Raw genomic sequence first — 284,077 nt, 5'->3', positions numbered from 1 at the left:
GGGGGGGGTGGGGGGGGGGGGGGGTGGGGGGGGGGGGGGGTGGGGGGGGGGGGGGGTGGGGGGGGGGGGGGGTGGGGGGGGGGGGGGGTGGGGGGGGGGGGGGGTGGGGGGGGGGGGGGGTGGGGGGGGGGGGGGGTGGGGGGGGGGGGGGGTGGGGGGGGGGGGGGGTGGGGGGGGGGGGGGGTGGGGGGGGGGGGGGGTGGGGGGGGGGGGGGGTGGGGGGGGGGGGGGGTGGGGGGGGGGGGGGGTGGGGGGGGGGGGGGGTGGGGGGGGGGGGGGGTGGGGGGGGGGGGGGGTGGGGGGGGGGGGGGGTGGGGGGGGGGGGGGGTGGGGGGGGGGGGGGGTGGGGGGGGGGGGGGGTGGGGGGGGGGGGGGGTGGGGGGGGGGGGGGGTGGGGGGGGGGGGGGGTGGGGGGGGGGGGGGGTGGGGGGGGGGGGGGGTGGGGGGGGGGGGGGGTGGGGGGGGGGGGGGGTGGGGGGGGGGGGGGGTGGGGGGGGGGGGGGGTGGGGGGGGGGGGGGGTGGGGGGGGGGGGGGGTGGGGGGGGGGGGGGGTGGGGGGGGGGGGGGGTGGGGGGGGGGGGGGGTGGGGGGGGGGGGGGGTGGGGGGGGGGGGGGGTGGGGGGGGGGGGGGGTGGGGGGGGGGGGGGGTGGGGGGGGGGGGGGGTGGGGGGGGGGGGGGGTGGGGGGGGGGGGGGGTGGGGGGGGGGGGGGGTGGGGGGGGGGGGGGGTGGGGGGGGGGGGGGGTGGGGGGGGGGGGGGGTGGGGGGGGGGGGGGGTGGGGGGGGGGGGGGGTGGGGGGGGGGGGGGGTGGGGGGGGGGGGGGGTGGGGGGGGGGGGGGGTGGGGGGGGGGGGGGGTGGGGGGGGGGGGGGGTGGGGGGGGGGGGGGGTGGGGGGGGGGGGGGGTGGGGGGGGGGGGGGGTGGGGGGGGGGGGGGGTGGGGGGGGGGGGGGGTGGGGGGGGGGGGGGGTGGGGGGGGGGGGGGGTGGGGGGGGGGGGGGGTGGGGGGGGGGGGGGGTGGGGGGGGGGGGGGGTGGGGGGGGGGGGGGGTGGGGGGGGGGGGGGGTGGGGGGGGGGGGGGGTGGGGGGGGGGGGGGGTGGGGGGGGGGGGGGGTGGGGGGGGGGGGGGGTGGGGGGGGGGGGGGGTGGGGGGGGGGGGGGGTGGGGGGGGGGGGGGGTGGGGGGGGGGGGGGGTGGGGGGGGGGGGGGGTGGGGGGGGGGGGGGGTGGGGGGGGGGGGGGGTGGGGGGGGGGGGGGGTGGGGGGGGGGGGGGGTGGGGGGGGGGGGGGGTGGGGGGGGGGGGGGGTGGGGGGGGGGGGGGGTGGGGGGGGGGGGGGGTGGGGGGGGGGGGGGGTGGGGGGGGGGGGGGGTGGGGGGGGGGGGGGGTGGGGGGGGGGGGGGGTGGGGGGGGGGGGGGGTGGGGGGGGGGGGGGGTGGGGGGGGGGGGGGGTGGGGGGGGGGGGGGGTGGGGGGGGGGGGGGGTGGGGGGGGGGGGGGGTGGGGGGGGGGGGGGGTGGGGGGGGGGGGGGGTGGGGGGGGGGGGGGGTGGGGGGGGGGGGGGGTGGGGGGGGGGGGGGGTGGGGGGGGGGGGGGGTGGGGGGGGGGGGGGGTGGGGGGGGGGGGGGGTGGGGGGGGGGGGGGGTGGGGGGGGGGGGGGGTGGGGGGGGGGGGGGGTGGGGGGGGGGGGGGGTGGGGGGGGGGGGGGGTGGGGGGGGGGGGGGGTGGGGGGGGGGGGGGGTGGGGGGGGGGGGGGGTGGGGGGGGGGGGGGGTGGGGGGGGGGGGGGGTGGGGGGGGGGGGGGGTGGGGGGGGGGGGGGGTGGGGGGGGGGGGGGGTGGGGGGGGGGGGGGGTGGGGGGGGGGGGGGGTGGGGGGGGGGGGGGGTGGGGGGGGGGGGGGGTGGGGGGGGGGGGGGGTGGGGGGGGGGGGGGGTGGGGGGGGGGGGGGGTGGGGGGGGGGGGGGGTGGGGGGGGGGGGGGGTGGGGGGGGGGGGGGGTGGGGGGGGGGGGGGGTGGGGGGGGGGGGGGGTGGGGGGGGGGGGGGGTGGGGGGGGGGGGGGGTGGGGGGGGGGGGGGGTGGGGGGGGGGGGGGGTGGGGGGGGGGGGGGGTGGGGGGGGGGGGGGGTGGGGGGGGGGGGGGGTGGGGGGGGGGGGGGGTGGGGGGGGGGGGGGGTGGGGGGGGGGGGGGGTGGGGGGGGGGGGGGGTGGGGGGGGGGGGGGGTGGGGGGGGGGGGGGGTGGGGGGGGGGGGGGGTGGGGGGGGGGGGGGGTGGGGGGGGGGGGGGGTGGGGGGGGGGGGGGGTGGGGGGGGGGGGGGGTGGGGGGGGGGGGGGGTGGGGGGGGGGGGGGGTGGGGGGGGGGGGGGGTGGGGGGGGGGGGGGGTGGGGGGGGGGGGGGGTGGGGGGGGGGGGGGGTGGGGGGGGGGGGGGGTGGGGGGGGGGGGGGGTGGGGGGGGGGGGGGGTGGGGGGGGGGGGGGGTGGGGGGGGGGGGGGGTGGGGGGGGGGGGGGGTGGGGGGGGGGGGGGGTGGGGGGGGGGGGGGGTGGGGGGGGGGGGGGGTGGGGGGGGGGGGGGGTGGGGGGGGGGGGGGGTGGGGGGGGGGGGGGGTGGGGGGGGGGGGGGGTGGGGGGGGGGGGGGGTGGGGGGGGGGGGGGGTGGGGGGGGGGGGGGGTGGGGGGGGGGGGGGGTGGGGGGGGGGGGGGGTGGGGGGGGGGGGGGGTGGGGGGGGGGGGGGGTGGGGGGGGGGGGGGGTGGGGGGGGGGGGGGGTGGGGGGGGGGGGGGGTGGGGGGGGGGGGGGGTGGGGGGGGGGGGGGGTGGGGGGGGGGGGGGGTGGGGGGGGGGGGGGGTGGGGGGGGGGGGGGGTGGGGGGGGGGGGGGGTGGGGGGGGGGGGGGGTGGGGGGGGGGGGGGGTGGGGGGGGGGGGGGGTGGGGGGGGGGGGGGGTGGGGGGGGGGGGGGGTGGGGGGGGGGGGGGGTGGGGGGGGGGGGGGGTGGGGGGGGGGGGGGGTGGGGGGGGGGGGGGGTGGGGGGGGGGGGGGGTGGGGGGGGGGGGGGGTGGGGGGGGGGGGGGGTGGGGGGGGGGGGGGGTGGGGGGGGGGGGGGGTGGGGGGGGGGGGGGGTGGGGGGGGGGGGGGGTGGGGGGGGGGGGGGGTGGGGGGGGGGGGGGGTGGGGGGGGGGGGGGGTGGGGGGGGGGGGGGGTGGGGGGGGGGGGGGGTGGGGGGGGGGGGGGGTGGGGGGGGGGGGGGGTGGGGGGGGGGGGGGGTGGGGGGGGGGGGGGGTGGGGGGGGGGGGGGGTGGGGGGGGGGGGGGGTGGGGGGGGGGGGGGGTGGGGGGGGGGGGGGGTGGGGGGGGGGGGGGGTGGGGGGGGGGGGGGGTGGGGGGGGGGGGGGGTGGGGGGGGGGGGGGGTGGGGGGGGGGGGGGGTGGGGGGGGGGGGGGGTGGGGGGGGGGGGGGGTGGGGGGGGGGGGGGGTGGGGGGGGGGGGGGGTGGGGGGGGGGGGGGGTGGGGGGGGGGGGGGGTGGGGGGGGGGGGGGGTGGGGGGGGGGGGGGGTGGGGGGGGGGGGGGGTGGGGGGGGGGGGGGGTGGGGGGGGGGGGGGGTGGGGGGGGGGGGGGGTGGGGGGGGGGGGGGGTGGGGGGGGGGGGGGGTGGGGGGGGGGGGGGGTGGGGGGGGGGGGGGGTGGGGGGGGGGGGGGGTGGGGGGGGGGGGGGGTGGGGGGGGGGGGGGGTGGGGGGGGGGGGGGGTGGGGGGGGGGGGGGGTGGGGGGGGGGGGGGGTGGGGGGGGGGGGGGGTGGGGGGGGGGGGGGGTGGGGGGGGGGGGGGGTGGGGGGGGGGGGGGGTGGGGGGGGGGGGGGGTGGGGGGGGGGGGGGGTGGGGGGGGGGGGGGGTGGGGGGGGGGGGGGGTGGGGGGGGGGGGGGGTGGGGGGGGGGGGGGGTGGGGGGGGGGGGGGGTGGGGGGGGGGGGGGGTGGGGGGGGGGGGGGGTGGGGGGGGGGGGGGGTGGGGGGGGGGGGGGGTGGGGGGGGGGGGGGGTGGGGGGGGGGGGGGGTGGGGGGGGGGGGGGGTGGGGGGGGGGGGGGGTGGGGGGGGGGGGGGGTGGGGGGGGGGGGGGGTGGGGGGGGGGGGGGGTGGGGGGGGGGGGGGGTGGGGGGGGGGGGGGGTGGGGGGGGGGGGGGGTGGGGGGGGGGGGGGGTGGGGGGGGGGGGGGGTGGGGGGGGGGGGGGGTGGGGGGGGGGGGGGGTGGGGGGGGGGGGGGGTGGGGGGGGGGGGGGGTGGGGGGGGGGGGGGGTGGGGGGGGGGGGGGGTGGGGGGGGGGGGGGGTGGGGGGGGGGGGGGGTGGGGGGGGGGGGGGGTGGGGGGGGGGGGGGGTGGGGGGGGGGGGGGGTGGGGGGGGGGGGGGGTGGGGGGGGGGGGGGGTGGGGGGGGGGGGGGGTGGGGGGGGGGGGGGGTGGGGGGGGGGGGGGGTGGGGGGGGGGGGGGGTGGGGGGGGGGGGGGGTGGGGGGGGGGGGGGGTGGGGGGGGGGGGGGGTGGGGGGGGGGGGGGGTGGGGGGGGGGGGGGGTGGGGGGGGGGGGGGGTGGGGGGGGGGGGGGGTGGGGGGGGGGGGGGGTGGGGGGGGGGGGGGGTGGGGGGGGGGGGGGGTGGGGGGGGGGGGGGGTGGGGGGGGGGGGGGGTGGGGGGGGGGGGGGGTGGGGGGGGGGGGGGGTGGGGGGGGGGGGGGGTGGGGGGGGGGGGGGGTGGGGGGGGGGGGGGGTGGGGGGGGGGGGGGGTGGGGGGGGGGGGGGGTGGGGGGGGGGGGGGGTGGGGGGGGGGGGGGGTGGGGGGGGGGGGGGGTGGGGGGGGGGGGGGGTGGGGGGGGGGGGGGGTGGGGGGGGGGGGGGGTGGGGGGGGGGGGGGGTGGGGGGGGGGGGGGGTGGGGGGGGGGGGGGGTGGGGGGGGGGGGGGGTGGGGGGGGGGGGGGGTGGGGGGGGGGGGGGGTGGGGGGGGGGGGGGGTGGGGGGGGGGGGGGGTGGGGGGGGGGGGGGGTGGGGGGGGGGGGGGGTGGGGGGGGGGGGGGGTGGGGGGGGGGGGGGGTGGGGGGGGGGGGGGGTGGGGGGGGGGGGGGGTGGGGGGGGGGGGGGGTGGGGGGGGGGGGGGGTGGGGGGGGGGGGGGGTGGGGGGGGGGGGGGGTGGGGGGGGGGGGGGGTGGGGGGGGGGGGGGGTGGGGGGGGGGGGGGGTGGGGGGGGGGGGGGGTGGGGGGGGGGGGGGGTGGGGGGGGGGGGGGGTGGGGGGGGGGGGGGGTGGGGGGGGGGGGGGGTGGGGGGGGGGGGGGGTGGGGGGGGGGGGGGGTGGGGGGGGGGGGGGGTGGGGGGGGGGGGGGGTGGGGGGGGGGGGGGGTGGGGGGGGGGGGGGGTGGGGGGGGGGGGGGGTGGGGGGGGGGGGGGGTGGGGGGGGGGGGGGGTGGGGGGGGGGGGGGGTGGGGGGGGGGGGGGGTGGGGGGGGGGGGGGGTGGGGGGGGGGGGGGGTGGGGGGGGGGGGGGGTGGGGGGGGGGGGGGGTGGGGGGGGGGGGGGGTGGGGGGGGGGGGGGGTGGGGGGGGGGGGGGGTGGGGGGGGGGGGGGGTGGGGGGGGGGGGGGGTGGGGGGGGGGGGGGGTGGGGGGGGGGGGGGGTGGGGGGGGGGGGGGGTGGGGGGGGGGGGGGGTGGGGGGGGGGGGGGGTGGGGGGGGGGGGGGGTGGGGGGGGGGGGGGGTGGGGGGGGGGGGGGGTGGGGGGGGGGGGGGGTGGGGGGGGGGGGGGGTGGGGGGGGGGGGGGGTGGGGGGGGGGGGGGGTGGGGGGGGGGGGGGGTGGGGGGGGGGGGGGGTGGGGGGGGGGGGGGGTGGGGGGGGGGGGGGGTGGGGGGGGGGGGGGGTGGGGGGGGGGGGGGGTGGGGGGGGGGGGGGGTGGGGGGGGGGGGGGGTGGGGGGGGGGGGGGGTGGGGGGGGGGGGGGGTGGGGGGGGGGGGGGGTGGGGGGGGGGGGGGGTGGGGGGGGGGGGGGGTGGGGGGGGGGGGGGGTGGGGGGGGGGGGGGGTGGGGGGGGGGGGGGGTGGGGGGGGGGGGGGGTGGGGGGGGGGGGGGGTGGGGGGGGGGGGGGGTGGGGGGGGGGGGGGGTGGGGGGGGGGGGGGGTGGGGGGGGGGGGGGGTGGGGGGGGGGGGGGGTGGGGGGGGGGGGGGGTGGGGGGGGGGGGGGGTGGGGGGGGGGGGGGGTGGGGGGGGGGGGGGGTGGGGGGGGGGGGGGGTGGGGGGGGGGGGGGGTGGGGGGGGGGGGGGGTGGGGGGGGGGGGGGGTGGGGGGGGGGGGGGGTGGGGGGGGGGGGGGGTGGGGGGGGGGGGGGGTGGGGGGGGGGGGGGGTGGGGGGGGGGGGGGGTGGGGGGGGGGGGGGGTGGGGGGGGGGGGGGGTGGGGGGGGGGGGGGGTGGGGGGGGGGGGGGGTGGGGGGGGGGGGGGGTGGGGGGGGGGGGGGGTGGGGGGGGGGGGGGGTGGGGGGGGGGGGGGGTGGGGGGGGGGGGGGGTGGGGGGGGGGGGGGGTGGGGGGGGGGGGGGGTGGGGGGGGGGGGGGGTGGGGGGGGGGGGGGGTGGGGGGGGGGGGGGGTGGGGGGGGGGGGGGGTGGGGGGGGGGGGGGGTGGGGGGGGGGGGGGGTGGGGGGGGGGGGGGGTGGGGGGGGGGGGGGGTGGGGGGGGGGGGGGGTGGGGGGGGGGGGGGGTGGGGGGGGGGGGGGGTGGGGGGGGGGGGGGGTGGGGGGGGGGGGGGGTGGGGGGGGGGGGGGGTGGGGGGGGGGGGGGGTGGGGGGGGGGGGGGGTGGGGGGGGGGGGGGGTGGGGGGGGGGGGGGGTGGGGGGGGGGGGGGGTGGGGGGGGGGGGGGGTGGGGGGGGGGGGGGGTGGGGGGGGGGGGGGGTGGGGGGGGGGGGGGGTGGGGGGGGGGGGGGGTGGGGGGGGGGGGGGGTGGGGGGGGGGGGGGGTGGGGGGGGGGGGGGGTGGGGGGGGGGGGGGGTGGGGGGGGGGGGGGGTGGGGGGGGGGGGGGGTGGGGGGGGGGGGGGGTGGGGGGGGGGGGGGGTGGGGGGGGGGGGGGGTGGGGGGGGGGGGGGGTGGGGGGGGGGGGGGGTGGGGGGGGGGGGGGGTGGGGGGGGGGGGGGGTGGGGGGGGGGGGGGGTGGGGGGGGGGGGGGGTGGGGGGGGGGGGGGGTGGGGGGGGGGGGGGGTGGGGGGGGGGGGGGGTGGGGGGGGGGGGGGGTGGGGGGGGGGGGGGGTGGGGGGGGGGGGGGGTGGGGGGGGGGGGGGGTGGGGGGGGGGGGGGGTGGGGGGGGGGGGGGGTGGGGGGGGGGGGGGGTGGGGGGGGGGGGGGGTGGGGGGGGGGGGGGGTGGGGGGGGGGGGGGGTGGGGGGGGGGGGGGGTGGGGGGGGGGGGGGGTGGGGGGGGGGGGGGGTGGGGGGGGGGGGGGGTGGGGGGGGGGGGGGGTGGGGGGGGGGGGGGGTGGGGGGGGGGGGGGGTGGGGGGGGGGGGGGGTGGGGGGGGGGGGGGGTGGGGGGGGGGGGGGGTGGGGGGGGGGGGGGGTGGGGGGGGGGGGGGGTGGGGGGGGGGGGGGGTGGGGGGGGGGGGGGGTGGGGGGGGGGGGGGGTGGGGGGGGGGGGGGGTGGGGGGGGGGGGGGGTGGGGGGGGGGGGGGGTGGGGGGGGGGGGGGGTGGGGGGGGGGGGGGGTGGGGGGGGGGGGGGGTGGGGGGGGGGGGGGGTGGGGGGGGGGGGGGGTGGGGGGGGGGGGGGGTGGGGGGGGGGGGGGGTGGGGGGGGGGGGGGGTGGGGGGGGGGGGGGGTGGGGGGGGGGGGGGGTGGGGGGGGGGGGGGGTGGGGGGGGGGGGGGGTGGGGGGGGGGGGGGGTGGGGGGGGGGGGGGGTGGGGGGGGGGGGGGGTGGGGGGGGGGGGGGGTGGGGGGGGGGGGGGGTGGGGGGGGGGGGGGGTGGGGGGGGGGGGGGGTGGGGGGGGGGGGGGGTGGGGGGGGGGGGGGGTGGGGGGGGGGGGGGGTGGGGGGGGGGGGGGGTGGGGGGGGGGGGGGGTGGGGGGGGGGGGGGGTGGGGGGGGGGGGGGGTGGGGGGGGGGGGGGGTGGGGGGGGGGGGGGGTGGGGGGGGGGGGGGGTGGGGGGGGGGGGGGGTGGGGGGGGGGGGGGGTGGGGGGGGGGGGGGGTGGGGGGGGGGGGGGGTGGGGGGGGGGGGGGGTGGGGGGGGGGGGGGGTGGGGGGGGGGGGGGGTGGGGGGGGGGGGGGGTGGGGGGGGGGGGGGGTGGGGGGGGGGGGGGGTGGGGGGGGGGGGGGGTGGGGGGGGGGGGGGGTGGGGGGGGGGGGGGGTGGGGGGGGGGGGGGGTGGGGGGGGGGGGGGGTGGGGGGGGGGGGGGGTGGGGGGGGGGGGGGGTGGGGGGGGGGGGGGGTGGGGGGGGGGGGGGGTGGGGGGGGGGGGGGGTGGGGGGGGGGGGGGGTGGGGGGGGGGGGGGGTGGGGGGGGGGGGGGGTGGGGGGGGGGGGGGGTGGGGGGGGGGGGGGGTGGGGGGGGGGGGGGGTGGGGGGGGGGGGGGGTGGGGGGGGGGGGGGGTGGGGGGGGGGGGGGGTGGGGGGGGGGGGGGGTGGGGGGGGGGGGGGGTGGGGGGGGGGGGGGGTGGGGGGGGGGGGGGGTGGGGGGGGGGGGGGGTGGGGGGGGGGGGGGGTGGGGGGGGGGGGGGGTGGGGGGGGGGGGGGGTGGGGGGGGGGGGGGGTGGGGGGGGGGGGGGGTGGGGGGGGGGGGGGGTGGGGGGGGGGGGGGGTGGGGGGGGGGGGGGGTGGGGGGGGGGGGGGGTGGGGGGGGGGGGGGGTGGGGGGGGGGGGGGGTGGGGGGGGGGGGGGGTGGGGGGGGGGGGGGGTGGGGGGGGGGGGGGGTGGGGGGGGGGGGGGGTGGGGGGGGGGGGGGGTGGGGGGGGGGGGGGGTGGGGGGGGGGGGGGGTGGGGGGGGGGGGGGGTGGGGGGGGGGGGGGGTGGGGGGGGGGGGGGGTGGGGGGGGGGGGGGGTGGGGGGGGGGGGGGGTGGGGGGGGGGGGGGGTGGGGGGGGGGGGGGGTGGGGGGGGGGGGGGGTGGGGGGGGGGGGGGGTGGGGGGGGGGGGGGGTGGGGGGGGGGGGGGGTGGGGGGGGGGGGGGGTGGGGGGGGGGGGGGGTGGGGGGGGGGGGGGGTGGGGGGGGGGGGGGGTGGGGGGGGGGGGGGGTGGGGGGGGGGGGGGGTGGGGGGGGGGGGGGGTGGGGGGGGGGGGGGGTGGGGGGGGGGGGGGGTGGGGGGGGGGGGGGGTGGGGGGGGGGGGGGGTGGGGGGGGGGGGGGGTGGGGGGGGGGGGGGGTGGGGGGGGGGGGGGGTGGGGGGGGGGGGGGGTGGGGGGGGGGGGGGGTGGGGGGGGGGGGGGGTGGGGGGGGGGGGGGGTGGGGGGGGGGGGGGGTGGGGGGGGGGGGGGGTGGGGGGGGGGGGGGGTGGGGGGGGGGGGGGGTGGGGGGGGGGGGGGGTGGGGGGGGGGGGGGGTGGGGGGGGGGGGGGGTGGGGGGGGGGGGGGGTGGGGGGGGGGGGGGGTGGGGGGGGGGGGGGGTGGGGGGGGGGGGGGGTGGGGGGGGGGGGGGGTGGGGGGGGGGGGGGGTGGGGGGGGGGGGGGGTGGGGGGGGGGGGGGGTGGGGGGGGGGGGGGGTGGGGGGGGGGGGGGGTGGGGGGGGGGGGGGGTGGGGGGGGGGGGGGGTGGGGGGGGGGGGGGGTGGGGGGGGGGGGGGGTGGGGGGGGGGGGGGGTGGGGGGGGGGGGGGGTGGGGGGGGGGGGGGGTGGGGGGGGGGGGGGGTGGGGGGGGGGGGGGGTGGGGGGGGGGGGGGGTGGGGGGGGGGGGGGGTGGGGGGGGGGGGGGGTGGGGGGGGGGGGGGGTGGGGGGGGGGGGGGGTGGGGGGGGGGGGGGGTGGGGGGGGGGGGGGGTGGGGGGGGGGGGGGGTGGGGGGGGGGGGGGGTGGGGGGGGGGGGGGGTGGGGGGGGGGGGGGGTGGGGGGGGGGGGGGGTGGGGGGGGGGGGGGGTGGGGGGGGGGGGGGGTGGGGGGGGGGGGGGGTGGGGGGGGGGGGGGGTGGGGGGGGGGGGGGGTGGGGGGGGGGGGGGGTGGGGGGGGGGGGGGGTGGGGGGGGGGGGGGGTGGGGGGGGGGGGGGGTGGGGGGGGGGGGGGGTGGGGGGGGGGGGGGGTGGGGGGGGGGGGGGGTGGGGGGGGGGGGGGGTGGGGGGGGGGGGGGGTGGGGGGGGGGGGGGGTGGGGGGGGGGGGGGGTGGGGGGGGGGGGGGGTGGGGGGGGGGGGGGGTGGGGGGGGGGGGGGGTGGGGGGGGGGGGGGGTGGGGGGGGGGGGGGGTGGGGGGGGGGGGGGGTGGGGGGGGGGGGGGGTGGGGGGGGGGGGGGGTGGGGGGGGGGGGGGGTGGGGGGGGGGGGGGGTGGGGGGGGGGGGGGGTGGGGGGGGGGGGGGGTGGGGGGGGGGGGGGGTGGGGGGGGGGGGGGGTGGGGGGGGGGGGGGGTGGGGGGGGGGGGGGGTGGGGGGGGGGGGGGGTGGGGGGGGGGGGGGGTGGGGGGGGGGGGGGGTGGGGGGGGGGGGGGGTGGGGGGGGGGGGGGGTGGGGGGGGGGGGGGGTGGGGGGGGGGGGGGGTGGGGGGGGGGGGGGGTGGGGGGGGGGGGGGGTGGGGGGGGGGGGGGGTGGGGGGGGGGGGGGGTGGGGGGGGGGGGGGGTGGGGGGGGGGGGGGGTGGGGGGGGGGGGGGGTGGGGGGGGGGGGGGGTGGGGGGGGGGGGGGGTGGGGGGGGGGGGGGGTGGGGGGGGGGGGGGGTGGGGGGGGGGGGGGGTGGGGGGGGGGGGGGGTGGGGGGGGGGGGGGGTGGGGGGGGGGGGGGGTGGGGGGGGGGGGGGGTGGGGGGGGGGGGGGGTGGGGGGGGGGGGGGGTGGGGGGGGGGGGGGGTGGGGGGGGGGGGGGGTGGGGGGGGGGGGGGGTGGGGGGGGGGGGGGGTGGGGGGGGGGGGGGGTGGGGGGGGGGGGGGGTGGGGGGGGGGGGGGGTGGGGGGGGGGGGGGGTGGGGGGGGGGGGGGGTGGGGGGGGGGGGGGGTGGGGGGGGGGGGGGGTGGGGGGGGGGGGGGGTGGGGGGGGGGGGGGGTGGGGGGGGGGGGGGGTGGGGGGGGGGGGGGGTGGGGGGGGGGGGGGGTGGGGGGGGGGGGGGGTGGGGGGGGGGGGGGGTGGGGGGGGGGGGGGGTGGGGGGGGGGGGGGGTGGGGGGGGGGGGGGGTGGGGGGGGGGGGGGGTGGGGGGGGGGGGGGGTGGGGGGGGGGGGGGGTGGGGGGGGGGGGGGGTGGGGGGGGGGGGGGGTGGGGGGGGGGGGGGGTGGGGGGGGGGGGGGGTGGGGGGGGGGGGGGGTGGGGGGGGGGGGGGGTGGGGGGGGGGGGGGGTGGGGGGGGGGGGGGGTGGGGGGGGGGGGGGGTGGGGGGGGGGGGGGGTGGGGGGGGGGGGGGGTGGGGGGGGGGGGGGGTGGGGGGGGGGGGGGGTGGGGGGGGGGGGGGGTGGGGGGGGGGGGGGGTGGGGGGGGGGGGGGGTGGGGGGGGGGGGGGGTGGGGGGGGGGGGGGGTGGGGGGGGGGGGGGGTGGGGGGGGGGGGGGGTGGGGGGGGGGGGGGGTGGGGGGGGGGGGGGGTGGGGGGGGGGGGGGGTGGGGGGGGGGGGGGGTGGGGGGGGGGGGGGGTGGGGGGGGGGGGGGGTGGGGGGGGGGGGGGGTGGGGGGGGGGGGGGGTGGGGGGGGGGGGGGGTGGGGGGGGGGGGGGGTGGGGGGGGGGGGGGGTGGGGGGGGGGGGGGGTGGGGGGGGGGGGGGGTGGGGGGGGGGGGGGGTGGGGGGGGGGGGGGGTGGGGGGGGGGGGGGGTGGGGGGGGGGGGGGGTGGGGGGGGGGGGGGGTGGGGGGGGGGGGGGGTGGGGGGGGGGGGGGGTGGGGGGGGGGGGGGGTGGGGGGGGGGGGGGGTGGGGGGGGGGGGGGGTGGGGGGGGGGGGGGGTGGGGGGGGGGGGGGGTGGGGGGGGGGGGGGGTGGGGGGGGGGGGGGGTGGGGGGGGGGGGGGGTGGGGGGGGGGGGGGGTGGGGGGGGGGGGGGGTGGGGGGGGGGGGGGGTGGGGGGGGGGGGGGGTGGGGGGGGGGGGGGGTGGGGGGGGGGGGGGGTGGGGGGGGGGGGGGGTGGGGGGGGGGGGGGGTGGGGGGGGGGGGGGGTGGGGGGGGGGGGGGGTGGGGGGGGGGGGGGGTGGGGGGGGGGGGGGGTGGGGGGGGGGGGGGGTGGGGGGGGGGGGGGGTGGGGGGGGGGGGGGGTGGGGGGGGGGGGGGGTGGGGGGGGGGGGGGGTGGGGGGGGGGGGGGGTGGGGGGGGGGGGGGGTGGGGGGGGGGGGGGGTGGGGGGGGGGGGGGGTGGGGGGGGGGGGGGGTGGGGGGGGGGGGGGGTGGGGGGGGGGGGGGGTGGGGGGGGGGGGGGGTGGGGGGGGGGGGGGGTGGGGGGGGGGGGGGGTGGGGGGGGGGGGGGGTGGGGGGGGGGGGGGGTGGGGGGGGGGGGGGGTGGGGGGGGGGGGGGGTGGGGGGGGGGGGGGGTGGGGGGGGGGGGGGGTGGGGGGGGGGGGGGGTGGGGGGGGGGGGGGGTGGGGGGGGGGGGGGGTGGGGGGGGGGGGGGGTGGGGGGGGGGGGGGGTGGGGGGGGGGGGGGGTGGGGGGGGGGGGGGGTGGGGGGGGGGGGGGGTGGGGGGGGGGGGGGGTGGGGGGGGGGGGGGGTGGGGGGGGGGGGGGGTGGGGGGGGGGGGGGGTGGGGGGGGGGGGGGGTGGGGGGGGGGGGGGGTGGGGGGGGGGGGGGGTGGGGGGGGGGGGGGGTGGGGGGGGGGGGGGGTGGGGGGGGGGGGGGGTGGGGGGGGGGGGGGGTGGGGGGGGGGGGGGGTGGGGGGGGGGGGGGGTGGGGGGGGGGGGGGGTGGGGGGGGGGGGGGGTGGGGGGGGGGGGGGGTGGGGGGGGGGGGGGGTGGGGGGGGGGGGGGGTGGGGGGGGGGGGGGGTGGGGGGGGGGGGGGGTGGGGGGGGGGGGGGGTGGGGGGGGGGGGGGGTGGGGGGGGGGGGGGGTGGGGGGGGGGGGGGGTGGGGGGGGGGGGGGGTGGGGGGGGGGGGGGGTGGGGGGGGGGGGGGGTGGGGGGGGGGGGGGGTGGGGGGGGGGGGGGGTGGGGGGGGGGGGGGGTGGGGGGGGGGGGGGGTGGGGGGGGGGGGGGGTGGGGGGGGGGGGGGGTGGGGGGGGGGGGGGGTGGGGGGGGGGGGGGGTGGGGGGGGGGGGGGGTGGGGGGGGGGGGGGGTGGGGGGGGGGGGGGGTGGGGGGGGGGGGGGGTGGGGGGGGGGGGGGGTGGGGGGGGGGGGGGGTGGGGGGGGGGGGGGGTGGGGGGGGGGGGGGGTGGGGGGGGGGGGGGGTGGGGGGGGGGGGGGGTGGGGGGGGGGGGGGGTGGGGGGGGGGGGGGGTGGGGGGGGGGGGGGGTGGGGGGGGGGGGGGGTGGGGGGGGGGGGGGGTGGGGGGGGGGGGGGGTGGGGGGGGGGGGGGGTGGGGGGGGGGGGGTGCTCCATAGAGGAGCTGAGAGCCGCATTTAGCATTGAACACCTTCAGTGCGGATGGTATATACTGGTGGCCCACAGTGAAAAAGAAACGCTGAATTGCAGACAAGTACACCCAATTATCTACTTGCAAGGGAAAAGGCTGGCAATGCTTATCCACCTGAGTCTTCTGAAACTCTTGAGCTTTATGCAAGGCAGTCAAAATAGATTCCCAGCCCTTGACAACAGTTCGGATCCAGTCATCCAGTTCAGGGGGCTGAACCGATTCCAATCCCAAGAACGGAAACGGCTGGGCGGAATGGCCAAAGACTACCTCGAATGGGGTTTTCTGAGTACTGCTATGGACTGCATTATTGTATGCATATTCCACAAACGGAAGCAATTCAGTCCAATTGTTTTGATGGTAGTTTGTATAACAGCGCAGGTACTGTTCCAAAGTCTGGTTCGTCTGTTCTGATTGTCCATCAGATTGAACGTGGTACAGAGAAGATAAGGCAGATTCTACCCCCAAGAGAGCCAGAGTCTCTGGAACCAGCAGAGAGGAGTAGCAGCAGAAGAGACTTGGCCAGGAAGAGCAGAGTGACCTGCTGGTGTTCATTTTGGAGGGCTTTTCTCAAAGCCACAGCTTTTAAAACAGTGTATTTTAACAGGGGTTATCTCTTTTTCTCCTTGTAAGGCTGCTGAATCTGGAAGGTGGGGCTTAACAGGGGTGAACAGAGTTCATCTCTTGTTCCTCTTTGTCCTGAGAGGTGGGGCTTTTGTCCTGAGAGGTGGGGCTTTAGTTCAGTCTCTGGAACCAGCAGAGAGGAGTAGCAGCAGAAGAGACTTGGCCAGGAAGAGCAGAGTGACCTGCTGGTGTTCATTTTGGAGGGCTTTTCTCAAAGCCACAGCTTTTAAAACAGTGTATTTTAACAGGGGTTATCTCTTTTTCTCCTTGTGAGGCTGCTGAATCTGGAAGGTGGGGCTTAACAGGGGTTAACAGAGTTCATCTCTTGTTCCTCTTTGTCCTGAGAGGTGGGGCTTTTGTCCTGAGAGGTGGGGCTTTAGTTCAGTCTCTGGAACCAGCGGTGCGAGCCTAACGGTGCGCGCAATTTTAATTTAATTTTTTGTTTGTTTTTTTGTTTTTTAAATTAATAAGGACATATTTGACAGATAGTACGTGCAGATAGCTCCAGGGGGGCAGAGACTAAAAGCATAATATTTAAATATCTAAACAAATCAGATATGAAGGCAGAAAGCCAGCAGGGGGATGGGGGCTTTCCAGTGTTTTGTACTGAGTGTCACATGTATGACTATCTGCCACTAGGACAGAAGTCATGGGTGTGCCCTCGCTGCAATGAGCTCCTGGCACTCAAGGAACGTGTGCGTTCTCTTGAAGCCAAGGTGGCAGACCTGGAGAAGCTGAAAGAGGCAGAGAGGGTGACAAAAGAGGTTTTCAGGGACCTAACAGCCAGGTCCCACTCCCAAGGTGACATCTCTTCAGATGTCATGGAGAATGAAGGCCTTGGGGATGGAGGGTGCCAGTCTGAGGTGGGGGAAGATGCTCCCTTAGATGGGATCCCTTCCTTAACTGGTGATCAGCTATCCTCTCGCACTGAGGATACCCCTCGGGGAGGTGGGGGGCTCCTTGTAGTGGGTGATTCGATCATTAGAAATGTAGAGAGTTGGGTTTGTGAGAGGCGTGATGACTGCATGGTGACTTGCCTGCCTGGTGCGAAGGTTGCGGATGTCACGCTTCGTCTAGATAGGCTTTTAGACAGTGCTGGGGTGGAGTCAGCAGTTGTGGTCCACATTGGCACCAACGACATTGGGAAATGTAGCCGGGAGGTTCTGGAAGCTAAATTTAGGCTGCTAGGAAACAGGTTGAAGTCCAGGACCTCCAAGGTGGCATTCTCAGAAATGCTACCTGTTCCACGCGCAGGGCGAGCTAGGCAAGCGGAGATACAGGGTCTCTATGCGTGGATGAGAAGGTGGTGTAAGGCAGAGGGTTTCAGAGTTGTCAGGAACTGGGGAACCTTTTGGGACAAGGTAGGCCTGTACAAACGGGACGGGCTTCATCTTAACCAAAGAGGAACCAGGCTGCTGGCTCTCAACATTAAAAAGGTGGCAGAACAGCTTTTAAACTGATCACTGGGGGAAAGCCGACAGGAGCTGAGGTGACTTCGGCTCGGAATACAGTATCTATGGGGATGCAGAGAGGGAGGTTTTTCTAAATCAACCACATACAAGCAAGGAACATAGCAATGTGCATGTGACAAGGGATAGTGTCTACAAAAGACTTGAGGGTAAAGCACATAAATCCCAGGTTAAGGACAGAGACAGGGTATACAGGTGTCTCTATGCTAATAGTAGAAGCATTCAACCTAAAATGGGGGAACTAGAGTACAGAGTTTTGAAGGAGGACTTTGATATAGTGGGCATTACAGAGACATGGTGGAATGAGGAGAACCAGTGGGATGCTGTTATACCAGGCTACAGGCTCTATAGGAAGGATAGGACAGGGCGCATTGGGGGTGGAGTTGCCCTTTACATCAAAGAGAGCATAGTATCACATAAAATAGACAATGCAGAGGGAGCTGATTCCTCTACAGAAGCACTGTGGATATCAATACCAGGGGTGAAGCATAGTTTAACATTAGGAATATATTATCGTCCCCCTGACCAAAGTGCACAAGAGGATTCTGAGATGGAAAAAGAAATTAGAGAGGCCAACAAAAACAAAAATGTCATGGTAATGGGTGATTTTAACTATCCCCATATAAACTGGAAAAATGCATGTTCAGGTCATAGTAAGGAGAGAGCATTCCTGGATATGCTAAATGACTGTGGCTTAGAGCAGATGGTTGTGGAACCAACCAGGGGAGAGGTGATCCTAGATCTAATTCTATGTGGGACCCAGGACCTGGTGCAGGAAGTCAGTGTTGTTGAGCCGATAGGGAACAGCGACCACAATGCTGTCAGATTCAGTATCTCAGCATGCGAACAAGTGGCAACTACTAATGTAGTTACATTCGCCTTCAGAAAGGGAAATTTCTCAAAGATGAGGGGGATAGTGCGCAGGAAGCTGAAAGGGAAAATCAAGAGAGTCAAAACTGTCCAGGATGCTTGGAGGTTATTTAAAAACACAGTAATAAAAGCTCAGCTGGAATGTGTTCCACAGGTTAGAAAAGGCAGCACCCAGTCCAAAAGAAAGCCACCATGGTTAACAAGAGAGGTTGAGGAAATTATCAGAAAAAAGAAAATGTCTTTTAGAAAATGGAAGTCCAGTTTGGCTGATGAAGAATATGAGAGGGAACACAAATGGTGGCAAAAGAGAAGCAAGTTAGCTGTAAGGGAGGCAAAAAAGGATTATGAGGAACGCATGGCTGCGAACATCAAGACCAGCAACAAACAGTTCTTCAAGTACATCAAAAGCAGGAAGCCAGCAAGGGAAGCGGTAGGCCCATTAGATGACAAAGGAACAAAGGGTGTGCTAAAAGATGGCAGGGAGATTGCAGAGAAGCTGAATGAATTCTTTGCATCTGTCTTCACCCAAGAGGAGGTGAGGAACATTCCTGCACCTGAACCAAGCTTCTTAGGAGGCGAATCCGAGGAACTAGCGAAGATAGTGGTAGACAAGGAAGAAGTTCGGGCAGCCATTGATAAACTAAATGTTACCAAATCCCCTGGCCCAGATTGCATTCACCCAAGAGTTCTTAAAGAGCTCAAGCATGAAATTGCTGATCTTCTCACTTTAATATGCAACTTATCCCTGAAATCAGGCTCCATCCCTGAAGACTGGAAGATGGCCAATGTCACACCAATCTTTAAGAAAGGATCTAGGGGGGACCCGGGAAATTACAGGCCAGTCAGTTTGACATCTGTTCCTGGTAAATTAGTAGAATCTATCATTAAAGATAAAATTATAAAACATGTAGAAAAGCAAGACCTGCTGAGAAAGAGTCAGCATGGCTTTTGCAGAGGCAAATCCTGTCTTACAAACTTACTAGAATTCTTTGAGGGTGTAAACAGGCATGTGGACAGGGGTGAACCGGTGGACATTGTCTACTTGGATTTCCAAAAGGCTTTTGACAAAGTTCCTCACCAGAGACTGTTGAGAAAACTCAGCAATGAAGGAATAAGAGGGGAAGTCCTCCTATGGATTAAAAACTGGTTGAGGAACAGGAAACAAAGAGTGGGTGTAAATGGGAAGTTCTCACAATGGAGAGATGTCGGGAGTGGTGTCCCCCAAGGATCCATTTTGGGACCAGTGCTCTTTAACCTATTCATAAATGACCTGGAAGTAGGGGTGGGTAGCGTGGTGGCCAAGTTTGCAGATGATACCAAATTATGTAGGGTGGTGAGAACCACAAAGGATTGCGAAGAGCTCCAAGCGGACCTTGATAAATTAGGTGAGTGGGCTCAGAAATGGCAAATGCAGTTCAATGTAGCAAAATGCAAAGTGATGCATATAGGAGCAAAAAATCCAAACTTCACATACACGCTACAGGGGTCAGTGCTATCAGTCACAGACCAGGAAAGGGATTTAGGCGTCTTAGTTGATAGTTCCATGGGAATGTCAACTCAATGCATGGCAGCTGTGTAAAAGGCAAACTCTATGCTGGGGATCATTAGAAAAGGAATTGATAATAAAACTGCAAAGGTTGTCATGCCCTTATATAAAGCAGTGGTGCGACCGCACTTGGAGTACTGTGTCCAGTTCTGGTCGCCGCATCTCAAAAAGGATATTGAGGAGATAGAAAAAGTGCAGAGAAGGGCAACGAGGATGATTGAGGGACTGGAGCACCTTCCCTATGAGGAGAGGCTGCAGCGTTTGGGACTCTTTAGTTTGGAGAGGAGGCGGCTGAGGGGGATATGATTGAAGTCTACAACATTATGCATGGGGTAGAAAATGTTGACAGAGAGAAATTTTTCTCTCTTTCTCACAATACTAGAACCAGGGGGCATACATTGAAAATGCTGGGGGGAAGAATTAGGACTAATAAAAGGAAACACTTCTTCACGCAACGTGTGATTGGTGTTTGGAATATGCTGCCACAGGAGGTGGTGATGGCCACTAACCTGGATAGCTTTAAAAGGGGCTTGGACAGATTTATGGAGGAGAAGTCGATTTATGGCTACCAATCTTGATCCTCTTTGATCTGAGATTGCAAATGCCTTAACAGACCAGGTGATCGGGAGCAACAGCCGCAGAAGGCCATTGCGTTCACATCCTACATGTGAGCTCCCAAAGGCACCTGGTGGGCCACTGCGAGTAGCAGAGAGCTGGACTAGATGGACTTTGGTCTGATCCAGCTGGCTTGTTCTTATGTTCTTATGTTCTTAAATGCCTTCCAGAACTTAGAAACGAATTGAGGGCCTCTGTCCGAGATTATTTTAGCTGGAGCAGAATGTAGTCTATAGATGTGCTGAATAAACAGTTTCGCCAGTTTCGGTGCAGAGAGAATGGTCGAAAAAGGTATAAAATGGGCTTGCTTGGAAAACAGATCAACCAATATTGCCTTGACTCTCAGGGAGATCAGTGATAAAATCCATGGAAATGATCTGCCATGGACATTCTGCCAGGGGTATGGGTTGCAAGAGTCCATGGGGCTTTCCAAGAATGGTTTTTGCTGCAGCACAAACAGGGCAGCCTCTAACATAATCCTCAGTCATAATCATAATCCCAAAACTGGTGGCGCAACAAATGCAAAGTTTTTAGAAAACCGAAATGACCTGCAGTTTTAGCATTATGTCAGGCAAAAATGACCAATTAATGAAGGTCTGGAGGTATGTACAAACAATCCTTTTTTCACCACATTCCCTCCCTTAATTGCAGGGATGGGGCCCCCTCATCCAAAGGAACGAGGCTCCTCCCAGCCTGAAGAAACTCCTTCAACAAAGGCGAGGCATATTCAGAAAAAAAAACGTAGGCGGGGAGGACGGGAGGGGCGGAGTTGCTGGAGGCTCAGATTGAGCGCGTGTTTGAGCACGGGTGACAGCAAGACCCAACTGCGATGGAGTAAGTACAAAAGCTGTTGCACCCTTTAGGCCTGATGGTTGTAATTTCCTGATGACTTGCTGCTTGCTTTGCTGCCCAACGCCTCGTCAGCAGTCTCTTCATCGTTGGAGTCTACAGCCTCCAGAACGTGGAATGGAGCGCAATGAAGCCTCCACCTCTGAGGGAAGGCGTGACAGAGCTTCTGCTAAACGGTTGGTTTTACCAGGGAAGAAATGCACCATGAATTGTAAACGGGAGAAAAAAATCAGCCCATTGAAGCTGTTTAGCTAACATTTTCCCTGGGGTAGAAAGGGCTGACAAATTTTTATGATCGGACCAAACCTGGAAAGGGCACGCAGCCCCCTCCAACCAGTGGCACCAGGTGCTGAGAGCTTGTTTTATGACAGCTGTTATAGCCAACAGTCCAGTTCAATTCAGGGCCAGAAAACTTTTTGGATAAATAAGCGCAAAGAGACAATTTGCCATCAGGCTCCCTCTGTAAAAGGGCCGCCCCAAGAGCTTTATCAGAAGCATCCACAACAGGTCTTTAATCAAGGGTAAGATATATTTATTGAAGGCTGACACAGTGTTCAGACCCCTATAGTCAGTACACAAATGTAAAGAGCCATCTTTCTTCTTGACAAAAAAAAAACAGGAGCAGCATAAGTGTTCCTAGTCGCTTTATGAATAAAACCGCAAGCTAAGTTTTTATCCAAAAAAGCTCTCAATTCCATTTCCTCTGAAGGACTCATCTGTAGTAGTGCACTGCCGACCCAGCAGCACCGTAGTAGAACGTTGGGACGCCAACGGACCTGCGGCCTTGCCGGTCGCACCGCACACCCACTCCTCATCCCCCCATGAGTCACGGGTCATGAACTGTCTGGCTCAGTCACCGGGCGCAGGGACAATGATCTTGCCCCCAGGTGAGGATTAGGCTCAGACGCGTACGCTCCTCTCCGCACGTAGCCAGATGAGATCATGCATCACATGATGATCTCCCGATCTCCCGCTCTCCCGGAACTCCCCCCGGTCCTCCCTCCTACACGCCCCCGATAGAGTAACAATAAAAGGTGCCAGGAACCGGCAGACGGGAGACTCGCTAGGAACACGGACCTCCGGTCTCCCGCTGCTGGCGATCTCCACCAGATGTTATCTCCGCGTCTCGTCTCGTTCTTACGCTGACCGCGTGGGTCGACTACACTCATCCTCTGCTACTGGGGGTACATCAAGCATCTCGGGCACCCCAAGCCAATTAAAGCCCCCAAGGTAATTTTGGTTCCTTTTTTGTGGTTCGTGAGGGAGAGGGGGAGGACCTGGGGAGATGAACTACCCTCACCCAGCTGTTGGTGCCCTGTTGTTCGATCTGGCCGTTGCACCCTTGAGGCCTGATGGTTGTAATTTCCTGATGACTTGCTGCTTGCTTCGCTGCCCAACGCCTCGTCAGCAGTCTCTTCATCCTTCGAGTCTACAGCCTCCAGAGCTAAGCTTGCTCTGGTTGCCCCAGATTGTGGCCTAGAAACCCTGGCTGGGTGGGACTGAAGCAGCAGATCCTTGGGGCCCCAGGATTCTTGGCTAGGTGTGGTGGCCCCCACCAGGCAATGGGACCAAGAGCACAAGGGAGCCCTCACGGCCTGTGATCCCTGGAAGCCCCCGCAGCTCAGGCATGGTCCAGAACGAGAGGCCGGATGATGGCGGCACGAGGCTGGGACTCTCCAGAGAAAGAAGGAGGACCTCCAACAAGAGCTCGACCAGATGCGGCACGAGATGCACACCATGCAGCGCCAAAAGACCAACCTGATGACAACACAGGCCCCACCAGCCGAGACCCCTGCCCAGGCAGGTGCCACAAGTGGAAGTGTTGCAGGTGCAGGGCCTGTTGGAGCAGGAGCGACTCCAGCAGGGCCAGCACCTCTCGTCCCAAGACAGAGGAAGAGAAGGGAGCTAAAGGCAATGTTTGATGGGGACCCTGAGAACTTGCTCTACTTCCTGGTACAAGTGTGAGCCTACATGAGAATGATGGATGACAAGTATGCCAATGATGCTGAACGCAAGTACGACATCGCAGCTCTCCTTGAGGGGGAGGCAGCAGCCTGGCTGGTGGGCCTCTTCAAAGAGGAAGCCCCAGAGCTCCACGACCTCAACCGTTTCATGATCTCCCTGGACTGTCACTTCGAGAACCCCTTCCTGGAAGAGAAGGCTCCAGCACCTGCCTGAGTGCATTTTTATCCACATATGCAAGGATGGCCTGAGTTCTGCAATGGGGCCTGGTGTAGGGGTGAGCCCGCGAACCCAGCAGAACCTCAGAAAGAGCGCATAGAATGCCTGTGCCATCTGTGTCCTTCTGGGCGCACACGCTCCCCCATCCCCCCATGAGTCACAGGTCATGAACTACCTGACTCACGGTCACCAGGTGTCCCAGACAAAGGGACAAAGGGGCTCTTGCCCCCAGGTATGGATTAGACCCAGACGCGAGCGTTTCCTCCCGCACGTAGGCAACCCCATGATGTCATGTATCATATGATATTCTCCCGCTCTCCCGCCTCCCGGTACGCCCCCATTGCCGCCCCTATTGTAAACCCTAATAAAAGGTGCCAGGGCCGAGCACACAGCAGAGTTGCCGGATCCAAGGACCGCGCTTCCTGCTGCTGGCTCTCTCCACCGGATGATATCACCGTGTCTCGCCTCTTTCTTGCGACCCTCGTGGGCCGACTTCATGCTGGTGCCGAAACCCGGGAATCTCCAACCTCCGCCCGCTTACCGTCGCCTGGAACAGGCCCCCTCGGTGCACCGTCGTCCGCTGGATCTGCTCATCCTCGGACCCGCGTTCTAGGACCCCCTCTCGTCCAACGAACCACCGGTAAGTATGGGAGCTTGCCAAAGCACTGCTTTTATGTACAAGCACGATCCGGCATGTAGCTGAAAAAACGCTTTTCGACGAAAAGCGCCAGAGTCCCAGTAAAGAAAAAGGGATCTGCGCAAATTGGTTGGGGAGATTGATAGTGCAATACGTCCATAGTACCCAGAAAGCGGGGACATTGAATCTTAAGGACTGGGAAAGCATTGGGCGACTCTGCACGTAAGAGCCTCGCTGCCATGATGCCACTCAGCTACTGACGTGGAGAGGCAATGCTTTGTCGCCATCAGTCTGCAGGTCTGTTGGCCTCTCTGCCATAGATGTCCCTCCTCTTCGGACCCTCTTCACCTACAATTTCACCCCCCTCGAATATTCTCTTCTCTCCGCTTAAGCCTGACGCCTCAGGGTCCTCCTCTTTGTTTACCGGCTTTGCTACCTTGCCTCATTCAAACTCTCCTGCTCACACCCTCGCGGCTCGACCGCCTCCTCCTCTCGCTCCTCCTTCTGCTCCTCTCCCCCCTTCCACTTCTGAAGCCACCGCACCTCTGTCAGCGCCACATAATGGCGCGCGTTTCAAAACTCTGGCAGAGCGCATTAACCACAATCTGCTGAAGAAAGAAACGCTGACGGAAGACGATGCCGACATTTTAGCCCTATGCCCCATCCACTTCACTGATCATGATGATGGCAACGGCGGCATTCAGCGGATCGTCGAGTATCGCCCCATAGGCTATAATGTTCTCACCGAACTCCGTAAAGCAATACGGGACGTGGGGATTACGAGCCCCTATGTGAGAGGCATGCTGGAAGCGGTCATGCGGAATCACCTAATGGTTCCGGAGGACTGGAAGACAACTTTCCACATGCTCTTGAACCCTGCGCAGTATGTAGTCTGGGAAAGTGAGTTCCGCCAGCAATGCATAAGCAAAGGAGCAGCCTCCGGTGGCGCCTATACGGGGGAGCAGCTCTACGGCTGCGGAAACTTCACCAATCCCAATGCGCAGATCGTCCTACCAGAGGCCACCCTTACGGTCGCCTCTGATTGTGCTTACAGAGCGTTCCTGAAGGTACCTAATACCGGACGACCATCCCAGAGCTTCTCCACTATCCGGCAGAAGCCCCAGGAGCCTTATGCTGAATTCCTGAATAGGCTCCAGGAAGCCCTGAGGAGACAAGTCGACAACGACGTGGCCCAAACTGAGCTCCTCATGCGCCTCGCTAAGGAGAACGCCTCCGCCGAGTGCCGCAGAGCAATCACGGGCCTAGGAAAGGACCCCGAACTGGCCGACATGCTCAAAGCTTGCCAGAATATCGGATCTTCCACCCATCAGGCCAGTCTCCTAGCTGCAGCACTCTCCTCCACCAGAGGACAGCCCCCAGGCGAGTGCTTCAACTGCAGCAAGCAGGGACACTTCCGGAAGGATTGTAGGTCGCCCGGCGGGAGGGCCTACAACCCTGACAGAGGAGGGTCCGCCTCCAGAAGGCGAGGACCCCCAGGAAAGCCCAAGACCAAATGCCCTTTGTGCCAGAAAGGCTTTCACTGGAAGAGCGAATGCAGGTCGGGAAACTCGCACTCGGGCCTCTCCCCGGCCCAGGAGCAAAGAGGGGAGTACTGAAATGGCCGCAAAAGCCGAAGCCTGCATCGCAAACGCCCCGACCCTCTAATGGTATCTCTCTCACTTGTACTCAACCTCTTTCTCTCAAATTCCCCCATGAAATCCTCATCGCCCCGACTCAGTACAGCGACCCCATCCCCTCAGAAGCTGTCGGATTGGTCTTGCCTAAGGCCTCCACCACTGAGCAGGGGTTGTTTGTTATTCCAGGGGTCATTGACTCCACACACCAGGGAGCCATTCACATCCAGGTGCGGACAAACATCCCACAGGAACTGCCCAGCGGAATCAGTTGTGCCCAGCTGATTCTCTTGCCCCATGCGCTGCCTGCTGCCGATTCAATAAAGGCCACGAGCCCAGGTAACCATCACAGCGCAGCTGGCACCACCGTAGCAGCGGTGGAGACGCCCATCGGTAGCTCCCATCCTTATTTGGAGCTCACCATAGAGGGGTGTCCATTCAAGGGGCTGGTGGACACAGGCGCCGACGTAACCGTCATCAGAGCAGCCGAGTGGCCTGATCAGTGGCCGACCGAGGCTTGCCCGCGCATCTGGGGGGTGGGGGGAAAGCAGACCGCAAGACGAAGCATCCGCCCGCTCACGGTCAGCAGCCCGGGACTTGAGCGGCAGCTCACAGTCCGCCCCATCGTCTTGGACATCCACGTTAACTTGTGGGGAAGGGATCTCATGAGCCAGGTCAAAATGACCTAAGCCCACTCCCACCGCCCTTCCTCTCACATGGATCACCGAGACCCCCGTTTGGGTGGAACAATAGCCGCTGCCCAGAGAGAAGTTGGCTGCTATGCACCAGCTCGTAGGAGAACAGCTAGCGGCTGGCCACATTGAGATCTCCACCTCCCCATGGAACACGCTTGTGTTTGTGATCAAGAAAAAGAGTGGCCGATGGCGACTGCTCCAGGATCTAAGAGCAGTAAATGCGTGCATTCAGCCCACGGGCCTTCTTCATTACAGTCCTCCTGTTCCCGACCCTGACTGCACTCCCACTCTGCCTTGGAACTCTCGCTCCGAGATCCTCTCCTCCTTCCTCCTTCTCTCTCATTCTATTTTCAACCAGCAAAGGCGGGAGGGCCAGCTGACTGGCTAGCCCTCCCTGGGTTAAAATCTGGGCCCGTCTTGGTACCGCAGCACTTCCAAGACAGGCCCCAGGTTAAAAAGGGGCTGCCGCCATTATGCCCCTAATAACCAAACCTGTTTGGGTTGTGGTTGCCCAGCGCCTGGCAACTGTATCAATACCATGTTCGAAGCCAGGCGCTTAGCCGAAACCGCCCCTTAAGGAGTGGTTTCGGCGGGCAACATTTCCCCAAGATGCTCAACTGCGATTCCAACATCTGAGCACCACTTTTAGATCGGCCTCTGCGGTCATGGTAAGTACACCTACCCTACAATGAAACTTCTTCCTGCCTTTTGTTCTAAGAACTGACCCCCATCTAGGTAACTGCCTTTCTTCACAAATGCGTCTTCTACTGTACAAATGCCTTCAAAGTCCATTGTTCTGCAGAAATTAAGTATGCATACCCACAATCCCGTAAGGGTCCGCCTGCCCTCCCTGAGGGCTCGGACCATTGCCTTGGCGCTTTTTTATGACGTCTCTGAAGCCAACTCTCCATAGGAGTTGCTTGCCCATCGCCCTTCCTGTCTCCGCCTTAAGCCTTAAACGCTCAAAATCGCCAAGCGATTGTTGAACGAGCCAACCGCACCTTCAAAGAAATCTTAGCCAAACAAACTAAAGAAAGGGGAGTAGGTGCCCCCCCCAACTTAGGTCTCATCCAGCAGACCATATCCAAAGTATTATTCACTATCAATCATTTAAACTTGCTTGCCCTACCCTCTGGGCAACAAGTCACCCCTGTGGAGAGGCACTTCAGGCAATCAGAGCCCCATTGGTGGTCGGCCATTTGGAGCTGGCTGGCAGGGGGATGGTTGAGTACTATTGTACAATTCTTCATTGGTTTTATTGTATGCCTTGTTGTTGGATCTTGCTTTGTTCAATGTATATCTAACTTTGCTTGTAGTGTGTGTAAGAAACCCTTTGACTTTCCCCTGCGTAGAAACCAGGTTCTCATGTTGCATAAACAGCTCAACCAGCTTGAGCGAGTTCCTGAGGAGGTAAACGCTCCCCTAAATTGCCCTAGCTAATTCGGTCCCTGCTCTAAAAGGTTAGAAATGGGGAGATGTAGGGGTGAGCCCCGCGAACCCAGCAGAACCTCAGAAAGAGCGCATGGAATGCCTGTGCCATCTGTGTCCTTCTGGGCGCACACGCTCCCCCATCCCCCAGACCCCCGTGAGTCACAGGTCATGAACTACCTGACTCACGGTCACCAGGTGTCCCAGACAAAGGGACAAAGTGGCTCTTGCCCCCAGGTATGGATTAGACCCAGACAGCTAGCTGCTTCCTCCCGCACGTGCAGGGCAACCCCCCATGAGTGTCATGTATCATATGATATTCTCCCGGCTCTCCCAGCTCTCCGCCTCCCGGTACGCCCCCATTGCCGCCCCTATTGTAAACCCTAATAAAAGGTGCCAGGGCCGAGCACACAGCAGAGTTGCCGGATCCAAGGACCGCGCTTCCTGCTGCTGGCTCTCTCCACCGGATGATATCACCGCGTCTCGCCTCTTCCTTGCGACCCTCACGGGCCGACTTCACCCTGGTGTCCAGAGATCCAGACACCCTGATGGGGTGGATCTGCCTGGCCAGAGATGCAGAGGCCTGTCTGAAGGAGGTCCAATGGGCTAAGCAACACAGGTGACCAAGCCCCTGTCGATCAACCCCAAGAAGCACAGGGGCAGGGACCCAAGAACGCCAGGGTCATGATTGGTTCTCCCTCTGCATCAAACAGCACAGACGAAAGCAGCCTACCACACACCCTGTGAATCCCCCCACTGACAGCGAAGGAATGTTTCACGAGTGGAGGCATGAGAGCAGCTGTTCATCAGAAGAGGATGAACCTGCTGTTGATCCAGAGTCCTCTGTGGGCCCCTTGAAGTTAGGACTTTCTCAGAGTCCACCCTCAGCACCCCAAACACCTCCCAGTTCACCCACCCCTGAACCAAACTGCACCAAACCTGGGGAGTATCATCAGGGCAGTCTCCTGATGAGACCCTGAATGGTTTGAGACTGTGCCTTCAGAAATGTGCCCCCCCAGCCTGCACCCCCCATTGACAGCAATGCGGAAAACTCACTGCAGAACAAAGATTCTTGGACAAATTTCTGGGATGTTCCTGCAGGAAGTGCATTTTTGGATGTATCAGCACCAAAATTTCAGGGCATGATCTGGAGACAGTCCCGATGACACCCCCCGAGTTTGGTGCAGTTTGGTTCAGAGATGCCAAAGTTATGGATCCTCAAAGGGGTAGCCCTTTCCTCAGCTCCCATTGGAAAGAATTGCTCGGATCGCTCATGCCCCCACGTGACTCAAAATTCCGATGCCTTGGGCAATGGCCCAAACTGCCAGATGGACATTTCACCAGTGCTCTGGAACCTCGCATAGTGAAAGGCGAGCTACATTACGAAGCAGGCCACATCCTGGACTCCTGCCTGCACCATGGCCATCTCCAGTACTGGTGGCCTGGACTAATTGGCTGCCAAGTTTCACTGTGTGGGTCCATCACTCTCCGTCAACATTTCCTATCCCATAATTGTATAGACTTTAATCATATCCCCTCTCAGACATCTCCTCTCCAAACTAAAGAGTCCCAAACGCTGCAGCCTCTCCAGTCCCTCAATCATCCAAAGGCCCTCATTTCCCAGGTCCTCCAGCCCCTGACCTCTCAGCCCGGCCAGCCTGGCCCCTCCATCGCCTCCTTCGATTGCTATCAATGTTGACAATTTGTTCTCTGTAACTACATTAACCCCCCCCCAAAAAACCAAATTATTAAAAGGGTATCAGGGAAAAGGAGGTGGAGCATGTAGGTGTGGTAAACTACCCTGCAGTAGCTAATGGACAGACCCAGTAAACCTGCGAATGGTGTGCTAGCCCCTGTTAGCAAGTGACTCTTTAGATGACCAGCTGGTGGCACTGTAGATACCCAGAGAGAATCAGAGAATCCCTTGGGAAGTTGAGTGGTCTTGAAAGAACAGTGCACAGTCAAATGTAAAGCTGGGATGGCTGCCGGGTGACTTAACTTCTCAGAATCCAAAGCAGAATGGCTCTCGTGGGTCAGCTGGCTCCATCAGACTCTCGTGGGTCAGCTGGTTTCTGCAACAATGACAATGTCAACTATTTTAGTGGCACAAGTTAGATATTGACAGGAGCAAAACCAGTGGTGGGATCCAAAAATTTTAATAACAGATTCCGATGGTGGTGGGATTCAAACAGTGGCGCCGCCGCACACACGCCCCTCCAGTCCCTATTGGGCGGGGAGGATGCTTTAGTAACCCCTTCTCAGCACTCAGAAAAAATTAGTAACCACTTCTAGAGAAGTGGTGAGAACTGGTTGGATCCCACCTCTGAGCAAATCCCTTCCTCCAACATCCTGCAAGGGCCAGGATGTAAAATGATTGTTCCACGGCAAAATTGCCTAAGTTCACAATATTGGAATAACCCGCATTCCGCATGCCCTGGCGCAGTGGAGACCAGGGGAGCTTGGAAAGAATTCATTCTCAATTCGAGGGGGTCGCATTCAACTTGAAAACTGTGAGTGCTGAGAGCAGCAATAACACTGATGGACTCACCCTTCAAATCTGGAAATCAGCAATCTTGTAAAGAGCCATTGATGGAAAACCTTCTTGGATTTCTTGCTGCAAAAGGAAAAGGAACGTTTGCTCTTCAAGAAATGGAAGGTGAAGGTCCAGAACATCCACAGGTTTTTATTGGAACTACATGAATAAAAAAGAGGGGAAGATAACTACTGGGTCGTTGGATTAGGGTGGGTGTGTGAGGGGCAGAGGATGGTTGCTGTATTGTTTGCCTATGAAGAAAGGAGATGAAAAAACAAATAAAAATAGTGATTTAAACTCTCTCTGTTTCCCTCCCCTTCGCAAAGGAACTTCAGCCGAATTGTGACCACAGCCCCCCCCCCCCCCGTTTCATCTGCTTGTCTCTGGCAGGAGACTGGCAGCTACCAAACCCAAGAAGGGGGGATTAGACACACAATACTGTGGGCCATTAAGGGATGGGTGTGACCTCTAAATCCTTCCTGCTCAGGGTGACACTAAGTCCCCCCCCCCCAGCATATTCCTACCCCTTCCTTCCTTTGATGTTATTGAATACATGAGATCTGAAGCACTTACTGATCTTGATTAGACCTAATCAGCTTCTAATGCACACCTTAAACCCCCATTTAAGAGAGATATTCAGGTCTACTTAATGCAGTGAAACAGTTGAAACACCAGGATCAAAAGCAAAGTCTTTGCCAGCAACTGAATATACACTAAGCAAAACCCAATGCATAGAGGTCCAAAGTACTTCCATCTCTGGAGAGCTGCACAAGATTGTACTTTCACATATAAGTTTGTATTTTGATATATATGTGTTAATGTTAAATCTTGTTTTCTCTTTCTTCTTTCTTTTCTATATTGGGAGGGCCTTGGGCCAAATACAATAACATTTTACTACTACTGAAAAGCTATGTCCAAGAGTCAAAACCAAATAATATTACTGTTGTTTGGACACTGCGCAGGGGCCATCTTCCCACCACCGGGGTGCTTGAAATGTTTAATGCCTTCCACAGGAGCTGAAGGACTGAGGCTTAAACTGTTCTGACTAAAGCGGCCACTCCAGTTAGGGAGGGTGGATGGGAACATGACGGGGCGGGGCCAGGCTGCCTACCGAACGGAGCCTGTGCTCAGGTGTGGGACCCACTGGACCCACTGGGAGCAACTGCAGTTCATCCTTGTTTCATTGTTGCATTAGAAACAGCACCCAAAAATCCCACAATAGGGTTCCGTTTTGTGGATGACACGGTCACAATTTGGAGCCATGGAGAAGAAGAACTAAACAAGTTTGTGGACCATATTAACAAAATCCACCCTAACATTCAATTTATTATGGAAAAAGAAACAAGGGAAAACTACAATTTCTGGATGTCTTAGTCATCCACAAACCCATGGACGTAGGTAAGGGGGGGTTCTCGGGTTTGAACCCCCCCATTCATGTCCAAAGCTCCGCCCCTCCGTTTGTGGGTTTTTAAAACATTTTAGTGCTTTTTTTCAGTTTTTGGCCTGCAGGGGGTGCATTGTTTGGGCTAGCAGCACCAAACTTTCAGGGATTGTTTGGGGGACACTCCTGATGATACTACCTGGGTTTGGTGATGTTTGGTTCAGGGGGTCCAAAGTTATGGACTCCCAAAGGGGGTGCCCCCATCCTCCATTGTTTCCAATGGGAGCTACACCTTTGAAGGTCCATAACTTTGGTCCCCTGAACCAAACTTCACCAAACCTGGGATGTATTATCAGGAGAGTCTCTTATTGATACCACCCAGGTTTTGTGAAGTTTGGTCCAGGTAGTCCAAAGCTATGGACTCCCAAAGGGGGTGCCCCCATTCCCCATTGTTTCCAATGGGAGCTAATAGAAGATGGGGGCTACATCTTTGAGGGTCCATAACTTTGGACCCCCTGAACCAAACTTCACCAAACCTGGGTGGTATCATTAGGAGAGTCTCTTAAAGATACCCTGATGGTTTGGTGCTTCTAGCTTAACAATTGCACCCCTGACAGCAGGCACCCCCCAAATTTCCCCAGATTCTCCTTTTAAATTCACCCCCTTCGGCATGGATTTAAAGGGAGAATCTGAGGTCCTCAGTTTAGAAGAAGAAGAAGAGTTTGGATTTATATCCCCCCTTTCTCTCCTGTAGGAGACTCAAAGGGACTTACAATCTCCTTGCCCTTCCCCCCTCACAACAAACACCCTGTGAGGTGGGTGGGGCTGAGAGAGCTCTGAAAAGCTGTGACTAGCCCAAGGTCACCCAGCTGGCATGTGTGGGAGTGCACAGGCTAATCTCAATTCCCCAGATAAGCCTCCACAGCTCAAGTGGCAGAGCAGGGAATCAAACCTGGTTCCTCCAGATTAGAATGCACCTGCTCTTAACCACTACGCCACATTGAAAGTGATGCTGTTTCAGGGTGGGGGATAATCCACCCCAAAACAGCATCACTTTCAATGTTGTTTAACTAGGGACCCCAGATTCTCCCTTTAAGGTGGATTTAAAAGGAGAATTTGGGCTTTCTAGTTTAAACACCATTGAAAGTGATGCTGTTTGAGGGTGGATTCCAGCATCACAGCGGCTGTCCAGGGGGGGCGCAAAACTCAGACTTTGCACCAGGCTCCATTTTCCCTCTATGCCTCTGCCCAGAGGGGAGGGACGGGGCAGGGGAGTCTGCCAACCCCCGCCCTCGGAGAGCTGCTTTTATAAGCGCTAGACCAGGGGCGGGGCTTGGGGAGGCGTGGCCATGCCCTAGGGGTGGGTGGGGTGTGGCCCCCCGAACCCCTCCCATAAAAAATCTATAACTACGTCCCTGCACAAACCGAACTAACAATTGGGCCACACAGTCTACAGAAAACCTGCACACACTGATAGATATCTATATAAAAATTCCAATCATCACCCAGGACAGAAAAGGAGCACCATTAACAGTTTTGTAGATTGCGCAAACAGAATCTGTGAACCGCACCTCCTTAAAGACGAACTGAATCACCTAAACTTGGCTCTACAGGCTAATGGTGACTCCACTACAGACATCAGAAGAGCTGCAAGACCAAGAACAAACCACAGGAATGAAGATAAAACAGCCATCTAGAGGGAAAGTGTTCGTACCATACATTAAGGGAATCATTGACCGTATAGGGAAACTGATGAAGAAACATAACCTACAATCTACAGACCCACTAAGAAAATTCAACAAATGCTACGTTTGGCAAAGGATAAGAGGGATCCCCTAACTTCTGCAGGAGTCTACTGTGTACCATGCAGCTGTGGTCAAGTCTACATAGGGACCACGAAACACAGCGCCCGGACAGGAATCAAAGAACATGATTGGCATTGAAGACTAATTCAGCCGGAAAAATCAGCAACAGAAGAACATGTGATAAACCAAGCTGGACACAAAATGTTATCTGAAAACACAGAAATTCTGAACCACTCTGGAAACCACTACATCAGACTACACAGAGAAGCCATTGAAATCTACAAGCACATGGACAATTTCAACAGAAAGGAAGAAACCATGAAAATGAACAAAAATTGGCTACCAGTACTGAAAAACACTAGAATCAAGACAATGACTAATGAACACCACCCAGACAAAGGATGTCTTTAGGCAGTAAACAATCAAAAGGATCAAAGGCCAGGCCACTACTATCCAGATGCCCTCACTAATTGATTATGCTCTCTTCATGGTTACTCACATGCTAAAATGGGTGGATCCCACTCAACACATGCAAATCAAGCTTCCCTAATTTGCACCCTTTATGCTTGTTACTTCCCAGGGAGTAACTAGACTATTCTCAAAACAAGGTTAGTGGTGATGGCCGCTAACCTGGATAGCTTTAAAAGGGGCTTGGACAGATTTCTGGAGGAGAAGTCGATCTTTGGCTACCAATCTTGATTCTCCTTGATCTGAGATTGCAAATGCCTTAGCAGACCAGGTGCTCAGGGGAGCAGCAGCAGCAGCAGCAGAAGGCCATTGCTTTCACATCCTGCATGGGAGCTCCCAAAGGCACCTGGTGGGCCACTGTGAGTAGCAGAGTGCTGGACTAGATGGACTCTGGTCTGATCCAGCTGGCTCTTTCTTATGTTCTTATGTTCTTAATTGTAACTGTATTACTGTCTCTTCTCATGCTGATATTGGGGGAATGCAAAGGTGGGGGCTTGAGGGGCTGAACCAAACTGTAACCCTAAGACATATTCTGTACCCAGGGAGCTGGATCCTTAGATGGCCGTTGGGCTGACACAGTTCTGATTAAAGCTCTTGGACCTTTCCTGAGTCTTATCATTGACTGGAGTACCAGACCCTTACATTTAGCTGAATCTACCACTGGATCCCCTTTTCTTCACCCAGACCTACTCACAGTACGGCTGGGCCGAAAGAGAACCAAACCATCTCATCCGACAGTGGGTTGGACAGCAACGATGGAGCTACTGGCGGGGATCCTCAAGGCCCCCATCCAGAGAACATTTTCACCCCAGCCCCGGGCCGCGTAATGGAGACCATGGCTGGGGGCTACGGATGGGATCGCATTGGCCATTCCTCGGGGTGCCGGGACTCGTGGCTGGGGCCACTGGCCCCACCTGGCGCTGGGAGACAGGGCAAGAGTGCAACCTCGGGGCCAGCGATTGATGGGGACTGCAATTCTAGCATGGTCAAGACCGCAAGGCAGCGAGGTGGCATTGTGAGGCTGAGACCCTCCAGCGAGAGAGGGACCAGATGTGCCGCGAGCTGAGGGCCATGCAACACCAGATGACCTACCTGGCCCTCCAGAATCCCTCGGCACCAGCCACAGCTCCAGTTGGCGCCAGTGGCGCTGCTGCAGGTGCGGCGCCCACAGGTCGGGACCCAGCTCCAGTGGGGCCGGCACCTCCAGCCCCAATACAGAGGAGGAGAAGGGAGCCGAAGGCAATGTTCAACAGGGACCCCGAAAACCTGCCCTACTTCCTGGTCCAAGTGGGAGCCTACATGAGAATGATGGATGACGAGTACGCCACTGATGCTGAAAGAGTGTATGACATCGGGATCCTCCTTGAAGGCGAGGCCACGGCTTGGCTAGCGGGCCTGTTTGAGGAGGAATCCCCAGAGCTCCGGGACCTGGATCGTTTCATGGTCTCCCTCTGCCGCCGCTTCGAAGACCCCTTCCCAGAAGAGAAAGCGAGGGTCCGGCTGCAATGCCTGAGATAGGGAAACTGCTTGGTGGCCGATTATGGGGCCGAGTTCCGCCAGCTGGCAAGCCACCTGCAGAACTGGCCTGAGAGGATTTTTATCCACATGTTCAAAGATGGACTGAACCCAGAGATTCTGCAATGGGCCCTGGTCTCGGGGGATCCCGACACCCTCATGGGTTGGATCTGTCTCACAGGAGACGCGGAGGCCCGCCTGAAGGAGGTCCAGCGTGCCAAGCACTGCAGAGGGTCGAGCCCCCACCGCCCTGCAACTAGGACCCCTGGGGGGACGAGTCGGGGCTCCCAGGACACCAGCGAGACCGTCTATGCCTGCCGTCGCCGACTCAGGCTCTGCCTGCACTGTGGGGAAGCAGGCCATCTGATTGCCATCTGCCCCGAGAAACTACGCACTCAAGCTTCAAGCAAGACAGCTGGGCCCAGGCCGAAGAAGAAGGCGGGAGCGACGAAGAGTGCAAAGCACCAACCATCGCCCAGAGTTGCCCTGGCCTTGGAGGAGGCCCCCTCCTCAGATGAGGAAAGCCTCCTGGGAACATTGGATACCGGAAAAAGCAGCAAGCCGTCGGGAAATGACTACGACCTGGCCTAAAGCACGCCAAGGGCCAGGTCGACCCACCAGGCGCCATCCAACGGGTGAGTGACTCCTCTGCACCCCTAACTGTCCCCCTAGCCCTGTCCAACCCCTGCTGGCAAACCCAGGTGACTATAGCGGCCCTTGTAGATTCTGAGTGTTCCAAGTGCTTGATGCACCCCATGGTAGTGGAGGGGCCAGGATTGAGACTCAAGAGACTAAAGACCCCTATAACTTTCGAACACATTTAGCAGGTTTGGCAGGGTAACTGCTGGTGCACCAGACGGCCAGTACCTCAGCAAGATAACCAAACTCTCCACAGCATCCCACGCCAGACCCACACATTCAATGCCAGAGATCATTGGGATGGGGATTGCCCAAAAGGAGAAATTCTCCTGAATGAGCATCACTACTCCCCCTCCCTCCCCCCACTTTGTCCAGGGCTGATAGAGGTCCAAATTACCTGCGGAGGCAGTTCTTTCATGGCTTTGCCCTTCCACACCCAGGTCTTAGTCACGCATGCCAGGCCTGCTTCATGGTATTATTGTTGATGGACTCATGCTGCGTGTCAGCGAAGGTGCATCTTCCTAGCTCCACCACAGTCGTTTCTTCCAATGGGACAAAAACTAGAACAGGAGTCTGCAACCCATGGCTCTGGAGCTGCATGTGGCTCTCTCAGCCTTATACTGCGGCTCCGCATGGCCTGGAGGTTGGAGGTTAGTGTGAGAGTGTCCCTCCAGAGCAGCGCTGGAAGGAAAGGGGAGTGGAGGAACCGAACAAGAGGTTGCTCCGTGTGTGAGGGCGCTGCTTTTCACTTCCCCTCCACTCACCTCTCCTTCCAGCACTGCTCTGGAGGGCTGGAGGGACACACCCACACTGCCTTCCAACCCCTGGAGGTCGGAGGGTAGCGTGGGCATGTCCCTCCAGAGCAGTCGCCATCCCCCCTCTGCCCCACGGAGCAGGCGGCTGCCTGCTCCATTAGGCAGAGGGGATTTCCCTGCCTGGCACCACTGCTTCCCGCAGAGCGAGAGGCGGCAGAATTGGGCAGGCCACAGCCAATTGGGCAGGCTGCCTGCTCCGTGCCCAGTGCAGCTGCCCTCCCCCCTCTGCCCCATGGAGCAGGGGGTTGCCTGCTCTGTCAGGGAGAGGGGGAAGCTTCCCTGCCCAGCATCACTGTCTCCCACAGCATGAGAGGCTACGGCACCAGGCAGGCCACGGACGCCATCCCCCTCTGCCCCACGGAGCAGGCGGCTGCCTGCTCTGTTGGGCAGAGGGGGTTTACCTGCCCGACGCCTCTGCTTTCCAGCACTGGAAGGAAAGGTGAGTGGAGGGGCCAAACCAGAGGCGGCTCCATGCGGAGCTGCCTCTCCTGCTCAGTAGATCTTCGGGGCTGTGGAAAACAGGTCCAAATGGCTCTTTGGGTGGTAAAGGTTGCCGACCCCTGGACTAGAAGGAAGATGACCATGACCACATCTTAACCACCTTCTCTCGTAAAGTCCTCTCCTGGTGCTATGTTTCCCAGGCCCTAGAACCCCATGCTGGCCTCCCTCAGATCAAGTAGTACCTTGGCACTACCAGCCACGAACACTAATCCAATTCCAAAGTATCACTAATACAATAAATCCCACTATAACCCCCCCCCCCCAACACACACACACTTTCTACATTCTGACAGGAGAGCTTGGCTTTGCCTCCCCCCTGGGGTGACCGTGGACAGTGTCCAGGATGCAGCGTCCTCCCAGCAATTCCTCTTTGAACCGGATAAAAGTGGGCTCAGTTCTGATCCTGTTTAAAGGGGAAAGTCTGTGGTCTGCCCAGAGTGACCATAGCATTGTGTTGCTATTCCCATGTAGTGTGGAGGCTTCCTGGGTTAGCTTTACTCCTTTTCCCATTTAGATGAGTTAATAATTATACAACCAAAATAGTCTGCCTGCATGTGAACTCTATTTTTTACTTTCATGAAATCAAAAGAGATATTTTTCCATCCCCTATATTTCCCACTGTAACCCCCCCTCCCATTTTCCGAAGAAGTCATGAAAGACAGAAAAACAGTCCCTTGAGCTGAGGTGCCCCAAGGTTGGTGGCAGATAGTAAGAGAGAACCACCTGGCTTCCTGCCCCCACAAGATAATGTGACCGCTGTTGCTCGGGTAACAATCAGTGATTTCAGCTCAGCAACATAATGAGGCGCAGGAAGCCAATGATCTTCAAAGCAAAAGGATTTTATTCGGAGATGGTGGTCACAGCTCGGGCAGGAGAATCGCGCCCTTGCAACCAAGTGCAAGAACTTTTATTACCAAAGTTCAAAGGGGCAAAGGGGGAGGTAGAAAGGGGAAGTGAGGGGGCAAGTCCCTCACCAAACACCAATAAGAAAACGACAATACAAAAGCAAGATACAATTACAACTTTGAATGGGATCACAAAATCCCGCTGTCAAACGTAGTTCCGCGAGATCTCGCAATGGTGCTGAAAGGAAAGCCGATAAGGTCCATTCAGGAAATCCAGGTGGGCTCTCTACCTCACCCAGCTATCTTCTTTATCAGATGACTGTTTCCTTCAGTACTGCCCTGAGGCTCTCGCGCCTCATCTTTGCAACAAAGAAAAGTTCAAACTGTCCAATGGTGGTCCCTGCACGTCTTCCAACGGCTGGGGACCTCTGGGTGCTGCCAGCAGATTTGATTTGCAAGTCCAAAGGGGTCTTTGTCTTTGCTAAGGAGTCGGCTGGGTGTTGGTATAAGCAGCATTCCAGAGTCAATTCCTTGTCCCTTAATATCAGCCTCTACAAGCTACTGCTTTTGCTGACAAACACAAATCTTAAAAAATAACATTTTAAACTTAAACATTAGGGAATATAGTACAATACAGACACATAAGAATCTCCTAAATTAACAGGAACAAAACCTTAAGCTAACTGGGGAACCTAGTCAAACTAAAATCCTAAACAGCGGGCAAATCATAAATTCAACTCTAAAGGGGCTTTTATTACATCCTATATGGGCATAAACAAGAGAGAAACCATATAACATTGGCACAACCATACAAATACACTCTTTGTGATCCTCATGGAGGTTTCTGAACTACACCAGTCTCTGCATCTTGACATGGAACCAGTGTAGTCAGGCAACCTGACTCAGGAAAATATTTTGTTTATTTTCCTGGGCAGTAACAATAACAGATGCAGTTCTTTCTCTCATGGGACCAGAGGGCCAGGGGGAGCCTTATCTACAAAGCGTGTGAAGCCACAAAGTAGAGTAGGGTATTTTAGCAGCATTGGTTTGTTGTTTTAATTGGCTACATTGATTCATGCATCTTCAACACAAATAGATACTATCCCCTGGCAGGGGGTCCTTTTCCTCCCCAGTTATCTTTGGTGAGCCCATCATGCTTATCTTTTTGAACATCCAGGAGTGGCCACTGTCCCGTTTTCTACCCTTAACACCTGTTTATTAGTCTTAATATTAAATTCTTTACAGATGGGTGTGGCTGGATATTAATGAGAGAATACATGTAGCACTCGACAAATCCAAAGTACTCTGGGAACAATTAGTTAAGAATGCATAATTGCAACCATGAAATATACTCTTACAAGCAGGAGAGCCAGGCTGAATCATCTGACGTTTTGCAAGTGTAGCTGGAAGAAATATTGTTGCTCAGATGCCTTTATCTGACTTGAAATCCATTTCTCTCTTTCAAGGGGACCCCAACTGGGTCTTTGACGGCATCCTGTGCCCTGCATCCAGCACACCGGAAATCAGACTTGAAGCTCACAGCCAGGAGCTGAGTGCCGAGTGAAGATTTAATGAAGCCGGGATTGTGTGTCCCGGGCAGTTCAGTGAAGCAGCAAATGCAAACACATTATCACCTGAGAAGTTACTCCAATTTCACACCAATTAACGGGGAATGGGTGGGGGAGGGGGGCTGCTGCCCATTCAAGGGGTGGCTGGGAAATGGAGGGCCGGCTGTTGGGCTAAGGGGGGTGCAGGGCCAAGGGGGCTCCATAAAATCCTTCCTTTTTTAACCACAGAGAGGAACGACTGGGAGCGCTTTTCTGTTGAGGAGATGAGAAAGTGTTTCAGTTCTCCAGAGCCGGCCTGGAAGGGAAGGAGGAGCCAGGCAGGGAGCTGCTCTGTCTGTTGATGTGTGTCTGTACATGCCTTTAGTTTCTTCCCAGTATCTCTTGACCTTCCAGTCCCCTAAACTCCCTCCTTTGCATGGAAAAGTGCTCTTTTGGAGCCTGGCCGTAATATTTAGGATGATCACCTTTTAAAACTGGTCATGCTCGTGGACTCTGTGTGCTGTGCTGTGCAACCGTCGGCAGGGGAAACTCCTCTACTGAGGGAAACTTTTCTGCACTTATTTTCTGAATGTGTCAGGAAGCCATTCAAGACCCAAAGCCCGTAAACAAAAAGACGTTTACTCCTGATACAGACGTAGCAGTAAACAACGACAAGATGATTTTAATAATCATATATTCAAAGTGGGTTCTAATTTTCATTAATAAAAGACGCGCTTTGTTCTTTTCTGTCTTGAACAGTCTCAATAATTTTCTGCATTTCTGCTCTTTTCTCCTCTCTGGGTCAAACAGAACCACCAAATGACACTTTTAAAAAACTGGATAGGAAGAGAAGGCCTGTGACGGGATCCACAGATAAATGTCATCGTCAAATTACACAGCGTTGCCACATGGGTTTCTGACAGCACCATGGTTTTAACAGATCACCAGGCAGAAATTCAACAGGTGGGTCATGTCATCATTAAGCAATACTGAAAGATGTATGTATTGAACCTCTACCTGCTATGAATGAAATGAGGTGTAGCAAAAGTAACTAGAGACTTATCAGGGATCCCCCTGCCCTGCAATCTCTGTGGGCAAAAGTCTAGGATGAAGCCCCTATACCTCTGACATGGAAAACGGAAAAGTCTATAGCAGCCCATTTGTGTTAGATGCCACTGAGATCTTAAAAAGTCAGAGTGCATTTCAGTCAGTGTAGACTTGAAAATATAATTGATGGCAACCCTGATTTCAGTGTCCCCTTTCCACACCTCTCCCTCCCTCAGCTGTATCCTCAGGGTACCTCGGCAGGTGCTTCCACTAGGAATGGAGGGATTCAGACAGCTTTCCTTCAAACATTACAATTGGCTTTACCTTCCACAGACCGAGTGTGGACAGATTCCCAAAAGACATCTTTAAAGACAATGCAGCATCACCATCATTCCCGTGTCCAGATGCACCTAACTAATTAAGAACACTCCTATGTATGGCTGCCAACTTCCTGGAGCAAAAAATGCTCTGTCCCTTTTGCAGAGGCTTAGTGGGATGTGATTTGCTTTTGGACCAGGAAAGGTTCCAGCTGCCGATTGCCGTACATTAAGTCTCCGTTAAAGGAGCCGGGCTGCCAGGGGTGACCTCATTGCTAAACTGCTAAAATACATGTGTAGCCAGCCTGCCATATGTTACCACTGCCATCTGGGGCATTCTTTCCTTGATCTTTACTTTATGGCTTCACATGCTTTGTAGATAACTAGGCTTTCCCCTGACACACTAATCCCACGGGAAATGGAGTCGTATCTGTTATCTTGTGGGGGCAGGAAGCCAGGTGGCTCTCTCTTACTATCTGCGGCCGACCTTGGGGTGCCTTAACTCCAGGGACTGTTTTTCATCATCTCTTGGGAATTTAGGAAGGGTGAACCGCAGGGGATAAAGGGAATGGCAAAAGCCAGGTTTGTCAGAACTGGCTTTGCCAAGCTTTGGTGCTCTGACACTTATCAATAAATGCTACTGATCAACAACACAGAGTTTGTTTATTGGTTTAAGGTTCGAGACCTAACCCAGGCACGGGTGTCCAGGCCGCTTGGAAACTGTACATGATGCACGGCAACTCCGCGTTCTCAGAATCCCTTCTGAAAGCATCTTCGAGAGGACTGGATCTGCCCAGCTGCTGGTGGTGAACATGCGCAGGGATCACAACAGGATTTCCTGAGGCTCTAGACTGATTCCAACGGGAGGCCGCATCCCAGTCATAGCAGGTTCTGTGACCAGAGGGGGTTTTAACAGGAGCAACCAGGTGAAAATATACTGCACTTAATAAAATCCAGTGTGTTCTTTGTAGCAGCAGGTTTTTTCAGTTGTCAGGCTTTGCTGAGATGGCCAAACTAACACTGTTGCTTGGGGAAAAGAACTTATCTACATTTTTGGATAATTGGAAAGCCCTGATAGACTTTTTGGGGTAAAACAGAAGAAAATGAGTTGTTCACTTATGGATTTGAGGGATAGAAGATCATCAAAACACAATATTTAATAGATAAAATGTTTAGCTTATCAGGAATAACCTTTAAGAACTAATTTTACATATTTTATTAAAGAGCACGTAGTAATATCTTTATATGTCAATACTTGGTGCAGGCAAAATCAAGAGTTCCTTTTCCCCCTTTTTTCTGTTTGTAACTCTTTTAAGTCTTAATAATAAACCTGGACCCAGAAACTGCCAGTCTACTGCATGAGGGTAGAACAGACAATTTCTTTCCCTTGGGTTTTTCAAACCGTAGTGAAAAATTACTGAGCCTTTTACTACACCAACCTCAGACTGCTCTTTTTCAGTGTGTGCCCATCCTGGGAAACACACTCAGCCAGCCGGCTTCTGCCTGGAGAAGGACCAAGAAGTGTATTGTGGAATTTAAATGATACTCTGTGATGTGCAGATCAGATAATTTACAACAGTGATCAGGTGGTGTTATTGAGCGGCTTGCCATGAGAACCTTCCAATGTCCACACCCACACTTTAAGTTTCAAATAAACCTGCTTTACTATCAGCTCAGTTTCACAAACAGGACACAGAGACCCGCTGCATGAGGTGTCGCGTGCCTGGGATTGTCAACTGCCTGGGGAAAAAGGATGTCCCGTCCCTTTATTGGAGGCTGACTGAGGCCTCGTCTACATGAAAAGCTCTGCCTCCCCATTTCCACACCATACGTTTTCCAAAAGCGTCAATGCTTCATCAGTAAGGAACGGGTGGACTTTGCTGCCAGTTGGAGGAAAAGCCCACAGAATGTGATGTGGTCCAAGTGTGTCGCCCGGTTGACCTCTGGGACAAAAATGGATGGGACCAGTGGAACAAGCGGAAGAAGGTGGTGGTCTCCGGTCCAGTTCAAAACATGCACCATACAATGTTCTCCAGTGGACGAGAAGGCAAGAGGGGAATTCCTGCCCATGGCCCCACCAATCAACGAGGAAAAGATTGCTGAGCACTTAGAAAGAATTTCAGCCCAGGCGGACTTTCACTCTTCTCTTCCATCCTGTAAAACCCCATGTCGTTCACTTCATATCACTTACTTCTAAACTGCCAGACTGCTACTGTAAATTAATCCCGTGATTATGGAATGTTTTTGAAGTTAAAAGGGGATTTTTAAAGTATAATTGTGTGTGCACTTTTTAACTGTGCTATCTACAGATGCGTCACGTGTAGAGGCAGCAGGCAGGCCTCACAGTTTATGTTAATATCCAGCAGAATACAGGCAAAGATTATGAAGCTCTGAACCTGCCATCCCAGGCAGGGAAAATTTCCATTCTTCCTTTGGGACTTTCCCTCCCAAGGAGCTAATAATAGGACTGGATTCACAGCTTTCACTCAGCTGATATCCCACAGCAGGAAATTTCCATACTTACAGAGGGACTTACAACGACAGCATCACTTTTGCAGCATTACTGAAGGAGGTTTAGGGCAAACAGTTGTCAAACATCTATCTTCACGGAATGCTTCCTATATGGATGTAACCACGGAGGAGCCATGATTTATTTATATTTATTCCTTTACATTTATAACCTGCCCTCCCTCAAAGGGCCAGTGGCTGAGGATGCTGGCCCACAGTGGGCGGTGCCTGTTCTCTCTAGGCAGGGGACTGGCCAGGGTTGAACTGGGATCTGGTGAGTCTCCAAATCCCTGTTTTGCTATGAAATGTGGCATTTGTTGTGAAGATAAAAGATGGAAGAGCAAAGAGCCCACAGTTCTGACATCCTTGGGGCAAGAGGGCAATAAAAGTGCACTCCCAGCTGATCTTCACTGACTGGCCACCTGCCCTGCCACAGCAGCCTGCATTTTGCCACAGCCTCACTGGCAGGGGGAAGCCAGTTCTGAAGGACAAGCTAGCCTTGAGGGAGGTTCATTTGCAGTCGATAATCCCTTGACTGCTTATGCTGGACCCTCATGTGGAATTCACTCTTTGCAGCTGAGGAATCTTGAGTTCATCAGATGGTGATGAAGACTTTCTCTCCTATAAGAAGGAATCTCAAAGTGGCTTGCAAACTCCTTTCCCTTCCTCTCCCCACAACAGGCACTTTGTGAGGTAGGTGGGGCTGAGAGAATTTGGAGAGAACTGTGACTAGCCTAAGGTCACCCAGCAGGCCTCATGTGTAGGAGTGGGAAAACAAACCCAGTTCACCAGATAAGAGTCTATTGCTCATGTGGAGGATTGGGGAATAATATCTGCTTCTCCAGATATGAGTCCCCTGCTCTTGACCACAACACCATACTGGCTGTAGAGATGTCTATTTCCATAGATTGCCTGTGACGGGTGTTATAAGTCACTCACCTGGGCCTGCCCTGAAAGCGCGCCACAACTGGCAACTCAGACGACAGCAACAAAACGATACTTCCACAGCTTTCAAATGGTAGTCTCTAAATCTGCCCCTATTGTTATTTTTTTCCACACAACGGGTGCAGTTAGGCTATGATATTTCTCCTGACACCACACTGTGCTTTTAATACTAACCAGCCACAAATAAATCTAGCAGGTCAACCTTCCCCTGGCATGGAGATGGGGAAATTCTTCCTCATAAAGAATTTCTTATGTGCAGCTTTCTCCTTTGGAACTCCCAGCTCAGTCAGTGGCCAGAGCCAGGCCTGCATGCTCCCTGCGGGCGGAGTGCCAGCTCTGGTGCAAGGAAGAAAAAAGTGCTTGAGCTTTGATTCCTAAATTTGAGCCAGTATTCTGCTGGGCAGGGTGGTGGGCGAGCCACCCGCCACACTCCGGTGAAACCAAACCAGAACATCCACCACGGAAGTGCTGCTCCGTTTCCCTGTCGTCTCGGCCGCTTCCATGAGCGACGCCCTTTGCACTGGAAAACGCTGATCTTGCACAAAGGAGGTGCCCACTCCGCAGCAGAGACGATTCGGCACTGACAGAACTTATTTCTGGGATTTTCTTCAGAATTAACAATTGACTTGGTGTTTCCCACTGGAAACAGGGCAAGAAGCACTTTAAAAGGGCTACCCCCTGGACACTGACCCTTTCCCAGTGGGCTGGCCCAGGCAGCAGAGCGCAGGGGCCCAGGCAGCTACCAGCGCACGCGGAGCCACCCTCCATGCCTGGTTGGGCTGTGCAGCCAGCCGGGGAGCAGCAGGCCGGGCTCAGTGTTTTTTTTCCTATTAAAATTTTAAAGGGAATATTGTTATTGTTTGAGGAACGGGAGCTTCAGCCATACATTATTTTTTTCTTCTCTCCAAGTGAGAATTACTGCAATATATGATTTTTTGGGAGCAATCCTGACTCTGGCCTGCTTCAAGACTGCAGTCAGAGACATGCCTGCCCAGGAGGGTGACCCCCACTCACTCAGCAAGGTGGGCCTCAGGACCACTGGAGCCCTCACAAAACCATGGCAACCCCCACAGGGGGATACCCCCCTCCCCGCCCCCCTCCCTTGGAGACAGACTGTTTGGGGAATTGTTTCTATTTCATTTCCAAGGCAGCCCAGCCTGCTTGCCAATGGGATTCCACAGATCCAGAAATATCCAAATATGAAAAAATCAGATGTGGAAACATTTGCAATATTCTGAATGGGTCCAAACCAAAACTGCACACCCCTGTGAGTGAGACTTGGCTGTGTGCTCCTTCTGCCCACCTCTCCTTACTGTAATTCATTTCAAACACTGGCCACAAGAGAGCTTGTGTGGATGATTTCACAGTGACGATCCAGCTAAGCACCAGCCCAGAACTGTTTCAAATAGGGCAAAACCTAGGCTGCCCTGCCCTCTTGTGGACACCCGTACAGCAAAGAAATAGTCAATAGAAATGTCAGTTGTTACTGTTTCAAAGCATTCATTGTAATTTACTTCAGCAACTGGCACAATTTCCATGCACGCAGGTCAGTCAGAAAAAGCCTTCTATTGATATCAGGGGAGACCTGGAGATTTGAAGAGAACTTATAAATGTTCCCATCTTGGAAAATAAAAGAAGGAGCCCCTACAGAGTCAGTTTTAAAGGTATGACCCAGGTAAACAGTTTATGCTCCTGAGTCCAATAATACGAACCATATGTTGCTTCTCTTCAGGATCAAAGACTCGCGTTGCACATCACTTTTGAACAATGTTATAAACAAACTTTGCTATGAGAGAATTCTACCCAACAGCTAACGAAGAAGAACACGCAACTCCATGATCCAGCACACCAGGTAGCTGTGCATCTTGCCCGGGACGAACAGACGTTGACGAGGCAACTGCTCGGGTCATTCCTGCAAATGATCAGCTGAAGACCCCGGATCTTTGCTCGGCAGCTGCCTCTATCTGTTGCCGCAGCATTTCTGTCCAGTCTTCACCTTGGCTCAGAGTTCTGGACCGGGTCTCCATCTCCTCCAGAGCACTGATCTCCGGTGAGATTTCAGGGGTGAGACGAGCTTTAAGGACAGCTTCCTTGAACTTGACAGAAGAGGCAGGAGCCAAACAGCATCGGGGCCTGGAGAGAGAGAGAGAGGAGAGAGGCCTGTGGGGTCCCAGCCAGCAGCCCTGAAAGGGGGAATTGTGGATCGTTTCAGTTAGACCACCCCAGGTGGCTGAGGATGACACAGGCCCGTATGAAAAGCCCCTCTCCTCTCAGGGAGGCGTGGCAAGACGTCTGACCTGAAGCATCCAGGGGCAATTTCCTGCTTGAAGCGCTGCAGGGCAGAGTCTTCTTTATCCTGACAGGGGACTTGTGCTTCAACGGGGCCACAGCACACGCGGCAGAGAGAGCAGCCCCTTCCCAGTTGTGAGTTCCTCCGTTCCTGCACACGCAGCGCCTGCTCTGGGCGAGGGCATCAGCCTGTGCTGCTGCTGCTGCTGCTGCCGCCCCAAGGGAAGGCTGAACCCCCTTTTCCACACGTGCCTCAGCCCCAATTGGAATCACACAGCCAGGAATTGAGACAATCTTGCACAGCATGGGGCCCCCAAACCCAACCTGTGTACACTATCGTGTGAATGGACCAGCTGACACTATACACCATGAAGGTCAAACGCACCTGTATCCCGCAGCCACAATTTCCCCTCATCTGACCCAGCTGAAGATGTTCTTTTGTTCAGTAGTTGTCCTTTTCCTGCATACTGTGTGCTATTTGGGGATGGGGGAGGGCTGACAAGCTGAGACAAACTCAACAAAACTGATACCGGTGGAGGCAAAGGTCCGATTCAGGAACTGGGATGTCTCTGTTCCTAATGTGGCTGCACAACTTGTCAGAGCAGGTTTGTACCTTGGGGTGGGCCTGGACCCAGGACTCCTGTTGGACAAAGAGGTGGGAGTGGTGGCCAGGGGTGCCTTGCTTGAAGCTGTCCTTCAGCTGATGAACCAGAAAAGATCTTGCCACTGTGGTGCATCTCACTTAGACTACTGCAACATGATCTACATGGGCCTGCCCTTGAAGAGCACACAGAAACTATGTTTGCTACAGGATGCTGTGGCCAGAATATTACCTGGAGTTGTTCAAAAAGACCACATCAACACAGTCTTGTCCCACCTACACCGGTTCCCAATTTGGTTCAAGGAGCTGGTATAAAACTTTCAAGATAATAAAATGTGGGCTAGACAAGGCCAGTGTTGGGTAGCTCTGTAAATGGTCCACTCACCCAAAGGCTGCTCATCAATCGCTCATCTTTATCCTGGAGAGAAGTGAAAAGTGGGGAGCCGCAGGGTTCTGTCCCGGGCCCAGTACCACGTAATATTTTTTATAAATGACATATTATGGAAGAGAGGACCTGCTGATCAAATCTGCAGATGACACCAAAATAGGAGGGGAAGCAAATCATCTTGAAAGATCAGAGAGCTGGGCCAAAACTGACAAAATAAATTTCAACAGAGATAAATGTAAAATTCTTCACTTAGGCAGAAAAAATGAAATGCACAGAAATGCACCCTGGCTTGACAGCAGTACAAGTGAACGGGATCTGGGAGTCTGAGTAGGCCACAAGCTGAACGTAAGACAACAGTGTGTTGTGGCAGCTAAAAAAGCCAATGCAATTCCAGGCTGCATCCATTGGTTAGTGTCTAGGTCAAGGGAAGTAATAGTACCACTCTATTGTGCACTGATCAGACCTCATCTAGAATATTGGGTCCAGTACTGGGCACAATTCAAGGATAATAAACATAAGCTGGAGAATGTCCAGAGGAGAGTGACCAAAATGGTAAAGGTTGAGAATCCATTCCCTATGAGAAGATTCTTAAGCAGCTATGTTTAGTCTGAAGAAGAGAAGGTTAAGAGGTGACATGATAGCCATGTTTAAATATCTGAAGGGATGCTATGTCGAAGAGGGAGCAAGTTGGATTTCTGCTGTCCAGAGACGAGGACAATGAATTCAAAGTGCAGGAAAAGAGATTCCACCTAAACACTACGAAGAACTTCCTGACAGTCAGGGCTGTTCGGCAGTGGAACTCACTGCCTCACAGCGTGGTGGAATCATCTTCTTTGGAGGTTTTTGAATGGAGGCTGGGTGGCCATCCGTCAGGAGTGCTTTGACTGTGTCTTCCTGCAGGGCAGGGGGTTGGACTTGATGGTCCTTGTAGTCTCTTCCAACTCTGATTCTATGATTCCTCATTTTAGTTTCTGATTAGACATGCCTGCCACAAATGAACATGCGGATCTTTTTATAAGGTTGGACTTGATGGCCATTTTATGATTCTATACCCTACACAGCTTGGAGACCGTGTACTTGAAGGACCATTTATTCCCACAGGAAGCAACCCAATCATTCTGGTCATCATCAAGGGTTATATTCTGAGTGCCCCCCCCCCCCGAGGCCAAACAGGCAGGCAACCTCCAAAGAGCCACCTTAGCCACAGCGCCAACACTTTGGAACTCCCTCTCCCAGGAGACGCATCTGTCCCCCTCAGAGGCTTTCCTCCGACGATGGGTGAAGATGTCTTGTTCTGTCTGGTGTTCCCCACTGACGGCCACTGGCCTTTCCCCTTTGTTTGTGGGCCGGCACATTTGTGTTAATATGTTTCATTTAATTTCTTGAACTATTTTATGTTATTTTCACCCCACGTTCACACTATCTTGACCTTTTGCTGCTGTGAGTATCTGGAGTGGGGCGAAAGGCGGCACACAAGTGTTTTAAATTTAAAAAAATAGATAACCCGACCCTGGATGTCACCAGTGCCTGGAGAACGACAGCAAAGCTCTCTCTGCACAGCTGGGGGACAAACTTAAAAGGTTGGGGGGAAGTGCCTCAAGCCCCACATGATACCTGGCCATCTGCACTGAAGTCTCCATCCAATGGCAGGCCAGAGCTGTGGCCCTCTTCCATACGGCATCATGCTCAGAACAGCCTGACTATGCCTTTCTTGGGTCACTGAGCCACTCCCGCCCAGGACGTTTCAAGTCCTTGCGGAGGCCGTGATCAGCTCCATAGGCTGGTGTGTGATCTCCCCACCCCCCACCCCCGCCAGCAGCCCCACTCCACCCTTCAGATGAGAAAAGAAACAGAGAAGGATATGCTGACCCGCAGCAGCTCCCAGGTCTGGCTCAGTCTGTGTCCATCCAAGTCCCCAGAACAGAATGCTCAGAGTCACTGGGCAGGCGGGATGCCCCTCGGGTGCAGAAGCTGCGGAGGGTGAGCAGCGGATCGAACACTTGAGCTGCATCCTCTGCCCTAGAATCAGCATCTTCCCTGCTACACCTGTCAGCTTCTGCAGGGAACTCACCTGCTGGAATGATGGCCGGGGAATCTGTAATGGTAGCTGACAGCCACGGCTGAATGTGGGCACAAGAGGTACCCGTTCTCTTCCCAGCAGTCCCTCATGGTCTGGAGAACTTCTTCATCTGAGAATGAGGATGTTTTCAGCACTTCAGAAAGCTGCAACCAGAAAAAGAAATGTTGCACTGTGCCTTAGTAGACCGTGGGATCATATATGAAAGTATCAGGTGAAGGAGCTGTGAATCAGGTGCTCTCCTGCAGACGGGGGTGGGGATGGGTTTTTCCTCTGCTATAAACCTACTATAACAATTTCTACCCTGGCCTGGATAGCCTAGGCCAGCCCAACCTCACCCGATCTCAGAAGCTCAGCAGGGCTGACTCTGCGTCGTATCTAGATGGGAGGCTGCTGCCAAGGAGGCCCAAATTCACCAGGCAGGGGCAGCCCCTGGCAAACCACCTCTGCCTGTCTCTTGCCTTGAGATACGACAGGGCTGCCATAACTGGGCTGTGCCTTGACATGCATCTCAGTATTCCAGATGAAGAGCCCTGCTTTTCTGCCCCGTCAGGAGTGTCAAAGCAGCCTTCCCTTTCCCTCCCTCAACGGACACCTTGTGAGGCAGGTGGGGCTGAGAGAGTTCAGAGAGAACTGCGACTGGCCCCAGCCCACCCAGCAGGCTTCATGGGGAGGAGCAGGGAAACAAACCTGGTTCACCAGATGAGAGCCGGCCACTCATGTGGAGGAGTGGGGAATCATATCCAGTCCTCTCCAGATTAGAGTCTATCACTCCACCACACTTACTCACTTAAAAAAACACCCTGAAAAATCCCCTGGGGGAGACGACTGGGGGTGAGGAGGCAGAGGCGGGGGACTTACTCCCAGGTAGGACTGCGCCCCTACAGTGTAATATTATGCATGTATGATGAGTCCCATTTTTTTTCGATAGAGATTAGACACACATTAGGTTGAATTGCAAGGCGCTTCTTGAGTCCACAATTGACTGAGAAATGGACTCAGGCAAGTGGCCACCGTAATCTTTCACTTTGGGCAGTTTTTAACTTGGCTGAGGGGAGGGTAGAGTAAAGAAAGGAGAGAAAAGGCTGGCCCAGGCGCCCCCCACCCGGAGTCCCTGGCCGTTATACTTCCAGAGCCCAGCCCACCCTGCCCCCAATCTGAACTGCCAATCAGGATGGATGAGGGTAGCGAGAGAGCCAGGGATACAGTGGTTAAGAGCAGGGGGACTCTAATCTTAAGCACCAGGTTTGATTCCCCACTCCTCCACTTAAACAACAGACCAGATTTGTTTCCCCGCTCCTGCATCCCTGCTGGGTGACCTTGGGCCAGTCACAGCTCTTCGGAACTCTCTCAGCCCCACCTGCCTCACCAGGTGTCCGTTAGGAAGGGAAAAGGGGTCTGTCTGCTACCTTGAGTCTCCTTACAGGAGAGAAAGGTGGGATATAAATCCAAACTCCTCTTCTCCTTTTTTTGGAGCCACTAAAGGAAAACAGACTCACCTTCTTTTGCAACTTGTCTGGAAGTCTGACTTTTTTAGTAGTATAAAATTCTTCCATTAAGCTTTTTACTAAATTGCTATCTGAGCCAGAAAGTAGCCAAAAGATCCTCTCCATATTGTAAGGTTCCTAAAAGTGGGGAAAAGGCAAAACACAGCAGAGGTATACCCTTTTTTTGTTTACTTAGATTTATTTAAACATTTATATCCCACTTTTTCTCTTGGTGAAGGAGCCACGAGGGGTAGTGGTTAAGTGCTTGCATTGCCACTCAAAAGGTCAGGAGTAGAGTTGGCGGATCGGATCTGGCCGAACTGCAGTTCGGCCGAGATCCGCCAGTTCGGAGAGTTTCAGACCGCCAAGGGTCCGACCCTGCCCTCTCCGATCTATGCCTGATCCGAAAGCCAGTAGTTCGGATAGGGCCCTTCCCCGCCAGCAGCCGAGCTTGCCGAGAGGGGAAAAAACTTCAAAGAAGCAGGCAGGCGGCGGCAGGCGGCGGCACCCTCCGCAGCCGCTTCCTTCCATCCGGAAGGATTGCGGTGGGGGGGAGACAAAAAAACCACCCCCTCCGGCGGCGGCGGCTTGGAAGCTGCCTGCAGGGGTGGCAAGCCACCCCCTTCCCTCCCCCAAAGTCGCCCTTGCGGGCAGCTGCCAAGCCCCGATCCGATCGGGGCTTGGAAGCTGCCTGCAGGGGTGGGCAAGCGTGGTAGGGGAGGGCCGATGGGTGCTTGGACTGGAGTCCAAGAAGAAGAAGAAGAAGAAGAGTTTTGGATTCATATCCCCCCTTTCTCTCCTGTAGGAGACTCAAAGGGGCTTACAATCTCCTTGCCCTTCCCCCCTCACAACAAACACCCTGTGAGGTGGGTGGGGCTGAGAGAGCTCCGGAAAGCTGTGACTAGCCCAAGGTCACCCAGCTGGCGTGTGTGGGAGTGCACAGGCTAACCTGAATTCCCCAGATAAGCCTCCACAGCTCAGGTGGCAGAACTGGGAATCAAACCTGGTTCCTCCAGATTAGATACACGAGCTCTTAACCTCCCACGCCACTGCTGCTCCTTGCACCCATCGGCCTTCCCCCGCCACGCTAGCCACCCCCTTCCCTCCCCCTTTACTATCTATGTTTGATATGTTGACAGTTTTAAAATATTGGCTGAGATCTGTAATAATTTGCTTACAAAAATAAGTCTCTTGTGATTATAAATGGCAAGGGAGGATGTCCAACATAACTGTGAAGCACTATTTTCCATTTTGAAATGGAAGTTTTAGTATACATGTGCCCTTAATCACAGTCATTTATTCTGATCTATCAGTACAACCTGTGCACCTTTCTGGATTAGAAGTCAACAAAAAGATGTCATGTGGAGGTAAACCTAAACTGCTTCAGCACTTCACTGCAAGCATGAGCAAAGAAACCTAACATGGTTGAGCCATATTAAAAAAGGTCTGTCATCTGGGAAGGTATTTTTGTTTTTTCCAGTGCTACAGCATAACAGAAATGATCTGTGCCTACTTTTCCTTCCCTTAACAGAGATCTCTATTTATTTCCCCTGTGAACAATGAATCTGACAAAAAGCAGCATGTTGTGCATCCAATCTAGAAATGCCTCTACTGGAAACCATGATTCCATCCTGCATTTCCAAAGTGACTCATTCTTACTGCTGCAGGGCTAAAATAAACCTCTATGTGCCATCTCCTAATTGAGAAAATAGCTGCTGGTGTGAGTCTCCTTAAAGGAACCAGCCAGCTTGGCTAAAGTGTACGTGGAAGGGGCAAATTCTGTGGGCATCCATTGGAATGTGAACCTGATGTACACAGAACTAATCCCCAGCCACGCAAAGTTCATCAAAGTTTGCTGGTTCCTTTCAGGACCCTCAAACAGGTGGTCCATTATCACCCATTGACTCCCATTGGAAAATATGGGTGATAATGGGCCACCTGTTTGTGGGGCCATAACCTGGGCCCCCCTGAACCAAACTGCACCAAACATGGGGTGCATGATCAGAACAGTGTCTTGAAGACACTCTGAAAGTTTGGGGATGATACCTTTAAAAATGCGCCCCCTGCAGGCACCCCAGGAATTCCCCCATTGAAAGCAATTGGAAAAATTCAATGCAAACCACAGAATCTTGGGCAAAAATCCTGGGGTGCCTGCAGGGGGCGCATTTTTAAAGGTATCTGCATGGAAATGTCAGGGTATCTTCAGAATACTGTTCTGATCATGCACCCCAAGTTTGGTGCAGTTTGGTTCAGGGGGCCCCAAGTTATGGACCCTCAAAGATAGCCCCTATATTCAATTGGCTCCCATTGGAAACAATGGGTGATTTGGGCTATCTTTGAGGGTCCATAACTTAGGCCCCCCTGAACCAAATTGCACCAAACTTGGGGTGCATGAGCAGAACAGTATTCCAAAGATTCCCTGCAATTTTCATGCAGATACCTTTAAAATGCACCCCCTGCAGGCCAAAATGGGGAAAATCAGCAAAAAAATAAAAAAGCATCTGAGAATCTTGGAAATTCGGGTGTATCCGAGCCTGGTAGGCTCAGATATGGGGGGGATCCGACCCCATACATCCGAATTGGGCCCGAATCCAAACCGGGGCCGAATTTTTTTCTCATTTACCAACCCTAGTCAGGAGTTCGAGCCTCCTGTGGGTCAGATATCCTGGCAGCTGGCTCATGATCAACACAGCCATCCATCCATTCCTTGGTCGGTAAATGAGTACCTAGCTAATAGCTAGGGGGTAAAGAATAGCTGGGGAAAGCAATGGCAAACTACCCCACAAAAACGGCTTGCCTATGAAACCGTTGCTTGCAGTGGTACTCCAGGGTCGAACACGACTGAAGGGGAAACTTTACCTTTTTTTACTTTTCTCTTGGTACCAGGTAGCTTTTCCAAAAGAGGCTTGCGGTGGAGGCTGCGTATATTTCTTTACCTTATTTATACCTCTTCTGCCTCCTCGCTGGAGACCCAAAGCAGCTCCTCTCTCCTAGTTTATCCTCACAACAAGAGTGTTTGACTGGCCCAAAGTATTCAGAGTGGGGATTTAATCCAGGATCTCCCAGATCCAGACTCATCACTGGGCAGGAGGAAAGGCGGAACCTGATCAAGCTCCTGAGAGCTCGTAAATGTCTGCTGGGGGAGATTGGGGGGGGGGGGATGACATTTCCACATTGTTCCCTCCTTGCCATGATTTCTCATAACTTTGTTTACCTTATGCTACCAAGTGTTAAGGTATTTCTGTGTATTTTAGTGAATTCTAAAGGACTTGCAAACTTTCAAGGAGTCTGCCTGAAATGTGCTTCTCTGGAGTCTTCCATTCATTCATTTTTTGAAGCGCACCATCCACACTTGCAAGGCACACTAGCATGTCCTGGTCCACAAAGGGGGAGCAGCTGCTTCCAGGCCACAGAAACTGGGGTCCAGAGGAAAGGCTGCCTCCTTCTCTGGGACAGTGGGAAAGGGTCAGGAAATCCAGTCCGGGATGCCAAGTGAGACCCACGATGATGTAGTGGTTAGAATGCTGCGGTGCATCTGGGAAATGCACGGTCAAATCCCTGCTCTCCTGTGAAAGCTCACTAGGTGATGTTGGGCCAGCCGCATATCCCCAGAATGGTCTACCCAACAAGACTGTTGTTGTGAACAGACAATGGGAGGTCAATATTGTCTGATGCTTCAGGTCCCCACTGGGGAGAAAAGCAAAATAAGAATAAAATCCACATGAATGAATTTCTCTCGTACCAAGTGGAAGGAAATACAGCCTCCGGTAAATCAGAGGTTTACCTGAATGTCCATGGCTGAAGCTAGAGTGGACATCCTCCTGCCAGAGACTGAGAAATCTCCATGCCGAGCAGTTCTGTGCACGATGTCATTGCTGTTGACCACAGCCACAAGTTCAATGGGGAGTCCCATTTTTTGTGCAATAAATCCAGCTAAACCAAAAAAGAATAATTAAAATTTTATGGCCTAAACTTTACACAAAAGAGAACCATAAACATTTTATGGCAATATTACAATGCAACAGCAATAAATACCTGAACACCCACCTGCCCCCAGGAGCTCCACAAGTCAGAATGACCCGCTGCTTACTCTGAATGGTTGTTCGTTGACTGCTCATCAGTTCATGCACACTGGTGGTGCTCACATGCATGTTGTGAGGTGATTCAAAAGCCTCTACAACCAGCTCTGAGGTATGAAAATCATCTCCCATCAGAGACGCAGTATTCAGAAATCATGTCTTCTTGCTCAAGCCCTAAGCAGATGACATGATCACCACAGGTTCTCCCAGCCCTACTCAGATCTTCGTAGAGTCAGCTGGTAGACTAAGTTCCCGAGCATGTCGGAGCCCAGTTCACTTCAGGACCACAGCATGGGGGGGGGGGCAAGGGGGCACAGCCTCTGCCCACACCATTTGCCTGAAATGGCCCCATGGGGTGTGTTATCTGCCCTGTTGAAGGGGTGGCCAGATGAAGCTGGTGCTTTGGCAATATCCTCCAGCCTACTAGGTTTAAGGTATGTCTTGGTCCCAGACCCTGCCAGGATGTTAAGGCAGGAGATTTGGACCCCTCAGCAAAGTTAGGTATTGGCTACGTAGTGAGGCTGGATCAGGATGTCAACTGTGCAGTTCCTATCCACTTTTCCAATGACCACATTTATTTATTTATTCGATTTGGTAAACCGCCCTATCCCCAAAGGGCTCAGGGTGGTGCACAACAAACAACAATACAATAAAACAAATTGAATAAATGAGAAGAGGAAACATGCCCAATTCCCATCCTGACCCCCAGAGAAGAAAAGAGCTGCCGAGATTTGCCCTGAAGCAAAATCCGATGCTTTGTGTGGCCGGAAGTGGTGAAGAGATCTAGGTTTGCCTCAGTGATGGAAGGTCAGTTGCAACCAAGTATCATTCAGGAGCCGCTGGTGCGCAACAGCCCCTCAGTGGCTGACAGGGTTCTCCAGAGCATTGTGCTCTTGTGCCACATGGATGACCATCAGGGTATACTTGATGCAGGTCTTCCACAGACCACACAGTAAAGCAACAGGAGCAGTGCTACCTTGCTTCTTTATGTAGTACAGGATGGCTGTGCTGTCTGTAGCCACCTGGACTACCTTGCCCTTAAGCCTGGGGTGGGAACACAAAGCAATCTGTCCACAGCCAGGAGCTCCAGGGGTCATCTTTCTTGTAGTGATCAGGGCTGACTAACAGCAATGCCCCAGCGGACATCCGCAGTGAACAGTGAATCCTCCATTGTGAGCATCACCAAAGGAGGCAGTGATGAAAACAGGACCCTGTGGCCCAGTTGATGACAGCAAGCCCCCCAGAGGAGAATTTCAAGCCGCTCTGATGGAATGTGAAGGGACATATTTCAATAGTCCTGCTTAGGTTGGAAATGATGGTGAAACTGACAATACATGGCAGGAATTAAGTTAAAAATAATTTCTTTGAATGTTAATGGGTTAAATTCTGGCTTTAAAAGAAACAAGTTATCCAGATTTATAAAAAAAAGAACAGGTAGATGTTGTTTGTTTACAAGAGACACATAAAAAGGGGCAGACAGGAATGTTTTATTGAAAATATCAGGCTGGAAGATCATTGGGGAAGCTAGATCTAATGTTAAAAAAATGGGTTGGCAATTTTAATAAAAGAAACCTTAGATTTTCAGTTACAAGAAGTATTTACTGATCAAAATGGGAGATTGGTGATAATTAAAGCAAAGATTCATGGCTTTCAGACAACATTGATGAATGTATATGTACCTAATAAAAAACAAAAACGATTCATGGAAAAACAGTTTTAAAAACTTCAGGAGATATTTTCAGGAGATAATGGGAGACTGTAACATGGATCTAAGAGAGAATGACATGTTAAGAAAATGGAATATTACAAATATATATAATGAATTGAATAAACCTAATCAGCCAACCTATTTCTCTAATAGACATAAAAATTTTACATACATAGATTATGTTTTTATAAATAATTTAAGTAATTTACAGAGTGTAGAAATAGAAACCCATAAAGAATGGATTTCAGACCATGCCCCGCTGGTAGCCACGTTCAGGATGAAAGGAGAATTAAAACAGTATAGATGGAGATATAATAACATGATATGGAAAGGTGAAAAAGAAAAAAGAGACTTATTTGAAAAGATAAAATATTATTTTTTAGAAAATAAAGACTCAGTGACAGAGGATGTTTTATGGGATGCCTCAAAAGCTGTAGTTAGAGGTTATTGCCTGGCCAGAGAAGTTAGATGGAAAAAAGAAATAAATAGTGAAAGGATTAAATTAGTAGAAGAGATAAGACAGAGAAGAATCAAACTCCATGCCAAATATGATGAAAAGACAAAAAATGAAATAAGACGATTGCAATTCAAGATAGAGGAAATAGATAAAATGGATTTATGGAAAAAAGAAATTTTGGTTAAAAATTAGTTTCAAAGGGCTAATATACACTCAACTAAATGGCTAGCCAATTATTTGAAGAAAAGGAAAGAGAAACAAAGAGTGAGAATGTTAAAAGATGAGAAAAACCAGGATATAACAGATAATAAATTAATAAGGAAATTTGAGGAATGTTATCAACAACTATTTAGTTGTGAGCAAAATGCAAATTATGATGAGAAAATGAATAAAACTATTTCCTCAGAAGAAAGGGATTATATAAAAGAACCAATAACACAGGAGGAAATAACAAGAGTTGTTAAAGAGCTGAAGAATAATAAATCCCTGGGGATGGATGGGTTTACAGCCAAATATTATAAGGAAATGGCAGAGATTTTAGTTCCAGAGCTTCAAATATTATTTAATAAAATTCTACAAGGTCAGAGAATTCCAGAGTCATGGAGGGAGACGGAGATAATAACAATTTTAAACCCAGGTCGGAATGCAAATTATGTAGAATCATATAGACAAATAAGTTTACTAAATCAAGATTATAAAATATTCGCAAAAATATTGTTGAATAGAATAATATACTTCCAAAGATAATTGCACAAGGCCAATAAGGGTTTGTAACAGGGAGAGATATAAGTCATCCAATAAGAAATGTTTTGAATGTAATAGAACATGGAAAGACTAAAAAATATGCAATGATAAAACGATGTATATAAAGCATTTGACACAGCAGGACATGAGTACCTTTTTACAACCTTACATAATTTTGGATTTGGTGAAGGATTTATAGGAATATTAAAAGAATTATATAAGAATGGTAAGGCACAGATAAGAGTAAATGAAGGCTTGTCAGACGTGGTAAACATTGGAAAGGGCGCTAAACAGGGTTGTCTATTGTCTCCGTCCCTGTTTGTAATGGCAATGGAGTTTCTGGCTGACAGAATTAGAAACAATGGAAGGATAAAAGTAAATCAAGAATAAAAGTAAATCAAGAATAAAAGTAAATCAAGAAAAAATAAGAATAAATTTGTTTGAAGATGATGTATTAGTGAGAACAACTTACCCAGAAGATACAATGAGAGAGTTGAAAATAATTTTAGAAGATTTTAAAAAATATTTGGGGTTAATTGTTAATATGGACAAAACGGAAATATTGGGAGTAAATATTGAACAAAACAGTTTGATAAAAAGTTATTGAAGAAGATTATTAAATATTTAGGCATCACGATAACTCATAGAATAGATAAGATGTTTAACTATAATTATGGTGAAAGATGGAAGAAAATACAAAAACTAATTAAAGATTGGGAGACAAAGACCCTATCCATAACGGGGAAAATTAAAGCACTGAAGATGTGTGTAATGCCTAAAATGTTTTCTCTGTTTAGAACATTATCTATTGAGATTAGTAAAAACAATTTGAGGGATGGGATAGGAAATTGAAAGCATGGGTGTTTGATAAAAAAAATGTAAGAGTAATTAATAAAGTAGTATATATGACAAATAAACTTTTGGGATGGGGAATACTGAAAATACAGGAATATTTTGAGGCATTCCAGATAAAATGTTTAATGGATATAAAAGTCAATAATATAGAGAAATTGATAAAGTTTGAAAATGAAGTAAATGAAGGAATAGGTATATATGGAATTCATACAAATGACTATAAAAAAGTAAAACAAAAAGTAATAGATCCAAGAAAGGTTAATATAGAAATATGGGAGAAATGGAGGAGTAAATGGATGCCTGGCATCCTGGACAGTGCACCAGTGGCAAGCATGGTTGGAAGAGCTATTAAAAATTTAAAGGAAAAAGGAATACAGAAAGTGGCTGATTTAATTAAAGAACAGGAAATTATTCCATTACAAAACGTTATAGAAATTGGAGGGAAGGAGAATTGGTTGGTCTTAAGAGGGATTTGGGAAAGATTAAAGAATTTTAGAATAAAAGGTGAATGTATAATGGCACAATGGTTGAAAAGCCATGAAAAAATCAAAAGGAAAGATATTGGGATCAGTTTATAAATATATGATGGAAGACAAGGGATTTATGACGAGAATGTTGAAACAAAAATGGGAGAAAGAAGAACTCTTTGAAAGAATTATAGACAGCATGAATAAGATACAGATAGAAAAATATGTAGAACTGGAGAGAAAGGTATAAATGGTATAGAGCCCCAATACAGCTAGCCTATATGATTAAGGGATTATGCCCAAGATGCTGGCACTGTGGTGAACTGGAAGCATACTACACCCACATGTGGATAGAATGTAAGGAGGTAAAAAAGTTTTGGGGAAATTTTTTGAAGTATATAGAAAAATTAGTAAAAGTTAAAATTGATTTAAATAATGATTTATTAACAGCAGGTATAATTGAAGAAAAAAGGTGAACAGAAGTTATGGATCAATGTACAAAATTAGAGCTGCACATGTGGTGATTGCATGGGGATGGAAAGACAAAAAGAATCTCAAAATGGTTAGAACAAATACAGCTAGAAATTTTTGAGATGATGACAAAAATATGTTATGGCAAGAAAAATTACCTCTGAATTTAGTGATTTTGGCACTAATTTTTGATGCTGTTTACAAAAGAGTATGCTAAAATGTAAACTATGGTTAGTTCCAGCCCACGTATGCCTCACTGTGACCCGACAGCCAAAGATAGCCTTTTTTTGTTTTTGTTAAGCAGGAATTTTCAGTGACAGCCAAAAAATTCTTCAAGCAAGTTCCGCTGCCACATGGGCTCCAAAACAGAAAGTTAAGTTTAAAGTGCTGCACATCGACATTCTCCGTCACAACTTTCAGGCAGAACAGATTCAACAGGATCAGAACCCCTTTAAAAGGCCAACTCCCATGGTGGTCACAGCGTCCCCTGATTTCTGTAAGGAATTCCATAGAAGCAGAAATAAAAGGCTCTTTGGTGAAAAAAAGACCGTTTATTCAGACATCTTAGAAAGCTCAAGTACACGCAGTGGCAGGAATGACACTTCCCGCCAGAAGCACAGGTTATAACTCTATTCATCCCATCCCCCTCCCGGCTTCCCATGGGAACGGAGACCTCATCTCCCGCGCAGAGATAAAGTCTCCGCCGATGAAGCTGGCCCATCGCCAGGGCTGTGGAATGTACTCAAGGTTAGGCTTTACCATCAACACCATTGAAACCTTTACACTCTGCCTCCCTTAAAGAAGACCCCTCCCCCCCAGGTTTATGCGGAAAGGCGCGGTGGAAAGCAGAAATAAGGGTGGGGGCGTCAATATTTTCGGAATAAACCCATTGATTATACCCAGAGGAATATCCCACCCAAGAGACTAAATACTGCAAGCGTTTGCGAATAAAGCGAGAGTCCAGGATGGCGTCAATTTCGTAGTGCTTGTGGCCATCAATAATAGTTGGTGGGGGTCTCTCCGGCGGGTCGTGCAGAGCATCGGGCGGGAGCCTCCTTGAGTAACTGGAATGGAAGACAGGATGAATGTTACTAAGAGAGTTAAGCAAATCCAATCGGGCAGTGACATCATTAATCACTTTAGTAATCTGAAAAGGTCCCACGAATCTTTTGCCCAGCTTGGAAAATCTATGGACGGCTCTGAGATTTTTGGTTGACGAATACACGCGTGCGCCGACACGCAGCGGGACAGCCGAGCGGTGCTCATCCGCTTGCCGCTTTTGGGAGTCCTTAGCCTGTTGTCAGGCGGTTTGGACCGCTTTCCATCCCTACGGCTAGGATGAAATCCCATTGTTGAAACTCTGGAGGATCCAATGCTGTCGCGGGAAGTTGCGGCAACGGCGAGAACGGCGACCAGACACACTTTCACAGGGGGTTTTCTTTGTACTGCTATGAACCGCATTGTTCTAGGCGTCCTCCGCAAACGGAATATGCTCGCGCCAACTGTCTTGGTGGTAGTTGGTGTAACAACGTAAATACTGCTCTAGGGTTCTGTTCGTTCTCTCCGACTCACCGTCACTTTGAGCGTGGTAGGGGGCGGCGACGCCGGGGCGGCCCCCAACAACCCCAAAAACGCCTTCCAGAACTTAGAAATGAATTGGGGGCGGCGGTCGGAGACCACCTTAACGAGAGGCGGAGTGTAGACGGTAAACATGTTGAATGAACAGCCGTGCTAACTTAGGAGCGGAGGGGATGGAAGCACATGGAATAAAATGGGCTTGTTTAGAAAATAAGTCCACCACCACCCACAAGACCGTGTTGCCATGACTTTCGGGCAAATCTGTAATAAAATCCATGGAGATGACTTCCCAAGGGCGGGAGGCCACCGGGAGAGGTTTCAACAGCCCATGGGGCTTTCCCGGAATGGTTTTGGCTTCTGCACAAACAGAGCAACCTTTAATATACGCCTCAATGTCCTTGCGCATTGCGCGCCACCAGAACTGCATTTGCGGGCCAAATGCAGAGTTTTCAGAAAGCCAAAATGTCCAGCCGAGCGGGCATCGTGGCAGGCTTCAAGAACCTGCTTGCGGAGGGGGGGAGGCACGTACCAACACTCCCCGCGCCAAACTCCACTCTCCAAACGCGGTGGGAGTCACTTTCCTCCGCTGGAGGCTCGTGCAGCCCGCCTCCTCGAGTTCCCGCGGGAAAGGAGAGACGAGGCTAGGAATGGGCGGTGAAGGAGGAGTGGGCGTTTGAGATCGGGTGACAGCCAGTCCCAACTGGGAGGGAGAGCAGTGCGTGGAATGTCCCGTAAGGCAGCTTCACCCCTCCTCGGGTGGCCTTGGCAGCGTCAGCCAGTTTATTGGTTTTCCCGGGGAAAAAATGGACTGTGAAAGAGAAACGAGAAAAGAAATCGGCCCAACGGAGTTGTTTTGCGGACATCTTGAGGTGGGAGGAAAGAGCGGCCAGGATTTTGTGAGCCGACCAAACATGAAATGGGTGTTTAGCCCCCTCCAGCCAGTGGCGCCAAGTGGAGAGTGCTACTTTGATGGCTGCAGTCTCTTTATCCCCCACAGTCCAGTTGAGTTCAGCACGGAGAATTTCTTTGATAAATAAGCACCGCGGAACCAGCCTACCATCTTTATTTTTCTGCAACAGGGCTGCCCCAAGCGCTTTGTCCGAGGCATCCACGTGAACCACAAACGGGAGATCTGGGTCAGGGTGCTTTAGGATAGGTTAGGTGGTAAAAGCAGACTTTAAGAGCTGAAAGGCTGTTTGACATTCTTCAGACCAGGAAAGGGGGGCCCCGGGCTTGGCGGACAGTGGATCTTTACCCTTAGTGCGTAAGAGGTCTGTGAGAGGAGAGTCAGTTCAGCGAATTGGGGTATAAAGAATCACGATAGAAATTAGCAAAACCCAGAAAAGATTGGAGTTCTTTGCGGTTGGTGGGGGCAGAGCCATTGGAGGACCGCGTCAATTTTAGCAGGATCCATTTTTAAGCCCTCAGAAGCGAGATCCATTAACCCAAATAGTCAATGGAGGTCTGGTGGAAACAGCATTTGGAGAGTTTGGCAAAGAGAGTTGTTGAGCAAAGCGTTTCAATACCTCCCGAACCAATGCTTCATGCTCTTCTATGGTTTGTGAATAAATTAAAACGTCATCTAAGTATACCACAACTCCCTTGTACAATAAATCATGGAGAACTTCGTTGATGAGGGCCATAAAAGCCCCGGGGGCCCCACTTAACCGAATGGCATTATTAAGTATTCAAACTGTCCAAACTTTGTGTTAAACGCAGTCAAGTGTTCATAGCCTTCAGCAATTCTGACTCTGTAATAAGCTTCTCTCAAGTCCAATTTAGTAAAGATCGCCCTTTGCCCAGTGCATCTAAAAGGTCCTTGATCAAAGGCAAAGGATATTTATTGGACAGGGAGACTGCATTGAGACCTTGATAATCTGTGCAAAGCCGTAAAGACCCATCTTTCTTTTTTACAAAACAAAAGCGGGAGCAAGCGTGTGTGTGTTTGGTAGCCCATACGTATGAACCCTTGGCGAGGTTCTTGTCCAAGAAGGCACGAAGTTCCTTCTCTTCATTGGGACTCATACGGTAGATTCTACCTTTGGGCAGTTGCGCCCCCGGCTGTATACCGATTTTGCAGTCAGTGTCTCTATGGGGTGGCAACTGATCGCATTCTTGCTCCTGAAAAACTCTGGCTAGATCTTGGTGGGCCGGTGGGATGCCAATAGAATGGGGAGCAATCGCTGATGAAGGCAGGGGTGTGTCAGGAGAAGTTGAGTTTCCCCAATTCATGTGTTCACACGCAGGGAGGGTCAGTGAATTCTAAGATCCGTTCTTTCCAAATGAACTTTGGTTCATGTAACAATAACCATGGCATGCCCAAAACTATGGAGTGTTTGGCCACTGGCGCCAAAATAAAACTAATTTTCTCCCAATGGTCGGGCGCCAGAACGGAGGAGAACCGGTTGTGTTTTGAACTGGGCCGGTCCTTCGTTCCCGAGAGCCGGCTGCGTCCATTTGGGTGAATGGTATGGGCTTAGCCAGGGGAATTTGGTCCAGACCTAGCTCCTCTGCCACCTGGGGCCGCATTAAGCAATGGGAGCAGCCAGAATCCACAAGGGCCGAGGCTAGAATGCGAGAATGTGTAACGGGGTTGGCCAGAAAGGCTTGGACGGTAATGGGAGGGGTGCGTGCACGCACGGCGTCAGGGGTCGGACCCATATCCATGGGGGCTGAAGAAAGGCAAACAGCTGCTTCCCCTCCTCTGGAGTCGCCTTCGATGACCGCCTTAGAAGAGCCCGTCGGAGGCGGCCCCGACTTGCGTGGTGGCTTGGCAGATGGGGTGCGCGTGGCTGGAGCGGTTGGGTTTGTTTCTTCGGACAGTTGGCGGCTAGATGACCTGGTCCTCCGCAGTAAAGGCACAATCCCAGTCGGCGACAGCGCTCAGAGGTGGTCTCGGTGGGGCGGCTGGGCTTTGCCTTGGTGGACGCAGTAGCAGGCTTCGGGCGTGGGCGGCCTCCGGCAGCGTATTCCAGCGAGACGCCACCTGGGATCCCAACTGGCTGCAATCAGCAATAGTGCGAGGGACCCGGATCACAAACACCGTTTCACGCGGCTTGCCGTCAACAGCATCTGAGAAGTATTTGCATTTCATGCGTTCAGGCCACACTCAGGAGGGAGTCGAGCAGCCGCCGCACGAAATTCACGGGCAAATTCTGCAAACGGTCGGTTGCCCTGCTGGATAGTTTTGATGGTCGCGGATAGCCTCATTTTCGGCGCCCGGATCTTGGAAGCGCGCTCTCAAGGCTTGGAGGAATGCGGGCACCGTGCGAGAGTCTTCATCTTGTAAATCCAAAAGGGTCACAAACCAGTCGGCTGCTGCCCCATCCAGGACTGAGCCGATGTCCCGTGATCTTTTCGCCAGCTCAGACCCGGTATAAATCATCATAGTCTTCCATGTGGGCATCGAAGTTGCAAAATGAAGTAGGGAAGCTTGGAAGCGGTCCCATCAAAACGGGCAGGTAGCGGGGGCCTATAGTACCCCCTTTCCGCGGCTCTTGGCGCCGGCAGGGGCGGCGGTTGCAGGGGTTGAGCAGGTTGGGCGGGCAGCGGTTGCACAGGGGCCGGGATCGGAGGCGGTATCAGTGCCGGTGCGGCTGGCGTTTGGGTGGCAGGACCCAGCCACGTTGCCCCTCTGGCGCCGGCAGTATCAGTAACAGCATAGACTCCAACTTGGGGCTTCCTGGTCTGCTGCCTCCTCAGTTCCCTCTCCAACGCAGCCAGCTCTTTCTCCTTGCGGGTCAATGCATCCTGGTGCGCATGCAGGGCTGCTTTTTCTCGTTCCAATTTAGCCAGTTCGTCCCGTTTAATAGCTGCAGTAAGCTCACTTTGCGTACGCAAGGCCTGAACGCTTTAGCGTTGCCGCTGTAAATCCAGTCTGGAGTGTTCCAGGACCTTATCATGGACTGACAGATTCTGCGCGATATTGTCGTTGGAGCCGCATCTTTGGCACGGTCCAACTCGAAGTTGGACTTCTTTGCGTTGCTGTTCCCGGTCCCTCTGCAGGTTTCGCTCTTGCTGCAACTGTGCCCGTTCCTCCTCCCATAGCTGGCGTTCACGGGTCCATGCTTCTTGGGCATCTCGCAGTCGGCCCACTTCCTCATCCCAGTTCTCTTTCGATGGGAGAGGGAACAGATCCGGCTGGGAGTGCAGGCTTTCTTCGGACTCTTCCTCGTCTGGAAGCGAGACATCGGAGACACCGTAGCCACCGGTGGCTCCCTGGGGTGCAGCCGCTGACCGGGATCAGGGGGGGTCCGGTCGGGAGACGTGCACGGACACCCCTCCCAATCCCAGGTTTAGTCCCAGTGTCCTTCGGACGGGCCCCAGTGCTGTGCCACGGTGGTTCTTTGGGAGCATCACCAAAATACGAGTCCAGGAATCGTTCAATGGACTCCTGGGTTGCCGCATGAAAGGTGGTCAGGCCCGTCTCCTCCATGACAGGTTGCATCTGAGGTTTGTAATCCATACGAAAACGGGTAGAGATCCGATCCACAGGCGCTCGATCCATAGACAGCGCCCCAAACGACTCATGTAAGTCCCCATGGTCGTCGTCACGTCCCTCGTTCCAACGGAGTAAAGGAAGACTCGTGCTGATATGAGGACGGGAAAGAGTCACCAGCGAGACCCGTTCTCCCGCCGGTTCCTCCAGATCCAGAAGGGAAAGGTCGGAGCCCTCTTTGGGGGGCTACCGCACCTTCCGCAGTAATATTCAACCTCTCCATGCCGAGACACCAGAGGTCCACTGCACTAGGGATATAGATGAATTAGGATTCCTGCCACAATGTAAGGAATTCCATAGAAGCAGAAATAAAAGGCTCTTTGGTGAAAAAAAGACCGTTTATTCAGACATCTTAGAAAGCTCAAGTACACGCAGTGGCAGGAATGACACTTCCCGCCAGAAGCACAGGTTATAACTCTATTCATCCCATCCCCCTCCCGGCTTCCCATGGGAACGGAGACCTCATCTCCCGCGCAGAGATAAAGTCTCCGCCGATGAAGCTGGCCCATCGCCCGGGCTGTGGAATGTACTCAAGGTTAGGCGGCTGCTCTTACCATCAACACCATTGAAACCTTTACAATTTCCCCAGGCCACAGAAATACTGCACTGCATTTCACCAACCTGTGAGATTCCCTCCCCCACCAGTCGGAACAATGATTTCCACAACTGGGAGCGGAGCTGCATCTACGGGAGGAGCACACTGGAAGTAGGCAAAGAAGTAGTGAGCCATCTGCACCAGAATTCTGGACCAGTTGATGGAGTTCAGGCTCATCAGATTGTGTCTCCTGGCAAAATCCTCATCTGCAAATAATTCTTTGATGGGCTCATCAATTTCATCACTGTTTCCATCAGCTGAAGGGGTGGGGAACAGAATTGAGAGAGAGAGAGAGAGAGAGAGAGAGAGAGAGACGGACAAGGCTCCATCAGGGATCAAGGGCTGATGTTGCACCAAGTGCCTGGGGCATGGAAGGGGGTCCTCATCCCACCCCCACCTCCAATCTCTGTGCCCCCCTCCCATTTGTGGCAACACACCAAGATGCGCCCACGTGCACCTGCAGCCGTTTTGGACGAAACAATTCAACAGCCAGCGGGAGGAAAGATCTAGCTTAATCATCTATTTCTGTTGCTTCTGTCAGCACACCAGGTGAATGACTAAAACCAGCACCAGCCCAGGAGATGTTTTGTTGGTTTTGTTTAAACTAAATTTTTCATTTTTAACAAATTTAAATCTTTAGAGGTGGGAGAAAAGTGGGTTACAAATAATTAGCTATCTTCTTTTTTCTTTATCCATTTAGTCGTGTCTGACTCTTGGATACTCTGTAAATCAGTCCCCTCCATGCGTCCTTGTTTGCTGTAGCTATATTAGCTATGTAAAATTAGCTATATTAGCTATATAAATTAGCTATATAAAATAAGAAATGGGTCCGTGTGAAATAATGCTACAGTCGCCAGCCACCCACTGTCTGACCTGGCTCTCACAGAGGCTTGAATGCTGGAAGCACTTGGAAAGCCGTCGCTGGTCTGGAAGGAACCAGTCATGTCTCAAGAACTCACTGCTAGAGTGGGGAAGGAGCACAATAAAAATGTTTCTCAAGATTCATGGAAATCCCCACGAGCAGCAGGGCATGGTGGGTTTTCTGAGGTGGGGGGGGACTTTTATTCCTCATGAACACGAGCCGGAGCCTTTGTATATCAAAGTTGGTCCCGTCTGCTTCAACCGGAAACAGCTCCTCAGGGTCTTGGGCCTTTCATACCACCTTCTTCCTGACCCCTTTCAGTGGAAATGCCAGGAATTGAACCGGGGACCTTCTCAGGCCAAGCAGCTGCTCTATCACTGAGCCACAGCTCCTTTCTTTAACCTGGAATTAGTCTGCAAATACAGCTGCACACCAGACCCCATCTTAGCCATATTCTGCACCAAGAAACACACAAATGTCCACCACCTTCACTCACCAAGAAACACATGGACGTTCTCTTCAACGACTGTTGTCATCTGCAGCTCTTGTACTTGGCTGCAGAGACCACGCGGGAGCAGAACAAAGATGTCCATATTCTTTTCACCTCTGACACTTTCAATTGCTGAGCTGCCAGTGTCTCCTGAAGTCCCTGATTAAAAGGAGGGCTAAATGAACATTAAAAGCTAAACAGAACTCTGAGAAGAACTCAAATACTTCAAGAGAGCAATCGTTGTCCCCCTCACCCTCTTCTTCTCCAGACTAAACATTCCCAAGTCCCTTGGCCTTTCCCAGGAGGACTTGGTCTCCAGGCCCCAATCATCCTCATCACTCTCCTCTGCACCCACTCCCTTCTGTTCACATCCTTTGTGAAGTGAGGCCTCCAGAACTGCACATAATACTCCAGTGTGGTCTGACCAGTCCAGTGTACAGCAAGACTGTGACATCTTGTGATTGTCAGACTCTCGAACGTGGAAATAACAGAGACCATAAGAAAGTCCAAAAGAAGTTTATTCCAGGTGATACAAAGAATAACAATGTAAAGTAGGATCTCAGCTAGAGAGATCAGATCCAGGACCTATATCCTTTAAACCTCCCCACCCCCCATTTCGCCCCACACCAAATGTCCACTACAGTTTCTACTACAACGACACTACAAAACTTCAAAGACCTTGGGAACCTTTCACACCTCTTTGAAGATGTGCTGGCACCAGGAGATTGTCAGGAAAGGAAGAGGGAAACAGAGAAATGTTTGCAAATCATACACAACAAGACAGCAAGGTCCAGAATCATGTGCTGTATGAATGTCCACTGTATGGACCTTATATTGTGCTGTTACTATGTGCTGTTCTGTTCTGTCTCCCCATTTCACTCCCCTGGTGGGGGGATGGAACAAAACAGTATGAAGATTCAATGTTCTAAATACTTAATAGATTTTTAATTATTATTTTTACTTATTAATTATTATCGTTTTATTACCTATATAGTTCCTCTTGAAAAAAATCTTTTGTTTTGTTTTTATAATGAAGAGACAATTATCAAAAGGAGGATATTCTTGACAGTGAGTCAAAATTACTCTTATAGGTAACAGCAAGATTATTGAAAGTTAGTTTAACATGATGGTCTGGAAGGTATATATTTATAATTAAACACTATTAAATAGTTATAAAGCAAATTAATGAAATGCTTTAGGAATAATTGGGCACATATTCAAGGGCAACCCAATATTTAGCTAGATAATAGAATACCTAAGCTAATGTTTACTTAATCTACTTTTCCATCCATGCTCTCTATTCAATTTACTTAAAATGTATAGATTATGTTTAACAATTCTCTTTCATTCTGATATCTATTGTCTCCTAATTATATTTGTAGTAACTATTATAATTTTCTTTCTGAAGAAATTAATCATGTATACAAAAATAATAATCTTGATTTTGGATATGGAATTTTCTACCCTCACTTAAAGTATTTTTAGTTGGTTTTTTGCCACTAAGGAAGAGGTAACGGGAATTAAAGGGACGCTCTATAATTTAAGGGTGTTTTTCATATTAAATATGAATTATAGATTGCTTTCAGTGAATGTGAATGGATTGAACAGTCCAAGCAAGAGAAAAAGAACTATGAATTATTTGATTCAACTAAATCCAGATCTGACATGTATTCAGGAAACCCATGTAAGAACAAGGGGTTCAAAATACTTACTGTGTAACAGATTAGGACAATTATTTTACTCATCCATAAATAAGAAAAAATGAGGAGTAGCACTCTACGTTAGAGAGAACCTAAGACCTAAACTGATAATTGAAGATCAAGGTGGGAGATATGTGGGAGTGGAGATAGTAGTGAATGAAGTCAAAACCTTTGTATTAGGTATATATGCCCCAAATGAAAGGAAAAGTACTTTCTTTAAAGAACTGTTATAGGTTACATCAAAATACATGTATGAACACTTAATTATCAAAGGAGATTTTAACAGCATTGTAAATAATAATCTAGACAGGAGGGGAAGAGGCCACAAAAACCAGCACAATCCTGCCAAAAATTTTTTTCGATCTCATGGAAAACATGAAATTAAAAGATGTATGGCAAGAGAAAAATGGTGACAATAGAGACTATACATATTATTCTAATAAATACTTTAGCCATACGCGAATAGATATGGTCTGGGAGTCTAGCCAACTTTGCTTGCAGACCGAAAAAATAACAACACTCTCAAGGTACGTATCAGACCACAATCCACTTAGTTGGTGTATAGGGAAGAAAAAGACTAAATTGGGAAATTATACAGTTAAAAATTGGATCTCACAAAAGAAAGGAATAGTAGGAAAAATAAGGGAAAGCTTAAAAGAATTCTTTAAGTTTAATAATGGCTCGATTAAAGACGAGAATATAATTTGGGACACGAGGAAAGCCTTTGTGAGAGGTATTGCTCGTCAGTATGAATGTGCCTTTAAAAAAGAAAAGAGAAAGGAAGAGATGAAGATGACAAGAGATGAAAAGAATTAAAAGAAAAGGAATTATTTAGAAAACCAAGGAGTACAAAAATTAAAAGAAAAAAAGCATATATTAAACAGGAACTAGACCAAAAAACCAAACTTGAGTTGGAAAGAAAAATGGCAATTAAATTAAGGAAAGATAAAGAGAAAAGAATAATTTCCAAAATTAAAGTGGAAAGTGAGATATATTTAGAACAAAAGAAAATAGAAAAGACCTTTTTGGAATATTATACAAAGTTATATAAAGAAGAGGGGAAACAGAAAGAAGAAATGATGACTTATCTAGACAAGTGCAAAATAATGAGTCTCCCTGTAATGAAGAGACTCTTAATGCTTTAAATAGAATTATTACAAAAGAAGAAATAGAAAGAGTAATTGATTCAATGGATGACAGTAAAGCCCCGGAACCAGATGGTCTAACCAGCAAATATTATAAAACGATGAAGAGTATAGTTCTTCCTAATTTAATAGAGATATTTAATGGAGTGATGGAAGGTAAAGGAGTTCCCAAATCTTGGCAAGAAGCCTGTATTCCACTAATTCCAAAAAACCAATCTATTATACTTGAAGCCTCAGAATACAGGCCTATTTCATTGCTTAATGTCGACTATAAAATTTTTGCCAAAATTTTAGCTAACAAATTAAAAGAAGAAGTTATGGCTAAATTTATAAGCGATGATCAAACAGGTTTCATGGCAGGGAGAAGTGGTAGAGAAAATATCAGGACAGTCATAAACATGATTGAATATTTGGATAAAAACCCGGGGAAAAAGGCGGCCTTAATCTACCTCGACGCGGAAAAGGCCTTCGATAATGTTAGTTGGGAGTTTCTGAGCAGAACACTAGATAAGATGGGATTCAAAGGTAAAATAAAAGAAGCAATTGACGCAATATATAAAAAACAGAAAGCTTTCATTTTGATTAATGGCTCAACAACAAAACAATTTGAGATCAGCAAAGGCACCCGTCAAGGTTGCCCCTTATCACCTCTACTGTTCATCTTACAATTAGAAATGTTGGGGGGGGGGAATTACTCAGGATGAATCATGGAAGGGCATTAGAATAAAAAATTACAGTTATAAATACAAAGCATTTGTGGACGATATTGTGCTGTTTGTTGAAGATCCACTTGAAAATATAATAGAAATAAAGACTAAACTGAGGGAATTTGGTGCAGTCTCAGGATTTAAGATTAACGAAAACAAAACTAAAATATTTACAAAAAATTTAACACAGAGAGAAAAAGAGAAATTACAAGATCTATTGGGATTTAAAGTTGAAAAGAAGGTGAAATATCTAGGGATTAATATAGGGGAAAAGAATTATACCCTGTACGAAAACTACTATAGTAAAATTTGGCTAGAAATAAAACAAGATATAGAAAAGTGGAAAAAATTACAATTATCATTTATGGGAAGAATAGCCATTATAAAACAGAATATCATGCCTAAACTAATGTATCCTTTCCAAAATGCCCTGGTTATACTCACAAATAAGACATTGAACAATTGGAAAAAAATATTAGTCAATTTTGTATGGAAAGGAAGAAAATCAAGAATAGGTTATATCAACCTAATAGAAAAGGAAAGAGGGGAGTTGAGGCTTCCAGACATACAACTTTATTACGAAACTAACATCTTAACATGGGTAGTAGATTGGGTAACACTGGATAAACCTAAGCTACTCTCCTTGGAAGGATATGATTTGCAAAAAAGGGTGGCACTGTTATCTCTGGCCACTGGAGGAAGGTAAGGAGAAGAAAATATTCCAATCACACACAATTAGACAAATATTATTAAAGATATGGACAAAATATAAAAGATTCCTATACTCCCACACCCCCAATTGGCTTTCAAGAGCAGAAGCATTGAAAATTCCAGAATTCCATGCAAATGGAAATTGGCCAACATATAATGAAATCCTGAAAACCTCAATAAATGTATACAAACTCAAAGCTAGAGAAGATTTATTAAATAATGGAAAGCAATACCACTGGTATACATATATGCAACTAAAAGAATCATTCAGAAATGATTTAAAACAAAATGGATTCCAGAAGAGATTAAATGAATTTGACGAAATAATTCAAAAACCTAATTAAAAATTAATAAGTAAAATATACAAATTAATTTTAAAAATTAAAACTGAACAGGATGTGGTAAAAACAGTTATGATTAAAGGGGCACAAGATATAGGGAGAAACATCAAATTAGAAGAATGGAGTACTATCTGGACAAGAAACCACACTCAACCAATTTTAAGGAAAATTTCATTAAATTATATAATAGATAGTATCTAACACCTTCTAGGTTGGCCAAAATGGATAAGAAAAAAGATGATAAATGTTGGAAGTGTAGAAAAGCAACAGGCACACTAATCCACATGTGGTGGACGTGTGATAAGATTAAAATGTATTGGAAAAAAATCGTAGATAATATCAACAAAATTCTAAAAACTAAAATTGAACTAAAACCAGAGATTTTCTTGCTTGGACTGGTAGATAAGGAGATAATAAAAAAGAATATTTTGTTCCTTTACATGGTAACAGCGGCCAGAATCCAAATTGCGAAATTTTGGAACTTGAAAAAGCACCAACTCAGATGCATTGGGAAACAAAACTACAAGACGCAATGGATCGAGAAAAATTTGAGACAATTTAAACTATATAAAGCAGTCCTGATAATTATAACGTTTAAGCAAAAGTATATACATTGTATATTATACAAATTTTAATTATATGTAAAACAAAGTGATGCAGATTGATGAAAACAGCCATGTGAAAAGTTGGCTGAATAAGTAAAGAGATAAATTTTAAAGTATATAGTGATCAACAGGCAGAGATCAGCAGGCAGATGGATAGGAAGTATCTGCTCACTCTTACCTGTTGGGTGATTTTAGTTTATTTTCTTTAAAAAAAGGAGACTTTAAAAAATGTATAGGTCTTTGTTAGTCTATGTTAGGTGGATTGTTTTTTGTGTTATACTATCATTCTCTATTGTATTATAATAATGTACAATTTAAGAAGAAAAGGAATGATTACTTGATTGTATGTTGTTAATTTAATAAACTAATTAAAAAAACAATCCACCCATACCCCAAGATCTTGTTCATACACACTGCTACCCAGAACACTGGGCTAAGAGCCTAGCTAATCTGGTCTCCTATTTCCAGCAGATGGCATCCAGATGCCCTACCAGCAAGGTGCCATGCTGACAGCTAACCCATCAATCCAGAAATACACTGCCTGCAGATGCCACAAAGAAAACTCTCCTAGGCCGATTATACAAGAAGTGCAGGCCAGTGTTCGCCACAGCAAGATTTCTTTTACGGACATATTTTCTGGAGCCCTGCTTTCACTTTCCACGCTCTTCACAGCAAGTGAAACCACTTATGGCATGATTTAAATCTTGCTTCGCCGCCAGAGCAGGACCGATTTGCTAGTGGGCACAGCTTTGTCCTGGACCTCTTCCTCCCACACATGGACAGCCTTCCCACTCCCTTGCAGCACTTTGCACACCTTTCCCCTCATCCCCCTTAATGCTGCCACCTCCTTCCTGCTTCCCTAGACAGATCTCTCATATGTATAGTGGCGGCAGTGGGGGGATCATCTCTGTCTCTGTGTTCAGCCTCTCCTCAGCACAGCACAGCCTCAGTTGCCAGGTGCCCTGGAGCCTTCCACCTCGCCCCCCTCTCCATGCTGCTGGCTCCTTCCTGCTTCTCTAAAGTGCACATATTGAGAGATCGAGAGATGCATATTGCAATATAAAGTTACAACAAAAAGGGCATTTGCAGACAACAGAACAAGCAGGCGTCTTTCTGGCTCCATCCCACCCCCCTCTGCTCCTCTCCTGGGCTCACTGATGGCTGGGAGGGATTTTAAAACTTTATTTCAGGCAAGGTTCTGTTTTAAAACCAGCCTCTCTCTTCAATTCTCTTGCAACGGTAGCAGAGCGTGCGTGCGTGGAGGGAAAGGGAGTGAGGGAGAGAATGTCAGCTCTGTGCCTTTAAAGCTATTGATGGGTAAAGAAAACCGGGAGAAGCAGAGACCCAGCAGACAAACTGCACCACGTGTTGTGGGCTGCCTTCTCGCATGTAAACAGAGAAATGTAAGGAGAGCCCTCTACAAGCCCACTGCATAGAGAACAGGCTGGACCTAAGTGTTCCATCAGTAATGGAACCTACTTGAATCCCTGTCAAAAGTCCTTGGTCATCATTACGTTTTGTCGCCACAAAGACTAATTCAGGATGTCAGGTGTAGTGCAGATACAGTTTTACAATTGGGGTACATTAGAAAAGGCAGAGACCCACACCACGGGCCAGAATCAATAACAAGGTTATAGAAAACTGGTGAGTCATCCCACTGCCAAGCTAAGTGATCAAGTTCCTGCACACAAACAGAAACGATTAAAAACATCTTGTCTTAACACACATTATTAAAACTTAGCCAAAATCCATACAAAGTTCCAGTATGAACATACCAACAAGAATTGTGATATGCTTCTTCCTCTTCTTCAGAAAGTATTGTAGAAACTGCCCTGTGCAGGACAAGGATAGATCCTTAAAAGCATAGGTCGCCCCGTGCCACAGCTCTAAAACATTTAAGCCATTCTTCAGCCTGGCCAGATGAACAACATCTTTGTGTCTGAACCTGCTGAAGGCTTGATCAATCAGCTCTAGAAACAGACAAAGAACATGGTTAGCCTGAGAACGCGCAAAACTCATTTGCAATTACTTCATTCTTCAGTTCTCAGGAAGTCAATCCAATGACAGACCTGAATTTTAATTTTAAAACTATGACCCCAGGCAACTTGAAATTACAAGAGGTCTTCTCCTGCTCCAAAATAAAGAATGAATTCTGAAAGCTGCATTTCTAATACATTTCTAATAAGCACACATTTCTAATAACTCACATGGGTGTATCAGAGCCCTCTGGGGATGGGGCGGTATAAAAGCCTAATAAAATAAATAAATAAACCTTTGACTCTATTAAAGGGACTGATTCTTTCCATTTATCAGCATCTGCATAGCATTTCCCTGTAGCCAGTTACTTCAATTCAGTTCAATTCAATGACCTTTATTAGGCATAAAAACCATCGGCCAGTTACTTCACTGCAGAAACAGACAGGAGTTTCCTCCACTTGCCTTTCAAAAGAGCAACAAGGGGTCCAAGAGTACATTCACACTCCTGCAACTGCAAACAGGCATGCGATCAGGCAGTCACAGGTTTCAGATCACAGTATGGTCTGGCCACCCCAGCAAAGCCCATTCATAATTGTCCCAAGCAAAATGCATAATTTTGAAACACCCAAAGAATGTATGGCTGGTTTCCATACATTCTCATTCCCCACAACGGGTACCCCTTTTAAGCCGTCCTGCCCATCAAGAAACCTCCCCCGTCCCAGCCCAGCCCAATACACCCTTTCCACCTGGTATGGCAATTTCCCAGAAGTGCCATAAACCATTTGCTCTGCTGTATTGCTAAAGGTAGTATTGTTGAAGGCAAAGACACAGTGTGTGTAACACACCTTTCTCTGTGATAGACCTCTGAAGATGCCAACCACAGATGCAGGCGAAACATCAGGAACAAGACCTACCAGACCACGGCCACACAGTCTGGGAAACCCACAACAACCATCTGCTCTGCTGTTGGCTTGGTGGTGCATGTATATGTGTCATGGGCTACAGGGCCTTGGCAGTATATATCAGGGGAACAGCCCTGCCTTACCAGGTAGGGGTGCCATCTAATCAGCTATGACAAATGTGCCCCACTGACCCACCAAATGTGTGTCAACAGCAAAAAGGAGACTGTAATCATAAACGGGTCCAAGGCTTCTGGACTTGGGAGGAGGCTTGTCAGCCTTCCAGTCCGATTTCCTGCTCATGACAGGAATCTTCAAGCGAGTGTGTTTCCAGCAGAAGGGTGTCCAGACAGTGAGGGAGTAGGGCCCTTCCCTGCTCGCTTTATTCCACACATAACCTGCTCTCACCATTCGTAAGGTTCTTCGAATATTCAGCAGTAGATCTGGCCCAGGTCAATCCTCTGTCCTAGCTAGAGATGTAAAGGCCGGGAGGTGGGGGGTGAGGGGGGGGAAGGAAGCAAGGAAGGATGAGTAGTCTTGCGTTTGAAGAAGTAGTAGTCTTGGGAGATTTCAATTATCCGGATATTTGCTGGGAGTCAAACTCTTCCATGAAAGTCAGATCCAACAAATTTCTCACTTGCCTTGCATACAATGTCATGGTCCAGAAGGTGGAAGAAGCAACAAGGGGAACGGCTATTTTAGATCTGCTCCTGACCAATAATGATGACCTGATTAGTGGAGTGGAAGTGGTAGGAGCCTTAGGGGGGAGTGATCATGCTCTCCTGGAGTTTGTTAAACAGTGGAAAGGGGATGCTAAGCGTAGTCAGACACACATCCTAGACTCCAAGAAAGCAGATTTCAGCAAGCTTAGGAAACTACTGAGTGTGATCCCATGGTCAAAAATACTAAAAGAGAAGGGAGTGCATGATGGATGGGAATTTCTTAAAAGTGAGATCTTGAAGGCACAATTTCAAACAGTTCCAATGAGGGGGGAAAATGGGAGTTAAGGAAACCAGAATGGCTGCCTAAAGAACTTTCAACTGAGCATGCACAAGAAATGGAAAATGGGGGAAATCACCAAAGAGGAATTCAAACAAATAACCAGGATGTGGTTCTATGATTCTATGGCCGTTTCCGCACGGCCCATAAACGACGGCCTGGGGGCAGTAAAAACGCCGCCCCCAGGCCGCCGTTCGCACAGGCGCCGCTGCTGCAACGCCCTCCTCCGTTCTACTCACGATGTCCTCGTCGTCGCCTGCTGGCCGTTGGAGCCCCGCCCACACTGTCCTCCGACCTCCAGGGGTCGGAGGGCAGCGTGGGCGGGGCTCCGACAGCCAGCAGGCGACGACGAGGACATCGTGAGTAGAACGGAGGAGGGCGAAGAGGCGGCTCCGTGCGGAGCCGCCTCTCCTGCGGCGGCCTCCGCTTGGCCTGCTCGCATGCTTGCGTGCGAGCGGCCTTGCGCCCCCATGCCGCCAGCACTCTTGGCGGCGTGGGGGCGCAAGGAGGCCGTGCGGAAACGGCCTATGTAAGCTTACCCAATTTGTAAGCAGAACTCAAAAGCAAAACCAACCTTCAAGCACTCTTTCCAAGCTCAGTGAAGTGATTAAATCCAGAGCATAATCTCTTAGAAACATAGAGTTGGAAGAGACCCCAAGGGCCATCCAGTCCAACCCCCTGCCATGCAGGTAGACACAATCCAAGCACTCCTGGCAGAAAGCAACCAAGCCTCTGTTTAAAAACTCCAAAGAAGGAGACTCCACAACTCTCCGAGGCAGTGAATTCCACTGTCAGGAACTTCTTCCTGATGTTTCGGAGGAAGCTCTTTTCCTGAACCTTGAATCCATTACTCTGTGTGCTCTCTGTGCTTTAGACAATTAAAAGTGAAGGGCAACAGGTATATTTAGAATATATAATCCTGTCAAGCAAAGTAACGAGCAGAAATGTGGATTGTGCGGCACGTTAAATTAGAATAGTTATCTCTCGAAAGACCAGCCGTTTTACCTCAGAAGTTCATAAAAACATAAGCAGAACTTTACTTAAACCGAGAGAAAAATAAACAGTATATACATATCAACAAAGTATCTATATATATAAAAAGATAACAGTGTATTTGTTAGTGGTACCGTGTTTCCCCGAATATAAGACAGTGTCTTATATTAATTTTTGCTTCCAAAGATGCGCTATGTCTTATTTTCAGGGGATGTCTTATATTTCTGTATTCTGTTCGTCAAGGCATGCTTCCAAACAAAAACTTTGCTACGTCTTACTTTTGTGGGATGCCTTATATTTCGCACTTCAGCAAAACCTCTACTATGTCTTATTTTCCGGGGAGGTCTTATGTTCAGGGAAACAGGGTAGTATAACTCAGTAACTGCTGGGCCAATTCCTATGAAAATTCCCAGCCACTATAGTCAGCCAGGCGAGAGTGTTCTTAGATGTTCACATACCTGAAATTTCACACCTGGCCCAGGTAAAACGCCTTTTTCCTGGCGCTCCCTGGTGAAGGACATGCAGCTGCCTGTGTGTAACTGTCACCCTTAGAATGTTTGTGCTGCTTAGAATGTTCACTCAGACAGCCAGATATGAGCAGTGAAAAAAGCACATAGGCAGTAACTCGAGTGGAAGTGAAACACATACACACACATACACACGAGGGAGAGGGAAGGGAGGGAGAGGGAGGGAGGGGTGGCATGCAAGGGAAGAGAGGGAGGGAGAGGAAAGGGATGGAGGGGGAGGCATGCAAGGGAAGAGAAGTGAGAGAGGGGAGACAGTGAGGGGTGGCATGCAAGGGAGGGGAGGCAGGTGGCCCAGCATCTTGATATGACCCACCCACCCTAGTGGAGGGAGAGGGAAGGGAAGGAGGGGGAGGGGTGGCATGCAAGGGAAGAGAAGTGAGGGAGGGAAGAGAGTGAGGGGCGACATGTAAGGGACGGGAGGGAGGGGCCAGGCACCCTAGATTCCCTGAATACTGCGGTTACAGTTAAGAAAACCAGGCACGCATTACTCAGGAGTAAGCTTGGTACAGCAACTGTGACATACTTTGAATGGCTGTGTCGCACCCCTCAGAGGGTTTCCTCAGAAGCAACACCCATTGCCACCAACCAAACTTACTCCCAGGTAAAGGATCATGACCAGCCAGCCTAGGTGTGTGGGAGGTTTGCCTTTCCATTCCCCCCCCCCCCAGGAATGTGGGCACACACATCAATGACATCGCACAGTATCAGGCTGCGTGTTTGCATGAGCACGTACTGCTGGCCTCTGCAATTGATTTGCTGCCAGTGGCGTTCCTGCCTAGGGATAGGGGGTACCCTATGTCCCCGGGCACCCCCCATTTGGTCACGTGGGGGGCGCCACCATTTCAGGGTCGTTTGTGTGATTTTTAAATTTTTTAAGTGTTTTTCACGTTCTGGCCTGCAGGGGGCGCATTTTTAAGGCTAGCAACACCAAATTTTCAGGGTACCATCCAGAGACTGTCCTGATGATACCACCCAAGTTTGGTGATGTTTGGTTCAGGGGAAGCAAAGTTATGGACACCCAAATGGAATGCCCCCATCCCCATTGTTTTCAATGGGAGTTAACAGGAGATGGGGACTACCCATTTGAGGGACCATAACTTTGGTCCCCCTGAACCTAATTTCACCAAACTTGGGTGGTATCATAAGAATAGTTACCAGATGATACCCTGAAATTTTGGTGTCACTAGCTTTAAAAATACACCCCTTACAGGCACCCCAAGAAAGTTGCCCAAGATTCTTTGTTTTGCAGTGACTTTGCTCCATTGTAGCCAATGGGGAATTTCTGAGTGTGAAGGCAGGCTGCACATTTTTGAAGATAGAGGCACCAGACTTTCAGGGTGGCTCCAGGAGGGCCTCCTGGTAATATCATCCAGGTTTGGAGGCCTTTACTTCTGGGGGTTCAATTTTATGGGCCCCCAAAAGGCTTATTTTGTTTCCACGCTCCTGCACATGAAAGCCTGCGGGCTGAGTTCTCTCAGAACTCTCTCAACTCGTTCCCCCCACCCACTCCAGAAGCAAAGCTCACCAAGCTTGGATGCTATTACCCAAGACCTCTTGGAGCCACCTTGAAAGTCTGGTGCCTCTATCTTCAAAAATGTGCAGCCAGTGCTTACACACTCAGAAATTCCCCAGAATCTGCCAGGCTCTTCAGCAAGTTCTGGGGTGGGAAAAATTACTTTTCCCACCATAGACTTCTATGGGGCTTTCTGTTATGCCCAGATGGCTCTGTGGTAGAGGTTTCAATGGGAGGCACTGTGGTAGGGGTCTTGCTCTGGGTGGGGGCATTTCCTGCAGGGCTGCTGGTGTGAGTCTCCTGAAAGGAACCAACCAAATTTGCTAAAATGCTGTGGGCACCAAGTCGAAGGTGAACCTGATGCCCACAGCATTCGGCCATCCCAGGCAAACTTTAGTGCCCCCACCCAGAGCAAGACCACTACCACATTGCCTCCCATTGAAACCTCTACCACAGCGCCAGCTGGGCATAACAGAAAGCCCCATTGAAGTCTATGGTGGGAAAAATAATGTTTCCCACCATAGAACTTGCTGAAGAGCCCAGCAGATTCTGGGGAATTTCTGAGTGTGTAAAGCACTGACCACACATTTTTTAAGATAGAGGCGCCAGACTTTAAAGGTGGCTCCAAGAGGCCTTGGGTAATAGCATCCAAGCTTGGTGAGCTTTGCTTCTGGAGTGGGGGGGGGGGGAGTTGAGAGAGTTCTGAGAGAACTCAGCCCACAGGCTTTCATGTGCAGGAGCGGGGAAACAAAATAAGCCTTTTGGGGGCCCATAAAATTGAACCCCCAGAAGCAAAGGCCTCCAAACCTGGATGATATTACCAGGAGGCCCTCCTGGAGCCACCCTGAAAGTCTGGTGCCTCTATCTTCAAAAATGTGCAGCCTGCCTACACACTCAGAAATTCCCCATTGGCTACAATGGAGCAAAGTCACTGCAAAACAAAGAATCTTGGGCAACTTTCTTGGGGTGCCTGTAAGGGGTGTATTTGTAAAGCTAGTGACACCAAAATTTCAGGGTATCATCTGGTAACTATTCTTATGATACCACCCAAGTTTGGTGAAGTTAGGTTCAGGGGGACCAAAGTTATGGTCCCTCAAATGGGTAGCCCCCATCTCCTGTTAGCTCCCATTGAAAACAATGGGGATGGGGGCATTCCATTTGGGTGTCCATAACTTTGCTTCCCCTGAACCAAACATCACCAAACTTGGGTGGTATCATCAGGGCAGTCTCTGGATGATGCCCTGAAATCATGGTGCTGTTAGCTTTAAAAATGCCCTCCCTGCAGGCCGAAAAACACCAAAAATACCCCCTCCAAAAGCCCAAATACCTTGCATTCACATTTGTTCATATTTGGGCAGGACATAATTGGACACTTTTTGTCCAAATGTGCCCAAATTTGCCCAGATTCCAGCTGAATCTGGTATTTGTTTCATCTAAATCTCCAACCCTCCAAAGGGAGGTTGTTTCAGGGTGGGGAACAGCATCACTTGCAATTTTAAGTTTTGAACGGGAGACCCCAGACATTCTCCCTTTAAGCGTGGACTTAAAAGAAGAATCTGAGCTCCCTAGATTTAAGCACCATTGGAAAGTGATGCTGTTTGGGGGGTGGATTCCACTTGGAGGTGTTTCTTTTGAGAGAAGATGCTGACATTTGTACTTGGTAAAATGTTTTGCTGGGGGTGGTTTGTGAGAGATTTACATGCTTAATACCCACTTGCACTGGCTTGGAGTTGTTTCTCAGGCTAACAACCTACCTCATAGGGTTGTTGTGATTAGGAAATTAGGAAAAGAGTTGGTGGTATGTTTTGCTGGGAGTGGGAGGTGTTTTGTGAGCTGGTGCAAAAATAATTGTTTGTTCATGGTGGGGGAGGGTGGCCGCCTATTCGCGGGGGGGGGGGGGGCGCCAAACTCAGGTTTTGTCCCCGGGCTCCAGTTTGCCTAGGTTCGCCCCTGTTTGCTGCTACTGTTCCTTCCCCATTTCACCACAATAAACCACAGCAATGCATGGCCGGGCCCTGCTAGTCACATATATATAGTTACATTCACGGCCCATAGTTTGTTAAAATTTGGCTGTGATAACATGCAGTATCTTAGTTGGAGCACTTTTACATAGCATTTGGTTTCGATCAGTATAGAGAGAAACCTGTTTTCATTCAGTCAGTCAGTGAGAACACGACCCCAAGGGCCAAGGGAAAGCTTCCTGGAGTTCCCTGCTGCTGCTGCTGCTGCACACAAACAAGGCTGAATGTTCCCACAAAAAGTTCCTGGAGTGAGAGATCAGCTCACACTCCTGAAACTTCCATGGGAGTCGCCAGACTGCACTGGGGAAGCCACGTCAGTGGGGGGTGGAAGGGAAGAGAGGCTGCTGAGCACAGCTGGAGCAACAGGGATGGAAGGGACAGAGGACTTGGGGCTTCTGCCACCTCATCCGGAGTCAGATCCTTCTCTACTTTAACCGCCAGCAGGCAGTGGCAGGCCACTTTTGAATGCCTGTTGCCTTGGAAACCCTACAGGGCCAGTCATGGGCTGGCCCACCTCCCAGCCCCTTTGCCATTTGAAGGAGCCTATCAGTGCCAGGATCACAGCAGGTAGGGATCCCATCACAAAAGGCAAGTGTCCAGCAGCAGCAGCAGCAGCAGCAGGGCGTGCCAGTGACTCCTCCTCTGCCAGGAAACAATCAGAGTTCAAGTAATTTAGAGGAATTCCCATCTAGGTCTAAAACATGTAATAGTTCTGAAGAGGAGTCCAGGCGCTGGACGTTCCCGCACTGAGCACGTGTATGGACGCACCCTTCAAGTCTGCTTCCGGGATCAGCTCCGCTGAAATGAAGAGGGAGCACAGCTGTCCCACCAGCTCCGGGTAGGAGAAGGCGCGCCATCTCTGCAGGGTGGGCCAGTCCAGGGCTGGGACCGCTTCCGGCATGAGAAGGCCCCCGTCTGCGGCATAGCCGGAAAAGAGGGCCGCCTCGAAGTCCACGCCTCTGGCCCCGGGGGCTCCCCGGGTGCTGACGTAGCGCATCCTCTCCGGCCCCCCCTCCGGTCCTGCAACACAGAGAGAAGGCAAAGGGCGCCTCGCCCGTCTAGTCTGCTGCGGCCGGCCGGCCGGCCAGTCTGCCTGCCCCCCCCCGCTCCAGCCCCTGCCCACGGGGCGCCCTCGCAGCCCCCGCCCGGCTCCTCTGGAGCCCCTCCCTGGAGAATCTAAGCGACGCGGGCCCCGCCGACCTCTTCGGGTGCCCCGGAGCCCCTTCATGGGCGGGGAGGGCGCGAGCGGCATTTGCGCAGGCTGGGCCTCGCGGGGGCACTGGCAGCCTTGACGGGACGGGCCCCCTCCGCCGGCCACGGTCATGAGGCGGGGGGGCGGGCGCAGAAATGGGGCTGCCTGGGAACGGTGCCCCTTCCTCCCTCCGGAGGGGGGGGCTCGCCTGCTGGAGCTGCGCCATCCCCCTCCGTCCCTCCCTCCCCGCCCGGGCCCCCAGGGTAACTCGCCTCTGCCGTCGGTCGGGCGCTGCAGCCGGTGCAGGGGGCGGCCCGGGCTTCCCTGCTCCACTCCCCTCCCCGGAGCGCCGAGAGCGCCTGAAGGCCCCGTGCTGCGAAGGCCCGGAGCCCCGCGCCCACCATCCGGCGCCCTGCTGGAGCCGAGGTCGGGGAGGCGCTGCGGAAGGGGAGGGGGCCCTGCCTGACCCACCCCAAGGCCCCCTGGCCGGGCCCTTTCCCGAGGCTGGCTGGCGCCCGGAGGCGACCCGGCGGGGAGGCCGCTGCGCACCTGCTCCTGGCGGTCCTTCTGGGCGGCCAGCCCCGCGAGGGAGGGGCGAGCGGGCGAGGAAGAAACGGGGGACCAGGCGGGGCTGCCGGCCCCGCTCAAGAGCTCAAGAGCCCCGCTCAAGAGCTGCCTGGGGTGGGGCGCCCGGGTGAGCGGGTCGGGACCGGAGCCCACATGGGGACCTCGGGGACAAGTGCTCCGGGCGCCACCTTGTGGTGGGCCCAAAGATTGCAGGTTCATTTGTGGCTTTATTTTTTTACTGTTGTTTTTTTCAATTTTGGCCTGCAGGGGGCGCAGGTTTTAGGCTGGTGGCACCAAAATTTCAGGCTATCGTCAGGTGACTCACCTGATGATACCAGCCAAGTTTGGTGAAGTTTGGTTCAGGGGGTCCAAAGTTATGGACCCCCAAAGGGGGTGACCCCATCCATTGTTTCCAATGGGGGATAATAGTAGATGGGGCTATCATTTTGAGGGTCCATAACTTTGAACCCCCTGAATCAAACTTCACTAAACCTAGGTGATAGGATAAGGATAGTCTCCTGCTGATACCACCCAGGTTTGGTGAAGGTTGGTTCAGGGGGTTCAAAGTTATGGACCCCCAAAAGGGGTGCTCCATCCCCCATTGTTTCCAATGGGAGCTAATGGTAGATGGGCTACCCTTTTGAAGGTCCATAACTTTGGACCCCCTGAACCAAACTTCACTAAACCTGGGTAGTATAATCAGGATAGTCTCCTAAAGATAGCCTGAAATTTTGGTACTGTTAGCTTAAACATTGCTCTCCTGACAGGCACCCTCAAATTTTCCCTGGGTTTTCTCTTTAAATCCACCCCCTTTGGAGTGGATTTAAAGGGAGAATCTAGGCTCCCCCCCTTCAAAGAATAGCATCACTTTCAATGTTGTTTAAACTAGGGAGTTCTGGGTGTGTTCAGATTTGTGTGTTGGGGCATGTTCTATAACGTGATAGTGACTTTGAGATGACTTTGTGCAAAAAAAGGTTGTTTGGCCGTGGTGGGGGAGGGAGGCTGCCCATATGCGGTGGGGGGGGGGGGAAACAAAACTCAGATTTTGTCCTGGGCTCCATTTTCCTTAGCTACACCACTGCAGGAGCCTGTCCTTCCTCGTGGGGGGCGGGGGGGAGGGGGCAGCTCAGAAGGGTGGGGGACCCGCCGCTAAACCTTGCTCCGGATTCCGAAGAGGCCGCAGCGCTGCTGCTGCTGCTGCGTCTTCGCCGCCTCCCCCCCCCCCCCCCGCGTCTCAGTTGCAGTCTGGGGGGGGGGGGGCTCTGCATGGGCGACAGGCGAGCCGAGGAGGGAAAGAAGGCAGCGGTGGGGAAGCCGCGCGGGTCGGGGTCGCTTTATTGCCCGTATCATCGACAAGCAACATTCAAAGCCACTCCCTGTGAAACACACGAGCCCGTGGAGGGGGCGGCTGCCGCTGCCAGCAACACGTTCACGGGCACACGCAACCCGTCTGGCTGCAGCGGCCGCCGGGGACAGGAGGGGCCCGCCGTCGCCGCCCAGGCGGGTGTGGGCGTGAGTTATTGCGGCTTCTTCTGGAAGAGGCCCGGCGGCGGAGCGTCGCTGGCGGGTTCGGGCAGGATCTGCACCGGCTGGTTCTGCAGAGCGGCTTCCCGCATTTTGTGGTACAAGAATTCATTCTGCTGGAACAGGCGCAGCTCCATCTCCGTCTGCACTCGCATGGCCTGCACACAAGGGAGGGCGCACCAAGGGGAGAAGAAAGGTCTCAGAGAAGGAGCCGCAGTCCCGCCGGGCGCCGCGCTTTGTCATCCCGGGCGGCCCCACCACAGCGCACCCCCCCTCATTTCCCGGCCCCCCAGGAGGCCACCCACAGCTCGCAGGGGCGCCGCGCAGAGTGGAAGCGTTTTCCTTTGGGGGGGGCGTCCTCCCTCCCGTGCCTTTGCTTTGGGGGAGGGGGCCTGAGGGCGGGGCTCGAGCGGGCGGCACAGAAGCAGAGGCGAAGCCCCCCCCCCCCCGGGCCTGGCCATTCTACCCGGAAGCAGGGAGAGGGCCGGCGGGTGGCTGTGCTGCCTGATTCATCCCCCCCCCACCTCACCCCCTCAGCGGCTCCAGCTCTCAGGCCAAGATTTACAGCTCCTGAGCTGGGATGTGGGTCTTGTCTTCTGAAGAAGGGGGCAGATCTCAAAATCCATAGGGGGCATTTCTTGCGCTACAGACTGCTTTGTTTCCTTCCTGTGTTTTTGAAAACCTGGCAGCAGCCCCCCCCCCCCCCCGTCCCGCTGGGAGCGTCTGCCTTGTCTTGACGGGCACTGTTGCTCACTCAGGCTTCGGCTGAGCCAAGGCTACGAGCACACAAGTTGGATTGTGGGAGAGTGTCCACGCGCAGGAGCCCCCGTTTGTGCGTTGTGTGATGAGCCTGTCAACACGAGTCCAGCCTACCTCCAGGTCTTTGGTGATGGGGTGGGTCGGGCCGTGCGTCACCAGCAGAAGCGCATAGGCCTTGCAGAGCATCTCATGGCCCACTTCGATGAGGCCGGCGTGCCAGTGGGTCACCCCAGTTCTCATCAGGGCCATCCCCAGCTGTGCATTGTTGGGGTGATAAAGTTTCCTGAGGTACAGAAGAAGAAGCCATCTTACTCCTCTGCATTTCCAAAACAGCTTCAGTGTGTCCGGGGAGGCTTGGATCTGAAGGAAGAGCTCTGGCCACCCCCCACCAAAAATAACCAGTGCCAGGAAAATGCCCCCACCGCCCCCACCTTTCCTGTTCACGGCACTGGACGCTGCTGTGAGCAGAATTTGCCCTTCAGACCTCCCCTGCTCAGCGCTCCGTGCTAAGTGAGCAGCCCAGGGAGTAGGCACCTGTGCGGGTGCAGGCAAGGGACGCAGGCGGGGGAGGGGGTGCTCGGGGATGGGGGGGAGCAGAAGAGGCCACCAGAAGGGTCGGTGGTGGAGGGACCTGCACTCTCTGGAGGACAGCCCAGCCTGCTCGGAAGCAAGGGCCGGCCTTGCTCATCCCACTGCTCTTGGGGGTTGATCCTGCAGGGGGGCCCTGGCCATGGAGGCCACCAGAAAAAGTCCTGGCAGGCTGACGGCTCGCAGGGCCACCCCAACCCCCAGAGCGGCAAGACTCGCCATACGCAAAGAGCAGCCGTCACTGCCAGCCAGCTCCCGCCTCTTGCAAGGTGGGGGTCACCCACGGCCACAAGCTGACAGGCACCTCCCCCTCCCCGCCGCCCCATGTGCGGTGGGAGGCCTGCTCTTCCTTCCCCCTCCTTTGGGGAGAGCAGGGCTGGGGGTGGGGGCTTTCCAGGGCCATTTTTGCCTCCTGGTCTGCTCGTACACTCATTGGCAGCCCAATACAGGCCTGCTGGCCGTGGCTCTGGTAGTCTGGAATGGGCTACCATAGAAGCAAACGGAAACACCCTCCCGCAGTCACGGTTTATTTTATGGAAAGCATCGCAAGCAGCAGCACTCATTTAGAGAGCTTTCCCAATTTTTCCCTCTACAATTGTGGGAGGCAGTTGATGGGAGGTGTGCCGTTTGTGTGTGCAGCTGCCTGGCTTCAGGGTGTGCATATTTTAAAATAAACAGAGACGGGTGGATGGAGAGACCAGCCAACAGAGAGATCTACAAAACCCAACAACACAGCATGGTTAGAAGTGCATAGGTAAGGACAGACTTTGTCCTACCACCGGCCTGATCTGAGGATGAAGGTCACAGGATGTCACCTGGCGGGGAGGAACAGCAGTAGCCCCCAGAGGCCAGTTTGGCAGGGAGGGCAGTGGTCTTCCAGACTGTGACCCGGGACATTATTCTAAATGAGGGGGTTGCTGCTTACCCAATAAGAAGAAATAGTGAAATTTGCTACCACTTCTGGCTCTGTGCCAGCACGGCACCTGCACAAACATCTGTGGTGGGGGAGGGGGTTGGGAGGGAGTAATATGGTGCACGCCTGTGTGCTGAGGCGCATCGTGCAATGCTGCAGTGGCAAATAGCTGGCAGGATGATGGGCATTTTAATAGCATAAAAGTAAAGAGCCCTCTGATATGCTGCTGACGGGCAGCTGCTGTTGTGTCACGTACATGTAACCATCAATCATCCGCTTGGAGTAGCCAGCCGCTTCATTGATGTGCTGGAGGTAAGAGAGAACTTCGGACAAGATGCTGAGGATGCGAAGCAGGTAAATGTTTGTGTCTCCCAGAATGGGCTCCTGCTTTGCCAGACACTCTCGACACAGCTTCACAACCTGGCGGGTCCACAGAAAACAAAAGGAAAACATGACGGAATGTTCTGCCTCTGCAACGCACACCTGTGACAATGTCTACAACCGTTAACATCAGGAGCACAGACATTCCCAATGTTTTTTTATTTATGCCGTTTCAGAGATCTGCCGGTGGATGCTCACAGCCTAAAAACACAAAACATCCAGTAATATCAACTGACAACTGTTAATCCCAGTCAACAATTCCAGAAGCACACAAGTATGTGGAATGTCATAATATAGAAAAAAAGAGAGTAAAAATTCACTTAAAGGTCATCTTCTAAGTTAGCAGAAGTTTGCCCAACCCAAAGGCTGGAGACAGTCAGTCTAAGGGCAATTAACCTTTAACATGATTGGTGAGTTCAACTGTAACTCTAGACCAATGAGAGGCTGATGCCTGGGCGGGGAAAAGTATTCAGTTGGATGTATATGCAATGCTTTGTATATGCTATGCTAAGTTGAGATAGAGACTGAGTTGAGTTCTATGTGTGTTTAACTTTGTTATTGCTGAAGAGTTCTGTATAGTATTATAGTCTAGTACAGAATAGTTCCCTGTGGCAACTGCTAAAGTAAAACCTTCCTATTGAAAGAACATCTTGCGTGGCGAGTATTCTTTTCCAAGTGTGTTAGGAGGCTGCAGTGAGTGCAAGAAGACTATATATCTTCTCATCTTATCAGAGTAACTCTGCTGATATGGAACCCACGGGAAAATAACACTTTTGTTCCAGAGTGGAATAACGGTGACAGAAAAATACTTCTTTTGACTACAGTACTGATACACCAACTACTTATAAATTCTGACCCTGTGATTGCCTTGAAAGCTGTCGTGTGCTGGGTTGTGTCCTTTTTGTGTGACAGCAGAATACACAGTGGCAGGACACCGGGGAAATTACTCAGGCACGCACCTGTGCTGAGAACAAAAGGAAGTCAGAGCCCATTCATAGCATCAAACTCATACAAGGAGCCTTTATTAGATAACTCCATTCTAGATAGGAAAGTGAAGAGATGGGGTCTTTGTTCCAGTCTTGCCAGCTCTGGTGAAGGACTGTTGTTAAGTCCCAGGAGGGGGAAAAATTCTGATTCTTGTATTATGTCTGTTCTTTTTCTTATCCAGGGAGGCTGTTTGTGATTGGAAAAAATGGCATGGGGGGGGGGGGGGGGCCAGAGGCCCACCTCCTTCACCCACTCCTTCCCATTCATGTCGGGGGGGGGGGGTCTGCTTCAGTGCTGCCACAGCCTGTGTCCAGAGCCTACCCCCAAACCTTAAATGGCCTGAAAGATCTGTTGGATACTGGTTAACTCTGTTATAAAATTCAGAGCACCAATTATGACCTTTTGTTGATTAATCAAATAATACTAGCATTAATTGACATAAGCATAAAAACAATTGTTCTTAAGACATCATTAACAACTCGGTTTGAACAATCCCTTACACCTTGCAGACACCAATTTGTAGCCCAGAAGCCCTGTGGGAAACTATGTAGTCCCACTTACTCTGGCAAGGGGTTCCTGACAACACCAGATCCAGCGCAGCTCAGCATTGGCCCAATTCCTCACTCTCCCCCCACAACCCTGCTTGAAATGTGTGGGAAACCCAGCCAGCCAGATCTCTGCTTGTGGCTGCACGAGGGGGACTAAAGTCCATGCTCCCCTCCTCAGACTGCTCACTGGTCAATCTCTGGGCTGCTGGAGTATCCGGGGAGTGCGGTGGGGGAGGACACCCAATCTCTTTGGGCAGTGAAGGTCCAAATGTTACCTCCAAGTTATGAATATTGTAATATACCTTCTAAACATCCTTTAATGGTGACCACCACAGCCAACAGAGGCAGCCCTTCTCTCTAGCCCTGTGCCCAGCCAGAACTTCCCTTCAGGGGACAGAGCTGAGATGGGTTCCTCGCCTCCCTCCTAGGAGATGAGATAGGAAGGAACCATAACTCCTGCCCCCTGTCAAGCACCTGGGGGGGGGGGTGTTTCTGACTTACTTCATTATAAGTTCCCTCTGACCGAGCTTTATCAATCTTTTCCAGAGTGTCCTTAGAGAACTGGATAATCTCTTTCACTCTCTCCTGGCAAGGCTGAAAGACGAAGGGAAAGTATTTAAGAGTGCACCACACTGTTCGTGAAACCAGGTTAAACTCTGACTTTGTCTCCTTTCAGCAATAAGAATATTTATATGTTGAGCAATTCTCGTGTTACATTCAATGCATGTACAGCTAAATGTAATTGAAACCCCACATTTCTCCCGGTACTGTTCCCCCATTTCATTGGTAAACACATAGGGTATCTATGTGTTCACTGTAACATGTGAACGGGGCTGTTAAACACTCAAGCAGGATAACCAGTTTCTTAATAGATAACAACTAAAAGAACTTAACGAAGAGTCTCTTGACTTGGTTCAGTAGTTTCTGTGCTGTCATACTTGATTCTCTTAAGGAAAAAAATCACACCAGCCTGCCAACCACTAGGTCACACCCCCAAAGCACAGAGTCAGAGTTATAAGAGACCAGAAGGGCCATCAAATCCAACCCCTGCTGTGCAGGAAGACACAGTTAAGAAAGGACTCCTGACAGATGGCCATCCAGCCTCTGTTTAAAAACCTCCAGAGAAGGAGACTCCACCACTCTCAGAGGCCGTGCATTCCACTGCCAAACAGCCCTGACGGTCAGGAAGTTCTTCCTAATGTTTAGGTGGGATCTCTTTTCCTGCACCTTGAATCTGTCACTCCTTGTCCCAGTCTCCGAAGTAGCAGAAAACAAGTTGGCTCTATCTTCAGCAATGACATCGCTTCAAATATTTAAACATGGCTGTCATGTGTCTCCCCTTAACCTTCTCTTCTCCAGACTCAACATCCCCAGCTCCCTCAGCCTCCTCTGAAAGGGCATGGAATCCAGACCTTTTACCATTTTGGTTGCCCTTCCAGCTTGTCAATATCCTTCTTCAATTGTGGTGCCCAAAACTGGGCACAGTATTCCAGGTGAGGTCTGACCAATATTAGTGTTATACTTAATTTTACTTTATGCTGATGACGTGATACTGATCTCTAGATCTCAAGTGGGCCTTAAAAGGCTCCTTAGAAAAACTATGGAGTACTGCACATCTAACTTCCTGTCCTTAAACCCAGAAAAAAATAAAAAATTGTCATCTTTTCTAATGCATTTAAGCCTTCTATATGACTTATTAATGGGGTTACAGTCGAACAGTCCAAGTCCTAACCTTCCATCATAAAGCCACATGGGCCAGACATAGAGATATTGCTGTAAAAGAAAGTTATCACACTGCTTCAGCAGTGGTAAAGTTTTTTCACACCAAGGGAAGGGGATATGTCTCAGCAGCTATAAAGGTTTTCAACTCCAAGGTAGTTCAGCAACTTCTCTATGGAGTTCCCTTATGGATAACTGCATGGAACAGGTCCGTTGAAAGAATACAATCTGGTTTCCTCTATAAAATACTCGGATTACCACACTCTGTACCATATGCTGTACTATGCTTAGAAACTGATCAGAACCTACTTGAAACAAGAGCATGGCTGAATACATTCAAGTATTGGATCAAATTATGTTTTAACTCTGATGTGCGCAGTTTAATATACACTGCGCGCCCAGACCTATTTGCCTCCGAATGGTATCAACTTCTCAAATCAAAAATTTACTCAATAGGTTTATTACTTGAAGATCTTTGTATGCTGACACCCAGAGAGATTTTCCGAACCTTAAAAAGTAGACTTCTAGAACAGAAATATCATATCTTGTTGGGGCAAGCAAATAAATCATGCTCACCCCTCTCTGTCGGAATAATACCGGAACAGGGGCACATAGCCAAATATCTTGAATTATTAACTGAACCCCAACAGAGATGAATTATCACAAGGACCAGATCCAATACCTTCACATCGGCCATTACAAAGGGTCGTTACTTATCCATCCCTCTCCAGGATCGGGTTTGTCCACATTGTAAAAATCAAGTGGAGACTCTTGCTCACATTATTCTTGACTCTCTGAGATATGTGGGCATTAGGAATTTCTCTCCCAGGCTGGCCCTAGACAAATCTGAAAGTGACTCTGACTGTTCTGTTGTGGAGCTTATGTTAAACAACACAGATGTCATGCTCTTGGAAAAAGTAGCAAAATTTCTTTTACAAGAACTTTCTAAGTAATGTATACTGCTATATACAGTCTTCCGGTCTGCGTTTTGAATGTACTCTTGATTTGTATTTCAAAAATGTCTGGCAACACTCTAGAACCTATTTTTAAATGCCAAATAAAGGTTGTTGTTGTTACTTAAATTTCTTTTCTCTGCTTAATAGTAGCCTGCTTTATTATAAAAAGATGCAATCCGTCATGTGAATGCTTCAAAACAAAACTACTGAAATTAGTGTACTTTCAGGTAAATAGATACACAATTGCTGCAGTGTCATTGACTATCTCCTCACTTCCCCAAAGTTGAGATCGTCTGTTTTATCCTACCAGATTGGAGATCTTCTGCTGGGTGATCATCTTCCTCTTAGACTTGTTTTATCACATCAAGTTGCTTCCTCACCACCTCTTGAATCACCCCCCAGACTAGTTTGGACACCCAAGCTGGCCTTAGCCACTCAAAACTTACTCGTTTCCCCTAGCTTAGCCAGCCTTAAATCCTCTGTCCTCACTGCAGATTCCCCCAGGAGACTATTACCAGGTTCGAAGATCTTCTTAAACAAACTGTGGCTGGTCTTTTGACGTCCACTGTGGGGAAACCCAGCAAAAACAGAAAGAGAACACCTTGGTTTGATAGAGAGTGCATGAAGCACAATAGTCAAATTCGCTCCTTATATCAGAACTTTAGGGCTTCAGGAGACCAGGACCTCCTCGTCCTACTAATAAATTGTAGGAACAACTTTCGCCAGTTAATCAGGAAGAACCATATGGAACATGTCATCACTCAATGGGAACATCTCCACTCTGCAGTAACTTCTAACAACTCCAAGCTACTCTGGGCTGTCCTGAATAATTTTAACCGAAGCAAGCCTCCTACCCCTACCTGTATTACCCCTGATATTTGGCATGACTATTTTAGCAAACTTTTTAATGATGATATTTTAAGCAACGGATCTCCTTCACTTATCCCTTTAGATTTGCCAAGTTGGCCTCCTGTCTCATCTCAAGCAGTAGTGGAGCTGTTAGAGGACCTCAAAGGAAGGAAAGCCCCTGGCCAGATTCTATAATTCCAGAGATTCTGAAATTTCATACTGACTGGTGGGCCCCCATCCTGGCCACTCTTTTTACCCGAGTAAACAGCTCAGGTATGATGCCCAACACTGTCTGCGACTGTGTTTCCCATTCATAAAAAAGGAAGTCATTCAGAGCCCGCCATCTTCCGCCCCATCAGCCTCCTCTCAATGATAGGGAAGATTTATGCTAAATTGTTACTGAAGAAACTTCAGCTGTGGCTTTCCCATTCCGTTGTAGTGGGGGCTGAACAAATAGGCTTTCGTAAGGGGAAATCTCCTCTGGACCACACCTTGGTGCTATTACACCTAGCCAGTAAATACTCAATCAATGCAGATAATAAACTCTACGCTGCCTTTATTGATTTAAAGGCTGCCTTTGACTCTGTGCCGAGAGTACTTCTCTGGGCAAAACTTGCTGCCCTCAACATTGATGCCAGACTCCTGTTCTTAATTAGGCAACTGCACACAATTACCAGTTGCCGGATCAAGTGTTCCCACGATGGCCTTTTGACAGACAGTATTCCAATTTCCAAAGGGGTCAAACAGGGCTGCATCCTGGCCCCCACTCTCTTCAATCTTTTCTTACGTGACCTCCCCTCTGCCCTCTCAGCAGTGAACAGCCATGCCCCAAAACTGGGTACATCCCATGTATCAGTTCTGCTCTATGCAGATGACGCTGTCCTTCTCTCTCGATCCAGAGTTGGCCTCAGATGCTTAATGAAGTGCTGTGTGGATTACTGTGAATCTAACAGACTGACAATTAATTATGAAAAAACTAAGGTCTCTAGGCACTTTAAGAAGCTCACATGGGCAATGAATAGCACCCAAATTGAACAGGTTAAGTGCTATAAGTACCTTGGGCTTTCATTCTTTTCATTCCAATCTGGATTCAAACTATTAACCACTCCTTGAATTGCCTTCAAATTTTTTCACAAGATAACTGGACTCCTAAATTGCGTGCCCTATGCAGCCCTTTGTCTGGAGTTATGTCAAAACTCCTTGGAATCAGCCGCTTGGCTGAGGGCTTTTAAATTCTGGCTGCGAATCCATTTTCTCTCGGACTGTAATTCCCTGGTCCACTGTCTGCTCTCTGACACCCATTCCAACCCCTGGTTTTCCATAATCGAAGAAAAAATGGCTTCTATTGGACTGTCAGTGGATTCACTTTGCCCTTTGTCCTACTCAGAAGCCTATAGAAAATTAAAAGGTCAACTATTGGATAGAGAGTTCTCTACCCTAATCACCGCAGCCAAGAAAACGTGCTCCCCCCTGTATTTTTCTCTCCCATTTGAACAGGGCCACTTGGCACATTACCTGTATCGTTTACTAAACCCTGCTCAAAGGAGAGCCATAATGCTCGACAGGTTTAATGTTATGCCTTCTGCCTTGTTACAGGGCAGATTTAACAAGCAAGAAAAGGCTAAAAGATTGTGCCCGTGTAATGATGGCCCACCAATTACTACACTGTTTCTGATTCAAGGGAATCAGATCCAAGTATGTGAATCTTACTCCTTTACATTTACCCCATCTCCCTGATTTATTTAAATTACACTACTTGCTGGACAACCCTGATCCTTCCCTCTGTATGATAGTGGCAGACTTTCTCCTGGAAATTACTACATGCCAGTAGATTTCCTTCCACTTAACATTTATTTCCTGTACTGTGTATGTTTTTAATCAGTTTTTTACTATTGTTGTACTGTTGTCTATGCCAATAAAGGCTGGCTTAAAAAAAAGATACACAATTGACAAGTCAAAAAGAGGTCATAATAATGCAAAATGGGCTTCCATGGCTGAAATTCTCATTTTCAACAATTACAGTGGAATAATAATATACCCATCTAGTTATGGCACAGGCCATGACTTAATCCTGGGATATAAAGAACTGAAAGTTAACAGACACTGAAGTCAGAATTCCCACCAGAAAACTACCAGCATTTTCTCAGGTGCCCTTTCAGGGCCCTCCAAGCAGCCGTGAGCCCAACTGGTCCGGGCAGCCCTTTTGGGGGAACTGGCCGTGCCTCACGGAAGAGGCCCCTGAACCTGCCCTGGAACTTGCTGCAGGGAAGTATCAAGCAGGGGCTTCGTTCCTTGGGGCCATTTCAGAGGGTAGCCATGTTGCTTTGCGGTACAGCAGCTGCATTCGAGTCCTGTAGCAGCTTAGAGACCAACAAGATTTGGAGGGAGGGGGGAGGGGAGGGTGATTGGCTTTCAAGAGTCAGAGCTGAGGTTGCCCGCTCTGGGTTAGGAAATACCTGGAGGTTTTTGGGGTGGAGCTGAGAAACACAGCATTGTGGGAGGGGAGGGGACCTTAATGGGGGGGGGGCGATACCATAGAATCCACCTTCCAAAGTGGCCATTTTCTCCAGCTGAACTGATCTGCTGCCTGGATATGAGCTGTGATGGGGGGAGAGCTCTGCCCGCCGCCTGGAGGTTGGCAACCTCAGCCAACGCTCCCTTCGTCAGACACCTCTCCAGGCCTTTCGCCTGAAGCCCTGCTGCTCAGAGACCTTTATGGCGACTTCCCAGCTCGTTTGCCCTTGACTGAAAGGGGGATCATCCCCACCCGTCTTTGAGCTCACCTTCTCCTCTCCCTCCTTCACAGCCAACATCAGGTCATCTTTGGTTCCCTTCTGGCAGTGCTGGCAGCTGCAGTCGAAATAGTACTGGTTTCTCAGCTGCTTCCTCCTGTCTTCACTGACGTTGAGGAAATCGACATAGGAAACAGTCAGTTCTTCTCCCGGGGAGATCTTTCCCAGGGCACGGAGCTCTATCCTGATGGTAAAAACAAGCCAAGAGAGAGCACTCAAGAATGAAAACAACGTCCCTTGTGCCAAGAATTGCATCCCTGATGGATCTGTGCCTACCCAGAAAGGGCTACGAGTCCGACTCAGAACTGTTTACATTTTTCAACAGTCCTCAAATTCTGTACCATAAATTCTGCAATTCTCTAAATTCTGCAGCAAGAAGAGTTCAGTTCTGCATAATTTCACAAGTGAAACAGAGGTTCATGGTTTCTCCTATTTTGCATAATTTGTTTGCAGGGAGATTTTCCTACACTTCTTCCCAACATCTTCTGCTTCCACTACCCTTGGGGAGAACCAAGGAGCTGTTCAGGGCTTGATTTCTGGCTTAGGTAACAGAAGTTTTCATAACAGCAATGTCTTTACTGCTTGCTTTGTTAAATGAAAGGTGGGTTTTTAAAGAATTTTACTATCTGCAATTTTCTACAATATTTCTCTGCTTCTGTAGAACTGCAGCAACTGCACAGCCCTGCCTAGAGCTCTTGCTGAAGTTGCCAACTTCCAGGAGGTGGGTGGAGGTCTCCTGAAATTACAATTGATCTTTAGATGACAGAGATCAGATCCCCCAGAGAAAATGGATACATTGGGGGTGGACTTTATGGCATTAGACACTACTGAGGTCCTTCTCCTCCCCAGACTTCACCCTCCCCAGATTTAGAGGGATTTCCGGGGGTGGGGGGGGCGTGCCGACTTTTCTGCCATCACAGCACTTGCATGTGGCTCCCAGATAGACTCCCCTCGTCAGGTGGGACTGATGAGTCTGAGGCTTCCAGGCCATTCTCTAGACCATCCCAACGAGGTGCTCAGAGCATGAAGGATTAAGGGTTACTGTTCTCCCAGTGATATGCTGATTGGGACAATTGGAAGTGATGTCATCATCTCATTAATGACACTCTAATATTCAGCCCAAACTCTATGGTTTAACCATACAATCTTGACTGACTGAATGCTAGTAGATCATATGGGGAGGGGGTGGTTGCATCCAGTCATACTATAAGTTATGTCAGCTTGTTGGGGTGCTGGTAATCAGCCTCCACGCACCCCCACCCCCACCCAACACACTCCTGCAATTTCCCTCCATTTTTCTCCTGCCTCCCACCTGAGAGATGATGGCAAGGCCTTGCTGGAAGGGGAGAACCCTGCCCCCATAGCAAATAACATAGCTACCATATTTTTAGAGTCCTGGGGGGAATATGGGGCCTCCAGACCATTATCTAGGTCCATTCCATGAGCCCCAAAGTGCTCTGAGCATGAAGAGCTGCTCTCCCTGAGGGGGGTGGGGCAGCATTTGTGTGGTCATTGTTGTCCCTTAGACTGGATAAAAGGAGCTGTACTTCTGTTGTAGAGAACATACTTTATGTCCATTTCAACCCCTGACTTTTCTCATTTAAAAGGTTTCCTAGCTGGCAAGGAGGGAGCCTTTGCATAAGATCTTGAGGAGGAGACTCTGCCATGCCCAAGCAGTCCTCCCTTGAGGCTTCTACTTGTCTAGTCAACAAGAATGTGCTTCTAATGACTGCCAAATGGAAAGATTTCTATTTCAAGCACCTCACTAGGCTAAAGCAGTGCGGAAAATACCACCCCAGCCTCCTCCTCTATGGCCATTCCATTAGCCGTACTTCAAAGATTTTGGAGGTTTTCCCATGCCTGCAGAATGATGTAAAAAACAACAACACCTCACCTGAACAATAATTTAAGCATGAACACTTCCAGCATAATTTAAGCATACACACTTCCAGCAGCTGTCCACCTAAGCAGGACATGTAGCAGCTAAAACAACTGTTTTTATTCATTGCTTTATACATCAATAATCCACTTTTCATTGGAAAGCTCAGAACAGCTTTGGGGAGATCCCCATCTAGGCTGCAATGAAGTTCTAGCTTAGCTTCAGCAACGCCTCAGAGCCCTTCATGGAATCCCAAGGAAGTGACTGAGAATGTGCACCTTTCAGGTCATGCCAGTATTCAGGAAAAGGATCACACACTGGCCTTTCCAGTAGAAAATATGTGTCATGGAGGGCGTGTTCATTTACACGCAGCACTGACCACATTCCCAGTTAGAAAAACAAAGCAACAGACAACTGTGAAGATTCTTGGTTTCAAACATGTCACAGTTTCCATTCAAAGGCACTGTATTTGGTTTGCAGAATGGAGGCCAAAATGTGTTAGTTTATACCACTTCCAACTGCAGGGAAAGGCTTCCTTATTTTAAGCTACTCCCTTCAAGGGGAACTTCCAAGTCAAAATGGCTCAGCTGTATCCTTATCTCAGTTGTGCTGGAGAGGAATTTCGGCATGGAGGTGTTTTTGCAGAGGAACATTCAGTCCTGCAGCCTGTCCCTCTAGGAGCAGATTGACAGAACAGTTCAGATTCTCATCTGAGGTCCCGCATTATATGCATGATACAGTCCAGGAAAACCTGACAGCTTCGCTCTGCTGATCGTCGTGGCTGGACTGGAGCCTGAACTCCAGTATTTTCAAGCCATAATCCAAACCAACTATCTTATTTGTTTCAGTATCTAACATTACATTGCAAAAGACCAGACATTATCGGGAGTCGCACACAGTAATTTTCTGCTTAAATGACTGAAGTCGAAGTTGTTTGATTTTTGAAAAATATACGTTAAATGAATAAAATGTTTGTTTACAAATAATAAGCAAACAGAAAATGACTCCATGCAATTTTAAGCAGATAAAGAATAGATCTGACTAATTATTGTTGTTCTTTCAGAAAGCAAACATTGCTCAGGTTTTAAAATCAGAAAGGTGTTTTTTAAGTAAACAGCTTGATACGAATATTTCCAAGGCACTGAGTTGTTCTTTTAATTTCCATTATGATAGTATTTGTAAATTAGTGCAGGTCAAAAAGAATGAGCCACGAAGCAAGAAGGCCTCAGTGCAAATCCTGCCTTCTCCATAAGTTTACTGGGTGGTTAGTAATGTGGAAACCATCAGCAAGACCCACTGCCAGGAATCAGAGTTGCGATAGGAATGACTCGTGGCACAACTAAAAGCTACACTGCCCAGATGGTGGACCTGTGGGCGATAGCACCGTTTTACAGCTGAATTCGTGGGGGGGGGGGGGGGTAAAATATTGCAGTGGCCTGATCCTGATGGGGGACCAGACACTCTTGTTTCCCCAGCCGACGTCTGAAAGGGCCTAGAGGGAACAAGAGTACCTGTTCCCGCCATGCTGTTGGCCTGAGCAGGACATGATCCTCACGGCATTTTTCAATGGCCCGAGTTTGGCTGTTCAATGGCAGCCAGGCCCACTGTTATATCAACGGACACAACAGCATCTAGCTGTGCCTACAGGAAGTGCTTTGAATATTCTGAAGAACAAAGTATTCTTGTTGCTGTAGTTTATCTCTAGTGTTTCTCAGAGGGATGGCAACCAGTAAGAAATGCCACAAAATACCTTGAATGAGGACCCATCAACAGTGACTGAAAACATTATCTGAAATTTCCAGAACTAGATTATTTGGCAGAGGGAAAGATGTCTCCAGCTGTGTCTTGTTGCCATGCTGTGTGAAATGCTGAGCAGCCGGCAGGCAGAGTGAGGATGGGGCTGGTGTCAAGTTGTACCTTTCTCCTTCCATGGAAAGGAAGAGGTTACTTAGGGTTGCCAGCCAGTGGTGGGATCCAAAAATTTTAATAACAGGTTCCGATGGTGGTGGGATTCAAACAGTGGCGCCACCACACACACGCGCCTCCAGTCCCTATTGGGCAGGGAGGTTGCTTTAGTAACCCCTTCTCGGCACTCAGAAAAAATTAGTAACCACTTCTAGAGAAGTGGTGAGAACTGATTGGATCCCACCTCTGTTGCCAGCCTCTGTGTGGGGCCTGGACATCTCCTGGAATAACAGATCATCTTCAGATGACAGAAATCAGTTGCTATGCAGAAAATAAAGTCTATGGCATCACACCACACGGGGGGCCCTCCCTTTCCCTCCCCTCCCCTCCCCTCCCCTCTCCAACCCTAACTCTCCTCTGGCTCCTCCACCCACAAATCCCCAGGAATTTCCCAAACCAGAGCTGGCAATCCTACGGCCTAAGACATCTTTCTAATGTCAAGCCTGATCAAGAGTTCCACAGAACTCCGAGGCGTGCACATTGTCATTTTGGTTGGCCCAAATCAAAAGTATTATGTGGCATTCATTGTTTCTGGATTTTGCTTGGGAGTAACGCATCTGCCCACAGCCATCAAATCAGCAAGGTGTTCGGTTGTGACCAGACATAACAAAAAAAGAAAACCCAAACCCATGGCCCTCTGTGTTCTGGAAGTGCCCCTGCAACACGGTTGTTAGTCATGCTTCTTCCTTTCCATTGTACAGAACACAGGAAATCCATTCTGCAGCTGTTCGCAGAGGCCTTCTGGGCATAGCCAGGCCAGGGTGGCTCATGACTTTCCAGCCATAACCCCGTCTCCCCAACTGCCCTCTTCCAGGAGCAGTTTTGCACTTTTAGAAATGGATTTTTAAAGCACCCTACAAATTTGTCAGCACATAAAGCTACAACTAGTGTATTCTCAGTCCTTGCTTAAATCTCTTCCACTGAAATCAATTGGACTTGAAAGTAAGTCAGTTTTTAAAAGTATTTCTTTTTGTATTTCTTCTTATATGCTCATTAAGGACATTGTTATTAAGGAGTGCTTGGCTGAATATCAAACAACCGTAAGGACACCCCAGAAACATTTGGAGGAGAACATTCGAGCAAGACCTGAAGGTGTTGAATACTGCACTGGAGGAAGCTGAAATACTCGCCCATATCTGGAAATGCTGGAGAGCCCTTGTTGCCCGATAAGCTACTTAGCATGTTGGATTTGGTGATGATGATGAATGATGGCTGAATGTGTCTAACACCTGGTTAGTCTTTCAGGGCCCACAGAGCTGCTGGGGATTGTGATGTCCCTGGACTCTCCTGCAGCTATTGCTGCTGAAAAGGGAGGAGAGAAGGACTGAGCTGAACATCCATCAGGAAGTCTGGGTGGCCGTGCAGGGAAGGAAGGGGCGGGCACGGCGGTCAGGAATGCTGTTGTCTTAAAAATTCTCACTCCACCCAACAGTAGGTGGTGCTCACAGTTGGTGAGATGGCTGCAAGAAAGGAGTGATGACACTATGAAGAGACAACCACAAAAACTGAACCAGAATTTGTATAATCTGGTATTCAGACAATGGTGGGGGAAAGACATATCTGAAGGACAGAACTGAGGAGACAGACGTAGAAGTCATATGCATGTAAATCACAACTGCTCAGCTGTGAATCTTATCTGAATGGAAGGAGACACTCCTGTTCCCCTCGGAGGCTGGCTGTAGATGACCTGGGATACGGCACAATGGCCCACATGAGCATGGGATGGGATGCGCAGGCCACGGGAAGAGAAGTCCTTTTTGTACTGTGTTGGAATAACAACTGGTATCACACAGTTATTCTCCTTTTCTTTAAGGTTTAGTATCACGTTTATATGATTATATATAACATGCTCCTTTTGTCTTTTAAAACAAACATTTTAAAATGAAAAAAATTAATCCACTACCAAAGGGGGGGGGGGGGGCAACAGAAGGACTGAGCTTAGTGAGACTTTGTATAAAGGAAAGGAATGTTCAATTAGGGGTTAAGAACACTGACAGACTACTCTAGTAGACATCTCTAAAGCTTGCTGTTATTGACTGTAGGACTTGGGTGTCAATACAAGATGTGAGGGGTAGCAGTCAAGAGGGAAAACATTATGCATACAAGACCAACCAACCTCATCTGGGTGTGGAACAAGGACCTTACAGCCTCATGACTGAAAGAAAAAACACACCTCTGCAATTTCACATGATACAAACATTAGAAAAGCAAACAGAATTTGCACATTGAACATGTCAGATCGTAGCACACAGTACAGACAAAAGCCCTCTTCAGTGGTTACCATGTTGGCACTCAAATGTGTATAAGGGGAGATGGAGCTACTACCCACCATCCTCTGGAAATGTGAAGTCACCATTTTTTGTGAACGCATGTTTCTAGCCAAGGCTTTCAAAAATCTGGGTTTCCAATCATGTGTACCAAAGAAGGGAAGCAAACATGTTTCCTTCTTCACACCAAATAATGCCTTCCTCTGTCAAAAGGGCCACCAGCAGTGTAATCCCCTCCTAGGTACAGTCAGAGCGCAAACATTGTCATGGCTAACAACAGTTGAAGGCAGTGGTGACAGAAGCAGATCAAAGTAACCCTGGAAGTCTTTTGAGGCGGCAGAGGTCACTGGCTGGCTCGTGGGGGGGGGGGGTGTTTCCTGGCCGAAAGCCCCGTGGAAGCCAGCAGAGGTGGGGCAGGTGTCACCCGGATCTTCATACTCATGAACTGAGTAACACACTGAGGAGGCTATTCACTTGGGCTGGATTTCTGCTGGGGATTGGTCTCTAGAGCTGTTGTACAGTCTACGAGTGGAGAAATGTGTTCATGGCGAAGTTCTAGAAGTGAATATGACACCAGAGTCTTTTCACCTTGAGTCTCCCACATGTGTAATACACAAAAGCCACACCTTTTTTCTCAATTAAAATCAAAGGTGTGTTTAGACACACACCCCTCCGGATTTAAAACTTGATCTTCCAGGAGCTCCACCCCACCCCACCCCACCCCCCATGTTTCTCAGGAGTAATTCCCAAGCATTCCTCCAAAATAGGCGGAGGCAAGCCCTCAGCTGGGACTCAGGAATGTTGTATGCTGTGAGCAGGCGCCTCGAGAGGGGGCTCATCCTGCTGCACCCGGGCAAAAGGCAGCATTTGGAGGGTCCCACACAGAACCACCCACTCCATGGAAAGGTGGCTAGAAGGAACAGAGGACACACGACAACTTTCACCATCAAGCTAGGGAGATGGAGGGAAAGCTGTGGATGTAGCATACCTGGATTTTAGTAAAGCTTTTGACAAGGTGCCCCATAATATCCTCGCAAATAAACTAGTGAATTGTGGACTAGACAGTGCTACTATTAGATGGATTTGTAATTGGTTGACAGACCGAACTCAAAGGGTGCTCATCAATGGCTCATCTTCATCCTGGGGAGAAGTGACTACTGGGGTGCCACAGGGTTCTGTCCTGGGCCCAGTGCTATTCAATATTTTTATCAACAATTTGGATGATGGAATAGAGGGCATGCTAATCAAATTTGCAGATGACACCAAAATAGGCGGGGCAGCTAATACCCCAGAGGACAAAGTCAGAATTCAAAATGGCCTGGACAGATGGACCAAAACAAACAAAATGAATTTCAACAGAAATAACTGTAAGAAACTACACTCAGGCAAAAAAGAACAAAATGCACAAATATAGGATGGGTGACACCTGGCTTGACAACATTACATGCGAAAGGGATCTGGGAGTCTTAGTAAACCACAAATTGAACACAGAGGCAGAGCTACCAGGGGGCTGGGGGGTGCATGTTGCACCTGGGGGAACGGAAAATCGCCCTCCCCATGGCGCCCCCTGTCCCCCCCATGGCGCACCCACACATACACACACACACTTACCTTTGTGAAACAGTGCAGGCTGGAGAAGTGGCCTGTTCCCTTCAGGCTGAAAATGGCCTGGTGGAAACTACACTTCCCAGGAAACCTTGCGAGCTCCAGATTCTCAAGGGAACTGTAGTTCCCACTAAACGTTTTCAACCTGAAGGGAACAGGCTGCTTCTCCAGCCTGCACTGTTTCACGAAGGTAAGTGAGGGGGTGCAGCAGGGGGTGGGGCCGGAAAACACAGAGTGCACACCAGGTGCACTCTGGCCCAGCTACGCCTGTGACTGAACATGAGTCAGCAGTGTGATGCGGCATCCAAGAAAGCCAGTTTGATTCTGGGCTGTATCAATAGGAGTATAGTGTCAAGATTGAGGGATATAATTGTACCTCTCTATTCTGCATTGGTTAGACCTCACCTGGAATATTGTGTACAGTTCTGGGTACCGCAATTCAAGAACGATATTGACAAGCTGGAATGGGTCCAGAGGAGAGCAACCAAAATGGTAAAAGGTCTGGAATCCATGCCCTATGAGGAGAGACTGAGGGAGGTGGGGATGTTCAGTTTGGCAAAGAGAAGGTTAAGAGGTAACATGATAGCCGTGTTTAGGTATTGAAGGGATGTCATGTTGGCTGAGGGAACAAGCTTGTTTTCTGCTTCTCCAGAGACTAGGACCTTCCTGACTGGCAGGGCTGTTCAACAGTGGAATGCACAACCTCAGAGTGTGGTGAAGTCTCCTTCTCTGGAGGCTTTAAAAGAGAGGCTCGATGGCTATCTGTCAGGAGTGCTTTGATTGTCTGTTCCTGCATGGCAGGGGGTTGGGCTGGATGGCCCTTGGGGTCTCTCTATGATTCTATCCCTAAGCAGAGTGCTGGGGGCTCACAGCGGATCAACAGTGGGCACATGACTTTCCTTGGTGCCACAGTCTGGGGGTTAAAGGCTAAGCAATGTAATTTTAGCATTGCTGTCTTTCTCACCAAGGAGATCCATGTTGCTTATCTTTCCTGCTTGTTTTGTCCTCACAACAACTTCGTGAGTAGTGGCATAGTGAGGGGGGTATGACTAGTCTCCCAGGCACCACTTCTTGGAGTCACATGGGGGCACATTGCAGGGCTGCCCCCCCCACAACTGTGCCCTGCCCCCAAACTTCCTGTGGAGCTCGGAGCAGGGGCATAATTGAATGCCAGCCAGTGGGGCTTGCCCTACGCTCAAACTCCACATGGAGTGTGGGAGTGACCTGGGTCCATTGGATGCTGACCTCAGCTCACCTGGGTCCACCTTTAAACTGCAGGCTTCAACCCTCAGGGAGGCCAAGACCACATTGAGCAGCTCCAGCTTTATACTGTTGGCTCCACCCCCCATGCTCCCCCTGACTGGAGGTGGAGGGCAGGAGGAACCAACAGGAGCCAGTGAAGCTGAGCCACGTAGTTTGGGGATTTCTTCACAATTTGGGAAAATTCTTCCAACCATTCTACAGTTGCCATTTGTGCAGGCGAGGGGGAACAATCCTGCCATTTCTCCTCTGGTTTAGGATGCTTCCTGTGACCTTTGTGGTGGTTCAGAGGATGGGATATAAAACAACAATAGACAATGCAGCAATCAGTGTCTTTGCCTGGGATGATTCGCAAACCATTTTGCATATTGGCAGAGGACACTGGAGCACAACAGCAGCTAGCAGAGACCACCCCTCCCCACCCCCACCCCACCCCTCTATGCTTGACTGCCTCCCTCTTCCAAGACTGCTTCACTCCTCTGGCCTTGCGGGGGGTGGGGGGTCATGGGATGGTGGGGCTGGCTGGCTTCCCAAAACTGAACTTTGGCTACACAGATTGATGCTGTTCAATAAATTATCATCTTAAGCTTGTGAGAAGACATTTGCTATTTGGGGAGGAGTGATATTCTGGTAGTTCAAACTAGATAAATTCCCAAGCCAGTCCAACTGTTTCCTGTGCCCCTCTTGGGATATATTTTTCAATTCTGTGAACAATCACCATTCTTATTGGGCTAAGCTTTAGTTGCCGTGAGACACTTTATGTTTGGCTTGTCAGGACCAGGCCTGTCAGTAGCTTGATGTCTTGCTGTGTGCAATTTGCAATTGTTTTCCTGTTTCCCTCTTCCCTTCCTAGCAATCTCCTGTTAGCAATCTCCTGGAGCCAGCCCATCCTCAAAGAGGTGTGAAAGGTTCCCAGGTTCTTTGTAGCTTTGTAGTAGTAGAAACTGTAATGGACATTTGGTGTGGGGCGAAACGGGGGAGGGGGGATTAAAAGATATAAATCCTGGATCTGAGCTCTCTAGCTCAGATCCTGCTTTACATTGTTACTCTTCGCATCACCTGGAATAAACTGCTTTTGGACTTTCCTACGGTCTCTGTTATTTCCACGTTCGAGAGTCTGACATGACTATCTGCTTAAACAGAGCAAAACAGGACTATCCTAAACAGAACAAAACATGCCCTTTAAAAGTTGGAGATCAAACCATCGATGAACACCTCTCCCTCTTCACTCTACAGAATCCAAAGGCAGCCCTGTTTTCTGGCCAGCCATCTGCTACCCCCCACCCCACCCCAGCTGCATCCCACATTTTGGAGTTAAACTTTATCTCTGGAGACTGTGCGTGTAGATCCCCAGCAGATAATCCTTGAAGAGCTAAGCTGGCACCCACAGCTCTACAGTAATAGGAGAACAACTTGCATTTTGCTGAGGAACCGTTCAGAGGCCAGGCGCTAGTCCTGAAGGGCTCCAGAGAAGTGCCTGAGGGAGCGTCACAAAGCAATCCCAAGCAGGTCTGTTCTGGCTTCTTCAATGGAGCTCACTTTTCAGGGCAGCGTTTTCAGGATTGCGCGGCAACTCCAATTGTCTGTGACGTGTGAAGCATCTATTGCAGGGGACTGACATCCCACACGACTCACAATCCACAGGGAGGTTCTCCTGAGCAAACTCCATGGAAACAAATGGGAAATGCTCCCACAGTGCTCTCATGCAACACTCATTCATTTCAACGGGAGACCTTCTCAGCGGACCCTTGCAGTCACTCAGAACCCCCCCTCCCCCGAATCAGAAAACAGGGCTCTCTTCAAGCCGCAGGTATTTTCCTGGCAAAGGCTGCGCGCTCTCCCCTCCAGCGCCCTGCCCCATGGCTGTCCATTCCCCATGCAACTCCAACATACACATCAGCAGATATGCTTGGTTTTTACCCCAGATCTAACAGCCTGGCTCAGATGCACCAGAGCAGAGAAGGAATTTACTTACTTGCCGTTATTAAAGATGACGGAGCAGTTGGGCCAGCAGTCGTGGTTGACCATGCAGAGGTTGGGGAAGACGCCCACGCCCACCGCCTGCAGCCCCCTCTGGTCGCTGAGCGTGAAGCCGTTGCAGCTGATCTGCTCCATAAAACACAAGTGCAAAAGAAGTTACAGGGAAAGGGGTCTCTCGGCCAGCTGGCTGGGCTGCCCTGCTTTGCTGCTGGGGGGGGGGGCACTTTTTCTCCTGATCAAGAAGGAGTACTTCTGCCCTAAACCTGCCTCCTGGCACAGCTGGAGGCCAAGAGAGAAATGGGCTCTGAACCAGAGTCAGGTGGAGCAGGCAGGGCCAGTTGAAGCCGAACACAGACCAGAGAGGAGGGAGGGTGATGCCTGCAGAGAGGCTGAGGTTTTAGAGTCGGGGAGTCTCTCCACTTGTCTGAGGTAAAGAGGAGTTGGCTTTTGCAGCACGGGGGGGGGGTGAGGGGGGGCTCACAGTCCAAACTTGTTCTTTGATTAGCAGGTTGCCGTAGTGACCAAGCTGCAACTCTCCTCTCTGAGACTCAGCAGGTCTGGTCATATTGATCCACACTTTTATAGCCCTGCAGTTGGGACTACTGCGATGTGTGCTGCACGTCCAACTGCCCTCGAAGACAGCTGTGTGGGAAGGCCAGGGCGGCTGCAGGGCCTTTTTGATGGGGCTGCTGCCATTTTCTATTCCGCCGCAGTCATCCCAGCATGTGGCTTCCACTTGATGGACTGCAGAGAGACTTGGCTTGCCACAGGTGAACACGGGCAAATGCCAGGCAGGCCTCAAGGCTGCCTCAAGGTGAAAGAGAGGAAATAGGAAGCACTGCCTGACTTGATTGCCAGTTCTGTGCAGCAGTAACAGCAGGGGCTTTCCCCACTTACCATTTGCAGCGCGCTACTCCCAGCGCGCTCCTGGCACGAGTGATTTATGCCGCGGGGTTGTGTTTCCCACTGCCCTCGCTCTGCGCAGGGCAGTCAGAAGGTGCCGTTCCTTCAGCGCCAAAAATGACGCGCGCTGAAGGGGCGGGAGAGCGGCAGCGTCGGGGCGGCTGCATGGTTGCTGCCCTTGCAAATGGGGAGCGCTGCTGGACCCCGCGCTACTTTCCCGGAGTAGCGCGCAGCAAATGGTAAGTGGGGAAAGCCCCCAGGTGGGAGATAAACTGGACTACTCAAGGAGATTGGCTACTTTACTATAAAGAATCCCATTTCTTCATGTGCGCAGTGGTGACAGTTGCAATTGGTTGTCAGTGTTCGTTTGATGCAGTGTATTTGTCTCTGCCCGCTTCTCTTTCATTATGTGTCATTTTTTTCAGTAGTAAATAATTGCTGTTTTAATTATTAGGGTTAGGTATTTGCTGTTGTAGCGTTAGGTGGTCCTTTTGTCATGGCCTTGTTGTTTATATTATAGTGTTTATATTATTCATTTTAATAATATTATATATTTTTATAACTTCTATTATTTTAATTATATTTTTTCCATGTGAGCAATTTTTCCTGTGGGTCTTCAGGATGGTGGGCTTTTTTTCTGTGGGCATTTTTCATGGAACTATATTTTGCACAATTTTTGTTTAAAACTGTAAGCCCCATGAGCCACAAAGGCACATATTTTCCTAAACAAAAACAACACAAAACAGTGGCCGTGGCCAGACTAACACGGTGGGAGCTGATGCATCATTAGCAGAGTCGGACCAGTCCAAGTCACCCCTAACCTCAAGGGGCATAATTTTGCTTAGGATTTTGTGTTTAGGGAGCAGTCTCAAGCAGGTCTACTCAGAATCCTGCTCAAGTCTATTCAAGGGGTCTTACTCCCAGGCAAGCCCCCCCCCCCCCCCGCCGCCATGGGTGTCTAGTAGGCAAACGTACCACCCCCAGGATGTGGGAAATGTACTGCAGGCCAAACTGCTGGCTGTCTGCTGGCCAGAACTCCAGGAAGTTCTCCAGGTCGACCCGCAGCTCCTTCTTCTCCTCGGCTCCCAAATGTTCCACGTGGTCCTGCAGCTCATCTATGGAGACCAAACTGCCCTCAGTGAGCCCCCCTCCTTCTCTCTCTGCTCTCCACAGGATTTGGGCAGCCAGCCTAGGAGACCAAGAAACAGAAGAATAAGGACTCGGGGTTTTCTGTCAGGTGTGCCTTCTTAACCCACAAAAGTGGCAGAGTCATCTTCAATTTAGAGGGCCGATTTTTAATCATTGGCAGACTGTTTTAATTTTATGGGACTGCAAAGGAAACCCACACTTTTGAAAATCATCGTGATTCTGGTACATTTCTACAGTATGGAATTCAAAAGAAAACATTATAGATGAGCTTTCCCTCCCACAGTAAGGCATTATCTTATATTCGCCCCAGTGTTTGAAAAGAAAAACAAATAATGTGTCAATAATGCAAAAATATATTCAAGTAAATTGCTCAGAAGACAGGTGGTAAACCAGCCGAAACTTCTGGATCTTGGATCAGTTGACAATGGCAGCTTTCACTGGATCCCCAGACTGCTTCCGACAGTGATCAAAGTGCCTACGATATCTGCACAAGCAAGGAGGAGAACAGCTATCTTTCTCTCATGCGTGGGCCCCACCATCTGATGCCCAGAGATAGCCTGCTTCTGGATACAGAAGTTCCACTTAATTATCATAACTTGCAGTTGTTGATAAATCTGTCTGCCAAGAACGTTCTTAATCTTTTTTTTTACATAAGAAGTTTGTAAATCAGTATTTACATAGAATCATAGAGCTGGGAGAGACTGCAAGGACCATCCAGTCCATCCCACTGTCATGCAGGAAGACACGATCAAAGCACTCCTAACATATGATCTGTGAAAAAACCACCAAAGTAGGAGACTCCACCACTCTCTGAGGCCGTGCATTCCACTGTCGAACAGCCCTGATGGTCAAAAAGTTCTTCCTAATGTTTAGGTGGAATCTCTTTTCCTGCACCTTCAACCCGTTACTCCGTGTCCTGGTCTCTGAGGCAGCAGAAAACAAGCTTGCTCCCTCTTCAGCATGACATCCCTTCAGATATTTCAACATAGCTATCATGTCGCCCCTTAACCTTCGCTTCTCCAGACGAAACATTCCCAGCTCCCGAAGTCTCTCTTTGTAGGGCATGGATTCCAGACCTTTTCCCATTTTGGTTGCCTTCCTCTGAACCCGTTCCAGCTTGTCCATATCCTTCTTAAATTATGTTACCCAGAACTGAACACAGTACTCTAGGTGAGGTCTGACCAATGCAGAGTAGAGTGGTACAATTACTTCCCTCCATCTAGACACCATACTTCCATAAACGCATCCCAGAATTGCATTGGCTTTCTCGGCTGCCATGTCACATTGCTGACTCATGTTCAGCTTGGAGTCTACTCAGACTCCCAGATCCCTTTCGCGTATAGTGTTGTCAAGCCAGGTGTCACCCATCCTATTTCTGTGCATTTCATTTTTTTCTGCCTAAGTGGAGTATCTTACATTTATCTCTGTTGAAATTCATTTTGTTAGTTTTGGCCCAGCTCTCTAATCTGTCCAGATCATTTTGAATCCTGCCCGTGTCCTCCAGGGTATTAGCTACCCCTTGTAATTTGGTATCGTCTGCAAATTTGATTAACATGCCCTCTATTTCATTATCCAAGTTGATAAAAATATTGAATGGGACTGGGCCCGGGACAGAACCCTGTGGCACCCCGCTAGTCACTTCTCTCCAGGATGAAGATGAGCCATTGACGAGCACTCTGGCATGATTTTGTATGAATCATAAAAGGAATGTTTGCGTAATATGCTACAGGAAGATTATTTCAGAGGGTGGTCGTGCTAGTCTGAGGTAGAAGAGCTACTGGACTAATCCTTGTATAATATGGCAAGTTTTATAAATTTTGACTTCAACGTTCAATGGATCCTGACTGAGTAATCATACATTATTCCAGTACAACCACAGTGCAGAACCAGTACTGGTATCCTGGGAGCCCAAATTAATGCTGCCTCGGTTGCCATGCTGCTTCTCGATGGATTCATGTTCTCCCCTCGCATTTTCCATCTTGGTGACAGCACCAGTTTTTCTCCTGCCTTTGCACATCGAGACGGTGAACAGTTTCTGGCTTGTGCCAGCACAGGAATAGGGCTGTCAAGCCAGCGTTGGTGGGGTTTTCGGAGGTGGTTTGCCGTTGCCTGCCTCCACATCAACACTCTGGCATTCCAGGGAGGTCTCCCATCCACATACTAGCCTGGGCCCACCCTACTCAGCTTCTGAGATCTGTCAAGATCTAGTTAACCTGGGCCTACAATTAAGGAAATGGTACAGGTTCTATAGCCAAAAAGTAAAAAACCGCACTAGCAATATAACAGGCTGCTGTATAAATGCAAAAACTTTCTATTTTTAACCAATACATTTATATGAATCACCTTTTGACTCTTTGTCTTAATAGCAAAATTGTTACATACATTCATTAAATACATTCAAAATAATTTTTAAAAACCCTGAAAATTACCAATCAGATTATAAAAGTCTAAATTCTTAAGGTTAAAAAGGAATTCTTTACACTCCCAGGACTTTATCAACGCTTCATGTCAGTTACAAGAACAACTGAAAACTATGAGGTTGTCCTCCTGCAAGGGTGATTTGTGCCGGGAGGTCTAAAGCCCACCGCGTGCCTGGAGAGGAGCTGCTCAAAGAAAGATCCAAAAATGCAGCTGAGCAGCTTCATTGTGCCTCTGGTTCTACTTCACCTTCGAGTGCTATTAAAATAATAGTAATTCTGAAATGCTGCCACATAGCAGATTACCTGGATGTGAAATGCCACCAATATTAGGGTTTTAAAAAACTAAACCCTTAAGCTGGGATCTCTGAATCGGGTCTGATCCTCTTGAATGGGTGCCTCAGAAACGTCTTCCGAAGGGACACTTCAAATGCTCTGTCACCTTTGCTTAGAGGTGAAAGGATTTTCACAAGACTCCGACACTTGTACTTACAGGCTACTTTGCAGTCTACTAAACATTTTGGAGATTCTACAATCTACCTTAATTCGATTCGACATTCTTTTGGACACTTTAATTCTTACAGTCTATTTTAGTTAACATCCTTCCTATTCTACAATCCACTTCAACTCCATTACAAATTGATGTCTACATGGGACTGTGATTTAAACAGTTATCTTTGAGTGGCTCACTCCAGCACACATTGGTGATTCCATGGTATTGTGATTCAAATAGTTTACCTTTGAGAGGACATTATACTGTGTATTTATGGTATATCAGGATTTAATGTATTAAAAATAAGTTTTGGTTACAATATGGATTGAGGTTGTTTGTGTGTATTAGAACATAAGGATCCAAACAGGTGATTTCTTCAAAATTGTGACATAATGTTATTTGAGTATATATCCCATGCTTTAGCCTGCACGTGGTATTTGATTGATCATGTTTGGTATGTTGCCAGACCAACCTATGGTGGACCAAGGGGATCCTGTTTGGAAGATGACCTTGCCTCTGCCCACCTCAGCTAACCCTTGGGGGGCCCAGAAGTGCAGTGTTAACGCAGGGAGCCCATTCCTTGCATTGACTCAGTGCACCCAAAAGGAAAAAGAACTATGCCTGGATTGGTCTCCCTCTAAACAGCCCTGCATAATGTTTCTCTCACACCCTTCATGGCAGGATTAAGTGTACGCAAAGACCTCACCCTGGAGAGAATTCCCATCTCCAGCCCTGGACCATACAATGGATGTGTTAGTGTGCTTGCATGACCAGTGTTGTACTAGCCAAATGCTTCTTCCTCTGACTGATACCTTTAACAATCCCCTCATTTACATTGTCACTGTTTTACAGCTGCAATTTCATTAGCTAGCTTTCCCCTTGGAGACACACCCAAGCCTGAAACATCAGGCTGATGTCTCAATACATTACATCAACGATCAAGTTAGCTGTAAGGGAGGCAAAAAAGGATTATGAGGAACGCATGGCTGCGAATATCAAGACCAGCAACAAACAGTTCTTCAAGTACATCAAAAGCAGGAAGCCAGCAAGGGAAGCGGTAGGCCCGTTAGATGACAAAGGAACAAAGGGTGTGCTAAAAGATGGCAGGGAGATTGCAGAGAAGCTGAATGAATTCTTTGCATCTGTCTTCACCCAAGAGGAGGTGAGGAACATTCCTGCACCTGAACCAAGCTTCTTAGGAGGCGAATCCGAGGAACTAGCGAAGATAGTGATAGACAAGGGAAGAAAGTTCTGGCAGCCATTGATAAAACTAAATGTTACCAAAATCCCCTGGCCCCAGATTGCATTTCACCCAAAGAGTTCTTAAAGAGCTCAAGCATGAAATTGCTGATCTTCTCACTTTTAATATGCAACTTATCCCTGAAATCCCAGGCTCCATCCCTGAAGACTGGAAGATGGCCAATGTCACACCAATCTTTAAGAAAGGATCTAGGGGGGGACGAGGAAATTACAGGCCAATCAGTTTGACATCTGTTCCTGGTAAATTAGTGAAACAGAATCTATCATTAAAAGATAAAATTATAAAACATGTAGAAAAGCAAAGACCTGCTGAGAAAGAGTCAGCATGGCTTTTGCCAGAGGCAAATCCCTGTCTTACAAACTTACTAGGAATTCTTTTGAGGGTGTAAAGCAAGCATGTGGACAGGGGTGAACCGGTTGGACATTGTCTGCTTAGATTTCCAAAAGGCTTTTGACAAAGTTCCTCACCAGAGACTGTTGAGAAAACTCAGCAATGAAGGAATAAGAGGGAAGTCCTCCAATGGATTAAAAACTGGTTGAGGAAACAGGAAACAAAAGAGTGGGTGTAAAATGGGAAGTTCTCACAATGGAGAGATGTGGGGAGTGGTGTCCCCAAGGATCGGATTTTGGGACCAGTGCTCTTTAACCTATTCCATAAATGACCTGGAAGTAGGGGTGGAAGTAGCGTGGTGGCCAAGTTTGCAGATGATACCAAATTATGTAGGGTGGTGAGAACCACAAAGGATTGCGAAGAGCTCAAAGCCCGGACCTATGATAAATTAGGGAAGTGGGCTCCAGAAATGGCAAATGCAGTTCAATGTAGCAGCAAAATGTAAAGTGATGCCACATAGGGGCAAAAAAAATCCAAACTTCACATGTACACGCTACAGAAGGGGTCAGGTGCTATCAGTCACAGACCAGGAAAGGGATTTGAGCGTCTTAGTTGATAGTTCCATGGGAATGTCAACTCAATGCATGGCAGCACAATGAAAAGGCAAACTTTATGCTGGGGATCATTAGAAAAGGAATTGATAATAAAACTGCAAAGATTGTCATGCCATATATAAAGAAGCAGTGGATGCGACGCGCCCGAATACTGTGTCCAGTTCTGGTCGCGCGCATCTCAAAAAGGATATTGAGGAGATAGAAAAAAGTGCAGAGAAGGAGCAACAAGGATGATTGAGGGGACTGGAGCACCCTTCCCTATGAGGAGGCTGCAGCGTTTGGGACTCTTTAGTTTGGAGAGGAGGCTGACTGAGGGGATATGATTGAAGTCTACAAAATTATGCATGGGGTAGAAAATGTTGACAGAGACATTTTTCTCTCTTTCTCTGACAATACTAGAACCAGGGGGCATTCATTGCCAACGAAAATGCTGGGGGGGAAGAATTAGGACTAATAAAGGAAACACTTCTTCATAACGTGTGATTGGTGTTTGGAATATGCTGCCACAGGAGGTGGTGATGGCCACTAACCTGGATAGCTTTAAAAGGGGCTTGGACAGATTTATGGAGGAGAAGTCGATCTATGGCTACCAATCTTGATCCTCTTTGATCTGAGATTGCAAATGCCTTAACAGACCAGGTGATCGGGAGCAACAGCCACAGAAGGCCATTGCGTTCACATCCTACATGTGAGCTCCCAAAGGCACCTGGTGGGCCACTGCGAGTAGCAGAGAGCTGGACTAGATGGACTTTGGTCTGATCCAGCTGGCTTGTTCTTATGTTCTTATGTTCTTATGTTCTTATGTTCTTATGATCCAACCATTAACGTTGATGTCTGTCTCTTATCTTTCCCCAGAAAGGCAGGAACTCTCTTTATTCTGGGAAATTAAGGATCCCTCTGCATAATCCCGAGGGTCCATTTTTTCCTATAAGAAACCTGCTCTCCCAGTAGCTAGGGTTCAATATCTCTGGACACCCCTCTGTCTGTGATATTGTTCCATAACATGCTGTTCTTCCAGAGCTAGGTGGAGGTCGCTCAGTTCTGTTCATTGAACCATTCCACTCCAAGATCAGACGACTGTAACACTTACTTCCCCAGTGTCCTGTTCCAGACCTATCCCCTTACAACTGCTTATATTCTAGGATTGTTTGTATGTTCTGCCGCTTTGATTTTTATTGTGCGCTTGTGTACTTCCATTATAACTAAATAAAAGTTATTAAACTTTATTCACTCTCCTGCGAGTTTCTGGCAAAAGCTGACTCCAATATATATAGGCAATCGTGGTCTCACTGTTGCCTGACCTCTAGCTCAGCCAAGAGTCTGCTCCTGCTAATTCTCCACTCTAAAAGGGAGAGACTTCCCACCACTTCGGGTAACAAGTAGAGTTTCTGTGATACCCTTTTGGACGGTTTGGTTATACATACTTGTCTGCCAGACTGTACCAGTGGAGAATGCAGGAAACATAACTGCAATTGGGGTAATGCAACTAAGTGTGGTCCACATTAAGCAATGAGAAATCTAACATACAAATTGAAATAGATACAGCTATAAATATGATGCTTTAAAATCACTAGAGGTAAAAACAGCTTAAATGCTGTAAAATTGTTGTGGAGAGGCTTGATTTGGGTAGTGGGAGAGCTAATCATTAAAAGGAAAGGTGTGCAAACATTTTGGGTCATCAGGCAAATAACAGAAGAATAAAGAGTTTTTCCTTGTGTCTGGGTGCTCTCAAGTTTTATTATTATAGGAGAGGGAATAAAAATTGATCTTTTCCTGCTTTTTTTACCCCATTAATAATTATAGACATCTCTATGATGTCTGTCCTTAGTCATTTTTTTTCTAAACTGAAATGTTCCTGCCCTTCCTCATAGGAAAGTTGCCACAATCCATTAAGCATTTTGATGGTCCTCTTGTGCCCTTTTTCTAGCTTTGTAATCTTTTTGGAGATGTGACAACCACAACTGTCCCAAATCTTTACACGGTTTTCAAACTCTTCAGGAATGTTGTTTAGATTGTATTTTGGCACTTATGAATGTTTTGGTGTATTTCTTCAGCTTTAGTCTAATTTTTGACATTAACAATGCGTGGTCTGTGCCACAGTGGGGGCCTGGTCTTGTCTTAGCAAATGGAACAGGGTGTCTCCATCTCCTGCTTCTGATGACACAATCCGTTTGATGTCCATACTGGCCATTCAGTATACAATTGTTTGTTCAAGTGCCTGAAACATGCGTTTGCAATGAAGAAACTGTTAATTTCACAGGATTCTATGAGTCACTCTCCTGCTTCATTTTGTGCTCCTAGCACAAATCTGCCAACAATATTTGATTCTGCTTTTCCCCCTACTTTTGCAGTTCAGTCAGCTGTGATTATCAGTACATGTTGTTCAGGTGTGTGATCATTTTTTTCCTGGCTGTCTTTGGGTCATAAACTTGAGTGATGGTGGTGTTGATATGCTTTCCCTGAAGTCTGATTGATATGTTCAGTCAGACTTTGCCTTGCAGCTCCCGACTGCCTGCGCTACGTGTTGCCTCTCTATTAAAGCAACTCAGTTTTTTCTTCTTTTGTCATTCCCTGAGAAAAATAGTTCTTAATTTTCCGACTGAAACCCAGGCTGCTTCAGTCCCCGCCCTCCCAGGACTCAAATGCTTAAACATTCCATTTCTCATTTTACAATTTCAAGTTCATGCTTCTTCTGCTTCAGGTTCCTGTTGTGTGCTTTGAACAGCTTTGGAGTTTGCCCTTTTTGTGACTTCTGCAACCTGAGTCAACATTTTCATCAAACGACCCACCACAGCTCCAAGATCTCTTCCACTCTCATTTACAAGTTCAGACCCATCAACGTGTAAGATTTTTGTGGCTCGCATTGCACTTACAGTGAGCTTCATTTAGCACACTGTTGCCCATTCATTTAATTTGGCCACATTCTTCTGGATCTCTTTTATTTATTTATTTATTCTTTCTATTTATAAACCGCCCCATCCCCTAGGGGCTCTGGGCAGTATACAACATTCACACATACAATTAATTAAAATCAATAACAGACAATATAATACTAAAATCCGTTAAAATCTACTTAAAACAGCGGTTAATATCACAGTGACAGGCGCCCTATAATCCAATTCATTAAGATCGCCCCAACAAAAGAAGAGGGAGGGGCCAGGCTCCTCTCTAGGAGAATGGTAAGCCTTTATTGGCATAGACAGCAGTACAACAATAATAAAAACAGATTAAAAGCATATACAACATAGGATATACATGTTAGGACGAAGGAAATCTACTGGCATTTAGTAATTTCCAGGAGAAAGTCTGCCACTATCATACAGAGAGAAGGATCAGGGTTGTTCAACAAGTAGTGTAATCTAATTAAATCGTGGAGATCGGGTAAATGTAAAGGAGTGAGATTCACATACTTGGATCTGATTTCCTTGAATCTGAGACAGTGAAGTAATTGGTGGGCCAGAGATTCAACTGAGCCATCGTTACATGGGCACAATCTTTTAGCCTTTTCTTGCTTATTAAATCTGCCATGTAACAAGGCAGAAGGCGATAAATTGATTTTCGAACCTGGCGAGGCATTATGAAACTTCTCACTTTGAACAGGGTTTATTAAGCAATACAGAGTAGTGTGCTCAAAATGGCCCCATTCAAATGGGAAGAGAAAAAATACAGAGGGGGGAGCATCGCCGTTTTTCTTGCCCAGCTGCGGTGATTAAGGTGGAGAACACTCTATCCAATAGTTGACCTTTTAATTTCCTAAAAGCTTCTGAATAAGACAAAGGGCAAAGTGAATCCACTGACAGTCCGATAAGAGCCATTTTTTTTTTTTTTTTTTTTTTTTTTTTTTTTTTTTTTTTTTTTTTTTTTTTTTTCTTTCAATTATGGAAAACCAGGGGGTTGGAATGGGATTGTCAAGAGAGCAGACGGATTGGGGACCAGAGGAGTTACAGTCCGGGAGAGAAAATGAATTCGCAGCCAGAATCTTTTAAGAATCCCTCAGCCAAGCGGCTGATTCCAAGGAGTTTTGACCTAACTCCAGATTAAAAAGAGGGCTGCATAGACACGCATAATTTGGGGAATCCAGTTATCTTGTGAAAAAAATATGGATTGGAAGAGAATTCAAGGAGTAGTTAATAGCTTGAATCCAAATTGGGGACTCCCGATGAAAAAGCAATCTCGTGAGGCTTAACTTTGGCATTGAAAAAATTTGAGGGCAGGAGGAGGGATAAAGGAGTGGCGCACTGCTGTAAAGAAAAGCGTTAGTGAGTGCTGACATACTATTAGATGTGAAAGCTAGGAGGCGGCCCTTCCTCCTGGAGTTGCCCATGAAAAGGTTAAAAAAAAGGAGAATGAGAAGGCCAAGGTATTTATAGCACTTAACCTGTTGATTTGGGTGCTTTTTTCATTGCCCATGTGAGCTTCTTAAAGTGCCTAGAAGACCAATACCTTGGTTTTTTTTCATAATTAATTGTCAGTCCTGTTGGATTCACAGTAATCCACACAAGCGCTTCGATAAAGCGATCTGAGGCCAACTCTGGATCTAGAGAAGGACAAGCGTCATCTGCATAGAGCAGAATTGATACATGGGATGTGCCAGTTTTTTGGGGCATGGCTGTTCACTGCTGAGGAGGGCAGAGGAGAGGAGTCAGAAAAAAAGATTGAAGAGTGGGGGCCAGGGTACTGGCAGGGCCCTGTTTGACCCCTTTGGTAGTGGAATACTGTCTGTCAAAAGGCCCTCGTGGGAACACTTGATCCGGCAACTGGTATTTGTGTGCAATTGCCTAATTAAGAACAAGAGTCTGGCATCAATGTTAAGGGCAGCCAGTTTTGTCCAGAGAAGTTCTCTCGGCACAGAGTCAAAGGCAGCCTTTAAATCAATAAAGGCAGTGTAGAGTTTGTTATCTGCATTGATTGAATATTTACTGGCTAGGTGTAATAGCACCAAGGTGTGGTCCAGAGGAGATTTCCCCTTGCGAAAACCTGTTTGTTCATCCCCCACTGCAACGGAATGGGAAAGCCACAGCTGAAGTTTCTTCAGTAGCAATTTGGCATAAATCTTCCCTATCACTGAGAGGAGGCTGATGGGGCGAAAGTTGGCAGGCTCTGAGTGACTTCCTTTTTTATGGATGGGAAACACAGTCGCAGACAGCCAAGTCTTGGGTAGAATACCTGAACTGTTTACTTGGGTAAAAAGAGTGGCCAGGATAGGGGCCCACCAATCAGTATGAAATTTCAGAATCTCTGGAATTATAGAATCAGGGCCAGGGGGAGAATGGTAAGGTGGTAAAGTGCATAAGATGGTAGGTGCAAAAAAACAAGGGGGGGGAGGGGGAATCTTCACAATCTACACAATCTACCTTGGTTTTTACCATTAGAACATAAGAACATAAGAACAAGCCAGCTGGATCAGACCAGAGTCCATCTAGTCCAGCTCTCTGCTACTCGCAGTGGCCCACCAGGTGCCTTTGGGAGTTCACATGTAGGATGTTAGAAAAGCAATGCAGCCTTCTGTGGCACCAATTGCTCCGAGCGCCTGGACTGTTAAGGCATTTGCAATCTCAGATCAAAGAGGGATCAAGATTGGTAGCCATAAATCGACTTCTCCTCCATAAATCTGTCCAAGCCCCTTTAAAGCTATCCAGGTTAGTGGCCATCACCACCTCCTGTGGCAGCATATTCCAAACACCAATCACACGTTGCGTGAAGAAGTGTTTCCTTTTATTATGTTCTAATTCTTCCCCCAGCATTTTCAATGAATGCCCCTGGTTCTAGTGAGTTAGGAGAAAGAGAGAAAAAAATTTCTCTCTGTCAGCATTTTCTACTACCCATGCATAATTTTACCAAGACTTCAATCATATCCCCTCAGGCGCTCTCCTCTCCAAACTAAAGAGTTCTAAGCAGCTGCAGCCTTTCCTCATAAGGAAGGTGCTGCAGTCCCTCAATCGTCCTCGCCGCCTCTTCTCTGCCGCTTTTTCTATCTCTTCAATATCATTTTTTTTGAGATGTGGCTGACCAGGGCAGACACAGTGCACTCCAAGATGCGTGCTTTCCATCACAGCTTTATATAAGGGCATGACAATCTTTGCAGTTTTATTCTCAATTCCTTTTCCTAATTATCCCCAGCATAGAGTTTGCTCTTTTCACAGCTGCCATACATTGGAGTTGACATTCCCATGGAACTATCAGCTAAGGCGTAATCCCTTTCCTGGTCTGTGACTGATAGCACTGACCCCCTGTAGTATGTATGTGAAGTTTGGATTTTTTTTGCCCTATGTGCATCACTTTGCATTTTGCTACATTGAACTGCATTTGCCATTTCTTAGCCCACTCACCCCTGAACTTATCAAGGTCGCTTGGAACTCCTACGCAATCCTTTGTGGTTCTCACCACCCTACATAATTTGGTATCATCTATGACTTGGCCACCACGCATACCCACCCCTACTTCCAGGTCATTTTATGAATAGGTTAAAGAGCACTGGTCCCAATCACGGATCCTTAAGGGACTTCACTCCCTACATCTCTCCATTGTGCGAAATTTCCATTTGACACTCCACTCTTTTGCTTCCTGTTTCTCAACCAGTTTTAATCCATAGGAGGACTTCTCCCTCTTATTCCTTCATTGCTGAGTTTTTCTCAATAGTCTCTGGTGAGTGAACTTTGTCAAAAACCTTTTGGAAATCCAAGTAGACAATGTCCACTGGTTCCCCTTATCCACATGCCTGTTTACATCCCTCAAAGAACTCTAGTAAGTTTGTAAAGACAGGATCTGCCTCTTCAAAAGGCATGCTGACTCGTTCTCGGCAGGTCTTGCTTTTCTACGTGTTTTATAATTTTATTCCTTTAATGACAGATTCTACTAATTTACCTGGAACAGATGTCAAACTGACTGGCCTTTGTAATTTCCTCGGTCCCCTGTAGATCCTTTCTTAAAGGTTGGTAGTTGACATTGGCCATCTTCCAGTCTTGCTAGGGATGGAGCCTGATTTCAAGGATAAGTTGCATATTAAAGTGAGAGAAGATCCAGCAATTTCATGCTTGAGCTCTTTAAGAACTCTTGGGTGAATACAATCTGGGCCAGGGATTTGGTAACATTTAGTTTATCAATGGCTGCCAGAACTTATTCCTTATATACCACTATCTTTGTTAGTTCCTCTGATTCGCGACATAAGAAGCTTGGTCAATGTGCAAGAAGTTTCCTCACCTCCGCTTGGGTGAAGGCAGCTGCAAAGAATTCATTAAGCTTTTTCCTGCAATCCTCCTCTGTCATCTTTTAGCACACCTCTTGTTCCTTTGTCATCTAACGGGCCTACAGCTACCCTTGCTGGCTTCCATGCTTTTGATGTACTTTGAAGAACTGTTTGTTGCTGGTTTTGATGTTCACAGCCATGTGTTCCTCATAATCCTTTTTTTTGCCTCCCTTTACAGCTTAACTTGCTTCTCTTTGCCCACCATTTGTGTTCTCTCTGGTATTCTTTATCGGATTAAGTTGGACTTCCATTTTCTAAAAAGACATCTTTTTTTTCCTAATAATTTCCTCAACGTCCCTTTTGTTAACCATGGTGGCTTTCTTTTGGACTGAAGCTGCCTTTCCTAACCTGGAACACATTCCAGGCTTTTGTGACTGTGTTTTTAAATAACCTCCGGCATCTTGGACATTTTGACTCTCTTGATTTTCCTTTCAGCTTCCTCTTTTTCCTCATCTTTGAGAAATTTCCCTTTCTGAAGGCAAATGTAGCTACATTAGTAGTTGTCACTTGTTAGCATGCAGAGATACTGAATCTGACAGCATTGTGGTGGCTGTTTCCTATCTGACTCAACAACACTTGACTTCCCACGCACCAGGTCCTGGGTCCCCATAGAATTAGATCCTAGGATCACATCTCCCCTGGTTGGTTTCTACAACCATCTGCTCTAAGCCACAGTCATTTAGCATATCCAGGAATGTTTACTCTCCTTACTATGACCTGAACATGCATTTTCCAGTTTATATGGGATAGTTAAAAATGCCCATTACCACCTATTATTTTTGCTTTGTTGGCCTCTCTAATTTCTTTTTCCATCTCAGAATCCTCTTGTTAGCTTTGGTCAGAGGGCGATAATATATTCCTAATGTTAAACTATGCTTCACCCCTGGTATTGATATCCACAGTGCTTCTGTGGGGAATCAGCTCCCCCTGCATTGTCTATTTTATGTGACACTATGCTCTCTTTGATGTAGAGGGCCTCCACCCCAGCTCGCCCTGTCCTATCCTTCCTGTGAGGCCTGTAACCTGGGATGCTAACAGCATCCCACTGGTTCTCCTCATTCCACCATGTCTCTGTGATGCCCACTATATCAATGTCCTCCTTCAAAACTCTGTGCTCCAGCTCCCCCCATTTTGGAAATTAGAATGCTTCTACTATTAGCATAGAGACACTTGTATACTCTGTCTCTGTCCCTAACCTGGGATTTATGTGTTTGCCCTCTAGCCTTTTGTAGACACTATCGCCTTATCCGTACTGTGCTCTTCACTTGTATGTGGTTGATTTAAAAAAACCTCCTTCTCTGTCTGCATCCCCATGGACTCTGTATTCAGACCGAAGTCACCTCAGCTCCTGTAAACTTTCCCCAGGGATCAGTTTAAAAGCTGTTCATACCCACCTTTTAATGTTGAGCCAGCAGCCTGGTTTCCTCTTTGGTTAAGATGAAGCCACGCCCCTTTTAGTACAGGCCTGCCTTATCCCAAAAAAGGTTCCCAGTTCTAAAATCTGAAACCCTCTGCCTTGCACCACCTTCTCATCACACTTGTGAGACCCACCTGTGTCTCCGGCTTGCCTAGCTGCGCCCATGGAACAGGTAGCATTTCAGAGAATGCCACCTTGAGACCTGGATTTTTAACCTTTTTTCCTAACAGTAAATTTAGCTTCCAGAACCTCCCGGCTACATTCCCAATGTCATTGGTACCAATGTGGACCACAACTGCTGACTCCACCCCAGCACTGTCTAACAGCCTATCTAGACGTAGTGACATCCATGGCACCAGGCAGGCAGCAGTCACCATCACGGTCATCAGCCTGTCACAAACCAACTCTCTATATTCCTGATGGTCGGATCACCCACACTGCAAGGCCCCCACCTCCCGAGGGGTATCCTCAGCAGAGGATATCTGACCACCAACTAAGGAAGGGGTCCCATCTAAGGAACATCTTCCCCACCGCAGACTGTACCCTCTGTCCACCCAGACTCTCATTCTCCATGACATCTGAAGAGATGTCACCTTAGAGTGGGACCCGCTGCTGGGTCCCTGAAATTGTGTTTGTTGCCCTCTCTGCCTCTCAGCTTCTCCAGGTTCGCCACCTTGGCTTCAAGAGAAACGGACACGTTCCTTGTATGCCAGGAGCTCGTGCAGCGGGGCACGACTTCTGGCCTAGTGGCAGATAGTCATACATGTGACACTGCGTGCAAAACACTGGAAGCCCCATCCCCTGCTGGCTTCCTGCCTTCATATCTGCTTTTGTTTATATATTTAGCTATTAAACTTTTAGTCAGTTTGCCCCTTTGAGCTATCTGTACCTACTATCCCATCAAAAAATGTCCTTATTGAATTAATTAATTAATTTTAAAAAGAAGAAGTGCTTGGCCAGCTGATGCCAAGGCCTTATTCCAGAGACTGAACTAAAGCAGCTGAATGACTCACCTCAAGGCCCACAGCTAGCAGCCAGGACAAAGAGTAACCTCTGTTAACCCTGTTAAGCCCCACCTCCAGCAGTCTCAGCTCTTAGCACCCTTACAAGGAGAAAAGGCGACAACCCCTGCAAACCCCTGTTAAAAATACACTGTTTTAAAAGATGTGGCTTTGAGAAAAGCCCTCCAAAATGAACACCAGCAGGTCACTCTGCTCTTCCTGGCCAGTTGCCTTGTCCACTGAATAGTTGGTAGCATCCACAAACTTGCCCACTATACTGCTCACCCCCAAACAAATTAAAAGAACTGGACCTAGTACCAATCCATGTGGGGCCCCTCGGCTCCCTTTCCTTCGCTGTGAGAACTTTCCATGTAGTTCTATTTTCCATTTCCTTTTCCTTAACCAATTTGTAATCCATAAAAACCTTTCCTTTTTTCATTACTGTTAAGCTTATTCGCTAGTCCTTGATGAACTCCCAAAAGTCACAGGCCTTTTGAAGGTCCAAGTATAAAATGTCTGTGGGTTCACCCTTGTCCACATTCCTGTTAACCTTCTCAAAGAACTCCAAATAATTGGTTTGGTTTGTAGAACCCATGCTTATTTCCCCTCAGCTGAATTTGTTCCTCTGTGTGTCTGATATGGTCTGTAATTTCCTGGATTCCCTTTGGACTCCCTTTTAAAAACTGGTGTAACATTTGCTATAATCCAGTCCTTCAGTTTTAGGAATACATTACATTACTAATCAATATAATTAACTATTTCACCTCTGAGTTCCTTAAGAACCCTCATTTGAATGCCATCTGGACTTAGAGACATGTTAATATTTAATTTTGGCCAATAGTCCCAGAACTCCATCTTTCTTCAACTCAGTTTAACTTCCTCCTTCAGTAATTCTTCTTAAAAACAGAAGCTTAAGCAATTGGCACTGGCCTTGTATTTTACATAGTTGAGACATAAATAATGTATTTGTTTTCTCTCCTTGTCAGGCGCCCTGGGCGGGGTCCCGGCCGGGACCCCTGTTGCCAACCCGCCTTCCCCTGCCTGGGTGCTGGAATTCCCGGCCTCACTCCCGGTGTCCGGGGAGTGGACTAAGTGGGACAGCCGCTTCAGCCACAGCTTGAGCCGGCTGCCCACAGCTGACCCAGGGTGCGCAGGAAGTTTGGGAGGAGGAGTGGGGAAGTTCCCCTGCCAGCCTCTGGACTGCTGGCTGCTTCTCCCCTCTCAGCTCTTGCGCCCTCTGCCCAACCACCAACTCTTCCTTTCTCTACGTTCTGTTTCCCCAACAACTGGTCCTCTCCTGACCCCGAACTTTCCCCTCGTCACGCTTTCCACTTCTCCTTTCCTTACACCCACCCCCACACACCTCCCCTCCTCCTCCTCTGTTCTCTCCCTCGTCGCCCGTCCTCTTCCGCCTTTTATTGCCTCCGCAGCCTGCCTGCCGGATAAGGACCCCACCCCCGCACTCAGCCCAACAGGGCTCAGCTGGCCCGCCGGGCTCAGCTGCGGCTCGGCCCCGTCGGCGCGGCGCTCCCCGCCTCCGAGGCTCCCGCCGGCCTCGCCAGCCGGCGAGAGCCCGGGGAAACGCTCCCGTCCCCCGTTGCCCGGGCGGTCGGCCCTGGAGCGCGCCCGCATCTTGCCGGCGTCGCGTCGGGGTTCCCCCGTCGACACGCCGTCCTGAGGCGCGGAGGAAGCGCCGGCTGGCTGACGGCGGGGCCGCGAGTCCGGGGAGGGGGTGGGAGCTTCCCCCGCACCCGGACACTCCTGTCTCCCTGTCTTCCTTTAGCAATCCTTTTATTCCATAGTCATCCATTGACCCAACTGCCCTGGCCATCTTCCTGCTTCTGATATTTGAAGAAATGCTTATTGTTTATCTTATTTTTTAGCAATCTGCTCCTCATTTTTTTGTTCACCTTCCTGTATACTTACTTCTGTCTCCCAAAACCTGTGCTCCCTCCCTTCTGCTCACCTTACTCGGGTAAACCTTCCACTTGTTGAATGAAGCTTTCTTGTCTTTTATAGTTTCCTTGAGTTTGGCATCAATTAGTGTAGTTTTAAAACATCCTACAGGAATTTGGACTCTTCTAATTCCCTCTCTTAACTTCCTTCTGTCTAATCCCCTCATTTTTTTTAAAGTTCCTTCTCTTGAAATCAGATATGATTGTTTGAGGATTTGGGGAAAACTTTCCATAAATATGAAACCTGAATCTCCCAGAATTTCCCAAGCTGGAGTTGACAATCCTGCCCTCCGAAAACTAATAGACAGCTTACTTAGCAGGATTAGAAAGCCATTGGCACAACTATCAAAACAGGTTACTAGGATCTGTGGGACTGTGGGACTGGCATCTGGCATACGTGTCTCTCACCGGATGTTTTCGTTGGGTGCCTTCCCATGCTTCTTGAGGACTGTGCACTCGCTCTTGTGTTTCACCCAGCCATCCTTCTGGCAGGTCCGGTCACAGTAATGAGCAAACTTGCACTGGCCACAACGGTGGAGTTTCTCATGCCTCTTGAAGCAAGTGTGGCAGACGAGGTGAGTAAGGCTGGAAAGAGGAAGGAAGAAGCAGCAGCAAAAGTACTTTATTAGGTCTACCCCCCAATGGAGGGAATGTGAAACACAGAGCAATTATTAATTCAGTCTCTCAAACAGAATACAGCTGAATAAGGGTTCGCAACCACAGGCCCAGCCATTCCAGGACCTGTGGCAGAGAAGCCACGAGACAGCTGCTCCAGCCTACTAAGATGTCCCACTATCAGACACTGAGCCCTGTGCACCATTCCCCAGGATTTTCTGAGTGCCGTTCATTGACAAAATGGTATAAGGTTTGGAATCCATGCCCAATGAGGAGAGACTTGGGTATGTTTGGTCTGGAGAAGAGAAGGTTAAGGAGCGACATGATAGCTATGTTTAAATATTTGAAGGAATGCCATGTCGAAGAGGGAACAAGCTTGTTTTCTGCTGCCTCAGAGAGTAGGACACGGAGTAATGGATTCAAGTTGAAGGAAAAGAGATTCCACCTAAACATTAGGAAGAACTTCCTGACAGTCAGGGCTGTTTGGCAGTGGAATTCACTGCCTTGGAGAGTGATGGAGTCTCCTTCTTTGGAGGTTTTTAAACAGAGGCTGGATGAACATATGTTGTGAGTGCTTTGATTGCATTTTCCTGCAAGGCAGGGGGTTGGACTTGATGGTTCGGGTAGTCTCTTCCAACTTTATGATTCTATGATCCTGAATCTGGTTCCTAATTTTAGTTTCTGATTAGACGTGCCTGCCACAAATGAACATGTGGATCCTTTTATTATTACAGATGCATGATAACAGCCAGCCAGCCAATTTGTTTTGTTGGGATATTTGGTTTCGATCAGGGTCATGTGTCTGTGGGCCCCTGAACAAGTCTTTCTCCAGGGACCCACAGTGGCTAACGGCAGTCCTGGTTCTTGGCACAACTTAAATACTTAATTTCAGGTACAAAGTCCAGGGTGTGTTCAGTTTCATCTGTTATAGCAAATTCCCCTTAAAGACTAACAGATTTATTGCTGCTTGTGGTTTCACAGATGAAATCTAAATCCTCACATGCACGAGGTGAAGTTAACAGATATAATAATACCAATTGATAAAGGGAAGGAATGGGAATAGTGGGGTTAAAATGCCATGAAATATAAAAGATATCGTTGGCTCAGTGTTCATTCCCAGCAGCTTTAATGGTATCTGTTGCACAAAAAGGGAAGTAGTCCTAACACCCATTAAAATGATTTATGCTGTGGAGTGATAATATTTATTCATTACAAGGGATTGCATTTAATAAAAATATAGACAATATGTCTCAGTGAGCGACTGCCCCTGGCCCTGCTCTGCTCTGCTCCTGGCCTCCGGACCTGTGCTGCCCCGGGGGCCCTTTCCACAAGGGATGTCGTGAGCTACCATTTCTCTTGAGGAATTTCAATCATATTCTGAATTGGACTAAGACTGAACACCTGTTGCTTTCTCCAGCTATGCACCTGAAGCAGGGAAAGAGATAAGTGTCACCCACATGCCTCCTGTCCACCACAAAACAATAGTATCATGAATCCAGTACTTATTTTGGAGCACCATTTCCCTCCGTCTCAAGCTGGGTCCATATTTCACAAACTAATTCCATGTTGCCCCAAAATTATAAACATTAAACCCAGAGAGGTTTAACCTCCACAGTCACGAGCACTTTATCTAAGCAACAGCAAAATGTGTTCTGCCTACTCCATAGCCCTGCTTATAAAGAAAGATGCATAATTCTCTTCTTATGAAGCAAAGTGTGGCTGCTGGTATCACATCAAGCAGACTGAGGTCAGCTGCACCCATCCATCTCCTGGCTGGCGCATGAGATCTGTGCACCGAGAGCCTCTCTTGATCCTGCCCTTGAGTGAGGAGCCGCCCATCCTCAGCTCTACTTGCCAGGACTTGTCAGCACTGGTGCTCCAGCAGACGTGGCTCACAGAACATGGTTGTCAGGAGTGAGCTTTGCTGGGCCCTGAGTGGAGACGAGGCTTTGGCAACCGAGCCTGCTCCTCCTGCACCAGGGGTGTAGCTAGGGTAAATGGAGCCCGGGGCAAAATCTGAGTTTTGAATAGCCACTTCCCACGGCAAGACGTCCCCCCCCACGACCAAACAACATTTTTTGCACCAGGTCATCTCAAAGTCACCATCGCATTATAGAACATGCCCCAACACACAAATCTGAACACACCCAGGACTCCCTAGTTTAAACAACATTGAAAGTGAAACAGCATCACTTTTAATGTTGTTTAAACTACAGAGCCCAGATTCTCCTTTTAAATCCACCTTAAGGGGATTCTCTGGGCTCCCTAGTTTAAACAACATTGAAGGTGATGCTGTTTCAGCGGATTCCCCACCCCAAACAGCATCATTTTCAATGTTGATTATTGTGAGTTTTCTGGGCTGCGTGGCCGTGGTCTGGTATATCTTGTTCCTAATGTTTCACCTGCATCTGTGGTTGGTATTTTCAGAGGTGTATCACAGAGAGTCTATTATACACTGTGTCCAGCCTTCTCTTATAAAACTTCTCTCTGTGATACACCTCTGAAGATGCCAGCCACAGATGCAGGCAAAATGTTAGGAACAAGATCTACCAGACCATGGCCACACAGCCTGTAAAACTCACAACTACCAGTTGAATCTGGTTTTGAATGCCTTCAACAATACTTTCAATGTTTTTTTTAATCTAGGGAGCCCAGATTCTCCCTTTAAATCCACTCCAAAGGAGGTGGATTTAAAGAGAACCTGGGGAAAAATTGAGGGTGCCTGTCAGGGGAGCAATGTTTAAGCTAACAGTGCCACGCAAACTTTTTAGGGCTATCTTCAGGAGACTCTCCTGATAGGAAACCACCCAGGTTTAGTGAAGTTTGGTTCAGGAAGCCCAAAGTTAGGGGCCCGAAAAAGGGTAGTCCCATATACCATTAGCTCCAATTGGAAACAATGGGGGATGGAGGCACCCTTTTGGGGGTCCATAACCTGGGACTCCCTGAACTCCAACCTTCACCCCAAACTGGAGTGGTATCAGTAGGAGAACTATCCTTATGATACCACCTAGGTTTGGCAGTGACACAGTGTTGATTCAGGGGGTCCAAAGTTATGGACCCTCAAAATGGTAGCCCCATTTACTATTAGCTCCCATTGGAAACAATGGAGTATGGGGTCACCCATTTTGGGGGTCCATAACTTTGGACCCCCTGAACCAAACTTCACCAAACTTGGCTGGTATCATCAGGAGAGTCACCTGACAATAGCCTGAAATTTTGGTGCCACTAGCCCTGGGGTAGGGAACCTGCGGCTCTCCAGATGTTCAGGAACTACAATTCCCATCAGCCCCTATCAGCATGGCCAATTGGCCATGCTGGCAGGGGCTGATGGGAATTGTAGTTCCTGAACATCTGGAGAGCCGCAGGTTCCCTACCCCTGCACTAGCCTAAAAGCCGTACCCCCTGCAGGCCAAAAATGGAAAAAACCCTGAAAAATAGAAAAAGCCACAAACGAGCCTGCAATTTTTGCGCCTACCACAAGGGGGCGCCCGGGGCACTTGTCCCCGGATGTCCCCATGGTAGCTACGCCTCTGTCCTGCACCTCGGAAGTGCCAAGGCAGACTAAGAGAGGCAGACTTCTCTGGGGCACCGCGCTTTGGGGACACTAGCGGCCTTTAGTAGCCTCTGCAGCAGCCAGCAGCTGCAGTGAGATCCCCAAGAGGCCCCCGGCAGCTCAAGTCCAGTTGGTGGGAACAAATGCTTCCACACATATGGATTTTATTTTTTAATTGTTTTATGGTCTCATAAACCACACCAGGATATATACGGCAGGATACAAACCAATCAGTCACTTCAGTCTTTACACAATCCTGTAAGGCTTGTCAGAAAGCTGGTGCTGAGAGCCCGACTGAGGCTGGCAGAGCCCGACTCTGTCCCTCCTGGGGCTGCCCAGAGCAGAGCTCGCTCCTCCCTCTGCTCAGGATGCTCCAGTCTGCTCTCCTCTCCTGGGGTGCCTGGCTCCTCAAGAGAGGCAGGGCCCAGTGCTCTCCCCATGAAGGCTGTGATGGGCATTCCCACCTGGAGCCAGGCCCAGCCTTCCAGCCTGCTTACCTGTCGAAGACCACCGCAGCATAAGCGCGCTCTGCAAAGATGACGTCTCCTGCCCACAGTTCCTTCACGGCCTTCAAGCCCCGGCCTTTGCCTTCTGAGCTGAAGAGCTCCACCGTCTCCGCCATGCCTTCCTTGGGCATGTCAGCACAGCCGGGGCTTGCCACACCAATGGCTTCAAGTGGCTCAAAGCTCTTATCGCTCCTGCTATTTGAATGTCTTCCAGCCCGTGGAGGGTCAGTCCTATATATGGGCTGCCCCTTCTTCTTCCCCAACCAGGACAATGTTTCCCAAGGGAAGGGGAAGGGGGCCTCTCGCAGCAAAGGACAGTGAGGGCCGAGGGGGCGGCTGTGCTCTGCCAGGGTTTGCTTTACTGGGTCACTCTTCCAGAATGAGAATCCTTATGGACGAATGGTTGCATCATGTAGTTTCCATCCTCCAATCAGGAAGGGTATGGAGGGTTCTGGAAAGGAGTATTTTTAGAAGGCAACTGCTTCTGTCTGTCACGGGCCGACAGCTGAAGTGGCCCTGGAGATATGCTGCACGGGGCTATCTGGCCGCCTTCATCCAGAAACCAAACAATGCTACATTTGTTTGACATACTGTGTAAGTTATGTGGGGCTGTAGCTGCCGTTCAGAGCCCTCAGACAGAGACAGACAATATGGGGCAGGAAAGTGGCAGAGCTGTTGCTGCCTGGACAGAAACAGGTCAGATTGGAAGCCCCCGAGGAGAGTGCTGGCACCCCTTGCTGAAGCAGACACGGCACCATTCCTTGATGTTAGGGTCAATAACAAAAATAACAGACCATTTGGGAATTTCATTTATATGCTGTACCACAAAAAGTTGAATTCTGAAAAGAGAAGCATGGAATCCTGCAGTTCAACGCTTTGTAAATTAAGCAAATAGGTATCATATGATCACAGAGCTGGAAGGGGCCATACAGGCCATCTAGTCCAGCCCCCTGCTCAAGGCAGTGAAAGGAACGCACTTGAAGGGTAAGGAGGGCCAGGGCTGGCAGGCAGCACAAAGGCCTCTATCCCTCGGCATGGCATTCATCACTTCTCCCCTTGTCCTTTTCAAGGCACGTAGGCAAATAGGGTTGGCAGTATGTAAGAAAAGCCACACTGGATCACGTCAAGGTCCATCCATGTCTAGGAATCCCACATGGGCAAAATTAATGGCAACAGCCTTCCCTTGCAGCATTTCTCTGGTAGTTGATGCTGAGAGGTATACTGTCCCTCTCCATTAACTTATCTAACTCCCCTTTAAAGCAATATGTGCCGATGATAATCAATATGTTTTGTGCTGGTGATTTTTTTTAGTATGTGTGGTACAAAGAAAAGAAGTCATTACCAACACGATCTCAACTGTGCTGCTCGTTATTGCCCATAGGCCATTTATAAATGCAACAAAACATGGCAGTGTTGTAATGGAGATGCAAAATCAACATTCCAAATAGTCATAAATAGCCCACTTTACAGTATAGCCACATGGGAGAAAACATTAATTAATGCTCCATTAGACCTAATAGTAATGTTGATTGACTAATTTAGACTTCATAGGCTGTGCTACCTTCCTTATAAGGCCTAAATATTCTCTCTCTCTCTCTCTCTCTCTCTCTCTCTGGGGCAGGGAATGGCTCTTTTGATAGTAAAGGTTGCTGACCTCTGGCCGAGAACATCTCAGCCACTGCTTGAAGAATGTCAGAGGAACTCATCACCTCACCAGGCAGCCAATTCCACAGTTGAATAACTCTTACCATAAAAAAATGTTTTCCTAATATCCAGCCTTCCTGCCTGTAATTTATACCCATGAGTGTGAGCCTGTCAGGATGCCATTTGCTGGGAGGGGGGAGTGTTGGGGAGAGCTGTTGCTGTTGCAGGGGCTGCTACTCTGTTTCTCTGGCCTTGGAGCTCTCAGACTGGACTCTTGCTGCTGCCTTGGTTCACACGTGGGGGTGGGGATTTGCTACAACATGTTATCAACAGTTTTGGTGCCCTTTCGCCAGAACTGTCTTTTGCTGTTACTCTCATGTCTTCAATAAAATCCTTGAACCCATCAAGAGAGTCATTGTCTGAAGGGGGGGTTGACATTAAGACAGTTCTGTATTGTTACTGTTGCCAACTTCGTGCTCCCATCGCCGGCTGAAGCTGCGCACGTTTTTTCAATGATTATGGCCTTTCTTCAAGGACTTCAGGCATGCCTCAGCAGAGTCCGACTCTTGAAGACATTGTTGCCCAGTATGTGGAGGGAGATCTGAACTCTGAGGCTTTGAAGTCTGACACTGCTTCGGCAGCCCCCACTAGCCAGCCGTCTCTCGAAGTTAGAAGGAGTACGTTCGGGCTGGCTAGAGGGGCAACTTTGGGTTCGCTGCGAGAGGAACCCCATACTCCCGGACGGTAGCAATTGGATTACAAAAACATACAGTGGAACGATCCTGGTGGGGGAGCACAACCTCGGCCCTTTGTGGAAACGTGGTCCAAGTGACGGAAAAGTGCAGCATGGCTTAATTGACCAGTGACTACTGTTGCGGGATGCAAGTCCAAATCTGACACTTGGAGTGACACTCAGAGGTTGGCCGGCCGGCCAGCAGGCTCAGAAGAGGAGCGAATACCAGGCCAAGATCCGTAAACGACGCAGGGATATGGAGCTACGCCAGTCAAGCCCGACTAGCAGCTCGCAACCCACCAGCAGATGGTAACCAGCCAGACACCACTCCTACTCAGCAGGATAATACAGCCCAGTCCGGTCAGCAGACGGCCGTGGCAGCTGGCACACAGGCAGGGGGAATGGCGCCCCCTGCCTCGACCTGCACCACCAATGCTGCCTGCTCCAATGGTGCCAGAGGCCCAGTGCCAGAGCCTTGTAGGCAACTGAATGTGAGATTCGATGGCACCCCTCACCGTCTGCCTTATTGTCTGGTGCAGGTGGATGCCCACATGCAAGACCATGGCCGACTGCGTGCCAGTGAAGTGGGAAGGGCTCATGATGTGGGAGGGGCCAGCCACAGACAGGTATGTGGGACTGTTTCATCACCAGGCCCCCAAACTTTGAACGTTCCAACAGTTTATGGTGGCACTTCGAAAATCTGTTCTTGGGGGAGCAAGCCAAGAGAGAGATTATGCATATAGTTTGTGGAATTCTCCAAGAGCTTTCAGGCTTTGGCTAGCAAAATTCCCGATGGGCCAGAACCGGTGCTTTTAAAGAAGTCCTGCATCCTGAACCCTGATACCTTGATGGAATGGATTGTGTTGGCTGGGGAAACAGAAACGAGAATGATGGATGTCCGGAGTTATGATAGTAAGTCTTTTCCCGGTCACCGTCAGGGGCAAGTGGCCCCAACGGGACTTCATAGAGCAGTGATGGTGAACCTTTTCGAGACCGAGTGCCCAAATTGCAACCCAAAACCCACTTACTTATCGCAAAGTGCCAACATGGCAATTCAACCTGAATACTGAGGTTTTAGTTTAGAAAAAACGGTGGGCTCTGAGGCTTGCGTTACCCAGGAGTAAGCTTGGTGGTAGTCAGTGGCTTTGCTTTGAAGCAACCGTGCAACTCTTCCAACGGATGAATCATGACCCTAGGAGGGTTTTCTCAGAAGCAAGCCCCATTGCCAGCAACCGAGCTTACTCCCAGGTAAAGGATCGTGCTTTAGTTCTTCGCATGAAAATCAGTGGGGTTTAACAGCGCTTAACAAGGTTACCTACACTGCTTCCCCAAAACTGGGTCTTAGGTTTAATGCTAATAATCAAGTCCAGCAGCCCAGGCCAGCCTAGATGTGTGTGTGTGGGGGGGGGGGCATTCTGTTTACGCGTGCCCACAGAGTGGGCTCTGAGTGCCACCTCTGGCACCCAAGCCATAGGTTCGCTACCACTGTCATAGAGTCACCAGCCGCCAGCCTGTGGTACCCAAAGAGACGCCCTACACCTGCTGGGGCTCTGTCTGTATTGCGGGGATAGTGGTCATCTAGCTGCAACCTGCCCAGCAAAGCCAGCGGCCAAAGGCCCCATCCAGCAATGGGGAAAAGAGCCTGTCGCGTCCAAGCCAAGCAAGCCTAAAAAGGGGTTCTCGAAAATGGCTTTAAAATCAAATTTGGTTGGTGCAGATTCCAAAGAGGAAGCGATGAGGGTTGGATTCGTGACTGATGTGCGCCGCCAGGATCCTCCAGCCCAGGCTGCCGAATGGGTGAGTGATGACCGGGGATCCCTAGTACTGCCCATGATTGTCACCAACTCCCCAAAAGGACCCCGGATGATGGTACAGGCCCAGGTTGACTCAGGATGCTCACACTGCCTTATGGATCCCAGTGTGGTTGAAGGACTGGGTCTCACTCCAATCCCCCTCTGCAGAACCACCCAATTTATGCAAATGGATGGTCGCCCGATGGAGGGGCCTCCAGCAGCTTTCAAAACTGAAAAGATTTTAATTCAATGTGCCCAACATTGCCGCCGCATTTTGATCATTGCTAACATGCCAAATACCCTGTAATGCTGGGAATGTCCTGGTTGGAGGAACACGATCCAACCAGCAAATGGGCGGATCGCATGTTATGGTTCACCGGTCCTTCTTGAGGGAGTCATGTCCACTCAACCCCCCCCCTCCTCCAACCAGCGCAGAAGGGACAGCGAGGCTGGCTGCCTCCGTGGAGAGTCCGTCTGAGACGGTTACTGGCATTCCAAGGCCCTATCGTGATCTAAGTCAAGTTTTCGAAGAGAAGGAGTGTGATTTGTTGCCACCACATTGCAAAACTGACTGTAAAATTGAATTAGTCCAGGAGTCAAATTATCCAAGGACCGCCTCTACCCCATGAGTCTGGCGAAGGATGCCGCCTGTTGGGAATTTCTGGATAAAAATCTAGCATGGAACTTTATTCGGAAAGCCACCAGCAGCTTCGCTGCTCCGGTGCTATTTGTTAAGAAGAAGGACAGATCCCTTCGCTTATGTACTGACTACCGAAGTCTTAATGCTGTCTCTAACTCCAATAAATGCTCCCTTTCCCTGATCAAGGACTTATCGACTAGTTTGGGGAAGGGATGGTTGTTTACTAAGCTGGATTTACAGGAAGCCTGTTACCGTGTTAGAATAGTGAAGGCTACGAACATTTAACTGCCATTAACACACATTATGGACAATCTGAATATCAAGTGATGCCTTTCAGGACCTGGTGTGGGAAGTCAGTGTTGTTGAGCCAATAGGGAACAGCGACCACAATTCTGTCAGATTCAGTATCTCTGCATGCGAACAAGTGACAACTACTAATGTAGTTACATTCGCCTTCAGAAAGGGAAATTTCTCAAAGATGAGGGGGATAGTGCACAGGAAGCTGAAAGGGACAATCAAGAGAGTCAAAACTGTCCAAGATGCTTGGAGGTTATTTAAAAACACAGTCTTAAAAGCTCAGCTGGAATGTGTTCCGCAGGTTAGGAAAGGCAGCGCCCAGTCCCAAAGAAAGCCACCATGGTTAACAAGGGAGGTTGAGGAAATTATTAGGAAAAAAAGATGTCTTTTAAAAAATGGAAATCCAACTTAACTGATGAAGAATACCAGAGAGAACACAAATGGTGGCAAAAGAGAAGCAAGTTAGCTGTAAGGGAGGCAAAAAAGGATTATGAGGAACGCATGGCTGCGAACATCAAGACCAGCAACAAGCAGTTCTTCAAGTACATCAAAGCAGGAAGCCAACTAGGGAAGCCATAGGCCCATTAGATGACGAAGAAACAAAAGGTGTGCTAAAAGATGACAGGGAGATTGCAGAGAAGCTGAATGGATTCTTTGCATCTGTCTTCAGAAATGCCAAATGCAGTTCAATGTAGCAAAATGTAAAGTGATGCACATAGGGGCAAAAAATCCAAACTTCACATACATGCTACGAGGGTCAGCGCTATCAGTCACAGACCAGGAAAGGGATTTGGACGTCTTAGTTGATAGTTCCATGGGAATGTCAACTCAATGCATGGCAGCTGTGAAAAAGGCAAACTTTATGCTGGGGATAATTAGGAAAGGAGTTGATAATAAATCTGCAAGGATTGTCATGCCCTTATATAAAGCCATGGTACGACTGCACTTGGAGTACTGTGTTCAGCTCTGGTCGCCACATCTCAAAAAGGATATCGAAGAGATAGAAAAAGTGCAGAGAAGGGCAACGAAGATGATTGAAGGATTGGAGCACCTTCCTTATGAGGAGAGGCTGCAGTGTTTGGGACTCTTTAGTTTGGAGAGGAGGCGGCTGAGGGGGGATATGATTGAAGTCTACAAAATTATGCATGGGGTAGAAAATGTTGACAGAGAGACATTTTTCTCTCTTTCTCACAATACTAGAACCAGGGGGCATTCATTGAAAATGCTGGGGGGAAGAATTAGGACTAATAAAAGGAAACACTTCTTCACACAACCTGTGATTGGTGTTTGGAATATGCTGCCACAGGAGGTTGTGATGGCCACTAACCTGGATAGCTTTAAAAAGGGCTTGGACAGATTTATGGAGGAGAAGTCGATCTATGGCTACCAATCTTGATCCTCCTTGATCTCAGATTGCAAATGCCTTAGCAGACCAGGTGCTCAGGAGCAGCAGCAGCAGAAGGCCATTGCTTTCACATCCTGTATGTGAGCTCCCAGTGGCACCTGGTGGGCCACTGCAAGTAGCAGAATGCTGGACTAGATGGACTCTGGTCTGATCCAGCAGGCTAGTTCTTATGTTCTTAAGCGGAGCTCCTGGGGTTTTCATGAGCCTCATCCAAGATTTACTATTCAAGGGAGTGGTGGTATACTTAGATGATGTGCTCATTTACTCTCAAAATGAGGAATCCCATGTGCGATTGGTGAGAGAGCTGCTAAAGAGACTCACGAACAACTCTCTCTTTGTTAAATTATCCAAATGTGCCTTCCACCAAGAGAAATTGGATTTCTTGGGCTGTTGTATTTTTGGTGCGGGGGTGGAGATGGACTCTTCCAAGGTCCAAGGTGTGTGGCGGTGGCCATCGCCCTCTACCCGCAAACAATTGCAATCCTTTTGGGGATTTGCTAACTTTTACCGGAACTTTATTTCTGAGTTTGCTGAACTTGTTTTGCCCCTCACTGATTTGCTCCGCACTAAGGGAAAAGGACCCTCCGCTTCATGTCCCAACGCACATCTGGGGTGGTCGGATGTTTGCCAAAATGAACTTGATGCCCTTAAACTGGCATTTACATTCCAAAACATGTACTGGCTCTGAAGTGACTGGATTGTGGGGGATAAGGAAATGGGGGCAATCAAACAGGCTTTATCCACTTGGAGACACTGGTTGGAGGAAGCAGAAACTTCATTGAAAGTGTGGACTGATCATAAAAATCTGGCTGCTCTGAGTATCCTGGGTTGCCTATCAGCTAAGCTGATTTCTTTTCTCGCTTCAACTTCACCATTCACTTTTTCCCGGGCAAATCCAGCCATTTGGCGGACTCTTTTCTCCCGCCTCCTGGAGTGGGTGGCTGAAGGGATGGAGTTGCAGGCTCCTCAAACTATCCTTTCCTCCACCCAGCTGGGCATGAACATCACTACCCAATCGCAAACACGCCCCCAGGGCACACCTGTTGCCACTCATATCACTTCCCAGCAAATTGCTCTCCTCCTTTTTGGAGGCGGGCAAGCAACCTGTTCCCCCTGAGGAGGGAGGGCCATCTCTGACTCTTCACGAGGGGCTGTGGAGACAGGGCAACCTGTTGTTTGTGCCGCCAGCTCTTCGTCAAAGATCATCCAGCAGGGACATGATTTCAAAACTGCAGGTCATTTTGGCTTTGTAAAAATGCTCCACCTCCTTAGGAGGCAATTTTGGTGCCGATCGATGCGTACAGATATCGATGCCTACATCAGAGGCTGCCTCACATGTGCCATGGCAAAGACTAACCCAGGTAAACTACAAGGATTACTACACCCGATTCCAGCCCCCGATGATCCCTGGAAGATCATCTCTATGGATTTTATAACTGATCTGCCTGATAGCCATGGCAAGACTGTAATTTGGATGGTGGTGGATTTATTTTCTAAGCAGGCACATTTTATTCCATGTTCGTCTATTCCAAGTGCCCCCAAACTGGTGAAAATGTTCATCCAACACATTTATCGTCTACATTCTGCTCCTGATAAAATCATTTCTGACAGGGGCAGTCAATTTGTTTCTAAGTTCTGGAGGGCGTTCCTACGGCTCTTGGGGGTGGAGCAAGTTTTTCTTCAGCTTATCACGCCCAATTGGAACTCACAAATCAAACATTGGAACAGTATCTCAGAAGTTATCGTAATTACCACCAGGACAATTGGGTAGATCTGTTGCCATATGCAGAGTATGCTTACAACAACGCCACGCATAACAGTACGGGAAAGACCCCCTTTGAAGTAGTCTCAGGGAGATCTGCAAAACCCCTCCCTTTCCTGGGTCAGCCTACTGTTGACCCTCCTGAACTGTAGGAGTGGATCCAGCACATAGTAGATGGCTGGGATCCCATTCTATGAACACTCCAGAAAGCTAAGGATATTCAAAAGAAACAGGTTGACAAGCATCTCCGCCCTCTCGCCTTGGTGGTGGGAGATGTGGTCTACCTGCCTACAAAAAACCTCAAGAGACATACATAAGTTCACCAAGTTGGGACATAAATATGTTGGCCCTTTGAGTGTCATTCGTATGATTAATGAGGTGACTGCCCACTTGACCTGCCTAAAGCTTTGCGTAAAATCCATCCTGTTTTCCATTGCAGCTTACTCAAGAAAGCCGCCTTCCCCGACGCCAGGCACCCGGCACCATCTCCACCACCTCCAGTTCCAATTGATGGTGCCAAGCATTTCAAACTTATCCCCGCTGTTGTTTAACATCTACATGCGACCACTTGCTCCGCTGGTACGGAGTTTTGGGCTGATCTGTCATCAGTATGCTGATGACACTCAGCTCATTCTGTTGATGGAGGGGGGAGCAGTCACCGCCCCTGCAGCTCTACAGCATTGTTTGGAGGCGGTCGCTGGTTGGTTGAAGCAGAGCAGGTCGAAACTGAATCCATCGAAGACGGAGATCCTTTGGCTTGGGCGTGGGGGGGGGGGAGATTGGGGATTTCCAGCCGCCGGTGTGGGAGGAGGCCATATTGGCGCCGGCCTCCTCCGTTCGCAGTCTGGGGGTCCACCTGGATTCGTCTCTTTCAATGGAGACCCAGGTGGCCCATGTAACCCGGACTGCATTTTTCCATCTCCGTCAGGCCCGACAGCTGGTCCCCTTCCTCTCCCAAGCAGACCTGGCCACAGTGATCCATGCAACGGTCACCTCCGGGTTAGACTATTGTAACTCGCTCTACGCGGGCCTCCCCTTGCGTTTGATTCGGAAATTGAAACTGGTCCAGCACGCAGCAGCACGTTTGCTCACAGGGGGCGCCTTTTGTGACCACATTCAGCCTGTGTTGCGCCAGCTGCACTGGCTTCCGGTGGAATTCCGAATCATATTCAAGGTCTGGGTTTTGACCTTTAAGGCCTTACGCGGCCTGGGACCCTCGTACCTTCGGGACCGCATTACCCCATATGTCCCCACTCACCCTCTATGTTCAGCAGAGGCGAATTTACTGGTAGTCCCCGGCCCCTCCATGATGCGGCTGGCCTCCACGCGGGCCAGGGCCTTTATGGCCCTGGCCTGGTGGAACACTCTTCCTCCAGCTGTCCGGGCCCTGCGGGATCTCGGTGAGTTCCGCAGGGCCTGTAAGACCGAGTTGTTCCGCCGGGCCTTTGGAGCAACCAGCCGCTGAGTATGGCGCCCCTGTTCGATACCATCAAGATTATCCTCCTATGGAGGAGTCCGATTGCTCCCCAGGGGAGGGTTTTAAGGGAAAGGATTCTCCGGGTGCCTTTATTATGAAATTACCGCTGTTTTAATGAAATTCAGTATGTTTTTATGTCGGAGTTTTATGGGCTGTTGTTGTTTTATTTGTATGGTTGCCCCTAATTTATCTGTATTAATTGTTGTACACCACCCGGAGCCCCTTGGGGACAGGGCGGTATAAAAATCGAAATAATAAATAAATAAATAAAAACTGCAGGAAGTGCTGGACTCTCGCATCTATCGTAACCGTTTGCAATATCTGGTGTCCTGGAAGGGGTATTTACCTGAACAGAATGAGTGCGTGAATGCCGATTACATCAAAGCTTTTCATCATGCCTGTCCAAGCAAACCGGGGGGGGGGGGGGAGGGGGGGCAGAAATGTCAGGTTGCCATTTGCTGGGAGGGGGGCCTGTTGGGGAGAGCTTTTGCAGGTGCTGCTTCTCTGTTTCCCTGGCCTGTGAATGCCAGCCTTGGCAGGAGTGGCTTTGCTTGTGTGGCACATTGATGCCTGCCTACTGCTGATCAATGCTTCTGAGTCCGTTTGTTGGCTGAAGATCCAAGACTCAGCAAGCACAGAGGACACAACATTGCCAGCCAAAACGGTTCTTCTTTCCCTCCTATTGGCCAATGGAGCTCTGGTAATTCCAGAGCTGTGTCCGCCATTTTGTGTGCTGCTGCAGAGAGTCACCTGCCTCCGCCACTAGGTGAAGGTTTTCCACAGAGATGTCCTCTGCTTGCAGCTCACTGGCATATGCAATTCCCATGTACAAAGAAGATGAGTAAAGGTTATTTAGCCTGGCAATCCCACACATGTGTGGCTTTTCCTTTTTTTTGCTTTCAGGATGTTTGTGAAGCTAGGATGACACAGATATGCACATATTGCAGTTTCTCTAATCGTCTACTTTTTACACGGAAATCCATGTGGTTGAGCTGCAAGCAGAGGAAACCTCTGTAAGGAACCTTCAGAGAATCTCTGCTGCAGCACACAAACCGGCAGGTGGGAACGGCAAAGATGAAAGTCAGAGGCTTGGGCAGGAGAAATCAAGCGTTTCCTGCTTGCTTTTGTTTGCTCAGAAGGCAGGGAATGTATTCAACCCGGGTTAGGGGGAGAAAGGTCGTTTAGTGATTTTTGAAAAATCTGGGTTGAGAGAAATAAAACATTTTGGGGGAGAGAGCTGTGCCAAAATTCTCCCCCAAAACAGTTTTTAAAACGTCCTCAAGGCGTTTTGTTTCTGTTGTGGAAATTACCCTTGTGTGAGTGGTCCAAATCACCCAGCAAAGCTTCCTTGGCAGAGAGTGGCCACTGGAAGCCTGGTTTCCCAGACCCCAGCCCAGCCGTCTAACCACTCCAGCCATTTATATTTCACCCCCTTCCTACAGTATCTCGCAACATAGAATATGTTGACAGAGAGAAATTTTTCTCTCTTTCTCACAATACTAGAACCAGGGGGCATCCATTGAAAATGCTGGGGGGAAGAATTAGGACTAATAAAAGGAAACACTTCTTCACGCAACGTGTGATTGGTGTTTGGAATATGCTGCCACAGGAGGTGGTGATGGCCACTAACCTGGATAGCTTTAAAAGGGGCTTGGACAGATTTATGGAGGAGAAGTCGATTTATGGCTACCAATCTTGATCCTCTTTGATCTGAGATTGCAGATGCCTTAACAGACCAGGTGATCGGGAGCAGCAGCAGCAGAAGGCCATTGCGTTCACATCCTACATGTGAGCTCCCAAAGGCACCTGGTGGGCCACTGCGAGTAGCAGAGAGCTGGACTAGATGGACTTTGGTCTGATCCAGCTGGCTTGTTCTTATGTTCTTATTAACATGGGCTTGAGCAACTAGGAGGGAGGATCTTGCTAATGCAGGCCCTTGTCTGCCTGCACAGTGTTGGGTTTGGCAATGTGGCCCGAATAGGTACCCACGCAGGGGCACAGCATCACCCGGCAGTTAACGTTGGGTCTTCTGCCTGTGTATTCCAGGGTCTCAGTTCAGGGTAGCAGTCTGAAAGAACGAGGGAGAAAACAGCTCCTAAATAGCAAAGAGCATTATTCCCAAAAGACTCAGAAGGGAAACACGTAGAGGCAATCATAGCAATATGGGACAATATAACAAACAAGCGCGAAACCTTGACGATCCTCTCTGCCCCTAAGCTGTTTATTGCGGAAAACCTTGAATGGGGCGAGGCGATCGGTTGGCAGCTGGACAAGCTGGTGGTGTCAGGAAGGTGTTAACAGGGAGAAAGGAAACATACAAGCCCAATCCTGAAAGGAGTTAAATGAGCAAATGTCCAGTCTGGGAGCAGGGGATGAGAGGGGTGCTCTGGGGGGAAAGGCCCACTGTTTCAGCCAAGGGGTGGGAATCCACAAAGTGAACCAGCCATTACACTGAAACCAGGCTCGGGTGCGAAACAACTGCTATGGTAGGTGAGGAGCAAAGTCCGAGTGATAGGAAGGGACACCGGGAGAGCAGGAAAGATCCAGAAACCAAGTGGGAGGTCTGGAGGGCGATTTTTATACGCAGCTGCTGACCTCGACTTTCCTGGAATGGTGGGGAAAACTGCAGGGGGCTAGTTTTGGATCTGGAATCTGGAGAAAGGGGATTTCATTAAAGCCAACAGCTGTTAGAAGCAGAGTTCCCATCGCCTTGACCGAGTGCCCAAGGCTGCTGAATTTTGATTACCCTCTTAGATCCTTGTACAAACAGCAGCAGGAGGAGTTTGGATTTACACCCTGCTTTTCTCAGCTATAAGGAGGCTCATCAAGCCCCCTTTCCCTTCCTCTCCCCTGACCCCTGGTGAGGCAGGTGGGGCTGGGAGAGTTCAGAGAGAACGATGACTGGCCAAAGATCCCCCAGCAGGCTTCATGTGGAGGAGCGAGGAGTGAAGGGCGCTTCTGCAGCTCAGAGGGCAGCTGCTCTTAACCAAGAAGGACCCCCTGTTGCCACCCAACCCAGGGCAGGGCAGGGGGCGGGCTAAGCGCTCGCTTTCTCCTTGGGGAGCCTGCCTCACCCCGCCGCCCCCCCCCCCGCGCAGCTCTCTCTGCGATGCCCACCGAGGCTCGTCGTGTGCGTGACGCGCGCCCCCCCCCGCCGTCACGACCCCCTCCCAGGCGGTGCGGGCGGGGCGAGCGGCCTGGCTCCGGGGGCGTCTCTGGAGGCGTCACGAGGATCCACCTCCTCGCCGGGGAGGGGCGGGGCCTCTTCCAGCAGGCCGGCCGGGGACGCCCCGCCTCCCGCCGCTCAGCGCTCCTCCTGGCGATCAGGGCCGGAGCCGGGTGGCCTGCCTTGCAAGGCGGGCGTCGGGGGCGCCGAGGGGAGAAGGCGGGGGGTGCAGGCGGCGGCCCTCCTCCTCCGAGCGAGCGTGTGAAGCGGCGCCGCCGCCCGCGTAGGCCTCACGCACCGCCGGGAGGGCCGGGCTCGAGTGCCGCGCGACGCGCTCCTCCGCCCGCTCAGGCCGGACAGCAGGAGGGAAGGAGGGCCGCGCGCGCACGTCCGCCTGCCTGCCTGCCTGCCGCTGCTCGCTCGCTCGCTCGGTGGGCTGGGCTGGGCTGGGCATGGCGGGGCGCCGGAGCCGCAGACCGCGGGGGGCGCCGGCCGCGGGCCTCCTCCTCCTCCTCCTGCTGCTGCTACCGCCGCCGGCGGCCCCGGCCCAGCCGCCCGGTAAGGCCGAGGCCCGGGAAGCTGCCCTCGTTGGGCCCCGGGGGTGGGGGTGTGCTGGGGCCGGCCCGCCCGCCGAAGCTCTGCCGCCTGGAGGTTGGCAACCGAGCCCAGCCCCGGCCCCTCCGTCCTGCGCCAGGGGGTGGGGGCGGGGCATGCCTGAGTGGCCGCTGGGGGGCGGGGCCCGGAGGAGGGCAGAAGACCCCCCCCGCTGAGCTCTCCTCCTCCTCCTCCTCCTCCTCCTCAGCAGCGGCGGGGCGGGCGGCGGGGCTGCGGATGGACCAGGCCTGGCTGCAGGTGCGCCGCGAGGTGCCGCCCGGGGAGGGCGTGGCCGTCTCTTGGCTCTCCGACGCCTGCCACAAGGTCAGCCAGCGGCGGGGCGGGGTGTGGGCGGGGGGGGGGGTGGAGTGGGCGGGGCCTTCCAGGATCACCGGGGGGGGCGGGGGGTTGCCCGCCTGCTGCCGCTGCTTCAAAGCGAGCCCCTCCCTCCGCCCGCCCCCCAGGGCTCTTCTCCCTCTGCGGGCGGGGCGGCAGGCAGGCCGGCCCGGCTGCCCAAGAGCTCAGCCGGAGGGACCCTGCGGAGCGGGCGGGGGCGCCCCTGGACGAGGTCTGGCGCAGGAGAAGGGCCGAGCGGGCTTTTCTGGCTTGCCCGGGCTGGAGGCGCCGCCGCCGCCCCTCAGTTGGGCTGCAGGGCTGGCCAGCGGGTTGCGGAACAGGCGCACCTGCAGCAGCGCCTTGGGCCCCGTGGCCGTTCTCACAGGCAGCGATGGAGGCCTCCTGGCCGCCTCATACACCTGCGGCCTCCCAAGGGCGGCTTCCTGGCCCCAGCAGAGCGCTGGCTGGCTGGCTGGCTGGCTGGCGGGCGCACTGGCAGGCGCACGGGTGGCTTGCAGGTCTGTTGGGTCGGTGAACTCAAAGCGCCTCTGATGGCTACCAGGAAATAACCAGATCTTTCCCAAAGCAAGATTGACAATTCATTGAGAGAAATAAAGGAGTGCAGGAATTGACGAGATATTCCAGCTGAAGGGAAGTGACGCTGATGTGCACATGAGGAGTGAAATGTGGGGAGAGGAAGCCCGGAAGATGCCAGGCCGCTGGCCGAGTGGGCATTCTGCGCCAGGGGAAGGCCGCAGGAGCGGGAGAGAGGAAAAAAGGGATGGACCGCCTTGAGAGACGGGAGTTTACCTATCCTCTGGCAGCTCAGCTGGGCACACCATGTTGTCCATGTCAGTGGTTTGGAACTTGAGGGTAGGAGACTTGCAGCCCGATTCAACGGGACACAGCGCTGCTCCGGTGCTGCCCTGCCGCCCCCAGGAGGGCTTCTCAGCAGCACAGGGAGGCAAAACACAAAAAAGTCTTCCTGCTGCTGAAAAGCCCTCCGTTGGGCTCTGTGGGCTTGCACCATTCAAAAGGGGGGCGAAAGCCCAAACCCCCTGCACAGGCATTTTGGTGGCTCCGCCCCCAGCTCCTCCCCCAGAATGGCCCCACCATGCTGGCAGAGGCAGCGAGGACACCAGAGCGCCCACACGGCACTCTGTGCCCGGTCTGCCCACTGCGGAGGGCCACGGTGGCCACCCTCCAGCAGATTTGCCCTTTCACAGCCCTGTTCCACCCCCGGATTCAGTCCTGCCCTCCAGAACTTCCAAGGGCCCCAGGAGATAATTAGAAGGTAGAACCACAGAGGGGCACAGAGTCTCTGAGTTGATTTTGAGAGCAGTCCTGTGAAAAATGGGTTTCCTCACACGCTGTATACTTCAGGTAACTGTTTCAATGTTTCCACCAAAATAACTAGGAAAAATATGCTTGACCAAGCACAAAGCTTGAGCTAAGCACAAAGCGGTGTTCTTTTTTAAAAACAGAAATAATTTAACGTGATTGTATTTTCCCAGAAAAGCAGTTAAGTCCTGCATCAGTAAGACACTTTGAATGTGTTTCAGAACAGCAGCCTGAACCAAAATGGTTGCTAAGAAGGCTACAATTGTAGATGATGTCTTGACCTGGGCCTAACATTCAGCTCAGGTCAGAGAGGCCACAACCCTTTGGCCCAGCGCTGCTTCTCTCTTTGGAGTGGCTGCTCTATTTCTTGTTGACCCACGTTTGGTCTTCCTTGCCTTCTAGTGCTTGTTTCAGGTGCTGGGCTCTGTCCCATTTGAAGAGCCGGGCGTGGCAGTGGATTCTCAGCACCCAATGATCCTGGTGGTCAACAGCACAGTGAAAGGCAAAGAGCCCTGCAGGTGGGTACCTTATTGTTAATATAACATGTCCCTTGACAATAGGTGTCATTGACGATATTCCTACACTGCACTACAGTTATCTCTGCAAGTGAGGCCGTAGGCAACCATGAAAGGACTGCATTCTGTTAGATATTGCCACAGCACCCACTCCCTGAGGGAAGGCAAGAGGCCCCAAACAGGGAGTGAAGTCTGATGCCAGAGGGTGGATGTACTGGGGTAGCTGGCTTTGTTGGCCCAAGGCACTCCTCTCAACTCACGCACACACACACACACACACACCTGCTCTTTGAAACACAAAAACTGGATTTTTATTTAACAAGCTTCTGTTCTCAGGATGATGTTTCAGAAAGGCACGTAAACATTACTTTGGGCAGTTTCTTCTTAGATGTTACAGCGCAAGCAGTTTCAGTAAGATTGGCTGTTTCAGTGACAAGCCCTCTTGTCTCCCACCAACCTGGCCGTCTCCCCTTCGTCTGAGATCTCGGAGCACCTTGGCCTCATCCCCCCTTTGTGCCTCTTTGCCCTTTGACTGGCTCTGAGGAAACCACGGGGTTCTCCTTGAGTCACACCCACTCTCCGTCTGCTTTCCAGACTCTCATTGTGTGTCTCTCTCCACTCAGTCTCAATTCCCCATCTCCCTTCTGACAGGCTTCCTCCTGCTTTTATAGCAGCCCTAGCTCCCCCTACCTGTGGCTCTAGGCCAGTGGTGGCGAACCTATGGCACTCCAGATGTTCATGGACTACAACTCCCATTGGCCATTCTGGCAGGGGCTGATGGGAATTGTAGTCCATGAACATCTGGAGTGTCATAAGTTCGCCACCACGGCTCTAGGCCAACTGTGTCTCTGCCAGCCAATCAGGAGGTGTCTATATTTACATTAAGTGTCGCTAAGGCCAGCTTTTCTGCACCTTCTAAAAATTAGCCCTTTTACCTGGGTCTCATCCATCACAGGTATCAAGTGAGGTTAGGTGTGAGTGTTGTCCAAAGATGGCACAGCTATACAAGCATGTCTCCAACGGCAGCTTGAACAGATTTGTAGTAGGTGAAGTGGTATTCTTACAGAAGCAACTGTAGTAGAAGGAAGAGGGGAAAGCTGCCTTTCCTTGCTGGGTTCCCCGTGAAGCATCCTGGCAACCAGCTGCCACCACGAAAGGACATCCTGAGAAAATCTGGAAAAAAAGTTCCCAGACTTTTTTGAGCTGCTCTCCTGGGTTCCACAAACTCATCTCCATTGCCCCCGACCTACAAAAAGCATTAATCAGACTAGGGGTTTCACAGTCTTTTTAAAAAGACTTTTGGTTACATTGAATGTTGAAAGTGACACGCCATGGTCAGAACAGATGTCCCACGAGGCCCGGTGCTTCTGGCCAGGGAGATCTGACCTGAGCCAGCCTTGTTTCTGAGGGAGGTGAGCTGGTTTAACCAGTCCTGTGCAGAGCTGCATCTCTGATGATCCGGGGCTGCTGGTGCCACCCAGAAGCTCCAGAGGGGTGAAGGTCGTTCTGGCTGGAGAAATTATTGATTTATATCCTGAACTTCAGAAATATCAAGGTTTTTTAAACAAAGTTTGAAAACCAACTTTACAACACAGATCCTTTTCTCTCACCAAGCCTTTGACACAAGGCTTTCTGAAAGAACCATGTCAGGTAGAGCCTCCTGTCTTGGAAGAACGGCTGGAGACACCCCCTCCCCGCCCCCCAATACAAGCAACGGGAACTCTCTCATCAGGATCTTGAAGGCTGCCAGGATCTTAAAGACATGGACCTTTCACACACACTTCTGGTTTCCCATCAAAGTTCACCTTAACACTTTTCCGAGGCCCCCCTTGGGACATGGGGCCTTGTTGGTAGGTCGGAGCGCTCCTCCTTGCGGTGACCGACCAGCCGCCCTGGTGGTAGGGACTGCAGTTCAGTGTAAGGTCGGCCAGCTGCCCTCGGAAGGAGCACAATTCGGCTCTCAGTTCACCTTCCGCATCGTCCCCCTTGACCCCCTCCTCAGCCATGGAGGGCTCAAGGGCCATTTTCTCCCTTTCTCATTCGGCCATCAGGAAGGCAACTTGCTGCCGGAGGTTTGAAAGGTCGGATTGTAGCTGGTCCCGCTCCCGGGTGACCTCCTCTGTCCGGAGTCACAGTGCCTTGTAAGCGCGCCACTGCTTGTCCGCCTCGCGGTTCGATCCACTCCCCAGTGCTTGGGGTTTGGCTGGGAGTGTCGCCAGGCACACTCGTTCCCTGTCCAAGTCTTCACGGAGGGTGCCGACCCCCATCCAGGAAGAACAGCGGGGGGGGGGTGTCTCACCCACTCATTCGGGTATAGGCCTCCTCACCGGGGTCCCTCATCCTGCTGGGGAGAGTCCGGGATAGTGGGTGTAGGTTTGTTCTCCTGACCCAGCCATGCCTGTAGGAGGTCTGGGCGTGTGGTAGAACAATAAGAGTGAGTTCCAGCACAATGTAAGGCTGAACACACTCAAATAAAGCAGCTTTAAAAAAAAGAACTTTATTGACTTATGTCGCCCTAGGTACAGGGTGCCGGAACTGAGGATTCGTGTCCTCAGTTCCAGTATTTAAACTATTTACAAAAACAGACAGCTTTTCCCCTCCTCCCAGCTCCTGGTCTCCCATTGGTTCTGGAGCTCCGGTGGGATGTAGCTTTTCAGTTTGCTTTCCCGCACTTTTAGGAAAAAGATGGGAACTGGTGCATGTTGGGAGTTGCAGTCCTGACACCTACCTCACAGGATTGTTGTGAGGATAAAATGGAGGAGTGAAGAATGATGTAAGCCACTTTGGGTCTTCATTGAGGAGCCGGGATGAATATAAATGAAACAAATAAATAAATGACCCCCCACTCCCCCGTGGAAATTAATTTTGGAATTGGGAGTGGGGAGAAAGAAGAGAGATATAATTTGCTTGTTGCATTGTAAATGGGTCTGAGCATAAGGAAAAGTGGAAGAAAAACATGTAGAGCCATTCAAAAATTAACTGTTTTAGTTTCAGTTCCTTTTCCAATAATCCCCAGCGGGCAGTGTGCCTTTTTCACTTCTGCTGCACCCTGAATTGGCATTCTTCTCAAGCTGTCCATTGGAACTCTCAGGTCTCTTTCAGTTCCAGTCTTGGCCAGTGCAGAGCCCATCAGCAAGTATTGGAAGCTAAGACCTTTTGTTCTGAAATGCATCACTTTACATCTCTCTGCGCTGAACTTTGTTTGCCATGTTTTGCGCCCTCACCCATTTTAGAGAGATTTCCCTGGAGTCCATCTTGGTTTTGACTGTCCCAAACAGTTTGGTATCGTTTGCAAACTTGGCTTCTACTCTACTCCCCTCAGCCACAGTTTCAAATAATTTATGAACCAATTAAGTAGCACTAATCCCAATAACAATTCTTGCAAGACCCATCTGCCCACTTCCTTCCATTGCGAGAACCATTCATGTATTTCTGCCATTTAACCAGTTGGATCCATAAGTCTCTGGGGCAGATCTTCACAGTCCCTGCCACACCCCTGCCTGGGATGGCTGTGAGGGTGTGCATGCCACCCAGAGACGACTGGGCCTTCAGCACATCATGACCTGACCACCGCAAGGATCTCAATTCTGTCCTCTTCATAAGGTCACCAGGAAGCCACTCAACGCAGAAGAAAAAATCTTGCAGTTGCCCATTCTTACATCCTGGGCGCGCTGCACTTACCCCCGTGGTTGCCATCTTGGCCATGACGTGCTCTGGCACTTTGCACATGTCAAGTTCTCGTTTTAAAATAATTTTGAGTATTCTTCCTTTTTCTCTTTTCAGTATACACTATCATTTTGGAGAATTCGGAAACTATTCCCTGACAGTCAGGAGTGACCATGGCAGCAAGAAGATTTTGTGCAACATAGTTATCAATCAAAAACCTGTGAACAGCTACCTCCGTAAGTTACTTTATTTAAGTAGGCATTCATACCCTGCTTTTCTCCCCATTTTTTGGTGGGGGGAGGCGTGCAGACTGAAAAGAGCTTACAAAAGAAATGCAGAATGACATCTTGGACAGGAATGTGTGCAGTGAGATGGCCCAGCACCTGTTGGTGGGTGCAGGTTTTACTGACTCACTCAGGGCTACAGGTTAGAATCCCCAGGCTAAGAAACTGAGCATCAAGAGCCCCTTGGATTGCAGGTTTGGGCAAACAGAAGCTCAGCCCAGGTTGGAAAGCAAAGAGAGGTTCCTCACGGTCTTCTACTCCAGTCAGAGAGAGAGGCGGAGTGGCTGTTGTAGCTTTTCCCCTCTGAACCAGTTTTTCACTCAGTTCTTTCCACCTCCAGGAGAAATAATTGTATAATTCAGACGACTTCCCCTCTCTGCCTCCTGATGTGGTCTTTGTTTTTTAAAAAACGGGGAAAGATTCATGAAACCACTTGCCACAGCTTGTTTTCTTCCCATCATCCCTTTGGACAACAAGGTCTTAATTGCCCTGGCCAGCCATTTGCTTCTATGTGACCTTCTGGCCTTGCCTTGACCTTTGAGCCCCTAGCTGAACAGGGATTGGGAATTCAGCCCAATGTCATTTTTCATTGGTAGCGGAAGTAACTGTGACCTGTACCAGAAGCTGGGCCTCCTTGGCGCTGGCACCCAAACTCTGGAAACCCCCCCCCCCCCCGGGTCTCTTATCTGGTGTTCATGTGCTTTACCTGGGCTTTCTGTTAAGTGTGGTTTATTTGCACTGTTTCCCTCTATTTGGTGGTTACACGTATAATATGTATCCACCCCCTGCTCCACTGTCTACATTCCTTTATTTGCCTTGCAATTTAACTGCTGCAGAGGCATATTGTGGGGGCGGGGGAGTGGAGCCCGGGAACAAAACATCCTGTGTGTAACTGCTGCTGGAGTTTTAAATGTGTTAAGTTATGCTGTTTGAGTTGCTGTTGGAGAACAGCCATGTTGGGAGCTGCCTCGAGCCCTTCGGGGAAGAGGCGGCCTATAAGTCTAAAATATAAATAAATAAATAAATAAATAAATAAATAAATAAATAAATAAATAAATACTCCAGGCGCCCCCCTGTAGGTCACGTAGCCCCGCCCCCTGCACGTCTCCCCCCACCAAAAAAAACCAGCATCACTTTCAATGTTGTTTAAACTGGGGACCCCAGATTCTCCCTTTAAGGTGGATTTAAAAGGAGAATCTAGGCTCCCTAGTTTTAACACCATTGATAGTGATGCTGGAATCCACCCCCAAACAGCATCACTGTCAATGGTGTTTAAACTAGGGAGTCTAGATTCTCCTTTTAAATCCACCTTAAAGGGAGAATCTGGGGTCCCCAGTTTAAACAACATTGAAAGTGATGCTGTTTTGGGGTAGATTCTACCCAACCCTGAAACATCATCACTTTCAATTTTAAACTGGGGACCTCTGATTCTCCGTTTAAATCCATACCAAAGGGGGTGAAATTAAAAGGAGAATCTGGGGAAATTTGGGGGAGTGCCTGCTGTCAGGGTTGCAATTGTTAAGATAGCAGCACCAACATTTCAGGGTATCCTTAGGAGACTCTCCTGATGATACCACCCAGGTTTGGTGAAGTTTGGTCCAGGGGGTCCAAAGTTATGGACTCCCAAAGGGGGTGCCCCATCCCCCATTGAAATGAAATGAAACCTTTAATGGCATATCAGTTATACAATAGAAGTTAATTTAATTTAAAATCTATTTGGACGTACAGTGTATAAAAGCTAAAATATTAAGCCATTGAATTAAAATTGTGTCTAATAAACATTTGGGAACATTCGGTAATGACAGCGCACAGAAATCTGGCAGTTGGTTCAAGAATGGCAGTTGAATTGCTGTCGAGCAGGAACAGAGTTTTGGCAACATCTGCAGTGTTGCCTAGTCCAGCCATAAGTGGGTTGAGTAGTTTTCCCCACTCAGATTCATTTAGGGGACAGTGATGGAGAACATGGTGAACAGTTTCCTTGAGGCCAAGATTACAGTTGCAAGTTCTGTCAGTAGATAAAAGATGGCACTCTCTGTTATATCGTCTATTAGAAAGGGAAGAATATTGCATCTGGCCAGGGTGGCAGCACGTCTCCAGTTAGGATCGTGTAGTAGAAGATGTAAATAGTTGGCTAGGATGGAGAAACGGGGCAAAATATTCAGGTGAATATCATCCCCCACTGTTTCCAATGGGAGCTAATAGATGTAGAGCTACACCTTTGAGGGTCCTTAACTTTGGACCCCCCGAACCAAACTTTACCCAACCTGGGTGGTATCATCAGGAGAGTCTCTCGAAAAATCCCTGAAATTTTGGTGCTACTAGCCTAACAACTGGGCCCCCGGCAGGCCAAAAATTGAAAAAACACCAAAAATAAAAAAACCACAAACCTGAAATTTTTGCGCCCCCCCTCCACGTGACCAAATGGAGGCACCTGGGGACATTTGACTTCCTATGTCCTCATGGCAAATACGCCCCTGAACTGCTGCCTACCTGTGCTTTTATTTAGGTTGCGAAGCATTTTTCTCTTCCAAGCTAATTTGAATGGGGTGTGTTATTCTGCATGGGATTCTGTGCATTTGGGTGGGATCTGTATATATCATAGAATCAAGGAGTTGGAAGAGACAGCAAGTCCAACCCCCTTCCATGCAGGAATACCCAATCAAAGCCCTTCTGACAGATGATCATCCCACTTCTGTTGAAAAACCTCCAAAGAAGGAGACTCCACCACACCACGAGGCAGTGCATTCCGCTGTCAAACAGCCCTTACTGTCAAAAAGTTCTTCCTAATGTTTTGTTAGAATCTCTTTTGAATCCATTACTTGAATCCATTACTCCTGGTCCTAGTCTCTGGAGCCGCAGAAAACAAGCTTGCTTCCTCTTCAACATGACATCTCTTCAAATATTTAAACATGGCTACCATATCACCGCCTAAACTTCTCTTTGCCAGACTAAACATACCCAGCTCCATAAATCTCTACTTGTAGGGCATGAATTCCAGACCGTTGACCATTTTGGTTGCCCTCCTTTGGACCCATTCCAGCTTGTCAATATCCTTCTTGGAACTGTGGTGCCCAGAACGGGACACAATATTCCAGATGATGACTGACTATTGCAGAATAGAGAGATACTATTATGCCGCTTGATCTAGATGCTGAACTCCCATTGATGCAGCCCAGAATCACATTGGCTTTCTTAGCTGCCGCATCATACTGCTGACTCATGTTCAGTTTGTAGTCTACTAAGACTCCTAGAGCCCTTTCACATGTACTATTGTCAAGCCAGGGGTCACCCATCCTATATCTCTGCATTTCATTTTTTTTCTGCCTAAGTGTAGTATTGTACATTCATCTGTGTTGAAATTCTTTTTGTTAGTTTTGACCCAGCTCTCTAATCTGTCCAGATCATTTTGAATTCTGACCCTGTCCTCTGGGATGTTAGCTGCCCCTCCTAATTTGCTGTCATCTGCAAATTTGATTAGCATGCCCTCTCTTCCATCCTCCATCTATACCTGTTTTTTTAATGTGTCCTGTAGCCTCCTGGCTGAATGGGAGGGTGGATATATCAGTAGTTCAAATAAATAATATCACTGTTGAATTCTGCATCAGACAAGAGTTATTTTGGCAAGGGCTATGTTTCTCTTTTTTTCCCACAGAAAGGGCTGCGCACGCTCTCCCATTTTTAGTCAGAGAGGGTTCTGCAGTCTGTGCCCAGCCTGCCTGTAGTCAAAATGCCCTCTGAACCCGTCTGTTTCTCTTCCTTCTGAGGCCCCTTCCCCTTGTACCCCTGCATTAGTTAACCAGGAGTTAGAGCTATGCCGAGAGTGGGCTTTAAAAGGATATTTTCATCACCCTTCCTGTGGGTGGTGTGTGCTGTGGGGCACTCAGGTGTGGTGCAGGCCGTGGCCCCTGTGCACTCAGCCCCATCCCCAACCTCCCTTGCTCAGTGTGCCTGTGTGCCTGGATGGAGAAGGTGGTAGGAAGGACATTTGGGCTGATTTGTGCCAACAGAGGTGGAGAAAAAGAGAAGCCCGTCATTCCCTCCCTCTTCTTCCAGCCCAGTTAGTACCAGAGCAGGGGAGAGCCTGCCACAAGCCAAGTGACTCCATCCCCTTCAGAGGAATTCCTTGGGACCAGCCTGACCCCACTCAGCATTGCTGTAGGGTGGGGCTGAGGCCTTTGTCGACAGGAAGCTGCTGTGGGGATGCTGAGCTCTCTGGTTCTTCTGCTGCCCAGGCCTGGGGTGGCTTCTTAGCGACAGTCACAGGCCATTTTGTTCCTGTTCCGGGGAATACGGGCTTCTCCCAGGGCCAGGAGGAATATTTTGAGCACTTCAGAATAAAGTCCTCCTCCTTTCCTAACTCAACTCTCAGCTGGGTTCAAAGGAAAGAACTTTCAGTGGATGCCCCCGCTCTCTCCAAAGATGGCGAAAGTTCTCCAAAAGGACCAGGGGACATGTTGGTCTTGCATGAGGTACCCAGGGTCTCTCACTGGCGGCCTCCTTCTTTAATGGAGGTTTAATGTGTTGGCATGGGCAGTTATTGTGAAAAAGAAATTGGTTTCCCTTTTATTTGTCGATATTATACCTGATACCTTATTTTCCTCTGTGTCTTTATTTACATGTTGTTTTTTGCCCTTGGACTTCAGGCAAAGGAACATTAACATGGAAGTTGGGCTTTAGTGGTCAAGTTGCCATATTAGCATGTAGGGATGTTCTGGTCCAGAATGATTTTTGTTGTTTGCAGTGACTAGACCTCTTGTTTTCTTTTGCACAGCTATTTTCTTTGCATTTTTCATCTCTATGGGCATCCTCATTACACTGGCCTTGGGAAAGTTTTGTATAAAGTAAGTCAACCTCTTAGTGAAAACTTTTTAAGTGCAAGTCAAGTGCATGCCCTCTGCATGTTTTTATCCAGTTAATGCATCATGAACACAACTGTTTGGAAATCTCACTCATGGATGTAGTGGAAAAATACAGCCGGATCTTCAGGTCTCTTTATTAGGCCTCAAAAAGTTGAGAACCATGTTTTCAAGTGGGAAGTATATAATGTCCTGTTACAGTACTATAGATCTACAATGTGTAATTAGTTAGGAATTAAATGACCAGCATGAATCTAGCAAGGGATAAATGCAATTGGTGTCATTCACTAGTTCTACACATAAAAATGTCCCTATTTTGTAGTCATGTTCAACTTTAATGAAGACAAAGTAAGATGTTGATGTATCAACTCTACTTAATTTTTGGAAAATGTCAGTCATAAGCTCAGTCTGATGGTTAATTCCCATTCAACAATCACTTCTGCGGACCATGAATGGACTCAGTGTGGGAGATTCAGCAGTCAGTCAGTAGAGATTTTAATAACGAATTAGACCTGTCTGTGTCTGGAAGGCCTTTTTCCTGTAGGGTGGTGAGAACCGCAAAGGATTGCAAAGAGCTCCAAGCAGACCTTTATAAATTAGGTGAGTGGGCTAAGAAATGGCAAATGCAGTTCAATGTAGCAAAATGCAAAGTGATGCACATAGGGCAGTGGTGGCGAACCTTTTTGAGACCGAGTGCCCAAATTGCAACCCAAAACCCACTTATATATCACAAAGTGCCAAAACGGCAATTTAACCTGAATACTAAGGTTTTTGTTTAGAAAAAACCGTTGGCTCTGAGGCGTTTTGTTTAGAAAAAACCGTTGGCTCTGGAGTAAGCTTGGTGGTAGTCAGTGGCTTTGCTTTGAAGCAATCGTGCAACTCTTCCAATGGGTGAATCACCACCCTAGGAGGGTTTACTCAGAAGCAAGCCCCATTGCCAGCAACCGATCTTACTCCCAGGTAAAGGATTGCGCTTTAGTTTTTCGCATGAAAATCAGTGGGGTTTAACAGCACTTAACAGGTTACCTACACTGCTTCCTCAAAACTAGGTCTTAGGTTTAATGCTAATAATCGAGCCCAGCGGCCCACGCCAGCCTAGATGTGTGCGTGTGTGTGTGGGGGGGGGGACTCTGTTTGCGTGTGCCCACAAAGAGGGCTCTGAGTGCCACCTCTGGCACCCGTGCCATAGGTTCGCCACCACTGACATAGGGGCAAAAAATCCAAACTTCACATACAGGGGTCAGTGCTATCAGTCACAGACCAGGAAAGGGATTTGGGCATCTTAGTTGATAATTCCATGGGAATGTCAACTCAATGCATGGCAGCTGTGAAAAAGGCAAACTCTATGCTGAGAATAATTAGGAAAGGAATTGATAATAAAACTGGAAAGATTGTCATGCCCTTATATAAAGCAGTGGTGCGACCGCACTTGGAGTACTGTGTTCAGCTCTGGTCGCCACATCTTAAAAAGGATATTGAAGAGATAGAAAAAGTGCAGAGAAGGGCAATGAGGATGATTGAAGGATTGGAGCACCTTCCTTATGAGGAGAGGCTGCAGCGTTTGGGACTCTTTAGTTGGAGAGGAGACGTCTGAGGGGGGATATGATTGAAGTCTATAAAATTATGCATGGGATAGAAAATGTCAACAGAGAAATTTTTCTCTCTTTCTCACAATACTAGAACCAGGGGACATACATTGAAAATGCTGGGGGGAAGAATTAGGACTAATTGTAAGGAATTCCATAGAAGCAGAAATAAAAGGCTTTTTGGTGTAAAAGACTGTTTATTCAGACATCCTAGAAAGCTCACGTACACGACGTGGCAGGAATAAAGTCTCCCGCCAGAAGCACAGGTTATAATTCTGTCCATCCCATCCCCCCTCCCGGTTTCTCATGGGAACGGAGTTCTCATCTCTCTCGAAGAGATAAGGCCTCCACCAGAGTCTCCGCCGCAGATGCTGGCCCATCGCCCGGGTTTTGGAACTCAGTCAAGGCCAGGCGGCTGTTCTGAACATCAACACCATTGAATCCCTTACACTCTGCCTCCCTGAAGAAAAACTTCTCCCCCCCAGGTTTGTGTGGAAAGGTGCGGTGGAAAGCAGAAATGAGGGAAGGGGCGTCAATATTTTCTGAATAGACCCATTGATTATACCCAGAGGAATATCCCACCCAAGAGACTAAATATTGCAAGCGTTTGCGATTAAAACGAGAGTCCAGGATGGCGTCAATTTCGTAATGCTTGTGGCCATCAATTATAGTCGGCGGGGGTCTCTCCGGAGGGTCGTGCCAGGCATCGGAAACGGGAGCCTCCTTGAGTAAACTGGAATGAAAGACAGGATGGATATTACTTAAAGAATTAGGCAAGTCTAATCGGGCAGTGACATCATTAATCACTTTAGTAATCTTAAAAGGTCCCACGAATCTTTTGCCCAGTTTTGAAAATTTATGTACGTCTCTGAGATTCCTGGTAGACAAATATACCCAGGCGCCCACACGTAAAGGGAAATCCGAGCGGTGCTTATCCGCTTGAAGTTTTTGGGAATCTTTAGCTTGCTGTAAGGCGGTCTGGACTGTTTTCCACCCCTCGGCCAGAGATGAAATCCACTGTTGGAACTCTGGAGGATTCAACGCTTCTGCAGGTAGTTGCGGCAACGGAGGAAAGGACCGACCAGACACAATTTCGAAGGGGTTTTTTTTTGTACTGCTATGAACCGCATTATTGTAGGCGTATTCTGCAAACGGAATCAAATCGCACCAGTTGTCTTGGTGATAGTTGGTGTAACAACGTAAATACTGTTCCAGGGTTCTGTTCGTTCTCTCCGACTCACCGTCACTTTGAACGTGGTAGGGGGCGGCAATTGCCGGGGCGGCCCCCAACAAGCCCAGGAAAGCTTTCCAGAACTTTGAAATGAATTGGGGCCCGCGGTCGGACACCACCTTGACGGGGGAGGAGTGTAGACGATAAATATGCTGAATGAACAGACGCGCTAACTTAGGAGCGGAGGGGATGGAAGCACATGGGATGAAATGGGCTTGCTTGGAAAATAAGTCCACCACCACCCACAAGACTGTGTTGCCTTGACTTTCTGGCAAATCCGTAATAAAATCCATGGAGATGACTTCCCAGGGGCGGGAGGCCACCGGGAGAGGCTTCAACAGCCCATGGGGTTTTCCCGGAACGGATTTGGCTTCCGCACAAACAGAGCATCCTTTGATATATGTCTCAATGTCCTTGCGCATCGCGCGCCACCAAAATTGACGGCGGGCCAAATGCAGAGTCTTAAGGAAGCCAAAATGTCCAGCCGAGCGGGCATCATGACAGGCCTCGAGAACCTGCTTACGGAGGGGGGCATCGTACCAACAACTTCCAAACACCATTCTCCAAGCGTAATTGGGAGTCACCTTCCTCCGCTGGTGGCTCGCGAGCCCCGCCTCCTCGAAGTTCCCGTGAGGAAAGGGGAGATCAGGCTGGGAATGGGTGGAGAAGGAGGAGTGGACGTCTGAGATCGAGTGACAGCCAGCCCCAATTGGGAGGGGGAGAGAACAGTGCGCGGGATATCCCGTAAGGCAGCTCCACCCCCCTCCCCGGGCAGGCGCGAGAGCGCATCAGCCAGTTTATTGGTTTTTCCAGGGAAAAAATGGACAGTGAAAGAGAAACGAGAAAAGAAATCGGCCCAACGGAGTTGTTTTGCGGACATCTTGAGGGGGGTGGAAAGGGCGGCCAAGTTCTTGTGATCCGACCAAACTTGAAAGGGGTGTTTAGCCCCCTCCAGCCAGTGGCGCCAAGTGGAGAGCGCTACTTTGATGGCCGCAGTCTCTTTATCCCCTACAGTCCAGTTGAGTTCAGCACCGGAGAATTTTTTTGATAAATAAGCACACGGAACAAGCCTATCATCTTTATTTCTCTGCAACAGGGCTGCACCAAGCGCTTTGTCCGAGGCATCCACGTGAACCACAAAAGGAAGATCTGGGTCAGGGTGTTTTAGGATTGGTTCGGTAGTAAAAGCTGATTTTAAATGTTGAAAGGCTGTCTGACATTCCTTAGACCAAGAAAGGGGGGCCCCGGGCTTGGCAGCCTGTGGGTCTTTACCTTTAGTGCGTAAGAGGTCTGTGAGTGGGAGAGTCAGTTCAGCGAATTGGGGTATAAAGTCACGATAGAAATTAGCAAACCCTCGGAAAGACTGGAGTTCTTTCCGATTGGTGGGGGCAGGCCATTGGAGGACTGCTTCAATCTTAGCAGGATCCATTTTTAACCCCTCGGAAGAGATCCGGTAGCCCAAATAGTCGATGGAGGATTGGTGAAAACAACATTTAGAAAGATTTGCAAAGAGGGAGTTGTCGAGCAAGCGTTTTAATACTTCCCGAACCAAGGCTTCATGCTCCTCCATGGTTTGTGAATAAATTAAAACATCATCTAAGTACACCACTACTCCCTTGTATAATAAGTCATGTAGAACTTCGTTGATGAGGGCCATAAAAGCTCCGGGGGCCCCACTTAACCCGAATGGCATTATTAAGTATTCATATTGTCCAAATTTTGTGTTAAATGCAGTCAAATGTTCATAGCCTTCCGCAATCCTGACTCTGTAGTATGCTTCTCTTAAATCCAACTTAGTAAAAATACGTCCCTTGCCCAATGCATCTAAAAGGTCCTTGATCAAAGGCAACGGGTATTTATTGGACAGGGAAACCGCATTGAGTCCTCGGTAATCCGTACAGAGCCTTAAAGACCCGTCCTTTTTTTTTAACAAATAATACAGGAGCAGCATGTGTGTGTTTGGTAGCTTGTCGTATGAACCCGCGAGCAAGGTTCTTGTCTAAGAAGGCACGAAGTTCCTTCTCCTCATTGGGACTCATGCGGTAGATTCTACCCTTGGGCAGTTGAGCCCCTGGCTGTAATACGATTTTGCAGTCAGTGTCTCTATGAGGTGGCAATTGATCGCATTCTTGCTCCTGAAATACTCTGGCTAAATCTTGGTAAGCCGGTGGAATGCCGGTGGATTCGGGAGCAATTGGAGCGTGCACCGCTGACGAAGCCAGGGGGTGTATGTCATTAGGAGGTGAGTTATCCCCCCAATTCATGTGTTCTCCACAGGGGGGGTCAGTGAATTCTAAGATCCGTTCTTTCCAAATGAATTTTGGTTCATGCAACAACAACCATGGCATGCCCAGGACTATGGAGTGTTTGGCCACTGGAGTCAGAATAACACTAATTTTCTCCCCAATGGTCAAGCTTACGAGGAGAACCGGTTGGCGTTTTGAACTGGGTCGGTCCTTCGCCCCGAGGGCTGCCGTCCATTTGTGTGAACGGTATGGGCTTAGCTAGGGGAACTCGGTCTAGTCCAAGTTCCTCAGCCACTTGGGGCCGCATTAAGCAATGGGAGCACCCAGAATCTACAAGGGCTGAGGCTATAATACGAGTGTGCTTTAGCGGGGTTGGCCAGAATCGCTTGAATCGTAATGGGAGCGCTGCCTTCACTCACCGCATCTGGAGTCGAACCCATATCCATGGGCGTTGAAGAGAGGCAAACCGCCACTTCCCTCTTCTGGGTCGACTTCGGTAACCGCCTTAGCCGCGCCCGCCGGAGGCGGACCGGATTTACGTGGTGGCTTGGCAGATGGGCGCTGCTGCGCAGTCGGAGCGGTTGGCTTCTGTTTTTTCGGGCAGTTGGCAGCTAGATGACCGGTCCTCCGCAGTAAAGACACAATCCCAGACGGCGACGGCGCTCGGAGGTGGTTTCCGTAGAGACTGCTGGGCTTGGCTTATGAAGTCGAGCGTGGTCGAAGCGGCGGGTTTCGGGCGTGCCCCTGGCGTAATCCAAACGAGACACCACTTTGCGATCCTAATTCGATCCATTCAGCGATAGTGCGCGGGATCGAATAAGGAACACCGTTTCTCGCAGTTTGCCGTCGACGGCATCCGAGAAGTATTCACATTTCATGCGCTCAGGCCACTCAGGAGGGAGTCGAGCAGCCGCCGCACGAAATTCACGGGCAAATTCGGCAAAAGAGCGGTTGCCTTGCTGAATAGATTTAATGGTGCGGATGGCTTCATTTTCAGCATCCAGATCTTGGAAGCGAGCCCTTAAGGCTTGGAGGAACGCCGGCACCGTGCGAGTATCCTCCCCTTGCAGGTCAAAAAGAGTCACAAACCAGTCGGCTGCCGCTCCATCCAAGACGGAACCGATGTCCCGTATTTTTTCGCGTTCAGACCGGTACAAATCGTCATAGTCCTCCATGTGGGCATCGAGTTGTAGGATGAAGTAGGGGAGTTTGGAAGCGGTCCCATCGAAACGGGCAGGTATCGGAGGTCTGTAATATCCTCTCTCCACGGCCCTCAGAGCTCGCTGGGGCGGCGGTTGCGCAGGTTGAGGCGGCGGCGCAGGGAGAGCCGGAATCGGTGGAGGTGGGGGCACCGGCGCCGGCGCCGCTGGTGCTCTGGTGGGAGCAGGTCTTTGGAAGGTGGCAGATACGCGAGTAGCAGGACCCAGCAGCGTCGCCCCTCTGGCGTTGGCTGTACCGGTAATGGCGTAGACTCCAGCTTGGGGCATCTTGTCCTGCTGCTTCTTCAGCTCCTTTTCAAAGGCGGCTAAGTCTCTTTCCTTGCGAGTCAAGGCATCTTGGTGCGCATGCAAAGCTGCTTTCTCTCGTTCCAGTTTGGCCAGTTCGTCTCGTTGAATAGCTGCAGTTAGTTCACTTTGTGCACGCATGGCCTTAACGTTTTCGCGTTGACGCTCTAAGTCCAGTTTGGAGTGTTCCAGGACCTTATCATGGACCGATAGATTCTGCATATATTGCCGTTGCAACGCGTCTTTGGCACGGTCCAGTTCGAGTTGGATTTCTTTGCGCTGCTGTTCCCGGTCCTTTTGCAGGTTTTCACGCTCTTGCTGCAGCTGCTCCCGTTCCTCTTCCCATAGCTGGTGTTCACGGGCCCATGCTTCCTGGGCATCTCGCAGTCGGCCCACTTCCTCATCCCAGCTCTCTTTTGATGGGAGGGGAAATAGGTCCGGATGAGAAGGCAGGCTTTCTTCGGATTCCTCCTCGTCGGAATGCAGCACCTCGTGTCCACCGGCGGCTCCACGGGGCGCCTCTGGTGCAGCTGCTGATCCGGGATCTGGGGGGTCCGATCGGAAGCTGGTACGGATACCCCTCCCAATCCCCGATATAGTCCCGGTTTCTACGGTGGTCTTAGGACGGGCCCCAGTGCTATGCCACGGTGGATTCTTGGGAGCATCATCGAAATACGAGTCCAGGAATCGTTCAATTGACTCCTGGGTTGCCGCATGAAAAGTGGTCAGGCCCATCTCCGTGACAGGTTGCATCTGAGGTTTGTAATCCACACGGAAACGGGTAGGTATCCGATCCACAGGCGCCCGATCCATAGACAGCGCCCCAAACGACTCATGCAAGTCCACATGATCGTTTCCTCGTCCCTCGTCCCAACGAAGTAAGGGAAGACTCGTGTTGATACGAGGACGGGAAAGAGTTACCAGCGAGACCCGTTCTCCTGCCGGTTCCTCCAAATCCAGAAGGGAAAGCTCGGAGCCCTCTTTGGGGGCTACCGCACCTTCCACAGTTTCAGGAATATTCAACCTCTCCATGCTGAGACACCAGAGGTCCACTACACTGGGAAGATAGATGAACTAGGATTCCTGCCACAATGTAAGGAATTCCATAGAAGCAGAAATAAAAGGCTTTTTGGTGTAAAAGACCGTTTATTCAGACATCCTAGAAAGCTCACGTACACGACGTGGCAGGAATAAAGTCTCCCGCCAGAAGCACAGGTTATAATTCTGTCCATCCCATCCCCCCTCCCGGTTTCTCATGGGAACGGAGTTCTCATCTCTCTCGAAGAGATAAGGCCTCCACCAGAGTCTCCGCCGCAGATGCTGGCCCATCGCCCGGGTTTTGGAACTCAGTCAAGGCCAGGCGGCTGTTCTGAACATCAACACCATTGAATCCCTTACACTAATAAAAGAAAACATTTCTTCACGCAATGTGTGATTGGTGTTTGGAATATGCTGCCACAGGAGGTGATGATAACCCTTAACCTGAATAGCTTTAAAAGGGGCTTGGACAGATTTATGGAGGAGAAGTTGATCTTTGGCTACCAATCTTGACCCTCCTTGATCTCAGGTTGCAAATGCCTTCGCAGACCAGGTGCTCGGGAGCAGCAGCAGAAGAAGAAGGCCATTGCCTTCACATCCTGCATGTGAGCTCCCAAAGGCATCTGATGGGTCACTGCGTGTAGCAGAGTGCTGGACTAGATGATCCAGCAGGCTCTTTCCAGGGCAGAACATTGGCGTGGGCAGAATTATGTGCAGCTTGAAACTTGCAGTCTACTGGGCCAATGCAGGCAGTTGAATAAAAGTTTCCTCCATGACAGCAATTTATTGCTGAATTACCTGCCATGTTGCAGCAACATTCGAATCCAGTTGCAATTTAGGGACCAACAAGCTTTCAAGAGTTAAAGCTCCCCTTGCCAGCTACCAGATTTCTTATGAAGGGAGTTTTGTCATATACTCCCCTAATAGCCTCTGTTCCCTAAAGTGCTCCTGGACTTGAATCTGGGGGTTCTGCTGCAGAACAGCAGGGCTGCCCACTGAAATGACCTGCTGTGTTGTCACTCTTGCCAAAGTGGCCCAACTGCTCGTGGCCCCTGCTTGCCACCTGGTCCGGCTGAGCCCTTGGCCTGAGAAAGGACACAAGAGCCCCGGGAGCCACGTTGGGTCATCTGGGCCTGAAAAGGTTTGGGGATTTAACATCTCGTTCTGTAGCAAGAGTCAGACTTGATCTGGAGTAATGGAGCGCATGAAAGGATTCTTTTGTAAGATCCTGTTAGGATGGCATTGAACACCTGGAGATTAAAGTATATGTAATAAAGTTGATTTAATGCTGATTTTTGGTGTTGACCGGCTGTACGTCAGGTGGAATGCGTGTGCTTTTAAGATGTCCACTAATGACATCTTTGTGGGAACATGTGGGAATATTAACCAGTGGTATCGCATGGTATGAATTACCACTGGGATCCAAGTTACTTTAGTTGGAGTTCTCTGGGGATTATGTTAGAACTGATGGTAACGGTTAGATTTTAGTTTTGGTAAGTGCAGAAAGCCTGGATGCCAACCTGTTCCCATTCTGTGCCAAAAATTCCCTTCACCTGCTTCTATTTGACAAACAAATTAATCTTTACACAATAGAATAAGTGGACACAAATATGACATCAAAAACTGCAACTTTCAGAATCCGGTAGAGATACATTTTCATCTTCCTGAACATAATGTTGCAGATCTCTTACCAAACACAACAAATTAAAAATCTTCCAAGGGAGAATCCAACATGAAAGTGCTTAATTGGGAAATGATCAAGAAGCTATACATTCTTTTTGCACCTGATTAAACAGGAATTTGGGTTTCCTTACTCACTGTAATTGCTATCAGCTCAAGAGGACCCATATTTAGAGATATTATGTGGCAGCTGTGAACATGTTGTAACCCTAATGTTATTTTTCTTATACTTCATGTTTCAGTTTCCTTGGTTAGGTTATAGCTTATTCTACGCTAGTGGATCTTGTTTATCTTTACCCTGTGAGAGGCTGAAAACTCTGACTTCTCTTAGCATTCATTAAGTATAACAGCCACATTAGACACACTGTTGCCCTATCAGAATAACTGAGTGAATTTGTGTAAGCAATCCCATTTGAATGAAGCGGTACTGGAGTACAGAGAAACCTCGGTTGACCGTGGTTATCGTCGGTTTCGGTTTTTGTCGATTTTTCCCGTGAACATTTTGTCTCGGTTTTCATTGGTTGCCTCAGATTTCACTGCTTTCGTCGCCGTACCTTTGCTGCTAATTTTCTATGGACATTTCCTATGGAAACCATTGCCTCGGTATTCGTTAGTTTCGGATTTCGCTTATTGTTTTTGGACGGATTACCGACGAAAACCGAGGTTCCCCTGTGCTCAGTGTTAAGTGCCACCAACTTAGAATGACTCCATGAATTAATGACCTCCCAAGCGTCATTTTGTTAACAGCCGTGTTCCGGTTTTGCAGGCTGGGGGCCGCTGGAGCTTCCTCTACAGAGTCAGTCCACTTCCTCTTGGGCCTTTCTCTTGTCCTGCTGCCTCCAACCCCTCCTAGCAGTATTGTCTTCTCCAGTAACTTTTGATACCACTAAAGTGCAGTCGCCTCTGTTCAGCTTTTGGGCTCATTTCAGTTTCTAGGGAGAGTTCAGGTGTGTTTTGACTCAAGTCGCACTCCTAGCTCAAATAAATGAATAAATACATCTTCCAGCCATATTTGATTCTGCTTTTGTGTCCCAGTCACCAGTGCAATTGCCAAGGATTGAAATAGTATGGAGTAAATAAAAGTACACAGTACATTGAAAAGTTGGGTGACATTATTTATTAAAATAGTCCAGTAGTAAACACACGGGTGCCAAACCTTAGCAGTTTTGCAGTATATGGTTGTTGTTTTTTAATTACTTGGATATAAATGCTGGGCACCTGCTTATTTTTGGTTACTGAGTCACTTTACTTTAATTACTTGACTTAAAAACATCAGATTAGACACCAAGATTTTATTTGCATCATACTTAGAAGATGAGCTACCCCACCAGAGCAACTGATTGTTTGTTTACTTGGCAAATTTATCCTGCCCGATTGTCAAGGCGCTCAGTGGCAAACCTCAGTCTCCATCCATTTGACCTTTGCCACTACCCTGTCAGGTAAGTCAGGCTGAGAGAATGGTATCATCCAGAGTCTAATTCAGAGTCACCAGAAAAGCGTCCTGAACACATGAGAATTGGAACCTGTCTCTCATAGATCCTGGCTGCCTGTTTGGGTGAAGTCTGCCCATGAAAACTCAGGCTGAAACAATGGTTGTTCATATTTAAAGTGCCACTGGACTGCTATTTTCTTTTGCTACAATGACTAACACTACTGTCCTTTTCCAGTCACAGTTTTTTAGCCTGTCCAACCCTGGTTCCTTAAGTGTACTCTTCCATTCTGCCAGGGGCCGGATTGAATAGAGGTTTTGTTCTAATGGAACAAATAAAAAAAATGCAACCATTTTTCTTCCAACATTGTTCTCTTCAACAAAATGTAGAGGTGTTTTCCTCGCATGCATGTATTTCTGGTGCTATGGCAAGTTTCCAACAGTTAGTTTTTATACATCCTGTATCTGGAACTCCAGTGAGTGCCCTTTCTTGCCTGCCCTAGAGTATAGAATGGTTTGCAAATGATCCTTTCTTGCTTTCTATCTCTTAGTGTGTATCTCTTATTACCCTTCAACAGCATTGAACCAATCAGGAACTGGCTTTACAAGAAGATGAATCCAAGAGAAACGGATCGTCTTATTAATTCAGTAAGCTCAGTATGAATTGTCCTCTTTAACAATTGCTTCTCCCCCCTCTCATTTTAACACTTTCAAGAGTATACCAAGAGATCATATAATAGGTCATGGAAGTTCAGACAGTCTGATAGTTGGATTTTTGTGTAGTGCTAGCTGGCTTCCAGTGCATTGCTGAACAGTTGCACGCTTCTAAGCCCATTGACTTCATTGGAGCTAGGATGGTGTAAATCTGCTCAAGACAGCCCTGTTCAGGTGAGTTCACACATGCACAGGATCACAAGTACAATGTCATTTAATGATTTCCTTTTGTGAAATTGTGGCTTCAGAGATCCATGGATAGAACTTGTGTTCCACCTGCCATCTCAAATGTACTGTATTTACTCAGTAGGAAGATTTCCCCTCTACCAGTGTGCTGTCAAAAAAAAAAGAGAAGGCCCTCTTACATTTGCGTACAAGTTGCAAGTAGATACAGTTTTTTAAAAATTGTGAATAACGTGTTTTTTGGAGGGGTCATCTTCCTTTCAGGTAAATATAGTATCCTCATTTCTCTACAGTAAAAAAAAACCTAGCAAATTTGGGTAGGGCATACTTTCGTGAGACATGAAAAGCTCAATAACCATTAGCTCAGCAGAAGCCGCTTTTGGAAGAAGGGTGTTACAACATGCGGTGGAAGACTGGACTGCTTTGGGAGGTCCCCTACAAGATGTCCTCCTGCCCCAGAGAGAGGACAGACCGCTGGCTACTTATCGAGAAAGGTCCTTCTCCTCCTCCTCCCAAGTTATTGTCTACAGTTTATCCTATTATTTTCTCTTATTCTTCCTGTTTGTTTTCTAACTACTAGTTATATGACAACATGTTATGAATTACATTTAGAGTTAGTCAGCAGGAGTTACGGCTGTTAAAGTTACCAAACTGGAAATGGCTGACTCCCATCGAGGAGATAGGAAGTGGATGAATTTTGTTTCCTGCCTCTCTGAAAGAAGGGGTGGAAATCACCCATATGAGATGTCCTCCTGTTCCCAGAGGAGAAGGAACTTTCTTGGTAAGAATCCAACAGTTTGTTCTCCTTCCTGCTAAATGGAAGAATCATTTGTGGGCAGGGAAACTGCGGAGCATCCTGGTTCTCAGTCTCACGGCCATCTTCTCTGCTGATTGAGCTGTGATTGGCCAGCAAGATTGGCAGCAGGAAGTCTAAAGGGGGCAGGTTTAATGAAGACATAGTATGAATCCCCTTTCCTTTTCATCTTAGATATCTGGAAGGTGACAGTAAATACAAAGCAGGAAGGTGAAATGCTTTTTATATTCTTAGCTTTAAAAATGATTTTTGGAATCAGAATGTGGTGTGGGGGGGTCTGTTCATAGCCTCTTGACCAAAGGCACCCCACCCCAAATATACAGCCAGCTGTACAGAAAAAAATGTGAAAAATTAACACACCCCATAAAGGAAGATGCTGCAGTAGAGATGGGATTGCCTGCTCATCTGCCCAGTTTTGGATCTGGCAGCTGTACTTATTTAGCGGATTAGCTTCAGTACATGGTTTTTACCCCGTCATTTCCCAGTTGATGAACATGGGAGTCCTCTGGACTCCAGCCAGGTCTCCTGTTGAACTGGGAACAAGAAAATGATGTACAAATAATGCATTTTCTGAATGGGCAGAACTTTATTCAGACCCATGAATAACGTGGCTCCTTTTACCCTGGGTCTCTTTGTTTCCCCAGGAGCTTGGCTCCCCAAGACGGACAGATTCCACGAGCAGTGATTTGCCAGCAGGGGTGTGGAGCACAGGATCAGCCATGCCAAGACTTCGTTCCCTGGATACGTTCAGAGGGTAACTTGCAGCTGTTGAGAATTTCTTCCTGTTTGTTTTAAATGTTTACCTTGAAGTGAAAGTGAATTAGCCATTAGTCACATAACCATTTTTTTGTTTTTCTAGAGTGCTGGAAAGGCAGACACACTTGTGCCAGGTGCTCTGGGCCCTTCCGGGGGAGGCCTCGAGCCCTCACTCCAGGCCATTGCAGGACCTCAGGAGAAGAGGGCCTGGCCTGCAGGATGGACTCAGGGCCATTGGCCGGGCCAGAAAGGGCCTGAAGCTGGTCTGTGGCTCTTGCCCCCGGGAAGGTCTGAGCCATTTTCCAAAGGGCTTTCTTCCCATTATCCAGAGCAGGCCCCCACACTGTTTGGCTGCACACCTGCCCAGTCCTCCCCACTTACAATAATTGCCCTTTGAGGTTTAACAGCAGGTACTGGGCCCTGTTCCCATCTCCTTAGCTGCTGCTCCTGTCTCCTTTCCAGGATTCCCAGTTGTAGAATCATAGAGTTGGAAGAGACCACAAGGGCTATTGAGTCCTGCCATGCAGGAACACATGATCAAAGCACTCCATCTGGCCTCTGTTTAAAAACCTCCAAAGAAGGAGACTCCTCCACTTTTCAAGGCAGTGAATTCCACTGTCAGACAGCCCTGACAGTCAGGAAGTTCTATTGGACAGTGGAATTCACTGTCTTGGAGAGTTATATTATCAGGAATGATAACATCCGAATGGGAATCATTTTAAGGGGCAGGAGGAGCATCTGATATTGCTGATCTGATAGCTGACATCAGTGGAGTGGAGAGCCCAGGCAACACCACGGCCAACTTGTTGCATTCCAATGTTTTCTGGGCTGCTTTGCCAATTCAGAGTGGGGTTGTGGCAATATTTTTGGCTTTGAACACACACACACACACCCTGCTGCCAGTGCAGTGTGAATTGGCAAAAGCCGCAAGGAGGAGGAGGCATAGTTTGCTGGGACACTTGCTTGGTTGTGCTCCAAACTTTACTGGCTGCACTGGCAACAATGGAGTGGGACTACGAAGAAGAAAGAGGACCAAGAAATACTTTTTGAAAGGGCCGGTTAGGTGGAGGACGTTAGCTGGTAAATGCTTCTTCATTTTATTGTTTTGCTTTAAACTAGTTTCAGCTCCCCTTGTGTGCACTAGAAAAATGTCATGGGTCACAGATCAGTTTGTTTTTAAATAAACGTGAGATCAGGAAATTATTAAAAGAGATATCTCTTTACTTACGATGCTTTTCTCCTCATGTTCTCCTCTCCTGCATTCTAGCTCTCTAGCTCCTCCCCCACACTGAGTTTCTCAGCACTGCTCATGGGCAGGGAACGCAGTGGGATCCTGTGGCACTGAAAGTGACCGGCTGAGGAGGCGGCTGTGTGAGGATCTCGATGGGCAGCGGGGCTGTCGTCCCCCTCCCAGGGACTGCAGAAGGGCCACTCCTCAGCAAAGCAGAAGACCTGCCTGTGGGAGCAGCGTCCTGCTTCCCTCTCTCTTGGGCTCTGCCCCTCTGGGAGGAGGAGTGTGCCTGGGGCGAGGGGCCTGGCGCCATCAGGCATCACTCCCAACCCGACGCAGCTTCCCCTCCCTCCATTCCTGTCCCGTCCAGCCTGGCTTTGTGGTGAGGCTCCTGTGCAAGGGTGCACATAGAATCATACAGTTGGAAAAGACCCCAAGGGCCATCCAGTCCAACCCCCTGCCATGCAGGAACACGCAATCAAAGTACTCCTGACAGATGGCCATCCAGCCTCTGTTTAAGAACCTCCAAAGAAGGAACGCAGCCATACAGCCCGGAAACCCCACAACACACCAGTGATTCTGGCCATGAAAGCCTTCCACAAAACATTCAGTATGTATTCATTGTATAACACTGCCTTGCTTTTCCCACTTGTACAGGTTGGCTCTTGCAATTATGGTCTTTGTGAATTATGGTGGAGGAAAGTACTGGTTCTTCAAGCATCAGAGCTGGAACGGTAAAGTGTTCTTTGTAAATCCCCATCTTTAATGCCTTGTGGTGTTTTCCTGCTATTAAACCACCCCACAGGGGCTTCCTGGCTCAGCTGGTTGCAGCGCACTCTCTGGATTTTTTGACAAAGTCTGGGTTGCTGATCTCCTGTATCTTAGATATCAGTGGATGTGGCAGCCTGGAATCCCTCCAGCTGAAGTGTTGGGGACTGACTGAATGTTGCATGTAAATTCAGGCAGCCAACCCCTAAGCTGCCCATTTCAGGACAGTAAGGCCTCTTCCGCACATGCAGAATAATGCACTTTCAATCCACTTTCACAATTGTTTGCAAGCGGATTTTGCTATTCCACACAGTAATTGAAAGTGCATTATTCTGCATGTGCCTAAGATAGGCGCCAGAGAACCCTTGAGAAGAGCATGTCACAGGCAAGGACGTAGGTAAGGGGGGTTCTTGGGTTCAACCCCCTCATTACATGTCCGAAGCGCCCCCGCCCCCCGTTTGTGGTTTTTTTTTATTTTTTAGTGTTTTTTCGGCTTTGGCCTGCAGGGGGCGCAGTTTTTAGAGTAACAACACCAAAATTTCAGGGATTTCTCCTGATGATACTACCCAGGTTTGGTGAGATTTGGTTCAGGGGGTCCAAAGTTATGGACTCCCAAAGTGGGTGCCCCCATCCCCCATTGTTTCCAATGGGAGCTAATAGAAGATGGGGGCTACACCTTTGGACCCCCTGAACCAAACTTCACCAAACCTGGGTGGTGTCATCAGGAGAGTCTCTTACTGAAACCACCCAGGTTTTGTGAAGTTTGGTCCAGGATGTCCCTGTTCACAGGCCAGGAACCACCACTGAAAAAGCCCTGTCTCTCGTTGCTCCCTGTTTGACCTCTGCAGATGGGCCACAGAGAGCGGAGGAGTATGGGGAGAGACTGCCTTCAGATTTACAGCACAAAAGAGCCAGCGGAGAAAGGGTTAAGCACCCTCCTCCCTTGCCTCTTCTCCGCTCCAACCCCTCCTCTCCCAAAGATGGATCCTCCAAAAAAGGAAGCTGTCGGGCCTCTAGTGCCCGTGTTTGCATGCAGAGTTCTGTTTCCCTCATTTGTCATATGCATTAACAAAACAGACAGGGAAGGTGTTGGCTATGAAGGCCATGAAGAGGAGCCTGGATTTATACTTCCCTTTTCTCTCCTGCAGCTTACAAATTCTCTCTTCCTGCTCTCCCTTGTGAGGCAGGTGGGGAGTGAGAGCTGAGTGAGAGAGCTGTGGCTGGCTCAAGGCCACTCAGTGGGCATCATGCAGAGGAGCTCCTGGGAATCCAACCCAGTTCTCCAGGCTAGAGCCCACCTGCTCTTAAACAACCTCCCTTTTTCCCTTTGTAGGACTAACGATAGCAGACCTCGTCTTTCCATGGTAAGTCATCCTCATCACTTGTGCATCTATGTGGTTTGTCCAGAAATTGCTGTTTCCCAATATTAACATGAATAATTGATGTTTATCAACTGACCAGGTAACTACTACTACTACTACTACTACTACTACTACTACTACTACTACTACTACTACTACTACTACTACTACTACTATTATTATTATTATTATTATTATTATTATTCATTCATTCATTCATTCATTTATTTTTGGGGGGGGGGTTATAGACCGCCCTCCCCCGGAGGGCTCAGGGCGGTGTACAGTACAGATAGAGCACAATCAATTTAAAATACAATAAATATGAATTAAGATGTCAGGAGGCCAGGCGGCCTGGTGTGGCTAAGCAGGGTCAGTACTTGAAAGGGAAACCACATGGCCAGTGCCCTCTGCTTCTCACTTGCCTTGAAAGACACCTGCCAGCGTCACCACAAATGGGCTGCCACAGTGTTTTTCACACACAACTGGATACTGCCGTTGTGGGTTTTCTGGGCTGCGTAGCAGTGGTCTGGTAGTTTTTGCGCCTAACGTATTGCACACACCTGTGTCTGGCATCTTCAGCGTTCTGTCACAGCAAGATGTTTTTCTCTCCGTGGCACAATCTGGCTGTTTCCACCTGGGCTGTCAGTAGGGTTGCTACCCTCCAGGTACTAGCTAGAGATCTCTTGAGATTACAGTGGATCTCCAGCTGATAGCGATCAGTTCACTTGGAGAAAACGATCCCTTTGGGAGGTGGACTGTGTGGCATTGGACCCACTGCGCTTCTCCCTCCTCAGGCTTTGCTCGCCCAATCTGCAGGTATTTCCTAACCAGGACCCAGCAACTCCTGGTCCACCCTGGGCCGTCAGCGTTCCCCTTCCTTCACAGGTTTTGCATGTGTCGGCCGTCAAGTCTGGATGGCTGCCATGTAGGGGGGAAAGTTTGACTTTTCCCACGCATGTGGCAGCCATTTTTCCTGCTTCTTCTGCGGCCGTCCCTCTCTAATGGGTAACCTTTTGGCTTTTTTCAAATTGGCTATTGCACGTTACAGCAATATGTGTAATAGGTTCTCTGAATTTTGTTAAAAAGTAAATCTCTAGTACCTTTCATTGTGGACAACGTCATATCTAGGGGGCAGACAACCCAGGCGCCATTTGCCTGGCTCATGTGGGGGTGCATTTTGGCCACTCACCCCTCCCTCTCCTCACCGAGCCCCACCGTCAGCCGTCTGTTTGGAAGTGCCATCTTTGCCCCCTTGACTGGTTCTCTCCTTTCTTGCCTCCGTAGGTTCGTGTTCATCATGGGCACCTCCACCGTCCTTTCCTTGAGCTCCGTGCTGAGGCGGGGCTGTTCGAAGGGGCGGCTGCTGCTGAAAATCCTCTGGAGAAGTTTCCTCCTGTTCCTGATTGGGGTCGTGGTTGTGAACCCAAATTACTGCCTTGGGCCTTGTAAGTGTGAAGGGATCTGTTTTACTCCATGTTGTGTGAGGATTGTGTCTCATCATTTCTGCGCAGCTGTTCATGGGTGAAACGGAGGTGCTTATGCTCCATTGTAAAGAAGAGCTTCACCCTGGGCTGTGTGTGCTTGGACTGTGCTGAGACGGCCACACTTGTCTGTCTTCTGCTATAAAGTTGGCGGGATGCCAGCAACAGCAGGAGGGGAAACACAGCCTTTCCAAGAGGTTCTCCTGGGTCAGGACAGACTTCAGCTTCAGGAGCTGCGGAGGTGCCAGACAGACTGGCTGAGCCCTCGACCCACCATAACTGCCGGCATTCTCACAGGCCATTTGGGAACCACAAAGGGGCCCGTTCTCCATGAATCTGTCATCAGAACTCATCTAGGTTGCTTTCTTTTTATCCTATTCTCGGTGCTGCAGAATTTTTGTACGCAGTACTCTTCCTTTCCAGCTGCTGTGGTGAGCTTTGAGAAGGCTTCCTTTCCTCTGTCCCTGGGTTCTTCCAGAGGCGTATTGGGGGTGGGGAAAATAGCACCACTCCTTCTCCAGGCGAACCCCCCTGCACTTGGGGGTGTGGCCCCCTCCCCCCCTGGCAGGCCGGCTTTCAAAAACTGGCCTCCATAGGGCCCCGCCCCTGAGCTCCGCCCCTCAGCCTCTGTGCAGGGGAAAGCTGGCTTTCCTGCACAGAGGCCAGGGATCTTGTGGGGGCCATGCCCTAAGCCACACTCCCAGGTGTGGGGGGGGCAGTGCAAGTCCCCACCCAAAGCCCCGCCCCCAGCCTTCGTGCAGGAAAACCAGCTTTTGAATGCTTTCAAAAGCCGGCCTGTGCCAAGGTGGAGGAGGGGTGGGGCTTGGCGGTGGGGGGTGGCCCAGGTGGCTGCTGCAGCCACCTGCTGCCAAGCCCCTCCACAGGCCAGCTCCTGGGGGGCGGGGTTTGATGGCATGCGGTGCTTGGTCACGTGACAGGGTGTTCAGCACCCCCCCCCCCACGTGGCCAAAAGTCGTGTGCCAGGAGACATGGGGTCGCCCTGTCCCTAAGGCGGTTCACCCCTGGGTTCTTCCTGCTTGCAGTTTGCTCAGCTTCATCACCACTTAGGCTTAAATATCGATAGCAGGGACTGAATGATGTAGGAATCCGCTGAAGTCCCAACGGCCAAGGAGCTGCCCAAGTGCAGGTACAGCCGGAGGCGGCGGCAGCAGCAGGGATCTGGATGCTGCAGCGTCTCTGGGAGCTCTGCATCCGGGCCCGGAACTTTGAAAAAGGATCCTGACGCTCTGCTTTCGTCCTGCGGCATTTCCTGCGGCCCTGGTGGGTCAGAGGCCCCAGAGCAGGTTTCGCACCTCCAAGTGTTGCCAGCTATGATCAGGCAGTAATTTTGTCAGCATATATTAAAGCACAAATTTAATATATCAAAGAAGAAGAAAAGTTTGGATTTATACCCCACCTTTCTCTCCTGTAAGGAGACTCAAGGTGGCTGACAAGCTCCTTTCCCTTCCTGTCCACAACAGACACCTTGTGAGATAGGTGATACTGAGAGAGTTCCGAAGAACTGTGACTAGCCCAAGGTTACCCAGCAGGAATGCAGGAGTGTGGAAGCACATCTGGTTCACCAGATAAGCCTCTGCCACTCAGGTGGAGGAGTGGGGAGTCAAACCCGGTTCCCCAGATTAGAATCCACCTGCTCTTAACCACTACACCATGCTGGCTCTAAAGTACTGGCTCTGGAATAGCCTGTTTTGCATAGCTTGAAGTCCTGTGTCTTGGTGCCTCTCTGACACAATTCCCCTGATTCTCTTGCAGTGTCCTGGGAGAACCTGCGGATCCCAGGGGTGCTCCAGAGACTGGGGTGCACCTACCTGGTAGTTGCTGGGCTGGAGCTCCTCTTTGCCAAGCCTGTGCCTGACAGCTCTAGCGTGGTGAGTGCAGAGCCTCATTGTCAGAATCCCCAAAACTGAAACAAGCTCATGTATAAGAACAGCAGTTTATTGAATATTGAGGATCTTCTCTGGTCATGCCAGAACTGAGGTTTGCCTGCACAAAACCCAGTAGTTAGAGCAGGCTGCACCCCCATCCTGGGAAAGCATGCCCAAAAGGAACTGTGAAAGAGATAACGGTAGAGATGGCCAGGCACTGACCTTGAGCAGCACCTGGTACAGTATAACATCACACAGAAGACAGTTGAAAGTCAGTTAGAAATGCAATTAACCCATTCCCCCACCCCCAGCATCCAGAAAGCAGCAATAGCCAAATCCCCACAATAACAGGCCTCCTGACACACGGTGGGCACTTTCTCTGCTGAGTAAGGTAGGAAGGCTCAGATCAGATCCATTCTCTTCCTCTCACCATAGTTCTTAAGCTGAGGAGGGGCTTGCTTGGTGCGCCTGAGGGACAGCCACGCCCTTCTTTTATGTGTATATTATGTTAAGAGCAGCAGTTTACTTGTTTTCCCTGAAAATAAGACATCCCCTGAAAGTAAGCCCTAACGCATCTTTTGGAGCAAAAATTAATATAAGACCCTGTCTTATTTTTGGGGAAATAGTATTATATATATAAAATAACAACAACTGAAATGCTGCTCTTAATTTTAAAGAGAGGTTTGTATTCCAGAGCAACTAATATCAAATAAATTACCTAATAAGACAAAATTGAATGAACAAGAGTTGACCCCAGAGGCGTAGCTGGGCCAGAGTGCCCCCGGTGTGCACTCTGTGTTTTCTGCCCCGGCCGCCCGCCCGCCCCGCCCCTTACCTTAGTTCAGCCTGGAGAAGCGGCCTGTTCCCTTGAGATCCCGGGGCTCGCAAAGTCTCGTGGGAAGTGTGGTTCCCACCAGACCGTTTTCAGCCTGAAGGGAACAGGCCGCTTCTCCAGCCTGCACTGTCTCACTAAGGTCAGGGGGAGCCCCATAGGGGGTGATTTTTTCCCCCCAATGCGTGCCCGGTGAAACGTGCACCCCCCTCCCACCCCCTGGTAGCGCCACCTCTAGTTGACCCTACATTGAGCAGCGGGGTGTAGATGACCTCTGTGTGGCCCTTCTGACTCTGCTGTGATTCTATAAGTATTGAGGTGATCTTAGAGGCTCAGGTCCTGACCCAGCCTGCCAGCGCAACCCACAACCACATAGCTTATCTTGCATTCAAACACGAGAGCAGCTCTCCTGGGTCAGACCCAGAGTCCATCAAATCCTGCATCAAAGTTCACTTGCCTTTAGCCCTTAGTTTGTGAAGATCAGAGAAATGCCCTTGTGGATACTGAATCAAGAGGCCACCCCTCCAGATTTTCACAAAGTGGAAAGAGTAGCCATTCTCTCCCCATCACTCCAGAAAGGTTTAAACCAACTGTCCTCCTTGAGACTAACAGTTCACAATAGAACATTTTTCTTAAAACACCAAGCAGGCAGGACTGTAGCTTCCAGGTGACGGCTCATGTCGTCGTCTGCCCCCTCCCCCAACCCAGCATCCTGTGGCTGACAGTCATCAGGCGGACTCGCAAGCAGCTCTGCATCAAGGGAGGGGGGGAGCGGCAGGGCTCTGATTTTGTCATTCCCCTCCCAGACACATTTGTTAAGCTGTTGGGTAGACTTGGTCCAGCTCCTAAGGGTGGGGAGGCACATAACATCTTGGCAGCCTGGCTGTGCCGAAGTGCTGCCAATCCAGGCCTGAGATATCCCTTTTTACCTTTTTAGCCACTGTGGTGGCACTGAAAGACCACAACTATCATTCCTCTGCCATACCCAACTGTGTGTTCTCTGGCACTTGGCAAAACAATCACATTTTTAGTATTTGTTTGCTCATTTCAAACACCTGCAGAAATGAACAAAACAAGGACATGAAGGTGAGGTGAGGGCCAAGCCCATGGTTAGAGCCAACGGTCTTGCCTTCATACCTTTCCCGCAAGAGGAGAGAAACTCAGCCCAAGTCATGAAGGCCCTGGCAGCCAGCTGACTACAATTCCTCTCCCGGTTGCTGGGGGATTGAAAATACAGGCGCACAAAGTGTAGAAGGAAATTTGCCAGGGAGATTCATGTAGTATCAGTGATAAAAGAGGTTTAGGAGGCTTAACTGGTTTCTCAGTCCAGAGGAAGCTGCATTTGGGTCAGTGAGCATGTTTCTCTCCAACAGCTCCCAATGAGCATCCAGCCCATCAGCTGTGACTGGGGGTGGTGGCTATAGTTGCTTTATTGTTTCATAGCTTCCTGCTGTAGACCGTGGCTGACTGGAACTGAATTACCTTGATCTGGATTCCATGAACAGGTGAGGGCTCTTTGTGGGATCTGTTTCCCTAAGACCCCAGTGAGCCCCCTGTTTGAGTTGGCTGTAGGTCTGGTGACCCCCTGGGGTGGTTCCAGTGAACTTCAACATCCATGTAGACAACCCCCTTCTCTGGTCCTGCTCAGCATGTCACGACAACTATGGGACAGTCTCAGGTTGTGAGCCCAGCACACAAGAGAGTGTTATGTTGGATCTGCTTTTCTACCCAAATCAAGAAACTGGTGGTCATGCTGTCCTTGGCATGGCTAGTTTATCTGGTGAAGCCTTTGATGTTAACATTTCCCCAGCACAAAAGTGGGAAGCTTATTTGGACAGGCCCCACTTGAAAACTTATTGATCTGATTGGTTTCCAGAAATGCTTGGGAGTCTTCAGTGCAATTCGGCTGAGTCTCTGGGGGCATCACGGAGGCTCAGTTGCCTGGGTGTAGGAAGGAGCATGCAGATCTAAAGTGAGTGGAGAGACAGTTCAAGTATCGACAAAAAGCCTGAGTTCTATAAGAAAGAGCCACTCCCCACAAGGCCTTCTCTACCGCAGCGCCCGCCCTCCTTCATTGAGTGTCTGTTATTGGGGCTGAATATTACTAAAAACAAAATGAAAACGTGTTTTAAAAATGTGTTTTAAAAAATGAGTATACTATTCATGTGTTTGTTTTCTCGAATTTCTTAACCGCCCTTCCCAGAACTGGCTCGGGGTGACTTGCAGATAAAATGAACAATCCAATAAAACTGTCTCGACGTGCTTAAAACTACAAAGCCAAGTAACAGTCTAGAATTTATAATGTAATTAGTTCGATTGTAATTAATCAGCCTAGTTAAAAATTTGATAAACACCACAAACAACCACCCACTATGGCTGAATCAGAAGGTAGGCCAAATAAATGATGGCGACAATCACAAAACTTCACACCTGCAGTTGAGCGGCGCATTCCCCCAGGAGACAGGTGGAAATCGGCTGAGCCTCAATGGAATGCCTGGTGGAACAGCTCAGTTTTGCAAGCCCTGCAGAACTCCATGGGGTCCCGTGGGGCCCTGACCTCTGTTCCACCAGGCCCTGACCACCTGTTCCACCAAGTAGGGGCCAGGACCGAAAAGGCCCTAGCTCGCATCGAGGCCAGATGGACCTCACATGGGCCAGTAGTTATTGGAGCCCCTTTGTTCCTTAATGTCTGCTGGGTGTTATATCAGAAGAGGTGGTTGCACAAATATCCTGGGCTCAGACCGTTAAGGGCTTTAAAAGTTAGCGTTAAAACCTTGAGCTTGATCCAGCTCTCAATTGGTAACCAATGCAGCTTGCGCAGCATTGGTGTCATATGCACAAGCCACAGAGTCCCCAAAGGAGCCAGGCAGCTGTATTTTGAACCAGCTGCAGTTTCCAGATCAATCTCAAGGGTAGCTCAGCGTGGAGCACGTCGCAATAGTCCAATCTGGAAGTGATTGTCACATGGATCACTGTAGCTAGGTGGGAGGGGACGGGTAGGGGGCAAGCCTCCGCACCTGACATAAAGAATGCCAGCTGGGCAGCCTTGGTGACCTGGGCCTCCATAGACCATGTGGAGTCCAAGATCACCCCCAAGCTCTTGACCGTTGGAATGGGCTCTAGCAGAACCCCAGCAAGAGCTGGACGCCATCCAGCTGTCTCCCCCACCCAGCCACAGGACCTCCATTTTTGCTGGGTTCAGCTTCAGATGGCTCAGTTGAAGCCATTCCATCACAGCTCCCAAGCACTCGGCCAGTTGTCCCAGGGTGGAAGATGGGTGGCTGTCCATCAACAGGAATAGCTAGGTGTCATCGGCATACTGGTGATAACCCAGCCCAAACCCTCAGGCCAGTTGAGCAAGGGGCTGCATATAGATGCTGAATCATGAAGGAGACAGAACTGCCAAGAGGACGGCTCCCCTCCCACTGCAACCTGCATTGTTTGTCCCCGGAGAAACGGGCCCAGCCGCTTTAGGGCTATACCTTGGATTCCAGCGGCCGCAAGGCGGTGTGACAAGTCAACAGTATCGAATGCTGCTGTGAGGTCAAGCAACAGCAGCAGCGCCCAGCCACCTCGGTCGAGCTGCCTCCAAAGGTTGTCCATGAGGGCGACAAGCGCTGTCTCCGCCCCATGACCAGACTGGACGCCAGACTGGAATAGGTCCAGGATATTGGAAACAACCCACCCCTGTTGTTGAATCCCTTCCTAATCATAAGTGCAACTGCCAATGCCTGAACACCAAAAGGTCGCGGTTTTCACCAAGGAGTGAGGGCCAGGGACTTCCTGAAACAAACCACTCATGAAGGGAAATTCTGGAATTATGGAGGCCTGTTGAGGGGACCCCCCCTCCCCTTAGTGGAACACCAGTTCCGCAGAGTGACCATCTGGCTGGAACACCAGCACTGGCCCTGTGCAGTACAGGTGTCAGCACAGGAGAACGTCCGTCAGGTACAAAGCAACACTGGCCAGGGCTTGAATCTTTAAAAAAAAAATTCACTTCAAAATGATTTCCTGAAGGGCGGCTTCTGGAGAGGAGAGGCCCTAAAGGCGGTCTGGGCTCATGTTGATCTTTGTCTTTAGAATTGTTCCAGAGCGGTCTGACTGGTTTGTATGTTGCTATGTCTCCTATAAATTCATGAAAAACGTGGTCAAAACTTGTTCTGAATGTGGGACTTCCAAAGATACAATATAATAATATTCAAAACCTGTTGAAAAGATTTTCCCTACTTTTAAAAAAGAAATTATTGATATTTTGGATCATTTTTACAAACATTTTGCATCCTTTTATTACATCCTTAATATCATTTTACCCCTTTTATCCCTCCCTCCAGCCCCCAAATTCCTTCTTTTCTTCAAACGTGCAGCAGCAGGTTCATTCTTTCAACTCTTCTTTTCCACTTTTCTTCTGTAATTCCAACTCCAGTCAGCCAGTCTGTGAATTCTGTCCAAATCGTCAACATGTCTGTTTGTTTATCTTGCCATAATTGGTTTCTTGTCATTATTCCAAACATTTCTAGTTGTACTTGTTCCCATGCATATTCAAACCATTTCTGTGTAGTCCATATACTTTTATCTTTCCATCCCAATGCTATTAAAGCATGTACTGCTCTTATTTTAAATAATATCCTCTGTCTTTGTTCTATTTCTTTAATATCGATTATACCTATAAACAATAGATTTATCCTTCTTTTTGCTGTTACATATTTTTCTATATATGGTAGTCCTCGTTTCCATAAGATTTTCCCTACTTGTCCCGGCTCCAGGGAATAAAAAAAGTTGTTTGGGGCATACAAAGGCTTCTCACCTGCTGAATGATAGGGAAGGCCGGATAACTGGAAAAACCACTGAACTTTTATTAAAAGTGCTCAAGTCAAAGACATAATGGCAGCTTGATCACCTCTTCTGTACCAACCTTACGCGCTTTGTCCAGTTTTATGTCCTGTTTTAACACCCGCTCTGTCCTGTATTTTGTTTTATTTTTACTGACATGCCTAATAAAGGTCAGCTGAAGTTGAAAAGATTTTTAATGTTCAAAATGAAGGGCAAATAAATGTCTAGGTGTGGATTTATGTCTTGCTGACGGAGGGTCCTGGTTTTCCCGCTTCTGTCTCAACAGGAAGCTCTTTCGTCCGTTTTCCAGGATCTTCTGCCATTCTGGCCCCAGTGGCTTTTCATGACACTGCTTGAAGCAGTTTGGCTGTGCTTGACCTTCCTGTTGGACGTGCCTGGGTGTCCTACGTCAGTGGCCCGTTTGATCCGTATTCGTGTCGTTTGTTTTTTAACTGGGTCTCCTTCAGTACTGCATGCTTCTGAGCTGGTGATGCCGTGGCCAGTGGTGGGACACTGAAATAGTCTAGGTGGGAGGTGGGCTGTCAACTACGAAGCATTCGCTGTCAGTCTTCCTGTTCACCTGCCATGAAGAATTTGGCAGCATTGACATGCCTACTCTCCACCTGCCATGAAGAATTTGTCTGTGGTCCTTTGGCAGGCTAGCAGGGACCCTGACCCCCCCCGCCCCGCCTCCCAGTAGGTGTCTTTGAGGTGGTGCTTCCTGCTACTCCTGCCAAGCCAGGCTTTGTGCCTCTATAATTTGTTTTGGTCCTTAAAACTTTCTGTAAATGATCAATGTAGTAACAGAACGCCCTTAGCCACATAAATGTCCTCCTTGGGGAAAGTGGGCTTCTGGAGTCTGTTGTGGTGGGACTTGGGCTTTTTGACCAAAGGCTGGGCTTGTTCACTCTTAGGGCCACCTGCAACAGTTTGTATTGGCAAGATGGGGGCCCTGGACATTGCCGGAGTCATGCAGCTGTGCCCCCCCCCCCCTTCCCATTTTCCTTCCAGAGGATACCTTGGTCCTGGAGGCATCGGTGACTCTGGAGAATATCCCAACTGCACAGGAGGAGCGGCTGGGTACATTGACCGTTGGCTCCTAGGAGAGAAACACATCTACCAGCACCCATCGTCTAATGTAAGCAGATGAACTTCCCACAGGCCTATCAAACCCTCTCAGAAATGAATATGAGGATTCTTTATCCACCAGCCAGCAGTGACTACTGGTGGTGGGTGGCAAAATAACTTGATTATAATTGTTTGGCACTGAATACAGGCCAAGTGGTTTTTTTCTTTGCCAGGACTGACTATTAAGGTGATAAGAGTGTAAGAGCATTTTGACAAGGGGGGGGGGGTAGCTGTCTCTCCTTGGAGATCTTCAGGCAGAGACTGAAAGGGGGGGCTCTCATTTGAGTTTTCTGCTCTGAATGGGACTGAACATGACATTCAATGAAATGGACAGGTACAGGATTCAGGAAATACTTCCTTACTTAACAAGTAGTTAACGTGCAGAATTCACAGCCAAAGGGCAGTGCGGTGGCTGTAAAAGGATCCCTCTATCAGTGGCTGTTAATTTCATTCACTAAAGGGAACCTCTGTCTAGGGACAGTCAGTCTCCAAAGACCAGCACTAGCAGAACAGTGAAGGTGTCTGGTCTTCCTGTCAGAGACTCTGGCCTGGCCTCTTCTTACCAGCCTTGTCTCATGGGCCTCTCTTGAGAAGCTTGTTCTTTCTTGACTCTCTTCTGTCATTTTAACCAGGCTGGTGAGAGCTTCGAGCTGGGATTTTTGTGCTGTTGTCTCAGCCAGTTCCTGCAGATAGCAACGCAGCTGCTGGAAATATCCAGCAAAACTCCAGGGAGCCTCTTCCGGCAGCCAGTGTTCTGCCACAGAGACATCTGGAGCCATGATCTGGCCAACAAGTTTTCACTTTGGGGAATTCTAAATTATTATTATTATTATTATTATTATTATTATTATTATTATTATTATTATTATTATTATTATTATTATTATTATTATTATTATTATTATTGTTATTGTTGTTGTTGTTGTTGTTGTTATTGTTATTATTGTTATTATTGTTATTATTGTTATTATTGTTATTATATTTATAAGCCGCCCTCCCCCGAAGGGCTCAGGGCGGCGAACAACAGACAATAGAGCACAGTAAAATCAGTAATATCAACTATAAAATCAATTAGGAACAGCTCTATATATTAAAACCCAACCCCATTAAAAGCAGCATTCTAACATCAAATATATCGATGGCGTCTCTCTAATCAGTCCCCTGAAAAGGAAATGGGAAAGAAAGGGCGGTAGGTTCACAGATGTTATGAAGAAAGCGGGGGGGGGGGAAACTTCAGCGGCCGGACCCCTCAAAGGCCCGGTGGAACAGCTCTGTCTTGCAGGCCCTGCGGAAATCATTTCGATCCCGCAGGGCCCGCGTAGCTGGGGACAGAGCGTTCCACCAGGCAGGGGCCAGAGCTGTAAAATTCTAAATTACCTGCCTACCCCGAGAGAAATTCAAAATAGCTGAACCAACTGGGAAATGACCAAGTTCATTAGTTCATTTATACAATCCCCTTAAACGTTGAGAGTCTGTTTATGTTGTTCTGCTCATTCGCCAAAAAACCCACAACTTTTTCCTTGTTATTTGCTCACTCTATGTATAGCCACCTTTCTCCCTTCGACGCAAGGCAGAGTGCACAGGGTTTTGTTTTAGTTTTCTGAGGATGAAACGCTCCTGTTTTGAGGAGTCATCTGAACCTGAGTGGGGAAAGTGGGGCCTTTCACAGTTCCTGGGGGGGGGGGGGGGCTCCAGGCTTCATTCTGCTCTCATCCTGTCAAATGCTTAGAGCATGGAGCAGACACGCCACCTGGTGGACAGAAGAGAGCAGTGCTGCTAGGGAGCAGGTTGTGCCTCCCTGGCTGCGGCCGCTGCCTGGAGCCCTTCAGGCCCTCCAGGGTCCTCTTTGGGTGCCCCACAACTCTCCCCTTTTCTGCAAGGGGGAGGCTGTGACACAAGGCCAAGCTGGAGATGGCCACAGCAGGAACGGCGCCACCACTTGAAAGTGATTTTAAAATGCTGCAGGGGTCTGATCCTGACGGGGCCTGCAGTGTCCCCTCCCCCCATGCCACAGGGTGGCATTTGGGGAGAAACGTGCCTCCACAAGGCCACTGGTGGCATTTTTAAATCACTCTGGGATGGCAGTCGTGTAGTTGGCATCCGGACAAGCGTGGCTTTCCAGTCTTTTGCACTGAGTGTCACATGTATGACTATCTGCCACTAGGTCAGAAGTCGTGGGTGTGCCCTCGCTGCAATGAGCTCCTGGCACTCAAGGAACGTGTGCGTTCTCTTGAAGCCAAGGTGGCAGACCTGGAGAAGCTGAGAGAGGCAGAGAGGGTGACAGACGAGGCTTTCAGGGACCTAGCAGCCGGGTCCCACTCCCAAGGAGACATCTCTTCAGATGTCATGGAGAATGAGAGTCTGGGTGACGGAGGGTGCCAGTCTGAGGTGGTGGAAGATGCTCCCTTAGATGGGACCTCTTCCTTAGCTGGTGGTCAGATAACCTCTCGCACTGAGGATACCCCTCGGGGAGGTGGGGGGCTCCTTGTAGTGGGTGATTCGATCATTAGGAATACAGAGAGTTGGGTTTGTGAGAGGTGTGATGACTGCATGGTGACTTGCCTGCCTGGTGCGAATGTTGCGGACGTCATGCTTCATTTAGATAGGCTGTTAGACAGTGCTGGGTGGAATCAGCAGTTGTGGTCCACATTGGCAACAACGATCTTGGGAAATGTAGCCAGGAGGTTCTGGAAGCTAAATTTAGGCTGCTAGGAAACAGGTTAAAATCCAGGACCCCCAAGGTGGCATTCTCCGAAATGCTACCTGTTCCACGCACAGGGCGTGCTAGGCAAGCGGAGATACAGCGTCCCAATGCATGGATGAGAAGGTGGTGTAAGGCAGAGGGTTTCAAATTTGTCAGGAACTGGGACAAGGCAGGCCTGTACAAAAGGGACAGGCTTCAACTTAACCAAAGAGGGACCAGGCTGCTGGAGCTCAACAGTAAAAAGGTGGCAGAACAGATCCTTGGGGGAAAGCTGACAGGAGCAGAGGTGACTTTGGTTTGGAATACAGTGTCCATGGGGATGCAGACAGAGAGGGAGGTTTTTCTAAATCAACCACATACAAGCGAGGAGCATAGCAATGTGATAAGTGACAGTGTCTACAAAAGGTTAGAGGGCAAAACACATAAATCCCAGGTTAGGGACAGAGTATACAAGTTTTATCTATTTCTAATAGTAGAAGCCTTCGACCTAAAATGGGGGAGCTGGAGTACAGAGTTTTGAAGGAAGACATTGATATAGTGGGCATCACAGAGACATGGTGGAATGAGAACCAGTGGGATGCTGTTATCCCAGGTTACAGGCTCTACAGGAAGGATAGGACAGGGCGTATTGGGGGTGGGGTGGCCCTCTACATCAAAGAGAGCATAGTGTCACATAAAATAGACAATGCAGAGGGAGCTGATTCCTCTACAGAAGTAACTGTGGATATCAATACCAGGGGTGAAGCATAGTTTAACATTAGGAATATATTATCGTCCCCCTGACCAAAGCGCACAAGAGGATTCTGAGATGGAAAAAGAAATTAGAGAGGCCAACAAAAGCAAAAATGTAGTGGTAATGGGCGATTTTAACTATCCCCATATAAACTGGAAAAATGCATGTTCAGGTCATAGTAAGGAGAGAACATTCCTGGATATGCTAAATGACTGTGGCTTAGAGCAGATGGTTGTGGAACCAACCAGGGGAGAAGGGATCCTAGATCTAATTCTATGTGGGACCGAGAACCTGGTGCGGGAAGTCAGTGCTGTTGAGCCGATAAAGAACAGCGACCACAATTCTGTCAGATTCAGTATCTCTGCATAGGAACAAGTGACAACTACTAATGTAGTTACATTTGCCTTTAGAAAGGGAAATTTCTCAAAGATGAGGGGGATAGTGCGCAGGAAGCTGAAAGGGAAAATCAAAAGAGTCAAAACTGTCCAAGATGCTTGGAGGTTATTTAAAAACACAGTCTTAAAAGCTCAGCTGGAATGTGTTCCGCAGGTTAGGAAAGGCAGCACCCAGTCCAAAAGAAAGCCACCATGGTTAACAAGGGAGGTTGAGGAAATTATTAGGAAAAAAAGATGTCTTTTAGAACATAGAAGTCCAACTTAACTGATTAAGAATACCAGAGAGATCACAAATGGTGGCAAAAGAAAAGCAAGTTAGCTGTAAGGGAGGCAAAAAAGGATTATGAGGAATGCATGGCTGCGAACATCAAGACCAGCAACAAACAGTTCTTCAAGTACATCAAAAGCAGGAAGCCAGCTAGGGAAGCGGTAGGCCCATTAGATGACGAAGAAACAAAAGGTGTGCTAAAAGATGACAGGGAGATTGCAGAGAAGCTGAATGAATTCTTTGCATCTGTCTTCACCCAAGAAAAAAAGTGAGGGAAATTCCTGCACCTGAACCAAGCTTCTTAGGAGGCGAATCCGAGGAACTAGCAAAGATAGTGGTAGACAAGGAAGAAGTTCTGGCAGCCGTTGATAAACTAAATGCTACCAAATCCCATGGCCCAGATTGCATTCATCCAAGAGTTCTTAAAGAGCTCAAGCATGAAATTGCTGATCTTCTCACATTAATATGCAACTTATCCCTGAAGACTGGAAGATGGCCAATGTCACACCAATCTTTAAGAAAGGATCTAGGGGGGACCCAGGAAATTACTGGTAAATTAGTAGAATCTATCAGGAAGAGTCAGCATGGCTTTTGCAGAGGCAAGTTCTGTCTTACAAACTTACTAGAGTTCTTTGAGGGTGTAAACAGGCATGTGGATAAGGGGGAACCAGTGGCCATTGCTTTCACATCCTGCATGTGGGCTCCCAAAGGCACCTGGTGGGCCACTGCGAGTAGCAGAGTCCTGGACTAGATGGACTCTGGTCTGATCCAGCTGGCTCTTTCTTATGTTCTTATGTACACTTGCTCATTTCTAGGTGCTCTACATGACAACAGTGCCCTTTGACCCTGAAGGAATTTTGGGGACAATCAATTCTGTCATCCTGGCCTTTCTGGGACTTCAGGTACCGTCTGTCTCTTCTCGCTCTGCACAGGCAGAAAAGCACCATTTCCTCCTGGAAACCAGAGTCGGGTTCAGACATTACTTTAAACGGCAAGAATAGTCTTAGAACGGTAGAGATCATAATGGTTCAGTCATCAGCTCTTGCTGCACCCATAAACAGAGTTTATTATCCACTTGGGAGAGGGGTTAGCACCCAGTTAGCACTCATCCCTGAGCACCGATGACCACTTTTCTAGGGTACCCAAACTTCATCTGAGCTCTTGGTGTGTGTGTGTGTGGGGGGGGGGATGTGTACCAGTACACCCCAGTACACATCAGAGAGTACAGAGGAAAACTGACAGTCAACACCAAAGGAATCCCAGCAAAGAAAGGGGTTTGAAAAATTTTCCCGTGTAGTGCTGTACTCTTGCATCACATTTCAGATTTGATAGGCAACAGTAGGACGCCTTCCCTGAAACCTCGGAGAGGCTTCCTCCAGGATCTTGGGTCCATATTTTTTGGCTGGGATCATCTTCAGTCATTTCCTCTTTTTAGACCACCAGCCTGCTGCTGTAGGCGGGGCTGCTCAGGCTGCTTCTAATGCCTCACCTTTACTTTTAAGGCAGGAAAAATCCTCTTGTTTTACAAAGACCAGCACCAACAGATAATGCTTCGCTTTTGTGTTTGGACTGCAATACTGGTAAGTCACAAAGATGACCCAGATGCCCCTTCAGTTCAGTGCAGGAGCTCCTTGATCCTTCATTTAAGGCCTGTGTTGTGCCAGACAGGAAAGCTTGGCTCAGACAGAAGCAGCCTCGTCTGGGTCTTGCAAAGGCCTGGCAATCGTGGTCAGCAATTTCTTCCTCAAAGCCTCAGCTTCAGTAAATGGAGCTCCACAAGGCATTAGAGTCACCTTGCCCAAGTCTGGACTGGCCTGGAGCGGAGCTGGCGTGGCTGCAGTGGACACTGAGAATTGCATGCTGAAGTAGACCCGGGGTTTTCCTCACTAGTCTTCCACATCCAGGAGAGCCCGTGCAGAGCTGCAGGAATAGGACTCGTTGTGGTTTTTCAGAACACCAATGGGGGGAACTTCCACAATGGTCTCTATTGGCGAGAGGCCTTCTGGCTGCGGGGGGAGTTCCAATTGCTGCCTCTGGTCAGCTGCAGACACGAGACGAGGAGTGGGGAGGAGGCTCAGAACGGAAACACTGGGAGCCGGCAGGCTGAGAAGGCCGGAGGAGGAGGAGGGAGCAGCCCCCTGCTGCTTCCGCTCAGCCAGGCAGCCAGAAGGAAAGTGCAGGAATGTCCTCACCTCCAATGCCTGTTTTCCAGGGTGTTCCTTCTTTGGTCTTGACCAAATGTTCCACGGAGGAAGGCCTCATTCCTGTGAACAAAAACCTATGGTGAGTGCCCACCAAGCAGCCTCTTTCTCCATGCCAGCCCCCAGGGGACCCTCCTGAAACCTGCTGTTCACCTGTCCCTGCAGGTCCATCTCCTACGTGACCACCCTGAGCAGTTTTGCCTTCACCCTTCTGCTGTTGATATACTACCTTGTTGATGTCAAGAGGGTGTGGTCAGGTGTTCCATTCTTCTTCCTCGGTGAGTGTCCTTCACACAAAACTCAAGTCACAACTGAGAAAGGAGAAGGAAGGTTTCAGTTCTGCTTGGGACCCCCCCCCCCCCCCGGAAAAATGCGGTTGCAATTCCATTTTTTACTGTTGGTACCCTTGGCTAGTTTCTAAACCAGTAATCAGAGCTGAATTAATTTGGGACGTGTGTCAGTGCCCAGTTTTTCAGATCTATGCAGTGCTGACAATAATCTGCCATTTTTTTTCAGCCCATCCCTGTTGTGGCCCGGAAGAGTAAAAAGTGGGAGTGGGCTTCAGGCCGTCTCGGTTTGGGGGTGGGAGGGACCCTTGCAGAGATGGGTGGGTTTGCAAATGGTCAGGGAAGGGGCCGCAAGTAGCCTGGACAGCTGCTGTCGCTTGGGTTGGCCTCAGTGTCCTTGTCGTCCTGTTCTCCGCTGTCCTACCAGGTCCTGCTGGGTGGTGTGATTGTAACACGGAACAGTTTTTTGTCTTTTCAGGTATGAATTCAATTCTTGTCTACGTTGGACATGAAATATTTGAAAACTATTTCCCATTTAAGTGGAAAATGCGGGATACACAATCCCACAGTGAACACTTGGCTCAGGCTCTCATCGGCACTTCTCTGTGGATAATTATATCCTACGTGCTTTACAGGAAAAGGATATTTTGGAAAATCTAATGGAACATCGAAGGAAAGGCAAAGGAACAAACAGCCGGAGTGTGTGAACACTGAAGTGCTCTCTCCAAACACTGCACTGACTTTTTTTAAAAAAGGGATTGTGTGTTTGATTTACATTCCAAATAACTTTGATGTGCATATTTAAGTATAGTTAAAATTTTGTTGACCAACGTGCCATTTGTTACAACAAAGCATTTTTCAAATTATCTACATTGATATATTATTCCGTTTCTAAGTAAACATACAAAACAACTTCTAGGCAGAAGAGTAATTTTTAAAGAGTTGTTGTATGTGTGTACCCGGTTTTTTAAAAAGGTCATCTGCTCACCCCCATTTGAGCCATGCCTGGGCTACCCGTGCCCAGAGCCAGTCCTAGTCAATGCCAGCCAGAGCCACTGGCGTGCCTTCGTCAGGCCTCCCAGGGCACACTAGGGTCTTTGCTCAGCAACAGCAGGGGCTTGGCCTCCTGGGTCTGGCCTCTGTCTTCCTGTGTCTACTTCTAGGCCCGTCTTCCTACATGCCCGTCCCCTGCAATGAGAAAGAGGGCCTGGCCTTGCAGTCGGGCCTTCCCGCGTGACTCCTGGGCAGCTCGTGCAGAGTGATGTGAGCCGCTGCTTCATCCTCTGTGCACTCGCCTCTCATCTGCTTTGGCCGCCAATAGGAGAGCGTTATCAAGAGATGGTTACAGTTAAAATACTGAGCAGCTGAAGAGCACCTTAAAGATTAACAATGTTTTTATTTCAGCATCAGCTTCCGCTAGGCGGCCTCTAGGCTCCTGCAGATGGCCTTGACCCCAGCACCACAGGCCACCAAACACCTTGAAACCAGTACAGAGATCAAATATTGAATTCTAGACGTCTTTGCAAATGTCCGTTTATTTGCAATGGCAAACAAAGGATGTACTGAAGTACTGATCGGGGGAGCCAACTTAGGCCGACCACTCCAGGGTCTGTGTCAAGACAGCAGCTCGGCTGCTCTCCATGGCGCTGGTGCCTGGGGCTCAGGTTAGTGTCTGAAGCAGTAAGATTTTCTCGTTAATGCAGAATCTGTGCAACAGCATCATGAGGTTCTCTCCACAACGGGACACCTGGCGCTCCATCGCCAGGCGGAAGTCTTCCTTGACGCCTTTGGTGATTCCCCTGGTCACTGTGTGATGCCTGCAGTTATACGAACACAAGATCATCAAAGAGAAAGCAGTTACTGCTTCCAGTAAAACAGACTTGACATGACAGCTTATAAAATCCAACGTAACCTAACCATTTTAATTTTCTTTCTTTCGCTACACATGCGATTAAAAACTGGACAAAGCTGAAGCTGGTTTTAAATATTGGGAGACAACACCCCTAAGGGGTTAAAGTATCTCTGGGGTGGCGTTGATGCAGCGTCTAAAAAGAAATGCTGCAAATGGCAGCTATGAAGAATACAACAGACCTGCCAGGTTGCTCTCTGTCGCAGGCTCCTCCCACTGCTATTCCTGCACAAACATTTCTAGCATCCCCTGTTCTCCAAGGTGGAGATTAAGCGAAAGAGTAAGAGACCCACTCCCTGCCAAAGCTGGAAGCTCCCTGGCACAGCCTGAGTGTCGGTGCCAGAGCAGTTGGCCGCTTCACTGGTCACCCAAGTCTCCTGCATTTGCCAGAACCAGTGGTTGGACAGGAGACCACTTGATACCGAGGAGCCCCGGTTCTTTCGTCATGTGACACATTTTTTCACCACCCACAAATTATTCAGACCTGAACCACCAGCCAATGTTTTCCACGTTGTTCCACAGCCTCTTGACTGACTCAGGCGCCAGACGATCAGGAGGAGCAAACTCTCTTGCACTGAGCAGCAACACTCAGAGAGGACACCCAGCATTTGAACCAGGCAAGCAGCAGAGAGACAAGAATTGGGAGCCCCCCAAGGAATATTAATGTGCTTGCTTTATGTCCAAGACATTTGCAGACATCTTTCTCCAAGGTCAAAATGCCTCAATTGCAATGAGATAGAAAGATCAGTGAAGTATAAAAGATGGGTTCAAAAATTAACCCTTCTGGCACTGCCAAACGGCTCCCACGCTCCTTCAGATACTGGCACGCAGCAGAAGCTCTAGAAACAAATGGTCTCATTTAGTTGCATCCCACTTTTCTCCCAAAGGAGGACCCAAAGGGGCTTGCAGTGATGTGTTCCCTTCTCCCACTTTATCCTGACAACCACCACTCTGTGAGGGAAGTTAGGCTGAGACAGAAACACTCGGCCCAGGTCAGCCCTTGAGGGCAGAGACGGGGAGGGGGGGAACCTTGGATCCAGCACACTTAATCCCCATTCTGCATTCCTTTGATCCCGTCTTCTCAATGAAGCCCTCTGCAAGGTGTGGGCAATTTTTTAGTTTCAGTTGTATAACAGGTAATATAGTCTAGGCTTTGACTGATGGTTACTAGCAGAGAGATGCCCTGCAAAAGATTTTCAACAGCCTGAGGATGAAACATTCATGTTTTGAAGACAAAATAGACTGTGAGAAAATGGCCAAAGAAGCCACTGGAACAATAAATACATTTAACAAAAAGATGCCCAATGTTCACTATATTTTCATTACACCATTGACTGGATATTCATAAAAATCTAACTGATGCACCATTAATATATATGATTGTACAGAGATCCACTAAAAAAATTGAACATCATACACAGGTCAGCAATTTATGGGGTGGGGGTGGGGGGAGAGAATGAAACAAACAAACATGGCTGGCCAAGGAATGTAGGCACAAATGAAAAACAAAAGCACGGAAAAAACCACGGCGTTAACCAAGGGCTGATCACCATGGGCAGGAAAACATGTCGACAACAAGACAGCACACGGTGAGCAAGGAGGGCCCCTGCTTGGTACCTGTCAGCAGTCTGTATGCTGGGCTGGAGTACAGGTATGAATTCCTGCTGCAGCAACCCCAGCGGAGGGCTAGAAGTCCTTTAAGAAACAGCAAACAGCAGCATTCAAACACCGACACCAAAGTCACGTGGGCCACAACAATCAACGCTCCAAGGCACAGAGCCTCCTCCTGTTTGAGAGTCCAAACCCTCCGGCAGGCATCAGCAGACCTTTGTGGGGCTGGGGAAAGCTGAGGAGGCCTCTTCCTTTATTTAGCACTCCACATAAAACGGGGCATTGAACATGCCATGCCAGGTTAAAATCCCTAATTACATCATACCACAGTCAGAAAAAGATGAACAGTCCAAATTTTTAGTGAAACCTTTTCCGGATAATCACTGTCGATACTCATAAATGTATTTTAGAGGATATAGCTAAGTTCTTCAACCACAATGTCTTTCAAGATCTCAACTTTTCATCCCACGCCTGATGGGGTCCAACTGACACTGACGCCGTTAAGAGCCATGGATTACACTGGACCCAGGGGTATCACGGGAACAGCAAGCGAACGCAACTATTTTTTTAAAAAACCTTCCTTTGTCCATTTATCCCAGACAACCCCCTTCCTTGGTTCAGCTGATCTGACCATGTGGATCCAAGCCACAATGACCTTGCAATTAGTTTATTATCATGCACTCTATATGAGGCCTTTGAAGTCAACTTGGAAGCTCCAGTTGCTTCAGGATACTGCAGCGCAGCGGCTACTAGGAGCTCAGTGAAGACTACGCGTCACATCTATTTTGCAGTCACTCTATTAGTTACCAGACAGTTATCAGGTTCTGGTTGTCACACAGATTTCAGAACACTCTTCCTCTAGCTGTCCGGGCCCTGCGGGACTTGGGTGATTTCCGCAGGGCCTGTAAGACTGAGTTGTTTCACCGGGCCTTTGGAGAGACCAGCCGCTGAGTGTGCGCCCCCCCCTCCCCCCGTTCCATATGGGTCTTTGTTCCATGTGAGTCCCTAATATCGGGTTTTATCATCTCCCCTCTCTCCTCTTTTCCTGGGAGAAATTTAGTTTATGGTTAAGCACTGGCTTTCGTGGGATGCCTAGGTTAGGAAATATTCGCTGTTTTTAAATGACATTTATGATAATTATGTTTTAATGATTTTATGTATACCGTTTTATGTTGTACACCACCCAGAGCCCTCTGGGGATGGGGCGGTATATGAAATAAAATAAATAAAATAAATAAATAAATAAAAACCGTAAACCTGCAGGATCCCCTCTCCCGCTACATCTCACCTTGGCAGAGCCTCCCAGGGGTGCTCCCTGCCCACATCAACCTCCTGTTCACCTGCATTCTGCGCAGGGCCTCCCACGTGGTGGAGCAGCCTGTCTGCAGTGACCAGGAAAGCCCTGAACGTCTGTCACTGTGCAAAACATAACTGCTCAGGAGGGCATCCAGGGCTGAGGACTGCAGCAGAATGGAACAGACTTGGTGCTTTTGGAAGGGAACCGGGCTGCAGGGCTCGTGCATCGGGTATTGCAGGGGGCACCTCATGGCTACTCAACTGCCTCCTACTGTTGGAACCCACTTTCTGCATTTTGGGACATCAGGCCTTAAGACAGGTTGTGTTTCTGTCATTGCTGTTTGCATCGTTTTTGGCATCCGTAATCTAAGTCTTACTGGATGTCTTCTGCTGTCTTAACGGGATTCATTTTCTATCTTTTGCAATCTGCCTTGAGTCTCACTCAGAAAGATAGGCTATAAACAAGGGAAATGAATAAATACTAGCTCACCCAATACATACTCTTACAAAGTAAAGAGTAATGGATTGTCCAATTAGGCTACCTTTAAGAAGAACAGGCAAGCTAAGCGTGTCACAACGTGATTGTGCACAACATCAGCTCAACAGCCCCATATTCTGTGCAAAAGGTGTGTGTGTGGGTGTGTGCCCAGCTCTACCAACCTCTCTTAATAAAACTTTTCTTACCTGCCAGTTTTCTTCCCAAAGTATTTTATGCCTATGTTGTTGTGTTTTTTTGTTTTTTTTTTTTTTTTTGGGGGGGGGGGGGGGCTGGAAACACAGACTAGTGGTCCACAGAGCAGCATTTCCCAGCTTCTGGATTCCTTTCTGTGTTATACCTAGTTTAATTTGGCATGTGTAAGAACAAAACAGAAGTTGCTCTTGTTCTTCTATGATGTTGAAAATACAAAATACACAACCAACCAGTCTTAATCACAACGATGGAGTCCATGATGCAGCGCAGGTTCGAGACCCAACACAGTGACCACTAAACCCTTTAGCCTGTATTTATCCTTACATGAACATTAATGCTGCAAAGTAACCCAGTTCTCAAGTAACTCTCTCTTCCAAGAGACTGTCACAAGGACAGAAGTGCCACCACGATGCAGCAGACGGTGTTCCGTGCCCATTGACTGAAACATGGACAGAGAAGGTGCTATTCTGTGTGACACACCCCTCCAAGGTAACTGAACAGCGAGCAAGTTGAGGGCCTGTCACCCAAGCCCCCCACCCCACGGCCGTCAAAGACTGGGCTGGGTTAAATGAGTGGGATGCTTCCCATTCTGCTGCACTATAGTCAACTAACTGCATGACCATTAGGGAAAAGCTGGCAATCGCCAGCTGAGCCATCCCAAAGAGCCTTCGGCCCCTCCTCCCAGGTACACCATACACGAGGGCAGGCAAAACTCTTTGCACGTTCCTTACAGAAATCCGGCAAGACAAAAGCAGCGGCAGGAAAGCCAGTCTGGACAGAAAGCGGTGCGTGTCAGCCATGGGCTCCTGCGGAGTCCCACTCTTGCTATTTCACTGCCCACAGAGGGAAGAAGACTTCCAACCATCCACTAGGCTGGTTGTCGGCCACAGGAGAATCTGCCAGCTCTTGGGGGTTCTTCCACCCCCTTGGAAGAGGTGACGTACTGGGCCACCCCTCTTCCTCACCCTCACCCGTCCCGACAGAGATCTGCATCCAGGGAGGCTGGGTTCTGCCCTCTGCTTCCGCAGCTGCACTGGGACCTCCAATGCGCATTGGCCACTTCAGGCACAGCTTCCGCCTTAGTGGACGGCGTCTGAGGCCGCTCTCTCGCACAAGGGGGAATTCAGCACCCTGAGAATTTCAACTTGCTGCCCTCAACTGAGGGCCAGTAGGGTATAGTGGTTAGAGTGTCTGGGAGACCCAGTTTTGTATTGCTACTGTGCCATGGGAACTTGCTGAGTAACCATGAGCCAGTCACCCACTCTCAGCCAGCCTACCTCACAGGGTTGTTGTGAAGATAAAATGGAGGAGAGCAGAATGATGTGAGCTGCTTTGAGACCCCACTGGGGAGAAAGAGGTGTGTGTGTGTGTGGGGGGGGGGGGATCAATGAAATGAGGAAGTAAAATACATGATTTCAATAAAGAATTGAAATCATTTGGGGGGGGGATGCAAATACTTCCCCTGTTCTTTGTTTTCCTTTCTTGCGCCTTGTTGGCGCCTTCTTCGCGGCTGCACCGAGTGAAGGCAGATGCCCTGAGAGATCCTGGACACGGGAAATCTGCCTAATACCGATTCTGCCCCTCGTCCTGCCCCACGTCCAGCCCTGACTCCTCCTGACTGGCAGCGTCTCCGGTGGGAGCCTTTTAACTGGCGGTGGCAGGGATCGGCAAAGCAGGCCTGGCTCCCCTGTCAGGCCTGGCATCAGTGGGCTGGCGCCGAGGTCACACCTGCGCTTGCCAACGTTATCTGTCTGTTTCAGTCGCTGTGCTTGCAGCTAGTGAAGCCTGGCTCCCTCAGTCCTCCCTTCCACGGGGCAGGATTGCAACCATCGCTTGTCCTTGAATCCTAGAACACATCACAACACTGGTCCAAATGCTGTACTTTTCCTATTCATCCTATTGTGGGAACAGGTGGGAGGGGGAGTTGGGGAAAAGTGGGAAATTTGGAGGTATCGGCAAGCTGCAGGAACCAGGGCCCACTCTGGAACGTTTCCTGAGTCTCAATAATTGACTGGAGTAATAGAGCCTAACCCCCCCCCCCGCCCCCCCAAGCCATGGCCCAGGGCCATTTTGCCACCAGCCTTGCAAATTGCTAATGCCAGTGACTGCCATCAAATCCTGCCTTCCTCTCCAACGGGGATCCAAAGCAGCTTACAACATTCTCTTCCGTTTTAGCTTCACAACAACCCTGTGAGGTAGGTTAGGCTGAGAGAGAGAGAGTGAGTGAGTGAGTGTGTGTGTGTGACTGGCCCAAAGTCACCTCGTGAATTCCACAGCCGAGTGGCGACTGGAATCCTGATCTTCCAGACCCTGGTCCAGCTCCCAACCCCCGACACCAGCAGCACTTTCCTTGACAAATACTCCCTCTCTCGTGACCTCTCGCCTCTCCCTGCCAACAGGATCCCGTTTCTCTAGTCTCTCTCCCCTGAGCCATGGGATGCGGAGGTTGCCTAATAATGGCCACTGACAGGCCTAGAATGTTGACCTTCAGGCAGAGCCTAGAGATCTCCCAGAAATATAACTGATCCCCAGATGAAACAAAACTGAAACTCAAGAGCTTTTAAAAATACATATAACAGACTTTTGCTAAATATATTGTGTCAGAGGTAGGGGGAAGATTCTAATATTTGCGAGTGAGAGAAAATACCTTTCCTAAGCAGAGGCATGCGAGGGGAGGGGGGCCCTGCATCTGGACATGGCCCACCCACCCTAGCGGAGGGAGGGGAGGGGTGGCATGCAAGGGAAGGGAAGGAGGGGAGGGGAGATTGCAAGGTTGGGGTATAAGAACTGGTTTAAAATACTCCTCCTGCCACATGGTCAGGGCTCACAAAAATCAACTATGACACATTCAAGTGCAAAGAAGCAAGTTTAACGTATGAAGAAAAACCACACATGTGGCTGAATACACAAGGAGCGGGAGGCACCTGAAAGGACAGCAGAAGAGAAGCTCATCTAGTTGTGCTGTGTGAGCTGCTAGGAAACCTGTCGCTGGACTTGAGTGCAAAATCACTGGACTGAAGAGCAACACCCCACGATATTTATTATTACAGTTGGTAGACGTTTCTAAATATGTCTATGATGTGAGCCTCCCTGAGCCCAGAAGCATATTAAATTCAACCAACGAATAAACAAACAATCCTCACCAGTCCAATCTGGGGCAGACTTCAAATGTTGGCAGAAGAGGACAAAGTGAAATGTCATCACTTCACTCCATAGGGCAGTGGTGGCAAACCTATGGCACTCCAGATGTTGATGGACTACAATTCCCATCAGCCCCTGCCAGCATGGCCAACAACATCTAGAGTGCTATAGGTTCGCCACCACTGCCATAGGGAAAGCCAAGAGGATAAATCTACATCGGTGTGAACCATCAGAAACACCAAATTGCCAAGCTTATGTTAGAGAGTAAGAGCCATACGTCTGCAGGCTGCAGAAGGAGAACAGCTTTCCTGACTGGCCAAAGACATCGGATCAGCCCTGGGGAAGTGCCCGCGAAAGGCTGTGCGTGGCTCTCGCCAGAGGACTAACCGCCAGCTGCACCGAGAGCAAACCTGAGCCTTGTGGCATCCTGAAGACTAACGTTTCATTTTAGCACAAACTGTCATGGGCTTCCACGTACGAGTACCTGACAAAGAGCGCTCTGGTCCAAAAGGGCTTCCACTATTAAGTGCCGCACATCCCCTCCCCATGATGATGGCAGGTTTCATGGGAGACTCGTGGGGCAACCAGCCAGGAGAGGTCCTTCCACACATCTCAACGGAGCCACTGGAGGCAGCCGGTTCTTTGGGAGGCCTCCTGTGTGGGGCACTTTGCACCTTTACGCTCCCCTACTGTGCTGGGAGACTGGCCAGGCCACTGGCTGGCTGCTTCTTTCAATGCCCAGGTGAGATAAAAGTACCTGCATCCCCATGGCTTTGTATTAATTGACTGCTGGCCTGTCCTAAAGCAGAAGCAAGTTAAAAATCAGACGAAACCCAAAATCACACCAGCTAATGGACCTGCCCCACGATATTGCTGGCAGCCCCCGAGATCAGTCACGCCTCAGAAAATGGCATCTCATATCAAGGAACAGATTGAAAAAAGGCTCCTCGTACTTTATTAAAATCCCCTGATTCGGCAACAATTCCAGGTGAATTTTTCCTCCTTCTGGGGTCCTTAAGTAGGCAAACTCTTCCAACATATCGATATCTGGAAAAACTGCTCAGGTTCCAAAGGGGAAGCAAAGCGAACAAGGAAACACTCTCACGGTCTGTTCAGGGGCGGGTTCCTTGCTCTTGGCACCCCACATCCATGGCGAAGGGAGAAGTGGGCATCGCTGCTCTCCTCCTCCTGGCCTCGTTCGCAGAACACCCCTCAGTCTTGGCGGCCACCGCCAAGAGATCCATTGGGTTAACTACGGCTCACCCGCCCCCCCCCTCCCCCCGCCCAACCCAGAGCACAGGGTCCTCGAGCAGAGGCATGGAGTCCCGGAATGTCAGAGGCTCCTCCGAAACTCCCCCTCTCTGTCCTTTGCTCAGCACTGCCCAGTGCCAGCCCATCCCCCCCAAACACACACACACACAGAGTAGATCTCTCTTCCCTCTGGCCATTCTGAAAACACAGCCTTTCTGGGAAAAGCAGCCTCTGCCGTCTTTTGGGAAAAGGATACTCGTCACGTAGTTGAAAAAGTTTTCATACTGGAAGCTTCCCTGTAGGCAGACTTTGTTGATTGCTTTCAAGAACAAGTTTTCACCCCTTGGCCATTCATGCTGGAGTAACACAATGACGTGACCCAGGGCCAGATCGTCCCTGTTGTCTGTGAAGGCTCGCAGCTGTGGGAAGAAAGAGACACTGAACGCACTCCAAGCCCACGTGGGTCCAAGAAGACCCCCTTCACACGTTACACAACAGAACCTCCGCTTCCCTGACGTGACAAGAGCAGGCCGGCCTGGGCCACCTGGGGCAGGGCAGAGGAAATGGTGGGGATTTCCAGGAGATGGATCTCTTGGCCACGTGGTTCAAGACCCGCAGCAGCTCACTCAAAGCTACCCTTGGATGGGGCCGGCCTCAGTTGAGGGGGGGCTGCCATGACTGGGGTGGGGGAAGGACGCCTTTATTCATTCAATTCTAGTTCTACTCTGCCCATAACCAGGCTCAGGGCAGCTTCCAACCATTAAAACACTGAGGAGGATGCAACATTTAAGATGAAACGAAGACACCAAATCTAGAATACTTTTGCAGATGCCGATGAAAACAACATGCATTCAAGCCCGTGAAGCCCCCACCAAAGGATGGATGGGGGGGGGGGGAGTGAGATCTAAACAACGGGGGGCGGGCGGGGAGGGGGCACCGTTTGAATATATAATTACAGGCACTCGCTCGTAGTTAACCCAATGATTACAATATTCTCGATAGCAAGTGGTCACGAGGCCGGCAGGATGATATTGCGACGACGGATGGCCTCAGCCGAAGGTCCAGCGGAGCATCTCTGTCTCACAGGCCCTGTGGAACTAAGATCTTGTCGGGCCCTGGAGCCAGTTGACAGAGAGTTCCACCAGGCTGGAGCCAGGGCCAAGAATGCCCTGGCTCTGGTTGAAGCCAGCCTCATGTCCTTGTGGCAGGGGCCCTTCATGGGTGGTATGGGGAAATGTAGTCCCAAAGATATGAGGGTTCCAGACCACTCAAGGCCTTGAAAGTCAAGACTAACACCTTGAACATGATCCAGAATTCAACTGGCAGCCAGTGCAGCCGATGTAAGATGGGAGTAATACGTTCTCTTGCTGTAGCTCCAGTGAGGAGCCTGGCTTTCCAGATCAGTCTCAAGGGTAGGCCAGCGTACAGCCAGTTATAGTAGTCTAGCTGGGGGGTGACCGTTGCATGGATCAGTGTGGCTAGATTGGCATGGGAGAGGGAGGGGGCCAGCTGCCTAGCCTGGTAGAGATGGGGAAATGGCACTCTTGCTACGTGTGTGACCTGGGCCTCCACATCAGGAGGATTCCCAGCTGTTGACTCTTGCCAAACCGGAGTGCTTGTCGGCATCCCTTTCTCAAACCCCCTCCCAGCGCAAGAAGCCCCCCCGTGGGCAGAAGCAACGAACGGCAGGTTTCCCAACCCACCACCTGGGATCTCTCTGGGGAGGGGAGGAGGAAAGGGATGCAGGTGCCAAGACCTGATTGTTTGGTCTTGTCATGAGTTTCCAGGTGAGAACAGGAGATGTGGCACCCAGGGAGCAGACTGCCCGTGCTGGTTTGGCTATGTGTGCTTGTTAAGGAGCGACCGTGTCGTGAGGACTATAGAGTGGTTATCTGAGACTTGTGGTGGGAACACAAGCCTGAGAAGAGCTGTTGCTGCATAATTGGGACTGGGAGGAGGGGCTGAGGTAGTTTTTGCTGGGGGGTGTGTGTGCCCATTTTCAGATTGGACAGTGATCCTGTGCAGAAGGCAACTCTTTGGGCTTTCTCTCAATGAACGAATTTTGTTTGCAATTGAGTCTGTTTCATTGGGAATCTAGAGAACACGACAGCAGCCGCCGCACAGTGTTTTCCTGCAGGGGCCAAGAGTGTTGGCGCCTCTCCTTGCTCAGATTCATTAGGAAGAGGAAAGAAGCAGCCGAGGATGTCCGGATCCCTCTTTTAGCAAAGGAGGAGCCAAAATGCAGTTTGGGCCCCCAGCCCTTGAGGTTTCTTTGCTGGACACCAAGGGGGCTCCTGGCAGAACAGAGACTTCCTGGCCCTGGGCTCCCTCTTGGCCCTTCACATCATCAGAATGGACATGTTCATTCAGGGCAGATCAGAAAACCATCAGTCTTAAACAGGAGCCTTGGCAACCCTGACAATGCCAAGAGAGTCCTCTGTATTTCTACTGACTAAAATAGCTATTGCACGAGCCCTACAGAAGTCCAGGGACAGCTACGATACCACGATGCCCACGTGGCAAAAATCCCTTCCCAAGCCAGTGCCAGCCATTTTCCATACCTGTCCTTTAAAGTGAAAGGGGAAATAATTTTTTTTAAAAGTCAAAGCTAAAGACGTGTTTCCAATAGAGAGATCTGACAGGCCTGGGCTAGAAACTGGCAAGAAGTGCCCCATTCAAGGTGGAACCAGCTCTTCCCTGTGAAATTTCGTAGCTGGGGGGAGGTGGTCGGGAGAGAACAGAGGCGCTCTAACATAGATTTCCATGTATCAAGTCAGGGTTAAAACCACATAATGTTTATTCAGGCTATCCAAAAAAGCCTTCCCAAACAAGAATTCTGCAGAAGCCGTTTCACAGTGAGGCTGGCCCTGTGCTTGCTGAGCCCAGCCCCCCCACCCCCACCCCCCGGGCACAGCCCTTCGCACCCAGTCCTTGGTTTTCTGTCCAGCAATCCCCCACCAGGCCTCTGAGAAGATCAGCAATCTCTAGATTCCCCATCAGCCGTCTGCACCTGGGTCCACCGAGGCTGCAGAAGCCGTCTCCTTCGGAGGAATTCCCCCTAAACGCCACCACTACCAAGACCAGAAACCGAACAACAAAAGAGGGACTGGGGCTCACATGACCAACAAAACAAACACTTACCTTGAAAGAAGCCAGCAGGAGCCGCAGGCAATATGGCAGGACGGCTGCACTGGTGCACGGCCAGAGTCTGAGCTCTGAAACTACAGACAAATGGGGAGGGGGGGGGGGGGGGAGAGGCTGCAATATCAAATCTCTGGCAGTGATGAGAAGCAGGGACCACTGGCCTCCCCTGTGGCTGCCACAAGAAACACACAGCGGTTCCTTCACCAAAGGGGCCAAGTGTGACTTTAGCACCAGAGAGGAGAGAAGGCAGGCCTACCACTTTCCTCCTCCTGAGGCCTGCTGCCCCGATTTCTCTACAACAGCGGCCAAACAGCCAAGCAACCAGGCAGGTTGGCCAGAGGTGCAAATCAGGGAAAGCGGGGACGTCCTGGAAGCCAAGCGAGCAAATCAGCATCCTGCTCTGAGGGTCGGCCTTCCTGCCCAGGAGCGCTTGCCTGCAGGAGGAAGGGCCCGGCCTCAACGGCAGCACTCCCAGCCGAACGGAAGAAGCCCAGCAGGAAAGTCTGGGCTCAAGCAGAGGAGAGGCTCTACTGCTTCACCAAGTCAGACGCCGTTAGCTTGATTTTTAGCACTCCTGGTTTACAGGCAATTTACTAATCTAGTATCAGGGACTTGATACGTCGAAGATGCACTCCCGAGGTGTACACGTGGCCTGTCAAAACCACATCACAGGGATGCAGCAAACATAAAACAGCCCATCCGCCAAGTCCTGGTGGATCACAGTAGGGGAGCAGCCGGCCCCGCTGCAGCACCAAAACAGAGGCCCCAGGGCAAAAACCGGCCCTCCCTCCAAGCGTTGCCTTCCCCCTCTGCAACCCCCTTCAAGGGTTTCACCACTGTCAAAAATGTATTTAGCAGCCCCCCCCCCCCACCCTTTAGATCTGCTTGATGTCCCCCATCCTCTGGTGCTAATGAGTGTAACACTGGTCTGTGGGTAACAGTGCAGCCGGAAGGGAGAAGGCTGCTAAGAAGAGCAGAGCAATCGCTCTCCCGAGAAGAGACGGATGCACAGGAGAATGAATGTGCTGCAGGGTCTTGTTTTGCCGGCTGCAGGTAACCAGGACACCAAGTCCCAGCTGCGCCCCACTCTCTTCCATGCACAGCCCCCTCACGAGGATCTGCTCGTGGCCAGGAGGCCACCAAAACACCCCGGGTCACTCCTGGCCTGCTGCTCTCAGCCCTTCCCCAGGACTCCCAAACACCCCTTTCACAATCAGCAAGTTCAAAAAGAGCCGCCCCCCCCCCCCCCATTAAATGTGCAGAAAGGTTATAGAGGATCACATTTTCAACCACTGGTCGTTTGCAGGATTTTCCATGAGGATAAGAGTAAATATCCACAGCCAAGGGAATTAGGCCGCTATCATGCGTGACCTCAGGCACGATTTCCCCCTGCTGGGGGAGGGGAATATTACTTTTCAGCAGTGACGTTTCCGCCTGCTACAAATAGCCCCAGCACAGATTTCAAAGGCTGTCCGTCACTCAGTCCTTATCAGCGCTTTACCTTTCCTGAATTTTGATTTCAATTTTGGCTGGTCTTCCTGGAGTTTCGTGCCCTCTGGGATGGGCAGGGCCATGGAGCACAGCAGGTCAAGGAGCTTTTCACAGGTGAACTGCAAGAGGAGGAGGAGGAGAGCCCGTTCAAACCCAGCAGCGGGGCCCAGCGTCGGAGGGAGAAACTGCCCGCCTCCCCCATCAGGGGACCTGAAGACCAGGGAGATGCCCAGCTGCATTCAGGCCACCCAACTGGGTCCCCCCAGTCCAAGGAGCTTCCTGCTTCCCGCAGAGGAAGGACGACGGCAGAGCAGCCGAGCCAGGTCTCACGGGCAGCCATGGCAGCAGCTGCGTTCAACCCGAAGAGCCACACTCGCTCCCACCCCTGGTAGGAGCCTCACAGCTTCTCTGTCCTTCTGGCCGTGGCGGTTTCAAGGCGGAAACAAACCACCTGTGAACTGCAAGCCCCAACGGACAAGGGCCACGCCCACTTCCCAGAAATATAGGGTAGGTGCTGATGTTGGAGAGCCGCAAGAGGCATATAAAAGAGTCACCTGACTAAACCTCAGACAAAGGAAGCCCTTCGTGGCCTAGAGGTCAGATGGGCATACTCCCACTATACCTGTCAAACAGTTTCAGTTTATTCAAGGACCAAACAACAAGGTGTGTTAATATGTGGCCCCCAAAGGGACTTGTGGCAGGACACCAGCTGTGGGGCCCCCACCGTCAGTCAGTTTGGGAGGGCTGCAACTGCAGACCAAATTCTGGACAGTACTTCAGTACAATGGAGGAGGCCCTTCCCAGAATCCCCACCCCCAAACTGCAGCGCCCCTGAGAACTTGGTCCGCTCCAGGGCTCCTCGGGATAGAGGCAGTCGGCTGCCTGCCTGCCTGCCTGGAGGTCAACCAGTGGCCAGAGATGAGATGCAAAAGCTCCGCTCAGGGCCTGGCCTCCAGGGGGCAGCAAAATTAAGGACGGGAGGATCCAAATGACTGTGAGGAAGCAGGGCAGCGGCCAGGAGGCAACACAGCAAAGGGAATTCAACACTGCAAGGACAGCATGGCCTGAGGAAAGGCGTCTCTGCGCTGGACTGGTTTTCTTAGTGCTGCAGTGCACGGGCAAGAGAACCGGAAGCTGAAGGGATCTTCCGAAGACATGAAACTGCTTAATAGTGCCCTGAGCGGAAGAAGACCAAGTGGGGGCTGTTCTGGCCATTCGACCCGGTTCCGGAAGAGAACAGCTGCTGCACCAGAGGAGTGAAAGGTCGGCCTGCAGGCCCCTGTGTCCACCGAGAGCTCCAAAAAAGAGACCCTCATTTAACACAAGTGGGGACTGGGGTGGGGAGGGGGTGTTAGATAAAAGTCACAAAACTACTTCAGCTACTTCAAAACAAGTGCAAAAGTGTACTTGCAGTTATGTTTATTAAAGCAATGGTAGCCAGGGGTTAAAGCTACTATGGTGAAGCCCGTTAGCTGGGAGGCCCCATGGAGTGAACTTGGCCGTTCCTGCCTGAACCGCACATGCCTGAACCTCCACAGTTGTGGCCACAGGCCTAGAGGGAAAGTGGAGAGACTTACAAGAAGAGCACAGCCACCTACCCGATACTCTCCGAGGGCAAAATGGCAGGTGGCCAGCTGGACCAGGGCTCGCTGGCTTTCTCGCGCCCCTTGTCCTGCGGCCTGTGGTGGCTGAGAGTGAGGCCCCTGCAGAGCTGCCAAGTGATGCAAACTGGCTACAGCTTTTTTATACTGGCCCTTTTGAAAAGGAAAAGGAAAAAGCCAAACTGTTAAAAGAGTATTCATGCTCCACCAACCATAGAAGATCATTTTCCAGCCAACAGGCAACCTGCAACATAACCCTCAAGTCTCTCAAACACAGCTCTGCTTTTGATGCGCACGACGGCTCTGCCGCTTGGAGCATGAAGGCAGAGGCACGTGGCCATTTGTCCGTCTCCAGACCAAGGGCCGTGACGTGGCCTCACAGAACAAAGCAAGATGCAAGATGCTTCGGTCCACTGCTACGGCTGAACACGGCTCAGGTGTCCTCTGGCACTTTTTACCTGATAGATAATCATATCTGTGAGGAAGATCCGTAACCACAGCCAGGTGTCCGTTTTCCACGACACGCAAATTCTTGTGAATTCTGCAAAATGTGACAATTAGAGAGAAGCATCAGGACAAGAGTGCTGCAAATGCAGAATTCTACCAATAATGTTTTTCCTTCCATATCATGTTCAGAAAAAAACCAAGTGCTCGGTCGAACGCCAGACAAGTTATTATAAAGGACCAGAATTTATCATCTGTTAGATAAACTGTCTTTTCTCCCATCAGACACCAAACCTTTGATTACATACAATTTGTCACTTTTTGCCCTGGCTGCCAAGAACATATGAGCTAACCATTCGTTATCAGAGAGCACGGGTCTGAGTTCAGTTACGGAGATAGGATGAAATACTGTACATTTATTGGATGCCTATTTTATTTTACTGTTATTGGGTGCCTATTTTACTTTATTTTATGAAGAGGGACTACTGGCAAGAGATTGGTGGCACCTCACACCTGTAGGTAGGAACATTTTTGCTAGGAGGCTCACAAATCTCATCAGAAGGGCTTTAAACTGAGTCATGTGGGGGAGGGAGACAGTATTCAAGTGGACAGGAGTTCATCAAGTGCTGGAGATTATAGTCTGAAGGTTATGGAGAGAACTGAACAAATAGTTCATGAACGCACCAGTGTGAGGGATAAAACCTCAAATAAGCAGCCAGAGGGCATGAACCGTGGCCTTTGATGCCTCTACACTAATGCACAGAGCATGGGAAATAAAAAAGATGAACTTGGAACTCTTAACACGGCTAAGCAAATACAGTATAACAGGCATCACTGAAACCTGGTGGGATGAGCCTCATGATTGAAGTGTAATTATTGAAGGGTATAATCTATTTCAGAGAAATAGATCAAACAGAAAAGGAGGAGGAGTGTTATACATCAGGTGGTTACAGCTGTGAACAGGTCCATGATATAAATCCTGGAAGCCATATTGAGAGCATCTGGGTAAAAATTAAGGGAGAGAAAAACAGCAGTGGTCTCATTGTGGGGGTTTATTACAGACCTCTAAGCCAGAGTTGGATGAAGCCCTCCTGGAACAGCAGCAGCAAGCCTTTTATTGGCATAGACAACAGTACAACAATAAAAAAAAAACAGATTAAAAAGCATATACAATACAGGAAATAAATGTCAGGTCGAAGGAAATCTACTGCCGTTTAGTAATTTCCAGGAGAAAGTCTGCCACTATCATACAGAGAGAAGGATCAGGGTTGTCCAACAAGTAGTGTAATCTAATTAAATCGGGGAGACGGGGTAAACGTAAAGGAGTAAGATTTACATACTTGGATCTGATTTCCTTGAATCTGAGACAGTGTAGTAACTGGTGGGCCAGAGATTCATGGGCACAATCTTTTAGCCTTTTCTTACTTGTTAAATCTGCCATGTAAAAAGGCAGAAGGCATAACATTAAACCTGGCGAGCATTATGGCTCTCCTTTGAACAGGGTTTATTAAGCAATACAGGTAGTGTGCCAAGTGGCCCCGTTCAAATGGGAGAGAAAAATACAGGGGGGAGCACGTTTTCTTGGCTGCGATGATTAGGGTAGAGAACTCTCTATCCAATAGTGTCAAGGGCGGCAGCTCCGTGGCCAGCCTCCCCAAGATGGGAATTTCTTAAAAGTGAGATCTTGAAGGCACAAATTGAAACAGTTCCAATGAGAAGGAAAAATGGGTGGTGTCTAAGGAAACCAGGATGGAGACCTTTCAACTGAGCTAAGTTTTTAAAAGGACATGTATGAGAAATGGAAAGGGGGGGAAATCACCAAAGAGGAATTCAAACAAATAAGCAGAATGTGTAGAGAGAAAGTCAGAAAAGCTTTCAATGAGCTGAGACTTGCCAGAGAGGTTAAAAACAACAACAAAAGGCTTTTTAAATTATGTCTATAAAAAAAGGAAGTAAAATGATAGGAGAACTTCTGTTGAAGTTCATTTTGTAAGCTTTGGCCCAGCTCATTAATCTGTCCAGGTCATTTTGAATCCTGACTCTGTCCTTTGGGGTCACTGCATAGACAAGACGGCAAAATGCTAACAGGGTATTGAGAAAAGGCAGAACTACTTAACACCTTATTTGCCTTGATCTTTTCTCAAAAATAAAACAGTGCTCACCCAGGGGAAAATGGAACAGAAGATACAGTAGAGGAAATTCAGAACAGAATAAATTAAGAGGTAGTACAAGAATACCTGGCTACTTCAAATGAATTCAGATCTCCAGGCCCTGATGAGCTACATCCCAGGGTATTAAAAGAACTGCTAGAAGTAATCTCAGGACTACTTGCTATAATCTTTGAGAACTCCTGGAGAACAGGAGACGTTCCAGTGGGTTCTGACAGAGGGCTAATGTTATTCCCATCTTCAAAAAGGGGGGGAAAGAGGACACAAACAATTACTGTCCAGTCAGCCTGGCATCAATGCCAGGAAAGATTCTGGAGCAGATCATTAGACAGATGATATAAGCACTTAGAAGGGAACAGTATGATCACTAAAAGTTAACATGGGTTTCTCAAAACCAAAACATGCCAGACATATCTCATCTATTTTTTTGATACATGCTTAGTGGACGAAGAGAGTGCTGTTTTAGTAAAGTTCATGAACCCAAGTAAGCTAGTAAAATGTGGACTGGACAATGCTACTGTTAGATGGATTTGTAATTGGTTGACTGACCAAACCCAAAGAGTGCTCATCAATGGCTCATCTTATTTATTTATTTATTTATTTATTTATAATTGGTTTTATATACCGCCCCTCCCCCGAAGGGCTCTGGGTGGTGAACAACACAATAAAACAATAGTTACAATAAAAACCCCATTAAAACAACAATCAATAATATTATATTGGCATCCAATCATAAAAACAGAACTTCATAGATCCACCCTGGAAAATAAAACAGAGAAGCGGAGAACCCAGAATGTAAAGAAAAGGAGGGGGAAAGGGGAGGGGGCATCAGCGGCCGGCCCCTCCAAACGCCCGGTGGAACAATTCAGTCTTACAGGCCCTGCGGAACTCTCCAAGAGCCCGCAGGGCCCGGATAGTTGGTGGTAGCGTGTTCCACCAGGCAGGGGCCAGGGCTTTTACAACCCTGGCCCGGGTAGAGGCCAGCCACATCATCGAGGGGCCAGGGACCACCAGTAAATTGGCCTCTAACGAACGTAGAGGCCGTGTAGGGACATATGGGGTAAGACAGTCCCGAAGATACGAAGGTCCCAGGCCGCGTAAGGCCTTAAAGTACCTTATGAATGATTCGGAACTCAACTGGAAGCCAGTGCAGGCGGCGCAGCACAGGTTGGATATGTTCTCTAAAGGCACCACCTGTGAGAACACGTGCCGCCGCATGCTGGACCAGCTTCAGCTTCCGAAGCAGACGCAAGGGGAGGCCCGCGAGTTACAACAGTCTAACCTAGAGGTGACCGTTGCATGGATCACAGTGGCGAGATCCGCCTGGGAGAGGAAAGGGGCCAACCACCGGGCCTGTCAAAGATGGAAAAACGCAACCCGGGTTATATGGGCCACCTGGGTCTCCATTGAAAGAGACGAATCCAGGTGGACCCCCAGGCTGCGAACAGAGGAGGCCGGTGCCAATAAAGCCCCCTCCCACTCCGGCGGTTGGAAATCCCTCAACCCGCCCCTGCGGCCCAGCCAGAGGATCTCCGTCTTTGATGGATTCAGTTTTAACCTGCTCTGTTGTAACCATCCAGCAACCGCCTCCAAACAGTGCTGTAGAGCTTCTGGGGCGATGACTGCCCCCGCCCTCCATCAACAGAATGAGCTGAGTGTCATCAGCGTACTGGTGACAGATCAGCCCAAAGCTCCGCACCAACTGAGCAAGGGGTCGCATATAGATGTTAAACAACAGCGGGGACAACAGCGCTCCCTGAGGCACACCGCAATGAAGCGGGCACTTCTGGGAGGCTTGATCCCTGCACCACACTTGCTGACTCCGGTCCCGGAGAAACGAGACAATCCACTGAAGGACAGTGCCCCGCACCCCGGAAGCGGGCAGGCGGTGGGCCAAAAGGTCATGATCGACCATATCAAACGCTGCGGTAAGATCCAATAATACCAGCAGCGCCGATCCGCCTCGGTCAAGTTGTATGCGGAGCGTATCTGTAAGGATCTCAGTCGTTCTTGTTTCCCTTACAGCCAAAGCTGGCCTTGACGGAGATTCTTTTGGCCGGGCGTCCGGCCAGGACCTGCACCAACCTTGTGAGAATGCTTATCTCGCTTTCGCATAGTAGAATTCCGTTCTCATGAGAACGGAGCCGGGGGGATGGGTAGTCAGCATTATAACCTGTTGTTTGAGCGGGGTTGCTCATTCCTGCCATGTCGTGTGTGTGTGCTTTCCAGGATGTCTGAATAAACGGACTTATAATCAAAAAGCCTTTTTATTTCTGCTCTTTGGAATTCCTTACATTATGGCAGGAATCTAACTCATTTTCTTTCTCTTGAATGTGTTTGGATCTCTGGTGTTCTAGCATGCAGAGATTGAGTACTCTTGACCATGTGGAAGGCACGATAGCCCCCATAGAGGGTTTCGAGCCTTCCCTTCCAGACTCCGAGGATCCGGGGGATGATCCGATTTCGCTGGTGACTCTCTCCCGACCTCGGTCCAGTTCGAGTCTGCCTCTCTTCCCTTGGGACGATCGACATGGGTCAGATCGTGTGGAGATGCATGAGAGTTTTGGGGCGCTATCTATGGATCGAGCACCTGTTGACCGGTTTGTTTCCACCCGACAACGTGTGGATTACAAACCCCAGATGCAGCCAGTCCCTGAGGAGTTAGGATTAACTACCATTCATGCTGACACCCAAGAATCCATTGAAAGGTTCCTGGACAAATACTTCGATGATATTCCCAAAGATCAGCAATGGCATAGCACCGGAGCTCGTCCCAAAGTTACAGCGGAAGCAGGGACGATGACGAGGGTTGGATCGATGATCGGAAGAGGGTTCCACACCACCTCGGCAGTTCCAAACCCGGGGAGCGAACGAGCGAATGGGTGAAATCCGTGGAGCAGTCGGAGGCATGGAGGAAAAACCATCGGAGGAGGAACTGGATCCCGATCCCGAATCGTTACCTATGCCCTCGAAAGAAAATTGGGACGATGCGGTGGCCATGCTGCGGGACGCCAAACTTGCCTGGGAGCGCGAGCGCGAACTGTGGGAAGAGGAGCGCGAAAGTCTGCAACGGGACCGTGAAGAGCAACGCAAGGAAATCCAAATGGAGTTGGACTGTGAAAGAGAAGCGTTGCGTCAACAGTATCGACAGAATCTGACGATTCATGACAAAGTACTGGATCAGTCCAAACTGGATTTACAGCGCCAGCGCGAAAGCATCAAAGCCATCCAAACCCAGAATGAACTGACTTTAGCCATTCAACGAGACGAACGAGCCAAATTGGATCGAGAGAGGGCAGCTTTGCACGCGCACCAAGATGCCTTAACACGCAAGGAAAGGGAATTGGCTGAACGGGAGCAAACTCTACGACGGCAACGTGAGACGTTGGTTAGAGCCCCAGTTGGTGCCTACACCTTCACCCCGCACCGGGCGGCCCCGCCGGGCTGGCGCCTCTGTGGCCCGGTTCCAGCTCTTCAACTTAGGGCACCTCCTCAACCCCCTGCTCCTCCAGGGCCCCTACACTATCCAGTACAACAACCAGGTTACATGCAGCAATTACCCCAACACGCACCTAGAGCGATTGAAAGAGGGTTCTACAGACCCCCCATCCCAGCTCGTTTTGATGGCACCGCATCTAAACTTCCTTACTTCATCCTGCAACTCGATGCCCATATGCAAGAATTTCATGATCTATATCGTTCTGAACGCGAAAAAATACGAGACATTGGGTCGGTGTTGGATGGGGTAGCCGCTGAGTGGTTTGTTACTCTTTATGAATTGCAGGGGGACGATACCCGCACGGTAGCGGGCTTCCTCCAAGCGTTAGCATTCGGTTCCAAGATCCCAATGCTGAAAACGATGCCATCCGTACAGTAAAGACCATCCAACAGGGCAACCGCTCCTTTGCTGATTTTGCCCGTGAATTCCGCGCAGCAGCCAGTAGACTTCCTCCGGACTGGCCTGAGCGCATGAAATGCGAGTATTTTTTCGAAGCTATGGATATTAAACTTCGTGAAACAGTGATCCTTATTCGGATCCCGCAAACGCTTGCGGATTGGATCGAACTCGGCTCGCAGGTTGCTGCCCGTCTTGCCTATGCCCGCGCTGGAGGCCGCCCACGCCCGAAACCAGCCAAAACGCCTGCGCCGGCCGCTAGAAAACCAAGCCCGGCCGTAGCGGCCGAGACCACGTCGGAACACCGTCGCCGTTTGGGATTGTGCCTTTACTGCGGAGGTCCTGGCCACCTGGTTGCCAACTGCCCGAAGAAGCAGAAGCCTCCCCTCCCGGGGGCCCGCACTCCTTCTGCCAAGCCTCCACGCAAATCCAGCCTGCCAACTCAAGGATCGTCCAAAGCTACTTTTGATGAGGAGGTCGAAGAGGAAGAAACTGCACTTAGTCTTTCAGCGGCACCCGTAGATCTTAATCCTTCCCCTGATGCGGTGAGTGAAGGCAGCGCGCCCATTACTATTTTGACTTCCTTAGCCAACCCAAGTAAACGTACACGTATTTTGGCCTCTGCACTTGTGGACTCAGGTTGCTCCCACTGTCTTATGAGACCGCAAGTGGCCGAGGAACTCGGTTTAGACTGAGTTCCCTTGGTGAAGCCCATTCCTTTCACCCAAATGGATGGTAGCCCACTGGGAGGTGAGGGTCCGGCCCGGTTCAAAACCCAACCGGTGCTTCTCCGTTGCAACGATCATTGGGAAAAGATTAGTTTCATTCTTGCTCCAGTTGCAAAGCACTCCATTGTATTAGGTATGCCATGGCTACTTTTACACGAACCAACCTTCGTTTGGAAGGAACGAATCCTTCAATTCTCAGATCCCCCCTGCGGAGATCACATAGATGGGGGGGAAGATCCATCGGTAGGGGAGGGGGAAGCAACGATCGCTACAGCTTTCAATGCACTGTCGGCTCCCCTTGCTGTAGAAATCCCAAAGGCGTATCAAGACCTATCCAGGGTTTTCCAGGAACAGGAGTGCGATCAACTTCCCCCCCATAGAGATACCGATTGCAAGATCCTGCTACAACCCGGAGCTCAATTACCTAAGGGTAGGATCTATCGCATGAGTCCCACCGAGGAAAAGGAGCTCCGCGCCTTCTTAGATAAAAATTTTACGCGGATTCATACGGCGAGCCACAAAACACACCCATGCCGCCCCTGTTTTATTCGTTAAGAAAAAAGACGGTTCGTTAAGACTTTGTACTGATTATCGTGGACTAAATGCTGTTTCCATCTCCAACAAATATCCTTTGCCCTTAATAAAGGACCTCTTGGATGCCCTAGGCAAAGGCCGGATTTTTACCAAATTGGATTTGCGGGAAGCTTATTATCGTGTCCGCATCGCGGAAGGGTACGAACATTTAACAGCATTTAATACCAAATTCGGGCAATATGAATATTTAATAATGCCCTTCGGATTAGCTGGGGCCCCAGGGGCCTTCATGGCCCTCATAAACGAAGTATTACATGATTTGTTGTACAAGGAGGTAGTCGTATATTTGGATGATGTTTTGATTTACTCACAGACCCTGGAAGAACATGAGGCTTTAGTCCGGGAAGTTTTACAACGTTTACTTGATAACTCCCTCTTTGCCAAGTTGTCAAAGTGCTGTTTTCACCAATCCTCCATAGACTACCTGGGCTGCTCGAATATCCTCTGGCCGGTCTAGAAATGGACCGGCTAAAGTGGCGCAGTGGTTGACTGGCCTGCCCCCACCAATAGAAGGGAATTGCAGTCTTTCTTAGGCTTTGCTAACTTCTATCGTGACTTCATTCCCATTTTGCCAAACTTGCCTTTACCGCTCACTGATCTTTACGCACTAAAGGAAAGGGCGTGCGGCCAAGCCCGGGCCCTCCCCTGGTCGCAGGAATGCCAATTAAGCGTTCCAGCAGCTGGAAAACAGCTTTCACAACTGAACCAATTCTGACACATCCCGACCCGGAGCTTCCTTTCATCGTTCAAGTGGATGCTTAGGACAGAAACGCTGAAGCTGCCCTCTTGCAGAAAAATAAAGACAATAAATTGGTACCGTGTGCTTATTTATCCAAAAAAAATTCTGGTCCCGAACTAAACTGGACTGTCGGAGATAAGGAAACCGCTGCCATCAAACTTGCGTTGAGCACTTGGCGCCATTGGTTGGAAGGAGCCAAGCACCCCTTTCAAGTCTGGTCGGATCATAAAAATCTGGCTGCGCTTTCCACACCCCTCAAAATGTCCGCTAAACAATTACGTTGGGCTGATTTTTTCTCTCGCTTTTCCTTTACGGTCCATTTTTTTCCTGGTAAAAGCAATAAGCTGGCTGATGCGTTGTCCCGCCTCCCCGGGGAGGGGGGGACACATCCCTACGGGATATTCCACGTACCGTTCTCTCTCCCTCCCAGCTAGGATTGGCTGTCACCCGCTCACAATCCTCTACGTCTCCCCCCCCTGCGCCCATCCCAGCCATCGTCTCCCCCTTCCTCCAGGAATTCAAGCGAGGCGGGATTACGCAGCTACCAACAGAGGAAAAGATGCACAGCTACGCTTGGAGGGATGGTGTCTGGAAAAGGGGTGTTGGTACGTTCCTCCTCCCCTTCGAAAGCAGGTTCTTCAAGCATGCCATGATGCTGCGTCAGGCTGGAGCGCCGGGTTTGTGAAAACCCTTCATCTAGCCCGCCGCCAGTTTTGGTGGCGCTCTATGCGCCAAGGACGTTTGAGTCTTACATTAAAGGGTGTTCCATATGTGCGGAGGCCAAGTCAATACCGGGAAGCCTCATGGATTACTGAAACCTATCCCCGTTGCCTCCCGACCCTGGCAGGTTATTTCAATGGATTTTATCACTGACTTGCGGACAGTCACGGGAACACTGTTTTGTGGGTGGTGGTGGATCTCTTTTCCAAACAAGCGCATTTCATTCCTTGCACCACCATACCTTCAGCTCCCAAACTAGCCCGGTTGTTCATTCAACACATCTACCGCCTGCATTCCTCTCCTGAGAAGGTGGTATCGGATCGTGGCCCCCCAATTCATTTCTCGGTTTTGGAAGGCTTTTCTGGAGTTATTGGGAACCACACCAGCAGTTGCCGCCCCTACGTTCCAAAGTGGCCGGGCAAAGTGAGCGGACCGAACAGAACACTAGAGCAATATTTCACGTTGTTATACAAACTACCATCAGGACAACTGGTGTGAATTGCTTCCCTTCGCAGAGTATGCTTACAATAATGCAATTCATAGCAGTACGCAGAAAACCCCATTTGAAGTAGTCTCTGGTCGATCCTTCCCGCCGTTGCCCCAGCTGCCGGCGGAGGTATTGCAGCCACCAGAATTCAATCAATGGATTTTGTCACTAGTTGAAGGCTGGAAAACAGTTCAGTCTACCTTAAAACAGGCTCAAGAAGCCCAAAAGTTTCAGGCAGATAAACACCGCTCAGAATTCCCCTTACGTGTTGGGGCCTGGGTTTATTTGTCCACTAAAAACCTTCCAGACGTGCACAAATATTCAAAACTTGGCAAGAAATTTGTGGGTCCCTTTCGGATTACAAAAGTGATCAATGATGTTACTGCTCGCTTAGATCTGCCTAATTCACTAAGTAACATTCATCCCGTCTTTCATTCCAGCTTGCTCAAGGAGGCTCCCGCTTCAGATGCCTGGCACGACCCTCCGGAGACACCCCGCCAGTTATAATTGATGGACACAAGCATTATGAAATAGATGCTATCCTGGACTCTCGCTTCTTTCGCAAACGTCTACAATATCTAGTGTCATGGGTTGGCTATTCTTCTGGCCATAATCAATGGGTGTATAAGGAGAATATCGATGCCCCCTCTTTAATTGCTGCATTTCACCAAGCTTTTCCGGACAAACCGGGGGAGGGGGAAAAAAGGGGAGATTTCTTTTAGGAGAGGCAGAGTGTAAGGATCTCAGTCGTTCTTGTTTCCCTTACAGCCTAACCTGGCCTTGACGGAGATTCTTTTGGCCGGGCGTCCGGCCAGGACCTGCACCAACCTTGTGAGAATGCTTATCTCGCTTTCGCATAGTAGAATTCCGTTCTCATGAGAACGGAGCCGGGGGGATGGGTAGTCAGCATTATAACCTGTTGTTTGAGCGGGGTTGCTCATTCCTGCCATGTCGTGTGTGTGTGCTTTCCAGGATGTCTGAATAAACGGACTTATAATCAAAAAGCCTTTTTATTTCTGCTCTTTGGAATTCCTTACAGTATCTGTGACAGCGACGAGGACAGTCTCCGTCCCATGCCCAGCACGGAAGCCAGACTGGAAGGGATCAAAAGCCCGTGTGTCCTCCAGAAAGCCCTGAAGCTGCTCCAACACCACTCTCTCAATTACCTTCCCCAGAAATGAAAGATTCGAAACGGGTCAGTAATTGGCCAGATCTGCTGGATCTAACAATGGTCTTTTCAAAAGTGGGCGGACCACTTCCTGTGGAGAAGTGACTAGTGGGGTGCCACAGGGTTCTGTCCTGGGCCCAGTCCTGTTCAAGATTTTAATCAATGACTTGGATGATAAAATAGAGGGCACACTATTCAAATCTGCAGATGACTCCAAATTAGGATGACAGAGTCAGGATTCAAAATGACCTGGACAGATTAGAGCTGGGTCAAAGCTTACAAAATGAACTGTGACACCTGACTTGACAACACTATACGTGAAAGGGATCTGGGAATCTTAGTAGACCACAAGGTGAACATGAGTCAGCAGTGTGATGCGGCAGCCAAGAAAGCCAATGCAATTCTGGGATGCATCTATGGAAGTAATTGTACCACTCTACTCTGCATCGGTCAGACCGCACCTGGAATACTGTGTTCAGTTCTGGGCACTGCAATTCAAGAAGGATATTAATAATAATAAGCCTTTATTTGGCATAACAATAATCATAACACAATAAAAGACATGAGATAAAAGGTATACAAATACAAAGGTTTAAGATAGAATATAAATTATTGATTGTAGGATTCTGAACTAGATAGCGGGAAAAGCGAGTCGAGAGATATACCAAGTGATTCAATCTTTCTTTCGATCAGAGAGAACCATGGATTAGCCTGAGTATCAGACAAAAGTAGGTGAATCAGCGAGTGCTCATCATGCGAGAAATGCAGGCGAAGCCAAAATTTAAAAGCTCTCAACCCAGCCCTATAAACTAATGAATTTTGGCCCAGTTCTAAACAGAGGGCCGCATACGGTACACAATTTGGCAGGCCCATAATTTTACGGAAAAATTTGGATTGGACAGTATTCAAGGAGTCATCAACTGCTTGGAGCCAGATAGGTACTCCATAAAGTAACTGCGCTTCTATCTTAGAGTTAAAGATTTTAGTGCTGCTGGGACAAGGGAGTGGCCCTTTCCATAAAAGAAGCGTGCAATGGCAGAATAACTGATGGTAGCAGCTGCAATAGCAGCTTTTTTGTGGGGTAACCAGGAGAGGTTATAAGAAAATGTAATTCCAAGATATTTGTATTGGTTAACCTGCTCCACTGGCACTTTATTAATCGCCCAGTTATGTTTTTTTATTGTTTGGCAAAGATCAAAATCTTGGTCTTTTGATAATTGATGACTAGTCCCTTATCTGTACAGTACTGCCCACATCTATTCAGCAGTCGACTAAGTCCAACTTTTGAGCGAGATAGAAGGATGGTATCATCAGCATATAGAAGTATTGGAATATGCCTTGAGCCTAATTTAGGGGCATGGTTGTTAATTTCCAATAAGGCTGATGGAAGGTCAAGTTCAAGTTCAAGTTCAAAGACCTTTATTAGGCATTAAAGAAGGTCACTCAAAAATAAATTGAAAAGGGTTGGTGCTGCCTTGCCTCACACCTTTAAAGGTAGAAATAGAATCAGTCATGAGACCTTCACGTGAGGACTTAACTCTGCAGTTTGTGTTGGTATAAAGTTGCCTGATTAGAAAAAAGAAGTTTATTGTCTATTCCTTGTATAGCCAATTTATTCCAAAGACGTTCTCTAGAGACTGTGTCAAAAGCTGCCTTCAAATCAATGAAGGCAGCATAAAGTTTGCTTCATTGACTTTTGGAGTATTTATTAACCAAATGCGTAAGAAGCATAGCATGGTGTAACGTGGATTTCCCCCTCGTGAAGCCTATTTGCTCTGGGCCAATGATGTTCTGATGAATCGTCCAGGCCTGTAGTTTGGGTAGAAGTGTCTTAGCATATATTTTCCCAATGGCTGATGTCAAACTAATTGGGCGGAAGTTGGCAGGATCCGATGGGTCACCTTTTTTATAAATAGGTACAATGACTGCAGATAGCCAAGGCTTAGGAATGAGGCCTGAGTCATTGATTTGGGTGAATAGATTGGATAAAAGGGGTGCCCACCACTCTATATGCGACTTCAGTATCTCTGGGGAAATTATATCTGGGCCAGAGGCTTTACGGGGTTTCAATTCAGTTATTAGTCCATGATTTCCTGAGTTGTAACAGGAGGCCATTTGGAATCGTCTAATGATGGAGATGGATGATAAATGTTACTGGTCTCTTCCTTTTGGAACAGCTTCGCAAAATGATCTATCCAAACCTCAGGGAGAATAAAAGAAAACGCCCCAAGAAGGATATTGACAATCTGGAACGAGTCCAGAGGAGGGCAATCAAAATGGTAAAAGGTCTGGAATCCATGCCCTGTGAGGAGAGACTTAAGGAGCTGGGTATGTTTAGTATGGTAAAGAGAAGGTTAAAGAGGTGACATGATAGTGTCAAGTGCCGGGTGTTTTGGCCTTGGTTCCCACCTGACTCTGCACGCCAACTCTTCCGTTGGCAGTTTGCCTGGATTTCGAGCTGGGCTGAGATATGCCAGTCTGTGTGCTATCTTCCAATGTGCTTCTTTCTGTGTGAACTCTCTCTGTTTATGATATCTATGGGAGGTACTGTCTGGTTTTATACTTCTGATTGAACTCTGGCAGCCCAGAGCTCTCCTGCCTTGCCTACGGATCTGTCTCAGCCAGTGAATAAAGAACTGTTTGAAGTTACTTTGCCTGGACTCAGTCTGTTTGTTACAGATAGCTATGTTTAAATATTTGAAGGGTTGTCATGTTGAAGTGTGCCGGGAGGCATGTTTATTTTGGGGTTTGCTTTTGCTGCTTTCTGGCTGTTGGGGGTGGTGGAATGGGTTAATTGCATTTCTAACTGACTTTTCTCTGTCTTTTGTGTGATGCTATATAGTACCAGGTGCTCTCCAAGGTCAGTGCCTGGCTGTCTTCACTGTTATCTCATTTGCAGCTCTTTTGGCGGGCATTCCCACAATGCGGGGGGGGGGAGGGGGGGTTGCACCCTGCTTTAACTGTAGGGGTTTGCGCAGGCAAATCCCAGTTCTGGCTTTAGCCAGGGAAGATCCTCATCAATAAACTACTGTTCTTTTACATGAGTTTGTTGCTGTTTTGGGGATTCTGACATTGTGGGAGCAAGCTTGTTTCCTGCTGCTCCAGAGACTAGGAAACAGAGCAATGGGTTCAAGGTGCAGGGAAAGAGATTCCATCTAAACATTAGGAGGAATTTCCTGACAGTAGGGGCTGTTCAACAGTGGAATACACTTCCTCAGAGTGTAGTGGAGTCTCCTTCTTTGGAGGTTTTTAAACAGAGGCCCATCTGTGCTTTGATTGTGTGTTCCTGCATGGCAGTGGGTTGGACTTGATGGCCCTTGTGGTCTCTTCCAACTGATTCTATGATTCCATCCATCTACTTTTTAACAAAAATGTATTGGGATGGCCTTTGGCTTTAAGCAATGAACAAATTCATTCATTCAGGAAGATACAGGAATTGTATTTGTTAGATTTTTTTTCTTTTGCATGACTGACAACATCTTTATACTTTTATGATTCCTGAATTCCACTGGAAAGGAGAATAACATGATATCAAGAGAGTGTGCCTGGATGTTTTAACATGAGGTATTAAGTCAGACTCTGTTGGCTTTATACCTCATGCAGCACCTTAAAACTTCTAAAACTCATCTCCCAGTATAATGACTATGACCAGAAATAGTCTTTGTCTGCAAGAATGCAACATGAGGTAAAATTACATACTAGATGTCATACCTCATGTAACATCCAGGCATCCCAATCCTGAAGCAAGAAATTTAGGAGCTGGCATAGGGGTGTGCTGGCGTATTTGACTACCCCACTGTAGCTCTTTTGCCAATAGGGAGGGCAAACTGGGAGGAAGGTGCGACTGGGGGGTTATTCCAGGGGGTGGGGTCAGCTATGGCTGACTTCCACTGGGCCTTCTTCCTGGGAATGCCCCCGGTGCGGCCATTAAACTTAAGCCACAAAAACGTCGGTGTTCAGGTTTTCTTCCTGGATGGAGCTCCTCAGGTGGCAGGAGGAATAACGGCCCTCCTCCTTATGCTGCCCAGAGTCCCTTTGGTGTTCCTGCCACACTGCAGCTCTCCCCCACCGGGACCGCGCAGTAGATCTGTCTCCCAAGTTACCGCAATCATGGCTATTTTCTTCGCTTGCTCTTGAAAAGAGGTTTTCAGTCTCAACAGGCAGAGAGGCACAAGGGCCATTTGGTGACATTCCTGCTTTCTGGGGAACGTCTCTATTTTATAGACCCTTGCTCATTAAAAACAAAACTGGGGGTTATTCGAAACCAGCATCTAACATTTTGCATCTAACATTTGAGCACATTGCAGAAGCAGACTACAACAGGACTTGGTACTCTTGTCCTAGCATCTTCCTTTTCCATACTGGACGGGGGGAGGGCATCCAGCATGAAGACGCACTCTGGTGAATTCAGAAGCAAGTGCGCTCATGTGTCATCTGGTTGGCCCCCAGAGCAGGCATTATGTGGATGGTGTTCTGAGTTTTTTGAAACTTACCCTTATCCAGCATCTCCAGCGAGTGAAGCAGCTCCCAACTCTCCCGAGCCAATCGAAAGCTCTCCAGGACTTCAACTGAGTTCGGAAGCTCTGCTGCATGGATGGTTATAGGCCTGTTTCTCCCCTTCCCAGAAGAATCTTCATCATCAGAGCTCTGTTCAAAAGTCAGCATAATTTTAGTATTAAATGTACAATAATAGTTCAGGGAAAGCAACAAAGGATTACGGCTTTAAACGTAACTTTGCTGGAGGAAATGAGAATAAGGCAAGAAAGCTTGCAGTGAAGTCCTGGTTCTTCTCTTGTAGGTCTGAAATGACTGTAGTATGTTTGTCAACTAGGAAAAGTGCTTGTACGCTTCCAACGTCCACGGACTCATTTGCAAGGCTGCCCTAAAACTACCCATGAAGTATGATTCCCCCGCCCCCCAGTATTTTCTTGCCCTTTAGGTGGCCTAACATTTATCAATATTCTAGTTTGTTAAATGGCTTCATGTGAATGCTCTGACCTTGACTGCCCGGCTAGCCCAGTCTTCTCAGATCTCAGAAGCTCAGCAGGGCCGGCCTTGGTGAGTCCTTGGGTGGGAGACCACCCAGGAAGTCCAGGGTCAGGACACAAACCACTCTCAACGCCTCTTGCCTTGCAAACGTTCTAAGGTCACTATAAGTCAGCTGCTACTTGATGGCCAAAAAGCCCCCACAACAACCCAGTTTCACTTGGGAATTATGTGGTGTTCATTCTGCCATCCACTGGACATTCATTTATTTTCTATGTTGCATTTTTGCCCAACAAGAGGTCCCCAAGGCAACATTTTCAAACATTAAAAAAGGATTTGGCCATGGTGCCATCAGTATGCAGATGACACCCAGCTGGCAAGCCAGCTGGACTCTCCAGCGGTGATTGGAAGCTGTGGCTGGTGGGTTAAGAGCTAGAAGGTTAAAACTGAAACCAGCAAAGACGGAGGTCCCGTGGGTGGATCACGGGGAGATGCTGGCCAACTTTAGTCTGCCTGTGCTGGACAGCGAGACCTTACGTTTGGCCTAGTCCAGTGGTGGCGAACCACCACTGGCACTCCAGATGTCATGGAATACAATTCCCATCAGCCTAGTCCAGTGGTGGTTCGCCACCACTGGACTAGGCCAAACGTAAGGTCTCGCTGTCCAGCACAGGCAGACTAAAGTTGGCCAGCATCTCCCCGTGATCCTTTGGCACTCCAGATGTCATGGAATACAATTCCCATCAGCCCCTGCCAGCATGGTCAATTGACCATGCTGACAGGGGCTGATGGGAATTGTAGTCCATAACATCTGGAGTGCCAAAGGTTCGCCACCACAGGCCTAGTCAGTGACTAGTCTGGGGGTTATCCTGGACTCTAGGATTTCCCTGGAGGCCCAGGTCGCCAAAACAGCCCAGACTGCATTTTACCATCTTAGCCAGGCAAGACAGTTGGCTCCTCATCTCTCCCGTTCTGATCTGGCCACGGTGATCCACGCAACGGTCACCTCCAGACTGGATTATTGTAACTCACTCCATGCTGGCCTGCCCTTGAATCTAATCCAGAAGTTGAAACTAGTCTAGCACGCAGCCACGAGGCTCCTAGTTGGAACCTCGAGTAGGAACCACGTAACACCTGTCCTTTCCCACCTCCATTGGCTGCCTATCGAGTACTGGGTTATTTTCAAGGTATTGAAAGGTTTTTACCTTTAAGGCCACAAGTGGTCTTGGAACCACATACCTTAAGGACCGCCTCTCTCCCCATACTGCCCTAGTAGGTCCCTCTGCTCCTTGGAGGGAAACCTCCTAGAAATCCCTGGCCCGAAAACAACCTGGCTGGCCTCGACAAGGGCCATGGCCTTTTTACCCCACCCCGAGCCCCTTGGGGAAGGGTGGGGTACAAATTTTAAAATAAATAAATACAAATAAAAAATTTACAGTACAAATACTTATAAAATATTTAAAATAATTAAATCAAGCATCTAAACACATAGGCACACCTACAGGAAGGAGGACTAATAATTAGCAAGAGAAGCCAACCCCCCCAGTCTTTATACACTGAAAGAAGTCAAAGATCCAAGGCGACAGATAAATCTCCCTGGGGGGAGTTTCAAAGCTTCAGCACCACAGCCAGCCAGGTCCTTCTCAGGTGGCTCAGATGGGAGTGCAGGAGGCGGGGCTCTGCAGAAGTCCAGAGGCTCACATGGACGTGGGTGGTCACAGAATCCCAGAGTCGGAAGGGGCCATACAGGCCATCTAGTCCAAACTCGCTCAATGCAGGACCAGTCTGGAGCATCCCTGACAAGTGTTCATCCTGCCACTGTTTAAAGGCTGTGGGTGAGGGGGAGCTCCCCCCACCTCCCAAGGCAGCTGATTCCACAGTCGCACAATGTTTACTGTAAAAACTTTCCCCCCTAAGATCCAATCAGAGCCTTGCTCCCTGGGAAGAAATGGAGCATGAAGTCCACCCACCACAGCTGCTTGGCTGAAAGTTTCTCTGGGACATGTAACACTGCAAGGTTTTTATGGCCAGTCCACCCTTCAAAGGGATGGGCGGCCCCTTCAAGCCAGTGGCGCCAAGTGGCCAAAGCTCACTTAATGGCCCCCGTTTCCTTATCCCCCACCGTCCAGTTCCATTCAGCCCCCGGAAATTTACAAGAAAGGCAGGTGCAGGGATGTAGCTTCCCCTCCTCCCCCTTCGGTAGGAGCGCTGAGCCCATCGCTTTGTCTGAAGCATCCACATGAATGACAAAGGGTTTAGAGGGGTCGCCACAGTGCAGGATGGGTTCGGAGGTAAATGCCTGCTTGAGTGCCTGAAAAGCCAGCTGAGGAGGGGAGCCCCTGGCTTTACAGCAGCAGCCCCCTTGTCTTTGGTGCACAACAGGTTGGTAAGGGAGAGTGCCAATTGTGCAAAGTCAGAAATAAAGTCCCAATAAAAATTGGCAAAGCTCAGCAAAGATTGTAATTGCTGGCGGGGCGCCTGCCATTGCAGCACATCCTGCACCTTGCCAGGATCCATCTCCAACCCCTGGTGTGAGACGCGGAGCCCCAGAAAGTCCAGCTTCTCCTTATGGAAATTGCATTTATACAGTTTCACATACAAGTCATTGTCCAGTAGCCATTGCAGCACTGCCCTGACGGTGACAATGTGTTTCTCCAGGTTCTGGGAGTAAATTAGAACATCATCCAAATAAACCCCCACCCCCACCCCCCACCCCCCTTAAACAAAAAGTCGGGCGCAGGATTCACTTCCTCTCTCTCTGTCTTGCTCTACTGTTTTCTGTGGATTCCACTGAAAACCACCCTGATCATCTATCTGGATTGACAGGCAGGTTGGAATTATTTAAGCATCAACAATGGAAATATAGCTTTGAAAACTGTCTTGAGAGCCAAATGTTGTGATGGAAGGCAGAATAAATGGTCCGAACAAACAACCCTAGCAGAACAGCAAAGCAAATCCTACTGGTTACTTGTTACAACTTTAGTTGTCTCTGAACAGGAAGAGCTGGTTTGCTGAAAATGACTCTTCTCTTTTATTTGTTAAAAACTATTTGAAACTATAGAATGATTTTGTGTACCAGGAAAAAGACAAAAGAGAAGACTGCTTAGTAGATACATTTACAGAAACTTTAACTCCAAAGGACTCTAATGGCGCACTGTTGAAACTCATGGAAGCTGAAACCAACAACATTGGTTTTTAAAACTGTACACTACTAATTCTTGTTCTTACCACCACTTTGTTCCACGCTGCAGGCACAATAATGAGCCTATCAATTGTCTAAATCCTATCTAAAACTGTTACATTTATGGTCATTAAAAGCATTACCATGGTTTTCTCCCTTCCCTCAGCGAGTTTCCGCTTTTTGTGGACGTGTTTGCTGCGATCGACATCTGTATCACCGTAAACATTGGACACGTCCTCCAAAAGAACAAGTGGGACTTGATTTGCAGCATTTGGACCTACATTTTTTAAAAAACAAAACTACTTTAAGGACATTTGGCAACTGTGAAAACACCATGAACATCTGCTTCTAATGACTAAAAAGTCCTGAAATACAGTTGCAGAGACACAGTGAAAATATTCCTAGATGTGTTGTCCTTAGAGATGGGAAAGCCCAATGAAAGTGAAGAGGGCTACGTTTTCCTTTCCCTTGCCAAGGACTTTAAAATTTCTCCACTAGAAAAGCTGAGAAATTTGACGGAGCATTGGAAAACATCAATGAAACCTTGTTTCCTTTGAGATTAGAGAAACGCTTGTTAAGATAAAGTCTTACTTACTCAAAAAGTACAATATGTGAAAATTTGAGGACTTTAGTTTCAAATGGAAAAATTAAAGTGTCAAAAGCACTGAACTACCCTGTTTCCCAGAAAATAAGACATCCTCTGAAAATAAGGTGTAGTAGAGGTTTTGCTGAAGTGCTAAATATAAAGCATCCCCCAAAAGTAAGACGTAGCAAAGTTTTTGTTTGGAAGCATGCCCGTCGAACAGAACACCAGAGCTTGCAGCTGTGGAGTGGAAAAATAAGACATAGCGCACCTTGGGGAGCAAAAATTAATATAAGAAACTGTTTTATTTTCGGGGAAACACGGTATGTATTTTTTTCAAAAATGAAATATTTCAAAGATTTACACACTTTAACTGTATAGCAGTCATTTTTTCTGAAAAAATGGAAAATTTTATAGAGCGCTGAAAAAAGCTTTTGCGTATGTGAGGGGTCTGCTTTCTGCTGAAATAGTGTAGGATGTAGCAGAAGCTCCAGGTTTCCCCACAATGCAGTCCGACAGCCACAGATTTGGGCCTGACAAAAGGATGATGCAGGCAAACAGTCAAACCGATTCCATGCGGTTGGTCTCACAGGTCACGGGTGGTGTCGATGGCCACAGGGCCTACACACCAGAAACCCACAGGGCTTCACTATCCAGACGGTGAAATGGAAATCAAGAACGTGGAGGGGGCGGGGCTTCTTTTTTATATATTAATAGTGTGTTTAAACAAGGTCTTAGACAAAACCCAACTCCAGGAAAAGCCAATGCTTCCAAAAATGCTTCATGATGACCATTTAACTGACCTTGGAAGAGAGAAGGCTGGATGCTGCTGACATACTGGAATGCACTCTTGAAGAAAACCAGCATGGTGGAATAGATCACTTGGGTCTTGTATTTTGTATGGGCTTCATTATCATAGTTACCGAGATATCGACAGACGTCTTTCATTTTGAGCAATATGTCACCAAAGCTTCTGAAGGCACAAGAGCATACTGATTTGAAAACGTATAATTCAATATAAGTATAAAATCTTCTTTAAATTCACCCCAAGTGCCAGCGTGGTACAGTGCTTAACAGCAGGTGGTGCAGACAACCTGACCGATGGTCGTGTGGAGGGGGAGAGAATGGTCTTTCTCCTGGAATGCTGCCCTGTCAGACTGGGCAGAACAGTGCCCTGAATGGAGGAGTCTGCTTGAATTCAGAAACTCCATCTTGGGACTGTGTCTGAACTTGTGGGCAAGAATGCCTCAAGGACACACACACACACACCCCTTCATGCCTGGCACATACGCAGGAAACAGCATTTGAACATGGACAACAGTACACCTGGGCGAAACCAGTTCTCGTTTGTCTGTATTTCTTAACCTTTCCTGTGACTCATCTTCCTCGTGACCATCTAGGTTGCAACCCCCATGAAGGGTCATTACCTGTTTATTGTCCAACACCTGGCAAAACCCATCAAGATAATGGGTCGGCCATCAGGTCAATGGTCTGACACTCAAGACCATAACCTCACCTGGAACAGCAGGAAAAATCCTTTGTTTGAGGATTTCCTTGGCCCCCAGACGTATTTTCCCTATAAAAGCCCACCCCAGACCCCAGTCAGGTGATCAATATTATCACACCACCATGGTGCTCGATAATATTGTTCCAACAGCGCTGATCATCCAGAGCCCAGCCATTAGGTCTCTATTTCCTAGACCCGTGGTGGCGAACCTTTGGCACTCCAGATGTTATGGACTACAATTCCCATCAGCCCCAATTGGCCATGCTGGAAGGGGCTGATGGGAATTGTAGTCCATAATATCTGGAGTGCCAAAGGTTCGCCACCACTGTCCTAGACAGTCACTACAAGACTGGTAAATATAATCTTCGATATCCCATCCCTTCTCTCTATATATATATCCAAAACCTGTATTTCACCTCTTAATTACATCCTAGGAAGTCTTGTATGTGTGTGTTTTCATCCCCAGAAATTGAGCCTTGGGCAAGTGAGATTTTATTTTATTCCATTTCTTATTTTCCCAATAAAATCCTTTTAAAAAGAATTTATTTTCTCTGCTGGTTTCTTATGATGAGCTGAAACCAATATACACAGGCAATGTATCGATCAAGTCACCCAACGCTCCTAAGCGACCTTGTGCTCTACAGCTAATTTCCCCAACCAAAGAGGGCTGTTGCGTCCCACCATTTTGGGTAGCAGTGGGCTGTTAGATTAGAATCTGGAGAACTGGGTTTGATTCCCCATTCCTCCACGTGAACAGCAGACTCTCATTTGGTGAACCAGGCTGGTTTACCTGCTCCTAAACATGAAGAATAGCGTGGATTTATATCCCCCCTTCTCTCCTGTAAGGAGACTCAAGGCAGCAAAGAGATTTCTTTCCCTTTCCCTTCTCTCCCCCTGGTGAGGTAAGTGGGGCTGAGAGAGTTCTAAAAAAACTATGACTAGCCCAAGGTCACCCAGTGGGAATGTAGCAGTGGGATTTCTGGTTCACCAAATCTATTGCTCATGTGGAGAAGTGAGGAATCAAATCAGGTTCTCTCCTTGCTCTTAACCACTACACCATGCTAGCTCCCCAGCCTGCCGGGGAAACTTGGGTTAGTCACAGTTCTCTCTGAACTCTCTCAGCTGCACAAGGTGTATATTGTGGGCAGAGGATGGGAAGGAGTTTGTAAGCCATTTTGAAACTCCTTACGGTGAGAAAAGCAGGGTATAAATCCAAACTCTTCTTCTTCCTCTAAATTTGCCCCACCTCACAAGGGGCGGAGAGCCACAATTTATGACCACAGCCATTGTTTCAAATGTGATCTGTAATGTTATCCATACCCTGAGTCGCCTCCCATTCCATGAGAGAGGGGCACATGTGTCTGGAAACAGTCAGTGGAATTCCAGGAGAAAGCACATCTAGAAGAGTAAAATCCTTATCTAGGCCCAACAGCCTTGGGCAAAACACTTTTTTCTGCAAATACTTTTCTCCCTTTTTTCCTGAGAATACTTTGGAAATTTGGAGACTTTTTGGAAAAAATACTCCTATGACATATTCTCTTTGGGATGAGCAAAACAGTTCTTCAGACAATATTTTACTCCAGAGACAGCATAGTGTAGTGGTTAAAACAGCAAACTCTAATCTGGAGAACCAGATTTGATTCCTCACTGTTGCGCATGAGTGGCAGACTCTAATCTGGATTCCCTATTCCTCCACATGAAGACTCCTGGGTGACCTTGGACTAGTAGCACTTCTCTCAGCTCTGTCTCAGCTCCACCTACTTGACAAGGTGTCAGTTACGGATTGGCGTGGGTTAGGTAATTGTAAACCTCTTTGAGATTTCTGACAGTAGAGGAAAGTGGGGTATAAAAACCAACTCTTCTAAAATGTGTAGCATGAAGATTTTAATGTAACACTTCAGTACTAAATAGGAATGACTTCTCTGTATTATGCAGACACAGATTACATATTTTATATGATACAGTATGCTTATTGTTTAAACAAATAATTCTGACAACAATTAATGTACTTTGTATTTGGTAAAGCACTACTATGAAAGATTTCTGTTTTGCAAACATGCCTTTCACTGTGATTGCATGAGACTGTTTCTGTACAAATGCTTCATTTGCTTGTTTATTAAATTTGTTTTCTCATTTCGACAGTTTTTCTTCCTACATCTCAAATTACAAAAGTTACAATACATGTGCCAAAGTAGTTAACAGTGCTGCAGTCTGCAGTTCTCCCTTAAGTACTAGGTTAAATACTAGGCTTGCAGAAAACTAAGGGATTTCTACTTCAAAATCATATAAATTTGCCAAATAGAAGTACTTTATATGTTAAGTTCTACATGATACATTTTGTCTTGTCAGAGCAGCAAAAAATATTTAAATTTGGGAGGGAAGTAAGTATTGCGCACAGTTCAATTCCCACCCACTCCACAATGGATTAAAACAATTATGGACTTTTTAACATCTTCAGACCCATCTGAACTGGCCAACTGGACTGTCCAATGCTGAGGAAGATGTGCGACTACATCCCAAGTCATTCTCTCCAAGATATAAACAGAATTTAAACCAGGGATGTTACTTTTTATCTGGACACTCTTTCCTTGAATGGAGAACAACCAGGTCTTAATGCAATTAAGTGATTAGACAGTGATGGTAAGAAATAATTATACCCAACCTTCTTGACATATCCATCTGCCATTCACATCTGACACCCACAACAGACAGGATTTTGAATACCCGTTCCCAGGGATCTGTAATTTGAGAGGATTTCTCAGTCAGTCCCTCTATGATATACTTCTGAGAGCTCCTCTTGCTGGGGGACAAGAGATCAGGTGTGTCCTGTGCACCTGGAAACCAAAGGAAAGAGCTGTTCATTGCCCGGCCAGGCATAATGTGGGCAAATAACCAGAGGAGGAAAATGGATGTCCTGAAGGACTCTGGGATCTGGCCAGGAAGAAAGGTACTATCCCCTCCTCTCAAAGCACATAGGCCAAGAAGCAAAATACTTCCAATACCCTGGCCAGCATTTCATAGGCACTGCCACAAAACCCAGATGGGGGTCTGCACAGACAACCTCTCCAAATGCATCCATTACTTGTTTGCTGCACCTACATGCAGAACAGCAAGAGAGCACAAAAATACAGGATGCTTCACCTTTCAGCACCCAGCACTCCTCTAGTCACACTACCCAGCCATCTCTCCCCTGCCTTTGCCTGGAAACCTTTTCCTAAATCCAATTGGGAGCAAAGCAATGGCCGAAATGAAAACTGATTGGGGGTGGGGAGATACACCTGTAAAATGCTACATACATGGCAGTTTTACATACAAGAATCCACTACTAGATGAGGAAAGCCAACTTGGCAGTAGAATCTAGACAGATGTAGCCCACTCACACCAACATTTATAAGAAATGCTGAATTTTCTTTAAGCATGGCCACATGTATTTGCAAGTTGGAATTAATCAGTTTGTAGATGTGTCACAGGAAGCTTCATTAAAGTAGGACTTCTTCAAAAATAAAAATCAGAGGCCACAATAAAATAGTAGCCAAGCAGTAAAGCAAAATACTACGTACAGTTTTGAGGGCCACCCATCAGTACAACTGCCTCTATCTAAAGTTGATTTTTGCACTTGGCTCTGATGCTTTTACCTTGATACTGGCTTTCCAGCTGTGTAGATCTTGTCACATAATTAATGTAAAATTCTGCAGCTTTATTCAAGTATTTATATAACAAGGCAGCAGGAAGCCGCACATCTGGGTTGTTAATTACTAAGGGAAGTACATCACAGACTGAAAGGGAAAAAAACAAGGATCAGATAAAGAGCTGCCCCAACATCAGACGGTACTTAGTAGAAAAAACTGTTCATGCCTGTTTGACTAAGCAAATATAGCTACTAGCATCAAACTGCTTTGATTTCCTGTCCATAACCTATTAGATGAGTAATTTTTAGAAAATTGTACTTTCAAGAGATAAGTGTCAAATACTATCTTAGGAAAAGCAAGCCTCTTCTTGTGCAGATGATGCCTCCTCTTTCAGGTAGCTATGTTACATGACTATATCACGACTTTCAGAATAAGTTTTATTCATACACAGGTGTATACAAATTTCATGCACATACACCACTAAGATTTCTCTGATCACAACTGCTCTGTTCCATGCGTATCCGATAATGTCAAAGTCCTCCTTGTCTCACAGGCCGGTTCCACATGGCCAGCTGAGCGGGGGTGCATCGGCATAGTTTATGCCGATGCACCCCCCAGGACCGTTCGCATGGACGGTCCTGCTGGGTGCGCAGCCAACAGCGCAGCCTTCACACAGGCTGCACTGTCCCCAAACGGCTCTTACATTCTCCTGGCTTCTGTCATTGTGGAGGCCAGGAGACACCCCAACCCCCCCCCCCCCCATGGCCAGAGCAACTGCTCTGGAGTCAGAGGCCAGGAGGCGTGTCCCCTCCACAACGCGACGGAAGCCAGGAGAAGGTAAGAACCGTTTGGGGGCAGCGGGGGGGGGGGGGGGGATGCCGCTTCCACCCACTGCCGTTCCACCCGCTGCCACCTCGCTCGTTTTTGCGCTGCTTGGCCAGCACAAGCACGACGCCTGTGCAAAGAGCACCTCAGGAATGGTGTTTTTACCATCCCTGGGGCGCTGTTACTGGGCTGTGCAGAAACAGCCACAGTGTAAAAGAACAGATATGGCTGGGTGCCTTTCAGCACACCTGTTTGGACAGGGACTATGGCTCAGTGGAAGAGGCAGAAGCCTCCAGAATCAATTCCTGGCATCTCCAGCTAAAATGGATCAGGTAGCAAGTAATGTGAAAGAACTCCACTTGAGACCTTGCAGAGCTGATGCCAGGCCAAGGAGACAATTCTGACTTTGAGAAATTGTCTGGTTCAGTATCAAGCAGCTTCACGTGTTTTTGTTCCCTGTGACCTTATAAACAGTTCTGTTTATCCCCACCACCACCACCACCACCACCCCCAGCAGCACTAGAAACTTCCGGAGGCCTCCCTTCCCAACAATACTGCAAACAGCATTACATCGTTCACAGTGCTGGGGATGTTGTATAGATGATGAGTAGGTTTCTTATGGCTCAGAAGGGTTTTTATTAGAAAAGCCTTCAGCAGACCCCTTCAATGAGCCCTGCAGGGCTTTGGGAAGAAGCTTTTGCCTCCGTGTGTTTCGGGGCTTGATCAGAAAACTGTAACAAACATCCGAAAACTACCAAGCTGGCTGGCAAGAATGTCATCAAAAACTGGCTATTTTCAGTTGTGAACTATTTCTTGCTTTCTGCTCTATCTGGCCTTGTGTTGCTTCCTCCTTGTGACACATTTCCACAAAGGTGCATGGATATTTCCTGAGAACCTCAGCTTTCATCTAAATAACAAGCAAAAGCTGCAATTCAATTACGTTATGCAAATATGGGGAAACTGTGCTTTGTTTTGTAAGACTATGCAAAAGGGGAAGGTACACAACCAAAGTGAAAAGAAGAAAATTTGTACTAACCAGGCTACAATAATTACTTCAAAAATGTTGTCTCCCACTGGAGTAGCAATTTACTTATAAGTAACTAAAATAATTTTACAACACAATAACAAGATGTTTTGAAAAAATTATTACATCTCTCCCATTGGAGTAATGAAAAAAAACTTTTTGTATACAGTTTAAAACAGCACAGCAGTATAATCTTAACACAACAATAACACTAGCCAGATTCTATGTATTAGGTTGCTTCTGTCTTGTGTTTAAGGACATTTCGAGAAGCATAAGAAAAAACTAACTGCAGAGCGCGCTCCTCCTTGATTATCAGCACTATTATACTTTTGAAAAACACTGACCTGCCTTTAACAGCCTTGAAGTATAACGAGGCCAGTTACTTACCTAGAATTTTGGTTACTTATAAGTAAATTGCTACTCCAATGGGAGACAAAATTTTTGAAGTAATTATTGTAGCCTGGTTGGTACAAGTTTTCTTCTTTCCACTCACCTCGTATTCTAAGACAGCACAAACAGTCAAGCTGGTTTTTCTGGTTTTTTTCTTCTTCTTTTTAATGCAACCAGCCCTGAGCATAAACTGAAAGTGGACCGAACAATGTTTTCCTTCAATGTCTCCAGAAGCCGTTATTAAAAGTCATATGCCTATCTGGACAGAAAACTTTTAAACAAGGAATACAGCATGAATACAGTTCCTGGTTGCAAGTCTGTCCTGAATAACGGTGCAGCTGCCATTTTTTAAAGGCAGAAAAATTCTCCCAGTAACTATATTTATATTTTTTATCAAGTTCAATTTACTGGGTGTTCCCAGTGACCTCGTCCCAAAGGAGAAACCCTGCTCAAGCACTGAACGCGCAGCAGCTCTCTGATGAGGACGGCTGCCGGCCTCCAGGTGGGTCTTGGAGACCCCCAGACAAGAGGAATCAGCTCCGCTGGCAAAAAGCCCTGCCTACGGCCCCACCCCCAACCCCCCAGGTATTTCCCAGCCCAGAACTGGCCACCCTGCAGATGAGTCATAATCAGGAACTAGGAAGTGCAAGGCAAGTAAGTCCTTAAGAAAGAATTTTAGCTGAAAACAGGCCTGCTTTTATTTCGTATGGGAAATCAAGACACAATAAAGCAGTGCTGCTGCTTCTGTTACACATTTTGCAACACTGTACATCATATAAAATTCTTTTTTAATGAAAAATGGCAATAAATTAACTGAAAGCAGACAAGTCTGCAATTCACACAACCATACAACTCACTGGCGTAATGCCCATTGGGCAAGGTGGGCAGCTGCCCAGGGCATCACCTTGTGGGGGGGCATCAAAATGCTGGGTTCGTTTTGGGGTATTTTAGTGGTTTTCCATTTGTGGCCTGCCGGGGGCGCAGTTTTTAGGCTAGCCCCCTGAACCAAACTGCACCAAACTTGGGGGGTATCATTAGGGCAGTCTCCTGATGAGACCCTGAAAGTTTTGAGACTGTGCCTTCAGAAATGTGCCCCCCCCCCCCCACAGCCTGCAACCCCCATTGACAGCAATGCAGAAAACTCAATGCAGAACAAAGATTCTTGGGCACATTTCTAGGATGTTCCTGCAGGGGGTGCATTTTTGGATGTATCGGCACCAAAATTTCAGGGTATCATCTGGAGATAATGGCACCCCCCAAGTTTGGTGCAGTTTGGTTCAGGGGGGCCAAAGTTATGGACCCTCAAAACTGTAGCCCCCATCTCCTATTAGCTCCCATTGGAAACAATGGGGGATGGGGCACCCCCTTTGGGAGTCCATAACTTTGGACTCCTTGAACCAAACCTTACCAAACTTGGGGAGTAGCATAAGGACAGTCTCCTGATGATATGCTGAAATTTTGGTGCTGATATGTCTACATCTGTGCCCCCTGCAGGCACCAATGTCCTGGTGCAAAAAAAATTTGGTCATGGTGGAGTGGCCGCCCATGGGGGGGGGGCGCATCCCACTCAGGATTTGCCCAGGGCTGCCTCGTTACGCCCCTGATACAACTCTATACAATATGGAACAATAACAGCTATTCAAACAAGGGTAACTCCATCCAGGGTTTCATAAACATACAGGTCACTAAAACGTCCCTTTGCAGGCTTCCATGTATTAAACAGAACCATGTATCCAATAAGATGTATATTCTTACCAAACAACTTCCTGTAACAATTAACTGGTGATTCTTGGTCTTCAATATTTTCTGCTTCTAATAAACTTTCACCAAGGCCCACCTGTGCAAAATGAAAAAAACAAAGTATCTGTTGATCATTTTCAGAGTGGTGCAGAGTGCGACACAGCTGGGCAGACTCAAATCCCAATTATGCCCTGAAGTTCTCGCAGCCTGACCTACCTCTCAGGGCTGTTATGAGGGCAAACGGCAGGCAGGCAGGCTTCTTTAAGATGCCTTTCAGAAAACATCACCCAACTGAACCCAGAAAGCGAACAGCCTCCTGAACTTGTTCTCAGCCCTCTTAAACCACCTCAACCACCAGCAGTCTGCAATAAAACTGCCAAAAATATTGACATTTTAAAAATGCTCATAAATGAAAAGTTAGACAGTTCAGTGTCTTCAGATGAATCCACAAAACTATTAAAATAGTAATATTTCAGTGCAGTGGGGGGATGAACAGCTTTTCCTCTATACAACGGCTTGTCTGACCTAATTCATTTCAAAGGAGGAACAGTCCAGTGGTCCCTCCTGCTGGCTTTAAGGCCTGGCCAGCCAACTCAGCTGCACGACTGCAGGAGAGCGAGCGTGACAGAGGGACTGAGCTGGCAACGCTGCAGGACAAGCCCACCGCCTCCGGTCTCACCCCGTGCTGAACCACCGACTCAGGAAAACGTCGCAAAAGCAGCAGCAGCATTTCTGCCCGTTCGAGCGTATTAAAGCACTGCTCTGTGGCCTTCAGTAACATTTCACACTGGATCCGGCCAGGAAGAGTCTCAAATAAATCTATGAGGGAAAGATAACAATGAATCAAGCTACCTTACGAACAGGCAGGGAAATCTGAGCAGGCAGCAACTCCTAATTCTGTACACTTCCTAAAACTTCTTTTCCCTTAACATCAGCAAGTCTGCATTTGGGGATTAATGAACATTACAGCTGTATGTTGCTTTTCAGAGAGACCCTGGGTTCTTCCGGAAACTTCATGTACACTTGATTAAGCTCAGAGCCAAACACTGCAGACCTGCCAGTCAGGGCACAGCACGCTGTCAGTCAAGAGCCAGCTGATCTCCACCCCTGAAGTGAGGCCTGCACCTCAAGCAACATCACCGCTCGCCTGTTCCTTGGCAGTGGCGGCTTCAAGGTGGGAAACACCCACCAGCCACAAGCCCCAGGGAGCAGCTCCGGCTTGACAAAATCTGATGTAGATTTTTAAACTGCTCCTAATATTTCCATTTTCAGAATTTCCACAAATTCTTAAACATCTTGACATGGTCAAGCACCCTGCTGACCTCTGAGCTTCTGTTCCCTGCATTACAAGGGGCTGACCATGAAAAATATTTAGAAATTTCTATTGGTACATAATGGCAATGCTGAATAATCATCATAAACTGCTACACTGCTGAACCCCTGCTTCAAACACCGCTGTATTGGAAAGGCAGACTAGCATCTATCAGGAGCAGAACCTTTTCAGGGATTGCCCCAGAATCCCCTTTCACAACTGGTCCATTCATTTGGTCCTCTTCTGAAAAAAGACTGGAACATAACCTATTCATTCTCTTGGTTTACTATGCATACTTTGATATTTGTTGTGTAGAGATCCAAGTTTTCTGCTAGTGAAAGAGTTTTCTGTTGATAACCAAAAAAGGTGATGGTGCGGCTCGTAAGATGTGCATATACCAAAACCATGCGGGGTGCGGGGTGTAATAAGGAGGTGGCTTGGAGAAGGCTGAATAAAAAGGCTGACTGGATCTAACCCAGTGTGGCTTCTGCTTGAAGAACTATTAAGAACATAAGAACAAGCCTGCTGGATCAGACCACAGTCCATCTAGTCCAGCTCTCTGCTACTCGCAGTGGCCCACCAGGTGCCTTTGGGAGCTCACCTGCAGGATGTGAAAGCAAGGGCCTTCTGCAGCTGCTGCTCCTGAGCACCTGGTCTGCTAAGGCATTTGCAATCTGAGATCAAGGAGGATCAAGATTGGTAGCCATAGATCAACTTCTCCTCCATAAATCTGTCCAAACCCTTTTTAAAGCTATCCAGGTTAGTGGCCATCACCACCTCCCATGGCAGCAAATTCCAAACACCAATCACACGTTGCGTGAAGAAGTGTTTCCTTTTATTAGTCCTAATTCTTCCCCCCAGCATTTTCAATGGATGCCCCCTGGTTCTAGTATTGTGAGAAAGAGAGAAAAATTTCTCTGTCAACATTTTCTACCCCATGCATAATTTTATAGACTTCAATCATATCCCCCCTCAGACGCCTCCTCTCCAAACTAAAGAGTCCCAAACGCTGCAGCCTCTCCTCAAAAGGAAGGTGCTCCAATCCTTCAATCATCCTTGTTGCCCTTCTCTGCACTTTTTGTATCTGTTCAATATCCTTTTTGAGATGTTGCGACCAGAACTGAACACAGTACTCCAAGTGCGGTCGTACCACGGCTTTATATAAGGGCATGACAATCTTTGCAGTTTTATTATCAACTGCTTTCCTAATTATCCCCAGCCTAGAGTTTGCCTTTTTCACAGCTGCCATGCATTGAGTTGACATTCCCATGGAACGATCCACTAAGACACCCAAATCCCTTTCCTGGTCTGTGACTGATAGCACTGACACCTGTAGCATGTATGTGAAGTTTGGATTTTTTGCCCCTATGTGCATCACTTTACATTTTGCTACACTGAACTACATTTGCCATTTCTTAGCCCACTCACCTAATTTATAAAGGTCCGCTTGGAGCTCTTTGCAATCTTTTGTAGTTCTCACCACCTTACATAATTTGGTATCATCCGCAAACTACACCTACTTCCAGGTCAATTATGAATAGGTTAAAGAGAACCGGTCCCAAAACGGATCCTTGGGGGACACCACTCCTTACATCTCTCCATTGTGAGAATTTCCCATTTACACCCACCCTTTGTTTCCTGTTCCTTAACCAGTTTTTAATCCATAGCAGGACTTCCCCTCTTATTTCTTATTATTGGCATTATTCAAAACCCATATAAAACTGCTGCCACTGCTGATGCCACCCAAATCCGGCCCTTCAAAGGGGCTTCGGCAGGGGTAACTGTGACTCTGCAACAGGAAGCATTGGCCCCTGCAAGAAATGCCTAAGAGGGAATACGTACCTCTTAAAAACTGAGTCTGCTTATCCTGAGAGTCATTCCTTAAAGCGGATGTAATAAGACTTATCTCCCGCCACACCACTGGTTGATCTGGGAAATTTACAAATCTGAAATAAAGATTTGAGAGTGGGTAAGAGAGGAAGAATTGTAGTTGTAAGACCATCATCAGATCAGATCTCTTGAAACTCCAGAGTAGCTGTGCCTGCCTGGAAATGCTTTCATGGCAAAGCCTTTACCCTTCTGTCCCCCCTCTTCTGGCTGTGTCCTCCACTTGGCACACTGCTGCTCCCAATTCTCCCCTTTTTACCCAACAGCCTCCTCCAACCTTTGATCATTTTCTCACTGCCCAACAAAGCCTAAACGAAAGGGAGAAGCCATCTCGGTGGCCCTGGCACACAGCAGAGCTGGCCACAAAAGGGTGGTTTCCGGGGCTTTTCAGCACCCCAGTGATTCCAGCCGTGAAAGCCTTTGACAATACATTTAACTTCCTTGTGCTGCATGGTATTATACCCTTTGAAAAGGGAGGTCACAAACAGGAGTCGTTGCCAGACCCCTCCCATCACTCCTCTGCTCCGCTTCCAGAGCCCTCTCAGCTAGCAGCAGGCGGGGGCAATAAACGACACGCTGCCTCCGACTGAGTCAGACCACCAGTCCTGCAAGTCCTTCATCAACCAGAAACTGGGCCTGGGACCATCTGCCAAGCAAGCGCCACACCAAGCAAGCGCCACAGCCCTTCCTCCACTGATCGTTATTCCTCATGCGAGAAAGTGTTTTCTTGTCTGACCTGGAACCAGGCTGACCTGGAACCAGTGGCTGTTGTTGGTGGGTAGGGGGGACGTTGGCCGGCGGCTGGGACACCAGCTGGATTGGCGGTTGTTGTACTGGGACCAGACAAGAACCAGTTTCTTGTCTGACCTGGAACCCCATTCAACATAAAGGACAAAGGGCAGTCCTATGCTCTTAGGCAGAAGCAAATCAGCCTGCTTCCGCTGCCACAAATAGTGCCGATTCTCTGTTCACATCAGAGAATCATATTTAAGCACCACACTATAAATGACCTTTTAAAAAAGATCATTTCTGTCGCCCCAGATGGCTATTGGCAAGCCTCCTCTTTTTGTAAAGTTACGCCCACAGAACACAGAATGGCAGGCGCAAACTTTACAAAAAAGGAAGTCTTGCTAATCGCCGTTCACATTGCCAGGCATCGGCTCCTCGCTCGGGGGGCCCTGCCTGTGTCTTCGCCCACACCTCTTGCGCCTTGAAGTCCCACATGTCCTGGTCCACCGGCTGAGTGAGCCAAGTAGAATTGCTCTGTCCAGAATCCCACTGCTTTGTCCGAGGCATCAACATGAATAACAAAAGGTTTAGAGCCCCCCCCCCCAGTACAACAACCGCCAATCCAGCTGGTGTCCCAGCCGCCGGCCAACATCCCCCCTACCCACCAACAACAGCCACTCTGACAGCCTCCGGGACCTCCTCTGCCCGCACAGGGCCTTGCTCCAACACTTGAACAGAGGAGGCGGAAACTAAGGGTCCGCTTCAACGGCTTGCCCTACTGCCCAACAACTTGCCCAGCTTCCAGGTACAGGTGGAGACCCACATGCAGAAGCATGGGGAGGGACTACGAAGACAAGGTCGAGCAGATGCATGATGTGAGTGCCCTCGTGGAAGGTGAAGCAGTGGCTCGGTACGTGGGGATGTATAAAGGGCGCGCGGCAGAGCTACTGTCCTTCCCTCAGTTCATGCTAGCTCTGCGAAGGTGTTTTGAGGACTCAGGTTTTTTCAGAATCGTCTTAATGTCAGACTCCGGGTCTGAAAATAATAGAAGCTGTAGATTTGATCTGTAGTCTTTATTTGGCACCTGAAGGTAAGCATCAGCAAAGACAATTCTGGAGAACCCACGCAAACACTCTGCCTATCTCCCCTACAGCTTCCTGCCCTCTTTAGCCCAACAGCTCTACTCTACCTCTAGAACAAAGCACAGAAACGCTGGGAACAGTTCACACTTGATAAGCAGCCACAGACAGTGGGAGCCCAACAACCGGACACCTGCAGAGAAGAAAGCCTCACAGTCCCCTTGCAAACGCCCGCCCAGGCCTGACATTTATGAGTGATCTTTTTTTTACAGGCCAGTCTTGAACCATGCAGGCAATGATGGTTTTGACAGAAGCTGACGTGGACAGAGGGAGGCAGCAGGCACTACCTTTCTCCCTTTTCTTTTGAAAAGCCATCTTGGGAAACCTTGGAGGCTCATTTTTTACCACCAGAGATTAGGAACAGAGTAAAACTAGCCTGGTTTTCCAGCAGAATTTTAGTCCCTGATTGGAATTTTTTTCTTAATTCGAAGATTTAAAAATATATCTTACATGTCATACAACAACCTGCCCGCCGACGATGTCCGTTCTGCATTCCTCTCGATAGTATACATCTCATACTAAGAAACAGAAGAGCAGGTTGTAAGTCATGCAAAGAAGCATCTATCCTCCCCTGCATTCCCTCGTGTCAGCAGCCATCTTGGGAAGGGGAAGCAGCAGAAGGGAGGAAAAGAGGAATGTTGCAAGCTGCTGCTAAGCAAAGAACGTGTCAGTGAAGCTCATTACAAGTTTGGTCTGCCAAGTCCCAGTTTGGGATCTCCTGCAGCCTGGGACGGGGAGGGGCTGGGGAGAAGCTGTCAGTCAGCTCTCTGCCCTGAGGAATTTAGAGCGAGGGGGCGACACTCTCGGGGCAGTGGCAAGGGCAGAGAGGGGGAGGACCTTCTGCAACAGCCAGCTGCGACCCGGCTTTGCTGCACTCAGCGCAACAATCCACGCAGGACAGCACAGGCGCCATGACTGAGCCCTAAAGCCCCTCCTCACCCCCCCCCCCACAGACACACAACCTTCCCAGCCTGACCTCCCACCGCGAGGGCTGCAAGCCAAGGGGGCACCAGCTGCTTCGACCCCACCGGGTCACGAGAGGCGGCCACTGCCAGGAAGGGAGCAGCGAGGGATGGGTGGTGCGGGGGGGGTCGGTGGCAGAGGAGCACCAGCTGCAGCCCTTTCCCAGCAGCCCCCCCCCCGCCCTCCTCTGAGGAGACAGCGGAGCAACAGGGGCGGCGCTCTGGCGACGGTCGCAGGAGGCCCCCGCTGCTTCCCAACCGAGCTGACACGCCCCCTCCCCCCCGCCCCCCCCCCGCACCTGTGAGAGGAGGGCGAGGAGGACAGCCGGGGCCGCGCGCCAGGCAGGAGCCCGAGGGGTGGCCGCTCCCACCCCAGGGCCGGCTGCGGGACCTCCCGGGCGGCTCAGCGAGAGCGCCAAGAGGAGGGTTCCGCCCTCGGCCCGCCCCCCGCCGCCTCTTATCTCCCCTCCACGCGCCGCCCTGGCCAGCCCCTCCTCTCGGGAAAATGAGGGAAGGGGCGGGGGGGACGCGGCTCCGGAGGGCGTGGGCGGGGCCTTCGCGCCTGGACCACGCCCCCGCCCCAGGGGCCCTGCTGCCGAGGAGGGGAAGAGGGCGGGGCTTTCCACGACGGGGGAGGCGCCGCCGCCGCCGCCGCTCCCTCCTCCCCCCCCCCCGCGCCCACCTGGATGTTGAAGTCGGCCGGGTAGAGGCTCCGCGCGGTGATGAGCCAGGCCTTGGCGGCCCAGAGGTCCTCGGGCACCAGCTCCCGCGCCCGCTGCACCAGGAACTCGCAGTCCCCCTGCGCCGACATCTCGCCCACGCCGCCGCCCGCCGCCGCCGCGCATGCGTGAAGGACGCGCTGCAACCGGCAGGGGCGGTGCTTGCGCAAGGTCGGAGGGCGGGTCGCCGGAGCCGCCATTTTGGTTGAGGGGCCCGCGGGGTGGGCGCTGAGGCGGGGCAGCGAGGAGAGGCCCCTCACTCGAGGTCCCCCCCCCCGCACTGCCGTTTGCCTGGCACGGGCGGGGGGGCTTCGGCTCGGCGCCTCCGCATGGCCGGGGAGCGGACGACGGAGCCCCCACCCCCGCGGGCCTGGCCGGAGGAAGAGGGCGGGGCGGCGCCTGCGCCTGGCGCGGTGCTCTAGAGGAGGGGAGACCATCCTCGCGTCAGCCCCGCCGGGACCCCGTCGCGCCTCTCCGCTGCTTTCTCCCCACCCCCATGTCACACACCCTGCCTGAGCTCCCCTCTGGGTCCACAGCACCCACCCCCACCCCACACCCACACCCACACCATCTCTCTCTGAAAAACCCATCCCACGCTGCAGTTTCCCTTTTGATACCCTTGACCTCTGCACCTTCACCCAGACTGGTCTAATATCAACACACCGCAAATGAAATGTGTTGGCAGTTTGTCGTTAGGGGGGAGAGAAAGGGGATTGTTAGCCCCTTTGAGTATCCTACACGAGAGGAAGGGCGGGGGGGGGTATAAATCCAAATCTTCTTCAGTTTGGTGGTGGCTGCTGGTGGGCCAGCTGCAGAAGACTCCCATCTGCAGGGGCAGCAGAGCACCAGGCAGGCCTCTACTCTGCCCTGGCCCCTGTGTCAGCTGGCGACAAAAGCGCACAGGCATCAAAGCAGCCATGGAGTCACACAAAAATCTAGTGATTGCAGGAAGTAGAAACAGCGCCATTCTCTCCCTAATATTGACCAACAGGCAAGAGATTGTAGATGTGGTGGAGACCATAGACATAGACAAGCCTTTATTGGCATTCCAAAATACAATAAAACAATTGTCCATAAAAAACAGATAGATACAGCAGCCATTCAGAGTCTTATCAATAGTTTAGTCCAAATGGACTCATCAAAAGTGCCATTCCTATACACCTCTCCACAGACCAGACTGAAAACCCACCAACAGAGCCCAGGCATCACAACAGCATACAGTATCAACACTCCACTATAAAACACAGAGTTTGTTAAGAGTGGCACCTAACACAGAACAAGGGATAGGGGGCAAGGAAATGGGCAAACAATTGATTTGACTCCCATAGGTGGCCACAGCCTTCAGTTGTCATTCCATCTGGCAATCAATAACAAAACTACGGCATCTCTCAATGAATCACCCACAGGTTATTTGACTTTGGGTGACCGTGAACCCAAAGGTTGCTGGCAGAGGTAGGCACTGTATAACAGTAGCAAATAGTTAATGTGAGCAACATTGTTGTTGTTATGATGATAGCAATCTAATGCTTAATATCCATCTAGCATTGCGTCTATAATCTTTAAAAGATATTTTGCTACACTTTCACAAAAGTAAGGATCAAGATTATCTAAGATTAAAGGAATCCTAAGAGCATCAGTTAAATGATTGTATGGGAGTGAAGCAATGATGGGTTGGGTCATTCTGATCTTGGCAAATCTTGCACAATGAAACAGAGTGTGCTCCAGTGTCTCTACTTGGCCTGAATTGCATGGGCATAGCCTCTTTTGTTTATCTATGCATTGGTATCTGACTTTAAGGAGCATAGAGGGCATTAAATTGAAGCGGGCCAAGGTTATTGCTCTTCTGTGCCTTGGATTGGTAAGCCAGAAAAGGTAGTTGGCTATATGTCCTTGTTCAAAAGGGATAAGCAAATTTAGAGGAGAGCATGTTTTCCTCGCTTCAGCTATCATGTTGCAGTACTCATGTTTCAGCAGCCTGATTTTCAGGCAATTATAGGCCTCCGGTAGAGTGGAAGAGTAAAGTGACTCTAATGGGAGGCCGATAGCACTAATTTTTTCTTCCACCAACGTCATCCATCTGGGAACTACCGAATCGGAGAGCATCGAGTGGATTAAACTAGAATGATCTTGTGAGAAATGGATGTGCAGCCAATATTTGATGGTTCTCAGCCAAGCCATTGTGACATGGGATATTTGCCCAAGTTCTAAGCATAGGGCTGCGTATGGGGCACAGTTGGGTACACCCATGATTTTGTAAAAAAAAACGGGACTGAGATCTATTCAAGATTTTGTTCGCCGCTTCAATCCAGATAGGTGCTCCATAGAGGAGCTTGGTTCCACATTTGGCATTGAAAACTTTCAACGCTGATGGTATATATTGATGGCCCGATTCGTGGAAAAAGCGCAGAATTGCTGAAGCGCTGTTATTGGCTGCATCAAGCGCTAGTTTCCTGTGTACTGCCCAATTAAGATTGCTCGTAAGAGTAATGCCCAGATATTTAAACTGTTTGACTTGCTCTATAGGTTTCTTGTTGATAGTCCATACCTGTCTAGAGAATCGTCTGTAGAACACCAATATTTTAGATTTCTCATAATTGATTTCCAATTCATTTGACTTGCAGTATTCCGCACAGCGATTCAGAAGGCGGGTGAGGCCAACCTTTGTGCATGAAAGAAGAGCAGTGTCGTCCGCATAAAGCAGGGCAGGGACCTGTTTAGAGCACAGTTTCGGTGCGTGTCCGTTGACCTTTGAAAGAATAGGCACTAAATCGCTGAGAAAGATGTTAAACAAAATAGGGGCCAGTATGCAGCCTTGTTTGACTCCCCTAGTAGTAGGGATGCTAGATGTAAGGGGCCCATTCGGGGCAACTCTGATTTTACAGCTAGTGCCAGTGTACAATTGTTTTATTAAGAACAATAATCTAGGGTCAATGTTCAGGGCAGAGAGTTTGCTCCAGAGTAGTTCTCTTGAAACTGAGTCAAATGTGGAGACCTTAGGAGCAAGTGACTCTGTCCTCCTAGAATTCCTTTGGCGGGGGGTTGGGACTAAGGAACTTTGTAACTAGACATGTAAGTTAGATTTGAGTAGGGCAGATTTTAAGAAACTCGGTATGATGAGAGTCATTCCATGGGCAAGACTGCTGGGAGGGAAAGGAGCAAGTGAACAAGAGCTCTTGCAACCTCAAACCATCGCTGTCCCAACAAGATGGAAACATGGTAGGGCACCCAAGAAGCCAACATAGATGAACAGAGAACTCCATAATGAGCTAAGGAAGAAAATAAATGGAGCATCTGTGGGTTGCTTGGCACTGTAGGACAACCATCAGAGAGGCCAAAGCTCAAAGTGAGCTAACACTGGCCAGGAAGCCCACTATAGCAAGAAAAGCTTCTTCAGATACGTGAGGAGGAATCGCAAGATAAATGAGGCAATCAGCCCACTGTTGTGTGGAAATGGAGAAACTCACATGACAGCAGACAGGGAGAGAGCAAAAAGGGTCAGTGTCTGTTCTGCCTCAGTTTATTCCCCAGAGCATAGAACAGGCTCATCTAGTATGCAAGGCACAGTATCCGGGCAACTGGTTCACATGGACAGAAAAGTAGTTGAGAAGCATTGGCTGCAGTGGTTGAATAAAACCCCCCTGGCCAGATGGTATGGTAAGCAGCCAGGGGTGCTGGAAGAACTATCCAGAAAGCTTTCTGAGCTTTTGTCCATCCTCTCCCAGACCTCTTGGCAGGTGGGAGATGGGCCACAAGACTGAAGGAGGGCAAACATTATCCCCATTTTCAAAAAAGGGAGGAGGAATGACCCAGGAAAATGCACCCCAATTAGTCTGACCTCTGTCTCAGGGAAGCTATTGGAGCAGATTTTGAAGGGATCAATCTGCAAGCAGCTGAAGGAGAACTTGGTGATCCAGGGAAGGCAGCATGGATTTGTCCCTAGCAGGTCCTGTCAGACCAACCTTATATCCTCCTCTGACTGAGTGACGAGCTTCCTGGATCAAGGGAATGCTGTTGAAGCTGCTTACCTGGATTTCAGAAAAGCTTTTGACCAGGTTCCCTCAGATGTCCTGATGAATAGACTGGAGGGCTGGAGGCTGGAGTCTAGCATAGGGGGGAGGACAGGAAACTGGTTGGGGAGCTGCCGTCAAAGAGTAGCTGTCAGTGGCATTTCACTGGCATTTCATATTTCATTTCCATTATGTTTGTACCCCGCCCTATCCCCGAAGGGCTCAGGGCTGCTCACAACCCAGCAAAAATACATACTAGCAATACAGCAAAACACATGGTAACAATAATAAATACATACGGCTAAATAGCCTCATTTCAGATGGCGACTTAAATTACAATTACAACTTCTAACACCATAAACAGCAGTACTAACAATAAATACAATTAATCCATGCAATACCTAAAGCTTAAAATACATCAATACATACAATAAATCAATACATATAATGGATCAATAATTTAACAGTATCAGAGTAGCAATACACAACTAATAGAATTTCGTGGATACATCTCAACATTGTTAATGATGGACCAATATACACTAAACAGTATAAACTTCATGATAATACATAATCAAAATCAACAAATAGCCAGGAACAGACTGTATGAACATTTCCAAACTAACTACCCTAAACTAGACTACCCTATAGCTGCTGCAAGGAATGACCTTACTGAATTACTTAGTGCCTACACTACATTTACTAACATAAGAAGGAGACTACAGTCCCTAACTAAGAACACTAACTGATTCACTAACAATACCTAATAGCCTGTACTCCTAATAGTAGCTACACTTAAGGAGGGACAACAAAATGGCAATGTAAAAGTTCAGCACAGGAGGGCCAGCCCCTCCTCTGATAACTCCACCACCAACCTTGTCATTTTATCCGTTGTTAACCATCCGTTGGGGGTCACCACTAGCGCAATGTCCCAGAAGCAGCCCCCGGTATTCTCCACTCTGCAAAGGGGGCTGGCAAATATTCTTTGAGCAGGAGGCTCTCGAAACGTTCTTTGGGCGAAAAACTCTTGAAAAAGTTTCTCCACTCACCGCTGTAAGGAATTCCATAGAGCAGAAATAAAAGGCTTTTTTGGTTGAAAGACCGTTTATTCAGACATCTTAGAAAGCTCACGTACACGCCGGGACAGGAATGAAGTCTCCCGCCAGAACCACAGGTTATAAGCTTTTCCGTCCCATCCCCCTCCCGGTTTCCCGTTTTCCCCAGTCCCATTCTCATGGGAACGGCATTCTCATCTCTTTCTGTGAGATAAGGCCTCTACCAGAGAAATAGCCGCCGCTTCTGGCCCATCGCCCGAGTCCTGGAATTCAGTCAAGGCCAAGCGGCTGTGCTGAGAATCAACACCATTGAAACCTTTACAACCGCCGTACTCACTCCATCAGAGGGCGCTGCAATGTTACAGGGGAGTCCCTGCCACCGACTCCCCTCTCTGTCCAAGCATCCTCTAAGACGGTGCGGGCCATGTGGTCTCCGCCATCTCATCCTGATCACATTCGGCTGGCCCCTGCCCTGAATCTCGGCCGAAGGCAGACGCTGTACAGAGGTCTCTGCCGCTGACCCCACCCCCTTCCTCATCAATCCAAAGGTCTCTGCCACCGACCTCTCCAAGTTCATCCAATTCACCCAGCTCGCCCAAGACAACAGACCATCACCTATCGGGGACCAGGGACCAGCAATTGCGGAGACAGGCCAGCTGCTGCCGCCGCCCTCCATACAGCGTGGCGGACAAATAAAGTAGTTATTTTGTCTTAATCGTTGTTATCTTGCAACACTTTGCATTGTTTCATTAAGTAACCAACCAGGTTGTCAGATGAAGGTTCAGTGTAGTCTAACAAAAGCCCTAAAAAGTTTCTAATGAAACTAATACCGGAGCTCCCAACCGTTGCATCTGCTCTGGGCGCCATCTTGAGGCCATCCTCCTTGAATGGAGGGGGGTGTCCAGTGGAGGCTCGGTTCTGGGCCCAGTACGTTTTAATATTTTTATAAATTATCTGGATAAGGGTGTGGAGGAATTACTCATTAAATTTGCAGATGACACCAAATTGGGAAAGGCAGTGAACACTCCAGAAGATAGACAGATTTCAACATGAAAAGTGGGCAGATGTGAACAAGATGCAATTGAACAAAGATAAGCGCAGAGTTGTACATCTGGGTAACAAAAATGTGGAATGTGCATGCTGGTTGAGGGATGCCCTACTGAATAGCAGTGTGTGTGAATAAGATCTTGAGGTACAGGTGAACAGTAAGTTGAATATGAGCAGCCAGTGTGATGCAGCAACAAAAAAGGCTAATGTGATCTTGTGGTGTATCAACAGACACAGCATCCAAATTGCAATGTGTCATAGTCTCACTGTACAACACATTGGTCATGCCTCACCTGTAGTATTGCATTCAGTTCTGGAGGCCTCACTTCAAAAAGGATGTGGACTTCTGGAGCGGGTGCAGAGGAGAGTGAGGAGGAGGGGCCTGGAGACTGAGCCCTGTGAGGAAAGACTGAGGGAATTGGGGATGTTTAGTCTAGAGAAGAATAGAGGGGACATGGCTGCTGTCTTGAAGTATATGGGGGGATGTCACTTAGAGGAGGTCAGGGAACTCTTTTTATTGGCAGCAGAGGTTAGGACTTGCAATAGTGGGTTGAAATTATGGGCAGAAAGGTCCTGATGGATCTTAGGGGGAGGAATTTTACATCAAGAGTTGTGTACCACAGAACTAGCTGCCCAGGGAGGGGGCGCGCTCCCTCCACTGGCAGTCCTGAAGCAGCAGGGGGACAACCAACCGGGGCAGGGCAGTAGCAAAAAGGTGCCCTCCTGCCTGCCCTGGCACCAGCCCACCCCGGGACGCTTTAAGTCAATGATGGTGCACCTATGGCACGTATGTCAAAGGTGACACACCATGATATTTTGGGTGACACCCCAGTGATCACCAATACCCAACTACAACTATTCTCCCTGTTGGAGTTATTTTTGTAATTATTTCATATAATACATACATAATATGTTTTTCATATAACACACAGCACCACATATGGTTGGACCTTGCTGTCCCACCGGGCCCTGCTTGTTCTGTGACGGGGGCAGGCGGAGACCAGGCGGGGACTGGGACAGTGGGCCCTGCTGTACTGTGGGGCGATTGAATGGAAGTCAGTCACCACGACACGTTCTATGCTTAGTGAATTGTGTCTTAGGATGGGACTGGGTATCTACCTGGCTATGGTTGCCAACTTGTTGGCCAAAGATGCCTTATCACTTTTAATAGTCTTTCTAAAATCTATCTTCAAAATAAATTCAAAAACACCTCATTTGTCCCCAAAAATATTCAACCAGACAGAAGATGGCTAAGAGCAACAAATGCGGTCACCCCAGTAAGTGTCTTTCCATGGCTACCAATGCATCAAGAGAAGCCTCTGTCAAGCCTCAGTTTCTCCTATTTGCATGAGGGGAGATATTGCAAGCTTACTATAGGGGCTGGTAGCAAAGGGATACGTCAAGAAATTGCATCCAAAGCAACTGGACTACTCCAAAACTGTCCTATACTCTATCCAATTGCAAGAATAGTAATGGCACATGAGAATTGCCACCCTCTCCAAATGGCCTCAGTCTGCAGGGGACTTTTTCGGGGGAGGGGGGGTATCTGGTTCTTAGGTCTCATCACCCCTCCCATCCACCAAGCACACTTGGCACTCCCCATAAAACGCCTCCTCCCCCACGTGCCTTTGCAAAGTCTTCTCCACTGTTTTGCACCTCTTCTTATGTTTTGAGTAGAAAACAAGGATTTTCCTTACAGCTGCTGGGTTGCACAGGCCCTGTTCCCGCTGCATGGCCTGGCCCCAAGCTCACTTTGCAGGGGACATTCGCCACTTGCTACCTAACCTTAGAGCTTGTAGCCAACCTGACCGGTGGTAGTGCGGAGGGGGAGAGAATGGTCTTTCTCATGGACTGCTGCCCTGGCAGACCTGGCAGAACAGTGCCCTGAACGGAGTAGCCTGTTTGAATCCAGAAATTCTACATTGGGACTGGACAAGACTGTCGAGTGACCCCCCCCCCCATCCCGCCCCCAACCTCATGCCTGGCCCATACGCAGGAAACAGCATTTGAATATGGACAACAGCACACAATGGGCGAAACCAGTTCTAACTTGTCTAACTCATCCTCCTTGTGCCCATCTATATTGCAACACCCATTAAGGGTCGTTACCTGTTTATTGTCCAATAGCCGGAAAAATCCATAATGGGTCAGTGGTCTGACACTCGAGACCATCACCTCACCTGGAACAGCTGAAAAAATCCTTTGTTCAAGGTTTTCTTTTCCTCAAGACACTTTTTCCCTATAAAGGCACAGCTCAGACCCCAGTCAGGTGTTCAATATTATCCCCCCCCCCCCCCCCATGGTGCTCGATAATATTGTTCCATCAACGCTGATCATCCAGAGCCTAGTGCTGGCCACGAGGTCTCTGTCCCTGGACATCCACTACAAGACTGGTAAATGTAATCTTTGATATCCCATCCCCTCTCTATATATGTCCCAAACCTGTCTTTCACCTCTAAATTACATCCTAGGAAACCTTGTATGTCTGTGTTTTTACCCCAGTAACTGAATGATTGTGAGTGGGATTTTATTTCAATTTCTTATTTTCTCAATAAAATCCTTTAAAAAATAAATTTATTTTCTCTGCTGGTTTCTTATAGTGAGTTGAAACCCGTATACACAGGCAATATATATACATATATACATCGATCAAGTCACCCAACACTCCTTAAGCCACGCTAAGCGACCTTGTGCTCTACAGCTAATTTCCCCAACCAAAGAGGGTTGTTGCGTCCCACCATTTTGGGTAACAAGCTGCAGGCAGCCACTGGTGGAGACATCATGTCAGCTGGGCAGGCGGCACCTCAAGGGAGCCAGCAGCACACGGCCTGGGCAGGCACGCCCCCACCCCCAGCAGCAGCTGCCCAGCTTGCTGCTGTGCCCTTTGCCCTCACCTTGAGGGGTCAACGTGGGGGGGAAAGGTGGCCATGGGCAACCGAAGCCTGAGCAGAGGGCAAGCAACTGGCAGTGGCAGCAGAGGTGGGCAGGTGGAAGGCGGAGGCCGGTGGGGGAGCTCAGGAGGAGGACGAGGAGGAGGGCAGCAGCCAGGAGCCCAGGGCTCCAGTCCCTCACTCCCGGGGCAGGGAGGGGAGAGGGCTGGTGGCCGAACAGTGAGACACAGCAGTTGCGCCCAGGGCTGGAGCCCCCTCTGTCCCCCCCCCTCAAGACACCTATGGGGGGGGGTTACTATGCACCTTTGGGAGAAACCTCCAATATCATTTTTAACAGGCAGATAATATAGGGAAGTGTCACTTGGAGACTGTAACGGTGGAGGGCCACATGTACATGGCCAGGATACAATGAAATCCCAGATATTTACCTGTGCTCAACAGATAGTTTAGCATTAGAAAAGCTAATGTCTACCAGATCAAATGCTGCACGTATCGGTGTAATGTAGATTGTAGCTGTGGTCACTGTTTCCAAACAGAAATCCTGAATAAGCAGATGTTTCTTTTCTCTGCCGATTCCATTTGCTTCTGATCAGCTTATTTGAATATGAAAGACTACAGACGGAACCATTGCTTGCTACTGTGTAACTCATTACATAAAACGAGCCATGAAAGATCAGGACATCATCTCCTGTTCCCTGACCCCTCCAATGCGGCCTGGGCCAGATGGTGCAGCAGGCGAGGGCACCTGAACAGGAGCCTGTATGGTTTAGAAAGGGCAGTTTGAGCCACTTTGCACAACCCTCTCACTAACGTTTCAAATGCTGCTGCTGCTGCTGCTGCTTTCTGTAATAAATGGGAGTATTGACTGAAGCTGAGAGGTGTCTTTGGCTTTTCTTCTGTTAACACAACTAATCCTTTCACAGGATTCAGGACCGTCAAAGGCTTCATTGTGCAGCAGGGAATGTGTCGGCCCAGCTATCCGCCAGGGCTCCTGTTCTACCACCTCCTGACCTCATGTAAACTGCACACAGGAGTTCCCCGCGGCTCAGCTCCTGTGCTTTGATGAGTTGATGCATTTCAAGACAACTTCTGTGCCTCTTGTGTGCTCTACAGGCCCTGCTGAGAGCCTCTGTCAGAAGTTCCATTGCACCATCCAGAGGGGAGGCTGAAGGTTGTTGGCATTTGGCAGATTTACAAAGGGTGGAAAGATGTTGGACGTCTCACATTGAGGGATGCAGTGTAGACTCTGAGGCCCCTTTCAAGCTCAGGGTCCCAGCGGGTCATCATCATAGACAGACTGAGAATGCATTGAGCACCCTCTTCAACAGTGTGCCGGGTCTCATTCTTAGGAGGTGATGGGCCAGTTCTAGGCTCCAGAGGCCCCGGCGCAGGACTGGAGTGGGGTGTGCTGCATTCTGACGGTTGGAAGCAAAGGACATCACAGAGTATCTTGCAGCAGGAGCCATGGAACCAGGTAAAATCCTTCCACCTGCTCTTATCTGTTCTGCTCTCCTTTTAGTGCTGAGCCTGCTAATCTCAGGGATGTTCAGTAGCCAGCAGAGCTCCTGAAGGGCCCAGGGCAGGATGGAGGTTGGAAGGAGATGTCCGGGCATCCTGGGACATGTTAACTGAGAGGGGATCAGAAGACAACTACACAGAGAACAGTGTAGTTCTTTGAATGAAGTTTGTGACTTGAAGACAAGGCCCCTGTTTCAGCAGTACAGACACTGCTGGGAACCCAGCCTCAGGCCACTGCTGCTGCTTGCACTGTCCTGAAATGAGAAGCCCCACCCAAGCCTCTCTTAGCCTGGCAAAGCTGCCCTCTCCTCTTGAGGGATGGGGAGGTGTGGGGAGGGGGGGAAGTATTTCACTGCCCCTTCCTCATGAGGGACGGTATGTTTATGTCGGGAAGGGGCATATTTTCGGGAATGTGAATGGTGACTTTGGATTCTGTGTGAGTGAACAGTCCAAACATGCAGCTGGCACACAGTTGTGGTGAGGATAAAAATGTCTGCTGCAGTTTATGAGGGAGATTTTTGTGGAAGGATAAAGGGGAATTGCCAGAGCTTCTACTGTAGTGATGAGCGGGCGGCAGGCCTTTGAGGTCGATTCCGCACTTGCGTTATCGACCTAAGTTCGAGCCGCGTTCGACCTAAGTGCTCCACACAACCACTGGGATCGACGTGGTTTTGTACCAGCCTTGCCCCGTGTAACGGTCAAATTTCCGACTCCAGTTGGGAACTACTACTTTTTCAGGGAACCACACTCGAACTCAGCTCAATTCCAGTAAAGTGCGGAATCTCTGGTGCCAGGAGTCCCCCATTCAGCCAATCACAGCTGAGTGTTTCGGGCATGCGTACAGCTGGCCAATCAAAAAACGCCACCTTTGTCCCTCCATTCCTGTGGCAGTTTTTTAATAACGTGTGTGGGGATAGACGGAACATGGCCGTAGAACAGTAGCCAATCGGAACGGAGCGGCGAAGAGGCACAGGATGATTCCGCCCTCCGAGCTGCGATCAAGCTGGTTGCAGTGGGGAACAACAATGGCTTCGACCTAGGTTAGTACCCTTCTCAGGGAACTGGGTCGAACCTTTTTTACTCATGTGCGGAATCGCCCTGAGATGGATTAAGGTTCTTAGTGATGGGATGATCCTTCAGGAGGAGATTGACTGTTGGACCCCTGCTTTTTTGAGTACGTGTGTGCGTATGTGTCCCTCTTAACTGGCTGTGGGAAGTTTGTTTCCTCAGGTTTGGTGTGAGGATTAATGTGAAGTGCCAGGCAGTGTCCTTCCTCTGTGCCTAGGGAAGGGAGGATGTTGCTGGAAGTTCTGGCCATGCCGCGTGTGGCCAAGGATTCCAGAGGAGACCAGCTTTCCTGCCACCACAGAGGAGATCACTATTGCTAAGGGAGTTCAGGATGTATTGAGGATTTGCCCTTAATTTGGCACTGCCATATAGACTGGGATATCACCTCGGTTTCTTATAGTACAGGAAGCAGAAAGGGATGAGGTGGTGGTCAAACCAGGATTTGTTGAGACAAACCAAGACTGAACTATCAACCACAACTAAAATAAACCATGGTTCCACCTTTTGTGTGAACCAGCTGTAATGTTCATAAGCTTTGTGGGTACAAGAGGCTCCCTTGGCTGCAGCCTTTCCCCGACTGCTCTTCCCCAGGTCTGACACCACCCCTCCCCCATAGCTCCAGGTCGGCGGGCCAGACAATGGGGTGTTAAGTTTGTGTCGCTTCTCTAATATCCCACAAAATGAGCATTGCTGTCGATTCTGTCCTGATACAACTGATTCACTTTCTCATATTCTGCTTCACTGTTCAAAATATAACAACTTCAGAACTGATTTGAGAACTGTAATACCAACAGGGTTTATGCTTCTTTCTGATAAGGTAAAAATGGCTAAGCTTCTAAATAACTCTAATGCTGAAATCTCTGAAGCTGTTGCTACATTTTTACTCTGTGTACTGTAAGTTGTGTAATAATGATCTTTTCACTGTATTTGGAATTCATGACACACACCGGTTTTATGCCTAATAAAGGTTTTGGATTTGGATTTGGAAAAAAAGTGTGTGTTAACGAGGGCCAGATAGAATTATACAGAGGGCCTGATTTGGCCCGCGGGCTGTGAGTTTGACACATGTGGGTTAGAGTGTCAGGCCTAGGATCTGGCAGACCCAGATTCAAACACCCATGTCGCCATGGAAACTTGTGAGGTAACCTTAAGCCAATCACACAGCTAACCTCCCTCTCAGGGATATTGTGAGGATAAAATGGAGGAGAGGCGAACAACAGGAGCTGCTTTGGGCTTCCATTGGGGTTTAAAGGAAGTCAATAAATAAATAAATAGCTATGCCGGGGACACCACTGGGAAGAAGAACATGAGAACGAGCAGGAAGAGTGTGAGAAAGAGCTTATCCCAAACCAGAAACGTGCTTAGCACAATTCTAAGTTCCCTTTCCAAAACCATCCTTTCACTATCTCTGTCATTTTTCAAGCTCAGCATTAAGTCCAGCAGCTGTTGAAAAGTCCTGTTAAAAAGAGGACTTGATTAGCCTTTGGGACACTGAGAACTCCTCATATTGACTTCTTCAGCTGCCACTTAAGGATGATGGCTTAGGGACCAATCCCCACCCATATGCAGGAATATGATGTCATGTATCATTCCAAGATGGAGAAGGTTCATGACATCGGATCAGTATTGGACGGAGAAGCGGCAGAGTGGTTTGTGGAACTATTTGAACTCGACGCCGAGGAGCTTAACTTCGGTGGCCGATTTCTTGCAGGGTTCGAGGATTGAGATGCCTGTGATAACGTTAAAAAACACTAAAGACTATGCGGCAGGGCAACAAGCCATTCGCGGAGTTTGCTCGTCAATTCCGTGTAGTGGCCAGCAAAATTCCTGATTGGCCAGATTGAATGAAAGCCGAATAAATCTATGAGGCTGTTGATCCAAAAATTCGGAGCTGGGGTGTTATGAACAACGAGCCTCGTACAGTTGCGGAATGGATCAAAATCGGCAGTGTGATTGCAGGCAGACTCAACCGTTCCAAGGGGGCAGGAACTAAAATTCAACCAGCCAAGCGCCTATCCCTCAGGTGAAGAAAACTCCTGCCTCAACTACCATCCCACCATCTACTACTGAAAGCGTCTCTGAGCGACGTCATCGTTTAGGACTTTGTCTGTACTGTGGCGAAATGTCAGGAGGCCTGTTATTGTGGGGATTTTGCTATTGCTGCTTTCTGTATGTTGGGGTGGTGGAATGGGTTAATTGCATTTCTAACTGACTTTCAACTGTCTTTTGTATGATGTTATACTGCACTAGGTGCTGCTCAATGTCAGAGCCTGGCCATCGCTACTGTTATCTCTTTCACAGTTAAACTACTGTTCTTATTCATGAGTTTGTTTCAGTTTTTGGGATTCTGACAGGCGGTCATCACCCACAGTCAGGCAGCATTTCGCTCCAGTCCCCCCTCCGTGCCCACTTCGCTGGAGGAGGTTTTTTTTTGGGGGGGGGCTTGAGGTCCGCAGGAGGAGGGTAGTGACCAACTGGAGAAACGGGGGGAGTTCTGGTGGAAGTGGGATCGATTCTATGTGCCTCTGGCAGTGCGCCTTCTAGCCTTGCAGGGATGTCATGATGTAAAATTGGCAGGACACTTTGGGTTTGTGAAAACATTGCATTTGGCCTGTAGACATTTTTGGTAGAGGACGCGGAGGGGGGATGTGGAAGCTTATGTTAAAGGTTGCCCCACATGTGCGATGGCCAAGAGGGCACAAGGGAAGGTGCCTGGCCTCCTCCAGCCCCTGCCAGCACCCTCCACACCCTGGAAGGTGATCTCCATGGATTTCATCACCAACCTCCCGTCCAGCAAAGGGAAGTCGGTGATCTGGATGAACTTGTTTTCGAAGCAGGCGCACTTTGTCCCTTGCGCATCGCTGCCAACAGCGAGCAAGTCTCGCTCCACGCTGTCCCTGACCGCGGTGGACAATTTATTTCGCAGTTCTGGTGGCACTTTCTGAAGCTGCTGGGCACAGAACAGGCTCTTTCCTCGGCTTTTCACGCAGCAACCAATGGTCAGAGCGAACGTACAAACGTAACTCTAGAACAATATTTACGGTGCTACATTAATTTCCATCAGGACAATTGGGTTGACCTGCTGCCTTTCGCTGAATTTGCCTACAACAACGCAGTGCATAGCAGTACGGGAAAGACCCCCTTTGAGGTTGTGTCAGGACAGTCGGCTAAGCCGTTTCCATTCCTGGGGGAGGTCCAGCAGGGGCCTGGGGAACTTCAGGAATGGGTGCAGTCCATCCGGCAAGCATGGGGACTGATGCAACAGGCCCTGGAGAAGGCTAAGTAGGGGTACAAGCAGCAAGCCGATAAGAAACGGCAGCCGATCACCCTTGCGGTAGGGGATTGGATGTATTTGTCCACCAAGAACTTGCGGGGATTGCAAGGGTGTAGGAAACTGGGGAAGAAGTATATTGGACCTTTTCAGAGTGATTAATAATGTGACAGCCGAATTGTAGTTTCCTTAAAACTTGAAGTCTGTACATCCTGTTTTTCATTGCAGCCCCCTCAAAAAGGCGCCTCCCCCGGACGACTGGCACCCTCATCCGGTGGCGCCCACCCCTGTTGAGGTGAGGGGCAAGCCTCACCACGAGGGGAAAGAGGTGTTAGATTCCCGGGTGCATCGTGGATGGCTACAGTATTTGATCGCTTGGACCCATTTCCCGGCTGGGGACAATGAATGGGTCGATTCCATACATGTCCAAGCCCCTTGCTTGGTGAAGGCGTTTCACCGGGCTTCCCCGATCGCCCAAAAGGGGGGGGAGGTCTTAAGGGTGGGGCGGAATGTCAGGACCATGCCTGTCAGTGCCGTGATGTCTTGCTGTGAGTGAATTGTAAATGTTTCTCTGTTTCCCTCTTCCCTTCCTGGCAATCTCCTGGCACCAGACCACCTTCAAAGAGGTGTGAAAGGTTCCCAGGTTCTTTGAAGCTCTGTAGTGTAATTGTAGTAGAAACTGCAGTAGACATTGTGGGGTGAAACGGGGGGTGGTGGTAAAGGATATAGGTCCTGGATCTGAGCTCTCTAGCTCAGATCCTGTTTTACATTGTTACTCTTCGTATTACCTGGAATAAACTGCTTTTGGACTTTCCGACAGTCTCTGTTATTTCCATGTTCGAGAGTCTGACACCACAAGTGCTCCACGTGGCTTCACTGAGGGCCAAGATCACTCCGCCCACCCTTCAAAATGGTGGAAACCAATCATGGCCTAATAAACAGTTGTGTTGCACTTTAACTTTTAAAAACATCATATTATTTCAATCCTTGCCCCACACTGGTGAAGTAGGTAAGAATTAATTTATTTTATTAGATTTAATCTGCTGCCGCTCACAAAACATAAAAACAATTTAACCATCAAAACATTCCAACAAATTACAATAATTAACTATAAAGATGGTGATAAACAATGAGGATTGCTGGTAGACTCAATTGAATTATTAATTATTATTGCAGATGTGTGTGGGGGGGAGGCTGAGAAACAGGTTGCCTTAGACTGGCTTATGGATGTCCTGGTTCATAGCTCAGTCTCTTAACCAGCATGCTGTATCCCTTCTCCTGATAACAGGAGAAGGGATGTCCAGTCGCTGAAATGTGCGCCCCCCTCTCTCTCTATTCGATTACCACCATATGCTACCCTCTTAGAGGGGAGTCCGGCCGTTCCCTTTCCTTAGGGAGGCCTTTAATTAAATTGGGTTTTGGGGTGCCTGATATCTTTGTATTGACTGCTGCCTTTAATAGATTTTAATAGATTTTATTGGATTAATAATTTTACTGATTGTAATGAATATTGTTGTGCACCGCCCAGAGCCCCTCGGGGATGGGGCGGTCTACAAATTCAAAAAATAAATAAAAATAAATAAATAAACAGACCCATAAGCCATAGTGGCTTCTCTTGAAGCAGAATGTTGACACAGGGTCTTAGTGCATAATATGCCTCCATTTTGTCCTTCAGCTGACCTTCTCTCCACTGATGCCAACCATCAATGAAGTTGGACTGAAGAACACCCGATGCCGTTGATTCACAGTGCTGGGCCTTCAGCTTGGCTGTTGACAGTGCCAAGGGGGCGTGCCGCGCTTCTCAATTGCCCCGTATGCTGACAGGGAGGTGCCCATGATGTAGGCCCTGACAGCGGCTTCTGGCAATTGCAGGACTGGAAAGGACCGTGGGTGCTGTCAGCTGCTTAGATGATGGTTCGGCGGGGCCTAGTGGTCTGGCTGTCTCGGGTAGGAGTTGGGTTGGTGGTTCTCTGCTGCTTGGTATCAATGCTCTACATGTTGGCCTGCAGCCCCCGAGGTGACACGTGGCATCTTGCCTTCCCCAGGCACAAGAGCCTAACAGGAAAAGAGAAACACCAAGACATTCTCTGGGTGAGAGAGGAGCATCCGCAGGACTACATCAGCAGCTTGAAGCAGCAGGTTGCCCAGCTGAAAAGGGCTCTCCGGGAGAGGAGCAGGCAGCTGGAGAACATGCAGGGGCAGAGCAATGGAACCGTGGGAATGGAGCTGGGGCAGGAGCGCCCCAGGGGGACTCAGGCCGATCTCCTGAGGTTCCTGCATTCCCAGATTGACAAAGCTGAGGTTCACAGGGGTATGAAGCTGCCAAGTGAGTATGCGGCCATGCCCTTTGAGAGCTTCACTCTGCAGAAAGTGTACCAGCTGGAAATGGGCCTGTCACGTCACCCGGAGGAGAAGCCAGTGCAGAAGGACAAGCAGAATGATCTAGGAGAAGTGATTGAGTTGGGCTTGGAGACCTTAAACAGGCTGAAGGACCAGGACAACACGGGACAACAGAGGTTTTCCACCGCTGACTTTGTAGAAGGTGTGTGATCTTCAGAGCTGTGCCTATAAAAATGGATCTCCCGTCGAGAAGAGATCATTCCTTTTGACCCTCAAAAACCATTTCCTTCTGCAGGCTTAGCAATGGCTTCCTACTGTCCTTTTGCTCAGCTAAATATGAAGGTGCAAAAAAATTCTGGGATTCAAAACAGCTTGTGGCAGAACAGGTTTGCTTTGCCTGACAGGCCCTATTCCGCTCCCTAGCCTCTCCCAGTGGTTGCCAACTTTTCCTGGAGAAGGCTAGCTTTCTCACTGGGTAAACCACTGCCACCACCTGACCCGCTGGGGAAAGCCAGAATTCCCCAACTTCCTTTCCAACCCTGAGGCCTCTGCCTCAGTTTCCCTTGGTTCCCCTCTCCTGGGTTCCACAGGGCAGATTGGAAGTACCGGAGGAAAAGCTGCTTGCCCGCTGCCAGCCTTCCTCCCCCCTCCTAGTCAGATAGCGCATCCAAGACGGTGGGGCATTCGTGGTACAGAAAACTGTTCTCCACATCTAAGGTTTAAAAATATTTATTAAAATTAAAATAGTTACCAGTATATTTTAGCACTGCACCAGATTGACCAAGGGTTTCCCAAAAAAGGGTACAAACACCAATCCCCTGTCCCTCCCCCGAAACATACCCTAGCAGTTGTTGAAAGTAAAGTAGGCCTGTGAAGCTGAGAAGGTTGCAGTTCTCCAAGAGTTCTCATTACCTGGCAGGCTGAGTGAGCTACCTGGATGAGCTCGAGGTTCAAAAATGGCTGCTTCCTTCTCAGCCCCGGCAGGAGGTCTGCTCGCAGCAGAAAGAGAAAGAGAAGAGACCTCGCCCCTCTACTCCCAGCAATTTCTCAGATCCCAGACCCCACCTTCCTTTGACCTGGTCAGGCTGGGTCAAGATATCTTTTCCCCCTAGGTCAGGTAGGTCTTCCTGATGTCCCTCTGGCACCTTTTAAGTCCTCCAAATCTATGATACCTGATGGGAGAAGGGGAGGGGAAGAAATAAGAAAAAAAGAAAGGGGGGGGGAAGGGGCCATTTCTCCACACAGCTCAATAGTGATAAAGTGCCAGGGAGTCATCTGGTTCCACCACGAGCGTGTGGAATTGACTCAGCTGGCCCAAGCGCCAAGCCGCGAGACCCTAATGAGAAATTTTGGTCACAAGCTTTAGTCCATCTGCCTCCCAAAGGATTCCTTTGCGCTGCCACCTCGAGAGTAGGAGTTAGGAACACACCAGTCTGGCACTGGGACTTTTCCGTTTTGCCTTCTTCCGCTCCAAGGCTGGCCACGTCCTGCTCCAGGTCACCCGAGTCAGAGCGGAAGCCTTAAGGTCTCGCTGTGAGAGTGGGCCAGATCCAAGCTGACATCTCCCAGCCATTCCTTTGTATAGGAGTAAGAGTGGCTCAAATTAGGCTTTTATGTGGGTGCAGACAGACCAGCATAAAACCAAATTAATAACATTACCTTTTTGGAAGTACACTTGAAAAAAATCTTACCTGAATACCTAAAACAGGCACACAGAACCCTACAACTGAACATGAGAGCGAAAACAACAAATGGCCACAGCCAACGCAACTGGAATAGCCCCAGTCTAAACAAGCCCCTGCCGAGTGTGGGGCTACTGTGCTTGTGACAGAACTCTGTCTGTGTCCACTGACTCCTGCCCCATGGCAACTCCTCCCAGCCACGTCCCTCTCCACTGGGGATCAGAGCCCAGGTTTTGGGAGGGGAGGAGACAAGACGCATCAGAAGAGAGGCTTCAGGGAAGGAAGTTATGCATGGCAGAAGCGTTTCACATCTTCAGCCTCAGCTTGGGTGAGGGCAGGCACAGGGGCATAGCTAGGGGAATCGGGGGCGGGGGAGCTGGAGCCCCAGACACCACTCTGTGTGTGAATGATGTGCCAGCCGGTGCTTGGAGGGAAAGGGCACTTGTGAGCACTTGTGAAGAGCTGGAGAAGCAGGGAGGCCAGGAGATCCCTCTGAGCTGGCTGGAAGAGTCGCCCGCTGGGATGAGCGCCGTGCTGCTTTGTGGGAGTGGGCAAGCCGTGGATTGAGGTGGATGCTGACGGTTCTTCCCCCCCCCCCTTCTCCTCGCAGGCATCTATCGGACGGAAAGAGACAAAGGCACCTTGTATGAGCTGACATTCAAAGGACACCAGAACTATGAATTCAAGCGAATTGTCCTGTTCAGGCCATTTGGCCCCCTCATGCAAGTGAAGAATGAAAATCTCAACATGGCACACGCCCTTGTTAATATCATAGTCCCACTGGCTAAAAGGGCTGGCAAGTTTCATCAGTTCATGCAGAACTTCAGGTTGGCATGTTTCCTCCAGATTGGCCTACCTATGTTTTTTCAATGCGTCCTTATCAGCAATGTGTTCTAGCATTTATTTCCCTTTGTTTAAAAAACTCTGCCCTTCCTCAAAGAAGTTCATACGTAGTTTTCTCTCCCTCCCTCTGCATCCTCATAACAACCCTGTAAGGTGGGAAAACCTTCAAGAGGCTGGCAATAGCAAACCACCACCTGCATAGAAAACTACATGAGGTCATAACTGCATAAGTCAGCTGTGAGTTGACAGCAGTGGCGTAGCTGCCAGGGGTAGGGAGTCTTGTCCCGGGCGTGCACAGTGTGTGGGTGTGGCGGGGGCGTTCCGGGGCAGGCAGGGGCACAGGACGAACGTGCATCCCGAGCACAGTTCCCCCTCACTCCACCCCTGCTTGACAGGAAAGGGGGAGGATACTACACTTGATTTTAGCCAAAAGGCTGAGAAGGATACGTAAATAGTAAACCTTCTACTGGAACATCTAAGAACAATTCAGACTGATTGTTGTGGGTTTTGCGGGCTGTATGGCCATGGTCTGGTAGTTTTTGCTTGTAATGTTTTGCCTGCATCTATGGCTGACATCTTCAGAGGCATGTCATAGTAAGATGTGATTCTCTCTGTGACATGGTGTGCAGTGATTGTATGGTGGGGCATGTTTTTATATCCACATCACAAGTAGAGGGGTTAGGTACATTTGCAATCTCATGAGTTAATAACCATCTCTATTTGCAGTATTTGTTTTTTGCCATTTTTATCAATTAGTTTAAAAATAAACCTTTGATCATATTTGCTTCAACTGTACTTAAAAATTTGACCATATTTGCCGATTCTTTTGCCAGTAATAACATAGCTATCAATTTGTATCCATGGAAGTGGATATTAATTAAGTGTACATCTCATTTTATTTATTGTTATCACCATTTCTTAGGTTCCATTGAATTTACAAAACACGTCTAACATATTATTAACCTGGAAATAAATCAAGATTGTCATGCCAATCTCCTCTGTTGAGCACAGTTTATCTATATGAGCTAGCTGTGTAGTTTGAGGCACCCATCAGTGTTTTAGAATCGATTAATAGTTTTAAAGTATTGTAGAAGGCTTTCATGGCCGGATTCAACTGGTTGTGGTGTGATACACCTCTGAAGATGCCAGCCACAGATGCAGGCGAAATGTTAGGAACAAGATCTACCAGACCACGGCCACACAGCCCAGAAAAACCACCACAACCAATAGTTTTAAAGTTTTCAGTTATGTATTTTGGTGTCAATATTATGTTGTCTTTATTGTTATAGGATGCTGCCTTGAGTCCAGTTATGCCAGGGAGGGCAGGATGTGAATCTAATGATTGAATGTGTTTTGAGTTGCAGAATTTTTGTGATAAGAACCAGCAATTCCATCAAACACTCTGCTAAGCTTTCCAAGAACAGATCTGTGATGGCTGACTCCGCCCCCGGCCGCATCCCTGCTTCTAAAGCCACAGCGGGACAGAGTCCTGCAGGGTCAAGAATGAGGAGAGGCTACAGGGAGGAGGGTGGGAACCTTTCCTCTGGGAGAGACGGGTGGGTATGAAAGCGTGCCCATTTACATTTATTCCAGGGAAACGGGCATCCGTCAGGACGGAAGAATTCACCTCACTGTCATCTACTTTGGGAGAGAACAACTGAGTGAGGTCAAGGAAATCCTAGAAAACACCTCCAAGTGAGTCGGGCTGACTTCTGGCGCCACCCTTCATTCAGCAGCCAGGGTCAAAAACCCTTGCTGGGCTCTTTCTCCCGCCTCCTATTAGTAGTTCAGTTCTGAGAAGCCGAGCGGCAGGGTTCAAGGCTTTCCGGCCTCCCATGTGTGAGAGACTGGCTGTGGGTTTCAGTGGTGAGTGGGAAACACTCTGCACGTGCTCACTGGGCTTCCTCCAGTGTTATTACAGAGCCTGGATTTTAATTACAGTCTTTGGGGCAGAGCAATGTAAGCCCTGGCTCAGGTGAGTCTTTTCTATCCGGCAGCGATTTTGATTTGATTTGAATTTGAGTTTATATACCGCCCTCCCCAGGAGGGCTCAGGGTGGTGTACAACACAATGAATAAACAACAATACATTAGTACAATAGGACTAGGCATAAACCATAATGAATAAACAACAATATATCAGTACAATAGGACTAGGCATCATTTACAATAAACCCTAACATAGTCCAACATCAGCTCAATAATACTTAATACTCAATAATACTTAATATTCCTATCTCAGGTTAACAACTCATAACATATCCATCATAACACACAATAACCATTTGTAACAGCATAACAACATAATACATAAATACATTGCATAACGTCACAGTCTAATACCCAGTGTCACAGCATCCTGACACCCACAAGAGCATTAACCCCCAAGACATGAAATCATAAACCGTTACAACTAAGCCAGGGGTAGGGAACCTGCGGCTCTCCAGATGTTCAGGAACTACAATTCCCATCAGCCAACTAAGCCAAGCCTCATAAATTAGTTAACCTGATAACAACATAAAATTTAGATGGCGACTTCCCCTAAATTCTATAATCCAGGATGACCTAAAACTACAGAATCCTATCTACACTCTCAAAACCTACTGTAGTGTATACTTATTAAACCCCATCTATGAGCAATCTAAATCTCACTACCACTGTAAGGAGACCAACAACTGAACTCAACTACACTAAGCTAAACTTTTTGACATACCACAAAAATCATTGAAGCCCCGGAATAACTACAACAACCCCGTACGTCTAATCAACTTAATTACTTGAGTGCAGTGTCCAACAAGTCGCTGCAGTCAATAGTGCCAATGTTCTTACAATGTTCTTACAATTCTTACATGTTCTTACACTGCTGCCGCCATGTTCTTGTTTTAGCAGGGGGCCGCCGCCACCGCCATGTTCTTATTGGGAACGCCTCACGCCCAGATGGGGAATTCTCGAGTATCCTCTGGACAGGGACACTCGGACAGTTCTTTGGGCAGAGGCACACTTGGATGTTTTCTGAGTGGGGGAGCTCTTGCTTATTTGCTGATGTTTTCTGGGGGGGGGCTGCCACCACCCCGTCACCACCACTCCCCCACCCCGTTCGGAGGGCTCTGCATGCCATAAGGGGGTCCCTGCCACGGACACCCCTCACCATCCAGGCATCTCCCGAGATGGAGCAGACGTTGTCCTCCTCGGCACACTTGGGGGCATCTCCGCTCAACCTCCCAGTCGCGTCTGTGGTCGAATGCTGGTAAACACTGTTGAGGGTTCCCTGCCATCGACCCCGACCCCGTCCTGCAAGTTCAAGGGTTGCTGCCACCAACCCCCTCTCCGTCTCCATCTCCGTCTTGCAAGCCTGGATGTTCTCTCAACCGCCCCCCGGCCAGAATCTTGCAGCTCAGGTTGCCACTGGGAGCCGACCGTTGCTAAGGCGTGAGCTGACCACCACCGTTGTTGCCGCCCTCCATGCAATGTGAGTCAGTGTATGGCCATCTAATTCACCTAGGCAGGATGCCAAAATTTACCAAAATTTGCTGCAATATAGCAGAGGGTAGTAGAAGAAGTAGTAGTAAAAGTTCTTCAGCCCCCACACGTCTGCTCCAGGCTCCATCTTGATCTTGTCTTTCCATTTTATGCCAATTCAGAGATGTGCCCATTATAACCATGTATCTATGCTCTGTTCCACAGAAAGATGATAGTAGATTCTCCATTCTTCTGCCACAGAACAAAGCATGCTGGAACTTCTTTGTTGTATACCCTGTTCAGGATAAAGATGACAAGATATCTGTAAATTCATCCACCATTTCCTGGACCGTTTTTGTACTAGAATGCTCTGCTTGGATCCTAGTGCCTACCTAGTTCTGTCTCCAAGGCACTAGGACACAAGCAGAGCAATCTAGAACTAAGGCAGTTCAGGAAATGGCAGGTGAATTCACAAATCTCTTGTCATCTTTATCCTGAACAGAGTATAGAATGCTTCCCTGAGTCCCAGTGCCTGCCTAGTCTTGCTCTCCCCAAATGTTGGGAAGTTTGAAAGTAAAAATACATTTTAGCATAAATGCTCTTGTATCAAAGGACCATTGTCAATAATGCACAAAATGATGGTTTGGTAAGGGCAGTGTGTAAAAATGAATGACAATTTTCATATTTGTTTGGGAAGCATTCGATTTGCTCAGCCTCTGCACCTCAACTGACCAAACTACAATCTTTCTAAGGAACGAAGTATAGTAGTAGAGTGACTGTAACAAAAGCAGTAAAAACAGGCCAAAAGCAGACTGCCAGGATGTTACGGCCTGCTCAGTTAACCCAATTAAGAATCATGAAGCAAAAATATTTTTTAAAGGAATATTTTATTTTGAGCATCAGTAACTTCATTCAGTGGCGGGAGAAGGCGCACCCTACAGACAGAAGCCTAGCATCTTTATAGGGCTTGAAAAACAAAATCATCCTGCTTTGAGGCAGTCATTATGACATCACAAATGCATTAAGAAACATTAAGAAAATGCATTAAGAAATGCTTTAGGGTTAGGGTTCATCAAGGTTTTCTTTCAGACATGCTGACTTTGCTCCCCCCCCCCCTTCCTTCTGCTGACTCAGCACATTATTAGTTACCTTCAAATGTTTCTCTATGAACAGTGGAGGACGGAGGAGAGCAAATGGGTGCCATCTCACTACCTATTAAACATCTGTAAATTCAACAGAAGAGAAATCATATTGTCATGAAATAAATTTTAGTTTGCTAGTTTACTTTGTAAGCTTTTAAAGTTCAGAAAACTCTTTCTTAAGAATCCTCTGTCTTCTGTTATCACTGAATAAGACGGAAACAAAGTTATCGGGGGGGGGGGGGTCTGCGTTCCTTCCATATTCTGGCCTTATCTTGTTTCTGGGCATTCTGCCAAATTCTGTAGCTTCTGTATTTTTCTGCAGAGACCTTTGTCTGCGCAAATGGGGAGATGTCAGGCCTGCATTTATTTTTCGTTAGCTAAATACCAGTCAAAAGAGAATAATTCTTACTCTATAGTTATATATATTTAATAATGAATACTAATCACATAATATAATTTTCCTGGGTTAAAAGGAGACACAAACATCTTCATGTGTTCAGTGGATTCCAAAACGGACGGCACATTGAGAGCCCCCGAGGGTCTGTCGGTAAAGGGGGGAAGGGAAAAATGGCCGGAATGGTGAGAGAAACCTGGAGGAAGAGCTGTGGGGGTGGGCTGTGGGGAGGGATTTCCAGAAAAGCCTTCTCAGATGGAGGCATCAGCCCCTTCAGAGCCTTCTGCACGCATCCCCCGCTCTGTGAGACCCACTGAAACAGGCAAACCACGGCCTCGCTTATTCTCACAGCACTTCCTTACCTTACAAACTGTTACAAGGATTGGTGAGATCATGAATTCTGAACACCTTGGGGAAAGGTCTAAATCTATGGGATCCTGTGGGGCCCTGTCCAACCCAGAGCAGACCGTGGGCCTTCACCTGGTAAAGAAAGGCATCCCACCCCCCACAAGGAGCTTAGCAGAGCAGCAAGATCAAAACCCCACCTACAGATAACAAGAATATATTTTCCTGTCACCATTTCAAAGGCACATCAAGTCTAATCTCCTTTGACGTATTATCAACCAGACAATGAACCATCACATGACAGGATAGGTTTCTGCATTACACCAAGTGGCCTCGTTTGCCATACCATTAATTTATTTTCATTTAGCATTTCTTTATTTCACTTTTCTCCTGGGGAAGAGAGCTCCAAAATGGTTAACACAACACAGAGAGGAAAAACAAAATGAAACCAAGGAAGGAAGGAAGGAAGGAAGGAAGGAAGGAAGGAAGGAAGGAAGGAAGGAAGGAAGGAAGGAAGAGAGGCTTCCAGTCATGGGTGTTCCTCACCAGAGACTGTTGAGAAAACTCAGCAATGAAGGAATAAGAGGGGAAGTCCTCCTATGGATTAAAAACTTTAATGATTTGAGGAAACCAAGGGAAGCAAAAGAGAAATTAAGGGGTGTAAAATGGGAAGTTCTCACAATGGAGAGATGTCGGGAGTGGTGTCCCCCAAGGATCCGTTTGGGACCAGTGCTCTTTAACCTATTCTCATAACTGGAATAGTACCTGGAAGTAGGGGTTGGAGTAAGCGTGGTGTGGCCAAGATTTGCAGATGATAACAAATTATGGTAGGGTGGGTGAGAACCACGAAAGGATTGCGAAGAGCTCCAAGCGGACCTTTGATGATAAATTAGGGGAGTGGGCTCAGAAATGGCAAATGCAGTTCAATGTAGCAAAATGTAAAGTGATGCACATAGGGGCAAAAAATCCAAACTTCACATACACGCTACAGGGGTCAGTGCTATCGAGTCTACAGACCAGAGAAAGGGATTTGGGCAAGTCTTAGTTGATAGTTCCATGGGAATGTCAAGCTCTCAATGCATGGCAGCTGTGAAAAAAGGCAAACTCTACAATGCTGGGGATCATTAGAAAAGGAATTGATAATAAAACTGCAAAGATTGTCATGCCTGCTTATATAAAGCAGTGGAATGCTGACATGCAAGACTTGGAGTACTGTTAGTCCAGTTCTGGTGGCATGCATCCCTCCAAAAAAGGATATTGAGGAGATAGGAAAAAAAGTGCAGAGAAGGGCAACAAGGATGATTGAGGGACTGGAGCACCTTCCCTATGAGGAGAGGCTGCAGCGTTTGGGACTCTTTAGTTTGGAGAGGAGGCGGCTGAGGGGGGATATGATTGAAGTCTACAACATTATGCATGGGGTAGAAAATGTTGACAGAGAGAAATTTTTCTCTCTTTCTCACAATACTAGAACCAGGGGGCATTCATTGAAAATGCTGGGGGGAAGAATTAGGACTAATAAAAGGAAACACTTCTTCACGCAACGTGTGATTGGTGTTTGGAATATGCTGCCACGGGAGGTGGTGATGGCCACTAACCTGGATAGCTTTAAAAGGGGCTTGGACAGATTTATGGAGGAGAAGTCAATTTATGGCTACCAATCTTGATCCTCCTTGATCTGAGATTGCAAATGCCTTAACAGACCAGGTGATCGGGAGCAACAGCCGCAGAAGGCCATTGCATTCACATCCTACATGTGAGCTCCCAAAGGCACCTAGTGAGCCACTGTGAGTAGCAGAGAGCTGGACTAGATGGACTGTGGTCTGATCCAGCTGGCTTGTTCTTATGTTCTTATGTTCTTATCTGGGAGAGACCTGTGGTTTTGGCGGGAAGAGGGAGCATTGGGAAAGAGAGAATCCCTCTCTCTCTAGGAAGAGAATTTACTTCTAGCGAAAGAAGAATTCCTAACCCAGGGTTCTTAGAGCACAGCTAGTTCTTCTTCTGGACAGAGAGACTAGAACTGAGGGAACTGACTTAGAAACAGTTTGTGTCAGAGAAGGACCAGTTTCTAGTCAGGAGTGGAAATCACATGCTGTGTGGGGGAAGGATTCCCATCCCTAGTTCTTTAGAAAGATTTACTTCAAATGCTGTGAAGTGATTCTAAAGTTTGGGAAGTCTGAAGCAAAGCAAGCTGGAAGAATATGCCTTTCTGTGTAGTTTACAGACACCAGAGTTACCACGTAAACCTCTGGATACTAGCTTGGAAATAATCTTTGAAACGTCTTGTAAGTCTGTATGATAGTGGCAGACTTTCTTCTGGAAATTACTAAATGCCAGTAGATTTCCTTCGTCCTATCATGTATATCCTGTATTGTATATGCTTTTTAATCTGTTTTTATTATTGTTGTACTGCTTTATGCCAATAAAGGCTTGCTAATTAAAAGGGGCTTGGACTGATTTATGGAGGAGAAGTCGATTTATGGCTACCAATCTTGATCCTCTTTGATCTGAGATTGCAGATGCCTTAACAGACCAGGTGATCGGGAGCAACCGTCGCAGAAGGCCATTGTGTTCACATCCTACATGTGAGCTCCCAAAGGCACCTGGTGGGCCACTGCGAGTAGCAGAGAGCTGGACTAGATGGACTTTGGTCTGATCCAGCTGGCTTGTTCTTATGTTCTTATGTTCTTATGTTCTTACCTATAGACAAGAAATGACATTATTCGCCCCGCCCAGCCCAGACTTGGCCCTAGAGCAGTGGTGGCAAACTGGCAGGGGCTGATGGGAATTGTAGCCCATATCATCTGGAGTGCCAAAGGTTCGCCACCACAGCCCTAGAGAGTGTCTAGCTCTGAATCTGGGTCGGCAGGGATGGGGGCCCCTAGAGAGGCTGTGAGGTGGTGGGTGGGCAACCTAGAAAGTGTTCAGGGCTCAATCCAGGCTGGCAAGGGGCGGCGGTGCAGGGGGGGAGGGTTGCGGCCCACCACTTCTCTAGGGGCCTTAGAGAGGCAGCAAGGTGCCAAACTCCCCCCCAGCCCCGCCACACCCCACCCCGCCCTCCAGCATGATTGGCTGGGAGGGAAAGGGCCTGGCCTGGCCTGGCCTGGGGCCCCTGTTCCACACAGCAATCTTCCTGCCTTCCCTGCCTTTCTCTGTCCAGCAGCCTGGTGAGGAAGGAGGCAGGCCACAGCAAGCACAGCCATTGCCCACTGGCCCTGCTGCCAGTGACTTTATTGGGGGGGTTCTTCCTGTGTCCCTGGGCCTACCCCCCATAATTACACCTATGCTTTCAGTGGCTGATTTTTTGCCTAGCTCTAGGCCTGACCCTCAGGCTAGCAGTCAAAGGACAGGAGCCCTGGCACCTGTGCCCCAAGGCCTGATACATCTATGTGCAGAAGAGATCTTTTCTCTTCTGGCACGTTTAAAGGCAAAGTAGTGAGAGTCAAATAAAGCATGTGATTCCTCCTTATAGATCAGCACAGTTCAAGAATTTCACCTTTATCCAGCTGAACGAGGAGTTCTCAAGAGGGAAAGGACTGGAAGTCGGTGCTCGCATCTGGAACGGCAGCAACGTGGTTCTCTTCTTCTGCGATGTGGATGTCTACTTCACTGCTGAATTCCTCACCGCATGCAGACTCAATACACAGCCAGGTAGAGCTACAGTTTGGCATATTTCAAAGGAATGTGGCATGTTTTAAATGAAATATTGCGAGGCATTGCAGAAATGAAAGAGAAATGCCTGTGTTTTGTGTGGTGTTCTGGAATAGCCCAGGAAGCGCTTGCCTCGAGCCCAGCCCAGTTCCCTCCTGTGTCGGAATGGCTTTCTGCTTCCTCTCTGACTCCTTGGGATATTTAACCAGACAAATGTCCATTCGGTTCTTTTCATTTTTAAATGTTTGTTTAATTTAAAATCTGTTCAAAGGAGGGAAAAATTGGCTTTACGACTGACACACTCAGACCAGCCAGTCAGAGGCTGATTTTGCACTTTCTAAATGCTCCGTGGCTTAGGTGGGAAGCATACCTCTTGTGGGGCTTCTCACCCTGCTTGTAGTTCCCCACTGCTGCCCAGCTCTTTCCTTCACTGCAGTCAAGGCCGGTGAGGGAAACTAAAAAAAAATCCTCTCCTCTGAAAAATCCATGCAAGAAACTCCGTTCCCCCCCCCCTTCCCCCGAAATATCCATGCAGTGTGTCACAGAAACGCTATTTCTCCTCCACGGCAGCGAAAGCCTCCGGAGCAACAAAGGGGCATTTCAAAAGGACCTCAACCTTTGCAGTTCAGGAAATCCACAGAGCAAAGCCATTGCAGCGGAGGGGCTCCAGGGCAGAAACATGGCAGCCACACTGCAGCACTGGGGGCTGTTCAGAACTCCCAATTGCATCGGGGCATTCCCCGTGCCAACAGAGGGGCAATTTTGGCGTGCAAAATCAGCCAGAGTTGGGCAAGGTCCTGTTCTAAGGAGGTAACTTCTTTCATTTATCACATTTTCATTCCACCCTTCCTCCAAGCTCTCATATCAGGCATGTGGGACTCCAGCTCTTCTTTTTCTCACAACAAACTTGTGAAATAAGTTAAGCAGAGAGAGAATGACCAGCTTAAGTTTGCCTAGTGAATTTCAAGCAGAGAGTTGAACCCGGGCCTCCCACTCCATTCCACCTGAGCTCAAACTGCGTGAGAAAGTGTTACCACTGCTGCTCAGGGTAACATTAAGTGATTTCAGCTCAGGCAACGTAGTGAGGTGCAGGAAGCCGGTGTTCTTCAAAAGCAGAATATTTTATTCGAAAGTGGTTGCTACAGCTCAGGCAGGGGAATCGCGCTCCCGTAGTCAAGCGCAGTACTTTTTACACACAAAGATCAAAAGAGGGCAAGGGGGCAGGTAAGGGGGCAGGTAAGGGGGCAGATCCCTTACCTTGCAACAACAAGGAAACATCAACACATAAAAGAAAGGTACAATTACAACTTTGTGAATGGGACCATGAGATCTCGCTGTCAGGCGTCTTCCCGCAAGACTTTATGATAGGGCAGAAACAGGGAGCGGAGAGTGTCCATTCATAAAACTGGGTGAGGCTGTAAACGCACCCAGGTATCTGGTTATCAGATGGGCTGCTTCCTTTGCAGGTTAGTGTCCACAAGAAGGGCTCCCGCGCCTCAGTCCCGCAACAAAGCAAAGTTCAAATGGTCCAATGGTGGTCTTGGCGCGTTCTCCAATGTCTAGGATATCTGGGGTACCGTCATCATTTCAATTGTAATTCCAAAGGGTCTTTGTTTTTGCTAAAGAGATTTACCGGGTGTTGGCCCAAACTGAATTCCAATACTAACTTTCTTGGGTCTTAATATCAGCTGCTACAAGCTATTGCTTTTACTAATGGATACAAATATCTAAAACAACATTTCTAATTTAAACATTAGATGCAATCCTACAGAACTTACAATATATTAAAAGTGCACAAACAAGAATATCCTAAACTAACTTTAATACACCTTAAATTGACTGGAAAAAGCTAGCTTAAGACATAAGCATACACATTGGGCAAACAATAAATCCAACACTGAGGGCTTACACTAAGTCTTAACAGAAATAAAAGCAGGAAGGAAACCATATAAAACATTGGCACAATCACATATACACATCCTTTCCAGGCCTTATGGAGACTTTTGGACAACACTGGTCTCTATGCTTTGGTCCTTAGCCAGTGTAGTTTAGCGATAGGCTTAGGAAAATCTTGTTCATATTTTCCTGGTGGTAACAAAGGCCCACTGTGAGTCTAAGTGGTAGCAAGCTTTCTTCCATGGTGACCTCCCCAGTGGAGCTGAGAAGGTCCCACCTCTTACCTTGAAGCATCTATATTTGATTCTATATATAGTGGTTTAGTGACCATCATGGTGTCATGTTTAGGAGTGATGCACTCTGGAGAATAGGGATTGATTCTCCACTCCTCCACATGAGGGGCAGACACTTGTCTGGTGAACTGGATTTTTTACCCAAAATGCTGGAGTCTGCCCCTTTTAGGCTGCGGGAATTAGCAAGGGAAGATTTTGTTTAACAAGAGGCTGGATAACTTTACAAGATCTTTTCCACCAGGGTGTAAATCAGGAGTAAAAGTTTAACAAGTTCTATTTAGAAAAAAAGAAAATAATAAATATACAAGTGCACAAAATGGTCACTGTATCCCAGGTGATGCCCAATTCTATCTATATCCCAGAACTGTGTGAATTCTGACCTGCAGGTGAGATGGAAGCGCCGCACCCCAGCTGCCCCCACCGCTGTTAATTCTTGACTGCAGCTGAATCAAGGATCCAGTTGCAAGACAGGTCAGGTGCATCTTCACCTACTTTACCCATCCAGGTTTTGGCACTAGTGGCACTGCGTGACTGATGGGTTTCCTTTCACTGACCTGGGATATTATTTAACTATATACACACTGTAGTCTTTAATAAAAATCTCTGAAATGAGCTCCAACAAACAAATAAATATAGTAATGAAATAAAAGAACTATAAAAATAAGACCTGGGAATCAATAATGCAACAAATACACAGACTAAAAACACCATCTCAGACCAAGGTTCAGAATAAAAAGAAGCCATCACTTTCATTCATTAGTAAGCCATCAACACAGAAAAGTTCAAAAAGGTGAAACAAAAAAACACAGTTAAAATGCCTGGTGAAAGAAACAGGCTTTGCCCTAGGGCCGATTCCACGCAGCAAAAGTATTACGGGGGTTGCAGTTGCGATAAAGGAACCCATTTTCCTGTTTACCAGTTCACATGTGTCCTGTGCAGACAGCAATTGGAGGCCACGGAAACAATCGAGGTTGCTGTTGCACCTTCACACAGAGACTTTTCTCTTTTAAAAAATTTCCTGCTACACATGCGTAGCTACACAGACAGGCAGAGATGACCCCCCCCCCCAGCCATGCCGATTGTCCTACAATATGGTAGCTATGCAGATACAACCCACAATTTTTTTTTAAAAAAAAGGAAAGGGGCCTCCCTGGAATGGCTGGGCCCTGGCAAGCAGCTCCTCCCTCACCATGGAGGGCGTGGGGGAAGGGAGGCCAATTGCCTCCCTCCTGCCTGGCCATTCGATAGGGAGCGGCTCCAACCCAAGATTTTTCAAAATAATCACTAGTTTAGCAATTTTTCAAAAGACCCACTTTGGAGGAAATAAAATGTGGCAGACTTGTTTTGGCGGTGAGACCTTTGCAAAGTCCCCCCCCTCCCCCAGGTGGGTTTTGTAGCGTCCTGCACCTGTGTTTGTTTGCCTGCGCAGACTCAGCCCTAGGTGCTGGATAACAACCCTCCTTGGTGATAGTGGACTGAGGAGGGACTGCCCGAAAGGCAAGGCATTCCTCAACCTGGCATCACCACCTGCAAGGCCCTGGGCCTTCTGGCCACCCACCTCCGCTCTGCAGATGGTTGGGAGGAGGGACACACAGCAGGGCCTGTGAGGAGATTAGACAGGCCTTCAGATACCCTACAATCAGGCCATTGGGAGGCTTAAAAAGTAAATGCAGAACATTACAGTGGGCTCAGAAACAAAACCAAGGAAGGTCTTTTTAGCGTTGATTAAGTGTGTTTGTCTTCTGAGGGAGTGTCGGCCTCTCCAAAGGGGGCTGACACCCACCAGCAGCACTATTTTGTCTGGATTCAGCACTAATTTCTTGACTCTGATCCAGCCTGAGGCTGCCTCTGGGCACCATGTCAGAATGTTGGCTGCCTTTCCTGATTCCAGCAGAAAAGAGAGCAAGAGTCGCGTCCTGTCACCGTGGCAGAGGGCAGTTGGAATCCCCAGACATCACTGCTATTGATCTTGATCACTGGTTCCATCCAAAACCTCCTGGAGTCTACTGAAGTGTTCACAATTGTTTATAAGTGCTGACATCCAAGGAAGCCTTTTCAACAAAGGCCTCTTTTACTGCGGCAGGAATTCTTTCTTTTTAGGAAAATGTCCATTTTAGACCTGGCAGGTTCTTGGCACTACATCAAGCATAATTGTATTCTGTTAGATTCTTGAATGTTCTGCACTATTGGGTGTTCCTTCTTTGTTTTAGATTTTAGAAGGTTTTTTAAAAGTAGAAAACACACATTGAACTTTACACTTAGAACTTAGTTCTCAACACCTAAGAGCAGAAGTATATCTGCAAACATTGCAACATAAGAAAATTATTTTTTCTATTGCTTCTAGGAAAGAAGGTATTTTATCCTATTCTTTTCAGCCAATATAACCCAAGCCTAATTTATGGGCACCATGATTCCATCCCTCCCCTGGAACAGCAATTGGTAAGTAGATGGCTTTAAGCCATTTCATCTCAGATTGCAAAAAAACCAATTATGTATTATTAGGGTGCAAAGAACTCTGGGAGCTGTAATTTGAAAAATTGCTAGGAGAGATAAGAAGTCTCAGTCACAATTTAGACCTAACCGCAACTTCTGGTATTCAATTGAATTGTCTCTAAGGGCCAAATGAGACAAGACAGTAGGATGTTTGGAATAAATAACAAGGAGAGATAAAAGGGCTATGCCAGTTACAGGAAGTCTTTTAAAGAAATAGTGCTGTTGTTTAACAACACCTTCAGTTGCTAGCAGAGGATTGTATTTCACAAGTTTTATTGACTTATTAACTTTAGTTCTAGCCTCCGATTCTTGAAGAGACTCAAGGCAGTTTATCCAGATTAAAAAACAGCAGCCTTGTGGAGAATCAACCGGGTCCCTGTTGAACTATTTTCTCCATAAAATTACTGGTTTTCCTAACGGCAGCAGGTTCTCTGAGTTCAGAAATGGGCGTGAGGTCCCTTGAAGCTCGGATTTGGGCCACCGTTTCTAGATTCTGGCTTAAGATTTTATTCTCCATGTAGTCAAATGGATATTTATTTCTACTGCAGGCCAATTCTCATGGACCAAATAGATTTTGACTTAAAAGACCTCGGCCTTGGCTCTTTCGAGCTGCTTGGAAAAACTGGATTTTAGAAGCACTATGACAAGAGCATAGTAGACTGTGTTCACCTGCATGCCTGGGCTTAACGCTACCACAGTCTCTTTCAACGTACATGTTACAGATGATGACTATTTATGTTGGCTGGATTCAATGCCATTCCGTCAGAGGGGCGGCTGCTGCTGCTGGGGCTGCGAATTAAGGTGCCGCCGCCTGAGCAAAGGTGTGGTTGTGGCTCTGGTCCCTTCAACATTCTCTGTTCAGTGGTGGCCTGCTGAATATGGCAAGAGGTAGAGGAATAAACTGTGAACTGGATAATAGGGGGTTTCTTTTAGCAAGGGTAGATTTTAATATTACTTTGGCAGTGGCTGAGTTTTTCCCCCCAGTTGGGCTTGTCTGTGCCGGCAGATGTTTGTCCTGCAGACGGCCTCTTGGTGTCAGCCTGGCTGCTTCAAAGAGATGAGGCTGCATCAGTGAGAGCCCCCACCACCACCACACGCACTCACCCACCCCGGTGGGCTTATAGTGAAAAGAAAAGCCCCGCCCTCGCACAGGGAGCCCCAGGTTGTTTCCGCACAGGGAAGCCCCTGCAGTAAAGAGGCTGAGCATGACCGGTGGCTTCCCTTTTCTACCTCTGATTCAAAGCATCCTTGAAAGGGCTTTCTCTGCCCTTGGCCTCTTGGGTTGCAGTTTGCACCACTGCATAAGGGAAGAAAATGGGGGGGTGGGGGTGAGGCACTACTCAGTCTCCATCACACCAGCACTTTTGCATTTGGGGAGGGGGGCAGAGGGGACAGCAAGCAGAGTGAGATTGGGGTGTGTGGCTGCCATTTCCCCCTGTCTCAGCAGCAGCACTGCTGCCTTGTTCATGACTTCCTTCCAGAACAGCTGCAGGATGAAGTCTGGACATGCCAAGACTCTGCTGAGAATCTCTCTGGTTGCCTGTAGAGGCTGCGAGGACCAAGCTGGGAGGGCAGCAGGAGCCCCGAAGGACCAGAGTTTCCCAGGACAGCATTGTGTTGAGTGGCCACAGAGTCTCTTTCTCTTTGTGTCTCTTTCTTTCCCCACAAATCAATGTACATTTTTTTCTCTCTTGCAGACTGTTAAAAAGGAGACTGGATTTTGGAGAGACTTTGGATTTGGAATGACTTGCCAATACCGCTCTGATTTCATCAACATTGGTAAGAAAGTTTACTTCTATTAAATTGGCCCCCAGTCGAGCTGCCTGCTCTGGAAGACAGTCTGATTTTTTTATTATTATGGATGTACCTCGGTCTTGGATTCTTGATGCCTCAAATGTAAAAATCATATCTAGGATTCTATGCAGCCTGCATGTAGAATCATACAATAATCATACCGGACAGAAAAATGATAACCTGCTTACTCGAAATTACTTAACCCCTTGACCTTCCCATGCTGGCTCTGATCGTACCTGCCTGCCTCTGCGTCACATTTATGTTCCGCTTTCGCTACTCTGCTTGAATCTATTTAGCTGCTTACATTCCATCTTCCAGAAACAAGATCCTCAAGGTGGCTCACAAAAGCAGATCACCAGATAAATGTAAAGTCTTAGGATCATTAGTCTGTGGAGTGGGAGATGGGTCTATTCTGCGTCTTTTGCTAGTCCGGACTGCAGCACAAAAGCTTTGCCCCAGAAGGCTGAATTTCTCTCTCCCTGGGGATGGGGTTTTTTATGCCTCTGTTCAGTTCCCCCTTCCAGCCTGCCTGCTCAGGATCAGTAGACAGAGGACTCTCTTACTTGGCATTGTAACTTCCATCCTTTCTTGAGCAGTAAAACCCTTGGAGTTGTGATCATGTTGGGACTTGAATCTTGCAGCCAGGGGCAGAGGAAAACATAGTATCTTGGTGAAGCTAAGTAGCCATTGAACGAGAGAATGACGTAGGCATAGATTTTTTATGGGGGGGTTGGGGCGGGTGGCCACACCTCCCCAAGCCCTGCCCCTGGCCTCAGTGCTTATAAAAGCAGCTCTCCGAGGCCAGGGATGGCAGACTCCCCTGCCCCCCCGCCCCCCACCCCACCGACTGGGCTCCCAGCCAGCAGTCCCTTCTGCCCTCCCCTCCAGGTAGAGGCGTGGCTAGGGAAAATGGAGCCCAGTGCAAAATCTGAGTTTTGCACACACACACACACACACACACACACACACACACACACACACACACACACACACACACACACAATGGGTGACCGCTGTGATGCTGGAATCCACCGCCAAACAGCATCACTTTCAATGGTGTTTAAACTAAGGAACCCAGATTCTCCTTTTAAATTCACCTTAAAGGGAGAATCTGGGGTCCCCCGTTAAAGCAACATTGAAAGTGATGCTGTTTGTGAGTGGATTATCCCCCACCCTGAAACAGCATCACTTGCAATGTTTAAACTGGGGCTCTCCGATTCTCCCTTTAAATCCATGCCGAAGGGGGTGGATTTAAAAGGAGAAACTGAGGAAATTTGGGAGGTGCCTGCTGTCAGGGGTGAAATTGTTAAGCTAACAGCACCAAACTTTCAGGGTATCTTTATGAGACTCTCCTGATGATACCTCCCAGGTTTGGTGAAGTTTTGCCCAGGGGGTCCAAAGTTATGGACCCTCAAAGGTGCAGCCCACATCTTCTATTAGCTCCCATTGGAAACAATGGGGGCAACCCTTTGGGAGTCCATAACTTTGGACCCCCTAAACCAAACCTCACCAAACCTGGGTGGTATCATCAAGAGAGTCTCCCCAAAAATCTCTGAAATTTTGGTGCTGCTAGCCTACAAACTGCACACCCTGCAGGCCAAAAACCCAAAAAACACTAAAAATACAAAAAAAAGGGCAAACGGGGTGCGGAGCTTCAGACATGTACTGGGGGGTTTGGACCCCAGAAAAAAAACCCCTTACATCCATGGAACGAGACTGTCTGGAGCCTTGGGATTGGGCCTATATGCAAATAATGTCAACTTCTGAATGTCAGTATGGTGGATTCCGCACAGCATATGTATCACAAGTTGCAGTCCTTATAAAGGAACCTGTTTTCTTCCTGTTCGTGTGTGTGCCCTCGACCCGTTCAGGAAGCAATTGGAACCAGGTTCACGCCTTCACACAAAGACGCTTCTTTTTCTTTAAAAAAAAATCCTGCAACACATGCCTAGCTGCGCAGGCTTACAGAAATAAATCCCTGCAGCCATTCTGATTGTCCCACAATCCGACCTGCATAGCTGCACATTTGCGACACAAAAAAGGGGGAAGGAAAAGGGACCTCCCTGCAACCACTGGGCAATAATACAAGTTCGTTCTTCAATTCTTGCAGTTCTCCACTATCGTTTGGTACCCCTGCTCTTCCTTTTGTTCCCTTTCTGCTCCACTGGCAGGATGTTATTCGCTTCAAGTAGTCTTCATGTTATCTGCTATTATGCTGATGAGCAGGTTAAGCATCGTGGGCAAACATGTTATTGGCCTGTAGTTTCCAGGTGTTGTGCTTTTGACTGCATCTTTCTGAATTAAATATGTCTTCCCAGTTGTTAGCCATTCATCGAGTTCACCATGGTGCATGGTTTCACTGAGCTGCTTGGGCATTGTCAGGTGTAAGCTGGTTAGTATTTGAGTCAGAAGCTGTGCAGTTGATCGTGTCCAGGTGCCGTCCAGTTTTTCCCTTTCTTGATTCAATGTATTATCATATCAGTTGTTATTTCCAGCTCTTGCATTTGTTTTTGGCCAACATCTCTCTCAAAATCTTTTATCCACTGTGCCTTCTTTTTAGAATAGAATAGAATAGAATAGAATCTTTATTGGCCAAGTGTGATTGGACACACAAGGAATTTGTCTCCGGTGCATATGCTCTCAGTGTACATAAAAGTGTACATTTGTCAAGAATCATAAGGTACAGCACTTAATCATAAGGTATGCACTTTAATGTTTGATTGTCATATAGGTCTAGTAAGCAATCAGGAAACAATCAGTAGTAATGAAAACATAAAATGTAAAATCATAAAATAAAATAAAATGTCAGCACAGGCTATAGTCATACAGTCATAAGTGGGAGGAGATGGGTAATAGGAATGATGAAAAAAAGTAGTGCAGTAATTATATAATAAGTATAATACATAAATAGTTTAACATTACTCGAGGGAATTATTTGTTTAATGAGAGAGTTAGATGGCATTCAAAGAAAAAACTGTTCTTATGTCTAGTTGTCTTAGTGTGTGCAGTGCTCTGTAGCGGCGGCGTTTAGGAGGGGTAAGAGTTGAAACAGTTTATAAGTCCAGGGATGCAGAGGGGTCAGTAAATATTTTTTTTTACAGCCCTTTTTTTTGACCCGTGCAGTATACAGGTCCTCAATGGAAGGCAGGTTAGCAGCAATTGTTTTTTCTGCAGTTCTGATTATTCTCTGAAGTCTGTGTCGATCTTGTTGGGTTGCAGAACCAAACCACACAGTTATAGAGGTGCAGATGACAGACTCAATGATTCCTCTGTAGAACTGTATCAGCAGCTCCTTGGGCAGTTTGAGCTTCCTGAGTTGGCGCAGAAAGAACATTCTTTGTTGTGCTTTTTTGATTCTTGTTGTAATCCTTCTTGTTTTCCCACAGATCTTTCCAAAACTGAAGTGTTGCATTTTTCTCTGGTTTTTTGCTTTCAACATTGATCTTTGTGTTGAGACCTTGGTAGAAATACCTTTGGTCTGATTGAAATTGCTGATTTTGTCTGTACTGGATGTTTCTTGCTTCATATCTTTCCATTTTTCTTGCTGTGGCTGTTATATGTTGTTTGGTGAGATCTCCAGCACTTCTTCAGTTGTCCAGCCAGTACCTTCTGGTTAGTTCTTTCATTGTTCTTGCCATTTTTTAATCTTTGTTCCTTCATATTTTTCAGGTTACTGGCATCTGATCTTAGTTTTTTGATCTTCTGTTCCAGTCAAATTTTCCACTTAGGTTTTGATTGTTGGTTTATCTTGGGTTTAGGTGTTTCAATGCCCAGTTCTCGTGTGACCGCTACAGCCGTACTGTCCATGAGCTGATTGGTTTGTTTGATGGAAGTTGTCTCAATTGTCATTATTTATGCTGGGGTCAGGTCATGCCACCTGTTGAGCCCCCTCCCCCACCTGTCCAGGATTGCAGGGTTAATTCAATTGGATTATGGTCTGCTGAGGTCCTTGGCTGAATTTCTACATTTTCTATACCTTTAATTAATGCTTTTAAAATCCAGCGCATATCAATTCTTGGGTGAAACTGATGTATGTCTGAGAAATATGTGAAATTTTTTTCCACCCAGATGTAATGTTCTCCAGGTATCCTTCACTTCTAACATTTCCATATACTGAAATACTTCTTTATGTAGTGTCCCTCTTTCAGGTCTAAAATTCCATTAATATCTCCAAAAACCAAAATCTCTTCTCTGTGGAAATTTAGTAATACTTGAAAAAAAAATCTTCAAAAAACACACAAACTACCCCCCCCCCACACACACACACATACACTTTAGCATCATTAGGTGTATATATTGACTCTCTGACAATCTGATCTTCAATATTAAATGTCTTTCCTTCTGTCTTTTAATTATTCAAGTACATGAAAGATCAAATAATTGATATATATTGCAACTGCTTTTTTAAAATGTTGCATTTTATACACTTTACCCTGGTTTTTATATGTCAATATATGTTCATGTTCTTTTTAATTATGAGTTTTTGTACACATAATGTATTTATTGTTTGCCTCTTTAAATGATTAAAATACTTGTGCACTTAGAAGATGAGTTTAGGCTGTTCAGATTTTTCAAAAACTTGTCCGTTTTGTATGAAAACAACTCCGCCTTCCTCGCCTTTTGCCTTCTTTTTCTTACTTCCCTTGAGATTTTTTGTGTGGTTGTTTATTGGGAGATGCATTTATTGCATCTTTTGGTTTCAAATGTTGTGGCCCCTCTGCCAATTCTTGCCTCATAAAGTTGATAGCACAGAGTCTATTAAGCCAAGAGCCCAAGGTTTTCAGCTGAGAATTTCCAGAAGTGTAAGTCCAGGAATAAGTTCTAATTAACAGATGACAGATAAAAAGCATAAAGGCAGACTTTAGAATGGCTTGTAGCACTTTTGCTAACACCACTCATATGGCCTTTGATGACTTCAGTGTCACCGAGAGATCATGGAAAGCCTCCTCAAAAAGGGAAGGAAACCTCCTCTCTGCAGCACACTGGTCAGTGGGGCCTTCTCAAAGATTACGGTCTGAGGTTAACTAATAACCCACCTGGCATTTTGATGCCCCAGACAGGAGTTGTAAGGAAGCACATATGAAAATGGGCTTTCCTTTGGTCACCATCTTGACTCATCCCTCAAATTACTGGTTTTCAGCTAGTGCTTTTTATATATATTTATAAGCCGCACGGTTCATATCTAAAATAGCCGAAGTGGCTATTGATATGGTTGTCAAATAATAAAACATTATTTCTCACAACATCTGGCCTTCAAAATGCCTTTTCCAATCTGTGTTTTCCTCTGATGAATTTAGCTTCATATTGCTATTTGATGGTACTTTTAATTTTATTTTTAGGAGGATTTGATCTTGGAATTAAAGGCTGGGGAGGGGAAGACGTACACCTGTACCGGAAATACCTTCGCAGCAACCTCATTGTGGTCAGGAGTCCTTCCCGGGGCCTTTTCCACCTCTGGCATGAAAAGGTCTGTCTAGATGAGTTGACGCCCGAGCAATATAAGATGTGCCTCCAGTCAAAAGCCATGAATGAGGCTTCCCACGGCCAGCTTGGGATGCTGGTCTTCAGGAAGGAGATTGAGGCTCACTGGCGTAAAAAGAAAACAGGCATGAAGATCACAAAAAAGGATGAAAAGGAAAGGCATCAAAATGTCGAAGGGGGTTCTAGAGGAAAAAAGATGTCCCAATGATCAATACCAATTGGTTGAACATGTTCCAGTGATTAAAATAATAGAATCCATGATTTTACCAGGGCCAGGGCCCCTGCCTTGCAGGAAGACACAATCAAAGCACTCCTGACAGATGGACATCCAGCCTCTGTTTGAAAATCTCCCAAGAAGGAGACTCCACCACACTCCAAGGCAGTGCATTCCATTGTCAAACAGCCCTTGCCGTCAGAAAGTTCTTCCTAACATTTAGGTGGAGTCTCTTTTCCCGTACCTTGAATCCATTACTCCTTGTCCTAGTTTCTGGAGCAGCAGAAAGCAAGCTCTCTCCCTCTTCAACATGACATCCCTTCAAATATGACACATTGCACTGCTGACTCATGTTCAGCTTGTGGTCTGTTAAGACTCTCAGATCCCTTTCATGTATACTTTTGACAAGCCAAGCACCCCCATCCTATATCAGTGCATTTCATTTTTTCTGCCTAAGTGGAGTATCTTACATTTATCACTGTTGAAATTCATTTTGTTAGTTTTGGCCCAGCTCTGTAATCTGTCCAGGTCATTTTGAATTCTGATTGATTGATTGATCGATAGATAAAACATTCAAGTGATCAAAGTTCTTCCCAGGGCTTCTTTCTTGAATCTGCATGTGATTCACACACAGAGGCTTGGTCAATGCAAAAGACACAAAGAACCAAAACTGAATGTTAATTGTTTGGTATCCAAAATATCATGGAAGCCAGATGACCTGTTGCTTAACATGTGGCCACATCCTACAAAGCTTCCCATCTGATCAGATAGGCAGGAGGGCGGGCTGCTTATGACAAGTGGCTCTCGTGGGCGGGGCTGAGCATCCCAACCACCCAGTCCTGTCCTGACGTACCTCCAGTCTCTTGCTGCTGCAGACAGGCAGCAGCCCTCTTGAGTGAGGCCTGATTTGCCTCTGGCAGCCCGGGAGCCTGTCTGGAGATAGTGCAGGATGCCATTGAACCCTCTCTGAGGGGATCTGAAACTCCTCAAAAACAAAAGGAAGCAACATGGGCAAGATTAAACCAGAGGAATCCACAGACAATCACTTCATCAAGAATATCTGGGCCAAACCAGACGAGATACAAGAAGGTGAACGTTAATGGATTGCCAGCATATTTCGTATTGCTAAATAGTTTTTGGATTTGGGCTATGGCATGGGGCGGGGCCTGTTTTCACTTACAATTACAGTGCTCCTCAGAGACAGTGGGAGAAATGTTCCTGCAGAATGCTATCTTTGTTCTCCAGTCTGGGGGCAAATAGAGGGACAGGGTGTTTTTTTTTCAGGTTGGAAAAGGTGCGGGGTAGCCTTTCATCTCCTTAGGGGCCGGCTCCACCTGCCCTAGAGCACATTTCGGATCATACCATGGAGACTTCCATAGTGCCATTTTTGGTTTGTAAAGATCAGGAGTTCTGGAAGCATCTAGAGGTAAGCAATTTCTTCAATCGAATAAAACTTGATGAAAGAAATGACATGAAGTATAACTGTAGAAATGAAGCTAAATTATCTGAAAAAAATCATTGTTTCTTGAACATTTTCTGTCCAATTGGATAGTCACATGCATTAAATGCTGATAAAATATATATTTTTGTCCTAATACATTTTGGCTTATATGTCAGCAATATACTGTAATATAGAGAAATATACTGTATAAGCCTCAGGCAAAATACATAAAAAGTGTAGATAACTACTCTGTACAGAAGTGATTAGGAATAAAATCACTATTTAAAATCTGGCAATCCTAAGAGGAAAAAATGAGAGATTTTTATTTCCAGGAATTATTTTTCACAACTATATAACACATAGGTGTCAGGATGCCTGTGGGATGCTGGGGCCGCTTGCATCTTTGGGGCTTGGGGGGAAGGGATTTTAGTTGGATATATTATGTAGTATGTTTCTGCTCCTTTTTCCTCCAGCGAAGATTATTAGGTCAAGGCCAACTCTAATCTTATTCTGGACTTGTTCTATCTCTGTCTGCATATTTGGTGTTCTTGGTTCATAGGGGGGGGGGGGTGCACCCTCTCAATTGAGTAATACTGACAGTTTAGCAGCGGGGAAAGTCAGTTCTGGCTTTCCGCTGTTATAGATGCTGAATAAACAGCGACTGTTTAACTGAAGGACTTTGTTTCCATCATTGAGAATCTGACATTAAGCCGGAATTCCCTTTGTTAATGGAGCTCTTCGTACTCCATCTACAGCTGAAGTTAGCGATTTGAAAATGCATTGATTGCTTTTCTTCAAGGCCTGTCTGGTCTGGTTCGCTGTCTTCAGCGACATGGCTTAGCCTGATTGAGAGGACTTTCCTTCTGATTCCAGCAAGGCTGGTTACATTTTAGATCCTGATACCGCCGCAATGATAAATCAGGACTGAAGCTGCCTGTGATCATTACCTGGGAGTTGGAGAATTGGCCGAGTGGACAGTCGGACTTCATCTATTGCTGGAAAGGACTGGGAGCTACTGCAAGCCCTCGTTACTCTAGCTGCCCATTAACTGGAGTTACAGTGAAAAACAGCTGTCAACTATAGGCCTTCAGTCACCTGTTGATTTGGATTTGGGCGAGGGCAGCCGCCACCAGGCCGCGGCTTTTGTTGGCGAAGGCACCAGCGGGAGCAATGGCGGGAGAACCTACAAAGTCGGGCAATGCAGAGATGTGCCGCCATTTCCAGAGTCGAGAGGTGGTTTGGGAGAAATTAGAATGGGCTGAATACCAGAGGGCATTGAACCAGATGCACCAGGATTTGATGGAGTTACACCTGGTGGTGGCCCGCATGGAAACCGAACGTAACCAGGCTCAGGAGGAAGCTCAAGCTGCCCATTTACAGCTTCAACAGCAACCACCTGCAAACGGGGCTGGGGGTGGAGGGTCCCCAGCCAGAGTTCTTGCAGACGGGGCTGGGGGTGGTGGTCCCCCAGCTGGAGTGTCAGCCGGAGGGACAGGGTTCTGCGGTACCACTGTAGGATGGGGGGTCTGCGGCACCAGCTTGGGAGATGGAGGCCCATCTGCCATCACCGGATCCCTGAACGGCCGGGTGCTGGAGGGGCAACCAGCTCAGCCCAGAGGGCGTTCCTGTGCGGCAACCCGATACCCATGGGGATGCCAGCTTCCCACCTGCAAGCAGGCAGCTTCCTGTCTTTTCCTATTAAGCAGCTCCACTGGTATCAACTCCAGCCTCCCCCACCCGCTTTCCATTTTCAGCCACCGTCACGGGTGTCCATAATGCCTCCTATGGGAGGTACCACTTTGCCAGGCTATCAGGCTCCCCGGTAATGGCTTTTTAACGGCACCGTTATGATGAGACTTAGAATGAAACTTCCTGCGTTTCTGGTGCAAGCCATTACTCCCATATGTTAGCAGCAACGCATGACCGTCAATACCAGCCCATGACTTGGGCAGGTGTATGGAGGTGGGATCTGTTCTGGAATGGTATAGCAGCAAAATGGTATGGTCTGTCTGTTCCAGAGGGGTGTGGCCCCGGACTGCGTGATTTTCAAGAATTCATGATGGCCCTGCGACGTCGCTTTGAGAGCCCATTTGTTGGGGAAGAGGCAAAGAAAGAACTGATGTTGTCATAAGGACATTTGATTGATTGATTGATTGATTGTTGATTGATTGATTGATTGATTGATTGATTGATTGATTGATTGACGATTGATTGATTGATTGATTGATTGATTGATGGATGATTGATTGATTGATTGATTTGACAAACACATACTGCCCCATCCCATACCGTTTGTGGAATTTGTGAAGAACGTTAAATGCGGTGGCTAGTAAAATCCCTGGTGGGATGATCAGTGAAAGTTTTTGCGTTTTAAAGCAGGCTTTCTGCATCAATAATTGCTGTGGTGGTCGCGCTCCAGCAAGATAGTCCCCAGACCCTCTGAATGGAGTGGGATCATGTTAGCTATGTCAGATCGCAGATGCATGAAGCAAAATCCCCATCTTCGAGGGTAAACTAGCTCCTTCAAAAAAACCTTGGCCCCTCAGAAGAAGAAACCTCCTCCCTCGTCTAAAACTATCTAAGTCGAAAATGCTGATGGAGGCACTTGGGCTTGTACCTTCTGTACTGCGAACTCTGGCCACATGGCGGCCAGCGTGCTCTGCAAAACAACCAGAAGCCTCCTACGCAAATTCAAAGCGTAGAAACCAGTTACCAAGGGAATCCGGTTCAGGTGCTCGCGGCGTTTGCGCTCCCCTGAATTCCAGATTACAATTTGCCTTCGATGTTGATAGTGCGGGTTTGCAATGGTCAAGGACCGCTGTGGACAACACCTAGTGTTTTCGAAGGCCGGAGGGTAGTGGTCATCTATCCCTACCCTTCGTCTGTCAAAAGGCCTAAGTGTCCTAAGCTCAAAGTCCATGCTTCCTGTGGATCTCCGGTGCTCCAACTGCTTAATACACCTAGTTTTTGTGGAAACTTGGATTTACAGGCGTGTCTGCCAAGCATAAATCTTTGTTTTAACCTAAAATGGATGGAAGTCCATGGAGTTGTTCCCCTGTAACTTCCCGTTACAGAACCGATACTGGTTCAATGCATGGACCACTGGGAACGTAGGAGTTTTGTGATAGCCAACATTTCAGATTGTCCGATTATCCTTGGCATGTCATGGCTGATTGATCATGATCCGAAAATTCAATGGACTGATCATGTTGTGACATTCATGGTGACCTTGTGG

General features: G+C 50.2%; 5 protein-coding genes and 1 long non-coding RNA gene across 18 annotated transcripts; 3 read left to right on the top strand and 3 right to left on the bottom strand.

Moving 5' to 3' along the window:
• Positions 1 to 44,535: 44,535 nt before the first annotated feature.
• THNSL2 (threonine synthase like 2) lies at positions 44,536 to 82,868 on the bottom strand. 6 transcript variants are annotated; one of them, XR_007245735.1, is made up of 10 exons: positions 82,308 to 82,867; positions 81,612 to 81,863; positions 73,690 to 73,884; positions 66,712 to 66,864; positions 65,380 to 65,610; positions 53,686 to 53,834; positions 49,914 to 50,039; positions 48,409 to 48,560; positions 46,335 to 46,476; positions 45,063 to 45,192 (listed from the first exon to the last, which is right to left on the bottom strand). XR_007245735.1 is itself a non-coding variant. In XM_048510633.1 (9 exons), exons 1-9 carry the CDS (start codon positions 82,819 to 82,821, stop codon positions 44,982 to 44,984), a joined length of 1,689 nt encoding a protein of 562 aa, XP_048366590.1. In that variant the 5' UTR covers positions 82,822 to 82,862; the 3' UTR covers positions 44,536 to 44,981. The 6 variants fall into 6 exon arrangements, 5 of the variants coding, with proteins under 5 accessions (XP_048366590.1, XP_048366586.1, XP_048366591.1 ...); XM_048510633.1 differs by lacking the exon at positions 46,335 to 46,476 and having other exon boundaries at positions 44,536 to 45,192; positions 81,612 to 81,847; positions 82,586 to 82,862; XM_048510629.1 differs by lacking the exon at positions 46,335 to 46,476 and having other exon boundaries at positions 44,536 to 45,192; positions 82,308 to 82,861.
• On the top strand, positions 81,425 to 89,491 carry LOC125440722. The gene is made up of 3 exons (XR_007245736.1): positions 81,425 to 81,681; positions 86,944 to 87,041; positions 88,849 to 89,491. It is a non-coding gene; the product is annotated as an uncharacterized LOC125440722 (long non-coding RNA).
• On the bottom strand, positions 83,921 to 129,398 carry SMYD1 (SET and MYND domain containing 1). Of its 2 annotated transcripts, XM_048510644.1 has the most exons (10): positions 129,026 to 129,398; positions 124,769 to 124,945; positions 107,453 to 107,666; positions 105,570 to 105,700; positions 100,579 to 100,617; positions 94,610 to 94,802; positions 88,804 to 88,896; positions 86,643 to 86,806; positions 85,000 to 85,168; positions 83,921 to 84,284 (listed from the first exon to the last, which is right to left on the bottom strand). In XM_048510644.1, the coding sequence occupies exons 1-10, from the start codon at positions 129,163 to 129,165 to the stop codon at positions 84,120 to 84,122; spliced, it is 1,485 nt and encodes a 494-aa protein (XP_048366601.1). In that variant the 5' UTR covers positions 129,166 to 129,398; the 3' UTR covers positions 83,921 to 84,119. The 2 variants fall into 2 exon arrangements, with proteins under 2 accessions (XP_048366601.1, XP_048366602.1); XM_048510645.1 differs by lacking the exon at positions 100,579 to 100,617.
• A 12,860-nt stretch (positions 129,399 to 142,258) lies between these two features.
• HGSNAT (heparan-alpha-glucosaminide N-acetyltransferase) lies at positions 142,259 to 187,769 on the top strand. 4 transcript variants are annotated; one of them, XM_048510635.1, is made up of 18 exons: positions 142,259 to 142,509; positions 142,754 to 142,869; positions 144,625 to 144,740; positions 148,521 to 148,639; positions 153,459 to 153,528; positions 164,837 to 164,906; positions 166,614 to 166,723; positions 168,614 to 168,690; positions 170,058 to 170,088; positions 171,370 to 171,530; positions 173,340 to 173,455; positions 179,401 to 179,522; positions 180,126 to 180,252; positions 185,158 to 185,244; positions 185,845 to 185,922; positions 186,555 to 186,625; positions 186,709 to 186,821; positions 187,309 to 187,769. In XM_048510635.1, the coding sequence occupies exons 1-18, from the start codon at positions 142,404 to 142,406 to the stop codon at positions 187,488 to 187,490; spliced, it is 1,872 nt and encodes a 623-aa protein (XP_048366592.1). In that variant the 5' UTR covers positions 142,259 to 142,403; the 3' UTR covers positions 187,491 to 187,769. The 4 variants fall into 4 exon arrangements, with proteins under 4 accessions (XP_048366592.1, XP_048366593.1, XP_048366594.1 ...); XM_048510636.1 differs by having other exon boundaries at positions 187,293 to 187,476; XM_048510637.1 differs by lacking the exons at positions 142,259 to 142,509; positions 142,754 to 142,869 and adding an exon at positions 143,308 to 144,264.
• A 437-nt stretch (positions 187,770 to 188,206) lies between these two features.
• On the bottom strand, positions 188,207 to 238,899 carry INTS10 (integrator complex subunit 10). 4 transcript variants are annotated; one of them, XM_048510625.1, is made up of 18 exons: positions 238,485 to 238,899; positions 237,291 to 237,358; positions 234,928 to 235,031; positions 232,453 to 232,592; positions 231,789 to 231,870; positions 227,801 to 227,941; positions 226,828 to 226,999; positions 223,462 to 223,631; positions 222,219 to 222,352; positions 218,402 to 218,555; positions 203,424 to 203,506; positions 202,963 to 203,118; positions 201,375 to 201,483; positions 199,871 to 199,950; positions 196,986 to 197,151; positions 196,432 to 196,525; positions 190,357 to 190,434; positions 188,207 to 188,647 (listed from the first exon to the last, which is right to left on the bottom strand). In XM_048510625.1, the coding sequence occupies exons 1-18, from the start codon at positions 238,719 to 238,721 to the stop codon at positions 188,491 to 188,493; spliced, it is 2,325 nt and encodes a 774-aa protein (XP_048366582.1). In that variant the 5' UTR covers positions 238,722 to 238,899; the 3' UTR covers positions 188,207 to 188,490. The 4 variants fall into 4 exon arrangements, with proteins under 4 accessions (XP_048366582.1, XP_048366583.1, XP_048366584.1 ...); XM_048510626.1 differs by having other exon boundaries at positions 196,986 to 197,148; XM_048510627.1 differs by lacking the exon at positions 190,357 to 190,434 and having other exon boundaries at positions 238,485 to 238,898.
• A 9,792-nt stretch (positions 238,900 to 248,691) lies between these two features.
• Positions 248,692 to 279,550, top strand: CSGALNACT1 (chondroitin sulfate N-acetylgalactosaminyltransferase 1). Its single transcript, XM_048510650.1, has 8 exons — positions 248,692 to 248,995; positions 255,054 to 255,920; positions 258,011 to 258,227; positions 259,837 to 259,938; positions 267,052 to 267,230; positions 271,764 to 271,858; positions 273,610 to 273,691; positions 279,046 to 279,550. The coding sequence occupies exons 2-8, from the start codon at positions 255,287 to 255,289 to the stop codon at positions 279,393 to 279,395; spliced, it is 1,659 nt and encodes a 552-aa protein (XP_048366607.1). The 5' UTR covers positions 248,692 to 248,995; positions 255,054 to 255,286; the 3' UTR covers positions 279,396 to 279,550.
• The last annotated feature ends 4,527 nt before the right edge of the window (positions 279,551 to 284,077 follow it).

The sequence above is a fragment of the Sphaerodactylus townsendi genome, linkage group LG11 (assembly GCF_021028975.2).
Source record: "Sphaerodactylus townsendi isolate TG3544 linkage group LG11, MPM_Stown_v2.3, whole genome shotgun sequence".
Taxonomy (NCBI): Eukaryota; Metazoa; Chordata; class Lepidosauria; order Squamata; family Sphaerodactylidae; genus Sphaerodactylus; species Sphaerodactylus townsendi.
The sequence above is the reverse complement of the archived record's forward strand: the minus strand, read 5'-3'. Positions and strand labels throughout refer to the sequence as shown.

Coding starts and splice junctions, on each gene's coding strand:
- THNSL2 (XM_048510629.1), bottom strand. CDS start 82,821: ATGAACCTGCAATCTTTGGGCCCACCACAAGGTGGCGCCCGGAGCACT. Junction 66,865..73,689: donor GCATATCACAATTCTTGTTG/GTATGTTCATAC, acceptor CCTTTTAATCAG/GGACTTCAGGAGACACTGGC. Junction 48,561..49,913: donor CAGACAAGTTGCAAAAGAAG/GTGAGTCTGTTT, acceptor TTCTGGTTGCAG/CTTTCTGAAGTGCTGAAAAC.
- SMYD1 (XM_048510644.1), bottom strand. CDS start 129,165: ATGCCCAAGGAAGGCATGGCGGAGACGGTGGAGCTCTTCAGCTCAGAA. Junction 124,946..129,025: donor GCTGCGGTGGTCTTCGACAG/GTAAGCAGGCTG, acceptor TCCTCTTTCCAG/CCTTACTCACCTCGTCTGCC. Junction 94,803..100,578: donor TTGTTCCACACCCAGATGAG/GTTGGTTGGTCT, acceptor TTTTACCATCAG/GATAGAGCTCCGTGCCCTGG.
- HGSNAT (XM_048510635.1), top strand. CDS start 142,404: ATGGCGGGGCGCCGGAGCCGCAGACCGCGGGGGGCGCCGGCCGCGGGC. Junction 144,741..148,520: donor AAAGGCAAAGAGCCCTGCAG/GTGGGTACCTTA, acceptor TTCTCTTTTCAG/TATACACTATCATTTTGGAG. Junction 170,089..171,369: donor GCAGACCTCGTCTTTCCATG/GTAAGTCATCCT, acceptor TTGCCTCCGTAG/GTTCGTGTTCATCATGGGCA.
- INTS10 (XM_048510625.1), bottom strand. CDS start 238,721: ATGGCGGCTCCGGCGACCCGCCCTCCGACCTTGCGCAAGCACCGCCCC. Junction 227,942..231,788: donor TTGTTACAGGAAGTTGTTTG/GTAAGAATATAC, acceptor TTTCCCTTTCAG/TCTGTGATGTACTTCCCTTA. Junction 199,951..201,374: donor GAAATCAAAATTCAGGAAAG/GTAAAGCGCTGA, acceptor ATTTGTCTGTAG/TTTCAGAGCTCAGACTCTGG.
- CSGALNACT1 (XM_048510650.1), top strand. CDS start 255,287: ATGATGGTTCGGCGGGGCCTAGTGGTCTGGCTGTCTCGGGTAGGAGTT. Junction 271,859..273,609: donor CTCCCCTGGAACAGCAATTG/GTAAGTAGATGG, acceptor TCTCTCTTGCAG/ACTGTTAAAAAGGAGACTGG. Junction 273,692..279,045: donor CTCTGATTTCATCAACATTG/GTAAGAAAGTTT, acceptor TTTTATTTTTAG/GAGGATTTGATCTTGGAATT.